We start from the raw sequence: 288,358 nt of genomic DNA on the forward strand, positions 1-288,358 counted from the left end.
AAGAAAAAGACATGCAGACAGGTAAAATGGTTGTTTGAGGAGGCCTTACAAATAGCTGAGAAAAGAAAAGAAGTGAAAGGCAAAAGAGAAAAGGAAAAATATACCCATCTGAATGCATGTAAAGTACAAAAGAATAGCAAGGAGAGATAAGAAAGTCTTCTTAAGTGTGAACAATGCAGAGAAATAGAGGGGGGGAAATGGAATGGGAAAGACTAGAAATCTCTTCAAGAAAATTAGAGATACCAAGGGAAAATTTCATGCAAAGATGGGCACAATAAAGGACAGAAACAATATGGACCTAACAGAAGCAGAAGACATTAAGATAAAGTGGCAAGAATAAACAGAAGAACTATACAAAAATGTCTTAATGACTCGGGTAACCATGATGGTGTGGTCACTACCCTAGAGCCAGACCTCCTAGAGTGTGAAGTCAACTGGACATTAGGAAGCATTACTACAACCAAAGCTAGTGGAGGTGATGGAATTCCAGCTGAGTTATTTCAGATCTTAAAAGATGATGCTATTAAAATGCTTCACTCAATATATCAGCAAATTTGGAAAACTCAGCTGTGGCCACAGGACTGGAAAAACTTTTTATACCAATCCCAAAGAAGGGCAATGCCAAAGAATGTTCAAACTACAGCACAATTGTGCTAATTTCACATGCTAGCAAGGTAATGCTCAAAATGCTAGGCTTCAAGAGTATGTGAATCAAGAACTTCCAGATATGCAAGCTGAATTTAGAAAAGACAGATGAATCAGAGATTAAATTTCCAACATCTGTTGGATCATAGAAAAAGTAAGGGAATTGCAAAAAAAATATCTACTTCTGCTTCATTGACTATGCTAAAGCCTTTGGCTGTGAATCACAAACTGTGGAGAATTCTTTTTTTATTTTTATTTATTTATTTTTATTAGTTGGAGGCTAATTACTTCACAACATTTCAGTGGGTTTTGTCATACATTGACATGAATCAGCCATAGAGTTACACGTATTCCCCATCCCGATCCCCGCTCCCACCTCCCTCTCCACCCGATTCCTCTGGGTCTTCCCAGTGCACCAGGCCTGAGCACTTGTCTCATGCCTCCCACCTGGGCTGGTGATCTGTTTCACCATAGATAATATACATGCTGTTCTTTTGAAACATCCCACCCTCGCCTTCTCCCACAGAGTTCAAAAGTCTGTTCTGTACATCTGTGTCTCTTTTTCTGTTTTGCATATAGGGTTATCATTACCATCTTTCTAAATTCCATATATATGTGTTAGTATGCTGTAATATTCTTTATCTTTCTGGCTTACTTCACTCTGTATAATGGGCTCCAGTTTCATCCATCTCATTAGAACTGATTCAAATGAATTCTTTTTAACGGCTGAGTAATATTCCATGGTGTATATGTACCACAGCTTCCTTATCCATTCATCTGCTGATGGGCATCTAGGTTGCTTCCATGTCCTGGCTATTATAAACAGTGCTGCGATGAACATTGGGGTGCACATGTCTCTTTCAGATCTGGTTTCCTCAGTGTGTATGCCCAGAAGTGGGATTGCTGGGTCATATGGCAGTTCTATTTCCAGTTTTTAAAGAAATCTCCACACTCTTCTCCATAGTGGCTGTACTAGTTTGCATTCCCACCAACAGTGTAAGAGGGTTCCCTTTTCTCCACACCCTCTCCAGCATTTATTGCTTGTAGACTTTTGGATAGCAGCCATCCTGACTGGCGTGTAATGGTACCTCAATGTGGTTTTGATTTGCATTTCTCTGATAATGAGTGATGTTGAGCATCTTTTCATGTGTTTGTTAGCCATCTGTATGTCTTCTTTGGAGAAATGTCTGTTTAGTTCTTTGGCCCATTTTTTGATTGGGTCATTTATTTTTCTGGAGTTGAGCTGCAGGAGTTGCTTGTATATTTTTGAGATTAATCCTTTGTCTGTTTCTTCGTTTGCTATTATTTTCTCCCAATCTGAGGGCTGTCTTTTCACCTTACTTACCGTTTCCTTTGTAGTGCAAAAGCTTTTAAGTTTCATTAGGTCCCATTTGTTTAGTTTTGCTTTTATTTCCAATATTCTGGGAGGTGGGTCATAGAGGATCTTGCTGTGATTTATGTCGGAGAGTGTTTTGCCTATGTTCTTGTGGAGAATTCTTAAAGAGATGGGAATACCAGACCACCTTACCTGCCTCCTGAGAAACCTGTATGCAAGTCAAGAAGAAATAGTTAGAACTGGACATGGAACAACAGACTGGTTCAAAATTGGGAAAGGAGTCTGTCAAGTCTGTATGTTGTCACTTTGCTTATTTAACTTACATGCAGAGCACATAATGCAAAATTTCGGGGTGGATGAAGCTCAAGCTGAAGTCAAGATTGCTGGAGAAATATCAGTAACCTCAGATATGCAGATGACACCACCCTTATGGCAGAAAGTGAAGAGGAATTAAGGAGCCTCTTGATGAAAGTGAAAGAGGAGAGTGAAAAAGCTGGCTTAAACTCAACATTCAAAAAACTAAGATCATAGCATCTGGTCCCATCACTCCATGGAAAGTATATAGGGAAAAAGTGGAAACAATGATAGACTTTATTTTCTTTGGCTCCAAAATTACTGTCGACCATGACTACAGTCATGAAATTAAAAGACACTTTGTAAGAAAAGCGATGACAAACCTAGACAGCATTTTACAAAGTAGAAACATCACTTTGACAGCAAAGGTTCATATAGTCAAAGCTATTGTTTTTCCAGTAGTCATGTACAGATGTGATAGTTGGACCATAAAGAAAGCTGAGCACCAAAGAATTGATTCTTTTGAACTGCGGCGCTGCAGAAGACTCTCGAGAATCCTTTGGATGCAAGATCAAACCATCAATCCTAAAGGAAAACAACCCTAAATATTCATTAGAAGGACTGATAGTGAAGGTCCAATACTTTGGCCAGCTGATGTGAAGAACCGACTCATTGAAAAAGACCCTGATGCTGGGAAAGTTTGAAGGCAGGAGGAGAAGGGGGAGACAGATGGTGTGATGATCGGATGGCATCACTGACCCAACGGACACGAGTTTGGGCAAACTGGATCCAGAAGACTGTGAAGGTCAGGGAAGCTTGGCATGCTGCCATTCATGGCATTTCAAAGAGTCAGACACAACTGAGTGACAGAAAAACAACAATGACAAAACTGATATATATATGTTTCTATTGGCATTATCTTAATTGTTTTACCTTCATTTTATATATATTTTCCTTCTTTTCTGTTCCCTGCCTAGAAACGTCTCTTTTGCATTTGTTGTAAAACTGGTTTGGTGGTGCTGAAGTCTCTTAACTTTTGCTTGTCTGTAAAACTTTTGATTTCTCCATCAGTTTTGAATAAGGTTATTGCTAGGTAGATTAATTTTGATCACAGGCTTTTCACTTCCATTACTTTTAATATATCCTGCCTCTTCCTCCTGGCCTGCAATTTCTGCTGAATTATCAGCTGTTAATTTTATAAGGGTTCCTTCATATGTTGCTTGTTGCTTTTCCCTTGGTGGTTTTCATATTTTTTCTTTGTGTTTAATTTTTGTTAGTTTGATTAATATGTGTCTCGGCTTGTTTCTCCTTGTGGGTTATTCCGTATGGGACTCTGTGTGCTTCTTGGTCTTGATTATTTCCTTTTCCATGTTTGGGAAGTTTTCAACTATAATCTCCTCAAAAATTTTCTCAGACTCTTTCTTTTTCTTTTCATCTTCTGAGATTCCTATAATTTGAGTGTTGGTGTGTTAAATATTGGCCCAGAGCTCTCTGAGACTATCCTCAATTCTTTTCTTTATTCTGTGCTTCAGCAGTTAGTTATTTCCACCATTCTATCTTCCAGCTCACTTATCCATTCTTCTGCCTCAGTTATTCAGTTATTGATTCCTTATAGAATATTTAATTTCAGTAATTGTATTCTTCATTACTGTTTGTTTATTCTTTATTCTAAAGTGAAAGTGAAGTTGCTCAGTCGTGTCCGACTCTTTGCGACCCCATGGACTGTAGCCTACCAGGCTCCTCCATCTATGGGATTTTCCAGGCAAGAATACTGGAGTGGGTTGCCATTTCCTTCTCCAATTCTTTATTCTATGTCCTTGTTAAATGTGTTAAATGATTCTTGCACTTTCTCCCTTCTATTTTCATGATTTTAGGTCATCTTTATTATCATTACTCTGAATTATTTTTCAAATAGTTTTCCTATTTCCTCTTTGTTTATTTGGTCTTGTGGGTTTTTATCTTATTCTTTCATCTGTACAATATTTCTCTGTCTTTTCATTTTGTCTAACTTACTTTGAAAGAAAGCTGAGTGCTGAAAAATTGATGCTTTTGAACTATGGTGTTGGATAAGACTCTTGAAGTCCCTTGGACAGCAAGGAGATCCAACCAGTCTATTTTAAAAGAAATCAGTCCCAAATATTCATTGGAAGGACTGATGCTGAAGCTGAAACCCCAATATTTCGGCCACCTGATGTGAAGAACTGACTCATTTGAAAAGACCCTTAGGCTAGGAAAGATTTAAGGCAGGAGAAGGGGACTACAGAGGATGAGATGGTTGGATGGCATCACTAACTCTATGGGCATGAGTTTGAGTAAGCTCCGGGAGTTGGTGATGGACAGGGAAGTCTGGCGTTCTGCAGTCCGTGGGGTCACAAAGAGTCAGACATGACTGAGTGACTGAACTGAACTGAGCTGAACTTACTGTGTTTGAGGTTTCTTTTCCTCAGGCTATAGGTTTATAGTTCTTCTTGCTTTTGGTCTCTGCCCCCAGTAGGTGAGGTTTGTCTAGTGGCTTATGTAGGCTTCATGTTTGAAAGGAATTGTGTTTGTGTTCTGGTGGGAGGAGGTGAGGTTTTTTTTTCCCTTTGATGGGCAGGGCCATGTGAAATGGTGTGTTTTGGGATGCCTGTGGGCCTCCTTTCTGCTGGTGATTGTGTTTTGTTCCTGTCTTGCTTGTTGTTTGGTGAGGTATCCAATGATGGGTGCTACAGGAAGCTGGGTGCTGCCAGGTCTTGGATTCAGGTGGAGGCCTTCGTGGGAGTTTTTGCTGATTTATACTCCCTGTAGTCAGGAGTTCTCTGGTGGTCTAGTGTCCTGGACTCAGCACTCCCATCCCAGAGATTTGGGCCTGACTTCTGGTCAGGGAACCAAGATCTCACAAGCCATATGTCATGGTAGTAAAGGGGATTAAACAGACAAAGAAAAAAACAAACAAGGAAACAGACAAATGATAAAAGCAAAATCAGATAAGTAGAAGCAAAAACAAAGGAACATAGACAAACACACATACACACAAAGGACTCCAAAACAGACCTAAGAAAACTAAATACAAGAGAGTGACCTGGTGAGCAAAGGAAACAAAAAATGATATCAATGAATTAAAAACACATCTTACTAAAACACAAAGCAGAAAACAAGGCCAAATCTAGGCTCGTACCTAGACTCTCTATCTCCTAAAAGAATGCCCTAATTATCTGTGTAACTGAATAGAATCATAAATTCTATTATGCTTATTGGGGTATGACCACAGGCCTATTGATAATTGTCCACTGTTAACTACCTAGGCTTAAGGCATATGAATCACAGGTTAACCTTGATTGTATCTTTCTTTTCCTTTGTTCAGACTAGTTCCAGGGAATTTGGGGAGGTGGATTTGGGCATGTACTCTTAGAGTATATAATGTTTTCACAAAAACTGGCTGGGGTCCTTGGTTAAGAGGAGACTCTGCCTTGGGCCCTCCGGTGTAACAAACTGCACCCCACTATATGCATTGTCCTTCTGAGTGAGTTTGTTTCCCAGAACACATGGCTACAACAATTTATCTTTTTTCCCTCTGTTGTTGTGGTTGTTGTCTTATTATTATTACTATCTCTATTTAGGCTTTTAGGAACTTTTTTAATCACAATTTTTATTTCTTTTAGATATTTCTACTTCTACTTTGCCTTTCTTTAGTGCTGCTTTTTTTTCTTTTGGTTCTATTCTTGTTGTACTTTTATTTAATATATAATATATATTAGATCTTTTTATATACTTCTACTTAACTTTGATTTTCTATTTTTTTTTTCTGCCATGTTTATTTGTTTTGTTTTGTTTTGTTTGCTTTATTCCCCAGTTGGCTCTTCCACCCGGGGAGTCTGGTTTTCCAGTTGGTATGTCGTTTTCATAGATACTGGGCATATAGCTCAAAGTTCACAGTCTGGCCCAAGATGGAGTCTGTTTCCTCCTTCAAAATAACCAATTACAGAATAAATCAAAACATAATAATAAATGTTTTTCTTAGGTCTCAGCTGTCTGGGTCCTTTTCCTTGCTGTGATCTGCAGCCCACCTCTACCTCTCTAGGAGGCCCTCCAGTGCTGGGGACAGCTGGTTTCTATGACCTGCTGTGCAGACAGCAGACTTTAATCTGGCCCTACTCCTACACGCTTGCCTCCAATGTCCACAGCTGCCAGAGCTAGAGTGTTTTTTGTTTTTTTTTTTTTTGTGGGAGCACTCATTGTCTTTTTATATGTTCCATAGACATAGAGTCTACCTAGTTAATTGTGTGGATTTAGTCTGTAGCCTGTAATGCTGGGGAAAGGTTTTTGACCCTCTTTCTTAATCACTACACCACTAGAACTCAATTGTGGTTTTATCCTCACCTCTGCTTGTGGGTCATTCACTAGAGTTTGCTCCCAAGACTGCCCTAGAGGACTTGGGTCTGCCCCAGTGATGACTGGGCATAGATGGCATGGCTGCTTGGATTGTATGGACCCTGGAGGCACAGGTGTGCAAGGAAACTGGGGCATGGGTGCAGGAGATTATGGCTTTATTAGGATTCTTTTCTAGCCTCTGGCAGCTGGTACTCAAAGGGCCTCCTTGGCTGGCCCTTTTCTATTGTTTGGCACAGCAGGTGCTCAAAGGGCAGGCCTAGCTGAGATCTTTCTTTATTGCTTGGTGCATCAGGTGCTAAAAAGACCAGCCTAGCTGCGCTTTCTCTATTGATCAGCTACTGACACCGGTGTGTGGGGAGAGAGAGGCTATAGTGATGGCTCCACCCCCTGTGCATGACTCAGTAGTAGCACTCTGTCTCCATGGCCACCTTTCTTTCAAAGGCATTCCCCACCACAGATTTCCTCCCTGCAATTCCCTCAGCTGTCTCCCTGCAGTCTAACAGCAGTTCTCACCGTGGGATTGCTCTCCAGTTCCCACCTTCCAGCTTCCAGTGGCCGTGCATTCAGGTGGACCTGTGTCCCTGTCCAGGGTATGTAGGACCATGGCACATATTGTCCGTGATTCTCACTCCATTCAGACTGTCACAGATCAGCTGCTCCATTCTCTGACTGCCTCATTTGCTCCCCTTCTGTCCCAACTAATTGTCCCAAATGTGAGGATCTCACCCCTGCTTCAGCTCTTCCACCCTCAGGTACAGATCTGATCCTCCTCCTTCTCCCTTCTTTTCTTTGTCCTACCAGGTTGTGCGTGGATCTATATATTCAGTTCCAGTGGTCAGAGACTCCTGCCAGTACTCAACTGGTATTCTGTGAGAACTTCTGCATCTGAAGATGTATTTCTGATGCATCCATGGTGAGGGATATCCTCTATGTCCACCTATTCCTCCAACATCTTGTACCCATCATTTCCTCTTAAATATATTTTTATTTTAGAATAGATATAGATTTACACATATTGCAAAGAAGGTACAGAGTTTCCATATACCCTGCACTCTGTTTCCCCTACCATTAAGGTCTTGCATTGGTATGATTTGTCACAACTAATGGACCAATACAGATACATTATTAATAACTAAAGTTCATTCTTCATTTTGATTTCATTAAGTTTTACCTAAGGAAATGAAAAAAAAAGGTCTTTTTTTTTTTTTCACTCCTGGAAATCTATCCAAGATACTACATTTAGTAGTCATGTCTCCTCAGGCTTTTCTTGATTGTGGTAGTTTCTTAGATTTTCTGTTTTTGATAACCTTGAGAGTTTTGAGGAATACGGGTCAGCTAGTTCGTAGATTGTCTTCCAGTTGGGTTTGTGTGATTTTTTTTTTTCTCGTGATGATAGTGGTTTATGTGTTCTTGAGAGGACGGCCACAGAGATAAAGTGCCCTTCTCATCACATAATATCACGGATACATGTTATCAGCTTGATTTATCATTGTTGTGTTAATTTCGATCATCCAGATGAGGTAGTGTTTGTCAGGTTTCTTCACTATAAAGCTAATCTTTCTCTCCCTTTTCCACATTGTACTCTTCAAAAGTTATTATGTAAGTAGTGAGGAGTATTGCTTCACCTGTTTGAGGGGAAACTATCTACATACATTTTTTGGAATTATTTTGTATGGGAGATTTGTATATTATCCTCCATACTTGTTATACCAAGTGCCCAGATCTTGGTTTCTAATATAATTTTGCAATAAAAGGAATCAGAATGGACTTATGAATACTTATTTTATACTTTGAATTATAATCCAACTTTGGCCATCGAGACCTTGTTGTGTCCCTTTGGCATGGCTCCATCTTTTTTTTTTTTCCCCTCTAGTCCTTCCCAACTCCAGTCCTAGAGACCAAGTCATTTCTCTGAGAATCTTTGGTTCCTTTTCATTGCAAAATTATATTATAGACCAAGATCTGGGCACTCAGTATAACATTTCTTTTTATGTAAGTTTGTTGGTGACAAAATTTCTCAGCCTGACAAAGCATTTATTTAGTCCTTATTTTTGAAAAATTTTCCCCCTTTTGGATATAGAATTCTTTTCCAGCTTATGTTCTTTCTGACAAGAAGTCAATATTTAGCCTTATCTTTATTCCCTTACATTTAAGGTATTTTTTTTCTTCCTCTGGTTGCATTGAGGATTTCCATCTGTATCATTAGTTTTCAGCACTTTGATTATGATGTGCCTATTGTGGTTTTATTTGTGTTTATACTACTTGAGGTTTGTGGATATTTAGAATCTGTGAATTCACGGTTATCAAATTGAAAATCTTTTGGCCTTTATTTCTTCAAATATTTTCTCTGAACCTCCATTGTAGAACTCTGGTTACATAGAGGTGAGATCACTTGTTTTAATCCACATGTCACTGAGGCTCTGCTCATATATTTTGTTTTTGATTTGGATAGCTTCCATTGCTATGTCTTCAAATTTACTCATTTTCTGCACTAATTACTTTGCTGTCAATACCATCCAGTATAATTTCCATTTGAAATATTATGTTTTTCCGTGCTAGCAGTTTCATTTGGTTTTTTCTTATAGCTTCTATTCCTTTCCTTATTATGTCAATGTTTTCCCTTAAATCCATGAACATATTTTAATAGCTATTCTAAAGTTTTTATCTGCTAATTCTATTCTGTCTGTCATTTCTGTGTCTCTTTCTGCTGTTTGATGTTTCTTTTGCTTATGGATCTTATTTTCCTCCTTCTTCAATTGTCTAGTAGCTTTTTGAAAGGATGCTAGATATTGTGAATGTTTTGCTGTTGAGTGCTTGAATTTTGCTCTCTTACTTTAAAGAATGCTGAATTTTGCTTTGGCAGGCAGTTAAGTCACTTGCAGATTAGCTTGGAATTTTCAAGTTTTGTTTATAAGCTTTGTTACCGTAGGTGTAAGACTGCCTTTTCTGTAGGGCTAGGTTTGTGGTTATTATTTAGTCACTCAGTCAAGACTGACCCTTTTGTGATCCCATGGATTGTAGCCTGCCAGCCTCCTCTATCCATGGGATTTCCCAAGCAAGAATACTTGATTCGGTTGTCATTTCCTTCTCCAGGGGATCTTCTCAACACAGGGACTGAACTCGCATCTCCTGCATTGCAGGCAGATTCTTTACTGCCTAGCCTCCAGGGAAGCCCAAGGCTAGGTTATCTCTGCAATTAAGGTGTGATCATTCTTGGATCTCTACTTAAACTCCTGGATACTCAGTAACATTTCTCCACTTCAGATGGTTGGAACTCAAACATTTCCTAGCCTTGGATAAGTTCTGGGTATTGTTCACCTTACTGTTCCCAGTGGTTCTTTGCCCATCCCTAGAGTCTCACTCTGTTCATTCACAGTTCAATATGTTTCAAAGACTCAAGGGGATTTCTATGCCAATTTCTGGAGTCTTTTTTTTTTTTTTTTCATAGCTCCCTTCTCTTCAGTACTCTGCTCCACTAATTACAGATGTTTCAGTCACTGTGAACTCTGATTTCTGTCTCCTCAAATCAGCAAGAACATTGTATTCTGCTTGGGCTTTTCATTGCTATACTGTGGTCCAGAAAATGCCTCCAGGAAGCAAACTGGGACAGTCACAGAGATGGTTTCATTTATTTCCATTCCTTTAAAGATCATAGTCTTATACTGCCTATTTTCTACTCTCTGGAAGCAATTGTTTCCTATATTTTGTGCAGTTTTTTCTAGTTGTTTAAAGTAAGAGGGAAAGTCTAGTGCAACTTACTCTGTCATGGATGGAAGTGGAAATTCTATTCATAAAAATGTAATAGTTGAAATTTAAAATATGATTGATGGTATCAATAGCAGGAGGAATGGAGCTAAAGAACAAGTTAGTGAGGTAAAGATAAAATTGAGGAAGTTTCCCAGACAGCAACAGGGAAGGATAAGGAGATAGAAAATAGAAAAGCTAAGGAATATGGAAAACAGAAGTAAAAGTTCCAACATCAAATAAAAGGAGCCCAAGAAATAGAGAAAATAAAAAATGGAGAGAAGCAACTGCTTTGAGAGATAGTGGAAATAAATTTTCTAGAATTAAAAAATGATAAAAGACATCATGTTAAAAAGTCATAGAGTGCCAAACAGAAGGAAAACCTATACTAGACACACTATAGTGAACATTAAGAGCATCAAAAAGAAAATTCTAAAAGCATCCTTAAAAAAACAAACAGTATATCTACAAAGGACCAAGGACTAGGGTCATCTCAGACTTCTCAACAGCAACGTTAGGTGCAAGAAGAAAATACAGTATCCTTGAGGAGATGAATAGAAGAATTTTAGAGGGAAAAAGTCTGGGAGGGAAGGGAAACCAGAAGAAGAAACAAATTGGTAGAAATCAAAAGCCTCTACAGCCATAGTTTAACAGTATGAAAGGCCATGTGCATATCTTCCAGGACAGGATATTAGGCATGATTTTCCCACACTGGGTCACCTTTCTCCTCTGGGATTAGAAAGAATAATTCCATCTTTCATTTGTATTACAGTTTATACATTTCAAAATTGCTTTAGTATTCATTACCACATTTGAACTTTTGTGTTGTTGTGTGCCCCAGTGTATAGATGAGAAAGTTGAGACTGATTAAAGTCATGTCATTGATCACTGACAGAGTCACATCCAGACCTCTAAGTGTCTAGCACCCTTATTTCTCATTTTTTCAAAATAGTGAAGAAGCATGAAAGCCCAGGTGAGCTGAGAGGATTGTGTATTGATTTGTCAAAAGATCTTTGTTGCAGGGATTGTTTGCCTGGGGGTGGGCATTCTCAAGTGAAAAGTTAATTCATAAGAAGCCTGTGTTCTGCATATTTGGCTTTTGTACTGTGATTGTCCTCAGTTCTGAGATATGATCCAATAATTAAAAAAAAAAAAACATATTTTCCCCGTTGGAGTTCTTGTTAATCATTTATGTGAATAAGGTTTTATTGGGATAATTATTGTAAATGTGCCACACATGAAGAGTGGCTCCAATTGCATTTTTAGAGCATAAATCTATGATAGTGAATTTCATGACAACTCACACAAATCTTTTTGTCTTGAAAGCTACCAGCAGGAGAGACATTACGTCTGTTAGAGAAATGACAGAAGGAAGGAACCCCTTCTTTAATTTTTTCTTCTCTAAATATGAAGTGTCTCTTTCCCACGGAGCTCATAAAGGCCCTTCATGTTGTCCACTATAGACAAGCATTCTTTTTACCTACTACCTTGAGGTTCATAAAGCCCCAGTGAAGGGACAAAAAGAGCATAATTCTAAGAAACTGGCTGAATGCTAAAGGGCCAACATCTTTCTGATTGGAGGGGAATAGAATCATGAATGCAGCAATTTGTTAGCCCCATGACTAGTCTCCTCTTTGGTGGAGTGTTGAGCTTCAGAGAACCTGCTTTATCAATGGGAATGTGGTCCCCTGCTTTGTGACTATACTTTCATTTTTGTCTCCATCTTAAAGAGATGGGAATACCAGACCACCTGACCTGCCTCCTGAGAAATCTGTATGCAGGTCAAGAAGTAACAGTTATAACTGAACATGGAACAACAGACTGTTTCCAAATCAGGAAAGAAGTATGTCAAGGCTGTATATTATCACCCTGCTTATTTAACTTAGAAGAGTACATCATGTGAAATGCTGGGCTGGATGAAGCACAAGCTGGAATCAAGATTGCTAGAGAAATATCAATAACCTCAGATACTGAGATGACACCACCTTTATGCAGAAAGCAAAGAAGAACTAAAGAGCTTCTTGATAAAAGTGAAAGAGGAGAGTAAAAAAGTTGGCTTAAAACTCAACATTCAGAAAACTAAGATCATGGCATCTGGTCGCATCACTTCATGGCAAATAGATGAGGAAACAATGGAAACAATGAAATATGTTATTTTCAGGGGCTCAAAAATCAGTGCAGATGGTGATTGCAGCCATGAAATTAAAAGACCCGTGCTCCTTGGAAGAAAAGCTATGACCAACCTAGACAGCATATTAAAAAGCAGAGATATTACTTTACCAACAAAGGTCCGTCTAGTCAAAGCTAGGGTTTTTCCAGTAGTCATGTATGGATGTGAGAGTTGGACTTATAAAGAAAGCTGAGTGCCGAAGAATTGATGCTTTTGAACTGTGGTGTTGCATAAGACTCTTGAGCGTCCCTTGGACTGCAAGGAAGTCCAACCAGTCCATTCTGAAGGAAATCAGTCGTGAATATTCATTGGAAGGACTGATGCTGAAGCTGAAACTCCAATACTTTGGCCACCTGATGTGAAGAAGCAACTCATTGGAGAAGACCCTGATGCTGGGGAAGATTGAAGGCCGGAGGTGAAGGGGATGAGGGGATGAAGGGGATGGCATCACCGACGTGATGGACATGTGTTTGAGTAGGTTCTGAGAGTTGGTGATGGACAGGGAGGCCTGGTGTACTGCAGTCCATGGGGTTGCAAAGAGTCGGACACAACTGAGCAACTGAACTGAACTGAAAGATGTACTCTGTGAGAATCTGGAAAACCCTGTCTCCAACACACACACACACACACACACACACACACACACACACTCCTACTCTAACAGAACCTTCATGCTATGAGATCACAGCCCTTGCACAGCCCATTGAAAATTAAAAGAAAAAAGGATGGATGGGGTTTGCACTGTATGTTAGGAAATTTCAGGACAACCTACATCAAAATTGTATACAAACCAAATACAAAGCCTTATCCAATAGTGAAGTCTAAACTGGAGTTCCAAGTGTAAAAGATGGTTGAAGAGAGAATGAACCATATGTGGAGGTAAGTCTGAAAATCTTTTGGAATAGTTAATTTACATGTTAATTCCCTCTGCAATTTTAAGATTTGAATTTTATTCTGCCTTACATTTGAAGTATGATCCTTTGCGTATATAATTTATTACTGGAACCAAAACAGAAAAAATGTAAAGCTTTTGCAGAGTCTGACTGGCACCAGCTGCATTTGGCATCATCCTTTTTAAATCCCATGGTTACTTACTTGAGTTACAGTCTGGTTTTTTTGGTAAGCTGGTGTAGCTGGCAAAGTTGGTTTCTGGAGTCCCTAGTTTCTGAAGTCTGCTCCCTTTTCTCTTTGTGTTGTCTGCCATATCCCCGGTGTTTCCCAGCCCAGCTCCTGGCCCTTCCCTTCAGACTTCCAGTACCGCCAATTCTCTTTTTTCCATTTTATTAAAATCTACTCTGAGAAGTGGCTCTAATATCAATCATTTATGACTCAGTATGGATTTAAATCAGCTTCTTTCCCTCTCACAGGCAGCCTCCTTCTAAGCTGTATCTCCTATTATGGAATTAAAGACTGTGTCTCTTATTAAATGGATTTCAGGCATCACTGAGCTTTTGGGGAATGTAGATTTTTGGCCATGCTGATCTTAGTCATCTTAGAAATTGACAGAATGACTGTATCACCCGCAATACTTAACACCGTGGCTGGCACATCTAGTAGCAGTTCAGTGAGGATTTGCTAATTGGATTAAGTGGTTATTTACTCCTCCCACCAATAAGGCTTTGGCTGTTAGGTTTTTTCGTTGGCTTTCAATGTTTCCCAGATGGATACTGTGGGGGCTGAGCACATTGCAGATTCTGATATTACACTAAAGTTTGATAATGAGAAAAGTTGCAATGTTTGAGAAGATTGAATCTTGAAGGATAATTCAATGAGCAGTCACAGGATAGAATCAGAAAGTTAAACAGACATATATGAATCTTCCAGAATTGAAAATTGTTGAAATTGCTGGAAGATTAGATCATATTAGTCATTTTGCTATAAATCTGCTCTGCTGTACCTTCAAAGAAGAGTTTATTTCCTGACTGTCAGTCAACTGTGGCCTGATTAGAGGGAGCAGGATCTAAGGAGGTCAGAGTCTGGGCTTTGGAGTCATTTCTGATGAGTTTTTCTTTTGCCTAAAACACAGCAGGAAAAGTGAGTGCAAGGTGGAGAAGAGATTTACATTTTTTTCCCCTTATTGCTCACATGAAGCTTAAATTTCCATTTAAAATCTTTTCACTGAAAGCCCTTGGAAAAATTGACCCCTGAAGCAAGCATTATTTGGAGAGTTTGGGATGTGGCTTTCTGGCAAGGTGTAGGTCTTGAATGTGATTAGCAGACAAGTATGCCAGCCCTCTTGGCTTCTACTGACTGGCATTCAACCGTACACCACTTGGTACTCCTTGCTTCTGCTACTACTACTGCTAGAAAAGTCCTTGCTACTGTTCTGACATTCTCCAGTACATTCTCGAACTTCCCTTCATTGTCATCTGGGAGTGGCCTACCCTTTATGCACATAAATCAATTTTAGTCATTTTCCCCAAGAAATTCTAGGATGAGGGAGTGGTGGTTGAGCTCAGATAAGAAAACTTGTTTAATTTCCATGGCTGTTTGTTTGATATAAGAACAATGTCCACCAGCTTTGAAGAAGGAAACAGGAAGAAAACAGGGGTACTTTGCTCTACTCTTGACAAAGGTAATTGCCTTCACCACTAGGCAACATTTTACCCCCCATCTTTCATACTCTCATTCCTAAGAAACCCCAGAGTTATTCTCTTTTTTGACCTCATATTGTTTTTCAATAGGTTAGGGCTACAACTGTTAATAAACAAGGGCTTTTGCTCTGGGGCTTTAAAACCAGCCTTTCTCAACTGTGCAAAATTTGTTTAGCAATTAAAATAAAAGCAATATGAAATCTCATATATTCATGTAAGTGGCTCTTCCTTTCATGTTTTTGCCTGGCTATAACTTGAGATGCTTTTTAGCCACAAGCTTTTTATTAAATAGAAAATGCAATTATTCTCTTAGAGAGGAAGGGCAATATACTCCCAATGACCTGTGTAAAGAATCCCTTTAACTAATGACAGCTTCTCTCAAGTTAGAGCAAGAATTGTACTGTTTTGAACAATATGGGGCCAGGACAATAAAATCAGGAAAAATTTAAGAATAATGTCACTGCCCTAATAAATAGTTTTCTGCTGTGAAAAGCTTGTAAGCATTATATTAAAGGCATATTTGAAAATATAAAATCCATTACATTCTAGGCTCAGTAGAGCAACATGATAATGGTGAACAATCTTGAAGATCTTTCAATAAGAAGAAGGCTTACTGGAATGTCTAACAAGTTTGCAGCATTAATTGAAATAAAATGTTATTTAATGTAGCTCAAAATCTGATTTCAGTTTCAAACAAGAAATACAATTTTCTTTAATCAAGTCTTTTAATTAACCAAACCCTTTCCTGAGTTGTATTTTTGCAGAAAGAAGTATGTCAAAAGATAACCATGTTCCAATTTAAAAAACAAATACAGCATTTCCAATGTATTGTGGTTCACTATGGGTTAAACACAATCTCTTAAGCCTTTTACAACTACATCACTAGTCTGAGCTGATGCCATCTATGGTTGGAAAGATGACTTCAAGACCCAGCAATATCTTCAATCTTCAAATATTAAATTTTGTTCACTAATGTAACTTACTCTACTGTACTCACTAAGGCAGGAAATTAGACTTACAGGATTTCCAGCCATAAACTTTAAAAGATAAAAAGGTTTCAAGTTAACCCCCAGTTACCCAGACAAAAAAACAATTAACCATAATATTCTATTCTCAGACCCAATGAAGAAAGGATTGGCCATGCCAATGTGTCATTGTACTGAAAGTAGCACAAGACAATTGCTTATAGTTTGGAAACAATTTTTGTTTTAGAGTAAATTTGTGATATTAGAACATGATCTTGGGTGCTTGCTGTTATTCACTATATACAGTCACCCAGAACTGTGGATGGCTTTAACATGGTAGGTGCTTTAAAACTTTTTTTTTTTTGTCTAAATAGAAGAATGAATGTGTGCCCTGCATATTTTAAAAAAAATATTAAATTAGGTTTGTTGCCAATTGCTCCTGATAATCTGTTTCCTTGTCTTGTACTCCTACTCAATGGATCATTGGGCTTATTATTTCAGGGGAAGACGGATATGATCTGGAACATATGTATCATTGCTCAGCTCGGAGATTCAAACTGTAATTTTTTAATGCATTGTGAGATAAAAGTTTCAAAAGCCAGGCTTTAATGAGGGTAGTTTCCCTTTACATACCAAGAGCAAAAATAGTGCTTCACCATCAGCCACTGTGTAGAGAGGATGAATGATACCAACATAAGGAAAGTTTCTGCCACTCAGGAAACCAAAAGCTGTTTTGGTGCTCAGAGGAGTTTGGAGATATTTGGGAAAGAATGTGCTTGAGTTTAAGATGCTGAACACAAAGTCTGGAACACAAAAAAAGCTTGTATTGCCCTTCTTGTTTATAACTATTGGAGGGGATCACATGATGCCCCATATCATCACAAAGTAGCCACAGTTGAGTAGAAATGACACCATGGCGTAATAAAGATAGTATTGGGAACATACTGGTGCTGGAGGACTATAAAGTGACCTTAAATTCTCATGTGATCTGATGAAAGATGCAAGAGTCAAGAAAGGAGGGGTGGAATAGAAGAGGCCTAGAGTCAGGAAGAGGAGGAAGCTGAGTGCAGGAGCCTTACCATCAGAGTAATGGCAAGGTTCATGGTCCTTAGCAGGGTGTCAAAGTAGGATTCTCCAAAGGACAGGTGAACCTGAGACACTGTGTAGTAGATAACTATGCAAGACTCATGATGATCAAACATTTCAGCAGGGATCAGAAAGAAGCCAGACACCAACATGAAGCACAGAAGTACCTTTCCAAGTGTGTGCTAAGTCACTACAGTCATGTCCGACTCTTTGTGACCCTATGGACTGTAGTCCGCCAGGCTCCTCTGTTCATGGAATTCTCCAAGCAAGAATACTGGAGTGGGTTGCTGTGCCCTCCTCCAGGGGGGTCTTCCCGACCCAGGAATCGAATCTGCATCTCCTGCGTTGCAGGCAGACTCTTTACCCTTGAGCTGACCAGAAAGCCCCCTTCTCAAGTGCAATGAAGCTATATAAGCTCCCTCTGCACTTTTATATCATTTTGGGAAAGGAGAAGAGAAGATATTTTGAGAAGATAGAGGGAGCCCTAATAGGAAGTTTGACCTTTTAATTGACTGAATATTACATGAAAGATACTAGGGGAATTGTGGCGCTAGAGCAAGATGAGATCAGATATTAAAGTTGTTTTTTTGTAACTGGATCAGAGTGTGTAAATTTGTGCTTCATCTAACAAATGCATCCCCCAATACTTTATAGATCAAGGCAAGACTTATCTGCCTTTATTTTTTTTTTGATAAAATTTTCAGCTTTATTTAAGTAACATCGGCTTAAATTTTTTTTATTTATTTTAATTGGAGGCTAATTACTTTACAATATTGTAGTGGTTTTTGCCATACATTGACATGAATCAGCCATGGGTGTACATCTGTTCCCCATCCTGAAGCCACCTCCCACCTCCCTCCCCATCCCATCTCTCAGGGTCATCCCAGTGCACGAGCCCTGAGCACCTGGTTTCATGCATCAAACCTGGACTGGCGATTTGTTTCAAATATGATAATATATAAGTTTCAATGCTATTCTCTTAAATAATCCCACTGTCACCTTCTCTCACAGAGTCCAAAAGACTGTTCTATACATCTGTATCTCTTTTGCTGTCTCACATATGGAGTCATCGTTACCATCTTTCTAAATTCCATATATATGCATTAGTATACTGTATTGGTGTTTTTCTTTCTGGCTTACTTTACTCTGTATAATAGGCGCCAGTCTCATCCACCTTATTAGAACTGATTCAAATGTATTCTTTTAATGGCTTAATAATATTCCATTGTGTATATGCACCATGGCTTTCTTATCCACTCATCTGCCAATGGACCTCTAGGTTGCTTCCATGTCCTGGCTATTGTAAACAGTGCTGTGATGAATATTGGGGTACATGTGTCTCTTTCAATTCTGGTTTCCTCGGTGTGTATGCCCAGTAGTGGGATTGCTGGGTCATATGGCAGTTCTAATTCCAGTTTTTTAAAGAATCTCCACACTGTTCTCCATAGTGAATGTACTAGTTTGCATTCCCAACAAGAGTGTAAGAAGATTCCCTTTTCTTCATACCCTCTCCAGCATTTATTGTTTGTAGACTTTTGGATAGCAGCCATTCTGACTGGCATGAGATGGTACCTCATTGTGGTTTTGATTTGCATTTCTCTGATAATGAGTGATGTTGAGCATCTTTTCATGTGTTTGTTATCCATCAGTATGTCTTCTTTGGAGAAATGTCTGTTCCATTCTTTGGCCGATTTTTGTGATTGGGTCGTTTATTTTTCTGGAATTGAGCTGCAGGAGTTGCTTGTATATTTTTGAGATCAATTCTTTGTCAGTTGCTTCATTTGTTATTATTTTCTCCCATTCTGAAGGCTGTCTTTTCACTTTGCTTATAGTTTCCTCCGTTGTGCAAAAGCTTTTTAAGTTTAATTAGGTCCCATTTGTTTATTTTTGCTTTTATTTCCATTATTCTGGGAGGTGGGTCATAGAAGATCCTGCTGTGATTTATGTCGGAGAGTGTTTTGCCTACGTTCTTCTCTAGGAGTTTTATAGTTTCTGGTCTTTCATTTATATCTTTAATCCATTTTGAGTTTATTTTTGTGTATGGTGTTAGAAAGTGTTCTAGTTCCATTCTTTTACAAGTGGCTGACCAGTTTTCCCAGCACCACTTGTTAGGGAGATTGCCTTTTCTCCACTGTGTATTCTTGCCTCCTTTGTCAAAGAAAAGGTGTCCATAGGTGCATGGATTTATCTCAGGGCTTTCTGTTTTGTTCCATTGATCTATATTTCTGTCTTGATGACTGTAGCTTTGTAGTATAGCGTGAAGTCAGGCAGGTTGATCTCTCCAGTTCCATTCTTCTTTCTCAAGATTGCTTTGGCTATTCAAAGTTTTTTGTATTTCCATACAAATTGTGAAATTATTTGTTCTAGCTCTCTGAAAAATACCGTTGGTAGCTTGATAGGGATTGCATTGAATCTATAGTTAGTTTTGGGTAGTATACTCATTTTTACTATATTGATTCTTCCGATCCATGAACATGGTATATTTCTCCATCTATTTGTGTCATCTTTGATTTCTTTCATGAGTGTTTTATAGTTTTCTATATATAAGTCTTTTGCTTCTTTAGGTAGATTTATTCTTAAGTATTTTATCCTTTTTTGTTGCAATGGTGAATGGAATTGTTTCCGTAATTTCTCTTTTTGTTTTCTCATTGTTAGTGTATAAGAATGCAAGGGATTTCTGTATGTTAATTTTATATCCTGCAACTTTACTATATTCATTGATTAGCTCTAGTAATTTTCTGGTGGAGTCTTTAGGGTTTTCTATGTAGAGGATCATGTCATCTGCAAGCAGTGAGAGTTTTATTTCTTCTTTTCCCATCTGGATTCCTTATATTTCTTTTTCTTCTCTGATTGCTATGACTAAAACTTCCAAAATTATGTTGAATAGTAGTGGTGAGAATGGACAACCTTGTCTTGTTCCTGACATTAGGGGAAATGCTTTCAATTTTTCACCATTGAGGATAAAGTTTGCTGTGGGTTTGTCATATATGGCTTTTATTATGTTGAGGTGTGTTCCTTCTGTGACTGCTTTCTGAAGGGTTTTTATCATAAATGGATGTTGAACTTTGTCAAAGGTTTCTCTGCATCTATTGAGATAATCATATGATTTTTATCTTTCAATTTGTTAATGTGGTGTGTTACATTGATTGATTTGTGGATATTAAAGAATCCTTGTATCCCTGGGATAAAGCCCACTTGGTCTTGATATATGATCTTTTCATTATGTTGTTGGATTCTGTTTGCTAGGATTTTGTTAAGGATTTTTGCATCTATGTTCATCAGTGATATTGGCCTGTAGTTTACTTTTTTGTGGCATCTTTGTCTGGTTTTGGTATTAGGGTGATGGTGGCCTCATAGGATGATTTTGGAAGTTTGCCTATTTCTGCAATTTTCTGGATAGGTGTTAGCTCTTCTCTAAATTTTTGGTAGAATTCAGCTGTGAAGCCGTCTGGTCCTGGGCTTTTGTTTGCTGGAAGATTTCTGATTACAGTTTCAATTTCCGTGCTTGTGATGGGTCTGTTAAGATTTTCTATTTCTTCCTGGTTTGGTTTTGGAAAGTTTTACTTTTCTAACAATTTGTCCTTCTCCCAAGTTGTCCATTTTATTGGCATACAGTTGCTAATAGTAGTCTCTTATGATCCTTTGTATTTCTATGTTGCCTGTTGTAATTTCTCCATTTTCATTTCTAATTTTGTTGACTTGATTCTTCTCCCTTTGTTTCTTGATAAGTCTGGCTAATGGTTTGTCTATTTTATTTATCTTCTTAAAGAATCAGCTTTTAGCTTTGTTGGTTTTTGCAATGGTCTCTTTTGTTTCTTTTTTTTTTTTTTTTTCATTTTTGGAAGGTTTCTTTCTTTTTTTTTTTTTTCATTTATTTTTATTAGTTGGAGGCTAATTACTTCACAACATTGCAGTGGGTTTTGCCATACATTGACATGAATCAGCCATGGAGTTTTTGATTCTTTTGCATTTATTTCTGCCCTAATTTTATTATTTCTTTCCTTCTACTAACCCTGGGGTTCTTCATTTCTTCCTTTTCTAGTTTCTTTAGGTGTAGAGTTAGGTTATTTATGACTTTTTTCTTGTTTCTTGAGGTAAGCTTGTATTGCTATGAACCTTCTGCTTAGCACTGCTTTTACTGAGTCCCATAGGTTTTGGGTTGCTGTGTTTTCATTTTCATTCTTTTTTCTGCATATTTTGATTTCTTTTTTGATTTCTTCTGTGATTTTTTGGTTACTCAGAAGCATGTTGTTTAGCCTCCATATGTTGGAATTTTTAATAGTATTTTTCCTGTAGTTGACATCTAATCTTAGCACATTGTGATCAGAAAAGATGCTTGGAATGATTTCACTTTTTTTGAAATTACCAAGACTAGATTTATGGCCCAGGATGTGATCTATCCTGGAGAAAGTTCCGTGTGCACTGGAGAAAAAGGTGAAATTCATTGTTTTGGGGTGAAATGTCCTATAGATATCAATTAGGTCTAACTGGTCCATTGTATCATTTAAAGTTTGTGTTTCCTTGCTAATTTTCTGTTAGTTGATCTATCCATAGGTGTGAGTGAGGTATTAAAGTCTCCCACTATTATTTTGTTATTGTTATTTTCCCCTTTCATACTTGTTAGCATTTGCCTTACATATTGTGGTGCTCCTATGTTGGGTGCATATATATTTATAATTGTTATATCTTCTTCTTGGATTAATCCTTTGATCATTATATAGTGTCCTTCTTTGTCTCTTCTCACCGCCTTCATTTCAAAGTCTATTTTATCTGATATGAGTATTGCTACTCCTGCTTTTTATTGGTCTCCATTTGCATATAATATCTTTTTCCAGCCGTTCACTTTCAGTCTGTATGTTTCCCTTGTTTTGAGGTGGGTCTCTTGTAGACAGCATATATAGAGGTCTTATTTTTTTTTTTTTATCCATTCAGCCTCTGTCTTTTGGTTTGGGCATTCAACCCATTTACATTTAAGGTAATTATTGATAAGTGTAACCCCGTTGCCATTTACTTTGTTGTTTTGGGTTCGAGTTTATACACCTTTTCTGTGTTTCCTATCTAGAGAAGATCCTTTAGCATTTGTTGGAGAGCTGATTTGGTGGTGCTGAATTCTCTCAGCTTTTGCTTTTCTGTAAAGCTTTTGATTTCTCCTTCATATTTGAATGAGATCCTTGCTGGGTACAGTAGTCTGGGTTGTAGGCTTTTCTCTTTCATCAGTTTCAGTATGTCCTGCCCTTCCCTTCTGGCCTGAAGAGTTTCTATTGAATGATCAGCTGTTATCCTTATGGGAATCCCCTTGTGTGTTATTTGTTGTTTTTCCATTGCTGCTTTTGTTCTTTGTGTTTGATCTTTGTTAATTTGATTAATATGTGTCTTGGGGTGTTTTGCTTTGGATTTATCCTGTTTGGGACTCTCTGGGTTTCTTGACTTGGGTGGTTATTTCCTTCTTCATTTTAGGGAAGTTTTCAACTATTATCTCCTTAAGTATTTTCTGATGGCCTTTCTTTTTGTCTTCTTCTTCTGGGACTCCTATGATTCAAATGCTGTGGCGTTTGACATTGTCCCAGAGATCTCTGAGGTTGTCCTCATTTCTTTGAATTTTTTTTTCTTTTTTCCTCTCTGCTTCATTTATTTCTACCATTCTATCTCCCACCTCACTTATCCTATCTTCTGCTTCAGTTTCTACTGTTGGTTCCCTCCAGAGTGTTTTTGATCTCATTTATTGCATTATTCATTATTGATTGACTTTTTTATTTCTTCTAGGTCCTTCTTAAACATTTCTTGCATCTTCTCAATCCTTGTCTCCAGGCTATTTATCTATAAGTCCATTTTGTTTTAAAAGATTTTGGATCATTTTTATTATCATTATTCTGAATTCTTTTTCAGGTAGACTCTCTATCTCTTCCTCTTTTGTTTGATTTGGTGGGCATTTATCATGTTCCTTACCTGCTGAGTGTTTCTCTGCCTTTTCATCTTGTTTAGATTGCTGTGTATGGCGTGGCCTTTCTGTATTCTGGAAGTTTGTTGTTCATCTTTATTGTGGAGGCTCTCCCTGTGGGTGGGGTTGGATGAGTGGCTTGTCAAGGTTTCCTTGTTAGGGAAGCTTGCATCTGTGTTCTGGTGGGTGGGGCTGGATTTCTTCTCTCTGGAGCACAATGAAATGTCCAGTAGTGAGTTTTGAGATATCTATGGGTTTGGTGTGACTTTGGGCAGCCTGTATATTAAAGCTCAGGTCTATGTTCCTGCATTGCTGGAGAATTTTCATGGTATGTCTTGCTCTGGAACTTGTTGGCTCTTGGGTAGAGCTTGGTTACAGTGTAGGTATGGGGGCTTTTGGATGAGCTCTTATCAATTAATGTTCCCTGGAGTCAGGAGTTTTCTGGTGTTCTCAGGTTTTGGATTTAAGCCTCCTGCCTCTGGTTTTCAGTCTTATTCTTACAGTAGCCTCAAGACTTCTCTATCCATACAGCACTGGTGATAAAACATCTAGGTTAGTGGAGAAAAGATTCTCCACAATTAAGGACACCCAGAAAGGTTCGCTGAGTTACATGGAGAAGAGAAGAGGGAGGAGGGAGATAGAGGTGACCAGGAGGAGAAGAGGGGAGTCAAAAGGAGAGAGACAGATCTAGCCAGTAATCAGTTCCCTAAGTGTTCTCCACAGCCTGCAATACCCAAAATATTCACAGATTTGGGTAGAGAGGAGAAGGCAGAGGGAGAAGATAGAGGTGACCTAGAGGAGAAAAAGGAGAGTCAAAAGGGGGAGAGGGCAGTCAAGCCAGTAATCACACTCCTAAGTAAAAATGGGTACTGAATATTGTATTCTTAAAGGTACAAAATTGATAACAAATACCAAAAAGGAAAGATTAAAAATCTGAAGTAGAGTTTAGACTCTCAAAAATGAGATATTAAAAAAAAAATCACAAAAATTTTAAAAATATATATGAAATTTGCTTTAAAAATAGGGTCTTTTTTTTGCACAGTAGTAGTAGGTTATAAAAAATGAAAATTAAAGAATTAATAAAGGGCTGAAATTTTTTTTAATTTAAAAATTAAAAAATGATAATAGTAACAATATATCTAGGAATTTCTCTGGAGCTATAGCGGGTAGTGTGGGGTCAGTTCAGTTTCAGATAGTTCCTTGACCCAGCTTATACTTCTCAAGGTCTATAGGCCCCTTCCAATGTAGTTGGTGCTAACTACAGGGTTTTAATCTGTTTCACCTTTCACTTTCAAAGTGGTTCCCTCTGTTTATTTTGGTTTCTTATGTTTGCAAGTCTCTTCAGTGTCTAATTTCCACCCTGACACAAGGGGGTGAAGGTGGTCACTTATTTAGGCTCACTTGTTCAGTTGTGCTGTGGGGAGGAAGGAACACTGAAAACAAATATCACTGGCATGTGTGGGGAGTGCTCACAGTGCCACACTGGGTTTGCCCCCACTCATGGAGTATGTGCTTTCCCAGTCTGCTCAGGCTCCAGGTTGCTCTGCAGGGGAACTGTCTAAAGCGGGCACTGGGTTGTGTGCACTTCCCAGGTCTAAGCCGCTCAGGTTCAGGTTCTCGGGTACTCCACAAAGGCACAGAATCAGTTGGGCCTGCGTTTTGTGCCCTTCCCAGGTCCGAGCAGCTCAGGTGACCAGGTGTTTGGTGAGCACACTCTCCTCAGGTAGGGCAGTGTGTCTTATCACCTCCACCATCCCAGCTGCTCGGTTTCCTGGGTGCACAACGGGAGCGCTGTCCCAGGTGGTCTGTGTATCTCCTTGGGAGAGCTGATCTCTGGCTGTGACCCTCCCGGCAGATGTCAACCATCCAGGATCCCAGGAAGACTTGGTTAGCAACTGGGAGCCTGCTCGCAGTTAGGTAGAGGATGCCATCTTTAGGGCCGAGATTGCCCCTTTCCAGCTCTGGCTGTCACCCGTCTTCCTCTCTGCCTCTGGTGGGGGGTTGGCCAGTCCCCAGCTGGCTAGCTCTCCTCTGGTATTAGCTCAGTCCTTTGTTCTGTTAGCAGGCCCAGCAGTGCCTTAGGTTAGAGCATTTCACGGGAAAGTTCTCTCTCTCTTTCCTCTTTTTTCCTCTCTCTCTGGCTATCCCACAGTTTGGTTTGCTATCTCACATGAGTCCTCAGGGCATTCAGGCCCAGTCCTTACCCTGAGCAATGCAGCCAGCACCTCCCTGTTCAACCCCCACTTGCTTGTGGCAGATGCAAGCATCTGGGCTACTTTTCTGATGGGAGTTGCCATTAGGCTCATAATCTGCGGGTTTTATTTATTTATTTTTCCTCCCGGTTATGTTGCCCTCTGAGATTCCAAAACTCCCCACAGACCCACCGGTGAAAGGGTTTCCTGGTGTTTCAAAATTTCTCCTCTTTTATGACTCCCTCCCTGGGATGGGTCTCCCTCCCTAACTCTTTTGTCTCTCTTTTTATCTTTTATATTTTGTCCTACCTCCTTTTGAAGACAATGGGCTGCCTTTCTGGGTGCCTGGTGTCCTCTGTCTGCATTCACATGTTGTTTTGTGGAATTTGTTCAGCGTTCAAATGATGTTTTGATGAATTTGTGGGGGAGAAAGTGGTCTCCCTGTCCTATTCTTCTGACATCTTAGGACAGTCCCCCTTATCTGCCTTTTAACTCAGCAGTGTCTCTCTTTTTATTAAATTTTTCAAGTTTTCTTTTTAAATTATTTTTTCCAGCTTTATTGAGGTATAGTTAGCTAATAAAATTGTATATATTTAAGTTGTACTATGTGATTTGATATTTATATGCATTGTTAAATGATTACCACAAGCAAGCTAATGAATACATTCATCATGTCACATAGTTACCTTTTCTTTTTGGTGAGAACACTTAGGATATACTCCCAGGACATTTCAACTATACAATACAATATTACTAATCATTATATGTATATATCACTGTGTTATACAGTAGATCCCTAGAACTTACTCATCTTATACCTGAAATTTTGTACCCTTGATGAATATCTCACTGTTCCCCACACCCCCCAGCTCCTGAAAATGACATTCTGAAGTCTGCTTCTGTAAATTCATCTTTCTTTTATATATTTACTCTGAAAAAGGTATGAAAGGAAGTGAGATGACAAGAGAGGAATTCTCTATTAAAAGGCAGCTTTCTCTGGAAGTAGATGTGCTTTATGATTATATTAGTTAATACTAAATTATTAGCTAACAAAATTGTTTCCATTAATAACACCTCAGTAGGAATTTATAAAATGGGGGGGGGGATGATAAAGACTAGGCACTTTGGAAAAAATAGTTAAGGAAGAATCATGTAGTGGGTGTAGTTTTCTTAACATACTTGAGGCTGCTTGGATAGTAATTGTACCAGGGTTCTTTTCCTTTTTTCTTAACCTGCTGGGACACAGGAGAGGCCTGCTCTATATTTCTGATTATTCTCAAGGTAATACTGTGATGTATTAACATCACAGATTTTGGAGTTCCAATACTAGCTGTGTTCAAATACCTGGGTTCAAATACTAGTTGCATGACTTTGAACAAGTGACCTCCCCAATTTACCTTCAGTTTTCTAATCTGTAAAATGAGGAAGATCCTATATATGGCAAAGATTTGTTGTGATGTATAAATACAATCTGAAAACATCTATCTGAGATGTGATAGGTGCTCCATAAAAGCTTGCTTCTTTTCTCATGTCAACTGTGCTAGGATCTTCCCTTTGCCTCTCCAGATCCATTCCTCACTTTATTTTTCTCCCTTGTGTTTCCAAAGACTGACTTGCCTTGGACTTCTTCACTGGGCTTCCTTTTCCTCTGGTTCCTGTGTGGATTAAACCAGTGGAGAACATTAGCAGGAGAACCAGAGGGGCAAAAAGTGGAGTTGGGATATTTCCTGGGATATGTATTGCCCCAGCCTCTTCCCTGTAGGATGCTGTAAGCTGATTAGGTCCATCAAGGAAAGGTCACAGGAAGCCCTCTCCATTGAACACTCTCTCTCCCCTTCTGGGAGCAGCTTTCTCCTGTTTCTGTTTCAGACCTGAGGTGATAACTCCCCCCGCCCCCCCCACCCATTCCTACCAGTACTTTATAATCTCGTTTACCTCACCTCTGCAAATAATCCCTTTATTAAACTCTCCTCAAATGACTCAGTTTGAGTGTGTTTGTTTTTTTCTTGCCGGGACCTTGATTGGTACATTTTGTTACCATTTCTAGCTATCTATGACAAATATAAGGAATACACATGTATTCAGTCTCCCTGTCAAAACTTAAGTCAGCTGCCCTGATCCTTTCTTTGAGATGTTGAGTGAAAAGAACACCAAACTAAGGGACAAAAGACTTGGGACTTTATTCTGATTCTGTCATTAACTCCCTGTGAGCTGGAGCAAGTGACATGCCTCATCTGTGGGTCTTGATTCTTCTGTAAAATGAAGGGATTGAATTAGATGACTTCCACAGTAACTTCTAGTGCTTACTCCACAGTGACTAAAAATTTCCCTAGTACAGTTGTAGCTGGCATTCCTTTAATGTTAACTCACTTAGCTTTCCATACAGGAAAGGAGAATGATACATCTTCTGATATTTCTTAAGAAAGAAAGAACAAACTCTTAAAAATGATAAGTGAAGCCTTTAAACCTTCTAATCAGTGTCTCTGCCCTCAGATTGGCAGATCAAGACCCTTGACATCTGAATTATTTATTATGACTTAGAGTCTATACTTACAGCACTTCAGCTTGATTTCTTCACAACAGCAGGAGGCAGTAGAAGGAGACAGATGATAGGCAGAAGTGACAAACCAGGACCTTAGATGGTGATTCTTCCATGTGACCTTAGGAGGCATTAAAAGTTTTGGCTGTTGCTATAGTTCTTTGGTTTGGACAATTTGTGAGCAAAGGAAAAGTAGAGAAAGAGGGGAATATTTACACACACTTGGATGAAGAACAATAGATGCATATGAAAAGGAATATAATATCAAAGGGATGGTTTGGAAGGAAGAATAAGACTGTGTATTGAGATCTGTGATCTAGCCCACTGTGTTGTGAGCTTTAATTATGTTGTGGGATTTAATCATCACAACAACTATGTGAGACAAAGGTTACAATAATTTTAGAGCAGAGGGAACAGGCTCAGAGAGGCTGAAAAACTTGCCCAAGTTCACCCAACTTTATTAGTTATGGGAAAATTCAGCATTTGTACCTAGATTATAGATTTCAAAGTCTACACTTTCCAGAGCTTGCTAAGGGGTAATGTTATGAATTACATCTGGTGATTTTAGGATGTGCAGAAAGTTTAGAATAATTCATTAATGCACTCATTCAAGAAATATGTATTGTGTATCTAACATGTGCCAAATGATGTTCTACATACTGAGATAAAGTGACTTGTGAACCAGCCAGTTGAAATCCCTGCTAATACCTCCTAGCTTATCTCCTAGTGAGGGGACAATCAACAGGTACACAAGAAGGAAATAAAATAAGGAGAAATTGATTGGGAAATGGTCACAAGTGATTTCTCTGAGAAACTGACATTGAACCTGAGTCTAGGATGACTTAGGAGTTGGCCTGCAAAGATCAAGAATAAAGGGCATTTCAGACAGAGGTACATCAGGGAAAAAGAGGGAAGTCAGAATAACTGGGGATGGAGCGAGAGAGTAAGAGAGTGAACAGATCATGTAGATCCCTGTAGGTCACAATGAAAGGTCTGACTTTTTAAAATATTTTAATGTATTTTTAAATTTATTTTTTGGCCACACAACATGTGGGGTGTTATCTCCCTGACCAGGGATCTAATCCATGCCCCCTGCATTGTAAGCATGGAGTCTTAACCACTGGACCACCAGGGAAGTCCCAAGGGTCTGACTTTTATTCTAAGTATGCCGGCAAGCCACCAGTGCCCTCAACTACTTTCTCCACCCAGATCTTAATGAAAGGGTTTTCTGAGAATAAACTTGACAATTTAGGATCCCAAATGTGAATCTTAGCTATCTCTGAGATGGGCAGAGTTTCAATATTCAATATCTTTCTTGACAAAAGCACTTATTAAATGCCAATTTGTACATGGCAGAAGGTTATCATTCAGCAGCTGCTATCCCATCTGTGTGTGTGTGTGTGTGTGTGTATGTGACTGTGTGTGGATGTAGGGATAATATATATGACTACAAGATCTGAAAGGTCAAGGAGGTGGGTGACAGTCCTCAGACTATCTCCTGTCCAAGTTCAGGAACATTATTCACTTTTCCTTGGTGCTTGAGGCTATTTTCTGGTCCACCTGCTGGAGTCATTCTTGAATGAACTGCAGCTCCCAATGAAAATGAAGGGAAGATGTTTGCAGGACTTTGAATCCTACATTGGCAATTCCAATGATTGCCCAGGATGTATTTACATGATGCTGGAAATATTTACATGATGCTCAAATTGCATAGCTGTGGAGAGGAGATTGTTTATTCAAATGGACATTGAGAGGGCTGATTTGATTTCCTAATTCAACCTGAGACTATGTGATGGTTGGGATGTAAATAGTTTGCTCACTGATGGAAGATTTCATCTTTCTATTAAAAAAAGAGGGAAATAATAGAGGTAGTGCCTGGAGGGAGGCATGAGAGAGCTTCTGATATGCTGATTATTGATCTGGGTGCTGGTTACATGGATGTGTTCAGTTTGTGAAAATTCAATAAGATGCACACTTATGATATGTATACATTTATGTATATGTTATACTTCAATTAAGTGCTATAAAATATGAAGAAAATGAATGCAGCCCTGAAGGCATTTTCAATATAATAGAGCCAGGATCGTTAATAAGCCCTGGAGAAAGAGTTCGTAGACTTAGCTTTCAGTTAAAGCTATTTCACTAACTCACATGAATAAGGAATCAGAATGTGGAGGTTTGACATGGCCAAATAAATGGCATCCTTTCTCTTTATCCTCTTATTGTGAACTGATTGAGAGAGACAAAAGAAGTAAAGAAGGTAGAGATCAATAGAACTTTATTTCTAATGGAAGTGCTAGAGAAGGTGGCTTAGATGAGTTTGCCAAGTGGATTTCTTAATTCCAACCTTCAGAATTAGGCAGAGATACCCATCAAGACCCAAGAAATGCAAGAAAACTCTAGGTCTTGCTCACAATAGGGAATTTATGAAAATGAATAGAATAGAGCCCCTTCCCTTAAAAGTGGATAGGCCATACATGGTCTGTTCTGGCTCCCAAATCTACCAATAGGAATTCCTTCTCTTGAGGAGGAGGAAATGTGAAGCTGAAGAGAAGTCAACAGTCTTACACTAATGGGTTTTCTCCACTTGGGAACAGGAAGCCAAGAGAAGGGATATCTTCAGGCTTCCTCAACTAAAAATAGGAACAACCTCAGTCATGATGATGATAGTAACTGCCATTTACTGAGCATGTAACCATGGTGAGATACAGGGCTAACGGTTAACCCATATGTGTTTTTACATATATTTTCTGTGTTCTCACAATAACCCCAGGAAATAGGTATCTTTATTACCTCCATTTTATAGATGGAGTAACCTATTCAAGATCACACAGCTGGGAAATGGCAGACCCAGGACTCTAAAAGCCATACCCTCAGAGAGAGAAGTGGCAAAGTGAAGGGTAGAGATTCTAGTACTGGGCTCCATGATTTATTTAAAAGTCAGTACCACTTACTAGGGGCTCCCAGGTGACTCAGCGGGTAAAGAATCTGCTTGCAGTGCAAGAGATGCAGGTAGATGCAAGTTTGATCCCTGGGTCAGGAAGATCCCCTGGAGGAGGGCATGGCAATGCACTGCAGTATTCTTGCCTGGAGAATCTCATGGACAGGGTAGCCTGGTGGGCTATAGTCCATAGGGTTGCATAGAGTTGGACATGACTGAAGTGGCTTAGCATGCAGGCACCACTTACTAGTTGTGTGGTCTTGGGCAACTTACTAAACCACTGGTTAATTTCCACATTAGTAAAATGGAGATGTTATTTTCCTTCTCTGGGGCTCCTTTTCTTTATCTGCGAAATGTATAGAGTAGATTAGCACAGTGGTTCTTAAAGTGTGATCCCTGGACCAGAAGTTTCAGCATCATCAGGGAACTTGTTAAAAGTGATCATTGTACTGAATTAGAAACTAGAGGGTGGGGCCCAGAAATTTGTGTTTTAATGAGTTCTCTGGATAATCCTGTTTTGCTAAAGTTTAAGACCCACTAATCTATAATAGATGGCTTCAAGATTTTCTTCTAGCGCTACCATTCTGACCTCTAACTTCAATGTTTCCTGTCACCCTTTCTTCTTTATCAGATGTCCACTCACTAGAGGAGACATTTCTTCACCTTCAAGAAGCTCCCACTGTCAGGCCAATGGTGATGGGGAGTGGATTGCATAAAGCTTCCTTGAGGTATGCCCTTTATGATAGGGCAAGCACAGTATTTTAGTTATATCTGCCTCCCTAACCCAGACTGTGCCGGTGATAAATGAGGGGATAAAGATTAAAGCTGAACCCCTTAGCCTGAAGTGGTAGTTTGTGTGAGCTGCTGCAGTTGCCAGGAATGGCTGGGCTAGAAATGTGACCTGAGACTCAGACCCCTACAGAATTAGACTATGGGACACAGGAGATTGTGTTGTCAGCAGTCCTGACTTTCCAGGACTTTTTCTTACTGCCCCTGATCCTCCCCACAACCCCTAGATGGACCGGGAATTCTGACTTCCTTTGTCCATGAGACAGGATTTGTCAGAGCAAGGCCAAGACCTGGGACAAAACAGTAGGTTAGGACTGCAATTAGGAGCAATTAAGGAATACCTTAAACATACCTTTGTACTATAAGGTAGTGAATAACTTCCTCATTAACACCTCAATATAGCTAAAGGATAATATTCAGCAATTATGTGAAAGGGCTTTTAACAAGCTGTAGAAATAGAGAGTGCTATTATTATATAGAGTATTGAATTAGACCCTTGGGCAAACCATAGGCTTCCATTAAGGCCAATACAGGGGTTTACAGTTGTCTACATAGTGTGCTCTGAAGGGTGTCATTTAACATCTCAGCAGAGATTAATTTGACAGATAACTAGCTGTTACCTTGGCAATTCAAGCAAGGCCTTGATAGCATGGGACATGGGATAGAAAAATTTTGTCTGGATGCTGAAAATAAGGGCAGGAGGCCTAGAGGGAAGTTCGGGTATTAAGTGTTATGGCATGTGTAAATTACCTAACACAGTGCCTGGCATGCAGAAAGTACTTAATAAAAACTGGGGGCATGGGGTACTGGTTAGGGAGAGCACTTTGGAGGAAGGTAGGGGCAATGAGCCAGTGGTTGGCTTGGGAAATGTTGGAAAGAAGTGGCGAGGCGGGGGAGAACTAGGTACAAAGAGGGTAGAGGAAGCAAGTTAGTTTGGCTGACTTGTTGAGGAGTGTAAGAACTGCTCAAAGGCCTTTGGTGTTCTCCAACTGAAAGACTTATGAAGACAATGACAAAAAGGACTGGTTTGTTTTGCAGTTAAGGAGGTTACCTTAAATCTTTTGAATTTTACTCTTAGCAGCCCTCAAAATATCTGTGTCACACAGAAATCATACAGGTCAGTAACCTGTTGGCATAGAAATTACAGTCTTTTCTCCAGACCCTCCTGACAGAATAATAACATACTGAAGCAAAATCAAGAGAATTAACATGAATCACATAGCTTCTATTTTTAAAACTGTGCCTAGCTGTATTAAAGAAACTAAATTCAGGCCAATGCTTCCCTGTTGAAACTGGATCAGGGCTTTGTCACTCACTGTCTAATTTCGGGAACTCACATGCCCAACCTGGGTGTAACTTTCTTCCCTAGAGAAGAGATGTCTTCTAAGATCCTGTTCTGAATTTCCAAGCCTTTAGTACTTGGTAAGCTTGTATGCTTACCTCCTTTCTCCCCACTATGGCTGCAACTCCTCTGGCTGCTGTCAGAAAGCAAGGGAATACTATCAAGTTTGCATACAAACTGTAATCATGAATGCATAAAAATCAAGGCAGGCTCCAAATACCACTGATCATCATCATCAAACCCTGCATATCCTAGGGAAATAGAACAAGGACTCCAGCAAGGAATTATGTCCTGATTCTAGATACCAGAATGTCACATTGCATTGGCCAATTCTTTCAGATGTTGTCAAGCAAGAGGCATCAGGAGACATTAAAAATTCTCTTTATGAGCTTAGAATGACAAACATCAGGCTTGTCTTTCCTCAGAGTTACAAACTGGGCTGCAGGCTGGTCGCCTCTTTTTCCCCTTCAAATCTCTGATGTGAGCTGAAGCCAAGGGCAAGGATCCTTGGCCCACCAGCCGTCTTGCATCTGGTCTATCCATGGGGCTCTTCCAGAAATGTCTCTACAAAAGTTATAACCACAGCACAGCAGCAGCAGCTTGCTTGCCTCAGCAGGTTGCCTGCATGGCAAATGTGATTGAAAGGAACTGTTTAAATAATTGCTAGAACTTTGCTTGGGAAACTGATTTCATTGGGAGTGCATCCTTTGTGGAGTTTTAAATTTTCTTTATGTTTATTCTGCTTCCACCTCTCTCTGCTTCACCGGCCCTAGTGGTTTTAATTGAGCAGCAGTCCCCTCCTTGAGACCGTGGTTTTCTCTCTGGCTGTCTCCCTGTCCTCCTTGGCCACCTTCCCAGCGGCCAGGCACCTGGACAGAGACCAGTATGCAGAGAGTATGCTTCTTCATGTCCTGCCTTTATCCATCCTGGCTTATCCAGAGCTCCTGCTGCTTCTGCTGCTCTCTTCAGTCTCATTTCATACATCTTTGGGATCCTGGAAGCATCACTAAAGTCACATGATATATGTGAAAGCCACTTTAGCTTAAAGAAAGAACAGGGTTCACAGTGTCAGGTTTCTGAAAAAATTGGACTGATGAACCTGAAATAGGCTGGCAGGAAAACAGCCTTGGAATGTTTTCCTCTACCTGGAATGTCATTCCTCTGCCAGAATGTCAACTTTCTAAACCTAACGGACCACTGTTTCTGCTATTCCTTCAAAGCTCAGCTCAGATATCTTTACTTCTTCTGGGAAGCTATCAATGGACCCTTCTCTACTGGTCTTGTCTCTACTCTTAAGCACCTCTAACAACAGCTAATATTTTATTGCATACTTCTTATGTGTCAGGCATTTTACATTTATTAACTCATTGCATCCTCACAATCATTCTGTAATATTGACACTCTATCCATTATAATTCCCATTTTACAGATAAAGAAACAGAAGCATTGGTTAAGGCATAGCTTAAGCAACTTGCCAAAAATTACAAAGTTAGGAAGTGCCAAAGCTGGAATTCAAAACCCAGGAACTCAGACACTCTACTGCCTCCCCTAGGATAGCTAATGTAGTGTTTATAGCCACTAGTGTAATTATCCAGTTGCTTATCTGTATCCACAACTAGAGTGAAAACTCTGCAGAGCAGAAGTTGTGTTTCATTCATTTCTCTATCCCCAGGGCCTGGAACAGAGGTGCAAAATAGATGTTCAGTAACTGTTTAATGAATGAATGAATTTTGCTGAAGCAGAAAGTGTAAGACTTTTAGAATCAGAAGACTTGGAGTTGTAGGCTGACTCTGCCTAGCTGTGTTATCCTGGTAAATTATACAATTTTTTGAACGAGTTTCTTCCTTTGTGCAGTGAAAAATATTTTTCAGAGTCTTATTCTGAGAGTTACATAAGCTGTTGTTTATGAAGCACCTAGAACAGTAAAGGTATTCAGTACATATTTGCATTCATTCATCAGTCTATCCATTCATTCATTCAACAAATAATTACTGAGCATCTGATTGTGCCAGGCATTACAATATTTGTGGAGTAATTACAGTGGACAAACAGAGTTCCCATCTTGTGGAGTTACATTCTGGTAGAGGAGGGGAATGAAATGAATGAGTAAGCAAGTTAAAAATAAATATAAAACATTTATAAAGTAAATAAATAGAGAATAACTAGAGGGCTACTTAATGGCAACTCACTCCAGTATTCTTGCCTGGAGAATCCTGTGGACAGAGGAGCCTGGTGCGCTGCTGTCCATGGGGGTCGCACACAGTCGGACATGACTGAAGTGACTTAGCATGCATGCATGCATTGGAGAAGGAAATGGCAATCCACTGCAGTATTCTTGCCTGGAGAATGCCAGGGACAGAGGAGCCTGTTGGGCTGCCGTCTATGGGGTCGCACAGAGTTGGACACGACTGAAGAGACTTCACAGCAGCAGCAGCAGAGGGCTATTTTATTTAGAAAGGATGGTTAGGAAAGGTCCCTTAGGAGTGATGTTGACATTGAGGCTTGGAGGATGAGGAGGCTAGCTACATGAAGAGCCTGGGAATGACCATTTCATGAAGAAGGAATAGTCAAGACAAGGACCTTGAATTTTGAAAGAGATAAAAGTGTTCAGAGAAGAGAAGGAGGCCAAGATGGTTGGCACCTAGTAAGTGAGGAGCAGAGAGTTAGAAAATGAGTTTGGAGAGACAGGCAGAGACCAGATCATTAGGGCTCCTGCAGTCCCTGTTATGGATTTTTGGTTAATATAAATGCAATAAAAAGCTATAAGTGAAGGAGTGGCATAATGTGATTTATATTAATATTTTTTAACAGCTCACTTTGGCTGTTTTGTGATGTGTGGATTTTAAGGGATGGGGGCAAGAAGAATGAAAACCCATTAATAGCATATTGAAATAGTTATATTCAATAACTAAATTCAATTGAAAATTGTGCAGGTGAGAAGTTCCAACAGCTGGAACTAGAGTGGAAACAATGAAAATGGAGATTAATGGTCATATTTGAAATATCTTTTAGAGGTAGGACAATTATAACTGAAGAACGGATTAGATATTGGGGATGACAAGAATGGAGGAATTAAGGATAATTCCTAGCTTTGGGTTTGAACAACTAAGTGGATAGTGGTAGGTTTATTGAAATAAACATATCCCCAGGGATGTCTGGGGAAAGAGCAGGCTTGGGAGGAAAAGCAAAAGTTACATTTGAGACATGTTATTATGGACTGAATGTTTGTATCTACCCCACCCCCACCTATCATATTTATATCTTAAAACCCTAACATCTAGTGTGGTAGTCTTTGAAGGTGGGGCCTTTGGGATGTGGTTAATTTAGCTGAGGTCATGAGAATGGGGCCTAAGAAAGAGAGTACAGAGCTCTCCTTCTCTGCCACCCTCTCTCTCTCTCTCTCTGTGTCATATGAGAACACAGTGAGAAGGCAGCCATCTACAAGCTAGGAAGACGGTGCTTGTCAACAGCTGAATCTGGTGGAAACTGGATGTTGGATTTCCCAGCCTGTGGATTTCTCTGGAACTGTGAGAAATAAATGTCTGCTGTTTAAGACATCCAGTCTATGGTATTTTGCTATAGCAGCCTAACCTGAATAAGATATTAAATTTGAAATGCCAATTAGATGTCAGAGAATATGTCAAACAAACAATTAGGTTTATGATTTTGGATGTCATGGGAGAGGTCAGAATTGGGTGATATAAATTAATGAGTCATTTGACTATGGATGGTATTTAATTTTTATGAAAGTGGATAAGACTACTGAAGAAGTATATAGCTAGAAAAGGAAATAATAATGATAATAGTAATGGCAATAATAATAGTAATGATAATAATAGTAAATGTGTATGTAGTGTTTATTATATGCTGGGTACTGTTCAAAGTGCTTTATATATATTAAATCATTTTTAATAATTATATATATATATTTAATATATAATATATTTATATTATAAATATATATTTATATATACATATATATATAATAAATCAATTCTTTATATATATTAAATCATTTAATATCTACAATCTCTACAACAAAACTGTATGGTAGGTGCTATTATTATCTCTATTTTACAGATGAAGAATCTAAGGCATCTATAGACTAAGCAAATTGCCCAATTTCACACTGAGTCAGTTAGTAGTAGATAAGATTCAAAACTGGAAAGTTTGGCTTCTCAGTCCATTCTCTTACCTGCTATGCTCTTATTTCTTCTTAAGAGAACAGAGTCAGAGTTCAGCCCTCAGGGCTCTTTCACATTCAGCTGGTAGGAAGAGGAAGATCCAGAAAAGGAGACTGATGAAGAGTAAGTAGAAGAGTGTGGTGTCATGGAAGCAAGGGGAGTAAGGATCATCAATAAGAAGGAAACATTTAGCCATATTGAATATTTTTGAGCAGTTAAGAAGAGGATAGAGACTTTTCCACTGACCTCATCAATATGGAGGTCAGTGGCAAGAGCAGTTGCTTCCTTAATAGTATTTATATTTACCATTTCCTGAAAGAGTCCACTTTTCACTCACTACCTTCTTTTCTCAACCTTGACGATACCCTTTCAGTTCACTTCAGTCACTCAGTCATGTCCGACTGTGACCCCATCGACTGCAGTACTGCAGGCTTCCCTGTCCATCACCAACTCCCAGAGCCTACTCACACTCATGTCCATTGAGTCGGTAATGCCATCCAACCATCTCATCTCCTGTCATCCCCTTCTCCTCCTGCCTTCAATCTTTCCCAGTATCAGGGTATTTTCCAATGAGTCAGTTCTTCACATCAGGTGGCTAAAAAGTGGAGCTTCAGCTTCAGCATCAGTCCTTCTAGTGAATATTCAGAATGATTTCCTTTAGGATTGACTGATTTGATCTCCTTGCAGTCCAAGGGCCTCTCAAGAGTCTTCTCCAACACCACAGTTTAAAAGCATCAATTCTTTGGCTCTCAGCCTTCTTTATGGTCCAACTCTCACATCCATACATGACCACTGGAAAAACGATAGCTTTGACTAGATGGACCTTCATTGGCAAAGTAATGTCTCTGCTTTTTAGTATGCTGTCTAGGTTGGTCATAGCTTTCTTTCCAAGGAGTAAGCGTCTTTTAATTTCATGGCTGCAGTCACCATCTGCAGTGATTTTGGAGCCCAAGAAAATAAAGTCTGTCACTGTTTCCATTGTTTCCACAATTATTTGCCATGAAGTGATGGGACTGGATGCCATGATTCAAACTACTTCAGTATTATTGCCTTGAGAACCCCATGAGGAGTATGAAAAGGCAAAAAGATGGTACACTTTAATACCATCAATTGCTGCTTTGGCCATGAATTTCATCTGCCAGTAGGTATGTGCAGCTTTATTTCCTGTGGGATGTATCCTGAGTAGCACTTTATATTTGGACTTTTATCCTGCTGTCTTATTTTTGGGTGCCACAGTCTAGTTTCCTTGATTTTTGTTTTTGGTTTTATTTCTTCTGGAGATATTTTCCTATGTCATCAAAGAAGTATATAAGATGCTCTTTCTTTAGTCCTACTGTTCCCACTTGCTCAGCTGGTGGCTCAGAGTGCAAAGGGGACAAGATTACGGACTGTTTTGAATGCAAACTCAAGAGCTACATCAGGAGGCAATTCTAATGTACAGAACTCCCTTCCTGCACTTGGGTAATCCAGGGACAGTATCTGAAGGCTGAATGTCCCTCCAGCAAGGATAGTGATTCCTGCTAGATGGTTTAGAGTAAGAACAGGTCGCATGACTAGTGCCTCTAATTAGCCTCTTGGCAAGCTTCAGTCTAGATTCCTTATTTAGGGCACAGCAGTCCTTAGATAGGCTGTGATTCATTTCTACCAGTGTGCGAACACATTTAAGTACATCAAAAGGAAACTGAATTCCAGATGGCGTCTTCTTGAACAGTGCTGCCTGGGGTGGGTGAGCAATGCCACACCTCAGCCTCCATAGGACTAGACATGTAGAGAGGGAGCTTCCCATTGCTCTCTGATGAGGAAAAGCAACGCCCTGGATAAGATGTCATAAGCCTGTGATTTTTCCCTTAAGCTCCGGAGAGCAGATGGCAGGAGCACAGCAGGGGACTGACAAATGCTTATCACTACTTCATATTAACTTTCTCAAGAGATCTCAATAAAGGCATTGCTTTAAAGGAGAGCATACACGGAGCTGAGTCCTTGGCTTCCATCTGCCATTCCACATGGATTTGGAGCTCTTATGGGTCAAGAAATCAAGGTCCTTGACTTCTCCTCACAAAAGTGTCTTCTTCCTATAGAATTGGTTCAGGCTAAATAGCTATCCCAACACATTGGGGTATTTCATTTGCTTTGTATTTTGACTATTTGAATTTCCTTGTACTTCTTCAATCCTTCAGGATTGTGAGAGCCACAGAGCATAGATAGAGGAAGGTAAACACTGGTGTTAAAGAAACTAGAGAAAAAGAATGAGTTATAAGAGAGAATGTGATCCTCGAATAGTATAATTGATCCACAGACTAGTGGGAGGCTAAAGAAGCTGAGGAGGGAGAGATCTCAAAGGCAATCAGAGAAAGGGAAATTAAAATCATAAGAAAAGATATGGGGCACAATACCCACTAAGAACAGACTTGAGGCAAGATATAGCCCCTGAGATGATGAAGAGTTATATGAGTAAGAGCACAAGAATATGTAAGATAACCACTCTCCACTCCTATCCTTCGTATGGATCTACTTTTATTCCACCGCAAGGTAAAAGCAAAGGAGTGCATTAAGGGAACAGAAAGCAAGGCAGAGGGGCCTTGCCATTAGATCAGAAACAGAAACATCTGAAACTTTCCACTTGAAAAACTTGGCAAGATCAGACCCTCATGGGACCCAAGAGGAAGCTCAATTTAACTCTTATTGGCCTGCATAGTGCAAGGGTGTGGTGTGGTTGGAAGAGGTTGCAGTCCCGGGAGAGAAACGTGACCATGAAAAGTTTCTTTAATATGTGGGAGTTGAGGATGGAATAATCTTTTTTTTTTTTTTGTAAGCTACTTCAGACTTGCTGGAAATTTGTGATCACAGTGAAACCTGTCTCCAGGTCTGCTCTTCACCTCTACCAAGTCCCACCCTTCCAATGATGACTTTACCTTCTTTTGAGTTTCCAAGGAGAGTATCTTTTTAATGCCAAGCAATCAATTTTTATGGGTCTCTGCCTGGAATTTAAGTTTAGAGTTAGATTCTTTACAATAAGGACAGTTTATTGGCCAAAGTTAGACCCAACTCATAACCAACAGATTAGTAACAGTTTCAGACTGATGAACACAAGGGGTAATCAACCATAATTTTCCAGAACTTCATCAGCGAATTGAGCCTCACCCAAAAGGAAGTAGAAGATGAAATACTGCTGGAACAATTCATCTGGGCCCCAGGGGTCTTATGCCTGAAGAATTAGCTTGAACCTCAAAATTAGCTGTAGACAGAAGAGTAGAAGCCCGAGGGGTAGGATTTCAGGGGTCGTATTCTTAAAAATATATCACTTCTCCCATCTACTGGCAGATGGCTTAAATTATTTTAAAAAGTGCCAGAGCCTTGCATTTAATAATCCTTCTTTGACTCTTTCAATCTTCCTAACAGGGGCCTTGACCACAGTTACACAGAGGTGTTAGATCCTTTTTTGAGAGTGGAATTTCTTAGTGGAAATGAAGGATAGAGCACAAGAGTATTGCCTGCTTGAAACTAGTACTGGTGGGCACTGGGAAGGTAAGAAAAGAAAGACTGGAAAAGTGAAGGCCAAATTACTGACTTTACAGTTTTGTGAAGGATGACTAGCCTTTTTTAGGAAAACTCACCCCAAGGATATGATAAGATTCTTCTTCAGTCAGTGAATAGTCTCCGTTATTTGTCGTGTCAACACTGTGCCTTTGGAAAGGACTAGAAGTGCTGCAGATATTTTGCCTGAAAGTAAGAGTGTTTCTGACTTAGCAGTTCTTTTGACCTTCCCTGCAAGCTTGATGAACCCTAGAATATTTTTCTTCTTTTGAAAATGTCAATTTCTCATCAGTCTGCTTTGATCAGATATTCCTTTTTTCCCCCAATTATTGGGTCTCTTCAAATAATCCATAGATTATTCTAAGAAAACAATCTTGGGTGGGGGGTAAATTCTCTTGTGCAGAGTGGAGGCAGTCCTAGGGATGTACACACAAAAACAGTTTCCAAGCAGACATCTTTGCTTTTTCTTTGAGGGGGAAAGGATTGCAACAAAGGACAAGTGATCTTAAGCTCCAGGCTGGAACTCTTTGGGTGCCATTCATCTGAGCTCTTCTACCTCAGTAGAGAGGATTTATTGTGCCAGCTGGGTAGTGTCCTTGCTCTGCAGCAGAACAGAAGTCACACAATGAAGATGCAGGCAAGAAAGATGTCTGAAGTTTCTCCTTGTTCTAGTAGACACCACAGACACCTTCATTATTATCTTTCCAGCTTGTTTCACATAAAAATGGTTTTGTCGATTTTCATTTCAGCTGAGCTGGGATGGACCAGAAACCAGAGGCAAAGGGGCAGCAGATGGCTGGTCAAAGTTCAATTGGGTACAGGAGAAATCAGTATGTGTTTGCAGCATTTTTACACTATATCTAGTGCTTGTGTGGAAGAGCAAGAAAAGAAAGAGTGAGACTCCTTTCCAAGCAAAACAGTCTCAGTCTACGGGGCATCCCACTAATAGGCTGTAAGCCACCAGGATTGCAGGAAGGTATGGCAAAGTCAAAAGCCCATCACTAGCCCCCAGAGGACATCTAACAATTCAGTGTCATCTCTTTTATTAACTTGCAAACAGCCCTGGAACGTTAGCTATACTCTAGTAGAAATGAGAAAAAGACATGGAGGCAAATAGCCAGGAGAATATTAGGTTAAATACACACATATCACCAGCGATGCCTCTTCCTGTCCTTTGAATAACTCTTCCTTTAATCTGGTGGAATGATTGGTTCAAGGATAAATTGAGTTGAGGAATGAACTTTAAAAATTCTAGATTGAAGCCCATGAGGTAGCTGATCCAGAAAAACCTCACACACAGCTGAGGCTCAAATCACAGCAATTAGTTTAATATACACTAGGGAATGTAAATATTTGGGGCTAAATAAGTAGGTTTAAAACTATGTCATGTTTTTATTGGAATGAAATGATGTTATGATAATATTGAAGGAAAAGTTTTAAACAAATCATCTAACACAGCAGCTAGTTTCACTTTTGCATTTTCCTTTATAGTCTGCATCCAAATGCATAGGCATCTTAACTTTGTTTTTTAATTTTATTTTTAAGAAAAATTATATATATTGAAGGTGCACAACATGATGATTTACTGTACATGTACATGGTGAAATGATTACTACAGTCAGACTTAATATATCATCTCCTCACATAGTTACCACTTTTTTTGTGATGAGAACAACTGAACTGTACACTTCCAGCTAATTTCCAATATTCAATACAGTATTATTAACCATAGTCATCATGCTGCATTTTAGATCTCAATAGACTTATTCATCCTCTGTAACTGCAACTTGCAAACACATTTTTTAACATGGTTGCAAATGAAATGAACATAGATTCTCTGTTCTGCTCTTTTCTCATAGCATCATGTCTTAAACATTTTCAATGTTCTCCACCTAATCTTTACAGTCTTAATCAAATTTTCATTTTATTTTTTGTGATTATAAGAATGATGCATGATGACTGCAGAAAATTTGGAGAGTACGACAAAGAGTGAACCAGGAAAAGAGCACCCACAATTTCACTATCAAAAGGCAATTGGTAAAAACATATTGGCCTATTTCCTTCTAGTTTTTTTTTTTACAATCAATGTACTTTGCATAACTTAAATTATACTGTGTATGTATATGTATATTGCTTTGTTTTATTAATGTTATGTAATAAGCTTTTCCCTAGGTCTTATGAGTTATTATAAACAAACTTTGTGAGGACTGCATCATTTTCCATTGTTTGGAAGTTTCCTCATATTACATTATTTTGATAGTTTTAAATATCAGTGTTGCTACAATGAGCATTGCATTAATTAGGATAATGCCAACTGCTGTAATGAATAGACTGCCTAACATGAAATGGCTCAAATCAGAGAAGTTCATTTCAAGTAATGGAATGAATTTTGAGTCAGGTCATGGTACTACTTAATGCTATCATTCAGAAATGAAGATTTCTTCTCTCTTTTTCATTAACTGTCACTTGAACATCATCTTCAGAGTGACAGAAAGAGGAAATAGAGCAGAGAAGAGGTATGCCTACTTCTTAAAAATGTTGGCATACACATTTGCTTGTGTTTGTTGGTCGTACAACCACACACAATCAAGTGAAGCTTGAATGAAGCATAGCTGAGCAGTCATATGCCTGGCACTTCTATAACTATGGAGGAAAAAGAAAGATTTAGAGATTCAGACAGATAGCAGTCTGCCACAAACATATTTGTGTAGAGATATTTATTTGCATTTCAGAATTTTTTCATTAAGATACATTCTTAGAAAGAGAGACTAAATACTATTCCTTTTAAACCCTACTTCACTCTTGCTCTCTTATTTTAATGCATCTCCTGGACAACCTGAATGTCCTAGTTTCTTTCAAGAAGGATCCATGAATGATGTATTTCTTGACTCCCTGCATATCTGAGAATTTTTTTTGCTTTTACATATGAGAGGTAACTTCTCTAAGCATAGAATTCTTGGGTTATATATAATTCCCCTTAATACTTCATAGCTATATTTCCATTGTTTTCAGCATTCATTCATTCAAAATATTTTTTAAAAATTTTCCAGTTTTATTGATATATAATTGACATGCAACATTGTATAGATTTAGAATGTACAACATAATGATTTGATATATGTATATACTGTGAAATGATCAGCACAAGTTTAACACCTAGAGCCTTATATAACTACAAAGTCCCCCACTCCACACTGTGGTGAGAACTTTTAAGATCTACTCTTAGCAACTTTCAAATATACAATCCAATATTGTTAAATATAGCCACCATGCTGTAAATTGCATCCCAGAACTTATTTATCTTATAGCTGGAAGATTGTATCTTTTGATCACTTTCACCTATTCCCCACCCTCAACCCTTACCTCTGGCAACCACAAATCTGATCTCTGTTTCTAGGAATTTTTTTTAATCCCATATGTAAATGAAATTATACAGTATTTGTCTTTCTCTTCCTGACTTATTTCACTTAGCATAATTCCCTCAAGATCCACCCACATTATCCCAAATGGCAGAATTTCCTTCTTTTTTGTTTTTGGCTGAATAGCATTCCATTGTATAATTCAAAAATCTTCTTTGAGCATCTGCATATGCCAAAGATTGCTGCAGATATCGAGAATATAGCTGTGGACAAAACAGACTAATTCCTTGCTCTTATAAAGGGACAAGTGGGTTGTACTAGGTTTTACCTATTTGCTCCCAACCCTGAGCCATTATCATCCTGCTCTGGGCCTTGAAGGACTGACCCCCTTGTGGACTGCTTTCCCCAGGCTCCTTTGTTGGCTAGTTTCCATTTTTTATTCAATGGGAGGCACTGGGAGGGGAATAGAGGGCAGGAGGATAGAGGAGCTGGGGCATTTCTTATTTGTTCTCTTTCTGCTTCTGTATTTCATATCTGAAAATAGTTGCATCCTTTTAGAAATATAGCTCCTTCCAAGATGCCTGTCTTCCACAGTTCCACTTTTCTCATTAAAATAATCTGAAGCCATTTCTGTTCTTTTCCCTGATCTTGCCATGAGTGTAATGATCAGGGGGTACAGCAGGAAAGAGATGGAATACTCAAGAGGTTTAACTAAGGATAGTTTAATGATGAGACTATTTACAGAGTTATGGACAGGGTTAAGGAACTCACGAAGGATAGTGAGATGACCAAGTGTAGCAACAGCAGGCAGCTGTTACTAATGATAGGCCTGAATGCATGAGAATTACTAGGAGCAGGTAAGACAGAAAACTATGAAAGAGGGACTGCCAAATAGGTGCTGTCATCATAGATAGAAAAGCACAAATATTACCAAAGTGATAGACTGGCTGGGGAGAGGGGAGACTTATGGGGGAGTAAGTGCCCTGATTTCACTCTCCTGCTACTTTTAGATGTCCTGCCATTTCTTCCCATTTTCCAAACTCAGCTAGAAACTGGAAACCATGGAAGCTCTGGTAATACAGTCTGTATAGGTCATCTTCCCAGGGCAGTGAAGGAAAGGCAGGAGATGGATCTGGAGACTTACAAGCAAATCGGTTTATGCTGCTGCTGCTGCTTAGTCACTTCAGTCATGTCTGACTTTGTGCGACTCTGTGGACTGTAGCCCACCAGGATCCTCTGTACATGGGATTCTCCAGGCAAGAATACTGGAGTGAGTTGCCATGCCCTTCTCCAGGGGATCTTCTCAACCCAGGAATCCAACTTTTGTCTCTTATGTCTCCTGCATTGGCAGGCAGGTTCTCTACAGCTGAGCCACCAGGGAAGCCCAAAATGGGTTTATACTAGCATTTAATTTTTTTCCTGCTTTGATACTTATGCGATTTCATTTTTCTTGAAATTGAAAAAAAAAAAAAAAACTTTGCCAAGGCTTTGGTAAAATTTGAAGTGAGTTTCCTTCAAATGCAGCAAACATTTTTAAAAATGATTTTTCCATTTTTTTCTTGTTTTTAGTTCAGCTTGTTGGACAGTTAGATAGGTGTATTCAGATGTGGAGAGTTTTAAGGAGTACTTTTAAGGATTAGAGCATGAACTGGAGGCAGTGGCCAGAGATCAGGAAGCTGGATAGTCTGTGGTAACAGAATGGCCCTTTGATGTCTGGTATAATGATATTATTGTGAACATTTTTGAACACTTAAGAGCCAAGGGTTTTGGTAACTTCCTTATATGTATTGGCTTATGCAAAAATCCGAATGAATTAAGCACTACTATTTTTTTTTATTTCTTATTGAGAAATTGGTTTTCCAGGGAATTTAAATAATTCACTCAAGGTCCCACAGCTGGAAAGTGATCATTGAGTTGCTGATCTTCTCAATGTGGTACTTCTTCCACTGAAAGCTGGGTTCAATCTATAGCAGTTCCCATTCCCTGGCAAAATAGTTGAATTTGACTGGATCCAGCTTTGAGAAGAAGCTGCACCAATGGAGGTAAACTCTGTCGTGGATCTTTCTAGGTCAGGATGGCTCTAATGCTGTTGGAAGAAAGTATACTGGTTAACAGCAGAAGTTTTTTAATCATACTGATGGAAATTAAAAATCTGACTTTGCTACTTACTAGCTCTATAATCATTTTTTAACTTTCTATTTTATATTAGAGTATAGCTGATTAACAATGTTGTGATAGTTTCAAGTGGACAGCAAAGGGACTCAGTCATACATATACATGTATCCATTCTCCCTCAAACTCCCCTCTCATCCTGGCTGTCACATAACATTGAGCAGAGTTCACTATGCTACACAGTAGGTCCTTGTTGGTTAACCATTTTAAATATAGCAGCGTGTACATGTTGGTTAACCATTTTAAATATAGCAGCATGTACATGTCGATCCCAAACTTCTTAACTATCCCTCGCCCTGATCTTTCTGCCCTGGAAACCATAAGTTCATTCTCTAAGTCTGTGAACCTGTTTCTGTTCTGTAAATGATATTTGCTTGTACCATTTCTTTATAGATTCCCCATATAAGGGATGCCATGTGATATTTCTTCTTGGTCTGACTTACTTCACTCAATATGACAATCTCTAAGTCCATCCACATTGTTGTAAATGGCACTTTTCATTCTTTTTAATGACTGAGTAATGTTACATTGTATGTGTATACCACAACTTCTTTATCTATTCCTCTGTCTATGGACATTTAGGTTGCTTCCATGACTTGGCTTTGTTCTATAATCTTGGGAAAGTTATTCAATCTCTTTGCTTCTAAGTTTTCTTATCTGTAAAACTGGGGTTTGCTTTGAGGAATAAAGGAGTACCTGACATATTAAGCATTCAAAATTGCTGTTATTAATGCTGAATGACTGAGATGGGTCAAGATAACCCGTGTGGGAGTGGAATTGAAGTCTTTAACGTTTGGAATGTTGCTGCAACAGTAGGTAACCAGATATATCTTTTTTTCCCCTAAGGATATTGACTACTATAATAGCCTGGAAGGAAAAACTGGGCATAATTTACAGAGATCCTTATGTGGTGGTGGTTTCGTTGCTAAGTCATGTCCGACTCTTGCAACTGCATGGACTGTAGCCTGCCAGGCTCCTCTGTTCATGGGATTCTCCAGACAAGAATACTGGAGCGGGTTGCCATTTCCTTCTCCACGGAATCTTCCCGACCCAAGAATCAAACCCAGGTCTCCCGCATTGTACGCAGATTCTTTACTGACTGAGCTATGAGGGAAGCCCGAGATCCTTCTAGTTCAGAACAACTGTTCCCTTCTCTAGTGTCACAGGGATCACTTGGATGGACAAAATATAACTTGGGTATTTCATCTCTGGGCTCAGAAAACACAGTGCTCAAGGCTGGTCCAAAGAACTACTTGGACCAGGGACTTATTCAAAGAAAGAATTTGATATGAAGAAGTTATTCGTGTAAAGAGTGATGTCATAGGTCCATTTTACCATACATGCAAATATACTTTTTCTTGCATGGAGCTTTAAGTATTTGGGGAAAATGTTAATAGCCTTAGTTGGACATTATTGCCTTATTCCTTAGTGTCTTACACCTGGTGACCATTACACAATCACATAACCTTCCTAGACCTTGTTACTGTTTGAGTTTGAGACTGGAAAAATATTTACAACATATACAAACACAAATTATAACATCCATAACATACCAACTGCTCCACAAACCATTAAGAAAGTGACAAACAACCCATTAGCAATACGAGCAAAGCATGTGGCAGCCTGGTTGGGAGGGGAGTTTGGGGGAGAGTGGATACATATATGTGTATGGCTGAATCCCTTTGCTGTCTGCCTGAAACTATCAAAACATTGTTAATTGGCTTATACTCCAATATAAATAAAATAAAAAGTTTTTTAAAAAGAAATATGAGCAAAGGTATGAATAGGCAATTCATTGAGTAAATACTAATGGTCAATAAGCATATGAAAAGATGCTCTTTCACACTACTAATCAGGAGAATTAAAAAATGAAACAATAGTTAGATTTTTTTGACCATTTTGTTGGCAAAAAATTATAAAGGATTGATAATATGTTATGTTGACTAGGATGAGGGAAACGTATTCTCACACACTACTGGTGGGAATGTAAATTGATATGGCTATTCTGTTGGGTAATTTGGCACTATTATACTAAATTTAAAATGCAAATATACTTTGATGCAGCATATTTGCTTATAAAAATGTTTGCACATCTGCACAAGGAGACTTATACAAGGATGTTTATAGTTCTAAAAGATTGTAAACAACCTAATGGTCCATCTGTATTGGAAAGACTAAATAAATTATTGTACCTCCTTGCTATGAAATACTATTCTGCAACTGTAAACAAAATGAAATAGACTTATCTATACTGACATAGAGAGATCTCCAAGACATATTTTTAGATGAAAATAGTAGGTAGCATAAAATCATATGAAGTATGATCCAATTTTGTGCAGGAAAAAAACAAATTCTGTGATTATGTTTGCACATGCATAGGAAAAATCTGTACACAAAATTTTTAGCATTGAGGTTATCTCTGGAGTGTGGTATAGTATGGAGAATGATGAAGAGAGGCTTTCATGTTTACTTTATATATTATGCATCTGTACGTTGACATTCTGAACTTTTTAACTACGGTATACTCTCATACTTTCTGATGAGAATGCATTCGTGTATTACTTGAGTAATTTTTTTTTAAATAAAAAGAGTAAAGGTAAGAATGGATTTGAAAGCTTTTCCTGTTCCTTCCCATTGGGAGATGAGAAAGTGCGGATGGATGAGACAGGAAATAGAGGAAGTGAGAGTAAGGCAAAGTGAGATATTTCTAAGTACTCTGGCACCATATATATTTTTAAAAGTCAATGATACCTCAAGTCAGAAGATTATTTAAGATCCTGTACCAGTCTATGGTAAGAATTAGACTTCTTACAACTGTAAGAGAAACATATTGCAGGAAGGAAATTAAAGTATGAAAAGGAGAATTCAAAAATCACCAGAAAGTTCACTAATAGCTCTGGAGCAGATGCACGTGTTGAAAGTTGTGGGGAAATCTGAAAGGTAGGCATGTCAGGCTACCAGAGCTGGGTTGTGAAGGGGAATGATGTAGATGACTGTAGAAGATTGCTGGCTTTGTATGGTTATAATATTGCCTCTGTGAGGTTGCAGTGGTGATCCTGGTGCAGGAAAGAAAAGCTGGAGATGGAGCAGAAAAATGTGAGGACAAACTGGAACCTACCAATACCTCTGTCTTTTACTTGCCAACTGAAAAAGTGCACAATGCACAATATGAAAGCTATGAGTTTTAAGTTTATTTGGGGACTTACTGAGGACTATAGCCTAGGAAATAGCCTATCAGAGAGCTCTGGGTAACTGTTTCAAAGAGGTAAGGGGGAAGATCAGTATATAAATGGTTTTGGAGAAGGAATACATACAACCAAGCACACATCTTGGTAGAAGGTTACTGTTAGTCACAAGGAATAGGTATCTTAGCTAATGATTCTGGTGCTTTTCTAAGTATGGGAAGATATAAGAATCTGCATTCATAAAGTTTTCTCCTGAAAATATCTATCTGAGGGCCCTTTCTGCCAGTTTTCCCAGAGCACAGGGTGCCTCAATCTTGGTTTCCACCCTGAATTCAGTTTAGGTCAGTGTCTGCAGTGGCTGATGACTCAGTTCTTGTAGATGTAGGTGGCAAGTGACATTCCTTTTTTGCACACTGCTTCTAACCAAATTTGACATTTTTGGTGTAATGGCTACTGGTTCAGACTTTTGCCATTGAAATCTCATACAGACTCACTTTTGGCCAACTCTAAGCAAACATCATTCAGAGAAGAGGATTTGGGGAAATGTAGTTCACAGTGTACCCAAGTTGACACGAGAACAAACTAGCACAGATCCTATTCAATAATCACCAAAAACATAATAGGGACATTTTATAAACTGACAGATATGATTGTGTATTCATACTGAGGTTGGATTGGAAAGAATTCTATCTTCATTTTGTAGCCCTCTTTGAATTAGACTCAGTTGTAAGCCCTTTTGGTTTTACTTTGTGACTAAATAGTCACAATAGGGCTACAGAGTTGTTTTCAGAGGTCAGGGATTAGCAGGAAGTGATCCGTGCTGGTAATTCATTCATGTCATTCACTCAGTGAATATTTATCAGAGTCCCTACTTTGTGATTACTGCTGTGCTAGTGATGTGGATATAGAGTGAGGAAAACTAGACATGGTCTCTGCCCTTGTATAGTTTCCATTCATGTGGTTGCATCACAAATGTATGGGTATTCAATTATAAGCAGATATAAAAAATTATAAATTTGATAAATACTATGAGTGAATATGTTCTGATAGGTTGGGGGGAGATTTGAGAGGCCACAGAAGATTTAAGCTATGATTGAAAGACAAGTAGGTCTTAACTAGGTGATAGACAATCCTGATGATCATAGTGGGAAATAAAGTACAGAGTATATGTAATTTTTCATACAAGAGTAAAAACATGAATCTTCACTGAACAGAGGCTGAGAATGAGAAGAAACTGGGAGTTTGTGATGGCTCTTAACTGCATCTCAGTGAGAGTTTATATTCAGTCAGTCTCTAGGCTGCCCCTTAGTTGGGAAACTAGTTTTGGTTGGGTTGGTGATTGGACTTGCTGGACCAGCTGAAAGTGAGAGCCTTTTACCTACAGTTCCCAAAATTCAGAATATCATTTTCTCCTATGATTGGGAATTGAGATGTAGGTCAATGCCCAACCAATTCTACTATTTAAAGGAAACCAAGTATTTACTGGGGATATGGCTTGTAGCTGTTTCCCAGGTGGAGCAGATCCCCAGTTGTATATTTAACTTCACACCCAAATCTGTGAGTTCTTGACTCTATGTGGTTGACTGGGGCTCATAGAAACTATGGGCTCTAAGTAAGATACTCTCATCTCTGATGGAAAGTCTGATGAAGTATAGATTGGGATCCATGGAACCAGGGCAAGAGTGGAGTTACCAAAGCAAAAATGAGAGCAGAGCTAACAATTGTATAGGAAAGCCAAGTTTCCAAAGTTAGGAGGGGAGTAATCTGGAGGGTCACACAGTGCTGGGAGTCAGATATGGAGATCTGTGCACAGATATAGGAACTTGGGACCTGTGTGATGATAATATGTATCAGGAAAAGTGGTTAAGTATAGTAGTAGCAGTGGTGGCGATGAGCATGTCTGTCATACTTGTCTAGAAAGAGACTGTCTGCTAGCTGATTCTTCTTCATTGGTGGCAGGTCAAGCATTTATGGAAAACATCCAGTTAGAAATGTCTTTCCTACTCCATGTATGTTTGCAAACTCTTAGTTGCTGGTGTGTGACAAGTTAAAGAAATTGAAAGAAAGAAAGAAAGATAGTGCTAAGTCATGTCTGACTCTTGTGATCCCATGAACTCTAGTCTGCCAGACTTCTCTGTCCATGGGATTCTCCAGGCAAGAATACTGGAGTATTCCCCTTCTCCAGGGGATCTTCCCGACCCTAGAATTGAACCCAGGTCTTTCACATTGCAGGCAAATGCTTTACTGACTGAGCTACTAGACTGTAAATCAATTATTTCACTGTGCCTACTGTTTAGTTCAGCTGATTTTTTAATAAAAAGACCTTCTCAAGGAAGGAAGTGATGGTATGTTGATATGCATCATTCTGGCCAAACTTTTTATCTCATAGCTGGTCAACACGTTGAATAGCTCTAGAGACAGCTAAGCCCTGTCCAACTCTTTTTGACCCCATGGACTATAGCCCTCCAGGCTCCTCAGTTCATGGGATTGTCCAGGCAAGAACACTGGAGTGCATTGCCATTTCCTTCTCCAGGGGATCTTTCCAACCCAGGGATCAACCCGTGCCTCCTGCATTGGCAGGCAGATTTTTTTTTTTTTCCCACTGAGCCACGAGGGAAGCCCAGAGTGAAATTTAGGAGTCATCAATATATTTGCAATATTTGAAACTATGAAGCAGATAAAAATTTCTCAGGGAGCACATAAAGAATGAGAAAAGAAGACAGCCAAGAATAAGAATAAGAAGGACATCAGCCTTTTTTGGTAGTTCACTAACTGAGCCTTTACTGTGCTAAGCACTCTACATGCATTAATCTCATTCAGTCTTCACAATAACCTCAGGAGGTAGTAAGTATAATTATTCCCATTTTACAAAAGAGCAAACCAAGGTTTATGGTTACTAATATTTTGAACCCAATTTAACGTGTGTGGGTTTTTCCACACCACTAATCAATTACACGAACCTTCGTCCATAGTTCATCAGGCTCTCTGTCTATCAGATCTAGTCCCTTAAATCTATTTCTCACTTCCACTGTATAATCATTAGGGATTTGATTTAGGTCATACCTGAATGGTCTAGTGGTTATCCCTATTTTCTTCAGTTTACGTCTGAATTTGCCAATAAGGAGTTCATAATCTGAGCTACAGTCAGCTCCAGGTCTTGTTTTTGCTGAATGTATAGAGCTTCTCCATCTTTGGCTGCAAAGAATATAATCAATCTGATTTCGGTGTTGGCCATCTGGTGATGTCCATGTGTAGAATCTTCTCTTGTGTTGTTGGAAGAGGGTGTTTGCTATGACCAGTGCATTCTCTTGGCAAAATTCTATTAGCCTTTGCCCTGCTTCATTCCATAATCCAAGGCCAAATTTGCCTGTTACTCCAGGTGTTTCTTGACTTCCTACTTTTGCATTCCAGTCCCCTATAATGAAAAGGATTCACAGGGTTGCAAAGAGTCGGACATGACTGAGCGACTGAACTGAACTGAACTGAAGTGAATCAATTACACCACTAATCAATTCTGCAACACAAGCTATGTGTCCTACAATTCAACTAAATTCTGACACCTACCTGGAGAGAAAGCTAGATCCCACAGGTTAAGTACTCAGTCCCATAGTATTGTCCTTCTCCCATTCAGACTCCTGTCATAAGTGAGGTTTTCACCTGTGCTTCTGACTTACTGGCTGTAGATTAGAGGTTCCAATGGCCCCTTCTTCGGATTCAATTAATCTGTTAGAGCAGATCACAGAACTAAAAGAAACACTTTCCATACTAGATTATTACTAGTTTGTTATAAAAGGATATAACTCAGGAGCAGCTAGATGGAAGACAGATGCATAGGGCAAGGTATGAATGTTGCAGGAAAGAAAGTGGAGCATGAGAGGATGGTCACATCCCAGGTCTCAGACAAGTCCTTGGGAGAGCTGCCAAATGTGGGTTCTTGGCCTCACACAGGGAATAACTCAAAAGTTAGCCATAGTAAGGTGAAAGAAGGTTTATTCTGGGAGATACACACACTGTAGAGTCTGGATCATCTCAGAAGGTGAGAAGTACCAGGGTATGGAGTTGTCAGTTTTTATAAGAATGGGTAATTTCATAGGCTAATAAGTGGGAGAATTATTCCAACTATTTGGGGGAAGGAACAGGGATTTCCAGGAAGTAGGTCACTGCCCACTTTTTGGCCTTTTATGGTCAGCCTCAGAACTGTCTTGGCACCTGTGGAAGTATCATTTAGCTTGCTGATGTATTACAGTGAGTTTATACTGAGGCTCAAGATCTAGGGAAGTCAACTCTTCTGCCATTTAGGACCTAGTTAGTTCTAACCAGTTTATATTGAATCCTCAACAGCTATGTCATTCTTTTGAAGGTTGTCTTATGAGGAAAGGTCACATAGCTTCCATGACCTCTCCAAGCATACCACTGTCCCCTAATTACCACATATTCAACAACCCAGAAGCACTGTGAATCTTGTTCTTTTTTTTTTTTTTTCTTGGAGCCTTCATTACAGAGGCAGGATTGATTAAATCATCAGCCACTGGTGATTGATTAAATTTCCAGGCCATCCCCTCCACAGAGGTCAGGTGATTGGAACTGAATGTTCCAACTTTTTAATTACTTGGTTGGTTCTCCTGGCAAAGAGCCCCCATCTTTAGGTATGGTCCAAAAGTCACCTTATTAACATAACAAAAGACACATTTATCACACTTATCACTTAGGAAATTCCAAGAGTTTTAGGAGTTCTATGCCAAAAACAGGATGAACACCAAATTTATACTTTTTATTACAAATCATAATATCACAATTACAAAGCCAGTAAATGGCAGAGCTGGGAATCTAACCCAAGTTCTCTGACTCCAGAACTTACACTCTTAATTGCTAAGAACTACCCAGTTGCTGGCTAGAAGCGGGGACCCTAGGGTCTCTTGCCAGCAACTCCTTCTGAGAAAGAAGGTCCTTAGGGGCAGAATCAGGTACGGGTTGAAAATGGCCGCTTGAATCGAGGAGTTCTGACAACAACAACAAAAAAGGGATTTGGAATGGGCTTACAGCAGGCTGCGTCTATTCACACACCAGAGATAGTTGCTAATACCCAATGTGGGCTTTTTTGCTTGTTTGATAGAGTGGGTTTGTTGCATGAATTATCTTGATTTGCTTTTATGGGTATGGGCCATTTTTAATGGCAGAGCGATCTTTAAAGGTACAGAGTAGGCTTCCCAGGTGGTGCTTATGGTAAAGAACGCACCTGTCAAAACAGGGTTTTGATCCTCGAGTCGAGAAGATCCCCTGGAGGAGAGCATGGCAATCCACTCCAGTATTCTTGCCTGGAGAATCCCATAAACAGAAGAGACTGGCAGGCTACAGTCCTCCATAGGGTCTCAAAGAGTCAGATACGACTGGAGCGACTTAGCACGCAACCACAGCTTCTCTTAAAATGTTGAATGTAGAACGGATGGTTCCTGGATGTTGGAACTATTTTGATCATGTCAAACTGGCTTGGTTCCAACATTGTGAGATCATCAGGACCCAGAAGAGAGCTTCTTGGGATGTGGGAAGAGCTGAGAACTTGAGCTGGGAGAGACCTGAGCATTCTCAGCCTCAGGAAATATTGTAATCTTTGCTCTGCAAATACACAGAGAAGGATTTGGCGCCTATGAAACAGGAACAAGGTGGGCAGGCCCCTTGGGGCCTTGGGCCTCTGAAAGAGAACAAGCTGCAGCTTTCTGCTATTTCAGCAAGCAAGAGGGCATGAGATGAGGAAGAAACTGACATAGAAGCCACATGCCTTCCCATGAGCTCAGAACAACTGGCAGCAAACCTGACTTTCTCCAAGAGGAGGAATTATCTTAATTAGCAGCTAGTTCATAGAGATGAACTTTATGTTCAGACAGAGTGAATAAGACTCATATTTATGTTATTTTCTTCAAATATATACAACTACATGCTTTAGCTTTCTTTGTTGTCTCTCACCATTCCTTACCTGCTGTATCCTACTAGACACTTAATGGTGGCAGGGACTTGATCTTATTCATTGCTATAGGACTATGCCTAGAACAGTGCCTGGAACATTGTAGGTCTTCAGTAAGTATTTGTTGAATGATTAAAGAAAAAGAGATATGGGTCTTGGAGGAGGAAGGACAGGAGCTTGTAACCATAGAGACACTTGAAATAAAAGAATAGTTGTTAAGAACACAGACTCTGGCATTAGGCTGTCTGGCTTCAAAACCTGTCTCTGCCACTTACTAACTGGGCAGTTAATGACTTTGGGCAAATTGTTTAACTTGTGCATCAACTTCCTCATCTGGAAATGGGAACAATAGTATCTGTTTTATAGGGTTGTTTACAAGATTGAAGAAACCAATAGTTGTAAAACACTTAGAATGGCACCTGGCATATAGTAAAAGCAATAGAAGTGTTTACTAAAATAGATAGTATTATTTTGGAAAGTTTAGTGCAGGAAAGCATAAAGTATGTGGAAGGAGATAGGTTTTCATTCTCTGAGCAGTTGCTATCTATCTTGCAGGTGCTCTGCTCCGTGGGTTACTTGCACTACTTCATTGAATCTTCATGACAACTTTGTGAATTAGGTGACATTATTATCTCATGTTACAGACGAGGACACTGCATCCAAGCCATGCAGAGCTGAAACTGAAACCCAGTGCTTCATCTGAGCAGTACTGACTTTAACCTGTAGATCATAAGGAAGGGCTGTCTGTTTTTTAATTGATACTTATGTTGACTTAAAGTCACTCAGTAATGCGGGAGACCTGAGTTCGATCCCTAGATTGGGAAGATCCCCCAGAGAAGGGAATGGCTACCCACTCCAGTATTCTGGCCTGGAGAATTCCATGGACTATATAGTTCATAGGGTCACAAAGAGTCAGACATGACTGAGAGACTTTCACACAATATGTCGACTTAAAGGGCTTCCCACGTGGAGCTAGTAGTAAAGAACCTGCCTGCCAGTGAAGGAGACATAAGAGATGTGGGTTCGATCCATGGGTCAGGAAGATTCCCTGGCGGAGGGTATAGCAACCCACTCCAGTATTCTTGCCTGGAGAATGCCATGGACAGAGGAGCCTGGTGGGTTACAGTCCATGGGGTCACAGAGTTGGACATGACTGAAGTGACATAGCACGGATGCATGTTGACTTAAACACACATACACACACAATCTGAGAGCTTTGAGTTTCAGTTTTATTTGGGGACTCATTGAGGACTATAGCCCAGGAAAAAAGCCTCTCAGATGGCCCTGAGGAACTACTCCCAAGTGGTAAGGAGGAAGATCAGTATGTATGTGATTTTGGCAAAGGGGGTACAATGCAACCAAGCACACATTTTGGCAGAAGATTGCTAGCAACTAGCCACGAGGAACAGCATCTTAGCTAATGGTTTTAATGTTTTTCTAAGTATGAGAAGATGCAAGAATGCACATTCATCAAAAATTTTACCTGAGAATATCTCACTGTATTAAAGCCCTGTTCTGCCAGTTTCTCCAGATGACAGAGTCTCTTATTTCTTATCTTTGCCCTGAATTCCTTTCAGGGTGTATTATAGGTAGAACTGACTGATGGGACAACATTTTTTGTTTTACACTGAAAATTTTATTTTCAGTCTTTAGCAGAGAGTGGGCACTCAAAAAGATCTGATGAATTTGAATGAATTATGAATAAATAAATGCGTTTAAGAGCTGCAGAAAGAGAAATTCCAACCAAAGATTAGAGAAGAAACTAAGAAGACTGTGGAGGCAGCCAATCTGAAGTAGGCCTGGAGCAAGCCATCTGAGCCTGCTCTCACTGCAATGAGGATGGCCCTGGGTTGCTCCAGTACCCATAGGAAGCCACTTGGAGGTCCTGGTATGTGGCTGGAGGTTACAATTATATTTTCTAATTAAAAGGAAAAACATGAGTATATGGGATACATTCTCATTTAAAAAATGCACACAACAAAGACAAAGCAAAAATTCTCTTTGGCCTACCCTGACCATCAGTTTGATGTGCATCCTTAGAAATTTTTCTATGAATTTGACTATATATGTACAAATAGAAATATATTATTTGTTTTTTTTCACATGAATATGTTGCTATATGCATTGTTCTATAGCTTGCTTTTTTGCATTCAATAACAGGTGTTACAACTCTGTTTCTGTGTTAGTATAGACAGATCTATTTCCTTTTAAATGGTTGCCCAGTGTGGAATATGATACTGACTGTATAAACTATAGCTGATGTAAATATTCTCTATTTCCTCATTCTCTGTGCGTGTGTCTCTTTCTCCCTCTCCTCTCTCTCTTTCTCCTCTCTCTCTCCTTCTTTCCTCTCCTTCCTCCCTTTCTCCCCCTACTTTTTTTCTTTCTTCATTTCAAACAGTACTGAGCATCCTTGCAAATGCCTGTTTCTGCTCAGCTACAAGAATTTCTCTGGATAGAGAATTGGAGGTGGAAGTGTTTGGCTGGAGAATAAGCTCATTTAAAATTTAGTGGATAACTGCCAAGGAATGTAATTAGAGTTTATAAAAGGAGAGACAAGAAATTAGTGATCTCTGAACTCATTGGCCTCTCTGGTCCTGAATTGTTTCTTTTCCTATTTCTACATTGTTTTTCTTTAGCTTCTCTGTGATGCCACACTTCAAAAAATTTTACCCTATCCCAACATAGCTAAGCAATAGAAATTTTCTGATTACACTAATCTCTAGGAAATCGTGCGGGAGGGAAGGGGTTGAGGGGAGGGGTGGGGGAGGGGCAGAGAGTGCCCTAGTGGCCACATGGCAGCAATGCAGTCCTGACAGCCTGGGCTCAGCTGGGGAAAGGGATCCAGAGACCTAAAAATGGAATTTGTTGGGGAGAGGGTCAGGACGGATGCAGTGTTTGTCCTTTATATCTTAGAATGTATCTTCATACACTTTTCTTTTCTGTGGGGTCTTGGAGAACCCTTCACTCTGGGTAATCCTTTATCCTTCCCTTGACCCCAAATCAAGAAAAAAGGAAGCCATACATTTTACTGAGAATGAGACATTCAGAAGAACTAGTGCCATCTACAGTCTTAAAAGTTGCCCACATGTTTTCTTTGGAATTTCCCCACAGATCTCTATTTACTCCTTTTGCCTCAAATTATGCCTGTGTTTGCTAAAACTTTGGCAGTCAAAATAATAGTAATAATAAATGAGTAACAGATGATTTATAACTCAGTGATAGTGTTTTCTATTAGAGTTTTTAAACCAGTTCTGCAGTGGTTTTGATTTTTAGTAATTTTCTTTGAATGTTTGACTATATTATCATACCCACCAGTTTAGTCCCTTAGTGTTTGCAAGCACTTTGAAGTCCAACATTTCATCTACCAGTTGTAGCAACCACTGCTGTCCTTGTCCTTGATTTTATAGAAAACAAGACTCAAGAAAGGTAAGTTACTTGTCTAAGGTCACACAGCCTATGACAGAGTCATGTTTAAATGCAGATCTGCTCGTGTGTCTTTTCCTTGGGCATTCTGTTACAATCTATGGTCTTTTGGCTTTATGATTAAATTTGATTTTTTTTCAGCCTGAAAATATAAACATGATTTTGGTTATCTCCTTTTGATCCACTGAAGATGAGGAAACTAAGATTTGCATTTTGAGTTTCCCAAGCTTGAAAAACAAACTTCTTGTGAATAAGAGAAACAAACTGGAGGTGAAGACTGTACGATAGCTTTGTACCTGGATATTGAAGGGAAGACTACTCAGGGGTGACTGAGAAGACTGAATTACTGAGCAAGAGAAGGCTTTGTCTGAAATGGTGATGCCCTTGCCGGAGCTAGTGCCTGTGTATTTTTCTTGCCCTTCATAATTATTTTAACCTGAGGCTAAAGTCTAGAGTGTCCCTAAAGTCTTCTTCTCTAGCTTTATAATATGTATAAGCTAAATTCATTGAGCACTTGCTAGGTTCTAGGTACTGCTGTAAGCTTTTTACAAATATTAACTCATGTGATCTTCACAACAACTCTAGAAAATAGAGATTATGATTATCAAATCAGTTACCGATGAAGAAATTGACACTCAGCAATGTTAACTAACACTGAAATTCACCATGCTAGGGTGTGGCAGAATTTAGACATGATTCTAAGTCTGTCTGATTTTAAAGCTTGTGCTCCCACTCATTGTAAACTTCTCAAAAAGTTCCCTCCATTTAAATAACTCCTAAAAGAACACCCAAAATATAATGTGAAAACTTAAATGGAATAGTGACAATACTTTTTGGCATGAATGCTATCTCTCTGGCAATGGAAAAATTGCTTCCAAACATGGATTGAAATATAAACTTTAGTGTCTCCAAATTTGGGTCAAATCTCAGTTCTGTCTCTTCTTTATCAGTTCCCTTATCTGTCAAATGAAGATAATAATAGCAGTGACCTTGATAATGTGGTTCCGAAATATAAATGAGATAATACATATTAAGCATTTTGAATTGTCCCTAGTCTATAGATAGAATTATGTGACACAGCTCTGTTATGAAGATATAAAAGAGATCTAGAAACCTTGGGATATGACCAAAAAAGAAAATTACAGGCCAATATTTTTTGATGATTATAGATGCAAAAATCCTTAATAAAGTATTAGCAAATCCAGCAACACTTAAAAAGGCCCACATACTACAATCAAGTTGGATTCATCTCAGGGTCACAAGGACAGTTCAACATACTCAAATCAATCAATGTGATACACCACAGGAACGAAAGACAAAAGCCACATGATCACTCATAGATGTAAATACTTTATTGTTTCCTTAGGTGAAAATGAGTCATATCTAGATCAAAGGAAGCACTAGAAATGGCAAAATCATTGTGTACTAGAAAAAAACTGTCATTCACTTGCACCTGTTGGAGCAATGGTATTTGCAGCTGTCCTTTGTCAATTATGGCCTTGTGCAGATTCATGGACCACTCTTGTTTGCCTCCTTAGGCACTCTGCACATCATACTATCTTCCTCCCCATAATGCCTCATTCATACTTGTGCCTTGCTGTTGTTCAATACTATCTTCCTCCCCATAATGCCTCATTCATACTTGTGCCTTGCTGTTGTTCAATCACTAAGTCATGTCTGTCTCTTTGTGACCCCATAGACTGCAGCACTCCAGGTTCATCTGACCTTCACTGTCTCCTGGAGCTTGCTCAAACTCATGTCCATTGACTTGGTGATACCATCCAACCATCTCATCCTCTGTCACCCCCTTCTCTCCTGCTTTCAATCTTTCCCAGCATCAGAGTCTTTTCAAATGAGTTGGCTCTTCCCATCAGGTGGCAAAGTATTGGAGCTTCAGCTTCATCATCAGTCCTTCCAATGAATATTCAGGACTAATTTTCTTTAGGATTGACTGGTTTGATCTCCTTGTTGTCCAGGTGACTCTCAAGAGTCTTCTCCAGCACCAGTTTGAAAGCATTGGTTCTTTGGTCCTCAGCCTTCTTTACTTGAGCCTTGGAGGGAGCCAGATAGCTCTCTTTCACTGAGGTGTCTCTGCCTAGTAAAACTGTTGAAGTCAGCACTAGATGTTTAGTCTAAACTCATGGTGGTATTTCAGACATTAATTTGTGGGCACAAAATGATTATTTGACCCTCAGGGCCTTCAAATGATAACAAATTATCAGAAAGTCAAGTCCTTCCCTACCCCAGCCTGTATATGGTTCAGACAGAGTGTATTCTATGAGGCTCCCAAGGGCCCTTTTTTCTTGGATAGTAAGAAGGAGAGATTTTCCCTCTTGCTCATAGATGTAGTTCAGGAGTCAGATTTTGGAAATACAGCCCAATCCACATTATCAGTCTGTCAAGAGAATGGGATCTCAATAGACTTAGTAATTGTTTCTTTTTATTAACTTTTCAGTGAAAATTTTCCCTTCTTTGTAATTAGACCTAGTGATTAGAATCTCTAAACTTTGCTCTTTAAGTACTAGCAAGTGTTACAATGCCTGGGACTGTGAGGAAAGCTGTAGTTTGAATTGCTGACGTAAAGAGAAGGTTGGGCAGGCCCTCAGTCTCTAGGGATGTTGATTTAGAACAGGCATTAGGTGCCCAGAGAGACTTGGGAGAAAGGGTGCTTATAGGGGCCATTAATGAATCTGTAAGGAAGATTGAATTATTTCTCTAATGACGTGGTCCATTTCTTTTTAGATCATTTGTGAGTTTCTTATATCTTCTAGGTTGTGGGAGAAAGAAAGGAAAAGAGATATTTCTCTCCTTTTTCATCTTTGGATTTTGGAAAACTGCCCTGATGAAGACATAAAGACTCTAAAGAATTAAAATAGTACTGTAGGCATGGAAATGCCCTTTAATGGGTAAGTGTATATGATAGACAAATACTTGATGTTATTAATATATAAGGCACTCTTATAGGTTAATAAGAAAAATGCAGATGGGCATCTAGGTTGCTTCCATGTCCTGGCTATTATAAACAGTGCTGCGATGAACATTGGGGTGCACGTGTCTCTTTCAGATCTGGTTTCCTCAGTGTGTATGCCCAGAAGTGGGATTGCTGGGTCATATGGCAGTTCTATGTCCAGTTTTTTAAGAAATCTCCACACTGTTTTCCATAGCGGCTGTACTAGTTTGCATTCCCACCAACAGTGTAAGAGGGTTCCCTTTTCTCCACACCCTCTCCAGCATTTATTGCTTGTAGACTTTTGGATAGCAGCCATCCTGACTGGCGTGTAATGGTACCTCATTGTGGTTTTGATTTGCATTTCTCTAATAATGAGTGATGTTGAGCATCTTTTCATGTGTTTGTTAGCCATCTGTATGTCTTCTTTGGAGAAATGTCTGTTTAGTTCTTTGGCCCATTTTTTGATTGGGTCATTTATTTTTCTGGAATTGAGCTGCAGGAGTTGTGGTACATATACACCATGGAATATTACTCAGCCATTAAAAAGAATTCATTTGAACCAGTCCTAATGAGATGGATGAAGCTGGAGCCCATTATACAGAGTGAAGTAAGCCAGAAAGATAAAGAACATTACAGCATACTGACACATGTATATGGAATTTAGAAAGGTGATAACGATAACCCTATATGCAGAACAGAAAAAGAGACACAGAAATACAGAACAGACTTTTGAACTTTGTGGGAGAATGTGAGGGTGGGATATTTCAAAAGAACAGCATGTATACTATCTATGGTGAAACAGATCACCAGCCCAGGTGGGATGCACGAGACAAGTGCTCCGGCCTGGTGCACTGGGAAGACCCAGAGGAATCGGGTGGAGAGGGAGGTGGGAGGGGGGATCGGGATTGGGAATACATGTAGATCCATGGCTGATTCATATCAATGTATGACAAAACCCACTGGAAGAAAATAATAATAATAATAAAAATTAAAAAAAAAAAAAAGAAAAATGCAAACATCACAATAGACAAAAAGACAAATGAGATGAATAGACCGTTCGCACACCCATGCATACACACAAAAATAGAAAAGAAATAAAAATGGGCAATAGGCATTATATAAAGGACAATGATCTCACATGCCCTATTAATATCTAACACATTGATAACAAGCAAAAAATTAAAAATGATATTGTCTCAGCCAGTGTTAGACACCTTAATGGAGAAACAGTGCTAGTGGAGGTATAAACTAGTCTGACCTTTCTGAAGGGCAGTTTGAGAATATGTGCCCAAAACTTTAATATGTGCATATCTTTTGACTTAGCATTTTCACTGTTAGATATTTATCATAAAGGAATAGTTGAAAATGTTTAAAAAAAAGGTTTAGCTACAAAAACTGTAGCAGCAAAAATCAGAAACAATGAAATATTTAAAAATTGGAAACTAGTCAAAAGGTTATGATATAGGCATAGAATAGAAAGTTATTCAGCCATTAAAAATCATGATTTTGAAATGATAAAATGCTCATGATATCATAATATTAAAATAAGAAAATTAGATATGAAGTTGTGTATGCAGTGTGTGATGCCAATTTCATAAGCAAACGTATATTAAAAGACTAGAAGAAAATACACTTAAGTGCTAACAATAATTATCTCTGGGTGTTGAGATGACAGATACTCTTTACTTTCTTTTTCTTAGGCTTTTTTATGACTTTTCCAAATTTCATACAGTGAATATGTGCTACTTTTATAATTAGAAAAAGACAACAGCACAGAAATGGTATTTAAAAAGACATTTAAACTGGTCTCTGAAAGCTAATCTTTGATTTAATTTTTTCTCTTGTAGTTTAAACACAGTCATTTCCTTTGGGAAATGAGAAACATTAAAATGTCTGGTGGGAGAAATAGTTGAAAATTAAAAAAAATAGATTATGGTATAGGCATAGAATTGAAAGTTATACAGTCATTGAAATCATGATTTTGAAATGAGAAAATGTTCATGATATCATAATATTAAAATAAGAAAATTAGATATGAAGCTATTAGATATTAAAATTACATATTAAACTGTTTGGTGAAAGAAAATATATAAAGGTAGTTTTTTTTTTCTGGGGTATGAAGGACATATCCCAAGATAAAGGTATTTCATTGGAGTATATATATTCCAGACTGACCTTTCTTTGAAAGGCTTTATGTTACTTTTAAAACTGCCTTATCAAGATATAATTAATATACCATAAAGTTCAACTATTTAAAGTGTATAATTCAATGTTTTTTAGTATATTGACAAGATTTTGTAGCCATCACTATCTAACTCCAAAACATTTTTATCACTCTAAAAAGAAAATTCATACTTTAGTAGTCACTCCCCATCCTTCCTTCTCCCCACCATCTGGTAACCAGTAATCTACTTTCTATCTATATGGATTTGCCTATTTTGGAAATTTTGTAAAAGTGAAATCACACAAGATATGAACTTTTGTGAGCTCTCACTTAGTATCGTATTAATATTTCCAAGGTCCAGCTAGGTTTTAGCATGAATTAGTACTTTATTCTTGTTATGACTGAATAACATAATTGTATGGGTATACCACATTTTGTTAATCCAGTCATCAGTTGATAGACATTTGAGTTGTTTCCAGTTTTTTGCTATTATCAATAACGCTACTGTGAACACTTGAGTACAAAGTTTTACATAAAAATATGTTTCCATTTCTCCTTAGTATGTAACTGGGAGTAAAATTGCTAAGGACATGACTGAGCGACTGAACTGAACTGAACTGAACTGATGGTGACACTGTGATTAATATTTTGAGGAATGACCAAACTATTTTGCAAAGAAATTTCACCGTTTTATATTCCCATATGTTACCTTTCATCCAACAATTCTTACATGTGCCCTAAGAAATATGTACAAAGGTGATCATCAGTTCAGTTCAGTCACTCAGTCGTGTCCGACTCTTTGCGACTCCATGGACTGCAGCATGCCAGGCTTCCCTGTCCATCACCAACTCCCAGAGCATACTCAAACTCATGTCCACTGTGTCAGTGATGGCATCCAACCATCTCATCCTCTGTCATCCCCTTCTCCTCCCACCTTCAATCTTTCCCAGCATCAGGGTCTTTTCCAATGAGTTGGTTCTTTGCATCAGGTGGCCCATATGGGTTTCAACTTCAGCATCAGTCCTTCCAATGAATATTCAGGACTGATTTCTTTTAGGATGGACTGGTTGGATCTCCTTGCAGTCCAAGGGACTCTCAAGAGTCTTCTCCAACACTACAGTTCAAAAGCATCAATTCTTTGGCGCTCAGCTTTCTTTACAGTCCAACTCTCACATCCATACATGACTATTGGAAAAACCATAGCTTTGACTAGACAGACCTTCGTTGGTAAAGTAATGTCTATGCTTTTAATATGCTGTCTAGGTTGGTCATAGCTTTTCTTCCAAAGGAGCAAGCATCTTTTACTTTCATGGCTGTAGTCACCATCAGGTGGTCTGGTATTCCCATCTCATTAAGAATTTTCCATAGTTTGTTGTGATCCACACAGTCAAAGGATTTGATGTGGTCAATAAAGCAAAAGTAGGTGTTTTTCTGGAAATCTCTTGCTTTTTCAATGATCCAATGGATGTTGGCAATTTGATCTCTGCTTCCTCTGCCTTTTCTAAAACCAGCTTGAACATCTGGAAATTCTTGGTTCATGTAGTGTTGAAGCCTGGCTTGGAGAATTTTGAGCATTAATTTTCTAGCGTGTGAGATGAGTGCAATTGTGCAGTAGTTTGAGCATTCTTTGGCATTGCCTTTCTTTGGGATTGGAATGAACACTGACCTTTTCCAGTCCTGTGGCCACTGCTGAGTTTCCAGATTTGCTGGCATATTGAGTGCAGCACTTGCACAGCATCATCTTTTAGGATCTGAAATTGCTCAGGTGGAATTCCATCACTTCCACTAGCTTTGTTCATAGTGATGCTTCCTAAAGCCCACTTGACTTTACATTCCAGGATGTCTGTCTCTGGGTGAGTGATCACACCATCATGGTTATCTGGGTCGTGATCTTTTTTGTATAGTTCTTCTGTGTGTTCTTGCCACTTCTTCTTAACATCTTCTGCTTCTGTTAGGTCCATACCATTTCTGTCCTTTATTGTGCTCATCTTTGCATGAAATGTTCCCTTATTATCTCTAATTTTCTTGAAGAGATCTCTAGTCTTTCCCATTCTATTGTTTTCCTCTATTTTGTTGCATTGTTCACTTAGGAAGGCTTTGTTATATCTCCTTGCTATTCTTAGGAACTCTGCATTCAAATGGGTAATAGTAAAAACTAGAAACAACCAGATATCCATAAAATAACCAAATATCCATAAATATGGTATATTTTAGCTATGAAATATTATGTCACTGCTAAAATAGACGTGATACTCTATTTGTTCTTGCTGTGGGAGATACCCAAGACATATAAATTTAAAAGCAAGTTCTAAGTCAATGTGTATGGTATTATTTGCATAAAAATCAGTTATTACACATATGCTTGTATATGCATAGAAAATTTCTGGAAGTATGCCTGGGAAAATGTTAATCATGGTTAACATTGTTAAACATGTTGATAGTAATCTTAAATGTGGTGGGGGAGGGAACTGACTTTTTAATTTAAAGCCTAGTGTACATTAAATTTTTAAGTAATGTACATTATTTTGTAATAATAAAACCTTTAAGGAAGCCTGTATTAGTAAAGCTTAGCTTTTTCATTGGTTTAGACAGCTTGACTTTCATTATTCATGCAAGTTTGGCAGAAATGAAGTGCATTTTTGGTGGTCTCAATAGTACCCAGTTTTACATAGACCCTCCTCTACATTAGAATTCTTTACTCTCATAGGGTTCTGGGCCACCTTTTAGGAACTAACTCCTTTTGTTTCTTTTTTTTTTTTTCCCTATTGCATCCAGATGGACAAATTTATGTTATCGTGAAACATGTTTCAAAGTAAAATTTATGGCCTATGAACATTTCAGTAAATGCAGAAGCTTCAGGATTTAAGTAAGAAAAGATTAGAGAGACAACACTGTTGGTATTTGTTGGTAACCAATTCATGATAAATTGCATTTTCTTAAAAAAAAAAAGAGTTTGGCAGAACAGTTTGTTGTATGACAGAAATTTCTAAAGCAATTTCTGGGTTAGAAAAAATTTCTTGAACAGTATCAAACCATGTGACTACATACAGAATTTGATCATTTAAAATGAGTCAATTGTTGATGGAAAACAGATTTCTGCTTTCTAAAAAATCTTGCATTAAGAGCTCTTTGATATATGTATATCTATGGCTGATTCATGTTGATGTATGCCAAAAACCAACACAATAATATATATAAAGTAATTATCTTTCAATTTAAAAAAAATAGCCCTTTAATATCAGTCCCTGTGATAAAGAAAGGATAGGCTTAGAGTAGTTGCTCTTTCCATTAATGCAAAAAAATGGGAAGTCTTAGTTCTCAAGTTAGGAGAGCCATGTGAGATCAATAGCTTGGTGCCCTAGGTATAGTCAGGATGCAACTTGCTTAGCTAAATACCTTTACAATGGATTGTCTCCAATAGTTCCTTTCACCTTGATTTACATCCCCTTTTTAATTCAATTTTAAGAAACTCAAGTCCCTACTATGTGCCAGGCGCTATGTTAATCTCTATGGTAGATACAGTTATGAATCAGAATAGGTTCCTGTTCCAAGGAAACTCATTTGGGGGCTCCTTGCAACTAATTTATTAAAGTTTGCCTTTTTAATTTTAATGCATATCTCATATGTACAATGCTGATTATATTGTTGTTAGGCTTTTAAAGGCTTAAGATGTAACTGGAACACTAGTTAAGTGGTCTAATTCATCTCAGAGAAATTGTGGAAGTCACTTGGGGGATGGTCCCATGTGGAGTTGAGCCTGTTCTGTGACGCTGTAGGCAAGAGAATTCCAGGCTGTGTTCCTCTGCCTCTAGTTTTCCTTTCATATGACCTGGAATTCTCCACATCTTAGTAGAGCTTTGTTTCAGCAAGATTTTCTTAAGGTTTTATGAAAGAAATCCTATGTTCCATTGATCTCTTGTAGCAAAAAAGTGAAATACATGCATTTGACAGAAAAAAAAGGGCCCTCATTCTTAAAATAGTAAGAGTAAAGTAAACCTATGCCAAGAACTACTACTCCCAAATCATGTTAATGCTTCTTCTAGCCATACCTAAAATCAATTTCATTTTATAAACAACCACAACAAACCCACGGGTAGAGGTAATTCACAACCAAGGACAACTTTTGTGCTCTTCTAGCCTCCTTTGCTTCACACACTGCTCTTACTGTAGGACTGTGCTGTGCTTATTCTCTCAGTCGTGTCCAATTCTTTGTGACCCCATGGATTGACTGTAGCCCTCCAGGCTCCTCTGTCTGTGGGGATTCTCCAGGCAAGAATACTTGAGTGGGTTGCCATGCCCTCTTCCAGGGGATCTTTTCAATCCAGGGATCGAACCCAGGTTTCCCACATTGCAGGCGGATTATTTACAGTCTGAGCCACTAAGGAAGCCCAAGAATACCGGAGTGGGTAGCCTATCCCTTCTCCAGGGGAACTTTCCAACCCAGGAATTGAATCGGGATCTTCTGCATTGCAGGTGGAGTCTTTACCAGCTGAGGTACCAGAGAAGCCCTGCTGTAGGACTATCAATCCTTAAAAACTTTAACACATTTGCTGTTTTTCCCCAGCCTTGAACATCCTCAGCATTTCTAAATATGTATCCAAGATGTTTCTTATTATTTCTGGCACCTTTCACATCACTTGCATTTATAGGCCTCTCTCCAGACATTTTCTGGTGACACCTGTAGTTAATTATGTTGAGAGAAACAAACAGTGTCCACTGGGAGCGACTGCAATGTCTCTTCCTTATTTGGCAGTGGTTGTTCAGCTGCAGCTTCTGCTGGTAGAGAAGTCCACATTCTGCAGCTGGTAATGTTAATTAGCTGCCTTATGAGGAGCTGCATATGCAGTACCTCCAGGTCAGGGTCTGTTAAATAGCATAGTTCAAGGAACTTAAAGATGGATTTCATCATTGTACTAGGAACTTGGTTTGCTGGGAGATGTATTCAGCCTGGGGCTTCCCAGGTGGCACTAGTGGTAAAGAACCTGCCTGCCTGAGGAGACTCAGGAGACGGGGGTTCTACCCTTGAGTTGGGAAGATCGCCTGGAGGAGGGCATGGCAACCCACTCCAGTATTCTTGCCTGGAGAATCCCCATGGATAGAGGAGCCTGGCAGGCTACAATCCATAGCGCTGCAAAATGTCAGACACAACTGAAGCCTAAACCAAAATGGGAAAACTACATAAGATGAATGTGTTTGACTGGTAACTCTGAGAGAGGAACAGTGGTAACAATTCTCTGGCTCTTGTGAATCTTACAGAGGTAACTTTGAGTTAGAAGTCTTGACCAATGGCAACATGGGTTTTGCTAATCAAATGCATGAAGATAGGCTATGGTTGGGAATGGTAAATGGGGAACAGTTTCCCTGCCAAGAATTGCTTTCTCTAGACATGGCTTTTCCTAAGTGTGTAAATGGGATTAATTTAGCTATCCTCCCCAAGCCTCAGTTTCCTCTGTTGTGCAGTGCAATTGATAAACGTCCTTATCTTGTAAGGTCATTTTTGAGGAAAGCACATGAAGGAGTCTGTTTATACAGTAAAGCAACTGGAGACAGAGTTGTTTATTAGGGATCAACAAGAAAGGATCCCTAATGTGAATCCTTAATGTGAAAGGAAGGGAGAGGGAACAGAATTAGGCAGGGCAGAAATTATAGCAACTGGAAATGTCAAATTACAGCAGGGCAGACAAAGCTTTGGTCAACTCTTCAGGGAAATAAGGAAAGACCATTGCCCACATGAGGGCCCCAGAGACCCCAGTTGGTTCAAAATGGTTGGGTCTTGTTACCCTGCTTTGACCACACGCCCTGTAGCTGGTCAGCAAGGCCTTGGAGCAGGATTCAGTCGGCAAACCTCTGTGTCCACCACAGACAAGTAGCTGTCATAATAAATGCTCATCTATGCAAGTGTTATGATTTATAGTAGTCCTTTCACTGATACCTGGCCAGCCTTATCTGTGAATTCTTCCTCTTAAACACTTCATAATGGACACCATATACTAACCAAGAAAAGAAGACTTGAGGCCTTAATGTTTGTTCTTCCTTGTGCTCTTTTCGTACAGCCTCCCATGCCTGTGACAATAACCAGGAAGAAAATAAAACCAGAATGTGTTTCCCTTCTAATCCCCATTTCACCTTCTTTATTATTATTAATATCATTATCATTTTCACTGCTTTTCCAAGGAAAAGTCTCCTTAAATGCCAAGCTTCTTAACCTGCCACTGAGGATCTCTATGATCTGCCCACAACTTACCTATGTACATTTCTAATTTCTGTACTCCACCAAACTTCAGAAGACAGACTTCACCACTACTCCTGGCTGTCATTTCAGTTGTGTCCAACTCTGCAACCCTATGGACTGTGGCCTGCCAGACTCCTCTGTCCATGGGATATCCAGGCAAGAATACTGAAGTGGGTTGCCATTTCCTCCTTCAGGGGCTCTTCCCAACCCAGAGATCAAACCCACCACGCCTCTTACATCTCTAGCATTGGCAGGCAGATTCTTTAGCACTAGTGCCACCTTGGAAGCCTGGGACAAGGTATGTGAAAGTGAAGTTTCTCAGTCGTGTCCGACTCTTTGCGACCCCATGGACTATAGACCACCAGGCTCCTCTGTCCATGGGATTTTCTAAGCAAGAATACTGAAGTAGGTTGCCGTTTCCTCCTCCAAGGAAGCCTTGGAAGCCTGGGACAAGGTATATTCAGTCCCATATTCACCCTTTCCTGATGCCATCCATCCTGCCCTCCTGGCTGCCCTTCGTGCATTCAAATGCTCCCCATTCCTCAAGGAGCAACTCAAGTGCATGTCCATTTGATCTTGTACTGGTCCATTCCAGCTCAAAGTAATTGCTCCTTCTTTTGAATTTCTAGTTCATATGATCATACCTACATGTTTATAAAGCCTTCTCATGCGTCTTTTTTTTCATTGCCATTTATTGTTGTTCCATTTATGATGCAATATTTATTGAGCATCTTCTATGTTCCTCTTTAAGGAACTGAGGATGTAGGAGTGAACATAGACAGGCAAGCTGCTGCTTTCAAGGGGAATGTATTTCAGTAGGTGGAGAGTGACAGATAATAAACAAAGCAATAAGTGAGATAATTTCAGGTAGTGATAAGTACCATGAAAAATAGAACACCGAATGAAGGGGTTTCTTTGGTTATTATTACAAGCATGGAAGGCTCTAGGGAAAGGATATTTCAGGCAGAGGAAAAGCAAATGTCAAGGTCCCAAGTCTCCTGTTTTTTCTTAGAGTATTGGGTCTTACTACTGAAGGGTTTATAAAGAAAAACATGAAGAGTAGGCCACCAAGGCAGCTGGCTGTTGGAATAGCTGAACCTTACAGTGATTACTATATACATTCCTTCTTTTGTTTTACTTTATAAATCTCAGGTGGCACTAGTGGCAAAGAATCTGCCTGCCAATGCAGGAGACACCAGAGATGCAGGTTCGATCCCTGGGTCAGGAAGATCCCCTGCAGTAGGAAATGTCAACCTACTCCAGTAGTCTTGCCTGGGAAATCCCATGAACAGAGAAACCTGGCAGGCTACAGTCCATGGAGTCACAAAGAGTCATACATGACTAAGCATGCACACAAACACACACACCTAAATTGCAAAATGTTATACAAACAGATTTCCAAAACATTTCACTTCATTATCACAATCACCCTTCAAGTTTGGTAAGCTGAGTATTATTATCCCCATCTTTTATGAGGAAACTGAGTGGTCAGATGACTTGACCACAATCCTACACTTAACTGTTTATTGGGTGTGTCTCATTTTTTCCCCCACACACTGGGAACTATTCAGGGACCTTGAAGTGAAGATAGTGGAAAGAAGTTGGGAGGCAGCTAGATGAGAGTTCCAATCCTGACTCTGCCTCTTATTGTGGAGTCCTGGGCAAATTATTTTCCCCCTTGTGCCTCAGTTCCTTCTTTGTAAAATAGGGATAATAATACCTCATGAGCTGGTTGTGCTCAATGAAAGCGATAATGCATGGAAACACACTGGTAGAGTATTTGGCACATTAATAAATGGTTCCACATGTTGCTATCATTACAATGAATATAAGAACACAATTATAACAAACAATGGTAAAATAATAATGTTTCTTAAGATAATACTTCTCAAGGACTGTTTATTCACTTATGCTACAAATATGGCACTATTAGCTATTGAATGGTATTCTTCCTTGTACCTAAAATGATCTCTGTGTATGACAGAAATCAACACATTGTAATCTTCTTCCAATTAAAAAATTAAAAAATAAAGCAACTTCTATACATTATTACACAGCAGATCATTTGAATTGCAGCGATTTTGTGAGAAGAAACCCGTAAATTGATCATGGGGTCTGGTAGCTCTTTAATTAGGGTTTGCTGTTATTATATAAGCCATTATTTCTACATTCTTTGGTTGCCTAGCATTATGCTGAGTGCACAGGTGTTCAAATAATGTCAAGTGAGTGAATGAATAAATGAATTTAAAACACAAAGTGGCCTTGTTCAGTTGCAGCTGAAACAGAGCCAAATGAGTTAATACTGGACTTTGTTTCTTATTGTTTTCTTGCATCCGCACTGTTATTTGAATCAACCTGAGAGGAGAAAACATGCTTTCCTTTTCCTTTGTGTCCCACTCCCACCACATTCCCATTGGTCACTGTGCTTAGTTCAATTCTTTGTGCAAAGTCAACAGTCAATAAATTTATGTTGAATAAATTACCAGTTCACATTATCTAGAGGCTCATTTCTGATAGATCAAATTCCATGATACCTCAGTGACTCATACCTGCATTACTGTAATTGTTCCAGGGAGAAACTGAGTCTGAGGGTTCTGGAAATTTAAAGATGGGACTGAATGATGCTGGTTTAAATTTGATATCTGGCATATAGCAGGACCTCAAAACAGGATTGTTGGAAAAATGAATACTGAATTAATGCATCCTTCACTCTTGCCACTAGATGCTTCTCTTTGTTATTGTATGTCTTAGCAGAGAAGTCCACAATATTCATTTCTTTGTTTTTCAAATGCTCAGGGCAAAGGCATAGCTTGGAGGCTCCCTTGGGCAAAGACATCCTAGTTGAATGCCATTAGGCAAGTTCCTCAACAGAAACTATTTGGCCTGTGGATCCTCTGATGTTTCATTTTCCCATGACTTCTCTGCCCAAGACAGCAAGAAACACAATCTTCTCAGTCCTGGCTAAGTGAGTTTTTGTGCCTGTGGGTGCAGCCCCCTAGAGATTCAGGAGGGTGGGGCTCCACTTCCACTTCCAGGGACAGCAGGCCCTGAAAGTGAGCTGTGATTGAAATTAAGATCTTCCTTGATCTAACAGTGGAACCTAATTAGCCCCATTAGACCTTCGACTTGAGAACTATAAATAGAATTTGGGTCCCTCCAAGTAAAAAAAAAAAAAGAAAGAAAGCCATTTGTTGGCAGGATAACTATGTGTTAGCGGCCTGGGTGAGGAGGAGGCAATTCTGTTTAAGGATGTTAGGCATGATTTAAAGGGTTTTCTATTGCTTATAATAGGTTTTCATTTTTTGCTGATTGAATTTATTTACATCTGTGGCTGGTGTGCAAGCTCCTGGTTGGGAGGGAATATATGTGTATGACCTTTTTAACTTTGTAGCACTTTAATGCAAATGAAATTTCAGGGGTGGAGGAGCAAGCAAAACCAACCTAACAACAATGAAATCATCTTCTAAATATGTTTACAATCAAATATCTCTCTCAATAATTTGATTTGTAGGAAATGGCAGAGTGCAGCATTTTATACAGAAGCTTTTCAATAATTCATCCTCATCTCATTGATGTATAAGCAAGCCTTTGGCTAGGTTGGTGAGTACAATAGGTGCTCTGGCATGAGGGAAACATTCATTTGAGCCCTGAAATCAATGTACCCACTGTCTGACCCACCCATCTAATGCTGCTTGTCCCAGTAACCAGAGCCTTTTCAACCTTAGTAGGCCCCTGGTGCATGCGTGCGTTTGAGCTCTAGGTAAGTTTCCCTTTCACTGGGGGCATATGGAGATTGTGCTCTTTCCTCATTTAATTTTTTGGGTGATTTATATTTTTACAGTCCCTATTAAGCTAGTCAAACGATTATACTCCTCTGCAGAAATATCTGGAAAATTGACACTCCCCAAAGCTAGCTTTTGGAGCTATGAAGAAGTGGAAAAGGACAGGAAGTGGCAATTCAGGGAGGGTCTTCTGCTAATTGAAAAGATAAGCCTCTCACAGGTTCTCATGGTCAAATGAACTCGAATGTACAGGGGGTAAATTGACCAGGAGGCATTTGAAACCCTCCAAGATAGAGAAAGCTTCAAAAGTAGTCTTTTTTTTTTTCTAGGAACTTACACTCTTGTAGTGGCTCCTCGTGTCTGCGTGCATGCTAAGTTGCTTTAGTCATGGGTAAGAAGAAAATGGCATGGTGTGCCCAGTCATCTCAATTAGAGTCTCAGAGTCTTTGTTTTGGCATTGAGAGAAGCCAGACAGTGATTACCTCCTCTGTAATAATTGACAGGAGACATGAAGTTTGCTATTCTGCTGCTGCTGCTTGAAACTTTGTGAAGCCATTGATCTGACTTCAATGAACCATAATACTATTGATTTGATGTCAGATCGCTGGTAGGCACTTGAGTGACAGCCTGAGTGGATGTGATGTTACATTTAAATTGTCCTTTTGTTTGCTTTCTAGTTGTTAAAATCTTTTGATAGAATGAGTAATGCCAAGTGCCCCTACAGTCCTTATTAGAGTTCAAGTGCCAAGAGCGTGTGCTGCATCATTAAACAAAATGGCTGGCTCTTGGCCAAACTCTGCATCATTAAACAAAATGGCTGGCTCTTGGCCAAATTCTATTGGTCAAAAATGTATATTGGGTTAGCCTGATTGTCTCTGCCTAGTTCTGAGGGGCACAGGGCTGTGCCCTCTTAGCTGGAAAGCATAGAGGCAAGTCAGCCTTCACGCCCCCCACCCCATTCCTGCCATCTCAGCCACATTCTTGGCTATGCTAGGAATGAGAAAAGGTTTTACTAGGCATAAAAACCCAACAGGTTGAAAAGTACCTTGGGCCATCATAAGGAAAGTGGGGGAAGAATCAATGAAATTAGTCTGATGCATTGTCCCAGGTTATAACTCCAAACCAGGCCTCATGTGGGCACAATATGTGAAGTGGTGCCCTAGTGAGGATGTGAAGTGAGAAAAAAAAAATTGAGATGTGTGAATTGGTGAACATTCCTTAGTGGATTTCAATCAGTCTTTATTGTTATTCAGTGATTATATATTGAACACCTGCTAGATGCCAGACATGTTGCTTAGTACTAGAGATATTTTAGCAAACCAGAATGACATGATGCTAAAACATAGTTTGGTAGGGAGAGGAGAACTGAATGAGTCTTATGAAAAAACCTAGATGTAAGGAATAAAAAATGGACACAGTGTTGTGCAGTGGGAAAGACATAGACTTTGGAGTCTGACAGATCTTCAATTGAACTTAAATAAGCTGTTGTTTATTCTTGAATAAGTTATCTTTCTCTGAGCCTTAGTTTCCCCCTCCGTAAAATGGTGACAGTAATAATGTATATGGAAAAGGCTTGTTGTCAGAATGAAATGGGAATATGCATATAGAGGTCTGACTCAGTTCATGACACTAGTGGGTATTTGGTGGCAGTGGGAAACAGGAGTGGAATAGTGGTAGAGGAAAGCACGGTGACCAGTACATAGAAGACTGTGAACAAAGGTGAGCTTTTATGGCCAGTTAGGAGACTGTGGCAGTAATACAAGTGAGAAATAATGACGTCCAACACTACAGTGATGGCAATGGGGATGGAGAGGAAGGGACATATGCTTATGTTACAGAGGTAGAATGGATGGATGTGGTAGTGAGGAAGATGCTAACCTTCATGGTTTTGACTATGATAATTGGATGGATAATGGTTCTTTATGAATTAGGGAATAAGGGAAGGGGGGATTTAGAGTAAATTAAATATGAAATGTCAGTTAGACATCCAAGTGTGTGTGAGATGTTCAGTAAGTATGTGATTGGGTACGTAAGTGCAGAGCTCAGTGGAGAGGTCAGTCTCACAGATCCTGATTTGGAAATCATCAGCACATAGATTGATATTTTAGCTATGACATATTTCATGATGAGAGAATGGAGTGAGAAAAGAAGAGAGTCAAAGACAGATTTATGTGCCACAATTTGGCAGCCTCATCCCCCAGTGTTCAATATACTTTCTACTTTTCCAGAGAGGGATTTATGGAGTTCTTTAAGCCTTTTGTAAAATTTTTCTTTTGTGCAACTGAATTATGAGTTTTCCATGAAATGTACAGGTAACTAGCATTTCTATTATGTCTGTAATTTTCTTTTAGCAGATGGGAAGACAAAGGTGTAGGGAACTATCATGAAATTGTCAAGGTCATCCAACAAGCACCAAACTCAGGCCTCCTTCTAGCCCACTGCCCATGGCTATCCCTTCTTATGGTCCTTTTTGAAATGGAGCTGTCTAGTCCTTTGAGTCTGGATATGGCATTGTGAATCACTCATGCCCTGATCTCCTCGTCTATGATGACATGGGTTGTTATTTAGGATTGCTTATATTGGGAGGGGAGGACAAAAGTTGGGAATGGGAGAGCTCTATTTTTGAGCATGAATTGTCACTGTAGACAGAGAAAACAAAAATAATTCTGTGGAAGTTGATGACACTGTACAGTTGGGAAGCAAAGAAAGAGGAGTTGAAGAGAGTAGAGCTGAAAGAAGGAAATGTGTTGTTGGAGTAAAAAGACACTAAGGAAAATACTGTTGAAAGAACCCATCGTAAGGTGAGGATCCCAGGAGGCAAGAAATGAAAGTAGAAGAGGTTGTGAGTACATGTGTGCATGGCAAGAGGCTTGTTTATTTCCCCTTCAGTTTATTCAGAGTTTGTTAATGAAGGCCCAGCAGCAGGAGATATGCAGTCCATTTAGGAATGACAAGGAGTGCATGTCTAGGATTCACCCATGCAAGCAGAGATCTAGTTGTCTGGTTGGGCCAAGTCTCTGAGTTAATACTTCAGTCCATGACAGTGGAAGTAAAATCCTGAACTGGATTTCCATACTTGTCTAATATAGACTCGGGCAAGAGCCCAGGATGAAGACTGAAATCTCTTTGTTTAAAAAGGCATGTGGTATTTCAAGGAGCTTCATTTCCATGACTGAGCAGCTGAAATGTGACCCTTAATCACACTGTGAGGCTGAGTGTGCTCTGTACTGGTTGGTTTCCAAGGGGGAACTTTAACCTCTTTGGCACTAGCCTATATAAAACTCATGCCTTACTGCTCCAGTACTTTTTTCCATTATCCCCAGTGAATCAAGAAATCTCAACTCCCAGCAACAGGAGGTTAAATACTGTTTGATGGGACTGTTTGTTTGCTTGATTTCTCGCCAATCTCAATGCTGGGAGCAGGTGCCTGCTTGGCAGCTCTGGAGCTCTGGACCATCTCAGAACAACTACAGCCATGAGTCTCCAACCCAGAGTCTCTCCACAGGGTCTTTCTGCTTGGCAGGCCTGCTATGGCCTGGTAAACAGGGCTCACTAGCTAGCATCTGCTATCTGGAAACTAGTCTGAAAGTCTCCCTTCAGGCCCCCCAGTAACCTGCTGCAGACAAACAGGAGGCTTCTCCTAGGAACTATGTATGGGTAAGGGCCTTTGTTTGTAGAAAAAAACATTCAACTGCAGACCCCCAGATTCTGGAGCTCATATCCTATTCCTCAAATATCTTTTAACAGTGCTTCTGTTGTTCACATGCTAAGCAATTTCTTTACCATGGCTTAGATGCTGATCAGATTAACACTTAGTGGCTCTAAGAGCTAAAAATCTTATGATTCTCCCCATATGTAATTCAAAAGTGAAAATAGATTATATTTTGTAAACTTTACATTTATGTAAAATAAATGTAGAAAGTCCAAAAATCTTTTGATTTTAACATAATGATCACCTTGCTTTCTGAATAGCAAATATAATGTTATTCAAAATTTTTGTGGTAAATTTGAATAATCTGGCCTTGGCCCCAGGATGACTCTAAGAGACTCAGAGGAGAGGCGCTGCTCCTGCAGAGACCACCTGAATGCTACATGCAGACAATTCATATTTCAAACCTCACAACCTCCTTCCCCAGCTCATTTTAGAGGGTGTTTCAAACAAATATCTGCTTGCAAGGTGCTGCAGACAGATCCTGGCGAGCCTATGGTGGTAGTCGTGGTTTAGTCGCTCAGTTGTGTCCGACTCTTGTGAGCCCATGGACTGCAGCCTGCCAGGCTCCTCTCTCCATGGAATTCTCCAGGCAAGAATACTGGAGTGGATTGTCATGCTCTCCTCCAGGGGCTCTTTCTGACCTAGGGATTGAACACACCCCTCATGCATTTCAGGCGGATTCCTGCATTGCATGTGAGTCTATGCTCTCACTCAAATTGGCTGTGTTTCTCTTCTGAAAGTACCAAGGAAATCTCTTTTGCATAGACCAGTCTGAGTCATCTGAGCTACCTGGGTCTCTCTGAATGCTTGATTAGAAAAATCAATCTGGTTAATCAAAGAAGAGGAGAATTCTGGCATTCTTAAATCTTCAAATTTACACTTTTCTTTGACGGTGTGGCTTGACACCTAGCTGTTGTTTGGGGGAACTTCTACTAGAATTTTTACTTGGATGCTTAATTTTCATGTAAAACAATTCTCTATTTCCTTTGTGTAAAGCTATTACTGAAGTGTAGGTGGTTTGGGCTGAAAGAAAGGATGGATTTTCTCAGTCCTATAGTGTGGCAGAACAATCCATCATTAAATACAAAGATGGCCCAAGGGAGCCTACTAAAGGATTAGCCCAAGGGGTATTCCTTGATTTGTTTTCTGTGTTGCTTTTTTTTTTTTTAATTTTAGTGGAGGTAGAAAGTATTGTTAATGGGAGGTACACCTTTTCCCACAGGAGCACATGGAATACCAACAGCTGACTTCACTGAACCGAGTAGAGAGATATAAAAGCCTCCAGCAGAAGGAAGCTATAACTAAGAGCATTCTATTTATTGAACTTAACCTTAAAGCTTATTGTTGATTAGCTGTAAATAATGATAAACTTATTGGTGTGCTTTCATCTCTGTAGGATTCAGAGAAACTGAACAGGGCTCACTGTACTGTGTATTCAGTTTCTAAATTCTTTTAAATACCTAGGGAGCTACTTGAAGTAGCCAGAGACTGATCTCATTACCCTGGCCTTGGGTTTATGTTTATGCAATGGGAACCTAGGGGGAATGTTTGGATGAATTCTTATTCTGGAAAAATACTTCAAACTATTTCACTGATTATGGCTCAGTAGGGTTATTTCTATTTAAAGGACAGACATTTTATTTTTCAAAAGTGATCATCTCTAAAATATCTACTATTTATATTAAATAATGCAATGTATATGTTTGATTGGTTTATAGAACCCCAAACTGTAGTTTTGTAGCATGCAATTGTATGCTTATTGTCACTCTTGCAGCAAGCATCCATAGACATTATTAGTGAATTTGATTTGTATTTTGGAAGGGGAAACAAATTACTTCTCCATCTTCCAAACTGGTTCTGGAATCACAAATGTGGATGCATACTTCCACAAGTGCACACTATTTCCCTAAAAAAAAATATCTTGACATTGTGTGATAGACATGATGGGAGAAATGATCACCAACTTACTGATAGGGCATAGGAAGATTAAGTGAAAGTCCCAGGTGTAACCCCCCCTTTCCAACTAATTTCCACCTGGAAACCATGAATGTGACCTTATGGGAAATAGGTTATTTTCAGATATAATCAAGTTAAGACAAAGTGATACAGGAATAAGCTGGTTCCTAAATCCATTAGCTGACATCCTTATAAGGAGAGGGAGGTTTGGAGACACAGAGACCAAAGGTAAGAAGACCATGATCTGGCAGAGGCAGAGATTGGAGTGATGCAACTATAAGATAACTGGAAGGATGGCCGCCAACCACCAGAATGTAGAAAAGAATCATGCGATAGATTCTTTCATAGAACGTTCAGAGGGAGTGTGATTCAACAGACACCTTGATCTCAAACTTCTAGCCTCCTGAACTGTGAGAGAATAAATTTCTTGTGTTTTAAGGCCCAGCCTGTGGTAATCTGTAACAGCATCACTGTTGTCATTGTTTAGTCAGTAAAGTGAAAGTGAAGATCGCTCAGTCGTATCTGACTCTTTGCGACCCCATGGGCTATACAGTCCACGGAATTCTCCAGGCCAGAATACTGGAGTGGGTAGCCTTTCCCTTCTCCAGGAGATCTTCCCAACCCAGGATCAAACCCAGGTCTCCCGCATTGCAGGCGGATTCTTTACCAGCTGAGCTACCAGGGAAGCCCAAGAATATCCCTTCTCCAGTGGATCTTCCCTACCCAGGAATCGAACTGGGGTCTCTTGCATTACAGGCAGATTCTTTACCAACTGAGCTATGAGGGAAGCCCCTAAGTCATGTCCAACTCTTTTAAGACCCCATGAACTATAACCCGCCAGGCTTCTCTGTTCATGAGATTTCCCAGGCAAGAATACTGGAGTGGGTTGCCATTCTCTCCTCCAGGGGGATCTTCCCAACCCTGCATTGGCAGGTGGGTTTTTTACCCACTGGGTCATCAGGGAAGCCCGCATCCCTAGGAAGCTTAACAATCCAGGGTTACATAGATAGTGTACTTGGATGCAGTTACAATCCAGGGTTACATAGATAGGTACTTGGATGCAGTTAGGCTTTTCTGAACTCTAGACACCTCAGTGCCTCCCTATGAGTGCCTCTTCTCCCAGTTACTCTCACTATCTTCAGTAAAAATAAGTTATGGAAATCATTACCTTTGGGATTTATGGCATTTTATGTTTTGCATGCTAAGTCGCTTCAGTCATGTCCGACTCTGTACGACCCTATGGACCGTAGCCTGCCAGGCTCCTCTGTCCATGGGATTCTCCAGGCAAGAATACTGAAGTGGGTTGCCGTGCCCTCTTCCAGGGGATCTTCCCTCATTTTGTTTTAGGGTGTTGTAATTGTGGGGAGGTAGGTAACAGACTAGAATTTTAAGAGGACTGCAGTATAAAAATCCCACAGATGTTGTCCAGAGGCAAAACTTGCTCTATTGGGTAATCCACATCGTGTAGAGAACATGTTCCTCCTCTCTAGTTTCCCCAACTGAGACTATCTCAAAACAGAGCTGTAATGAGCACTTTCTAATCTCTGCTGGTAGCCTATGATACGATTATGATAATGATGATGATAAACACTTATTAAGCACTCACAGAGTGAGGTTTTACTTGTTCAAAACTCATAAAAGACCTGGTCCCCACTGTCATAGTGTTTATCATAGTATCGGCACAGTGTGGGAGTTGGCACTTTATGGTCAGTTAATGCTTTGTGCTGATCTGCTTGGACAATGGACCACAATCCTTCACACTTCCAAATTTCTTTCGTGCATTCTTCTGCTGTCTCAGTGCCTGCCTCTACCTCCTGCCCCCCACTGCCAAAATAAGGTCAGTGTGCTTGGAGACCATAAAACAAGATAGATTCTGTGTCCCCTGCCTTCTTCAGCAGACAGGTGATAGGCTGTCTGGGGAAGCACCTCTCGTGGTTGGACTGGGTGCTGCAGCACAGCAGACCAGGATGAGAGCAGCCTGGCCTGGACAGAGGGTGCTCCTCACTGAAGCAGCGGGAAAGTGCCTTGCATCCATCAACAGGCTCACAGATCAGAGACTCAGGGCCCAAAGAGCTTCAGAGCTTATAAAAAGTGCACGTTGCTTTTAAAAAATGTTTTTGTATAAAATCAAGAAACCCAGATGTTATGGACTACATGTTTGTGTCCCCTCCGACCACCAAAAAAAAAAAAAAAAAATCCATCATGTTGAAATATTAAAAAAAAAAAAAAAGATAGATTCTGGAAAATTTGGAATCACCATAATCATCAAAATACTTCAAGATCACTTTTGTCACCAACTTACTGATCACCAATTTATTGATGAGAAAACTGAGGAGTGGGCATATTAAGTGACATTCCCAGGAGCAGTGGGCTGAATTGTGCCCCTTCCTTCAAATTCATGTCTACCTGGAACCTGTGGATGTGACCTTATTTGGAAATAGAGTGTTTACAGATGTAATAAAGTCTAGATAAAGTCATACTGGATTAGGTGTGTTGCTTTGGTTGTTCTGAATTATTGGGGTTTTATAGGCTTCATTGTTTCTAGATTTCCTTGTTATGGTTCATTTAAGCTAGAAGCTAAATTAGTCCTGTTATGAGGACCAGCTGGTGATAGCCTCAGAACCACATAACTTAGAGTTGGAAAGGACCACAAGAGCATGGTGAGCCATTTGCTTTAGGGTCTCTAAGCTATCATTGTTTCCATTTTACAGATGAAATAATTGAAGACAGTTTCAGTGATCTAATAAAGTTAATATATTTAGTTAGTAACAGATAATATCCAACATTTTTGAGTATTTTGTACGTGTCAGGCTTTGTGCTAATTATTTTATGTGCACAACCTCATTTAATTTACACAATAATCTTATGAAGTATCTAATTTTAAAGAAGAGAAAACCAAGACACAGAAAGATTAAGTAATTTGATCAGGGCAGTACTGCTAGTAAGTATCGGAATCAAGTATCTGCCATATACATGGTGTGGGTACTGCTGTGACTCCAGAAAGTCTGATACCAGACCCTATGCATTTAATCATCAAGTTATATTATTTAAAGGTCAGAGTGAGAATCAGGTCCTCTTGCCTTGGTGGTTTAGAGAAGTGGTTCCCAACAATTGTACAGTGTCTATGACTCTGTATATGTGTCAAGTATTATCTGTAGACTTAAAAATGTGATCATCTAATATTTTAAGTTAATATTGGTTTTGCTTGGATATACTGTACAGTCATTTAAAAGCATTATTGAATTAAGAGTGGCTTCTTGTCATGATTCATTTTATTAAATCAGTGACTACTAAAAAAGAACAATCCTCTTTTGGGGGAGTCTGAAATATTTTGATCTGAGAAGGCATCCTTATATTCATAAAGAAGATTGTGAACCATGGTAGAATAAAAAGAAAGCTCAATTTGGAGTCAGGTGGACCTGGGTTTGAGTCTTGCTTCTGTTTACTTCCTGATTGAGTGACCTTGGGAGAGTCCCTTAACTATTAACTTCAGTTTCCTCATCTGTAAAATGATATTCTATAATTTATCTCAGGATGTTGTTGGGAGCCTCAGGTGCAACAGTGTACGTGAAAGTCTTTTATAAAAAACTAGAGTTCTATAGGTATCTAAGGCAGCCATTATTATTCCTCTGTGACACTCAAGGGATCAAATTTGGTCCTGGATACTTCCTTACATTCACTTTTCCTGTGGTCTTTTGGTTTACTTTTTAATTATATATATATATATATATATATATATATATATAAAGCTTCTGTCAATATTGCAATGCTAAGGAACAGGTCAATTTCCAAGAAAATAACATCTACCCCTGGCATGAGCTTACTCCACTTTCTAGTCATGCCTGGAATAGCATCCTTTGTGAGATGAAAATTTTAGGTGGCAGAGAGGAAAAGAAGATGGCATTCCAGCTCTACTGTGGGGTTGACTTCATCCTTCCTCTTTGAGTAGGTCAAAGTTATTACATCATTTTTTTTTTCTAGGCTGGGAACTAGGGTTGGAAGAGTGGAGTTCAGCTAAAGAGAAGGAGAATGATTTCTGTCTCTTCCGCCCATGTCTCTCCTTTCCTAGCTTTCTAATCTATTTGGCGGGGGGGCAGTATTTATTCAAGCATAATTCCAAAAGAACGGACCAGATGCATATCTGGCCTTTCTGAGTGACATGAAAACTTTTCTCAGGTCTACTGAGTACAGATATCATTGTGAAGTGGCTAGCCAAGGGACATTGGTGAATCCAAGGGCCCTGGTGAAGTTATGTCTGGATGAGAGCAGAGACCTTAGTTACAGCCATGAATCTGTTTTAGTGTGACTTTGTCACTGCTGTGACTTTCCATTTCCCCTTTGAGCCTAGTCATTTGTAACAGCTGAGATGCTCCAAGGCGTAGCATGAAAGTTTGCCTCAGCTTCTGGAGCTAGAGCTGTGCTGCCACCACCTGGAGTTGAAGGGGATTTCAACAGCAATTCTTAGCTCACTCCCAGGAGCCAGTCAACTACAGACAGAATGTTCAATCTGCTCTCATGTCTGAGAAAAAAAAAATCCTTTTCTCTGCAAGCTTCTTGATTCTTTAGGAGTTGCTTGATTGTGGAATGGGGTTTGGTTTCTAAACTACAGAATGTAATTTACAAGGTTGGAAGTAATGAATCTTTAAACAGGCTTCTTATACACTTCACCAGCCACAGCTATCCATTATGATTCATGAAACAGTACATTAGTAACCTAGGTCTGACCAGTGCTAGGGCATAATTAATTTTGTGGCCCAATTGCACTTCCACTCTTTTTGCTAACCTCTTCTCTGAGGACGTACAGGTATCAAGGGAGCCTGAGCACCTCCTTATCAATTACACGAGGAACCCACAGTCAGTGCTTTACAAGACCTGGGAAGTATGGGAAGTTGATTGGCTATCTTATCATCAACCTTTATTGAGAACCTTGTCACTTATCTCCTTGGTTCCATCTATACCGCAATTTGGGTGCCACCATAGTCCATCCTCGTGACAGGCTTCAGTTGTGAGTTTTGGCAAATGAACTTACGTGCTTGATCTGCTACATTCTTTGTTGTCAAGGAGAGAGGAGTGGTTACCTCATTATTGATAAGTGAAACCCAGTGCAAGATGGGGAGGTCTTATAGAAAGGTCTTATAGAACTCCTTTGGAGTTCAGAGGACTTCTTTCAGTCCTTTGAACTTTGCAGTTGGGCCACATGTCAGGCCTAAAGCAATTGTGTAGGTAGTAGCAAGAGAGCTATCATTTGCTGGATCCACTCTCAAAGTCAGACTTGCTTTATGTTCACATGAAAGAGGTTGTATTGGTCATCTGGCTGCTTTTAGACACATTTGATTTTCATTATGTCAAGGAAGGGCTTAAAGAAAAATGTCATAGGCTTAGAACACATCATACTTTTGGTGCAGTCATGAGATCTGAAAGTGGTGGAAAGTATGGGAGTACACAGGAGAGTTCCAGGATCTTCTGTCCCCAAGAGTGTGCAAAACATAGCAATATGTGGTTTTACAGATATACTGTCAGGATTCCCAGAATTAATCATTTTCATTTTTACCAGTAGGTCTTATATTAGCCTCTGGCTCCTGGTCTTTTCCTTAGACTATGTAACCTTTTGACAAAGTTCTTAACTGCTTTTGCTGAAACTTTCCTGGTCTAATCGCTAGCAAATATCTTGAAGAAAATCAAGTTTGCTCAACAGGCCATCTCTTGGCATTTAGTGAATTCTTATCAATGTAGACTGCCTTAGTTGGTTTTTAGATCTCATATTAAATGTTACTTTTACAGAGAGGCCTTTCCTGACCTTCTGTTTTAAAATTAGTTTCTCCAACCTCCCATTTGGTACAGTAAGAAAACATTCTCTAGAGTCAGGCATCCATTCCTTGGCTCCGTGGCTCTGTCCACCACTAGCTATGTTACCTAAGACAAGTTACTTGGCTTCTCTGCATCTCAGTTTCCTAGTAAAATAGACATAATAATAGTACATACTTCATAGCGTTGTTGTGAAGATTAGTTATAAAGCATAAAGCAGGTAGAACAGTGCCTGGCTATCATCATCATCATCCTCACTATAATTTCAGACCACGTTTGTGTCTTTCATATCACTTATTATAACTTTAATTTGTTGTAGGTGTTAGTCTTTTTTTTAGTCTCTCTGTTCCACTATTCTGAAAGTTATATGAAGGCAGAAACCACATTTGCACTTGCTTTTTCATTCTCCTTTTCTCAGTGCCCAGCACAAAGTAGGAGCTCAATAAATACTGGACTAGTAAATTAATGATAATTTAAGGAATATTTTAAAATAATTCAAGTATCCCTTTCCTCCAAGCTCTTATTATCATAAAATCTTTCTGTAATAAGAAGATTCCCAGATCTCAATCAATGGAACACTCTATCTCAAGGAACATTTGCTACAAACAAACATGCCAGGGCAACATGTTCCAGTCTTCTTTGTCAATCTCTTTCTTTTTATTATTGCCTTTGCCTTTCCAGATATTTACAACTAGATCTACTATTGAGACCCATTTCTAGGTCTAGACCCAGAGCCTATGTCAATCATCTGAATTATAACTAAGGCTAAGTGATTGAAGGTATGGGGATTTTGAAGGTACACATAATGAAATAATTTAAATGTACTGTGAAAATTGTAAAGACTCCTTTTACCCTAGCATGATGTGTATTAGCAATGTACCCTAGATGACTATGTAGCCTCCAAGTCATAGATCCTACTCACTGTACCCTCTGTCACAGTCAGATCTCTTGGAACCAACTAAAGACTCCACCTGTGCTTTTTACCTGGAATCATCTGCTGATGGATGTATCCTGTCCTTTTCTTCCCTGAAATATTTTGGGCTTTCATGAATTCCTTGGAAACAATGCCTTGGACATTCATCTACCATTGCTGATACTAGCCTCCTCTGACTTGCAATACCTCTGGTCTCAGTGTTGCCACCCATTCTCAGCCTGGATCCTGAACTCACTGTAGTTATACTGCCTTGGTATGTGTTGTATTGGAATTTGGCTTGTGTAAGAACCATGGAGTGCATGTGTGCTGAGTCGGTTCAGTCATGTCAAGACTCTTTGTGACCCTATGGACTGTAGCCCACCAGGCTCCTCTGTCCATGGGATTCTCCAGGCAGGAATACTGGATTGAGTTGCCATGCCCTCCTCAGGGGATCTTCCTGACCCACGGATCAAACCCATGTCTCTTGTGTCTCCTGCATTGGCAGACTGATTATCACTAGCACCACCTGGGAAGCCCAAATGTGGGTAAACTAGAGGAAGGAAGACAAAGCCAACCTGGTTTATTTTCAAGTGAATCATGTAAATGATACTTAGTTGCTACCTCTTTCAAAAGCCTTTGATGACTCCACTGGCCTCCATTATAAGGTTTCTAATTCTTCATGCTAGTAATTAAGGCCCTGCACAGTAGCCTCTACCTAACTTTCTAACCTCAACTCCCATTACTCCACTACATAAAATTTCAAGATCCTTGAGGGCAGAGGCTTTCTCTTCTTTACTAGTAGCCTGGCACTCTATATCTGGCACACTGTGGTGCTCAGTAGGTATAACAGCTAAGAATTACTGAGTTCTTTACTCTGGGCTACGCATGTAAAACATGAACTATTTTACAGCTGTCACCTCACTTTACAAGCATCATCTCATGTGATCCTGCCAACTAATGAAATAGATACTATACTAATTTGACAAATGTCACCCAGCTAGGGAAATGGTACAACAAGGATTTGATTCCAGATCTGTTTATCCCCAGAGCTTGTGACATTAATAACTACACCTTATTGCTTCAATGGTGTCTGTATAATAAATATTTGAGCCAAACTATACTCTTGTTTGGGCTTCCCTGGTGGCTCAGAGGTTAAAGCGTCTGCCTGGAATGTGGGAGACCCCGGTTCAATCCCTGAGTTGGGAAGATCCCCTGGAGAAGGAAATGGCAACCCACTCCAGTATTCTTGCCTGGAGAATCCCATGGAGGGAGGAGCCTGGTAGGCTACAGTCCATGGGGTCGCAAAGAGTCGGGCACGACTGAACGACTTCACTTTCTTTTTTTCTTTTCATACTCTTGTTTGGGTTTCCCTGGTGGCTCAGACATTAAAGAATCTGCCTGCTAATGCAGAAGACCCAGGTTTGAGCCCTGGGTTGGGAAGATCCCTTGGAAAAGGGAATAGCAACCCACTTCAGTATTCTTGCCTGGAGAATTCCATGGACAGAGGAGCCTGGAAGGCACATAGTGTCTCAAAGAGTTGGATATGGCTCAGCAACTAACACTTTCATTACTTTTCATACTCTTGTTTGCCAAACACGACAAACTAACTGCAGCTTATGTGCCTTTACAAGCAACTTTTCCCTCAACTGAAAGACTTCCCCCACAGTTTCTAGGTCTTTAGCCACTCCTTGGGACTTAGGTTATTTCAATGCTAAGTACTTATGTTTGGATACCTGATAAATGCTTCCTTGTATGTGTAGTTCTACTTTATGATACTCATAGCTAGACCCTAAGCCCTTGGAGGGGAGGATTCACATCTTACACTGTTAAGTATTCTCAGCCTTAAGCATCAAGTATAGGAACTTAGATCAACTAAGTAATATTTCCTATTGGTGACTGCTTAAATGGGGATGAAAAAACAAACTGAAGTAAGGGTCATGATTAATTATAGTTGGCAAGAGATCTATATTACATAAGGGTGTATCAAAACATTAAAGTCCTTTCATGTGCAAATATTAGTTACTGGGATGAGAAAGTGAAGGGACAGGGAAGAAATAGTTAGTCATCATCATAACCATCGTCCTTACAAGTAAATCTGCTTCACAGGTTGAATTATCCTGTTATGCCTTTCTTAGACCAATTTATGTCTATTTTAGACCAATCTATGGCAACTTCCAGAAATCAGAAATTAGTTGCTTAGGTTGGACATAATTATTTTTGCATTTGTGGAGTAATTTACATTTAGAAAACTGTTTTAAAATAATTGTAATGTTCACAGCAGATCAAACAAGCCTGAACAGGAAACCTGGGAGGGCCTTCAAAGACTTCCTGATGACCAGGGACTGCCTATGGTAGCAAATCTTTGGTTAAACTCTATGTAGATCTCTTTTTCTCAATAGAGGATCAGATTTCATTGATCTCCATGTTCCAAAGCTGTTCATGAACCCTGCTGTTCTGGATGTGTGACAGCTATTTATTTCTCAGGGAAAAGGGAACTAAATTAAGCATCTTTATTTTACTCTCCTTGGCTAGAAAAATATAATACTATATTGGAACAGGTTAATGGTTCATTAAGTAATATTCAGAACCATGAGTTATAAAAGAAGAGAGGCCCATGTATGAATCTTCTCTGATGTATAAGAAAATACGTGAAATTCAAAGTTGGGAATTTTCTTTTGATTTTGGTAGGTCAGAGGTTAAAACCTCTGCTGGGGTTTTAACCTGTTGATTTCACAAACTGAGATCAAGTATGTCACTCCATTAAAAAATACATACATATATATATATGCATACATATACACATTTTAAATATATATATATAAATACATGTAAAGTCATATCATTATATATAATTCTCTTTACATTCTAGTCTCTTTACATTAGGAGAAAAGGTCCATGGAAGATGTCTCCATATACATTAACACCAAAGAGAGAGACTATCTAAAATTTTCTTCCCCCAGATAGCCCTGATCTCTGCTATGGAGCATGGAATTTGATTACCTTGCTAGTGTTCACTTACATTGCATGACTAACAAAATTATTAATAGCTATAAAAGTATTCAAGTCTTTAAAGATGCAGTTGCTAGGCTTCTCTCAATGGTCTCTCGCAGCAGCAAATTCTAAGCTGATAAGTTGCATGCAGATTTTAATTTTAAATGTATTTTCCATTAATTTAATTGAATCCATTCTTGCTTTTCTGCAATGGCACCAAGAATCAGAAGGGCATTCCTGTCTCTCCCACCACACCTCCATGGATGGAAGAAATCAGACCTGGATTTTCTCACTTGTCATCGTCAGGCTGAGCCTGTCTTTTTCACTTTAAGGTTTCTTTTTGAATGACCCTGCTCTTGACCCAGGGCATGCAATCTGAGAGCTGTATGGGGGTGGAGTGTGGGGAGGATGTTCTGGAGCTCAGCAGAGATGGATCCCAGGGGTACAATGACTTCCAGCCCCCTTGTGATTGTTGCCAAAATGCCTTCCTGTTTTCAAAAGTGTTTTGCCCCCTGCTCTTTTGTTTTGCTGTGCTAGGAGACTGCAGTTCTGGTTTTGCTAGGGACCAAAATCTACTGTTTAAAGGAAATGCATCTGTTTGCTTTGGTGGGTGACTTGAAAGAGGGAATGTTTCCACCCTCCCTCCTCAACCTCCTTGTTACCCCACCCCAACTTGAACTCCAATGGCTGGCTCATCATCTTACAAAGCATTGATTTTAGAAACTCACTATTTGCTTTTGATTGTTTGGCTGGGGTTGCAACGAAGTCATTGATAGATCTCATTTTGAGCTATCATCCTGTCCACTCTTTTTGGTCAGCCTTCCAGAACTGATTGCCTCTTTCCCCAAATGAAACTGCACAGCCAGACGGCGAGGCTTTCTCAAGTTTCACTGTTTGCTAGGACAGAGAACACGCAGAGCTGCCTGGGCCTCAAGCTAGGCCAGCTCCCCTCCAAGACTGTTAGTTCTCTTATCAGCCTGTCATTAGGTGCAAGACTTAACTTGATCACTGCTGCTTAGGCAGCTATCCCTGAGTGGATAATTCCTGGTACTGATGTCACTGCATTTTGTGATCTTTGCTGAAAGGGACCAGCCCAGCTCAGTCCAGCTGATGTCTTCTGTGATACAGGACATCATCTTTCTCTACCCCTCCCAGCTTTTGGAAGAAAGGTCATTGGTTCTCGCTCACCGTCCTGGACCCAGCTGCAGGCAATAGACACAAATTAACACGCGTTCCCTCCTCAAGTCCAGCGCACCAATATGCAAACTCTTGGACCCCATATGGAGATGCTTTCCAGGCTGGTAAGCCATTGTTTTCTTCTCATTCAAAAAAGGTGAATAATTTCTCTGTTGCTAAAATGATTTTTCTGTCACTTCTGCTCTATCTGTCCCCTTTGTGTTGCTCTCTCTGCTTCCTACTTGGATCTCCATCTTTCAGTTTACTCTCCACTGCCCCAGGGCTTGTCAACCTGAACAGATATTGTGCATTGTGTTGTTAGTGGAATACATGACATGCCTTTGGTACTTACATTGCTAGCCCAGGTAATGTAACTGCAGTTGTCAAACCAGTAGTTCTTCATGTTTATTAGTTGTCTTTCTTTCCTTCTTAAGTTGACATTAAACCAACTGGTAAGTTTCCTAGTTCAGTGACAAATTAGTCAGTGGAGCAGCTGGAACTCTCAGGGAGCTACACAAGGCTTCTTCTGATTTCTGGGAGAAGTTTTGGAGGAACCAAGAACAACCCCAGGCTCAGCCTGGTGATCTAGGACTAAAGAATGTAGAACAGGTCAGGGGTCTTCGTTGAAATAATCTTTTGCCCAAGATAACTAGAGAAACCCAGGAAGCTGGCTCATCAGATTTTTTGTACTCCTATTTTTACCAGCTCTTTGCCTATTACTGTTTATTTGAACTTAAGGCAAAAGGGTTTTCCTAGCATGGAGTTCACACATCTATCCCAGCTCCATCACCATCTATATCCAAGTCTTGAAAGATCTGATTTGCTTTTTTTCCAGTCCTGTGGACATCTCCAAAAAGAACCCAGCTTTCTATAAAACCAGGCAACCAGATAGATTATTGTTTTTTGTTTTTCTTTTTTTTTGGTTTTTTTAATTTTTTTTTTTTTTTTTTTAGTTTGGAAAGCTTGTCTTTAAAACCTATCCTGTAAGGCTGATAGTTTTGTCAGGGGTCCTTCAGCACTCATCAACCATTCTTTTCAATTATATTTCTGCTTCTTTTCATGATCTACTTGACACACTTGAGAAATAGCAGAAGAGCTTTTGAGAGAAGTCTAGGCTGTGAGTCAAAAGCCAAGCCTGCATCTGGAGCTTTAATCTAGGGAGTTACACATGGTATAGGGGTTCCTAGGATCTATCTACTGGGTTGCAGAACTAAAATGTGGGAGTAGCAGTGAAAAAAAATGGTTTGGCCTAACAGAAAGCATCCCCAGTTTGTACATTCTCAATTATCTCCTTTTTTTTTTAGCATTTAGTTCATATTTCAGTTGGTTTTTGAGGTCTCTTACTTAGTGATTTTTTCCCCCCAAGTTGTCAAGAAAGCACTTTCTCTGGTGGTAGTAGGGGTGTGGAATATTACTCTCACCCTCCTCCTTGGGATGAGAGAATCAGTGGTGGGAAGGCTGGGCATGATCTGACCAGAATGCCTTTGAAGGGAGACCACTCTGTTTTCAAAAATGCTAGTGGTGGGGAACAATAACAGTTGGTATGAGTTTGCACCTAGGAAAATAGTGTTTGGGACCCACTTGGAGAGAATTCATATGAAAAGGTTCAGGCAATAATGCTGTGAGCACAAATGGTGCTGTCAAAACATTACAGGTAGTCACTGCAGAATAGTACAGAAGGTGTTAGAGAGTAGTGTCATTTATTGAAATGTATCTGCTGATCTAGCTTTTGCTAATTAAATGGTCCCCACAGTGTGTGCTTATGTAGGGACCAGTTGTGAGTTTTCTAGCAGCAGGAGTTTGACCCTGTAGGAAGTGCCATTCCTAATGAGAGGGGATAAGCATGGAAGGGACTTGGGCATAATCTGTTCAGTTATGCTGGCCTCATCAAAATGGGAAGACTCGGAGTGATTAATAGATTTCTGTCTCTTTTTCAATACTGTCCCCTACCTCTCTTGTGTTTCTTGGAAAAGGCAAGCATCAGGGTCATGATGAACAATTTTAGCACTTAAAGAACACTTTCTCTCTCTGCTGTTTGTTTTTCCTGCTACAACTCCCTGGCTGTCACTATTATCCTTTGTCACAAAAAAAAGTGGGGATTTGGAGGAAGAGGGAGGAAAAAGTACAAGGGATTCAAAGACTTTTCTTGGCCCCCTTCTCTTGTCTTCCTGGTATTTCAGAAGGGTCATATACAGCATCCAGGATGGTGGAAATGCACCCCATCCATGCCCAGTAGGCATACATCCCTTGCTGCTCCTCTTAAGGCCTTTCCTTATGACGCCTGGGAGTGTGTGTGTGTCTGTTTACATGTGTGTGTGTGTGTGTGTGTGTGTGTGTTGGGTGGTGGTTCACTAGAAGTTGGCAATCACTTTGGGCAGAAGGGACAGAATTTCAGGAAGCTGTAGCTAGCTGTATGTAATTCTATAGCTCATAGAATTACACACTGCTTTTAAATTAATCAACTGCATTTAAAACATCACAAGGGCAAGACCATCTTAAGAAAAAAAAGTTCTCAGTCCCTAACACAATGCTGGGCACACAGCCAACACTAGTTGATTTCACAAGGGAAGTGGTTGAGTTTTGTGTAATGAGGTCATCTTAGAAAATTGTTGAACTGCTCTGCAAGTCTACTTCCACATCTGCAAAGTCATTTTACCTCCCAGGGCTATTGTAAAGATGAAATAAGACAATGACTTTATCAAGGACACTTTGCAGTTTTGTGCTGTTATTTCCATTTTCATTCTTTCATTCTCTCTATTCTAGGCATTGTAACCTGAGTAAGAAGCTTATATGTGCAGGCTGGAAAAGTTTGACTTTGGCAATTTTTTTAAATCAAGTTTTTCTTTCTAAGAGAACCATCAGGTCAAATTGGTTGAGTAGAATGGGATGCCCATGAGATGCAACAAAAGCCAAGCTAGACGATGATCCAGTTTTCTGCAGCAGGGGCATTGGGGGCTAGAGGGAAGAGAGTGAGAATGAAGTTATTTGAAGGCTGATCTCTTTGGAGCTTGAAGCAAACATTTAAAAAACCACATCTCAGAAAGATCCTTCAAACTTGTCAGTGCTACACTCCTCATATGCTAGTATTTTTGTTTGCACCATCAACTTTAACCTTTTTGAACAAAACCTTTTTACCTTATCCTTGTCAATGTTGGAACACCAATTGCCCTCATCTATCAGATTAATTTAAATATAAGGCTTTCCCCACTTTATTATTCCATTGCCATTCAGCATTACTTCAGTAGCATGACTGAAATCTTAAAGATTAATAAAAAATTCCTTACCACTTTCATTCTTGCCTCAGTGACCCAAAGAGCTACCATGGCCCAGAGAGCTGGCTTCCTCCACATAGCAATGGCCCAGAGAGCTTGCCCTGGGCTGCACAGCAATGTAGTTGATACCCAGGGGCTGCTGCTGCTGCTAAGTCACATCAGTCGTGTCCAACTCTGTGTGACCCCATAGACGGCAGCCCACCAGACTCCCGTCCCTGGGATTCTACAGGCAAGAATACTGGAGTGGGCTGCCATTTCCTTCTCCAGTGCATGAAAGTGAAAAGTGAAAGTGAAGTCGCTCAGTCGTGTCCGACTCTTCGCGACCCCATGGACTACCATGGAGCCTACCAGGCTCCTCTGTCCATGGGATTTTCCAGGCAAGAGTACTGGAGTGGGGTGCCATTGCCTTCTCCGATACCCAGGGGAGCCTAGTGTTTTTCAGCAAAGGTTGGATCAAAAATACTGAGGACGGTCGCTAGATGTCCCTCTTGTGTCTCTAAAGAGGCTGAAGAGGCGGGGCTCACTTCAGGATTGAAGTAAAGGGAACCTAAGACAGAGAACTTTCTTTTTGTTTTCATTATCTACACCCAGAACTGTTTTTATTCAATTAATAAATTCCTGATCGTGAAGTTTTTGGCTACTCACTTAGTAGCATTGTTGGAGTACGATGATCAAGTGTGTTTATTAGCAAAAATTGTTGGAGTGTAATGATAACGTGCGTCTATTAGCAAAAAATACATTCTGAGAGCAAGCCGCGGCGGTGGCATTACGGTTATCTGTAGAAGTAGACTAGGGGGATGGAAGAACTATTTTTTGGAGGGGAGGTGTCACTATCACTTTGAGCTTGCGGGTGATGAGAAAGAAGGAAAGCAGAGGTACACGCCCCAGCCTCCCTTGGCACCTGGTTTTCATAAAAGCGGTTTAGTATAGCTGGGAGTACTTCAGTTGCTCGACTTGGAAAGGCGGGGAGCATTGAGTGTGAACAGCGAGCAAGACCCAGGGAACCCCGTGCGATCTCCGTAGCAAAGCGAGCGCATTTGTCTTTGCAAATGCAGAACATGTCTTTATAATGTGGTTGCAATTACAAAGGTAATGACATTGTACATGGATTGAATTCTCTTATTTATCTTTTAAAGACAACAGACTAAAAAGATTCTATTAGCATTCCCCAAGGTAAGAGGTCCTCAGCCCTCTTATCTTGTTGTGTGCATCTTTCAGATGCCACGGCAATGATAATCATTTTACCTGAGTAATTCTTCCATTTCTTGTTACCTGGGGGATTGTTAATGGCCGAGACCACTTCTCAGACTCTTCGCTCCCGCTCAGTCAAGCCGGGGAGGCGCCAGTTTACTTTTATGGATCAGTGGGTTCCTGACAGCCTTCACCACAAGGAAGCAGCATCATCCTTTTTTAACTTAAAGGAGAACAGATCGCTTTAAAGTTTACAGCTAAAGCTTCTAAGCATAGCATGCAAACATTTTAGCATGCTGCTAATTGTTCTGTTTAAATAGTCCAAGCAATATTTTAGAATGCTACCAAACGCCGAACTCATATCCCGTGATCAGATAGCAACCCATTTCAAATGCCTTTTTAGGCCGTTTTAATTAGACCAAGATGCACTTCATTCCCACTCGCCGACATCAAAGGTAAATAACTGTGATAAATCAAATGGAGCCCTTCTTTGCGGAGCCTGTGAGGTGCGTCCGCGTTGCCTGCCATGTTGTCGCTCTCCTCCGGCAGGGTCTGCGGAAAAGCAGGCGGGCCACGCGGCTCCCTCGAGTCACAACTCTGTTGTTCACCTGCACCTCTAAATGACCAAATTAAATGATACTCATTGCAGATGCTTCGATTTTCTCCTAGATGTTTTGGGCTGAATTGCATCCTGAGAGAGTGAAACGACCCCCACGCGGAAAGCAGATCAAGCTCTCTGAGCCCTCCCCTTGGTCTCAGATGTACATTGGGGCGGGGGGGGGGGGGTCTCAACCTCAATCCCAGAATAATTCTTTTCTGAGGAAGAAAGCTGTCTTCTTCTTCCTCTTGCCAAAGTAAAGGCCGCTAAACTAGCTCCTCTTGGAAAGAGAAATATTTTTTAAAAGCAGCTAAGCTGTTCTCTGCAAAAACATGGCAGTTTTGAGAAAACCTATGATGTGTTCAAATGCCTTTTCCCCTTGTTTAATGTTTTTAAAAGGACAAAAGTGAGTCTCATTTTAAGCACACAGGCTCAGGCCAGTGTCTCTGGGTTAATTATGAATTTGCTCACCCAAGACTCCCAAATATCCAAGACGATTCACTCAGAAGGGAGATGCACTCTTTCAAGAATTGTGAATTCAGAAGCCAGTCCCCCTCCACCCCCAATCTATGATGAAAAAAACAAAACATCCCAACTTGTTCAGAGAAGTACTTTTGATTCTTCCAGCCCGTGACCTTAATTAAGAGATTCAGGACGGGGCAGGGAGGAGTCCCCCTCTGTCCCCAGGGCGCCTTCAGTCCAGAAGGGAAGCCGAGTTTGAAATCAATCCCGGCCACGCCGGCCTCCCGCTTCTAGCACCGCCGCACGCCAGCCACCGTCGCCACCACCGCCAGAGAGAAGCTGGCAGCCCCCTGGGACTGAGGCCTTGCAGGAAAGCTGGGGCGCCCCGCACATCGGCGCCGGCTCCAGCTGCCGGCGACCAGTGTAGACTGCGCATCAGCTCCGCAGCTCCCGCTGGGCTCGCGGCTCTCCTAGCTTAGCACGGTGCGGCGGCGTCCGCCCACCTGCTCTTCTCAAACATACAGTTTATTTATAGGGAGCTAAATTCTCCGATGGGGTTGGGTGAGGGGCAGCGAAATGTGTCCAGCCCTCTGGGTGGCTCAGTCCCTGCGCCACAGATCCCATTTGATTAACAGACAACAGACAAGAGGGAACCGAACCCGGTCAGGGACCCTGCTTGGGCCGGGGGTGGGGGCTCGCAGGTCTGCTCGGGATGGAGGGATGGGGGTGACGGTCCGGGAGGATGGCTGCCGCGGCTGTTAGCTGAAGAGTCACTGGCCAAGAGCCGGATGAATGACCACGTCTGGGGCGCTTTCTCCTTCCCTTTCTTCCTTCCACTACCCGAGAAGAAGAAAGAGAAACTGACAGACAAACCTAGGGCGAAGAGACAAAGAGGGCGGGAGGAGGGGAGAGAAAGGATATGAATATGAATATTATATTCAAAATATGAAGATATGTGAGGGAGATAAACAAGAGAATCAAATCCTCATCTCTCCTGCAATCTCTACAAACACGAAAGGCGTGCAGTTCCTGGGGAGGCTCAGCTGCAGCTCCAGCACATCCCTCGACTTGCTCCACCCTGCCTTCTAGCCCCTGCTGGGCCTGCCTGGCCTCCCAGACTGCTGCCTTGGCTCGGCGGGCCGGGGTACCACTTGGTCCCGCCAATGTGTAAGTTTCCGGCTGGCCCCGCCCCCTCCCGCGCATTGGCCCCGCCCCAAGGCCGGGCCCGCTTGGCTGAGCGCTGATTGGCCAGTGCCTGGCGTAGCCTGTCTCAGCAGCTCCGGCTCTCTCCTGCTCTCTCCAGACTCCGCGGCCAGTAGTTTGCGGCATCGGCAGGAGCAGCAGCAGCAGTAGCGGCGGCGGCGGCAGGCTCAGAGGGGAGACTGACAAGCGGGCACAGACGGCAGCACGGCTCCCACGCACCATCCCTTGCTTGCCTGGGGGTCACTGGCACCTGCGTCCCTAGCCCGGCGCGGGCCCTTGGCGCGTTGCGCTCCGTGGCATTCAGGCTGAGCGGATTCATCGGAGATCCGAAACCTCCCACCCCTGCTCTCTCACACTCCCCACTCACACTCCTCGCACCATACACTCACTCTTCCTTTCTCTCACACATTCACCCACAGCCAAAGACAGAAAGAGAAAGCGTGATAGACCTCCCATGTCCGCGAGCGCCGGGGAGGGTGTGAGCCCAACGCAGCGCGGCCAGCGGCTCTCAAGGAGGATGGAATCAAGAAGCTCCCGCAAGTAAACTTTGGCGGCGACATAACCGTCGACCGTGGCAGCTGCTGAGGCGGACCCCAGCGACATGCGATTGAGCTAGGAGGGCTTCCTCCCCTGGCAGCGGCGGCACTCGGAGCGACACCCCAGTCCAGACCGAGAGAGGAGGAGAAGCCCCTGGTACCAGCGGCGGCGGCCCCGCCTCTCCTGGCCGGTACTGTTGTTGCTTTCCCTACCCTCCTCCCCACTCCCCCACCCCGCCCCCCCGGCCATTGGAAAGACCGGACTTTTATTTTCTTGGACAAATTGGCCCGTTTTCACAAACTTGACGTGGAGCCTCGGGCTGCATTGGTAACTTTAATTTCCGAGACGCAGAAGTCCGCAGTCCAGCTGCTCAGTGGGGGTGACTCCGCGTCCACCTCCGATCCTGGACTCACGCGCCCCTCAAGCCTTCTGAAGCCAACCACAGTGCACGGGAGCAAGCTCTCGTCTTGGCAGCCTCTATCCCCTCCCCCGTCTTCTGCGGGCTGGAGGACTGCCATCCCGCTCAGCCGGATACTCTGACGGCTGTGGCGCTTGACAGCAACTCAAACTCCCTCCTGCAACCCCCCCCCTCTTTCTCCCCAACAGGCCTCGAAAAGCCCAGCGTGGCCCCCCAGGATCCCAGAGGGCACGTTCCAGGCGGATCCTGTCTCTGCAGTGAGCCGGGATCACTGGGGGTAGATCCTTGCGCATGCCAGGTGCACAGACAGCGTGCTCACCAGCCCCAGTGCCGGTGCGCCGCGGCGGGTCGGGCACTGCCTGAGAGGCTGTACCCGCACTGCACTCCCCGCCTTCGCCTCCAGTGCGGTTCGGACTCAGCAGCGCGTCGATCCGGCTTCTCAGACGCGGTTCCACCCGCAACCCTGCGCCGCTTCGGCCAGTCGCGCCGGGCTAACTTTGAAGGGGGAAAACTGAATAGCCGGGCTGGAGGGAGGGGGCTCGGGGCCGCACGGCTCTCCCTCGGCCCCTCGGAGCCCCCGGGCCCCGCGAGAGCCCCCGCCGGGTCCGCCGCAACTTCAGCATTGGAGCCGGCGCGGGTTTCCCCCCCGCGCCGCCGGGCCGCCCTGGGCGGGACTCCTCCCGCGGCCACTGGGGCCCCGGGGTGCGCGCAACAGGCGGCCCGAGTCGGCGGGAAGCTGGAGCGCCGGCGGCGTCGGTCTCGGAGGGGTGTGGAGAGGCGAGGCCAGGCAGAGCCCCGCGCAGCCATGGAGTCACTCCTGCTGCCGGTGCTACTGCTGTTGGCTGTGTTATGGACACAGGCGGCCGCCCTCATTAACCTTAAGTACTCGGTAGAAGAGGAGCAGCGCGCCGGGACGGTGATCGCCAACGTGGCCAAGGACGCGCGCGAGGCGGGCTTCGCACTGGACCCACGGCAGGCCTCTGCCTTCCGTGTGGTGTCCAACTCTGCTCCGCACCTGGTGGACATCAACCCCAGCTCGGGCTTGTTGGTCACCAAGCAGAAGATCGACCGTGACCTGCTGTGCCGCCAGAGCCCCAAGTGCATCATCTCACTCGAGGTCATGTCCAGCTCAATGGAGATTTGCGTGATTAAGGTGGAGATCAAGGACCTTAATGACAACGCTCCCAGCTTCCCAGCGGCACAGATTGAGTTGGAGATCTCGGAGGCGGCCAGCCCCGGCACGCGCATCCCGCTGGACAGCGCTTATGATCCGGACTCGGGCAGTTTCGGCGTGCAGACCTATGAGCTGACTCCGAATGAGCTATTTGGCCTGGAGATCAAGACTCGCGGTGACGGCTCACGCTTCGCCGAACTCGTGGTGGAGAAGAGTCTGGATCGCGAGACGCAGTCGCACTACAGCTTTCGCATCACTGCGCTCGACGGCGGCGACCCGCCGCACCTGGGCACTGTTGGCCTCAGCATCAAAGTGACCGACTCCAATGACAACAACCCGGTGTTTGGCGAGTCCACCTATTCAGTGAGCGTGCCAGAGAACTCACCTCCCAACACTCCCGTCATCCGTCTCAACGCTACCGACCCAGACGAAGGCACCAATGGCCAGGTGGTCTACTCATTTTACGGCTACGTCAATGACCGCACTAGAGAGCTCTTCCAGATCGACCCGCACAGCGGCCTGGTCACCGTCACCGGTGCCCTAGACTATGAAGAAGGCCACGTTTATGAACTGGACGTGCAGGCCAAGGACCTGGGGCCCAACTCCATCCCGGCACACTGCAAGGTCACCGTCAGCGTTCTGGACACCAACGACAACCCGCCGGTCATCAACCTGCTGTCGGTTAACAGCGAGTTGGTGGAGGTGAGCGAGAGCGCCCCCCCGGGCTACGTGATTGCACTAGTGCGGGTGTCTGATCGAGACTCTGGCCTCAATGGGCGCGTGCAGTGCCGTTTGCTGGGCAACGTGCCTTTTCGGCTGCAGGAGTACGAGAGCTTCTCCACTATCCTGGTGGACGGACGCCTGGACCGCGAGCAGCATGACCAGTACAACCTTACCATCCAGGCGCGCGACGGCGGCGTGCCCATGCTGCAGAGTGCCAAGTCCTTTACCGTGCGCATCACGGACGAGAACGACAACCACCCGCACTTCTCCAAGCCCTACTACCAGGTCATTGTGCAGGAAAACAACACACCCGGTGCCTATCTGCTCTCGGTGTCGGCCCGAGACCCCGACCTGGGTCTCAATGGCAGCGTTTCCTATCAGATCGTGCCGTCACAGGTGCGAGACATGCCTGTCTTCACCTATGTCTCCATCAACCCCAATTCGGGTGATATCTATGCGCTGCGATCCTTCAACCATGAGCAGACCAAGGCATTTGAATTCAAGGTGCTGGCCAAGGACGGCGGCCTGCCCTCGCTGCAGAGCAATGCCACTGTTCGGGTTATCATCCTCGACGTCAATGACAATACCCCAGTCATCACCGCCCCACCGCTGATCAACGGCACTGCGGAAGTCTACATCCCCCGCAACTCGGGCATAGGCTACCTGGTGACAGTTGTCAAAGCAGATGACTACGACGAGGGCGAGAACGGCCGGGTCACCTATGACATGACAGAGGGCGACCGCGGTTTCTTTGAAATAGACCAGATCAATGGTGAGGTCAGAACCACTCGCACCTTCAGCGAGAGCTCCAAGGCTTCCTATGAGCTTATTGTGGTGGCCCACGACCACGGCAAGACGTCTCTTTCCGCCTCTGCGCTCGTCCTAATCTACTTGTCCCCTGCTCTCGATGCCCAAGAGTCCATGGGCTCGGTGAACTTGTCCCTGATTTTCATTATCGCCCTGGGCTCCATTGCTGGCATCCTCTTTGTCACTATGATCTTCGTGGCGATCAAGTGCAAGAGAGACAACAAAGAGATCCGGACCTACAACTGCAGGTAGAGCCAACTTTTTCTTTCTTTCCCTCCTTGTCTTGGGTGAATAAGGTGTATCTGTGTCTCTGTGCGAAAATCCCAATGCTTTTGTTTCCTATTTAGATGCATGCATCCTACTTACAGCAGCTTCTTTTGGGAGGTAGGGGGAGTTTGTGTTAGCCGGAGTTGATCAATTCTTTTGATCTGACAATTTGCTGGAAGACAACCATTTACTGTTTGAATGGATTCTGTCACATAATGATGATGAGCAGAAAAGCAATTATCATTTTAAAATTTTCACAGCTGTCTCCATGAAGTTATGGCAGGAAAAAAATTAATGAGAAAGAGAGATTTTGAGAGAGAGAGACTTGAGAGAAACAGCGGTTGATTTTTGGCAAAACCTTGAAGTACCACAACTTGATTTGGGGGCTGTAGAGTTTTGGAGACAAGTACTGAGAGGAAAGGGAGTGCTGGCAGCTGCCCTGTCCTGTGTAGAGAGAAACTCTGAAGAGAGCCTGTGAGTGGTTTCTTAGAAAGCCTTAGAGTGGGGGGGAGAGAGAACAGGAGTATGTGGGGAAGCAGGTGATTAGAGTTTTTTTTTTTTTTTTAGTGTGTTCTTGGCTTGTTTTGTATCCAGTCCTCAAACATCTTGCTATGTGAAGTGAAATTCTACCAGTCATCTATATGTTTTCAAATATCTGGTTGTTGGGTAGACACCAAACATCCCAATGAGGGACAGGACTTTTGCATCCAGATGTTTCACTAAAAATAGCAATCTTCTGGAGTTGATGGTTCTTTCCTCTAATATGGAACTCTGTTGTGGTACTAAGAGCTGGTCCCTACCAGTGGATGTCACTATGGGCTATTTTGTTAGTTTCCCTTGCAATGTGTGCAGGGTATGTGTGTGGTATGAGTGAGAGAGAGAGTGGTGGGGGAAGGAGGATGAGGGGAGGGGAAGGTGGAGAGAGAGAGGGAGAGAAATTTGGAAACCAGAATAACACATAGTAATTAAAAAAAAAAAAAAAGATTTCCTGATCAGCACTTTGGAGGGTCTTGCTGACCCTCCTTATAATATCCAATTTAGGGTAGTACATGGAATTTTTTTCCAGCAGTGTCTCATCGAAACAGTTGAAAAAAAAGTTGTTTCTTTAGTTTGCTGATAATGAATGATGCTGCTATTTCCAATGAAGGTGTGTGTGTGTGTGTGTGTGTGCTTTCAACACACCTACACATCCAGTGTGTCTTTTGTGCCATCTGTGCTTGCATGTTAATCAGTCAAAATATGTTCCTGTGCATCTGATTTGTATTTGACACCAACTGAAATTCACACTTCTGTGAATCAGAGTCCCCTGAATATGTAACAGCCATGCAATTATTGTTTCCCTTTTACTATTCTCTGCGTTACACAAGTTAGTAGACAAATGCTAACCACACATGAATATCAATCAGGTACCATAAAAGAGCAGCTGCAATGCCTCATAAATGCTTTAATCCTGTTACTAGTGAAATAGCCATGACTTTTCTTTCCTTCAGCTCCGAGTCATTTCAGATGAGAGAAATGGAAATTAATATTGCTCTTACCTTTGCAACCTGTGACTGCCAGTGGCAATTTTTATAGGAGAAAAATGTGGGGGTCTATAAAATTTTATTTATATGGAGATAATGATAGAGGGGACTCTTTTAAAGCCATTTCCTCAGCATAAAGTAAACACATAAGACCCTTACTTGATGAAAAAGAAATCAGCTTGAAATAAAGATATTGAAGGCTATGCCACCTCTTGGTGATGTATGACTTGAAGTGAGAGCTCTTTCTGAGAGCTTGCCAGGGAGATCATTAAACAGGGAGGAGAGTGTTTGAATTGGTGGGGGGGGGGGGCGGCAAGCAAATCTCAGTGCTCTCCAACTTCACTCATATGTGTATTTTATAAAGAGCTCTGTTTCCTGCACTGGTTTGGGATTAATGAAGTAGTTTAATTAAATAATTGATCAATACAGAAAGGGGTCGCAATGAATGCTTCAGCTGAATAATCGGACCGGGCATAGCCTAACTTACCCATCATGGGTAAATGAAATGATTAGACCTATCCATTGATTTTAAACAGATTAGAAAAGGAAATCAACCCCAGTCCTGGGTCTTTGGGATTCTATCTGCTCCCAAGCCCTGGTAGCATCAGCTTGCCCTCACTGCAAGTCTGCCTGAGCACAGAGTGTAAGCGTGAGGGTGACACAACTGCCCAGGTGTAGGAAGATCCTGGGGACAGAGCAAGAAGGGGCCTCTGGAGATATGCAATCTTCCCATCTGCTCAGACTTTTTAGAAATGTAAAGTTCAAGAGCTTCTCTTTCTAGGTATTAAGCAGAGGTTTCTTGTTCTCAGCCTCTGCAGAGCCTCTTCCTGAAATGAATTCATTTATGAGACTTGCGAGATGATCTGCACTTGCTGCTTGAATTGGGCTCCCTTTTTGTACTCAATTAGCTTTGTCGAGAGAGAATACAGGCACAGTCTTTTCCCTTGTAAAGATAAACCTGTATTATTTATTAACCCAATTGTTTTGCTGATTATTGCTCAGAAATGGAATTTACAGACAATAAGCTGAATCATTATATGCAAAGTAATAAATGACTTTGAGAATCTGGCTACATTTAAATGTATTTTTTTGGACAACTCTCTTAATGCTTGGTGTCTTTGGTGCACATTGCTGGGTCTCTGTCAGTGTTAATTAAATTGAGCTCTTTATGTTCCAGTTGCAGCACAGCTGCTTATAGGTACACCTGAATCGAGAAGGATGCTGAATGCACTAACCTTTAAATTCCTTTGCAGTAATTGTTTAACCATCACTTGTCTCCTCGGCTGTTTTATAAAAGGACAAAACAGCAAGTGTCTGCATTGCATCTCGGTTTCTCCCATTAGCGAGGAGCAAGACAAAAAGGCTGAGGAGAAAGTGAGCCTAAGGGGAAAGAGGTAAAAAGGCTTTTCCCCCTCATTCAAATGGGTTTGGCTCTCAGATTTCCCGAGGAGACGCGGGGGGTGGGGTGGGGAGTTGAAGGGAGCAGGGCTAGGGCAGGGGGAAGGAGGGTATGGAGGAAAGGAGCTGAGGATTTCTCAAAGGAAAGTGTCTGATGTGCTCCAGTCGAAAACTGATCAGGTCAGTTATCAAGGAACCTGACTTGAGGTTGTTTGTCACATGGCAGTTGCCTGGAGGACTGGAAAGGGGATTAGGTTTTATTTCCTTCCTGTCATCTTCGGATAAATTAGGACTTGCTGCTAATTTCACCCAGGAGTTCCTTTGGGTTCCAGGAAAGCTCCAGACTTGAGCATTTTTATGCTTTCTCTCCCATAGGCTCAACTTCCCCTATCCCCACACCCTTTTTAAATGGCCACTCACAAGGAGAAATTCCAAATCCAAAGTATAGAAACTTTTGGGGAGGGAGGGGTAGCGAGAGGTTACTATGCTTAAATAAAAACTTTATGGCCCTCAGCTTGTTTTCGCATGTAAAAAGCACAGGGAGAAACCTGATGATGCGATGCGCCAGAAAAAGAAGCTGGAGCAGAGATGGGGTGCAACCCTCTGGGGTACTTGATGTTTATTAACTGATGCATGGTTTGGGAGGGCGTTAGCGATACATGCTGCCTTTTCTATCACATAGAATCGCTGAGTACTCCTATGGTCATCAAAAGAAATCAAGCAAGAAGAAAAAAATCAGTAAGAATGACATCCGCCTGGTACCCCGGGATGTGGAGGAGACAGACAAGATGAATGTTGTCAGTTGCTCCTCCCTGACCTCCTCCCTCAACTATTTCGACTACCACCAGCAGACCCTTCCTCTGGGCTGCCGCCGCTCTGAAAGCACTTTCCTGAACGTGGAGAACCAGAATACCCGCAATACCAGCGCCAACCACATCTACCATCACTCTTTCAACAGCCAGGGCCCCCAGCAACCAGACCTGATCATCAATGGCATGCCTCTGCCTGAGGTGAGTGTAGCTAAGCGGCTCTGTGAGGTCCTCCCAGGCCTCTATCCCCTGCTGCTCGCCTGATTCCATTATCCTCTACGGTGACACATTCCCTGGCAGGGGTGGGGAGAACTTCTCTGCCTATGCCCATTTCTGAAGTCAAGGTTTGCTACCTGTGCTTCTCGGGGCAAAGTGTAACCCAATATATATTATTATTATTACTAATTTATTTATTTTAATTGGAGGCTAATTACTTTACAATACTGTAGTTTTTTTCTTTTTTGCCATGTACATGTGCTCCCCATCCTGAACCCCCCTCCCACCTCCCTCCCTATCCCATCCCTCAGGGTCATCCCAGTGCACCAGCCATGAGCACCTTGTCTCATGCATCAAACCTGGACTGGTGATCTATTTCACATATGATAATATACATGTTTCAATGCTATTCTCCCAAATCATCCCACCCTCGCCTTCTCCCACAGAGTCCAAAAGTCTGTTCTGTACATCTGTGTCTCTTTTGCTGTCTCGAATATAGGGTCATTGTTACCATCTTTCTAAATTCCATATATATACATTAATATACTGTATTGGTGTTTTTCTTTCTGACTTATTTCACTCTGTATAATAGGCTGCCATTTCATCCACCTCATTAGAACTGATTCAAATGTATTCTTTTTAATGTCTGAGTAAGATTCCATTGTGTATATGTACCACAGCTTTCTTATCCATTCGTCTGCTGATGGACATCCAGGTTGTTTCCATGTCCTGGCTATTGTAAACAGTGCTGTGATGAACATTGGGGTACACATGTTTCTTTCAATTCTCCTTTCCTCAGTGTGTATGCCCAGTAGTGGGATTTCTGGGTCATATGGCAGTCCTATTTCCAGTTTTTTAAGGAATCTCCACACTGTTCTCCATAGTGGCTGTACTAGTTTGCATTCCCACCAACACTGTAAGAGGGTTCCCTTTTCTCCACACCCTCTCCAGCATTTATTGTTTGTAGACTTTTTGATAGCAGCCATTCTGACCGGTGTGAGGTGGTACCTCATTGTGGTTTTGATTTGCATTTCTCTGATAATGAGTGATGTTGAGCATCTTTTCATGTGTTTGTTAGCCATCTGTATGTCTTCTTTGGAGAAATGTCTGTTTAGTTCTTTGGCCCATTTTTTTTGATTGGGCCTTTGTAGGGATGGATGTTGGGAGTGGGAGCTTAAGGTCTGAGCCTTTGGAATACCTGTGTGGCAGTCTAGCAAGATATGAATTCCGCCACCTGTTGCAAATACAGCATGCTTGCCAGCCTGTGGTACCTGAATGCCAGTTAAAGTGGCTGAGTAATAATCAGCAAGGAGTCTTAAAGGTAGATGAACCCTAGAATGCTTGAGGGTCAGTTTCCCACTGTGAGAGTGATTCAGCCTCCTAAATCCCCCTTTTGCTTTTTGTTTGGTCATATACATCCTTAGCTGTGGATATGGATGGGCTGGTTAAAGGGAGGCAAACAAAAAGAAAGTAAAAAAGCCACTTTGCTATTGCTTAATAGTTCTTAATGGTGACATTTGACAAATGAGGATGTTGAAATTTTCACTAATAATTAAAATTTCAGGAATTAACTAAGCATTTGTGTTAGCTCTGTTTCTCTTTATCAGGAATGAATGTTTTCAAATGGAAGTATTTTTTTACACAGTATGTGGTCTGATGTTTGCTGGCTCTTGAAATATTTCAGGGTAGTAGGGTAGTAATGTGGATGATGGTGAGTTGGTGCCTGGGTGGAAGGCTATAAATAACAGTTTTTAAGTTAATTTCATTTTTCCTTGAATTGCTTAAGTCCCTCTTTGGTTGGAAACTTGATGCACTTGGAGGCATATGCCCTCTTCCAGGCCACAAATGAAAGGAATACTATATACTCGGAGAGCACTTCACAACCATTGTCTTCTGTGATTCTTACAATCAGGTATTTTGATTGTCCTTCAGTAGATGATGAAATGGAGCTCCAGAGATGATAAGGGACTTATTCAGACTCACAGAGCAGAGATATTGATAGAGAGAGAAAGAGAGAGAGAGACACGACCAGATTTCAGAACTCTATAACTCTGGTGAGTGCAATGCTATTTCGGTGACACCTTCCATACTTTCCTGCCTCAGAAATAATTTAGCCTGACATACCTGGGCTGGGATGCATATAAAATGGCCTCACAGTATTTATATCAATTTCATAGGGCAAAGGGATTTAGGACCACTTTCATCGACTGTTCTTCCTACTTCCTGAAAAATATTTCTTATCAATAATGAGGCCAAAAAGCAGTGCTTTTAATGAAAAACTGATCTTCTAGCAATAGAAACTCCAATATTGTCAGTCCATACATCTGTAAATAAGGATTTACTGAAAATCCAGTATTATGCTAGGTAGGCTTGGTTATAATTATGAATGTCAGTGAATACTTACTGGAGACTAGACCATAGAGTTTGTAGAAAACTACTTGTGGACCACCAAGAGTTCAGCAATAGAGACAGAGAGGTAGTGCTATGTAGTGGAATCAGATAGACCATGATTTTGAATCTGAGAGACATGTCCTGCTATGGAATACCTCTGAGTATCTGTTTCCTCATCTACAAAATGGATACATCTGTCATGCAAGGTTGATCCTAGGAATAATATGACATTATGTAATGTAAGGGGTCTGAGACAGAGGTGCCCCCTGAATCATAGATCTGTTCACCAGATGATAGTTGAAAAGTGACTACTGTAATGGCTTATATACCTGAGTGTGACTCCATAGACACTTACAACCAAAGAGGAATCTAGGCTGATGTCTGTGTAAAGAAGGCCTACAATGTGGTGTGGTTAGAGTATTCATATTGGACTTTTAAACAATGGAGGTGAAAGATGCCAAGATTATGGGTTCAGGTGCTGACTGATGTTGCTTGTGGAGATGGACAGAAGAATTGAATCCTGAGGGCTTTGTGATTATGCAGTCAATTCAAGGTACTAGAGAAGTGTAAGCCTGGGTAACGTAAGCCTGGGATGCTTCGAGGGGGCAGGAGATATTTGACTATGTCTGAATGGTTGACCTAAGATCTTGGTGTTCTTTCTGAGATTCTCCTGTGGGTAAAATGAAACCAAATATTGCTTCAGTTGTTTAGAAAAGCCATTGAAAATTTGAATTCTAATCCCATCTCTTACTCACAAAACCAGATGTTTTCCTAGTTAACAAAATCATACAGATCTAGTATCTAGGGCTAGTCAGGGCCAACACAGCATATATTAGGCACAGTGAGGTTAAGTGTGTGTTTCTAATATGTAGTCCTGGAAAGTTCATTCGACAAACCCATTCAGAAAGGGGAGAGACCCACTCACAGCATAGCATGAATCAGGCCATTTAACCTTTGTCTATCACAAAGTCCTACATGGGGAAATTGCCACTTCTTCTTTTCTCCCCATACCAGAGACTGTTGAATATGGACTCAGTAGAATACTTAGGTACAATGAAATCTATAGACGACAAGGATGGCTGATTCATACAGTCAACTAATATTTGTTGTCTAGTCTTTGTAAGGTTCTGCTATAGGCATCCACTGTTAGGGAAATGAAAAAGATGTTCTCTGATCTCAAAGAATGCACACTGTAATGGAAAAGATGAGAAAATAGGTGACTTGTGGTATGGAGTGATTAATGCTACTATCAGATACAATAGGGTATTACTAGGACAATAATATCGTAATGTATTTCCTACATTATATTTTCCTAGTTAATTATTAATTAATCCACCCAAGAAACTAACAGTTATTAAGTTATTATAGAACCGAGTGATGAGTGCTATGATGTGGTATTTAAAAGATTCATTAGAAATTTCCGTATTAAATCTTATTATGTCATATCCATTTTTCTGTATATTATTTCATTAAATCATTTTTTATTTGTTCATTAACAACCCAGAAGCATTTATTGCACACTTAGAACATGTCAGACCCTGTACAGCTTGCGAAGGATACAAAAATAAAAACACTCGATCCTTGACCCCAGGGAGTTTACAGGGAGACAGGCAAGTAAACAGTTCGTTTCAATTCAGGAGAACATCTCTTTCCTGAGCATATGTTATATTCTTACTTGCCAGACTGGAACCAAAGGTCACTACACATTAGGTTTCTCTGCTGAGCAACTTTGTAAACTCACTCACTTCATTAGCCTCAGAGTCAGTTACAAACCTTACTGGCAATGGCATTATAGAGGAGTGAGAACAGCTTTTCTCACAGCTCTCCATCATGGAATAGACCAAATCAGTAAGCATAGTTTGAGTGTCCACCGTGTGCTCAGCTGTGTGGTAGGTATGCTGCTGCTGCTGCTAAGTCGCGTCAGTCGTGTCTGACTCTGTGCGACCCCATAGACAGCAGCCCACCAGGCTCCCCCATCCCTGGGATTCTCAAGGCAAGAACACTGGAGTGGGTTGCCATTTCCTTCTCCAGTGCATGAAAGTGAAAAGTGAAAGTGAAGTCGCTCAGTCGTGTTGGACTCTTAGTGACCCCATGGACTGCAGCCTACCAGGCTCCTCCGTCCATGGGTTTTCCCAGGCAAGAGTACTGGAGTGGGGTGCCATTGCCTTCTCCGGTGTGGTAGGTATAGGGATCCTAAATAAATATAAGATGTAGCATCTGCCCTCAGAGGTCATAGTCTAATTGGGGAGCTATTTAAGATCACCTACATGAGTTCCTTATGAGCAAAAGAAAAGGGTTTGTAACCTGCAGAAACTTTGCCAGCCTCCTTAGTACTCTCCTGCTCCTCCTCCCCTGGCAGCCCTGCCATCATTTAGATTTAGATTTACTGTTGAATTCTTAAGGTTTGGTGCTGATGTGAGGGTAACTTTGGCATCAGTGTGCAGACCTAGCCACATCTGAACATTGTTGACTCTAGAAACTGAAGGGAATGTGACTTTAAATGAAGTTAGGTAGGTAAAAGCAAAGGGAATGGAGCATCAAAACATTCAATATTAAAAAGTCAAATTTAAAAAATGCCTCACCAAAAAGAATGGTTGTTTGACTGTTTCACCCCTCCGGAAGGCAGGAAAAAGTCCACCCAAGTCTGCATTACCAGCAGAAGGAATGAGTTGCACTGGAACTCAGCCTTTAGAATTACAGAGACCATCTCACCTATCGTCATTTCCCTGTCCTCTGATGTTGGTCAGGAAATCACTTGTGTGGATTTTGTGGTTATGTATGCAAATTTGAGGAGGGAACGTGGAAGATGCTTTTGCTGTTTACAGAAGACTTTTATAGAATTAGTGATGTCAAGTATCTCTTGAATATTTTAAATTGAAGGTGAGATTTGCATTCTTTGGCATTTTGGTTTATTTAGTCCATACTTAGTGTATATATAAGAGAGTTTGTGTGTGTGTGGGTGTGTGTGGGTGTTTGGAGTTTGGGGAGAGTAAAGAGAGGGGGAAGGAGGTTGAAAACATGGAGAATCGAGAAGAGAGAAGGTAGTTTTGTCAGATTGCTTTGCTTTTTCTAAAATTATTCCAATTTTTTGGCACTTTGGTATGGCAAATAACTTTTCTTCCACTCTTATGGAATGGGGGCATGCCTCCCGGATAGCTCTGTATGCTACAAAGTATTACTCCTTTGTACATCTGCATTCCTGCATTACTTTTCGTCACCCAGCCCATGGTCACTTTTGGAGGAAGAAAATGAAACTCATTTCTTCTGCTGGTTTGACCTCTCCCTGCCTTCAGGAGGGGTGAAGTAGCCAAACATCCAGTCTCTTTGGTGAGACATTTTTTAACTTGATTTTTTTTTCAATATTGAATGTTTCAGAGCTTAAAATTCTAAGCCAGTGATAGTGGGCAAGAGCTTCCAGAATTCTACTCATAGAGTACATAGGGATATAGATTTTGGTTTCAAACTCAATCTTGAGCCCTCTTTTCATTTTTCCTCTTTTAACTAGCCTACTGTAGCATCTTTGATGTGAGACATTCTCAGGGTGTGTGTGTGGTCTGCTGTGGTCACTCACAGACAATTTTCATAAGTAGCAGTGTAGTATTAAGAGCAGTGGACGAGTTTGCAGGACAAGGATGTATGTAACAGACCAAATTGAATGCTTCTAATTATCCTACTGAAAGCCTCAGCGCATGGTAACTTAGCTCAAATAATGAAACTAAAACATCCGTTAGGCTTTGGAGGAAAATAAGAAGGAAATACCTCAGCATGCTTTGGTTCCTCAAAAGAGTTTTAAAGTTAGGGATCTGCAGTGCTTTGAGTGGAACTCTGAGCTAAGGTGCTAGAAAAGCAGCCCCAAACTTATCAGATGTCAGATTCAGAAGTCTTTAGAAAATTAATAGGTATGATGAGACTGGTTTGGATCGCAAGGTAATGACACAAATCACCACCTCCAATTAAAACAAACCAAAAAACCCTTCAGTGAGCAATTTTATTGTATTTTCTTCATTTTGAACCATCTGAGTCTTATCCCTAAGAGTTGAAAGTACCCCCTCAGGCTGCAGAAGGAAGCAATGGAAAACAGTGCAGCCCACATCTTCTCAAGGCTCACTCCAGTTTTCTTAAAAAAAATCAAAGGCTCCACTCTGAACTGAGAGACACTCTAGGGCCACCCATTGCCTACATTGCATCTCATTGGTCTGTTTCACATCTAGCCCAGGCAGTGCATTTCCCAGAGGGGATCCGCTTGCAAGATGTGTTCCAGAATAAACTGTTCCTCTGTTGTCTCCATGCAACTGCCACAGAACTGAGTTAGTTTACACTAGTATTTGCTAATTTATTATTATCATTCCTTATTGGCAATTAACTGGTTACCTTAGAGATCACCTCTCTCCCCATACACCTTCACTAAAGTTGAGCTCAGCCAGAGCACTTGCTAATGATCCTGAGATTTCTCTCCCTAGGAGACTGGAGGCAGGACATTTTCCATAGTGGTCTCTGAGACTTTGGAATTCCTCTTATCAGAGGACCACTTGTTTTGGGTCCCAGTAGACCCATCTGGGTTTTTCTCTCAGTCCGATTTCTAAGGCGAGAGGAGCTGCAGACCTCTCCCTCCTTAACTTTGCCCTAGTCTTTGTGGTGGCTTTAGTATATCATGCTCTGAGGCTGAAGCTATGGGGTGGGGGGATTGCTTATTAGGAATTGGAAGACTGCGAGAGGATGAAGTCACCTGCTGGCAAAGCTGGAGTCTTTCAATTATCATCCTGCAGTGGATCTAAGGCATCTGCTTAAAGTTTGAGATGTTTACCCCTCTGTATGTGTATCTCAGCTTCCAGGGCTTAGGGGAGGTCAAGCTAGGCTGGATCAAATGTCTCAGATGTGAGTAAATGAAGCCATTTGTACAAGAGGCGTGTGTATGAGAGGCAGGAGGTTGACTCTGGAGAGGCCATTTTCCCCCACTGAGAGGAGGCTTGATTTCTTGATGTGTGACTGGCTGGCTTTTAATGTGAGCCTCATTTACTTTGAACAATTGGGAAACTTGAAGTGAAAGTCCCAGAGGATCAGTTGTTTGTAGAGGAAAATGCTCTTCAAGTTACATTTCCTGTTTGGCTGTGGTGTAGTTATGATTAGTCTTTGGATGGGCTGCATGGTGAGGGTCAGTCTGCTTCCAGTGGGTATACACTGGTGGCCAGTGCCTCCCTGTGTTCCCCCCCACCCCCTCGCCCACCAGGGAACCAAGAGGAAAGTACTGCATCCTGAAGCTGGAGAACAGCTCTGCCAGTTCTAGGAACTTGGGCTTCCATGAGGAAATCTCATTTGCTATTATTCAGCATCATTCAGGATTTTGCTTCAGGATATTGGTTAGGACACACAGCTCCACATCACTCCTGGAAGAGATATCAGAAGGGATCAGTGTTTCTACACTATAATCATGAAAATGGAGTTGCAGAGAAGGCAAATGACTTACCCAGACACACGTCATTTAGGGCCAAACTGGACTCCATTTTGCTTGATAGCAGTTCCTCTGTTGCAGTTTCCAAGTACTTTCTGTCACAAAACAGAAAACTTGATTGGACTCCACAGCAAGACCTGTGGCTACACCTTTGGCTGGTAGTTGTATTCCTGAAAAGTTGTGCAGCAGCAAAGTATTCGTTTTGTAAATTAGACCCCATGTTAACCATAGTGGTGGCATTCCTATCAAAACCCTGTGGTGAAGTCTTTCATAAAGGAAAGAGCCCTTGCGTAATGTGAATAATCAACTTCTTACTGATTCCCTTTGTAAGTCTGGATTTTTCACATCTTGTTTGCTTAATGTGCATTTTCTCACACTGGCAAGATTTACAAAGCCTTTGAAAAATGTAATTATGCAATATCTAAAATATATGGTGTCCAGAGGAAACAGATAATATTGCTCAGACTTAACAAATGTTAACATTTATATTTGCTACAGATTTTTAAAAAAATTAAATAAAAGTTTACAGCTATCCTCTTCCCATCCTATTCCTCTCCCTCCATTCATTCTTTGTAACTCTGTAGATGGAAGAAGAGAAACCCACCAGGAATATTTTTGGTGCTCTTTTGCCTTGGCTTCCTGAGCTCGCTTCTGAAAGGGAGGGCTCTCATTTTTTTGCCCCAGGTCCTGAAAGCTTCCAAAGTCAATATTGGTTTCCTGATTGAGTAGAGCCTGGGAATTACTTTGGAAAATGAAAAGGCGATCTTAAACTTTCTTTAAATTCAGCTTTGGGGAGGGAGAAAATTACTTTTTGAAAAGAAAAAAAAAATGAGAGTAAGATTGACAGACAGATGTCACAAGCAGATATCTTGAGTTTTGAGCAGACCACTTGGTATTGAAGCAGGCAAGAAGTTTGGTGTGAAGTCTGCATTCTCCTTGAGCTCAGTGTTCATGGACTAGCACCGGGGCTTCTTCATGTCAGATGCTTAAGCACTGCCGTGATGTGCATAGTCTTTGGATGCTCCATTAAGTCTCTAAGTGCCAGGGTGGCCAGATTTTAGCTTCTCCCACTGGGGCCCATCTGGTCACTGTTCTGTGGCAAGCTGCTTTCCCTCACTGCCACCAGCCCTGGTCTTGGCATTCTCTGCTTTCTGGATTATTTTTGCTCCTAAATTTGATTTTCAGAGCATGAAGGGCACTTCGTCTCAGATTGTGTAGTTTGCTCTTCTGAACAAAATGGATTCCCTGTGTAAGCTGGTGGGAAGATATGTTCAATCAAAAGGTCAGACTCTTCCTTTAGGGGAGTGTGTGTGTGTGTGTGTGAGAGAGAGAGAGAGAGAGAGAGAGAGAGAGAGAGACTGAGAAAGAGAGAGAGAGAGAGAGATTGAGAAAGAGAGAGAGAGAGGGAACATATCTGCTGTCTCACCCACTTATTCTTCCTCTGAGGTGATAGAGCCTTTGTGAGCTGGTCTGATTGTACACGTCTATGATCTTAGGTTCTCAGAGGCCCCCTCCCCAATCTTTGATACTCTACTGGTTATCTCCCTGAGGAAATGCTTATAAGCCTCATCACAGTGGGGTGTGATTCCCTCAAATGTGAGATCAGAGCACCCAAATTCGATATAGCCCAGGGACAGATCTCCTGGACACTATTTTTAATTGAGAGCTCTGAGTAGGAAGCAGCCAAATAATCATTGCTGTGCATACAGTGAAGTTTAAGAAAACCTTATAGGGAATCTCAATTCTTTGGAAACTATTTTCTGAGGCTCAATTTCTTTTTGTCTTTTTGGGCATAATTCTGTTTAAAGTCTTCCTCTTTAATTCACTTGGTTCAGGAAAATCTGAGCTGGCTATGTGTACAGGTACTTTGCTGCAAAACTGTATCTTTTCTAAGTGAGACATATGAGTAGGGAGAGTAGATCAGACTGCATTCCTAGTGGTTGACTTAACCTTTAAGCAACTTTAAAAAAAATTGGTGGCAGTGAAAAAGATAATCTTCCTGCAGTGTAGGAGACTTGGGTTTGAACCCTGGGTAAGGATGATCCCCTGGAGAAGGAAATGGCAACCCACTCCAGTATTCTTGTCTGGGAAATCCCATGAACAGAGGAGCTTGGCTATAGTTCATGGGGTTGCAGAGTCGGACACAACTGAGCTACTAACACACACACGCACATGCACACATGCACACACACAAAGATGCCTGTAATCTAGCATCCATGTTTGAAACTTGACATGCTTTAGGGTTGCAGGGCTCTGGAAATGCAGGGACAAACAGAAGCATCTGGCTATAGGTAATGTTGAATGACTTGCTGGAAGACTGATTCCCTTCTTTGTGCTGCCAGGCACAGAGGCCATAGTGAGGACACAGGTTCGCCGTACTCAGAACACTGGCATTGACTCTGATCTCACCATCCTGGTCATTTCTTTAATTAGTGCATTTCCATTTTCTCAAGTATAGACTTTTGAGTGGTAGAGTATGCTAATTGCAACATTTGTTCCTAAGAGCTTAGGCGAGAGAACATGATGGCCTTAGTATTAAATAATGGCTTTTTATAGGAAGATTTTGCCTAATTTTTTAATTGCAAAACAATTGATGATAGTTATGGCTCCTTAGAAACAAATCTCAAATACTGCATAAGAAACACCAATTTTCTTGTGGTTTGTGAGCCTGCTAATGGAATGTGTGTTCTTATACCTCTAGGTCACTCTTTCTAATTTTGTCTTTACTAGTAATTCTTTAGAAATGGAAAAAAAGGTGTGTGTTTTGTTGCAGCAAGACATACAATAAGGAAATGCCTCAAATGGAAAGATAATTAAACTGCTTTTGTACAAACTCTATGTTGTGTAATGGCATGATAGAGCAAAATCTTATAAAACTGATACACATCTGATTATCTAGCTTCCTCAAGAAGCGACCTTGGAAGGTGGAGAAAAAATCCGGAACTGCAAAGGTTTGTCGCTGTGCATGGTGTCATATTTAGAGACATGGCATCAAAAAATATGTGTGACACATGCAATACCTTGCTTTCCTCACCTTCTGAGCCTAGCAAACTCTATTGGGACAGTTATCCTTAATGTGCATGTCACTCCCTAGTCACTGTTTTCCCAAAGATAATCTAGAAATCCGCAATTCTGTAATAGGAGAGGAGGTCACTAGCAAAATAGATGAAACAATTTAAAAACCTCATAAAAGAGGAGCTTTAGTTTATTGAAAATCTATTATTACTAAAGAAATCAGACTCCAAGACCCTGAAAATTCTGAAAAATCCAAACAGATGCCAAATGACACCAACCCTGAAATAAATATCCGAGGGGACTGTGTCAGGAGAGCTCCAAGTTCTCTTGTAGCTCTGAGTATGATTTTGAATTTTGCAGCATTAGTTTGAAGGGCTTCATTAAGGGTTTGAGTCTTTGTGATGACCGTGGCTGCTCTGTAGGTGGTATTGAGACTGAGGGACTTAACTATGACAGGTGACACAATACATATGGCCCTTTAGCTTTTACATGAGGGCAAGATATTCTGTGTCTGATGTGAGTCATATGTACATCAAAACTTCATAGCCTCCCTATTCAGATGGATCTCCTTGTTCAATGTGAGTTCTGTCATAAAGGAAGCAGTGAGTACACTAACTTTGCTTCAGTTGGTCTGTATTTGTTCTAAGGATGAGTAGAAGATACATTTCTCTTGCCTGGCAAGCTAGACCTTTGAGAAGAGCACAAATTCACTTAAGTATAAATTACGTTGCTTATCACACTACCAAAAAATTCACAGAGCTGTAAGTCACCAAGACCTCCTTTTTAAGTTTGGTATTCTTGAGAACTGTTTTGTATATCATGATAAATTAGCTAACTTTTCATACTGTCAAAGGCCAATGTTATGGAAATAAGCAGCTTTTTATTCCATTCTAAGGTTAGTCTAACTGAATTATGCAACTTCTAATGCAATTGCTTGAAGCTTCTACTTTGAAAGTTTTCTCATTTTAATACCTTGCAAGAGACATAAATATTTTTTAGCCACTGTTTATGCTTAACAATATATTTTCCTGATTGTCATTCTTTTTGTGGGATTTGTTGGCACAAGAGGCAGTTCACCATGGCTTTGCTCACTTTGCTGTTTGATATAGATAATCAGCAAAGAGCTGAAATTCAATAAAAACATGTATTTTTGCTGTTGTTGTTATTTTTCATTTCAGGCCATAGGCGGATAACTGAGCCCTATAGAATCAATACACATGGGGGCACTTGAGGTTTTGCTTGAGAGCCAAAAATGAGGTAGATTTTCTTTTAAAGCAGATTTGATTTCAGAATTATTAAACTCAATGCATGTTGGAGGCTGGTGGATTGCATTCAGTAGGATTTGGGGCACTATCTGTAACAAAGCAATCTATTTCTTTCAGGATGTAAACTGCTATTTCAGGGGAAGGAGAGGTCAGTAGGGAAGCTATTGGAAAGCTCTGTTTTACTTTTAAGCTCCCTGAAGAATATTTTTCAGGGGCTTCTTGAAGGCAGGGCCAGTTCCATGCAATTCCTTCTGTACAGTGTCAAGTGTTATTATATTTTGTTACTCATGAGTTTATACAGTTTCTATGGTGGTTATTGTGCCCTGATCTTAAAGGGTATTCATTCTAGGTAAAGCTTGGCCCTCTGTGTGGATTGCTTCCAGACTTTAGTGAATGGACTTACTGTTTAGTTAGTTAGACTTTTTTCAAGAGAATATGTTGGCTTAAAAATATTCACCCATTCATCCATCCACCAAATATTTGTGTATCATCCTTTATTGACCAGCATGTACTCAGCCTTGTTGGATAGAGGAAGTATAAGCAGTACTTACCCTCATAGCTTATATTGTCATTGAGGAGACAAAATGCGAAGTTAAACACATTTAAAAAATTAATGGGGAAAGTAAGGATTATTCACTAAGTGGTGCCATGTAATTGATTAATAATTTAAAAAGTTTTCATTTCTCACTATATGACAAATTCCACATGGGTTAAAGAGTCAAAACTTAAAGATGAAAATTCAAATTAAGTTATTAGAAGAAAACATAAATATTCACCTAGTCTTGAAATTGTGAAGAACTTCAGAAGCATACAAAAGTAGTGGAAATGAACACAAAGAAAAATACCAGCAGCTCTGACTACATAAAATTTTAAAATATCTGTATGCCCCCAAATATCAAAAGGTAAACAAAAAATAAAACATAAACCAGAAAAATATTTTCAATTTACATTCCAAAGAACCTATATTTATTACTCCTACAAAAACGTATAAAGTTCTTACTGTGTTCTTATCATTATTCAAAGTTCTGGAGATACAACAGTGAACAAAACAAAGTCCCTTTCCCCATTAAGTTTATATTTTTATGGGTACAGGCAAACAATAAACAAATAAATATATAATCTGTTAGGCTGTGATATGGAAAAAAATAAGGAAGGGTAAAGTGCACATGTTCTACCAGGAATGAGTGTTCTCTCGGAAGGTCAGGGAAGACATTTTGGATAAGGGGACATTTAAACAATGCCCTTAAAATATAAAGAGCTCTTACAAATCAATAAGACAAATACTATAATGTAAAAATTATAAAAAGAATACAAATAGGTTATTCATAAAGAAGTTGTACAAATTTCCAGTAGATATGAAGATATTTCAATCTTAATAACCAAATAATTGCAATGGAATGCCATTATCAACTTTTAATTATAAACACTATATATACTTATTAAAAAGTCAAGCAATACAAGAGTGTATGAAATAGAATTGAAGTTTTCACAACTCTCTTCTCACTAGTCCATTACCTCAGGGAAACCATAGACAGCAATTTGATGTACAAGGTGTCATTTTTTACTTATCAAATTAGGAAAGATATTAAAAAAATTATATTCAGCATTGGCAAGTTTGTGGTTATCATACATGGAGTATAATTGATAGAATTAAAATTAATATAATCTTTCTTGGAGAAGGAAATGGCAACCCACCTCAGTGTTCTTACCTGGGAAATCCCGCGGGCAGAGGAGCCTGGCAGGCCACAGTTCATGAAGTCACAAGAGTCAGATATGACTTAGCGAGTAAACCACCACCACTGTTTCTTCTTCTGGAAGTTATCCTAAGGAAGTAATTTTAGATTTACTTAGAAATTTATGTTCATGGGTATTAATTTCAACATAGTTTGCAGAAATAAAATATAGGAAATATCCCAAATATCATCAACGTGTGAATGACTAAATATATCATGGTACATATATTGCTAGAATAATATGAAGCCTTTAAAATAATATTTTGAGGAATATTTAGTGACACAGGAAAATGCTTATTTTATACATTAATTGAAAAAGATCAGTAAGCAAAACAGCATGTATAGATTGATTCCAATCATTTAAAGAGATGTTTGCAGAGAAAAAAAATCCCTGAAAGGTAAATTACCAAAGTGTTAATAGCTACCTAAGATGGAGAAAATCAGTGATTAGCCTCCAACTAATAAAAATAAATGGAAAAAAATACTTTTCTAATTTTCCAGTTTTTGTACATTGAATGTGTATTATCTTTGACATTAGAGAAGAATTACTTTAATAAGTTAATTACTATACTACACTGGAGAAGCAAATGGCAACCCACTCCAGTATTCTTGCCTGGAGAATCCCATGGACAGAGGAGCCTGGCAGGCTATAGTCCATGGGGTCACAAGAGTTAGACATGACTTAGCGAGCAAACCACCACCACCACTATACTACCCAGTAAATATTAAAGAATAAAGAGGTGGCATAAACAGAACTGTAAGTTATTATGAGGAGGGGCAGATCAATTATGCTCTTCATTTTCATTTTTCAGTCAGATTATACCTTCTAAATATTTCTTCTTTTTCCTTTTTTTGAGATCTCTCTAAGATGATAGCAGGTATAAAGGTTTACATTTAAAAATAACCCTTTTCTTTACAGTTTACCTTTTAAATGTGAGAAATTATATTATGAAAAATATTTTTTCCTCCTTCATTCTTCTTGCTCATATGTATACATTTACAAAAGTAAATTTATTTCACCAGTGTTAGACATCTGGTTCACAAATTTTATTTTTAGAATGAGAGGTTTTGAAGTAGTAACATTTAACTTTAATCTGTACAGATTTTTGATACTATAAAAATTATATAGGCCTTTTCTAAGGGCCAGTTTTGGCAAAATATATTTTTCCAGTGCCCTTTCCAGGACCAAATAGCCAATTTGAGGGAGAACATTTTTATACTCCTCAGTATTTGGTTTCATGTTTGGGCTTCTTGTCTCTGAGGCATAAGATAGCCTTTACAATTTGGAACAATAAAAAGGAGGGAGTTAATGAGTTGGCGGTCATGCAGATACTCAAAGTTTAAAATTCAATCTTGACTAAATGCGCTGGTTTTTTTTTTTCCCAAATGGAATAAGTTCAATCCTTTTAAAAATAGGCACATTTATTTGATTGCCTCTTCATCTAGTAGCCTAACTTTAAACAGCATATATACAACAAAACCCAGTATCCACTTTTTAAATGATGACTTGTAAACTTCTCACATACTGAGTACTGTCTTAGATGTAAAATGACTATTCAGTGGCCCTGGGTAGATATCAGAACTAGATATTGTAAAAGAAATTCTCATTACAAACAAACAAACAAACAGATGTTTCACATCCACCACCCCCGCTCCCATCCCAGACCATAGCTAATAGATGAGAATGTCATCTGTACAATGTCATCCTGATTGTAGATGAAGTGTTTGCCTTTTACGGGAAAACATCTGTGACCTAATTCTGTAGTTTGTCCCTTGGATAAATGGAGACTATGGACTTCAGTAGGACTGCAGTTCTTATATGTGCAGTCATTTGACTAGATGAATTTTGATTCAAATTACATGTTATAATTTCATGTTATAATATGGAGTATTTGATAGAAATAAATAGCTTTCTTTTTTTTTTTAGTGTGGTCACAGGAAGAAGGGACTAAATATTAAGAGCAATTAAAGGAAACACCATTACCTTCCTTCTGACCCTTCTCTTTTCTTAGATCTTTAATGAAAATGTCCTCATTTAAAGGAATACTGAGAAGGCTTGAAACTTGATTATGAAAAGATCCACATTTCCCTTCATATGGCTTAAAGATGAGATTGTTTGGATCAGAAAAGTCTTCCCAGGAAATTAAAATATTTAATTAATTTTAAGCCAGGATTTGAAAGAAGTTAATGTGATAAAGCAGAGTGTTCTAGATGAAAAAATTAAATGTAATATTATGTAAATTCATATCACCACTAAAGTGAGTACAAATCTCCAGAAGGTGTTGAGAAGATTGAAAGCAAGAAATTTTGTTTACTGAATTCTGATCCTATAGGCACTTGCCAATCAGTGGGGGTTTGGTACTATATGTAAAGAAGGCCCTGCTAAACACATGCTGCTGTCAAGTGTGTGTGTGCGTAAGGTCTGATTCTGATCTTACCTACAGGCCATGGATAGCTCTAAAGACCTTGAAGTCCTCCCTGCCCTCCACTTTCCATAGCTGTTTTTTGCCCAGGACCCAAGAACATAATTGATTAGACTTTGTGGCTGAAAAGTTCTTGTTTACCAGTGCTATTATGAGAGAGACTGAGCCATCTAGGGAGTTATAGACACACAAAAGCCCCCTTCAATAAATGGTAATCTCTAATGTGTTAGTATCTTTAAAGACACATCTGCAATTGTTCTGAGTGAATGTAGTATACTATCTGACTTTCACTTAACAATTATTAAGAAACCTCCTCCTCTCAGGGGAAAAGTAAGCTGAGTTCTAATGTTTTTTTTTTTTTTTTTCTGTCTGCACCATAGGACTTGCAGGATCTTAGTTCTCCAATCAGGGATCCAACCCATGTCCCTTGCAGTGCAAGTTCAGAGTCCTAACCACTGGACTACCAGGGAATTCCCCTTAATGTCTTCTTTATTGTTGTTCTTATTGGTTACTCATTATAAAATCCATTTTCATTGTGAAGACTATGGAGAAGAACAGAAATATTTGAGGAAGTTGGAATATCATCCATAATTCCACTACTCAGGAGCAACCACCACTAACTTTCTGTTCAGTGTCCAATACAAAATAAATGCTTGATAAAAATTAGTGAATTAATGAAAAAACTTCCACATTTTTACTATTTGGAGATTAGAATCACTTTAGTTGAGATCATTCTATTTCTTTTCACATCTTTACATTATATCATAAGAGCTTTTTCTATGTCATTAGAAAACATAAGCAAGATATTTTTTGGTTGTTGAATTGTATTCTGTTCTGTAGATAGGATTAGTTAACAACCTTCAATGTAGTCTTTTAAGTTATTTAAATTTTTGTTGTATTATAAAGAACACTGTGATAGATATCCTTAAATATAAATCTCATTGTAATCTCTGATTATTTCCTTAGAATAAATTCCCTAAAGTGAAGTTGTTTTATCTGAAGGCCTATATTTTTTAAGACTTTTGGTATATATTTCTCCTAGAAAAGTGCCAATGTACGGTCCCACCAACAGTGTATAAGAACCCATTTCACTGTACTCACAAAGCATCATTATAAAATATCATCACCAATTTGACAAAGCCATGGGGAAACAGGAAGTCTCACATTGTTGTTAGGTGTATAAATTGTTACCAGTCCTTGGAGGACAATTTGACAACATTCTTCAAAATTGCAAAAGATATATTTTGACCTAGCAATTATGTTTTTAGGATATTCATTCCATAGATACACTTGACAATGTTCAAACTTATGTAAATACAAGATTATTCATTAAATCTCATTTGATATAGCAAAAATTAAAACAATACATGTCGAGCAATATAACCTTTTCAAAAATGAGTGTTTTATATAGTGTTATTAAAAGACATATAACATATATTGTTAATTAAATGAAAGGAAGATTCAGGAAGATGTATAGCACACTATCATTTGTAAAAAAGGAGAAAGAAAGAAAATATACATTTTATTGTTTTATATATGCACAAATTGTATGAAATGAAAAACAAAGTTAATTAGAATGGGTACTTGTTGGGAAAATGGCAAATGAGAAGATAGGGCACAAGAATGGGAGGGAAAATGACTAATTCTGTAGATGAAAATCTGTATCTATTTTTAGTTTAAATTTCTATTTCTTCGGTTTTTTTGAAAAGACTTTCATATCATTTATTGCAAAGGTTTTTTTTTTCAGTGCATTGTATGACTTTTAATTCTGTTTATGCTTCTTTTTTATTTACAGTGTTTTGGAATCATTATATATAAAAATACATCAGTCTTTTATTCTATGATATCATTTGTTACTTTAAGCTATGAAACTTTCTCCCAACCCCAATATTATATATATATGTGTGTGTGTGTGTGTGTGTGTGTGTGTATTAATATATACAATCATCTCTTGGTATCTGTGGAGATTGTTTCTGTGGATGCTCAAGTCTCTTATATAAAATGTCATAGTATTTGCATATAATCTACACATCTACACATATACTTTAAATCACCTCTGGATTACTTAAAATACCTAATACAAGTAAATGCTATGTAGATAGTTGCCAACATGTGACAAATTCAAGGTTTGCTTTTTGGAACTTTCTGGAATTTTTTTGAATATTTTTTATTTGTGGTTGGTTGAGTTTGCATGCATATATGCATGTATATATCACATTTTCCCAGTAGTCTTCTGAATTCACTTTTCTTTACATTTTAAATTCATTAGAAATTTATTGTGGCATATGGTTGGAGGTGACTGTAAACATTTTTCTAAATGGTTAGTTGGTTGACTTTGTATCATTTATTGTTTATTTCTCCTCCTTCCCCACTGCTTTCTGGTACTTCTCAAAAACATTATATATTAAGTTTTTATATATACTAGGTACTTTCCTGAGTTGTTAATTTTTTCCTATTGATCTTTGTCTACTTTTCTACTAATATCACACTGATTTAATCACTGATACTTTATAGTGATTTTAATAAATAATAGCATTTGTTTCTCCTTATGTATCTTTTTAAATAAAAATTTTGTTTTTCTGTATTTTTTCAGATACACTTTGGAATCTTGTTAAGTGTAAAAATAGTTATGTTGAGATTTTTATTGGAAAATGCCAATTGATAAATCCATTTAGGAAGAATTGACATGTGTATGTTGTTTAGTATCTTTTTAATGAACAGAATATCTTTCCATTTAGTCATGCTTCTTTCATTCTGTTATCATCATTAAATGTATATAATTCTCCTTGTTAACCTTATTTTCAACTATTTTATCTTTCTTTTTTTTTTTTTTTTTGTTATTTTGAGTGGGCTCTTTACCCTATTACATTTTTTCTGGTAGAGTGTGTAAGAGAGGTCTTGACATTTGCAGCTATATGTAGCTTTTTATTTCTTAGACATTGTTTTCATTTGGGTGGTTGGGAAACAAAAAGGCAGGATTTGGACTTATACATCTAGGCATAGAATAGTCAGGATAGTGGCAAGTGCTTGATTCTGGATGCAGACTACTAGAATTCTAATGAGGCTAGTCTTTAGCAGGTGACTTTAAGTGAAGTTATTAATAATCTCTGAGCCTCAACTTTATTATTTGAAAATGAAAATAATACAACGCACTCCATAGATTCTTGTGAACATTTAATGTGAGTATTCAAGTACCTGGCACATAGTAAGCCTTCCACAAATACTAAGTAGCTGTTATTATCATCTCTTTATGCCTAAGAAGACATCTAATTTGTACTTCTACATCTGAGAAGAGGCAATAAGATTCTCATGTCTCCTAACCATGTACTGTAGAGGGCAACACAATCCAATTTTGAAATGAAGGAAAATTTCCCTTTGCCTTTATTTAATTATTACAAATGAATTCCACCCTATCATATGTTTTTGCTTTTAGTTACATGAAGTCCCTTTTACATGACAATATTTGGTTTTTTCATTAGCGGCTCCTTCAAGGTTTCTCACTGCTCTTTACTATGATACTCATATCTAGTTCAACTGCAAAGTTGGAGGAGGTCCTAACATGAATCAGAGTTGGCTAGATGTGCTGGCAGGAGAGCACAAAGCCCCTCTCTGATGTTATCTCCTTGTATTTTCTTTCCAGAGTCAGTAGATATCAATTTAGGCCTTACTCTGGCGTTTTTCAACCTTTCTCCTGTGTGACTCTGTGCTGGGCATCTCCATTAGCTAGGAAGCTCTGGAGATGGCAGTTCCATGGACCACTGGCTTGGGGTTGTGACCTGCACTTCAATAAATACTGCCTCAAGCCTTTCTTCTCCTGTGACCTGCTGCTTTCGCAGACCTGGGCTCTGTTTCAGGGCCACTGCTTTTTCTTCTCTCTTTCATACAGTGACTTACAAATGAATTTTAAATAGTCAGTTCGTGGTGAGGAACTTTTGAGCTCATGTTCCCAGGGCTGTGCTCTGTGTCAGACGTGCCTGCCTTCCACCCAGGAAACCAGTTCCTGCGTCTCTTATTGAGGGGTATTTTATACTCTTTTCTCAATTTTAAGGAAGGACTATAAGGGCCAGGACAGGGGCTTCAGTTCCACTTTGGTCACTCGGGGATCATTTTACACTTTTGGGAGCTTTAGAGAAATGCCAGGGGTGGGAAGGGAGAACAAAACTTGATTCTCTATTTTAATAGTTAATGTGAATGAAAAGTGTGAACCCTGGCAAGTGCAACTTTACTCCGAGTGAATATATTTAACCTGAATAGAAAGTGTGAACCCTGGCAAACATGGTCTCACTTACCCTTTGGCACCAACAAAACAGTAGATAGCTGGGTGCCATGATTTCCTAATCAGGTTGCGCGTAGCCCTGATACACTAATTTGCTTTTTTAAATGACTAGATATTGTCCCTATAGAGTCAGCAGTTGAATACCAAACACTTTCTGTTTATTAAAGGATAGGCTGACAGGTTTTTCTTTTTTAAAAATTTCCTATCTAGCTTATAAAGTTGTAATCCATGTGTGTACAATTAAAATGATATCCACATACAGCTCAGAGTTTCCTTCGAATTGTTACTGGCTTTTGTGCATAAGAAAGGTTGTTGCTTTGCTGTAAACCACAGACCCAGAGTAAACCTCAGCTGTGCTGTAGCTATTTTGGACGACAAGTTTCTAGTTGCTTGTGTGTAATTGCCCATATTACATCATCCTAACTATTGTGAAATGTGCAAAATACAAAGCTTATCTAACGATTCATTTCAGGTGGACAGTTCTTTTTAATGTCATTTTAGAAGTAGTTCCCTGAACAAAACAGATTCCCCCCTTTGCTCTTGCTTTCTTGTTCAGTCCAGTGGTAATTTAGTGATTGATAACAATGCGGCAGAGCAAAGAGTATCATATACATTGTGCACCATAACCTTGACAGCCTATTTAAAACATTGTATGAGATGTAGTTTCTCTTGGTGCAAATAAAGAACCAAGGGGAGAAAAATCCCCTCCACATCAAATCAAATAAGAATTAACCCCAAATGAAATTTAATTTCCCTATTGCTGAGCGGCAGAGGAAAAAAAAAATCTACTTTCAATGATCACAAGAAGCTTGGATACAAATCACTCACTGGTTTCAGTGTTTCAGTTTGTCAGATTATGCTGTCTTTTGTGATAGTAAATATATGCTAATACAGAAAACTTTAAAATGTCTCTGTTGGTGGGTTGCATTAACCCATTTTTATGTCAAGTAGGTGACATTGCACTAAGCTAAGACCTTCTGGTATTTTCTTACTAATGTTAAACATATGCAGGTTAGGTAATAGTTTATGTTTATTCATCTATTAGTGGGGGGGGGTTAAAATAATAACATTTATTTTTGGTCATGAACTTTGTGTACCACGTAGACAGCATAGTTTAGTAAAAAGCCTTATAGATAATATTTCAAAATGGGGAAAAAAAAGATTTCTTAGAACCTAAAGGTCAGAAATCAAATAATTCTAGGCCTGTTTATTGCTGAATAATGGACTTTGTAAATACCATATGTGACTATTAGATCAAATGAGAGTACATAGAGTTCAATATTAATTGGGTGAGCATCAGCTGATGGCCTGTTTGCAGGATACAATGAAATTATGTTTATCAATATAATGTTTTATTGATTCCTTGGTTTGAAAATTAAATAAACATAGCATAAGCACTTGGAGTGGTAAGTTGTAGCAGAGAATAAGATTTTCATTTGAAATTAGAAAAAAAGAAGTAAAGGTGATTGAAGCAGAAAGCAGTCTGTGGCATGAGATATCTGCCAGCATTTCTCGATGTAACTAAGTATATCTGGGTGTTTGGGAGGAATAAGAACCAAAGAACAGAGATGTTCCAAAATGTTTTTCAAGCCTTATGTCAATATTAGAAAATCCTTTTCTTGAATAGTTTAGCTTGCTTTACTATGGATATATTCATTTTATAATTATTTTATACTTTTATAAAATAAGTATAAAATATGTATATACATAAACTTTTCCTCCAGTGTTTTCTTAGTATTGTAGATACTGGTTAAAGTGTGGTTAGCAAAACTGACATGGTCCCTGCCTTTGTGAAGTGAGGAGACAAAAACTCCATGGTAAAATTATAGTGCTATGAAAGAAAGATCATGTTATCATGAAGGGAAATGGGAGAAGCTGAGCTAGTCTAGGGGATTAGGAAAGTCATCTTTGAGTTGACACTTAAAAGGTGAACAAGACTTGGTGATGCAAAAAGGTATGGAGATGGTGTGATGGTTGAAAGCAGAGAAAAGGAGTAGTATGTGTGAAGACCCAGGTGGGAAAGAGCTTGGTGGAGCTGGAGTGAGAGGGCCAGGAGAATCTAAATAGGTGGGTGAGTGGGAAAACATCACAGGCTGTGGCTGGTGAGGTGTGGATCTGGAATGAAACCCTCTGCTTAATTTCAGTGGACTGTTCTTCCCACCCCAGGTGGCTTGAATTTGTTGATGTCTTGAATCCCACACACAGCCTTTGGTTCAAAAAGTGGAAACAGGCTAAGGCAGGAGAGTAGTACACAGAGACTACTGTGAATTCTGCAGAAAACAAATTCATCTCAGAAAAGCAGCCATGGAAAGGATCAATTTTAAAGTAAAGAAAGAAGCAGCCTGCAGGCAGCTTCAGATGGATGGTTTGTGGTTCAAGCCCATTCTGCTCGATAGCCTTTTGTATTCCTGCTGCATCCAAACATATTAGTGAGTAGTGTACCAGTGGACTCTGTGAGATGGTGTTTGTGGCACACACCAGGCTTAGCTAGTTACATTTATGATGTGGAATCGGAACTGTTAAGGCATTATTAATAGAGAAGAAGGCAAGGAATTTCTCCTTTTTATCTCCCCTCTGGATAAATAGACAGCAGACCCCAGAGAAGAAAGAACTCTTTCTTTCCCTATGTCTTGGCTTCTTTCTCAGTCCTTTCGTCTCCAACTTTTATTTTTTTCTATGAAGTTCTGCTTGATAGTCAGCAGAGGGCGCACAAATGCACTAAAATGCAGCCTTTATTCCTCTGGCCACAGTAATTGCATTGTCTTTATCTCTTCATCTTTATATTCCTTAGAGACAGGGATGCGTCTTGGCCTTTTCTTTTTGTAATATTTCCATCAAGGGCAATCACTCCCCACCGATTTTGGAAAGGTGGGAAAAAATTACTGTCTAGATAAAAAGAGAAAGAGAGAGAACAGGATTGTATTCCTGATGTGTGTGGGTTAGTAGCTCTGTCGTGTCCGACTCTTTGAGACCCCATGGACTGAGAAAGAGAGAGAACAGGATTGTATTCCTGATGTGTGTGGGTTAGTAGCTCTGTCGTGTCCGACTCTTTGAGACCCCATGGACTGCAGCCCACCAGGCTGCTCGGTCCATGAGATTTTCCAGGCAAGGATACTGGAGTGGGTTGCCATTTCCTTCTCCAGGGAGTCTTCCCAACCCAGGGATCGAACCCAGGTCTCCTGCACTGCAGGCAGATCGTTTACCGACCGAGCTACAAGGGAAGCCCCTGAGATATGGGAACAAATTGTGTGTGTGTGTGGTGTGTGTGTGTGAGACAGATCTCAAAGTTGCTGGTACCCTGTATGACTCATTTCGAAAGGACTCATTTTGCCAATAGCAAGGCAGAAAGTCTGGGCTCTTCTTTGCTTTCCCTGGACTGTTGTCCTCATAGCAGCTGCCCTGCTTGCTGACATGTCCTAATAATGAGGATGATGTGGCCAGGGGGAGATTCATCTTCTTCCCCAATATGACTTCTTCATTGAATTTGCTCCTTGCTGAAGTCCAAGGTGGATTGTCTCCTCTTAACTATGTGCTCTGTTCACTCTGCCTAAGGTCAGAGAATCCAGCTGGAGACTGTCTGCCTCCAACATCACTGGCTGTAGAAAGCGATCCACATATGTCTGTGACAGTTCTGTGCATGATGTGTGAGAGGCAGATGAGAGCTAGTTTAAGTTCTTACAAAGATGTCTTGGCGTGGCATTGCTGACGAAGGTGGAGAGTTGTTTGTGTCAATGACATAATAGGAGAAGACATTCAGAGTCCAGCTGCAGGGAGTGAGGTGTGTGGCTTAATACAGGTTTCTGACAAAAGCCCACGCACTTCACATTCTTCTGCCCCTAGTGCCAATCTCCTTCTGATGTCTTAACCTGACTTTTGTTCTGCTTTGCTCAAAGGTTTCTGGTGCCACAAAGAATTGCTTGGCTGGGTAGTAGTGATAGTGGCTAACATATTGATACTAGTGCAGGGCACTTTATAACTAACTAGTCTTGTAATAACTCCGCATGAGAAATGAATAAGGCTTAGTTTAGCATATTCTCCTTATTGTTAAAGTATCAGGCACAGTTATAGCTTTCTCATATATAATAGTGATAGCACTGAAAGGCCATTTTTCATGTAAATTTCCTGACCGTGAGTTTGGAAAAGAACTGTTGAAGAACAGGTTATTTAAAAAGCAGAATGATTTCCCAATAAAATGCCTTTCAGCTTTTCCCTTTGGGGCTCTGGGCTGCCCCCCTTGTCTCCAAGATCCACGTGGGCAGGTTTCATGTTAGCTTGTGAGCCCAGTAGAAGTATTCTTTCTTTCTATGCCAGCAAAACACTAATACTCTAAACACAAAGGACATTTAACACAGTAACTGTTTCTGATGGAGTGAGTGGTGCTGCCAGCTTACTGTCTCTTATCCAAGAACGGCTTCTGTTTGATGGGAGCAAGGTTGGGAGTCAGGCCCAGGCTACTCCTTGGTTTGTGCGGTATACATAACCAACTTAAAAAAAAAAAACGTTTGTATAGTCAGCGTCATTCCTGCCCTTTCTCAATAGACTTGCAATCCTAGGCTGAATATTTATCGGGCTTGGTTTTGTGTCTTTGGAACAAAGAAAACTTCCAGTGACCAGTTTGGTTAATCACTGATGCTTATTCCCTCTTCCCTACTATTCCTTATTGGGTTTCCTTCTACTCCAGTACATTGGATTTCCAATCACATCAAACCCTATTAGGCTGCCTTCCATTGATAGCAGATTAGATTCCCTTACACCTCACTGCCTAGCAGGATTTTCTTCTCCACAATGTGGAGAGTATTAGATTCCCTTACATGGGTTGCTGCTTGTTAAATTGTGTTTGGTGCTGCATAGTATTGAATTCTCTTTCCCATCAGCAGTCTCTGGGTTGTTAATTACACACTTGCAGATTCACTTCTCTTGCATATTCTCTAATGCATAGCTCTCCATGAGCTCTGACCGTACACTTCAGTGCCTCAGGCAGCTCTGTCTGCTCACAGGTTTTGTTCAGTTCAGCTATGTGGTTATTGAACATCTGTGTGTCAAGAGCCTGCAGGATTTATAAACATGAGTGGGGAATGATCTTTGCCTTCAAGGAGTTTACAGTCTAGTGGTCAGGGAGAGGACAGGGCAGTGCGTAAGATGTGTGTGCATGAAGGGCAAGCATTGATTTTACCACTTTGCTAGTAACAGTTTTTATTTGGCATAATTAAAGAACCTTAGAAGGCAACTTATTCCTTATAATGGCATGTTTGCCAGCACTCTGTTCTATAATGAAAAAAGAAAACATTTGGAAGCATAATTGAGTGAAAGTGGACATTTTATTGGGTTCTACTGCAGGTATTGGCAGAATTGCAAAAAAGAACTCTGGGGTCTCTTAACACACTCAATCGTGCTTTTGTCATATTAGAACTCATATGCTTCTAAGAGGTACCCATCAGGCATGGAGTAATAAAAATTCATAAATAGTCTACTCTCTAATAGACCTTGACATTACATACAGACTAGGGTCTATGTCTTTTTCTTTTGACACCAAAATATGTACAGTTTTATTCATCCTTGGAAGGGAGGAGACCAATGGTAATGGGAAATGGAGTCAGTCATGGTTTCCTACAAGGAACAGCAAGGAGACAGGTGTTACCAATTGTGTTCTTAATGCTCAAGAGTCTTAACCTGGTGGCAAAATCATAGTCTGTGTCCCACATTAGTGTATTATCTAATTCCTTCTTTGTATATCTCCTCATTCCTTGAACACTCACCACATGTCAGGCACAGTTCCAGGTGCTTCATTGTAGCATCTTAGTAATTGCTTACCAAACAAATGAACCTTCTCCATATTTGCTGTCAATAAAAAATCCAAGTTTACTGGCAACAAAAGGATATGTTTTATATCTCTTTCTTCCAACTCAACCAGAGTGCTTCATTAATGCCAAATTTCTAATTTGATGTGAACAGTACTTATAGCACAGTCTGAAGCTTGAAATGACAAATTATGATCTCAAAAGTGTAGTTTAGAAAAAGACTTAGCTAATAAATACAATTATTTGACGTAGGAATGAAATAAAACCCAAAACTTTGGTCTAATTTTTTTTCCTTGACACAAAAATATTGTGCCATTTAAAAAAATCCCTGGAAGAGAGGGAACCAAAAGTAAGGCAAAGTAGAAAAGAGGTGGCAGGACCAATGTTTTTGCAATTGACTCAGTCTTTTCTAACAAGTCAAATTTAAAGTTCATCTAAAACCCAGAGTATGATATCTGTATTTCCTATTCTAATTGTGTAGTGTAAAGATGTTTTACTAGTATGGAAAGGTGATAGTGACATTCAAAACTCATTTTTCAAAGATGTATTACTCTTCAAACATGTGGACCATAACACTGTTTCATTAGAATAATAAAATATTGATCTTTCAACTGAAATGCCCTACTCCCTTACTTGATCAAGGTCATCACCACTTGTTAGGAGACATTTTCTTTTCTGAGGTTTGTCCTTACTGCATAGAGCTTAGCATGCACATCTGAACGCAGACTTTGTTATCCTGAACTCTGTTCTTGAGTCTTTACTGAGCTTCTGCTATGTGTAATGCAGCATTTTCCTACCTTTTCAAACACTCCTACTGGAGTATGTACTTCTATAACTCAACTATTTTGTATTTCATCCCCTTTTGAATCCAAGACTGTGACCGTCACTTATGGATTATGGCTTCAGAGAAACAGTCGGTTCCAATATACCCTGCTATTCCTTGGACAGGCCTTAATTGATAGTACAGTTACCACTTTCCCCCTGTTGCTCCTTTTTAGCCATAAAGACTATAGTCAGTCACTTTCTCAAAATTTGGCCACCCCCTTCCACATTAATAGCATAATGGTGCACATTCTGTACATTGCCTGTGACTCATAATCACCATGCAAAATGCATCATTCATAAACTGTTTAGTGTGACCTTTTGCACAGTGGCACTAATTATTATTATCACAGAAGCCCAGTAAACTAGACTGGTAATTATCAGGGATTTATTTGAATAGACAGCTAAGCTATTCTTGGCAAGTTAGTCAAAGCAGTTGTCATGACAGTCTTACAAATATGTCTTATGAATTGGGTTAATTAGGGTAATTAATAACTGCTATTTGGCCCCCTTTTCCCAAGGTATTGCCTATGCATTATCAAAAGGGGAGAGGTAAAGTTAAATAAAAAATGAGAGTTTGTTCCCCTCTTCCAAAAAAGCTACTTTTAAAGTCAGTGAAAACCACCCAGCCTCCAAAGGTGGCTAGAGAAACCCTTATTTTATGGAATCTTCTCCTACTTTTGAAGATTTCAGAGCCAGCAAGCACAAGCCACCCTGAAGAAAATGTAGTTGAAAAGAGGAGCTAAGTTTTCGGTTCCCTGAAGTTGCTGCTTTCCTTTTAGTCACCCGTGAGAGCCCCCAAGGGACAGTCCCTCTTGCTTCCACTTTTGGCAGAGCCTTTCTTTGTTTTTTCTCTCATCTAGAACTTGCTTGCCTTGCTCTCCAGCCTGTTCATTGTATTGGTTTTCTTATTTTTTCCTCACAAGGAAGTTGTGAGTTTCCTTACCCAGGTTTCTGCCCCTTAGAGGTTTTCCAACTTTTAATTTTGTTGGAGACCTTTCTTTTTTAATTGAATACCTTGGGGACTATCTAACATTGCCTGGTGGTGGTTTTGCTCTTTTTTCAAAGAAAGGAAAAGGGACTAGCTCTGAAGAGCTTTTTCTTTCTCACCCCTGAGAAAGTAGAGAGGAAAAGTCCAATTTTCTTTGTGCATCTCAGCGTATTGAGTTGTTTTCCTTATTACAGTGTAAAGAAAAGACAAAGGGAGAGGTTAAAAATGAAACCGGTTTTCCCCAATGAGATTATCCTTTCAGAGGATACCATTGTTCACAAAATGAATTCAAGACTTTCTGTAGTGCTTTTGAATAGTAAATTGATTTCTCCCCGTTTCTTCCGTAAAGCAAGGAAAAGGAATCCAAGGAGGGAAGGGGACTGAAGACATTAGTTGGATACCAAATCTGCATCATTTCCTGGGCTTGATCCTTTCTTAAATTAAGTAACACTTGTCACAACAGCCCCATGAAATGGGAAACAGTATTATCTTATTTCTACAGATGAAGAAAGTAAAGTATTTAAAGGTTAACTAATTTTCCTGAGGTCACACATAATCAAGTGTGACCAAGTCTCTCTGATCCAAAGTCCTTTCCACACCAGGTAGTGGAGTTTTCCAGAAAAGCAAGAGGCTTTTAGTAGTTCTAGTACAAATTCCAGATGTGCTATTCAAACTCCCTTTGACTCAAAATACCCATACTTTCTTGCTTCTCTGCCTCCTTGGCAATTGAAATTTCTAGGTCAGAGGCCAGCATTCTGGCTGACCCATAAAATTTGAGTTTGGAGACAATTCTAGGAAAAACTTTTAGTAGAGGGGATTAGGCTAATACTTTAGAAATGACCACAGCTCTTGCTTCCCATGTCACACTGGAATCTCATGATCAGGAAAAGGCAGTTTCCTTCTCTGTTTTACATATAGTTGCCCTGATATGGAAGAAAGGCATTGTGTTGCCTGAAGTGACTTGATGATACTTGGAGACCACGCAGGACACATGGGAAATGGAGGTGGGTGTGGTCCCCTAGTAAAACAGGACCATATTCTGGCATCTTAGGAAGCTGAAAACTGACAAAGGGGAGCTAATGTAGGCCCATTTCTCTGGTGTTCCCTTACAAAATTTAGAATGAGTATCACACGTTTAGTATTAAGAATTCTTTTATGTATAGCCATTTGCCTAGCCCCTAAAGAACATTAATTTGTTCAACAAATAGCTACAGAATACATACTTCACACCTGACAGTGTTTTCAGGATTCTAGGAAGAACGGTGAACAAAACAGACAAAAATTACTAACATTATGGAGTTAACATTCTAGTAGGGGGAAAGAGATAATAAAATAAGTAAGCTAAATATATGGTAGTTTAGAAAATAGGTGCCATGGAGAACAATGGATTGTGAATATTGGATAAATTATGCAAATTTAAATAGGGCAGTTAGGTAAAGCTTCAGTGAAACTTGTTTTTTTTTTTTTTTTTTCCTTCGCACTTCACACACACACTTCTCCAGCCAGGCTGATAGTTCATTCATTCATTAGTACCTACCCTACCAACTGCCTTTTTATCTTACATGGGATATGAATTTAAGAACAAAACATATTTCTTCCAGCCTTATGGAGCCCAGACTGTAGCACAGGAGACAGACAGTAAAAAATGGTTACACAGATAATGACTTGCAATCATAAGTGTGGTGGAAAGCAGTAGAGGGTACTAACATGCACCACACATGGAGGCCAGGACATAGGTACCAACTCTGTGAGGCTAAAGACCACAGATAGACCACTGAACATTTGGTAACTGGATTATAGTAGGGAGGACCACGATGACATGATTACAAAACAGAAAGTCTCATTTGGTTTTGGTTGTGTCTAGGGACCCATGAATTTGTGATTTCAAATGTCTGATTGCCATAATTGCATATAGATACCTTCAGCCTCCAATCCAGCTATTTATTGGTATTTGATTTTAAATACTCATGTACGTATATATGGCTATATTTTTCTGGAAAACAAATTAATGACTGTTTGATGTGGTGAATTTGTGGGGCTGCTAGAAAACTGACTTAAACAGAGGGAAAGCTTTAATGAAATGATGGCTGATTTTCAGAGTGCCTATTTGATTTTCTTCTCAATTCATTGTTCCTGCAAAGATTCAAAATCCCCTAAAATGAAAGATTGTAGGATAAAATGCATCCTTTTTATTTTTAAACTGTGGAGAGCAAAGTATTTTAATGAGGAAATATATTATTTTTCTCCTACAGACCAAGGGCTAATAGCCTGGAACTAGTACTTTGGCTCCCTAAAAAGTCCTGCAAGACAAGCCACTGATGGATTCTGAAATATTTTTTAGTTCCTTGTAATAGCGATTCATTCTCTGCTATGGTACACTAACTGGGAAACAAGTTGAAATGAAAGTTTGGGCACTTTTAGAATAATAGACTATATTTACCAAATCTTTAATAGTGCAGAGAGGCTAGTGGGTGGAGAATAGAAGAGCAAAAGGAAAGGTGAGATGAATGTGTGTCCAGGAGAACATGACTTTTTATAAAGTTATGACTTTCGGATTGACATCTGTGGAATACACTTTAGCTAACATTTTGTTCCATTTAGACTTCAAGTAGACAGCAGTTAGGTTATTTATGCTGTATCTGCCTTTAGGCACTATAGTGTTATTTTTTTTTTATGTTCCCTGCATTGTTGGTATAATTCATTTTTAAAAAATTGAAGCATTGTTGATTTACAGTGTTGTGTTAGTTTCACATGTAGAGCAAAATGATTTATTTTTATATATGTATGTGTGTGTGTATGAGAAGGCAATGGCAACCCACTCCAGTACTCTTGCCTGGAAAATCTCATGGACGGAGGAGCCTTGTAGGCTCCATGGGGTCGCTAAAAGTCGGACATGACTGAGCAACTTCACTTTCACTTTTCACTTTCATGCATTGGAGAAGGAAATGGCAATCCACTCCAGCGTTCTTGCCTGGAGAATCCCAGGGGCGGGGGAGTGTGGTGGGCTGCTGTCTATGGGGTCTCACAGAGTTGGAGACGACTGAGCGACTTAGCAGCAGCAGCAGCAGCAGCAGTGTGTGTATATATGTGTGTATGTATATATATATATATATATATGTATATGTATATACTTTTTCAGGTCCTTTTCCCTTATAAGTTATTACAAAATAGTGAGTGTAGTTCCCTGTGCTATATACAGTAGGTCCTTGTTGGTTATTTTATATATAGTAGTATGTATATATTCTGAATATTCATTGGAAGGACTGATGGTGAAGCTGAAATTCCAATACTTTGGCCACCTGATGTGAAGAGCTGACTCATTGGAAAGGACCCTGATGCTGGGAAAGATTGAAGGCGAGAAGAGAAGGGGATGTCAGAGGAAGAGATGGTTGGATGGCATCACTGACTTGATGGACATGAGTTTGAGTAAGTTCCAGGAGTTGGTGATGGACAGGGAAGCCTGGGGTGCTGCAGTCCATGGAGTTGCAAAGAGTCGAACACGACTGAGTGACTGAACTGAACTGAACTGATGTATATGTTAATCTCAACCATCTCATTTATCCCTCCCCTCCCCCTTTGGTAACCATAAGTTTGTTTTCTATGTCTGTGAGTCTGTTTCTGCTTTGTAACTAAGTTGATTTGCATCACATTTTAGATTCTGCATATAATGGATATCAAATGGTATTTGTCTTTCTCTTTCTGGCTTACTTCACTTAGTATGATAATCTCTAGGTTGATGTAATGATACTTTGGTGAGCAGGAGAAATTAGCTGTTTACAAGTGAAGAGTACAACAGGCACGGCTATGATATCCTTCTCCATGCAGTCTCCATCTCTGGCAGTCTCCAACTGTCCTTTTTATCTGGGCACTTTGGTAACACTATTAGCTGGCCTGTTCTCTTTTCTCTTGAGGAGAATTTCTTTTGTTTGGATGTTCTGTTACTTTCCCTTTTGGTCTACTCTTCTTTCAGTGGTTCTACTTGCCTATCTGGTGGTCTTTTCGAAAGTTCCAACCCAATGTCAATCTGGAGTGGGACTGGTAATGCCAAAATGGAAGGAGTCTTCAGGAATGATAGAAATGTTATGGGGGAAGCAAGTTGAGGGTAAGTGGATTTCTAAAACAAATAGGATCTTAGGCCTCATTAATGAAGAATAATTTCCTGATTATGCAAAGAATTAGCCCTCTGAATTCTTTGCTGCTCAGATTACATCTGGAGTATTATGTTCAACTTGGCATACTTTATTTTAAGTAGGACACTGACAGGCCACAGTAAGTTTCAAGAAAAGGTTAAGAAATTGATAAAAGGCCTGGAGACCATATCATTTATGGAACAAAGTTTCTATTGCTTTATTATAATAGAGGCAAAAACTCAGTTGCATGAAGTCAACATTATCATTGGTCTGCATTGGGAAAATGTACTGAAATGAAGGTACTGAAACCAAAGTGTCATAAAAGCATAAAACATTCTTCTTCCTAATATTTGGACTTTGAATTAGTTGCTTTGAAAAATGTATACTGTTTGAACCCAGCACTAGCTAATTGTTTGATCAGAATAATAGCTTTTACATATTCAGCCTGAAGACTAGTTCTCAGATATAAGGCCAAAATCTGATGGATAATTGGGGGATCATGAGGATTTCCCTCCCCCTTTTAGAGTGCTTTATTTACTCTTCTCATCATTGAGGAATACCACTGCCAGAGGCAAAGTCTTAGAAAGTTTGGACTGATGGCTAGAATGCTATCTTTATATCGTCTTGACATCCTTTATGGCTTTGTAGTAGTGTGCTTTTAGTGGAGTTAGGAAAGAGTTAATATCTTGGCATAACCTTAGATGTAGCTTGTTTTTCTCTTAGGAATATTAAGAAGGTGAGCCTGTAGTGGGAAATTTTAAGATTTTCTGGTTTACAGACTTTCTAAAAGGCATTTCTAATCATCATCATCATCACTATCCCAAATGACAGAAGAAATATTAGCTTGTGAAAATAAATGTTCAAAAGGCAAATTTTATGAAATGGTTGGCCTCCGTTGGATCCCCATTATTTTTAGAGCATGTAGGGAGGGGTCACTCATACCTTTATTTACTAATTGTCTATCTTCTCATGCCTTATTCATTTATTTTTTAAAGCACAGGGGAAAAAACTTGTGAGGGAAGAGATCAGAGTAATCTTTGCACAAAAACACAATGTGTGCATTGTTGGCTTAAGGCCTGTAATAGACAGAAAGAGTCTGGCTTGAGAGCCATCCTGGCCCTGATTTCCAGGAAGGGAAGACACAGAAACATCATTCTCAGAGCAGAGAGAGAGTGTTTGTGAACAAGCCAAAATTTCCCTTGTTTCTTCCTGTGATCTTCCCTCATTTTGAAGTATTGGATGGGATCAGGCCTCCAGGGATGGCACTTCGTTAGGTGGTAATTGGGAGGGACTATGAACAAAGTTAGTGGAGGTGATGGAATTCCAGTTGAGCTATTTCAAATCCTGAAAGACGATGCTGTGAAAGCGATGCACTCAATATGCCAGCAAATTTGGAAAACGCAGCAGTGGCCATAGGACTGGAAAAAGTCAGTTTTCATTCCAATCCCCAAAAAAGGCAATCCCGAAGAATGCTCAAACTACCACACAATTGCACTCATCTCACACGCTAGTAAAGTAATGCTCAAAATTCCCCAAGCCAGGTGTCAGCAATACGTGAACCGTGAACTTCCAGTTGTTCAAGCTGGTTTTAGAAAGGGCAGAGGAACCAGAGATCAAATTGCCAACATCTGCTGGATCATCGAAAAAGCCAGACAGGCCCAGAAAAACATCTATTTCTGCTTTATTGACTATGCCAAATCCTTTGACTGTGTGGATCACAATAAACTGTGGAAAGTTCTGAAAGAGATGGGAATACCAGACCACCTGACCTGCCTCTTGAGAAACCTATATGCAGGTCAGGAAGCAACAGTTAGAACTGGGCATGAAACAACAGACTGGTTCCAAATAAGAAAAGGTGTACGTCAAGGCTATATATTTTCACCCTGCTTATTTAACTTATATGCAGAGTACATCATGAGAAACACTGGGCTGGAAGAAGCACAAGCTGGAATCAAGATTGCCGGGAAAAAAATCAATAACCTCAGATATGCAGATGACTCCACCCTTATGGTAGAAAGTGAAGAGGAACTAAAAAGCCTCTTGATGAAAATGAAAGAGGAGAGTGAAAAAGTTGGCTTAAAGCTCAACATTCAGAAAACTAAGATCATAGCGTCTGGTCCCACCACTTCATGGGAAATAGATGGGGAAACAGTGGAAACAGTGTCAGACTTTATTTTTTGGGACTCCAAAATCACTGCAGATGGTGATTGCAGCCATGAAATTAAAAGACGCTTACTCCTTGGAAGGAAAGTTATGACCAACCTAGATAGCATATTAAAAAGCAGAGACATTACTTTGCCAACAAAGGTCTGTCTAGTCAAGGCTATGGTTTTTCCAGTGGTCATGTGTGGATATGAGAGTTGGATTGTGAAGAAAGCTGAGTGCCGAAGAATTGATGCTTTTGAACTGTGGTGTTTTTTTTTTTTCTTTTTTCTTTCTCCTTTATTTATTTTTTTTCAGTGGGTTTTGTCATACATTGACATGAATCAGCCATAGATTTACACGTATTCCCCATCCCGATCCCCCTTCCCACCTCCCTCTCCACCCGATTCCTCTGGGTCTTCCCAGTGCACCAGGCCCGAGCACTTGGCTCATGCATCCCACCTGGGCTGGTGATCTGTTTCACCATAGATAATATACATGCTGTTCTTTCAAAACATCCCACCCTCACCTTCTCCCACAGAGTTCAAAAGTCTGTTCTGTACTTCTGTGTCTCTTTTTCTGTTTTGCATATAGGGTTATCGTTACCATCTTTCTAAATTCCATATATATGTGTTAGTATGCTGTAATGGTCTTTATCTTTCTGGCTTACTTCACTCTGTATAATGGGCTCCAGTTTCATCCATCTCATTAGAACTGGTTCAAATGAATTCTTTTTAACGGCTGAGTAATATTCCATGGTGTATATGTACCACAGCTTCCTTATCCATTCATCTGCTGATGGGCATCTAGGCTGCTTCCATGTCCTGGCTATTATAAACAGTGCTGCGATGAACATTGGGGTGCACGTGTCTCTTTCAGATCTGGTTTCCTCAGTGTGTATGCCCAGAAGTGGGATTGTTGGGTCATATGGCAGTTCTATTTCCAGTTTTTTAAGAAATCTCCACACTGTTTTCCATAGCGGCTGTACTAGTTTGCATTCCCACCAACAGTGTAAGAGGGTTCCCTTTTCTCCACACCCTCTCCAGCATTTATTGCTTGTAGACTTTTGGATATCAGCCATCCTGACTGGCGTGTAATGGTACCTCATTTTGGTTTTGATTTGCATTTCTCTGATAATGAGTGATGTTGAGCATCTTTTCATGTGTTTGTTAGCCATCTGTATGTCTTCTTTGGAGAAATGTCTGTTTAGTTCTTTGGCCCATTTTTTGAACTGTGGTGTTGGAGAAGACTCTTGAGAGTCCCTTGGACTGCAAGGAGATCCAACCAGTCCATCCTAAAGGAGATCAGTCCTGGGTGTTCATTGGAAGAACTGAAGCTGAAGCTGAAATTCCACCTCATGCCACCTCATGCGAAGAGTTGACTCACTGGAAAAGACCCTGATGCTGGGAGGGCTTGGGGGCAGGAGGAGAAGGGGACGACAGAGGATGAGATGGGTGGATGGCATCACCGACTCAATTGACATGAGTTTGAGTAAACTCCAGGAGTTGGTGATGGACAGGGAGGCCTGGCGTGTTGCAATTCATGGGGTCGCAAAGAGTCGGACACGACTGAGCAACTGAACTGAACTGAACTGAACTGAGGGATCTAGCAGTACCTGGAAGGCAAGAGGGTGACCCAAACACTTTCAGGTTCTTCTGGAAAAAAGGCACAGCGTCAGGCAATCAGAAGAGGAAGGGAGCAAGCATAATATTCACATCCTTAGACTCCATAAAAGAAGAAAGGAGAGTGCTCACTCTGTTTCCCACGAAATGTGCAATTTTATGGCACTCTCTTCTTCTACTGTGTATGTTTAATGTTGTGTGTATTAAGTCCCTTCAGGGTTCTTTACCAGTAGTGCCACCTGGGAAGCCCCTCTTGTAGAGCTGAGAGCAGGTGGGTTGGCCATGTGAAGAAAGTGAAGGTGTCCACCTACAGGCTGCTGTAGGAAATACCTCCATCTTCTTTCCTACTTCTGAAAAGTAGACTAGGGTAATTTTTAAGAGAGTATCCAAACTATGGTCAGCTTGTCTCAGGACTCATCTTTATGCAAAGGCTACATGAACAATTTTAAAGTCATGAGCAACTGACCACTGGAGAAAACTTTTCCTAGCTCAAAAATGTCTCTGTGATTTAATTAGCTACCCTTTTGGACACTATTTTTTGAGCACTGTACTGAATGTGGCTTGTCTTCCAAACTTTACAGAAGAGCCAACCCAAATTCAGTTTTGGATTTGTGGCTGTAGGGAAGTTGTTTGAATTTATTCAGCATGCCTTCTGATCTTTCTCACACCTGACACTCATACATAGCTTGCAAAATCAAGAATTAGAGCTAGAGAGAAGCAAACTCTTTCCCCCGAACAAATAATTTCTCTAGTTCCATCCCCTGCCTCAGGTCACATGTATCTGAAGGTAGTTCTGATTGCAAATGCCACTTAGGAGAACCTTCTATGTTGCTCTTTTTTCTTTATACCCTTGTTATAGCACTAACAACATGTCATTATAATTCTCTCTTCACTTATCTGTCCCCAATACTAGAAATATGGACTCCTCGAGGGCAGGAGTAGAATCTATCTCATCTTCATACTCTCAGCATTTTCTATGGAGCCTAACACATAGTTTTAATAGTATTTGTTAAATTAAATTATTTTGGGCCTAAGTTATGTATTACTTCCATTTGTTCTAAATTGGCAGTCAAGGACAGCTCTGAATGATCTCTTTTTGCTTTTCCTTCTATCCCCTCCCCCATTACGCTTATGTACCATTTTTTTTTTAAATGTTTGTTTCTTAGTTTGTGCAAAGAAGGGTCTTAAAAGTAGTATAGGATTTTCTGTGACTTATGTTTTTCAACCTGGGGCTGATGGCTTTGTCATTTTACTCAGCCTTTATATAGTACAGTCAAATTTGATTAATTGAGACTAACTTGGGGGAAGGCCAGTTGGAATTATAGAGAGAAAAGAAATGCAATTTTATTACTTTCAAGTTCATAGAGTAATAAGAAGTAAGCTAACAAAGCTCTTGCCAGGAAGTTTTGCCAAGTAGACGTCCTTGGATCTGCTTTAATGACTAAATAAGAATGATGTGCAATTAACATATTTATTGTTTGTAAATTGCTTCTAAAGTGCTTAAAAACAATTTATTCTCTTAAGTAGTTTAAACACTTCCCTTGTAATCTTGTTTACACCATAATTTGCTCTGCAAACCTTTTTAAAAATAGATACAGCAGCCTATCTCTATCAGAATGATCACCAAATATGAATTAGTGACGTCTGAACTACAAAGGTATTAGTACAACATGGAGAAGAAACTAAGCCTGAGAATGATGCTTTGAGGAAGTGAGCAGAGCAAATCCCTCTTTTCCTGCTCAGTTTTTAGTCACAGAGGCAGGGCCTCAGTCTTATTTAGAGAGGAGAAAAGCTCCCTCACCAGGAAGCAACACTTGCCATCAGTCTAGCCCCCCTCAGTAGTCTAATTCCAGTTTCCACTGAGGCAGTAAAAATGAGCAAATTTACCTTTTCGATAATTTCACTATGATCAAACAATCCCCAGCGGGCACTAATAGAAGATACTGTATTTTGATTGCAGTTTATCTCTAGCAATTATAGATGAGCAATTTAAGTGGCAACAAAGCAAGTCATTTGCTAGAATGAGACTGTATTTCACTGAGCTTTATCATTTCACTTTTTTTTTTCAGATTACTCAGCTAAATCTGTTTCCTTGGGTGGATCATACATCCTCTTTTTGCAGTATCCTGAGGAACAATTACTTTTCTTAATGATAGGATATTGACAAATGATTTACAAACATCATTTGTACTAAATTTTACTTTTCCCTCCCTTGAGGAATTTTGTTGACAGAATTTATAGCATTAGGTTTTACTCTTTGAGGACTTCTTAGGAGAAATAACAGGAAGAAGTTGGGCAGGTGGAGAGGGATGAGTCCTGGCCTGGTGGCCAAAGAGCTGAGTTCTAAACTTATGTCTGGGTTTCTAAAACCCAACTGTGATACTTTGAGGGTGGTAGTGAGCTTCCCTGGGCCCATTTCCTTGTCTTAAAAATATTGAATGTGTGTGTGTGTGTGTGTGTGAGAGAGAGAGAGAGAGAGAGAGAGAGAGACACACACACACAAAGAGAGATTAGATACTCTCTAAGATCTTTTTGAGCTTTAATACTCTCTGGGTAATTGATTCTGTGATGGTCATGAGGCCAAAAGGGAATTTTTCAAAGCCTAGGGCGTAGTATGGTCAGACCGCACTAATGACTTCTAGAACCTTTGCAAATGACCACATTTAGCAGAAAAGCAATTGAAGACTCTGTCACGATATAAGAAATAATTAATATTGCATAAAAGGATGGATTTTTTAATTTATGAAAGATAGAACTTAGAGGAGACCATAGACTGAAAATAAAAGCAGTGTCAGCTGACTGGGTTTCCATTTCCTACTGTCTAGAAAGTTAGACCGAGTGGAAGGCCCCCTAGTCTGTGAAACAGGGGCCTTAGGCTTTTGCCCTGACTCTGCCAATAATTGGCTATTGATCTTGAATTAAAAAAACTCACTGGGACTCAGTTTTTCCATCTGTTAAAAAGGGAAAATAATACCTTGCCTATGTACTTCTTAAGACTGCTATGGTTATTGGAAAAGATCATAGGGCAAGGCTATAAGAAAAAACAGTTGCCATACTGAAACAAGGTCCCATTTAAGAAAATAATTTTTAAAATTGGACCATCGAGAGACACAGCCCAACAAATGTTTCTCACTGTATTAGATTGTAAAAACCGTCTTTAAAGGTGCAGACGATATCATGTTCTATATGATGTACATGTATACTGACATATTAGTAAACATGGCACTCAAATTTTTTAGGTTCTCAAATGATTCTTTGGATGAATGAAAGAGATGGGTTTACAGGGATGGGGAAACAGAAGGCTAATTTTTACTTAAGCCAGTTCTCCCTACAATCTAAATTCCTGAGAAATGTTAAAACAAATACAAGTTGAGGAAGCACAATAGCCTTTCTTAAAAGAGCTTTGCAAGAATCCTTTCATTTCATCTATGAAAGAGGCAAATGAGTTCTTCCTATCTGATGGATGGGTCTACCATCAGCTAACATTAGCTAATGCTAACTAACAAGTAGTGGGTGAGTACCTGCTCTGTGCCAAAAATGGTAACAGCCACTGAAGCCCTTAAGTTTCCAGTCTCGTGTGGCTGACACATAGGTAATACAATGTGTTAAATGATGTGATAGAGGTAAGTCTACTCTTTGTATTTCCTTAGGTCACCAAGAGCATCACATTTCAGGACTGGAGAGTCCTGAGTCACAGGTCAACAGTCTTCCTAAGGCAACCCTGTCCAATAGAATTTTATGGGTTGATGGGAATATTCGATATCTGTGCTGTCTAATATACTAGCCACTAGCAACATTTGCCTCCTGAGCACTTGAAAGATGGCTACTGTGATTGAGGAACTAAAAATTTAACTCAATTTTTGCTAAGTTTAAATAACTACCTACCTATGTCTGTGTTATTGGTTATAATATCTATGCCATTGGGCAGCACAGCTCTAAGGAACGGTAAAATGAGCCCACAGTCAGGCTCAGGGTGGTTATGAGTTGAACTCTCTCATTGCTTTGGATCTTAGAAGGCCCTGGTCAAGCTGCTGTAGCCCTTTAACCATGTTTTTCTATCCACACACTACACTAGTCTTTGAATGGCTCATTTCCAGATGAAGGTTCTGAATTATGCATACTAATATGCTTTACTTAACCCTGGGATGAGGTTTTCTTTCTTTCTTTTTTTAAAAAGAGATACTGTGACAGTTCAATCATAACAGAGAAAGCAAATGTGGTGAAGAAAAACTAGTTTATAAAGGCTTTTAAAGTGTCTCAAATCTTGCTTTTCACATAATTTCAGATGGTGTGAGGTCATTTCAACTCTCTTTAATCTGAATATTCTCTCTCTCTGTCTACACACACACACACACACACACACACACACACACACACACAGAGGTACACATGTACTCCAGTTAAGGTGTTGAATCAGCAATTAGAGAAGTTGGGTCTATATATATATATATATGGCTTCCCAGTAGTACTAGTGATAAAGAATCTGCCAGCGAATGCAGGAGATGTAAGAGACATGGGTGTTCGATCCCTAGGTCAGGAAGATCCTCTGGAGGAGGGCATGGCAACTTACTCCAGTATTCTTGTCTGGAGAATTTCATGGACAGAAGAGCCTGGCAGTCTACAGTCCATAGGGTTGCAAAGGGTCAGATAGGACTGTAGTGACTGAGCATGCACAAAGCAAGACTGTTCACTGCATTATTTCTTTTTCTGATAGTACAGATAGGGGGAGAATGAGATAAAATATCCTGTAAGAAACCTCAGAAAAAAAAAGCAAAACTATACATTGGAAATTTTGTTGGAAATAGAAATGAGTATTCGAGAGAAATCAAGTTTATAACCTGATAATCAGATGACTTGTTTGTCTGGCAGTTCACTTTTAGAAAGCATCTGTACAGTTATTATTTTATTTCATCTTAATAGCCACTCTATAAGATAGTCAGGACAGGTGCTATTTCCATTTTATAGATTAGGAAATTGCTGGTCAGAGAGGTTCAGTGATTTCTACAAGATCACACAGCCAGTAGGAACTTTATATTTACATTGAAGGCTGTATTTGGAAGGTTTCTAGGACTTTTCTTTGAATAGTCTGTGATCCTTTCTAAGCTTAAAACAACCTGAAGAAACAATCATCAGGCTGACTTATGGTCCTAGCTGAATCTGTGTCTACCAGGAAAAAGCATTTTTTAATATGGAGATGCAAAAATACACTTTTCCCTCATAAAAATTCTATGTAATATTTGTGTATCTCTGTGTATGTTATGAATGGAGATATGACTGCCCACACCAGTTTGTACTGGTTGAATCCCAAACAAAATCTCTCGTTATCAAGTAGACACAAGTATTGGGCAGATTAGGATGAAGAGTGAGGGTGCTAGTTTGTTTGAGAGAAGGGTGTGTGTATACAGAAAAGTGAATGAAGAAAGAACTAAGAAGAAAGCTGAGGAGGGAGAATGCTAAAAACTGTATGGGGAAAGGAATGTAGAAGTTACTTGTACAGGTTGAGGGGTAGGACTGCCAGGCACAGTACAGTGTTATGTTTCTGACTTTCTTATTTTTTTTTTTTTTGACAGTTAAGTTTGGAATTATTCCTGATTTTTGCTGCTGGGAGTCTGATGGGAGAGGGAGGGTGAGGTGTTCCCCCTAATTATTTCTTAATCTTCCTGCAAGAGGAAATTGCTCTAGTTGTGTTCACCACCCTTGAACCTGTCATGTTTAAGCAAGCTAGGGTATTTATTTTTTCTCCCAAATAGTACACCCAGTCATCCGGTCCTAATTACTTCTATTTCATTGCCTTTCCTAGAATCTTAATGAGGTGTGGCCTGTGAGTGCAGGACTTGCAATGAGAAATCTTGAAGTCTAGTTTTGGATGTGACACTGCTCCTCTCTAGCAGAGGGCAAGTCTTTTAACCTGTTTTGTCCTGCTGTTAATGCGGTTAATAATATTTATTTAGCTTATTATAGTAGCAGTGAGATTAAGTAGTTAGTGTTGGTTAAGAGGGGAAAAAAAGAAAAATGGGGCAAAGTTTTCTGTATTGTGTCCATTTCCAAAAGCTAATTGTTTCAGGATGATATTGACAGGAGGCACCTGCTCCATTGCACTCATCAAGCACCTCCTGGAAGTCTCACTGACTGGATGCATGAGACAAGTGCTCAGGGCTGGTGCGCTGGGATGACCAGAGGGATGGGATGGGGAGGGAGGTGGGTGGGGGGTTCAGGATGGAGAACACATGTAAATCCATGGCTGATTCATGTCAATGTATGGCAAAAACCACTACAATATTGTAAAGTAATTAGCCTCCAACTAATAAAAATAAATGAAATAAATAAATAAATAAAATTAATTAATTAAAAAAAAGAAAAGAAAATTTCTTCAGTTCTGTACCATAAGCTTTGTAGAAAAATGTAACCACCTTCAGGCCCAGTTTCCACCTTGGCTGTCTTTTTTGCCGTCTAAGAATATTCCTCTGTCTTATGGTTGCTCTAAGGTTGAGTACATTTTCGCTGTCTCCTGAAACCTTTTTAAACATTCTGAAATTCTTTTTGATGAAAGGTTCGTATAAATGAAAGGCATATTAGTAATTGTTGTTCTGTTGTTACACTGCATAACTGCATTACAGATTTCTAATACTCTGACAATTTCAAGCTGCTGATAATATTAGCCACTTTTCCAGGTGTAGTTATGGCTTTATTGTGCATGGTTGCTGGCACTCTTATGTCGGATCTGTTTACAAAATCAGGTCAAATTCTAGCCTGCCCTCACCACCCCCTTCCCAACATAAAATGAGAAAGTCTATTAGGATCTGGGTGGATAGGTAGGGGTTTTGAAAGAATGAGTATACATTTCCATTACTTCCTTGAATCAATCCTCTTTCGCTGCTGCTGCTGCTGCTAAGTCGCTTCAGTCATGTCCGACCCTCCGTGACCTCATAGACGGCAGCCCACCAGGCTCCTCTGTCCCTGGGATTCTCCAGGCAAGAACACTGGAGTGGATTGCCATTTCCTTCTCCAATGCATGCATGCATTCTAAGTCGCTTCAGTAGTGTCCAACTCTGTGCGACTGTATGGACAGCAGCCCACCAGGCTCCTCTGTCTGCGGGATTTTCCAGGCAAGAATACTGGAGTGGGTTGCCATTTCCTTCTCCAAATCCTCTTTCTATTGCTTCTCATTTATGTGTCATGAAGTGATGCTGAAGTGTAAGTTCTGTCTTGCTTCCAACACAGATTTTCTGCAGTGCTTGTGTAAGTCACTAGAAACTGGAGGCTACCACAGATTTCCTTCAGTGCCTAATAATTTCAACAGAACTGAATGCCCTTTATTTAAATTCTGGTCATAATTAGAGGGTTGCCAATGGTAAGCAACCATGGAGTCTGATTTTGAGAAATGTTTATTGTACCTTGTTAAATTTGAAATTAGTACTTAAAAAGATCAGAAATAAATAATCTGTTTTCATTTTGGTGACAGTAAATATAAATGGATGCCGTGTGTGCACATTATTGCCTATATGCCTCCCAGTAAACTGTGTTTGCCATGGTCATCAGAATAACTACACCAAAAGAGAACTATGGAAGATTTCATTGACTACAAACAAGAAAATGATCTATTGTGTTGCATCTAATTAGAAAATATAAATATCAGAAGCTAACACATTCACTATTTTTAAGATGGTGTAGAACTTGGTTGTTTTTTGTCAGCATGATCACATATTACAAGCTTGAGCAACAAGCCGGTACAAGGGAAATGAATTTAGAATGATATGCCAAAGGCTGTTTCTGCTTCACTCTTAAATAAGCTTGTGGAGGCCACTGGGCTTTAAGTGATGTATAATATAAATAATGAGATTGGGTCTGGAACTGGATTTGGGGGTGTTGTTTGGGTCCACAGGCACAGGGTCACCTGCAGCTTTCCCTCCAAATATTTTGAAAGTTTTTCAGCTGACAAGGCTTGCTCAATAGAAACTGCACTCTGCAGGCAGTCAGGACTCTGTAGCTGCTAAGTAGTAGAGAATTGAGGCCAATAAAATAGAATTTAGCAGTGCTCACTTCGGCAGCACATATACTAAAATTGGAAAGAATTCAGCAGAAATGGACCAGAGTGCTGAACCTTCTCTAAGCTGTGTTGCTCAGTCATGTCTGACTCTTTGCAACTGCATGGACTATAGCCTGCCAGGCTTTACTGTCCATGGGATTATCCTGGCAAGAATACTGGAGTGGGTTGCCAGAAGGACTCAAAGATAGGCTGGATTCAGGAGAGCTCATACTGTGGATCCCTGGGACATTGCTGTGGGAGGTCTTATACTGGTTTCTTATTGTCAGTTGGATCAATTTTATCAAATCATAGCTTCTGAAAATGAAGCTACCCCATAAGTCATCACTAGTCATCTTATGTCACCTTGTAAAAATGGTTGTCATTATCTCTAAAGGACAATTGAAATGGTCACCAAGGTTGCAGGGAAGAAAGTAGCTCATTCCTGGAGCCATCTCCGTCTGGAGAATTATCTGCAGTAGTATGTGCCAAGTTTTTCTTTTGTCTCTCTGCTATGCTATACTCTCCTGACCCATTCACAAAAAGTAGCCAAGAAAGTCATTCAGAGAAAAATAGGTATAAAGCAGGCTAAGTACTTCTCTGATGTTACCATCTTGTGTTTGCTTTCCATCTCAGTAGTAGGTCATGCCAAGAACAGTGTTCCTGGGGTTTTTTTCTTGTTGTTCTTGTTTTTGTGACTTGTTCTAGCTGAGTCCGGAGAAGGCAATGGCAACCCACTCCAGTACTCTTGACTGGAAAATCCCATGGACAGAGGAGCCTGGTAGGCTGCAGACCATGGGATCACGAAGAGTTGGACACGACTGAGCGACTTCACTTTCACTTTTCACTTTCATGCATTGGAGAAGGAAATGGCAACCCACTCCAGTGTTCTTGTCTAGAGAATCCCAGGGACAGGGGAGCCTGGTGGGCTGCCGTCTATGGGCTCACACAGAGTCGGACATGACTGAAGCAACTTAGCAGCAGTAGCAGCAGCTAGCTGAGTCAGTATTTAATGTGGCTGTAGCACTTAACCTGTGTGTTTGTTTTCTTGGCTGTTTAAGTGGGGAAGTAACAGTTGGCACCTGCTTGTAAAGTACTTTAATATTTGGGGATGAAAGGCACTCAGCCTGCAAAATAGCTTTAATGTGTGGTAGTTACATATTTGGGGATGATGATTACCCTCCAGGTTTTGTTCCACTGGCGAATGTGGTTGATAGCTATTTACTTCTCAGGTTGAATTTTGTTTATGTGGGATGAGATGGTTTGACTCATGTGATTGGGTTAGTCATTTTATTTACTCTAAAACTACTTGTATCCACACCAAAGTCTTGTTGTTTTTGCATTCCTGTATAGAATAAGCATTAACTGGTTCTTCAGAGCTTTTTATGAGCAGATATTATTTTCAAGTGCACTGTACCCCACAAAGGACTTAGAAAAGGGTCCCAGAGAAGAACAGAAAACTGTTCTTATCTATATAATGGGATGGTGTTTAGTCTGGTCATTCAGTAGGCTCTTTGTCTCTGAATTGCATGGATTCCTACAGAAAGTTCCTAGGTTTCTCAAGGAGGCCTTTGTAGTAAAATATGTACTGGGTTGCTCTTCCAAAGTCATAACTTTGACCCAGTAAAAGATGAGGGTAGAAAAAAGTGCTTTCTCTAAGCTGCATTTGTCACCTCTAGGTTGTCTTTTTTGATGGTGCCAGTGAAATTTTAACAGTGATGCTAAAAGGCCACCAAGAGGGGAACTCTTTCAACTTGACTTGGATATTAACTAAATGGCCTATGTTTCCTACTGATAGCCCTGTCTGCAAGCCATTGGAATCCTAGAGTGTTCTTTCACATGAAGAAAAGTAGCTGCCACACTGTCAGTCTATGGCTCAGAGTTCTACAGATAAGACAAAGCTTTATATTTTCACAGAAATTTTATCTACCCTGTTTTGGAAACACTATCATGTGTCATTACTGCCATTCCCAGAGATATGGCAGGACTGATGGATGATGGGCAGGAATCACCTAACCATGGCATCTTATCCTTGGCAGTTATATCTAGACTACTGTGTATTTATAAGGTCATTGTTGGGAGTAAGGACAGAGAACAAACTGTAACTACAGAAAACAGTGGGCAGAAGGGATGCTTTCTGAAGAAACAAACCACCTTGGCCTTACAGATTTGGTCATCTGCTTTAACAGTAATAAGAAGCTTTATTCTTAACCTCTTCCACCCCTTCTCTGGTCTTTCATTGATGGATTCATTACATGAGTACTTGCTAAGTGTCCAGTGTTGTGGCACTGAGACTTCAAAAGAAAACTTCCAGTCTAGTTGGAGGATATACTGACATACTACACATGAAATAATCATAGAACCTGCGAAAAAGAATAAGTACATCACGTGGTCTGTACACTAAGTGCTGAGAACATGTTAAGCTGTGTGGGATGGTCAGGGATGTAGGCATATTAGAAATGAGGGTTGAGATATGAGGGAAGTAGAGGACTTGGTATTGGATGACTGCTCAGCTAAAGATTCAATTTCAAGTTAACTCAGTTGGTAAAGAATCTGCCTGCAATGCAGAAGACCTGGGTTTGATTTCTAGGTCGGGAATATCCCCTGGAGAAGGAAATGGCAATCCACTCCAGTATTCTTGCCTGGAAAATCCCACGGACAGAGGAACCTGGCAGGCCACAGTCCATGGGGTCGCAAGAGTTGGACACGACTTAGCGACTAAACCGCTAATGCTAAATGTAACAGGGAACCATTGAAAGGTTTCTTTGAAGCCTTGAAAAGAGAAATGTTGTGATGAAAATAGTGGGTAAGAAAGGTTATTCACATAGCATTTTGCAGAATGGGCAAAAGGCAGATAGAGATGAAGAAGTACTGGCACAAGGTGATGAAGGCTGTGGAAGTGGAGCCAAAGGGGCATGCTATTTGTAAGAATTTTATAAGCTTTATAACTCATTTGATAGGAGAGGGAGGTTCCCTGTATTTGTGACGTGGGTTTGTACGTGTAGCAAATATAAAGGCCAAATTCTCCTATGTGTGTCACCTACTATCATCAAGCCATTAGGGTGCTAATTAATTCCATAGTGGAGAAGGAAATGGCAACCCAATCCAGTATTCTTGCCTGGGAAATCCTATGGACCTTGTGGGCTGTAGTCCATGGGGTTGCAAAAGAGTCGGACACCACTTAGCGACAGACTTTAGTTACATTGAGTTGTGGTACAGTTCCCAAAGGTGCACTCCATAGCCTGTGCACAAGTATAACCCTCCCTAGCACACGGTCTATCAGTTTGTTACCTCCTTGCTGGCTTAGCCTATATCTTTTTCTTTTTCTTTTTTTTTCTTTCTCAGGGTTTGGTGCATGTTTATTGAATGTAGGAATGAATACAAAAAAAAAAATGAGTGACTGAACAAGAGTCATTTTGTTTTAGAATCCTAGAATTTGGGAGGCTTGAAGGGAACACTGGCATCACTTGGGTTGTTCTCTTTATTTCCTAGATAGATAAATTAACACTTCGAGAGGGATCAAGTGCTTTATTCAAGGCCACTAATGAGTCAGTGACAGACATGAGGAGAGAATTCAGTTCACCCCCTCCCCTACATCACATTGCTTACTGTAGTCAGACTGTGTGTGTATGTGTATATGAGAATTAGTGCTAATGTGTACATAGGCATGGCTAGTGGAAGTTTACTTAGCTTGTTTTCCAGTTCAGGGTAATTCTAGTGATGGCAGCTCTGGGGATGGTGCCTTTTATTCTGTCTTCACTAATTTCTCATTCAGCTTCTGCTGTCTGGATGAATGAGTCTTTGAATATACATTCTAGCTGCAGGCATGTTAGCTTTATTTTTATATAGAATTTACATTTTCATTTTTATGTGCCAAAGATAGTAAGGAGGGAAAGGCCATTTGTTAATTCATTTCCTAAAAAAATTGCCTTTGTGAGAAGATGCTATTTGAACATCTAAAGCAGCAGTAACTTTCAGAAAAAGGTTATGAGTCTTATCATATGATCAATAGGTACAATTATCATTATTAGACATCAGCAGTTAAAAAAAGAACCAGCATTTAAAAATCATTTTGCTGTGCATCTGATTTGAGATTCTAGTTTTCCTGTTTGTATTGATAAAACGACTGAGTGAAAAATTAAAAAGAAATTAGTTAGCAGATTGCAGCTATAATGTTTTTCAGTTTGATGGGACTTTTAAAGTATAATTTAAAATGGCTGTTCATTTTCAAATGAAAACCTTAGGGTTTTCGTCTCAGCATCTGTAACCCTTTTTAACTTTATAGTGTGACCTGGGGATTTGTGCCTCTGGGCAAAGATTCTAGTCCTGGATATCTGCATTTACTGGGCTTCTTTCTCCTTAAGGTTGAAGTCTATCCTGGTGATAAAGACTGGTGACTGAGAGTCACAGTCACTCTTACAGAGACTAGGGCACAACTCAGTGAACTGTGAAAGTAATGCAAAATGACAATTAAAGTAGGGCATTCTGGTACCTTGGGGGCCTGACAAAGTGGAAGTATTTGACCTGTGATGTGCCAGACTCATTAACATAATAACATTCCACCTACCCCAAAGTCTATCTAGAAACCTCACACATCCAGAAAGAAGATGAGAATTGAAAGTAGTTAGCAAAGAAGGCTCCTTGCAGGTAAAAAAAAAAAAAACAAAAACAAACAAAACAAAACAAAACAAAAAAAAAACAACTAAACAACAACAAAACCCAAAACATTATAGAAAAGTCCTTGCAGTAAAGATCATGCCATTCCCCTCTTAGAAAAACATCTCATTTGTCTATCCAGAACTTAAGTCTCATTTTCTAGACTATTCTAACAAACATATAGTTTCCAAGAACACAGCAGAAAAGTATCAAAGTTGAAATGCAAGAGGAGCTGCTTTTGGTGTACTCATAGCACTGAGAAGTAACAATATTGAGTGTTTTATGGCAAGTTGCTGGGAGACATATGTTAAAAATTAAAGTTAAGAACTCAAAAAACACAGTGTTTTGGAGTCAGTGAGTATACAGGCAAAACCTGCATGGTACAGTGATTTATGTTTAGAAAAGTGCTTCAGAGGAACCATTAAGAAACCGCAATAACTTTCAAAAACAAGGCAGTTTGTTGCAACATTTTTTAAATAGCTAGAACATGGAAGCAGCCTAGGTGTCCATTGACAGATGAATTGATACAGAAATTGTGGTATATATATATGATGGAAGATTACTCAGCTATTAAAAAGAACACATTTGAGTCAGTCCTAATGAGGTGGATGAACCTAGAGCCTATTGCACAGAGTGAAGTAAGTCAGAAAGAGAAAGACAAATATTGTATATTAATGCATGTGTATGGAATCTAGAAAGATGGTACTGATGAACCTATTTGCAGGGCAGCAATGGAGATGCAGACATAGAGAACAGACTCGTGGAAGTGGGGGAAGGAGAGGGTGGGATGAATTGAAAGAGTAGTGAGGAAACATACACATTACCATATGTAAAACAGATAGACACTGGGAATTTGCTGTGTGACACAGGGAGCTTAATCTAGCGCTCTGTGACAACCTAGGGGGGTGGGATGTGGTGGGAGATGGGAGGGAGGTTCAAGAGACAGGGGACATATGTATACCTGTGGCTGATTCATGTTGATGTATGCCAGAAACCAGCACAATATTATAAAGCAATTACCCTCCAATTAAAAAAAAAAAGGCATAATGGGTAGGATTTTAAACCAAAGTTTTAGTCCTTAGAGAAGAAAGTTCTAAGCTATCCAAAAAACTCTACTATCCACAAATATTTATTCTTTATGTTTTCAGAAAATTCAGATTTGATTAAACCTAAACAAAGTGAGAAGTCTATTCTTAGTGAATCCTAGGATAAAGAATTCTAATTAAAGAAAGGGTTTGGGAGGAATATGTTAAATGATAGGAAAGTGACACTGTTGAGACTGGGAATATAATTATTATTATAAAAATACTATATAATAAAAGTTTGCTCTAGACCCATTTTTTTAATGTCAAAATTTAGATTTTTTCAGAAACAAATGTTCTTGTCTCTTTGCTGTGTTCCTGTGTTAACTTGGCTGTCTCATTGGAGATGGGGACATTTCCTAGTGAAATTAATGTGACATTTACAGAAAATTTCCCCTCTCAAATGTTTCATGTTATTTCCCATTTAGAATACTTAGAGAGGGGACTGGAATAATGTCAACCAAATTTTGATTAAATAAGGCTAACTGGGAGCCAATACATTCATGCAAAAAAGAAAAGCTCTTTTATTATTTCCTAAAATGTGTATTTCTTTTGTCATTTTTTAAGCCTTTGTTGAGATGATCTTGGTAGATAATCTGGCAAAAGAGATGCCATCTTCTGGGCTTGCCTTAGAAAACACAGCACATTGGGTCAAAGCCAGTGTCTGGTCTTTTGCCCAAGACAGTTCTCCACTCTGGATGTCTGTTAGGATTACCTAGGAAGCTTTTAAAAAGTACTAATGCCTGGGCCCCACTCCAGACCAGTTGCCTCAGAATCGCTTGGAGTGGGATCTTCTCAACAGTATTAAAAAAAAAAATTCCCTAGTTGACTCTAATGTGCAGTTAGGGCTGAGAACCACTGGCTTAAGACTTGCAAACTATTCATTAAGAAAAATTATTTCCTTCTTCAGGGTGGTCTGAGTCTCACTCTTTGCTCTACCTGAAGTGTGAAAAAATATATACTTTTTCAGTGCATTTGGATTTGAGCACACACTTTGAATCAATACAAGCAAGAATACTTGATGTTAGTTTACCCTGACTCATCATAGGCCATCTATGGCCAGTTGGCTCAGTTGTTTGGATTGTAGGCCTAATGAGGCCAGAATAGTATATCTTCTCCAATTATTAATAGAATAATTCTGTTGCATAGGTTGTTTCCATAGTTCTCACCAAGCTGCCTCACAAAGAGACCTGAGACTGATTACAGAGGCAAAAGGCAATGGATGACTCAGTATAGCTCCATCTACTATGGGGAAATAGGTTCTAGGAACCTGCCTCATGTCTAGTGCTTCTAATTGCATGAGGATGTAGCATGGACCATCTGTCTATTATGGTTTGTGCTGGTTTGGGGGATAGAATATTTACATTTGAAGGTCAGGACAGATGAAAATGGGTGGTGGGGGTTGGGGGTTTACCCTTTTAGAGTAAAAAGAGAAAGATAGCAAGGTGATAAGCTTCAATGATACTTTCCTACCTACAGTGGCAGATCATGCCTGGCATATCTGTCCAGGTTAACCCATCTGTATACCACAGCAAGGGAAAGAGAATTGCTAAGTTTCTATAAGTAAGTCTTCTAGACCTGTGTCCTCCTATAACTCAGTGCCTGTGAGTGGGAATCCTCAAGGTGAGATATAGTATTCCATTAGGACCAAGAAGTAGTACAGTCACGAGGGATAAATGTGTATGGTTTAGCTTATTTGCCCAGAGTTCTGTCATGTCTCCACAGGGCTCCGTATTTGATGCACAGTGCACACAGATTGGACATCCATATATGCAAGGTGGTATGAAATATTTTACCTGAAAACTGATTTAATGTGGCAATATCTTGGAATGTTGCTCATCCTTTCTGTGCAAAGCTAGTATCCTCCTTTCTTTTACATCTGTGTCTCTGTTAACTTCCTTGAAAAAATGATTTAGGAAGTTTGGAGGCTGCGATGAAATGTGTGCTACATGGTACTCTTTTATTGCCCAAATGGGGCAAATCCCAGATCCTATTTGGGAATCCATGTTCTGAAGAAAGCAGAGGATAAGGATTTCTACCATTCCTACCATGAGTTATGACAAATGCACTTGAAATTCCCCTTAGGATTTGTTTTCTGTTATGCCTATTTTAGGGCTTCCCAGGTGGCGTTAGTGGTAAAGAACCCGCCTGTCGATGCAGGAGACATAAGACATGGGTTCGATCCCTGGATCGGGAATATCCCCTGGGGGAGGGCATGGCAACCCACTCCAGTATTCTTGCTTGGAGAATCCCCTGGACAGAGGAGCCTGGCAGGCTACAGTCCATAGGGTCGCAGAGTTGGACATGACTGAAGCAAATTAGCACACATGAATGCATGCCTATTTTATAGAGGAGGAAAGTGAGACACATAGAAATTAAGTAATTTGCCCAAGGTTGCACAAACTAATAATTAAACTCAGTGCTTAATCAGTTCCCTGTTTTATTTGGGCAGAATCCTTGTGTGTGTCGGGTGGGGGCAGTTATCCTGTTTCGTGTACTAAGTCACTTTAGTTGAGTCTGACTCTTTGCAACCCTATGGACTGTAGCCCACCAGGCTCCTCTGTCTATGGGATTCTCCAGGCAAGAATACTAGAATGGGTTGCCATGCCCACCTTCAGGGGATCTTTCCAACCCAGGAATCAAACCTGCATCTCTTACGTCTACCTGCATTGGCAGTCGGATTCTTTACCACCAGCACTACCTGGGAAGCACTTAGCAGACTTCTGCTTATTAAATTATATATTGTACTGAATATCATAGAAGAACACATTTACCCAACACTATTTTTGCCTTTTATATGGTGTAAAAATTAATTCAAGAAGTGCTTGTTGGTTGACTCACTGATGGATAAACTCTTCCAGCACTGTATTCCCAATGCAGCTTCAAGTTTGCTTCCTCCTCTTGTATTTATGTTTGCAACAATTTCAGCCTCCATTTTCTTATGAACCAATTAGAAATGAACTAACCCTTTTGATTTTAACTCTCCCAACCCATTCCTTCCAACAACACCAAAACTTACTTGTGATTTTCATTAAAGGGGATTTTGTCCTTTAGAAAAAGCCAGTGTGCTTACATATGTGCATGCTCAGTCGCTTCAGTCATGTCTGACTCTTTTCTGACCCCATGGACTGTAACCGGCCAGGGTCCTCTGTCCATGGGATTCTCCAGGTAAGAATACCGTATGGGGTTGCCATGCCCTCCTCTGGGGGAATCTTCCCAACCCAGGGATTGAGCCTGTGTCTCTTCTGTTTCCTACACTGGCAGGCAAGTTCTTTACCACTAGTGCCACCTGGGAAGCCCAGATATAATTACACAGTTCATCTTCAAATGAGGGGCATGGGGAGAACATGGGCATGCACTTGTAAGTACAGGAGAGTGATGGGGATTTAGTTTTTCTTCTCCTTACATTCTCTTTCTCTCACCTACTCGCCACCCCCATCCCCACCTACTCTAGATACTTAGAGTCCCTATCCAGACTGTTGGCCATTTGGTACTCATGTGGTAGAAATACTATCACCTGTCCTGTTTTCCTGTTTTCAAGGAGTCTGAGCTCCCTGAAACCTAAAGCTGCATCTAAGAGCCTAGCATGGTTCATGTGTGCCGTGTAGTCATCTGAAAGGAATCTGCTGTTTGTTAGCTCGACAGCTATTGTGTTTCCTTTCACAGGCACTTTCAGTTGAAGTGATTTCAGAAGGCCCTAAGGAATGGTGAGAATGGTGAGAATTTCTGGTAGATTGGCAGGAGGGCAGAGGAGATGGGCATTTTTTCAGTTTATACAGTGATTAGCGAGAGTAGTACTTTAGTTTTGGACATAAGATCAACGTTTTTAGGACCTCCAGTTACTTCAGTGTTGACTTTTCCCTGTGTTTCCCCCTCCTAAGGCTGACCCGCCTTCAATCCGCCCCCAACCTCTGGATGCTTACCAGCTGTTTTCCCAGCTTTTATCTGGCAGGTATTCTGCATTTGCTTTTGTAAAGCTGTTGTTCAGGCAGTCTACTGTAACCACATTAGACAGTGTGTTTTAATGATAGGAGCTGAGACAGGGCTTTACTTTCAAACTTCATGTTTCACATGAAAGGCTTTGGCACCCCCTGTGGACTGCTTTTCACCCCGTTTTAGGTGTAATACTTGTTTGCCTTTATATCTGTGATAAAATGAAGGCCTCCCTATATAACCAGTGCTGAGCAAAATGTCTTAAAACAAAGGGAAGTGCAGAGTTTAAATCCACAGTGGGGGATTACCTTGCCTGCATTTCCATATCTGTGGAATAAATATTTTAACATGTTAATTATCTACTACTAATAAAAATACCTTTGAACTTCCAGTCAATGTGATGGGCACAGAATTGTGTTCACTGTGGAATGGGAAGCAATTAGTTTCTGTAAAGAGTTTTGGTCATGCTGTATCTTCCCTAAGTGGTTGCATGGTCAGTAGTCAGGGGTATTCTAGGAGATGTTTGTGTCAAGTTCATCTTCCTCTGGCCAGGGGACTGCCTCCACAGAGCCCCCAGGACCCCAAGGAGGTGTCAGGTATTCGTCAGGGTGTTGCCCCCCTATGGCCTTAGTTTCTGATTCATTCATTGCCTCTTGCCCAGTAGAAAAATTCCTCCTAAGTAGGACAGTTTGACTCTTTTCATGAATTACTTCCATAACATTTTTAATCTTTTCTTTCCCCGTTGCAGACTGAAAATTATTCCTTTGACTCCAACTACGTGAACAGCCGAGCCCATTTAATCAAAAGGTATGTTGGTTTGCTTGCCTATTTCTACAATTAAGCTCAATGTAATACAAAAAGCAAGAAGATATTTTTTAATGATGCCTTTTCAGATTTTAAAGTGAAAATGCTTATCTGCTTATTGTAGGAAATTAGGAAAATTCAGAAAAGCATTAAAAAAAACTAAATAAAAGTCACTGGTAATTCCACCACCCAAAATCACTGTTGGCATTTTATCATGTTTCTTTATGTAACTGTATACAGAAATAATTAAATTAAAATTAGGGTCATATTAAAATAAAATGTGATGTGATGATTTAGAAATCTAATATTAAAATTTTCTCCTGTGTATCTTCTATTGAATTTTAAGATGGTTGATGGCTGTTATTTTGACAACTTTGAAATCATTTTAAGGCTATTTTAATGACAGATAAACTAACTTCTTATCTTTAAAAAACTTTATAGATGAGAGAGGGAAAGATATTATACTTGCTAATACAATAAATCTTAAAATAGGTATTTCAAACAAAGCATTCAAAGTTGAGATTTGTGTGAATGGTTGCTCATAACTCAGTTATTCATGGAGACACAATGTATGTGGATACAGAGCTAATACTGCCTGGAAGATTCCAGGGCAGGAAGATTCCAGGAAGGAAGAGTCCATCTGGTGCGGTAGTCACCAAGGTGCCCAAGGCAGGCAAGATGAGGGATTTAGGGAGTTCTCTAAGCAGAGAATTTGTGCAAAAAAACTGGTACTGACCATTCAGATGATGCCTTTATTACTGTTTGATCCAATTGTCCTCTTAAATGGTCCAGTGGTTATTCTGTAGCTAAAATTGAACTCTGTGTGTGATTGTTAATAGAAACGAAATAGAGGAGCAAGCAGGGTATGTTACAGCTGCAGTAGACAAGATCTGAAAATTCTATTATTTTGCTGGCTCTAATCCCATAAATTTATATCACCAGAAGGGTAGGATTTGAGGAATAAACTAGTTTGTTGTAGAAACAACTTTAATTCAGATCTAATTTAATTCACGATGCTGCAGTAATGCCTACTAACATGCTAGGCTTATCTTTATCGGTCTGGAATCACTTGTGACCTTAAGTGATAATTGTTAATTATGTGAAAATGGATAGCCCAGTATTAACAGTCATAGCATTGTTTGGAATTTTTTGAGGGATTGGGAGGGATCCATTTTGAATATTTCTTGGCCCACAGAATAAATCAAAAGATAAGGAAATCAAAATTATTCAACTGATTTATTAGGAAGGATGAAAGCCCTCTTTTTGTACACTGATTAGAGTAACTGCAGCAGAAATTTGCTTTCTTTTCTGCTTCAGAACTGTTATTTCAAAGCTCCTTTTTTCAGACTTCTGATAAAAACAGTGAGTTACCTATCCTCACAGGCCCCTTGGGCTAGCTCTGGGTACCTGGGAATTCTAAGACCAGGTTAAACTCATAGCATGAACCTGATTTTCATAGCATGGCAGAAGGCTAAGACTCTTGGGAACCCTCACCAATCTTAGGTCAGACCTGAATATCCAATTCACAAGGCAAACTGACAAACATTTAGCTTTTGAGACACATGTATTTCTTTAGCAGCTTTGGGACTCACTAGAGGTTCTGATTTTGGTTAATTATATGTTTTTGTTTACACACATGTACACACAAAAGGTACAACGTGGACTTAATAGGCTCTCAGTGGAAAAATCGCCTGATGTTCCCTGAGATCAAAGATAGTGCTTTTTTTTTTTTTCTTCAATCAGGGATCACTTTGGTTAAGAGGAAAGCTCAGGAACACAAGCATTTTTACCAGGTTCTGTTTTTGGAACCCTGAGAGCTTTGGAAAACTACAAAGGTCTTGGAATTTATGGGATCACTTGAATTGAGACAAAGCACAATACCTGGAAAGACACAGGGAATCTTGTGTGCTATGCTTTTTGAGGGGGACTAACTATTTTAAATGTAAAATGTGTGAAACTGTTAAGAGAGTAGTAACTAACATCAGGTGATAAAACCACACAAACTGTTCACATAGCTCACAGTGATGTTTGAAAGGTGTTTCACTGTATGTGGTTTCTTGAGGATCCATTTACGTGCATGGGAAATCTCCTGGCCAGAAAATTCTGAATCTGATTATCAGTCTTAATTTTATTATCAAGTTCTTGTTTCTTCAAATGCCAATCCCATTTCAGGCCAACTTTGAGAACTTCTTTTCCTATCCATTTTTTTCTTCTTCTGTTTGCTTTCTACCCACCCAAGGATTCTTCTTAGACCCTTCTTTTTGGCATTCTCCAGGGCTTATTAACTGTCTTACATGCAGGCTTCCTTTTCTCTCTCTCATCTGTCTACCTGAGGTAAACCAACAGAAAGCCAGAAGGCAAGAGAGTTTCTCCTAGCACAAATTAAGGTTCAGAAGTGTGAGGAGTAGATCAGGAAGTATATATAGCAGAAGATATATAGCACACTGCCCCATAATCTTCAGCACTGAGTAATCTAGCCATTTATTTCTGTAGTAAATAAATACTACAAGTAAATAAATACTACAGGTTCAGGCCATCTGTAACCTGTAAGTATACCCAAGGTTTATGTCAGAGTCCCAGATTAACAAGCCAAGACAGTTCAGAATTTTTTTCTGGACTAATTTCCTTTCTGCTATGTTTGTTGCCTTGCTATCATCTCAGAGCAAGGAAAGCCAGCAGTGTGACATTGCCCCTGCTGCAACACTGTCTTTCCTCATGCCATTTTTCTGTACTGCTGTCTGATACCCACTCCTGCAGTGCTTTTGAGCAATATCAAGCAGGGCATGAGGCTATAGCTCAAAGAAAATAAAGCAGGAAATGAACATGGCTCTGAAGCAGTGTGGGAAAGAAAATGAGCATTGACTCCTAAACCATACAGAGTGCTTTCCTTTTCCACCTGAATTGTCCTGGGGTTTTGCAGCACCTGATATGGTGCCTTGTCTATAACAAATGCTGGTACATGTCTATTGAAGGAATGTATGAAAAAAAGTTTAAAAAAACTCAGCATTTTTCCATTGAAAACTAGCATTAAACGTTCCTTTATACTGGCAATTTCTGGCCTCTTATGTGCATTAGAATCACCTGGGAGGCTTGTTAAATGCAGGCTCTACCACCATCCCTAGAGAATCTCCAGTTTTCACAGGTTCTCAAGGTGATTGTGATACAGGTGATCCAAGAACCACTCTAGGATCTTATGTTTCTTAATATAATTTTGACTTTTGACTTTTAGTCCATTTTAGTCTACTCTTTTGACTTTTAGTCCATTCTTATTCTCAGAAGCTATTTCCTGGGTATGTGGTGTTACCTACTAGAAAGATACACTCTCCTTTCAGACTTTTCTGTCCTTTGGAAAAATTTCTAATATTTTTAAGTGTAAATATGGGTCAGAATGTTAGTAATGTTCATTCATCAAGTATTGTCTGAGTCTTATGTACAGAATCTTATTCCAAATTTTTTCAAACTTGTTCCTCTGTTAGTCACTGGAACAAGTAATAGAAATATCTGTATTTACATTACCATTGCAAAAAGAACCCTAATTTATTGTCCCAAAAGTTGGTTTACAAGTCTTTCATCTCCCAAGAGGTACACAGGTAATAAAGTAAGTGAAATGAGCATTTTTTTATGTCTGTCATAAATTGTTACTTGTTTTGGGTGAGTGGCCATTCACCAGGCTGTTTTACAATTTGCAGCATCTTGCTTACTGAATCTTAAACTGCCTTACAGAAATCTATTCATTAAGCCACTGAATGTCCTTACAGGATGAGAGTAAGTGGCACTTAGTTTGTCAGATGGGCAAACTGATCTTTATACAAGTTAACTATTTTAAGGTTTGGCGGAGAGGGTTAATACACTTTGCTTTTTCTTTAGAGAACATATGACTTCTCATTCTCAAATTACCAGTCCCTTAAGTCCAAGTAGCCAATTCTTCACTATTTTGTTATTTATCTTCTTTCTATAAAAAGCCAAAAGCTCCAATGTGGTACATATAAAAATGATGATCAAAATTTTAAAAGACAGAGCCAAAACCAACTAGGAAAAGCAAAACAGAGATCCCTGGCATCTAACTCACTGCAATTAAACATTATATTTTCCTTGAAGCTTTTGAGAAGCCAAGACAGAGTAAGTATACCAGAGCATGTCATTCTCATTTTTCAATAAAGGAAGGATACTCGTTGGATAGGATAATTTTTTTCCTGTCCCTTAATTTTAGAAGAAATTAATGTAGTGGACAATGTCTGACTATAGTTTACAGAAGATATAGAAGCATTATTTATATGTACATTTCCTATATCAATCCTATAAAAAGACTATGTACATTTCTCCAAAGAAGACATACAGATGGCTAACAAACAAATGAAAAGATGCTCAACATCACTCATTATCAGAGAAATGCAAATCTAAACCACAATGAGGTACCATCTCATGTTGGTCAGAATGGCTGCTATCCAAAAGTCTACAAACAGCGAATGCTGGAGAGGGTGTGGAGAAAAGGGAACCCTCTTATACTGTTGGTGGGAATGCAAACTAGTACAGCCACTATGGAGAACAGTGTGGAGATTCCTTAAAAAACTGGAAATAGAACTGCCATATGACACAGCAATCCTACTGCTGGGCATAAACACCGAGGAAAGGAGAATTGAAAGAGACACATGTACCCCAATGTTCATCGCAGCACTGTTTATAATAGCCAGGACATGGAAGCAACCTAGATGTCCATTGGCAGATGAATGGATAAGAAAGCTGTGGTACCTATATACAATGGGATATTGCTCAGCCATTAAAAAGAATACATTTGAATCAGTTCTAATGAGGTGGATGAAACTGGAGCCTATTATACAGAGTGAAGTAAGTCAGAAAGAAAAGCACCAATATAGCATACTAACACATATATCTGGGATTTAGAAAGATGGTAGCGATAAGCCCATATGCAAGACAGCAAAAGAGACACAGATATATAGAACAGACTTTTGGACTCTATGGGACAAGGCGAGGGTGGGATGATCTGAGAGAATAGCATTGAAACATGTATATTATTATATGCGAAACAGATTGCCAGTCCAGGTTCAATGCATGAGACAGGGTGCTCAGGGCTGGTGCATTGGGATGACCCAGAGGGATGGGATGGGGAGAGAGGTGGGTTCAGGATGGGGAACACATGTAAATCCATGGCTGATTCATGTCAATGTATGGCAAACTACAATATTTTAAAGTAATTAGCCTCCAATTAAAAAAAAAGACTACATAATATTTAGTTGTAAGTCAATGAAATTATTACCATATATGGGGGTAATGATCATATTAGGCAATAACCATTTATTGAGCATTTGTGTATAACTGGTACTTGATATGAAGTATTTCATGAAGTCCTCAAAATGGCTTTGTAAAGGAGGTTTTAGCAAATGCATTTTTCTAGGGTTTAATTTTTCATTATTTTTTTGTTGAAAACTGGAGTATAGTTGATTAATAATCATGTGCTTAGTTCTCCGACAAGGGATTGAACCCAGGCCCTTGGCAGTGAAAGCATGGAATCCTAACCACTGAACCACCAGGGAATTCCCAGCAGATGTATTTTACAGACAAGGAAATCAAGGCACAAAGACATTAGCTATCAGACCCAGGTTCCCATAGATGAAGTGGCAGACTAAGGATTATCACTTGTTCTGATGACTCCAAGTTCAATGCTCTTTGCACTACAGTCAGGAAATATAACATGTTACAGGAATAGAGTTTAAAGAACCTAGAGCAGTGGCTCTCAACTGGGAGTGATTTGGCAATGTCTGGAGACATTTCTGGTTGTACCTTCTGGGAGAGGCATGACTGGCATCTAGTGCATAGTGGCCAGAGATGCTGCTAAACATCTTATAATAGACAGAACACCTGCCTCCCCCCACCAACAGACTTATACAGTGTCAGTAGTGCCAAGGTTGGGAACCTTGCTCTAAAAGAATGGTTAATTACATTGTCCTTATTTTATACCCCTCACCATCATCTATCTCAAGCAAGTTTTAGCAACTGCTGAAATGCAGTCAAGTCAGGGTTGAATTCTGTGGTTTAAGGTAACAATCATGCATTGTGAAGTAAAGAAACTGGAAAAGGGAACCCTCTTACACTGTTGGTGGGAATGCAAACTAGTACAGCCACTATGGAGAACAGTGTGGAGATTCCTTAAAAAAACTAGAAATAGAACTGCCGTATGACCCAGCAATGCCACTCCTGGGCATACACACCAAGGAAACTAGATCTGAAAGAGACACGTGCACCCCAATGTTTATCGCAGCACCGTTTATAATTGTCAGGACATGGAAGCAACCTAGATGCTCATCAGCAGACGAATGGATAAGAAAGCTGTGGTATGTATACACTATGGAATATTACTCAGCCATCAAAAAGAATTCATTTGAATCAGTTCTAATGAGATGGATGAAACTGGAGCTCATTATACAGAGTGAAGTAAGCCAGAAAGATAAAGACTGATACAGTATACTAACACATATATATGGAATTTAAAAAGATGGTAACAATAACCCTGTATGCAAAAGAGACACAGATGTACAGAACAGACTTTGGGACTCTGTGGGAGAAGGCGAGGGGCGGGGAATGTTCTGAGAGAATAGCATTGAAACAAGTATACTATCAAGGGTGAAACAGATCACCAGCCCAGGTTGGGTGTATGAGACAAGTGGTCAGGGCTAGTGCACTGGGAAGACCCAGAGGGATCGGATGGGGAGGGAGGCAGGAGGGGGGATCGGGATGGGGAACACATGTAAATCCATGGCTGACTCATATCAATGTATGGCAAAAACCACTACAATATTGTAAAGTAATTAGCCTCCAACTAATAAAAATAAATGAAAAATTAAAAAAAAAAAAGAAATTTTCACATGCTTCAGATAGCAGGAATGAATGTAGGTCAAAAATTATTTGTTATAAAAATGTAATAAGATAGTAATAAGTATCAATAAGAATGCAATAAGTAATAATGGAGCCAGTAAGACCATCCAGGCAGGCCATTTCCTTTCTCCTGAGGTGAGGGGTGCGTGTGGACAGGACCATTTTTTTTTTTTTTTTTAAAGCAAACTTTGATTCTGTTCATTCTGTGGAATTAGTACTTACAGGAGTCCTCTAAATCTGTGCCACGAAGCTAGAGATGGTGACACACTTTAAAGCATGTGTTTCCAATTGGTCTTAATGACCATAAAAAACTCATAGGATGATTGGTTTTTGAATAGAACTGCATCCTGGTGGGTCCACAGGGCTGAGTAGCTACATGACATAATTTGAAGGAGCTGAGTGAGTTGGCCTATTGAGTGATTTTAGTTTTAATACAGTTGATGCTCAGTTATTCTTTCTGAAAATAATTAGCAAATAGGTCAGTGCTTCACCCCCTTTTGCCCTTCATTTTCTGATAATTATGGCTTTCCAGTTACTGCCCTTTTGATCTTTTCCTTTTCATATTCAGGGCAGCAGACATTCTACATCTAGGTTGGTCATATGTTAAAAATCTGCTGTCATTCCTTTTGACCAGTGTGGAGAATGACAATGTAGCCATTGTGTCCATGGCATAGCTCTTCATCATATGTACTTAGTGTTCTTATCAAAGCCTCAGAGAGCCAGGCCTGTGGATGTTCAAGGTTGAGCAGATCAAGTGAGTTTGCAGTGTCATCTCCACAGGGCTCCCTTTTCAGAAGTACAGTAGGTCTGTTGGGACTTGTCCTAATTCACAAGCATGCTGATCTCCCTTGTTGAGACAACAGCACATTTTCTTGAGTATGCCTTTGCTGCTTCCTTATTGACTGGGGAATGGATTCACCATTCACTAGGTATTTCAGATGCATAATTTATAGTCCATGGTGCATCACAGCTGCACATTCTGTCAGGACATACAAAGTATTAGAAAGAGCAGATGAGGCCTCTATGGATGTACCTGATGTATTATTCTCTATTTTTTGAGAAATGGTGTGGGGTTCTTGGGTAGTATGGTTAGTGCATGGAATGGTGGATTGATTTACTAAGTGCAAGAAAAATTTACCCACAAAGTCTTGAGCTGCAGGTTGCCATGTTCTTAGCATAACTGCACTCACTGTTTCCTCTGGTTCTCACTTTCGTCTTACTTTCCATGCACCAAGACTCTCTTCTCAGCTCCTACCTCTCCTTTTTTTCTTTGACTCTGTCCCTCAGCCTCTCTCAGTTAAATCTGACCCAAGTTCTCTGATCCTGATAACCCTTTCTATTTGAATTGCATTACGTCAATTTCTGCCACTTTCATTTTCACAGTTGCTTAGTAGACATCTTTGGAGAGGCAGTATAAATAGGGGTTAAGGGGCCAGGCTCTGGAGTCAGACCACCTGTGTTTGGCCTTAAATCTGCTACATTTTAACCAGCTGTGTGAATTTGGACACGTTATTCAACTTATGTGTGCCTTTTTTTTCATGAAATGTGAATATTAATAGCAACTTTCTTTTATAGAGTTGTGATTATTTTAAAAAGTTAACTCATATCAAGCACTTAGAACAGTGCCTCATGCACAGTAATCCCTCAGTAAACTTTAGCTGTTATTATTTTACTTTGATTGCATAAGAGGAAAAAACCTTCTGAAATGATGATGATTTTTTGCAGGTGGTTGTTTCAGAATTGTAGTTCCTTCTGCCTCGCCTGTAGTGATGCCCTGAAGATAAGTGAATGAAAGTGATTAGCTTCATCACCATGCAATAGTGGGAACCTCTCTACAGTGTTAAGTTCCATGATTTTTAAACAGAAATTTTTCTTCCTCCTGCCCTGTTGGACCATATAGTCGCTGTTGGCCTCATCACAGAGCTGACATCATCCTGGCTCTGAAATATTTTTAAAAATCAGATCTGTCACAGTTATAAATTATCATTCTTTCTTCAACCCAGCAGCTCCACCTTCAAGGACTTAGAGGGCAACAGCCTAAAGGATAGCGGCCATGAGGAGAGTGACCAGACCGACAGTGAACATGATGTCCAGCGAAGCCTGTATTGTGACACTGCTGTCAATGATGTGCTGAACACCAGTGTGACCTCCATGGGATCTCAGATGCCTGACCATGGTAAGGGCTGATTGGCTATAAGTTGCAACCATAGAGTCCAAAGAACTCAGGATGTTTAGAGGCTCACTGTACTCCTGTACTTTTCTTTACTCTAATGAGTGTATGTTGAAGGTATGTATTATTCTCATGCCTCAGCAGCCCCTAAAGGGTTTTGAGATGTCCTGACACCTGTCCAGACTCTTTTTTGCCCTCTCTGAGTGGATTCACTATGATCATATAAACATTACGTTTAAGCACTTAAAAAGCTGACTACCTATGCATATTGCATACACACTTGTCAATCATAACTGCATCACACACATAAGAAATGAGCAGATGCCTTCTCACCAGGAATAAATGCTTCTTTTTGCTTTAGTACATAAATTCAACCGATCAGTTGAGTTGCAGAGAACACAGCACTTATGACATCAAAGGGGTGAGTTTTACTTCCACATCAGGCTGGTTAGTTTTACCCAGAAGGAGACTCTGACCACATATTGTATACTCTTTACTGAGGAGACAGAGTAAAAGACTTCCCATTTTGTCTATGAGGTGGTGATGCCACCAAATCCCTCTAGCTACCAGGCAAATGCAAGCCACTGGTCATAGGAGACATCAGAGTAAGAAAACATGGCTGACTTAATGTAACATTCTGTGCATGTCAAAAATGCCTCAAAGCACGTGTCAGGAACGACATCCTCATATATGAAGAAGAGTCTATTTTTGGGAATCTAGCACACATGCTTTAGCAAGAGGAGCTATTTAAAACTGTTCCAAGCATAAACCAGGGTATAAAAACATTAGCAGAGTTCAGCTAAGGCAGAATGTTCAGATGGACTTGGGCACAAATGTCATTTTCAATGTTTTACAGATGCAAACATGCTAGGCAAACAACCTGTCTTTTTCAATTAAGAACTATGAATTCAGCTTGGTGTTTAGGCTCAGTGAAGCTTCAGAATGCTTGGCTATGTCTTGAGAGTAGCTAGACACAAGCTCAGCTGGAAGCCCCGCTGCTAAAAGGCTTAAAGATGAGAAAACAAAATATGGTGATTATGTGCTGGTCTTCAACTATTTCATTTCACTGTATGCATCATTAAATGGCTTTGTTTTGGTTTTGTAAATGAATCCAAAGGAAAAAAAATGCATGATCCACAAAACAAAGTGTTTTCTGTGGCAAAAAGTTTGTCACTGTAGATTCTATTAGATTGTTTAATCCATCCCTTTCCCAGCAGATCCAAGTGTCAAAGTCTATAATATATGTAAGTCACTACCAATTGTGAGCTGCTGTCTTCCCTAATTGGTTAGTGGTGACATCTGCAGAGATAATATACTTTCCAAGCAACCTAAGACTAAAGATGAAAAAATTAAACATTTATATAACTGAAACAGAGGCTATTCTCAGAGGATTAGCAGCATGTCACAGAATACAGACTGATGTGTATCATTTACTAGTCTTGGGTCTCAAAGAAATGCTTTTTCATTTATATCAGAAAGGGTTTTAGTTAGATGCTCTCTAAAATGAAATAACTCCAGGAAAAGAAATAGTCATAATTGATTCTCACTTTGTGCCTGGATAGAAAAACATCTGTTTTTTTTTTTTTTGTCCCGTGTCTCTAGGAAAACAGTACCAGTGGACTGGATCTAGTTTTGCTGAGGGGGTGTTTCTTACAAAAGGGATGTATTGTATGTATATCCTGTATATTGTGTAATAATGAGATTCTAAAGCAAATGTATGGCATCATCCCAAGACTCTCCTACATTTAAGGTGGGGATCACACACACACTTTTTTGCTGTTCTGTTTTGGCACACTTTTACATTTTGTTTCTCAATATTCAGCTCTCATACATGTATCTTCATTTTTTTTTTCCATTGTTCTAGCAGTGGCTAAACCTTAAACCATCCTTTGTGTTTGTTCTTTACAATTTGGTTGAGTCATTAAAGTTTAGGTACGAAGGGAATTCAGCCTTGCTTACATCTCTGGCTCTACCTTATGATATCCCAGCACTGCTGAGCTTCCTTTAATGGTACTTAAGTGAAAGTGTTAGCCTCTCAGACGTGTCCAACTGTTTGCAACCCCATGGACTATAGCCTGCCAGGCTCTTCTGTCCTTGGAATTTTCCAGGCAAGAATTCTGGAGTGTGTAGACATTCCCTTCTCCAGGAGATCTTCCCAACCCAGAGATTGAACCCAGGTCTCCTGCATTGTAGGCAGATTCTTTACCATCTGAGTCACCAGGGAAGCCCCTAATGGTACTTAATTGTATCCCAAATCAACTCTAGGCTAGCCTCCTAAATGATGTCACCAGTTCACTTGGGCTGAGTATTGCTACCTCACACAATAGCAATGATTGAAAAATTTATTTTTTTTAGAATTTTCTCAAACTTGGATTCATATAACAAATGTTTTTCATTTTATCCTAAGGCACAGTAGTTGAAAGACAAATATGAACAAATTTATCATGCATGCCTGCCTGATCTGGTAACCATTCTAATTACATAACTAGTAATCATAATTAGTGTGGTTCTAGTTAGATTCATTCCAGGGCAACATGGTATTTTTGCTCCTGAGGACTACTGATCTAGAAAGGTGAGGAGGGAAAATGGAATCTCCTCTGGACTCAGACTGTGCTGAAAGTCTCAAAGATATTTTGAGGAAAAAAGGTCCCAGTTCTCTTTGGTTCACTGATACTGTGTTAGGCATCTCAAACCAAAGTACCCCGAAATCCAAAAGGTGCCAGAGCTGAACTATTTTTGAGATTTGAATGGATGTCTCTGGAGAAGAACAACGGTTAAAATGATGCTGTCAGACTAACTCTGATCCTGATTATTTTTTCTGGTCCTATCAGAATTACTCCAAAGTTGGACCAAATATACCCAATACAGTTCACCTTACGCCTTTGTTTGGGGGAATTTAGCTCACCTTGGATTTCATGTCTGTAGATCTCTCTGTGATGTTTCCAATCTGGATATTAGTGCAGAATTTTTCTTTGCATATATATGGACATATGAATGATGAAGAACCTCAGGATTTTCCAAATAAAGATACTTTTATGCAACTGTTAATTTTTTCCTTGAACAGGAACAAGTTGTTCAGTGAGCTCATATTGTGTTGCCAGTGTTTGAGGAAAACGTACAAACAGTATTTGCTTCTCATTTTCTTAGACACCAGGGCCCTATGCTTCTTCACACTGCCAAAACTTCCTTTGGAGTTTATTCTTTTAACTATACTGTAGCTAAAGAATGCTCAGTGTGAATGTCAAGGGTGCTTTGAGATTCTCAGATCCCTTAATTTTCAGTTACTTTTCTCTGAGAACATTCCTAGACAAGGGAACCCAGGATCACTATATTTAACCAAAGGAGAATGGCTGGAAGAATTTTGTACTCAAAGGGCAAGAGTCTGGATTTAGACCCTTGACTTCAGATTGTGGGGTTTTTTTTGTTTGTTTGGTTGGTTGTTTGTTTTACTTTTAATTTTAATGGAAACATACTGGTTATAGTCAATATGTTCTACATTTTACTAATTTGGGTAGATAAAGAATTCATTCAAATAATATTGAGTTGCCCAAGAGATGCAGAGTCAGAAACAGTGCTCCAAATGATAACATAGAACTATCACACTAATTACATAACTCGTAATCATAATTAGTGTGGTGAGATCACCACTGCTGTTGCTGTATACAGAATCCCCAGCTTACACTATTGACTCCATGGATGCTGGGCTTTGGGTGTCCCTGCTACTGCCACCTGGATACCTTGGGTTACCCATCACCCAGATGGAATTTCCACAGCCCCCATTCCTTTGTCGAGGAAAGCAATAGCAACCCATTCCAGTACTCTTGCCTGGAAAATCGCATGGATGGAGGAGCCTGGTAGGCTGCAGTCCATGGGGTCGCTAGGAGTCGGACATGACTGAGCGACTTCACTTTCACTTTTCACTGTCATTCATTGGAGAAGGAAATGGCAACCCACTCCAGTATTCTTGCCTGGAGAATCCCAGGGATGGGGGAGCCTGGTGGGCTGCCATCTATGGGGTCGCACAGAGTTGGACATGACTGAAGCGACGTAGCAGCAGCATTCCTTTATACCATCAGCTTGCTTGTTTTTTTTTTAATCTTTAAAAAAATTTAATTGGAAGGCAATTACAATATTTTTTGTTTTAAATTTATTTATTTTTAATTGAAGGATAATTACTTTACAGAATTGTGTTGGTTTTGGTTTTTTCTGATTGCCGCAACCAAACACATCTGTGAGCTGGGTCAGGGTGGAGATAAGATGGAATGGTAAGAATCTCTGCTTTCTGAATTATTACCAATCCTAGTATCACTCGCAACATGCCTAAAACTTGATCAGTGGGTTGATGAACTGACTGAGCCAAATTTCCTAGTTGCCAGGTGTCTGAATTACATTTATCATCTATAGTGCCTTTGAATTAATATGTCTCAGCTCGCCCCCAGTACTGTAGCTCTTGTCATGGCTTTCCAGAAAAGCAGCTGATGGAGTGTTCTTTATCCTATACTTTCTACTGGCATATGGCACTTTTTGCAATGCTATGTCTCTGTAGCTCTCAGAGTACCTTGAAAACAAATCAGTGTTGTCACTCAGCATATTTTACCACCTGATTTGGTGCCGAGTTGGGGAGTCACACTCAAATCTTTTAACCAATGTTTTCCCTCCCTGAATTTGAGTTATTTGGTAAAATTACACCTTCTGGCAAGGACAAAAATTTTGCCCTATGCAATTTCTGCAGACAATCTCTAAGAAGAGTAACCAAAAAGTAGAGTGCTCAGAGGTGCCAGAGGCTCGTGGGTTTGTTGCACATTTGGGAGTTTCACAGGACTGCAACCCCTTCCTGTTGAGGTTATTTCTGGGTTGAATAGTGCTGGGTTTAATAGGCTTTTGTCTCCTTGCTTCTTTGCATTCTTATTTGTGATGACTTGTATATCCCATTATGAATACTCAAATGTGTAATTCTGATGAAATTAGAGTTTATGGGTTCATGTCTTAGAACTGTACATACTCATCCCAAACCCAGCTAATTTGTTTCAAATCACACTTGATCTCTCTTACCTTATGCTTTAATTATTGATTATAAATTCATCAGCTGAAAAGATGAATTTAATTGCTATAATATGCACCTAATTTGGAGCTCACTACAACACTGAACTGGTTTTCCTCCCATGCTAATTGATACCAAATGGAAGCAATGTACAGAAATTTGTGAGAACATCTATCTGATTTTCACATCCAAAAGCACCCAAATGCAATATAATGATTGCTTTATTTCTGAAAGTGTAGGTTCTTTGCATTTTCCTAAACTTATTCATTTGCTATTTTCATCACCTGTATATCATTTAACATGTTTGTTGTGTAAAACATGGATTTAAAGAACTTGAGCTGTGCCTAAGGCAACTGCTGTTGCAAATTAGCCATGAAACTATTCTGGAGGCTGCACACTATGCATATTCTAGTTCCAAGCACAGGTGTATTAGGACATTTACACTTTCAACACTTTATCAACAATATGTAATTTCATTTCCTATAGCCTTTTAATGAAATTATGATTCCATGACTGAACATCCCTTCCTTATCCTCTTACCTATCCCCTGACTCACCTCTCACCTCACTAAATTGCCAAATATTCAATTAGTCTCTTAGCAAAATAGGGAGTTCTCAATGGAGAATATTTTGTGACATTGCAAGACAGGGTGCTGCTGGGCTCCAGAAATGGTAGCATGAACCAGATGTTCATAGAGTAATTGAAAATTCCATTTTATCAGATAGCATTTGCTGTCAAAAAGGTTTATCTTTACTTCAACAAAGAGGTTGATTAGCTCCCCCTGGACTCAAATTAGCATCTTTGAGGCTTGATATACTGTTTTGTAATTCATGTGGTTATTTCTCCCCTGGTTTTGCACATATAGAATTGTTTAAAGATGTCTTTAGCCTCTTGAAAACATACCAGGTAAAATGTTTAATTACTTGAACACAGTAATGTATATGTATACAGAGTTTCTATATATATGGCTTTCAGGTTTTCTTATCTTGCCTCAGGTATACAGCATTCTAATACCAGGTAGGAACAATCCGTGTGTAGATATTGTTATTCATTCATTCAGCAATATGTCTAGCTCTGGGAAAGTGTCAGCTACTTCTGTTATTGACTGTGAAAATTACCACCTTTTTAGATTTGCTTATCTGGGTTTTACTGGGGTGACCAAGTTCAGCTCAATAATGAAATGAATAACTCTTTCTTATTTTAGAAATATTTCTAAGAATAGAGCCTGGGACTAATATGGACCTTATTAATATTGTGCCAATAAAGCAGAAGAAACTATAAAAGAAGATGGTTACAGTCAAGATCATATTTTTAATAAGAGTATCATGAAAGAGTCTTCCTTGATGTTCTAATTTGAACAGTCACAATGTTAAGGATTTTCTTTTTAAATTTGTCTGCTCTGAGATTGAACTTCCTGCTTAATTTTAGTTAATGTCATTGTAAAATGGTAAGTTTAATCTCTGACATGCCTATTTACCTTTCTGGTTAGGAAGTACTCAGTGATATTCAATACCCAGTCTCTCTTTCCTTTTGAGGTCCAGGACCTTTATCCATTCTCAGTCTTAGCAATGGCTGGGTAGGTGGGAAGAGAGGTGACAGGTGGATGCTTTTGTTTATTTCAACTACATTGTTGCACTAGATAAATGGACTCCTTCCAAAGCATTATTTACATTTTATTAGTAAGGTGGCCACTAAAATAAAATGTTGTCCTTAACTAATGGAAGGTCTCCCCGGGTAGCTCAGCTGGTAAATCATCTACCTGCAATGCAGGAGAGCCCAGTTTAATTCCTGGGTTGGGAAGATTCCCCAGAGAAGGGATAGGCTACCCACTCCAGTAATCTTGGCCTTCTCTGGTGGCTCAGATGGTAAAGAATCTGCCTGCAATGTGGGAGACCTGGGTTCAATCCCTGGGTTGGGAAGATACTGTGGAGGAGGGCATGGCAACCCACTCCAGTATTCTTGCCTGGAGAACACTTGTGGACAGAGGAGCCTGGTGGGCTATAGTTTATGTGGTTACAAAGGGGGTACATGACTGAACAAGAGCAGCCCAGCCGAACGAATGGAAACATCCATGCTCTTAGTGGTTGTTTGCTAGCATTATTTTGGCTTAGGCTTTTTGGTCAGAATTCTTTTAGGACAGTGCAAGTTTATCTACTTTGAAATAAAAGCATTCTTCCTCTTTTTTATATAATAATGTTTTCTTGATCCACTTGGAACTTTTAGTTGTCTCAAAGTCATTGTCTATTTTAAATTTTATTATTATTAATAATTACCTATAGTAAAGGATTCATTATTCATCAAGAGAATAAATACCAAGGGCTTTCCTGACTGGTTGACACTGAGAATTTCCATATTTCTGAGCACTTGGAAAGAATTGGAGGATGGAGGCTATATAAAGGGAGCACACTGAGCAGTTAAGAATTTCATTCTCTAGGAGTTTATGGCCCAGTAGCACAAATGGTCTAGTATGGAATAGATTGCATGGGATCAGTGAAGGAATTAATTAAGACAACTTCAGCTGGAAAGCAAAATCCTTTTCAAAAGACACTTTGGTGTAATGGGATTCCTTTGGAGGAATACTGGAAGCCAGGCCCCAAGATAGCATGTGAGATAAAATTAAGCTCTATTTGGGTGATTTGCTAGGTGAATTTTTTCCAATTGTTTCATGATAAAGCAAGTTCTGTAGGCCATGGTAAGCAGGGATGCTGGCAATAGGACAACAGATGAGAAGCAAATCAAATTGTTTTATAGGGATAAATCATATGATTGATTCACATACTGAAACAGTCCATTGAAATATCAAGATCATTATCTTCTTTGGGTTTTTCAATCTATTTAACATTATTTCTGTCCCATCATTAAGATGGTTAAGCACCATAAATAAACTCCATTAGGATGGGAAAACAAACTGAACTTTCCATTTAAATATTTATGAAATATTTTTTTTCTGTTCATCTTCCCTTTAAATCTTTTCTCATGAAATAAATATGAAGAATTGAGTCCTGATTTAAAAAGCAATTTCAAGAATACCAAAATCATGTATTACTTCCTTATTGTATAGACAAAATATCTGTGAGATGGCTTTTCTCTCTTACTGTAGGTGCTTTTTTATCATCCAGGATCAGGTCTTTGCCCCAGGTATTTTTGATATTTGTCCTTACCAGGTGGCTCATTATCTGTTTATTTTGGGCCAATGAAAGCTAATTTGACACATCCACTTTGGAAATGTGGCTTGACAAGGAAGTCTTTTCAATTTCTCTTCCTATAAGGCTTACCCCCCAAAAAATTTTAGCCATGGAAAAATCACCAAGGACCAAATTGGAAAAGGTTTGAACTGACCTTTAGAGCCATCAGAAGAGTTGTTGTTTAGAGACTTATGCACAGCCTAAGGTGGGTAGACAAAACAGATGCTTTTGCAATTAGGAAGGATGGAGCCCTTAAACCAGTTATTTTGCCATACAGAGAGACTACAAGGCAGTTACCCATGGTGGCCTAAAGAGATTATCAGTGGACTGTCAGTATCTAGAGTCATTTTAGAGCAAATCCTTCAGTACTAAGCATTTGTGTGCAGGTGAAAAGTCAGAAGAATATTGTGGGATTTTAGGTATTATGATAAAATACTGGATATGGTAAATTCTGGTTATTGCCCCAAAATGTGCACCCCAAAGATCTACTGTTGTAGTTGGAGGAATAGGTGAGATAGGTAGGTACCAGAGGTGATTTGAAAGGTACTAAATTCAGAAGGGGCCAAAGGAGGTTATCAGAAAATGAATTCTGGGTGAATTCATTCAAAGTTCTGTTTCATTGAGGTGGCCTCATGAGAGACATTTTGTCTTTTGAAGGTTTCTGGCTATCAGAAATAATAATTCTATTCCATATTCTTCACAACAGCATAGGCAGCAAACTTGTAAGCTATTAAATATGAAACAATAGGCAACATGATATCTTTAGTTCTTTCAAATCTTGACTTTCATGGCAAATGAGGCTCTTTAGGTTCCTGTCTTATTTGAACAGGAAGATTTTTGGTAGAAGTTAAAACCTTAAAAACACATTCATCTCCCCCTACTCCAGTTGGCTAAGTCTTCAGTTCAGTTCAGTCATGCAGTCATGTCCGACTCTTTGTGACCCCATGGACTGCAGCATGCTAGGCTTCCCTGTCCATCACCAACTCCTGGAGCTTGCTTGAACTCATGTCCATTGAGTCTGTGATGCTATCCAATCATCTCATCCTCTGCCATCCCCTTCTCCTCCCACCTTCAATCTTTCCCAGCATCAGGGTCTTTTCCAATGAGTTAGTTCTTTGCATCAGGGGGCTAAAGTATTGGAGTTTCAGCTTCAACGTCAGTCCTTCCAATGAATATTCAGGACTAATTTCCTTTAGGATTGACTGGTTGGATCTTCTTGCAGTCCAAGGGACTCTCAAGAGTCTTCTCCAACATCACAGTTCAAAAGCATCAATTCTTAGGTGCTCAACTTTCTTTATAGTCCAACTCTCACATCCATGCATGACTACTGGAAAACCCTTGGCTTTGACTAGATGGACCTTTGTTGGCAAAGTAATGTCTCTGCTTTTTAATGTGCTGTCTAGGTTGGTCATAGCTTTTCTTCCAAGGAGCAAGTGTCTTTTAATTTCATGGCTGAAGTCATCATCTGCAGTGATTATTGAACCCCCCAAAAATAAAGTCTCTCACTGTTTCCATTGTTTCCCCATCTGTTTGCCATGAAGTGATGGGACTGGATGCCATGATCTTTGTTTTTTGAATGTTGAGCTTTAAGCCAACTTTTTCACTCTCCTCTTTCACTTTCATCAAGAGGATCGTTGGTTTTTTGCTTTCTGCCATAAGGTTGGTGTCATACCTAATCCTCACTGGTAAACCTGAGAATTCTAATTGTCATTAGAATCATCTAGACACTGTCCCATCAATTCAGGCTCCAACTAATATAAGCAAGTCCCATTGAGTCAGTAAAACAGCTTCTACCCTATTCCTTTTCTTTAAGATCAACATCACTAGTGTGCCTGTAAATCTGAAGACAAGCATAGCATCATAGTGACTAAGAATACAGATTTTGGAATAAGACAAAGTGCCATGCTTATCTTTGCTTCTTAATAGCTACTAACCTTACTCAAATAACTTATTTTTTGAGCCCTAAATATTATCATCTACAAAATATGAGTAAAGACAGAAATTACTTATCAGGGTTGTTGTGAGATAATCCAGGTAAAGCACTTAGTGTTATTTCCTGACACATAGTGAGTGCTCAAAAATAGAAAGTGCTATTATTACTATGGAGATTTCAGTTTTCAAAATATCTACTTTGCATGATTTCAGAGCCTCTCATCTGCTTGCTGCTATCTATAACACCTTTAACAGAGGGTCAGGCATTTCATTTTACAATTATAGTTCAAATTTCAAGTAGCCTTTGGGAAGAGGGAATGCATTTATTCTGTTTCACACTAAGTTGTAAATGAGTGCTATTAGATTGTTTCTAATTTTGGGATTTGGTGTGTGTGTGGGGGAGAGATGGTTTCTAGAATATTGAAGAATATAAGAGTCTCAGCAGGTGGGGAAAAGCACTGAAAAGGGATGTCAAAGAAGACAACCTCATGAGTTTGCCCAGAGCTATCAATGTCCAAATGAATGCTGAATAATTATTTGATTTACTCACTATGAAATATCTGAATGCTGAAAAGCTGCCTTCACTATCAAATCATGTTTCTGAATTAGCCCAGTCTTTGGTTTGAGATATTAAAGAGTGTCCACTAAAGGTTCTTACTGATGCTGGAAATGTGGCCTCTGTGCACCAGTGACCAATAGAATTTTGGGGACAGAGTTTTGGGTGAAGTAGAAAGAAGAGCTTTATTGCTTTGCAAGGCAAAGGGGATACAGCAGGCTAATGCCTCAAAATCTGTCCCAAGTCAGGAGGATTTGGTGAGTTTTATAGCAAGGGTTCAACAGTGGTGATACTAATGATCAGAGTGTGTGTAGGGCCTTCGCTTTTTAATCTGGTTTCAGATAGTCTCCTGATGAACTTCTCTGGTTCCTTTAAACTGGCCTCAGGTAGTCTCCTGATGAGTTTCTCTCTTGATGTTATTAAACTGTGATCTTTTTTGGAATTAAGGATGCTAACATCTTCTATTTGTTGGGAGAGTTCCAAAGAAGAGCAAGGAGAGATAAAAAGCCTTCCTCAGTGATCAGTGCAAATAAATAGAGGAAAACAGCAGAATGGGAAAGACTAGAGATCTCTTCAAGAAAATTAGAGATCCCAAGGGAACATCTCATGCAAAGATGGGCTCAATAAAGGACAGAAATGGTAGGGACCTAACAGAAGCAGAAAATATTAAGAAGAGGTAGCAAGAATACACAGAAGAACTGTACAAAAAAGATCTTCATGACCCAGAAATTCATGATGGTGTGATCACTCACCTAGAGCCAGACATTCTGGAATGTGAAGTCAAGTGAGCCTTAGGAAACATCACTATGAACAAAGCTAGTGGAGGTGATGGAATTCCAGTTGAGCTATTTCAAATCCAGAAAGATGATGCTGTGAAAGTGCTGCAGTCAATATGCCAGTAAATTTGGAAAACTCAGCAGTGGCCACAGGACTGTAAAAGGTCAGTTTTCATTCCAATCCCACAGAAAGGCAATCCCAAAGAATGCTCAAACTACCACACAGTTGCACTCATCTCACACACTAGTAAAGTAATGCTTAAAATTCTCCAAGCCAGGCCTCAGCAATATGTGAACCGTGAACTTCCAGATGTTCAAGCTGGTTTTAGAAAAGGCAGAGGAGCTAGAGATAAAATTGCCAATATCCATTGGATCATTGAAAAAGTAAGAGAGTGTCAGAAAAGCCTCTGCTTCTGCTTTATTGACTGTGTCAAAGACTTTGACTGTGTTGATCAAAACAAACTGTGGAAAATTCTGAAAGAGAGGGGAATACCAGACCCCCTGACCTGCCTCCTGAGAAATTTGTGTGCAGGTCAGGAAGCAACAGTTAGAACTGGACATGGAACAACAGACTGGTTCCCAATAGGACAAGGAGTATGTCAAGGCTGTATATTGTCACCCTATTATATGCAGAGTACATCATGAGAAAAGCTGTGCTGGAAGAAGCACAAGTTGGAATCAAGATTGCCGGGAGAAATGTCAATAACCTCAGACATGCAGATGACACCACGCTTATGGCAGAAAGTGAAGATGAACTAAAAAGCCTCTTGATGAAAGTGAAAGAGGAGAGTGAAAAAGTTGGCTTAAAGCTCACCATTCAGAAAACTAAGATCATGGCATCTGGTCCCATCACTTGGCAAATAGGTGGGGAAACAGTGGAAACAGTGACAGACTTTATTTTTCTGGGCTCCAAAATCATTGCAGATGGTGACTGCAGCCATGAAATTAAAAGATGCTTACTCCTTGGAAGGAAAGTTATGACCAGCCTAGATAGCATATTAAAAAGCAGAGACATTACTTTGCCAACAAAGGTCCGTCTAGTCAAGGCTATGGTTTTTCCAGTAGTCATGTATGGATGTGAGAGTTGGACTATAAAGAAAGCTGAGCACCTAAGAATTGAAGCTTTTGAACTGTGATGTTGGAGAAGACTCTTGAGAGTCCCTTGGACTTTGAGGAGATCCAACCAGTCCATGCTAAAGGAGGTCTGTCCTGGGTGTTCATTGGAAGGACTGATGTTGAAGCTGAAACTCCAGTACTTTGGCCACCTGATGCCAAGAACTGAGTCAATGGAAAAGATCCTGATGCTGGGAAAGATTGAGGGCAGGAGGAGAAGGGGACGACAGAGGATGAGATGGTTGGATGGCATCGTCTACTGAATGGACATGGTTTGGATGGACTCTGGGAGTTGGTGATGGACAGGGAGGCCTGGCGTGCTGAGGTTCATGGGGTTGCAAAGAGTTGCACAGGACTGAGAAGAGTTCAAAGATATTGTTGTGTGTATCCCTTAAGGCAAAATTAGAGTCCTGCCCCAAGGCTACACTATTGTTTCTTGACTGCTCTCCTTCCCTGTCTCTGCTTCCCCTCCCTTCCCTAATTAGCAACTGTTTAAATCTGTCCTTTAGAACGCAGAGAAGGTCACAGAGGCTGGAGTCTATTTCCTACAAATAAGAAATCGGGAACATGGAAAGATTTCTGTGCCCGGGAGCCCCACAGGATCCTCCTTGGTTTCATTGTGGAACTGCAAAGAGAGGCCCATGTTAATTTACATTACAAAATGCACATATTCTTGAGCACCTGTGGTAAGGCAAGCAAAGTTCTAGTTCTTTTCTGTTGGCATTGACTCTGCTTTGCTTTCCCTCTGCAAAAATGTGCATATCCAAGCTCCCAGGGGCTCTATCCTTCCCTGCTCTCCTTCTTGCCTCACTGGTCTTAAATGGCTAATGGGACATCATTTTGATTCCTTTTTTTGTTGTTATTTCTACCTCATGCCCAGACTTTCATTAAAAAATAAATGAGGAGATACATTTTTCATTTATAGTTTTTCTCTAAAAAAGTCACACTGCAAAGAACCCTTTCTATTCTTCTTTTCTGTCAGTGGATTGAAAAATACCCAGCTAGTACCTGAAAGGTCATATCTCCTTGTCATATGAATGAGCTCACAGCAGGTCCACTGGGACAGTGTCATCTGAGCAATGGTGGGAATTTATGTGTCTTTGGATTTCTGCCTCTTTTGTAGTGAAAAAATGAATTTGTTCATGATAGAAAAAAAAAATTCAAGCAAAGCCCCTTAATAAAATTCTCTCTATATAAATGCCAAGGGAGAGCCACTTAAGTACTCAGTTGATAAATGAATTTTCTTTCTTTCTTTTTACTCTTGCCTTGTTTAGAGCTGTTTATCATATATTAATGTAAGTCAGGTGACTCATCTTCATTGGTTATAGTGCAATGAATTTAGTTGGCAGGCTGTGGTTTTGTGTCATAAAATGCTTTGGCTTATAATGGACCTTATGGCATGTTTGTGTTTGCCAACAGATTGAGTTGGAAAGAGAGAAGGACAGAGAATGAGAGAGGGAGTGAGGACACACACACAGACTAGCATGGAATTGTTGTTGTTTAATCACTAAGTCATGTCTGACTCTTTTGCGACCCATGGACTGTAGCCCATCAAGTTCCTCTGTCCATGGGGTTTCCCAGGCAAGAATACTGGAGTGCATTGCCATTTCCTTCTCCAGGAGATCTTTCCAACTCAGGGATAGAATCCACATCTCCTGGATTGGCAGGCAGATTCTTTACCACTAAGCCACCAGGGAAGCCCAGAGTGGAATTCAGTTCAGTTCAGTTCAGGCACTCAGTCATGTCCGACTCTTTGTGACCCCATGAATCGCAGCATGCCAGGCCTCCCTGTCCATCACCAGTTCCCGAAGTTTACTCAAACTTATGCCCATCGAGTCGGTGATGCCATCCAGCCATCTCATCCTCTGTCATTCCCTTCTCCTCCTGCCCCCCGATCCCTCCCAGCATCAGGGTCTTTTCCAATGAGTCAACTCTTCGCATGAGGTGGCCAAAGTATTGGAGTTTCAGCTTCAGCATCAGTCCTTCCGATGAACACCCAGGACTGATCTTCTTTAGGATGGACTGGTTGGATCTCCTTGCAGTCCAAGGGACTCTCAAGAGTCTTCTCCAACACCATAGTTCAAAAGCATCAGTTTTTTGGTGCTCAGCTTTCTTTATAGTCCAACTCTCACATCCATACATGACTACTGGAAAAACCATAGCCTTGACTAGACGGACCTTTGTTGGCAAAGTAATGTCTCTGCTTTTTAATATGCTATCTAGGTTGGTCATAATTTTCCTTCCAAGGAGTAAGCATCTTTTAATTTCATGGCTGCAGTCACCATCTCCAGTGATTTTGGAGCCCAAAAAAATAAAGTCTGACACTGTTTCCACTGTCTCCCCATCTATTTCCCATGAGGTGATGGGACCAGATGCCATGATCTTAGTTTTCTGAATGTTGAGCTTTAAGCCAACTTTTTCACTCTCCTCTTTCACTTTCATCAAGAGGCTTTTTAGTTTCTCTTCACTTTCTGCCATAAGGGTGGTGTCATCTGCATATCTGAGGTTATTGATATTTCTCCTGGCAATCTGGATTCCAACTTGTGCTTCTTCCAGCCCAGTGTTTCTCATGATGTACTCTGCATAGAAGGGAGATGCAAAAAGGGCTTATAACACAGGAACACACAGTGTTTTTTAAAAAAGGGCAGATTCTGAAAATCAAAAACAAACTTTCCTAGCTTGAACATAACATCTGATGATCAATGTAAATGGAAGGGCATAGTTTTTGCCTTCCTAAAAATTGCAATCCACATAATCCACTCAGAATCCAGTAATCTGTGTCACAGTCAATATGCAAAATGCTAAAAAGATCGTTATAGTCCTAAAATGATTTAAATGCCGTTTCCCAGGGGAAAGAGAGAAGTGTAGTTTTCACTCTGTTGTTTATCTATCACAGAGCCCTGGATAAGTCACTAACCTCTCAAAATTTTAATTCATATATTTATAGAGGGGCTGATGAGCAATATTGCAATAATTTTGCTAGGATCAATAACCAAAGTGCTTTTTATATGTGTATAATACCTTTTCTTGGTATAATATTGTGAGTCAGATATCTGTTTTTTTCTCTGCCCTTCTTCTCCTTGCCTTTGGACCTGAGCACTTTACTATCAGCACAATCTAGTTTAGCAGATAATCACTGACCTGAGAGTCAGGGGCTTTTGGTTCTCATTATGTTGCACAAATTCATAGCTGTACGGCTGTATGCAAGTTACTTGTCCTGTCCAGGCTTTGGGTTTCTCATCTGTAGAACAGAGGTTATTGGTAGTACCTGCCTAATAAGGTGATTGTAAGGATTAAATGAGATAATGTATGTAAAACACTTGTATGTATGTAAATGTATGTAAAAGTACCTGTTTTACAGTAGACATTCAAAGAATGATGCTGGTAAGATGATGCTGATGAAGTCATTCTATCACATTAATTTGCATTTTGCCTTTTTTTAATATAAAATGAAGGGGTTGATGGTTATTAGGACCTTTCAACTTCCAAGCTCTTTTTATTATACAGTTTGGGTTCTGGGCACAGTGTTTTTAGGTTCCTGAGCACAGAGCCATTTGCCAATGAATCGGTAATGAGTACCATACTCAGGTTAACAGATGATATGGTGTGTTTGCTTTGAGGGGTAGTTGTTCTTTTCTTAATGTCCTCCCTTTGGTGTTCCTTTCTTGGAAACTGCTCAATGGCAATGTCATGAAGCATGGGGTGAAAATACAACTGAAGTAGCAGGTCACTTGTCTATTTCAGAAAAAAATTATGGTTAAAAACTAGGGATCAGTGAAGTTCTACCAAGAAGGGACTTTTTACCCTATTGTTAGAGGCCAAACAAGGGAACAGTGGACTTAGATTGTCTGTTCATTCTTCTTTCCCTAAGCAAGTTGACCATACCTGGTTGGTATCTGTCTCCATTTTCCTTAAACATCATTTAGGACTCCTCCTTGGCTACCATGTCACCCCTCTCACAGTCAACCTCTTCTTCTTAAATCTAACACGCTAAGCCAAATCTGTTGTTATTTCTTCTATGGGGTCAGTTGTTAGCTGCTAACTTTACTATAGACTCCCCACCCCCCCCCCACACTTTTCCCCTTGATGTTTTTTTTTAGTTCTTTCTCCAAATCTCCCTCTTTTAAGCTCAGCTTAATTCTTTCCTCTTTTCTTCTAGGGACAACTTCTCAATCATCATTATATTTTTATGAAAAATAGAGATATTTTTAATGACATCAAGTAAGAATTTCTTGGGTTACAGTGTTCCCTTATGGAAAATTTTTATGACTTCTTTTCATTTGGTAGAGTTGACTTCTTTATTACTTTTCCCCTCCTTCCACACAGCTCATAACACACTCCTATGAATAGAGAAGACCCTTAGTGGACAAATGTTGACCAGTTCATTGCTTTGAACACTACCAAACAGCAGATACCAACCACCAATGTTTGATCTCCAGGGCAGTTCTCATCTACCTCATTCTATAGATGCCGGAGGTAAAATGATTAAGACAGAGCGAGAATCCGAAGAGAGTTTACATTTCCTGGATTTGTTATGTGACTCCAGAGCATTGTTCTTTTTCCATTTGAAACCTCAAAGGATACTGGACTGGCAGAAAGTTTTCATTCCTGTTACAAAAGGACTACATCCTCCAATTTAGAAGAGATGTTGCTTAGGGAAACTGCAGCAGAATATAACAGTAGAGCCAGAAAGATCAGGGAGGCAGAAGTATTACTATGAGATGGAAGGAAAGGAATGGCATGCCTAACTAGCCCAGGGGGCATGTTTGATAATACGTGGGTGTGTCTACAGTGTTGGGATCTGTATAGACTTTTTATTTTGTTTCTTAACATTTTACTCTTTGAGTTGGCCTGCTATGTAATCTGTGTCACTGGCAATTTCATTGACCACAACACTTTAGTTGAATCACAACTTGAGTCTTCTTGAAGTTTCCTTCCCTCTAACCTTGATAATTTCTTGCTCATGTTGGGGCTTAAAACTTTTTCTTTCAAAAATGCCTGATGAAATTAAAATCTTTACCTTCTGTTCCCCTCATCATTTCCTCTGATCTGGACTATTTTGGGTCAAATATTTTCATTAAGATAAATGTCTTGTTTTATCAGATGGCTTCATTCTTTTTCACTTAAGGGACTGCAAGTTTGCTGAGCCCCAATCATTCTAGATTGGTTTGTTCCTTTGTGGTACTGTATGGGGATTTTGGTGATAGTCATTTCTCAAAGATGATCTAAAAAAATATTTTCCACATGGTTAAAACACCCTGTGATTACTCTTCACTTCCTAATATTTATTAGGGTGTTTCCTATTGTTTTTTCTTTTTATTGGGATTTTTGTTGTTTTGGGGGGAAAAGCCCTGATTCAGGCATCTGGGTTCAAGTCCTGGATCTGTTACTGACTTCATTTGTGATCTTAAATGACTTACTTCCTTATCATATTGGGCCCCAGTTCCCTCGTCTGTAGACGAAGAGTTCAGGCTGGAATGATTTATAGGGACTTATTATTGCTGATTCTTTATGAATGTTCAATTTTCATTAGTATGAAAATATGAAGTAGATGTAGAAAGGGAAGTAGAAGGCATGCTAGTTAGATTTTCCTTTGTATTTCTAAAGACCAAGGCAGAATAGGAAATGTGACTCATCCATGCGGCTTTGGGTTGTAAAAATCCTTCTGTTGTGGCAAATGAAATTAGGGTGAAACATTGGTGAAGATAGGGTGGATTAAACATTCTGAGTTTCTTCCTCCTCTTTGATTTGTTTACATGTGTTTAGGTTAACTCTGCTTTCAAGTGTGTGTATTTTTGTGGAAATGGTCCTTCTTTCCTTTTACAACTGATTCATGTTCTCATCTTCCTTTTCCCTTACTGAATCATCAATTTCTGAATAGTTTGCAATTTTCAACTTAAATAGGTCTTTCCCCTAAGTGAAGAACACAGATGTTGCCCCTCTGTTGCTTTGGCTGCTGCCTCTGCCTTTCTCCAAATGGAATGGTTAACTCTTTCTTTCAATTTCTTAGGTATTCATTTGTTCAGGACTCCTAGCCCATCTCCTGGTGATGCAAGTCCCAAATCCGATGACCAAAGTTGTTCCTTTTGGTGCCTTTCAATCTTTGGGAGAAATTAATTCACATGAAATGGAAGATTTAGGAATCTTTCAGAGCTCAATTTGCCTCATTATCTCCATTTGCCTCATTATAGGAGACATTTTTAATAATGTGGAAAATATTTGTTAGATAATTTTTTAATAATCTCCAGTGATTCTGTTATTCAGCCTTTTGAGATGCTAATTAGCCTGTGAGAAGAACCTAAGCCAATGTCCCTGATGTGGTTTGGATGGAGAAATAGAGGATAAGAAAGATCCTAGACAAGAGAGTCTGAAATGCAATACTTGGATGCAATCTCAAAAACGACATTCTCTGTTTCCAAGGCAAACCATTCAGTATCATGGTAACCCAAGCCTATGCCCCAACCAGCAATGCTGAAGAAGCTGAAGTTGAATGGTTCTATGAAGATCTACAAGACCTTTTAGAACTAACACCCAATAAAGATGTCCTTTTCATTATAGGGGACTGGAATGCAAAAGTAGGAAGTCAAGAAACACCTGGAGTAACAGGCAAATTTGGCCTTGGAGTATGGAATGAAGCAGGGCAAAGGCTAATAGAGTTTTGCCAAGGGAACACAGTGGTCATAGCAAACATCCTCTTTGAACAACACAAGAGAAGAATCGACACGTGGACATCACCAGATGGTCAACACTGAAATCAGATTGATTATATTCTGTGCAGGCAAACATGGAGAAGCTCTATACAGTCAGCAAAAACAAGACCAGGAGCTCACTGTGGATCAGATCGTGAACTCCTTGTTGCCAAATTCAGACTTAAATTGAAGAAAGTAGGGAAAATCACTAGACCATTCAGGTATGACCTAAATCAGATCCCTTATGACTATACAGTGGAAGTGAGAAATAGATTTAAGGGACAAGATCTGATAGACAGAGTGCCTAATGAACTACAGACAGAGGTTTGTGACATGTACAGGAGACAGGGATCAAGACCATCCCTATGGAAAAGAAATGCAAAAAAGCAAAATGGCTGTCTGAGGAGGCCTTACAAATAGCAGTGAAAAGAAGAGAAGTGAAAAGCAAAGGAGAAAAGAAAAGATATTCCCATTTGAATGCAGAGTTCCAAAGAATAGCAAGGAGAGATAAAAAGCCTTCCTCAGTGATCAATGCAAAGAAATAGAGGAAAACAACACAATGGGAAAGACTAGAGATCTGTTCAAGAAAATTAGAGATCCCAAGGGAACATCTCATGCAAAGATGGGCTCAATAAAGGACAGAAATGGTAGGGACCTAACAGAAGCAGAAAATATTAAGAAGAGGTAGAAAGAATACATAGAACTGTACAAAAAAGATCTTCATGACCCAGAAAATCACAATGGTGTGATCACTCACCTAGAGCCAGACATCCTGGAATGTGAAGTCAAGTGGGCCTTAGAAAGCATCACTACGAACAAAGCTAGTGGACGTGATGGAATTCCAGTTGAGCTATTTCAAATCCAGAAAGATGATGCTGTGAAAGTGCTGTAGTCAATATGCCAGCAAATTTGGAAAACTCAGCAGTGGCCACAGGACTGTAAAAGGTCAGTTTTCATTCCAATCCCACAGAAAGGCAATCCCAAAGAATGCTCAAACTACTGCACAATTACACTCATTTCACATGCTAGTAAAGGAATGCTCAGAATTCTCCAAGCCAGGCTTCAGCAATACATGAACCATGAACTTCCAGATGTCCAAGCTGGTTTTAGAAAAGGCAGAGGAACTAGAGATCAAATTGCCAACATCTGCTGGATCATTGAAAAAGCAAGAGAGTTCCAGAAAAACATCTATTTCTGCTTTATTGACTATGCCAAAGCCTTTGACTGTGTGGATCACAATAAACTGTGGAAAATTCTGAAAGAGATGGGAATACCAGACCACCTGACCTGCCTCTTGAGAAATCTATATGCAGGTCAGGAAGCAACAGTTAGAACTGGACATGGAACAACAGACTGGTTCCCAATAGGACAAGGAGTATGTCAAGGCTGTATATTGTCACCCTGCTTATTTAACTTATATGCAGAGTATATCATGAGAAACGCTGTGCTGGAAGAAGCACAAGCTGGAATCAAGATTGCTGGGAGAAATGTCAATAACCTCAGACATGCAGATGACACCACGCTTATGGCAGAAAGTGAAGATGAACTAAAAAGCCTCTCGATGAAAGTGAAGGAGGAGAGTGAAAAAGTTGGCTTAGCTGTTTATAATTGCCAGGACATAAAAGCAACCTAGATGCCCATCAGCAGACGAATGGATAAGGAAGCTATGGTACATATACACAATGGAATATTACTCAGCCATTAAAAAGAATTCATTTGAATCAGTTCTAATGAGATGGATGAAACTGGAGCCCATTATACAGAGTGAAGTAAGCCACAAAGATAAAGACCAATACAGTATACTAATGCATATATATGGAATTTAAAAAGATGGTAATGATAGCCCTATATGCAAAACAGAAAAAGAGACACAGATGTACAGAACAGACTTTTGGACTCTGTGAGAGAAGGCGAAGGTGGGATGTTCTGAGAGAATAGCATTGAAACAAGTATACTATCAAGGGTGAAACAGATCACCAGCCCAGGTTGGATGCATGAGACAAGTGCTCAGGGCTGGTGCCCTGGGAAGACCCAGAGGGATCAGATGGGGAGGGAGGCAGGAGGGGGGATTGGGATGGGGAACACATGTAAATCCATGGGTGATTCATGTCAATGTATGGCAAAAACCACTACAATATTGTAAAGTAATTAGCCTCCAACTAATAAAAATAAATGAAAAAAAAGAAAAGAAAAAAAAGTTGGCTTAAAGCTCAACATTCAGAAAACTAAGATCATGGCATCTGGTCCCATCACTTCATGGGAAATAGATGGGGAGACAGTTGAAACAGTGTCAGACTTTATTTTTTCGGGGGCTCCAAAATCACTGTAGATGGTGACTGCAGCCATGAAATTAAAAGACACTTACTCCTTGGAAGGAAAGTTATGACCAACCTAGATAGCATATTAAAAAGCAGAGACATTACTTTGCCAACAAAGGTCCATCTAGTCAAGGCTATGGTTTTTCCAGTGGTCATGTATGGATGTGAGAGTTGGACTCTAAAGAAGGCTGAGCGCTGAAGAATTGATGCTTTTGAACTATGGTGTTGGAGAAGACTCTTGAGAGTCCCTTGGACTGCAAGGAGATCCAACCAGTCCATCCTAAAGGAGATCAGTCCTGGGTTTTCACTGGAAGGACTGATGCTGAAGCTGAAACTCCAATACTTTGGCCACCTCATGCGAAGAGTTGACTCATTGGAAAAGACCCTGATGCTGGGAGGGATTGGGGGCAGGAGGAGAAGGGAATGACAGAGGATGAGATGGCTGGATGGCATCACCGACTAGATGGACATGAATTTGGGTAAACTCCGGGAGTTCGTGATGGACAGGAAGGCCTGGCATGCTGTGATTCATGGGTTCGCAATGAGTTGGACAGAACTGAGTGACTGAACTGAACTGAAATATACTTTGTCCCTGAGTTATCTGGTCGCTCAGATGGTAAAGAATCTGCCTGCAATGAGGAGACTCAGGTTTAATCCTTGAGTTGGGAAGATCCTGTGGAGAAGGAAATAGGAACCCACTCCAGTATTCTTGCTTGGAGAATTCCATGAACAGAGGAGCCTGGTGAGCTGCAGCCCATGGGATTGCAAAGAGTTGGCACAACTGAGCGATTAACACTTTCACTTTCACTGAATTAAGTGGCTCTCCTTTGTCTGTTTCACAGATTCTCCACTTCAGTTCCTAAGAAATCTTCTTGCCCATTGATCTTTTAGTTTTACTTTTATGTACCTGTATTTTAGAAACCAATTGCTGTTTTTTCTTTGGGTGCTTTGATGTCATCTGCACCCCTCCCCGGCCTCTAATTTTAAAACAGATGACTGACTTCCATTGTTAATTGGTGGGCTTTGCGCTTATTATAGCTTGCCCTTACATATAAGATATCAAGTCAGCTTCTCCTCTCCACTCCATCTTCCCTCTCACATTATGCTCCCTGTTAAGCAACCAAAAGCATTTTGTATGATCAGTTTATTACTGTCATTCCAAATGTGTGTGGTGCAGCCTGTTTTTGCTTCCCCGCCCCAAGAGCCTCTTTCAATTTAATTCCTCATACTTAGCTCAATAAAGGACAGAAATGGTATGGACCTAACAGAAGCAGAAGACATTAAGAAGAGGTAGCAAGAATACACAGAAGAACTGTACAAAAAAGATCTTCATGACTCAGATAATCACGATGGTGTGATTACTCACCTAGAGCCAGACATCCTGGAATGCAAAGTCAAGTGAGCCTTAGGAGGCATCACTATGAACAAAGCTAGTGGAGGTGATGGAATTCCAGTTGAGCTATTTCAAATCCAGAAAGATGATGCTGTGAAAGTGCTGTAGTCAATATGCCAGCAAATTTGGAAAACTCAGCAGTGGCCACAGGGCTGGAAAAGGTCAGTTTTCATTCCAATCCCACAGAAAGGCAATCCCAAAGAATGCTCAAACTACTGCACAATTACACTCATTTCACATGCTAGTAAAGGAATGCTCAGAATTCTCCAAGCCAGGTTTCAGCAATACATGAACCATGAACTTCCAGATGTCCAAGCTGGTTTTAGAAAAGGCAGACGAACTAGAGATCAAATTGCCAACATCTGCTGGATCATTGAAAAAGCAAGAGAGTTCCAGAAAAACATCTATTTTTGCTTTATTGGCTATGCCAAAATCTTTTACTCTGTGGATCACAATAAACTGGAAAATTCTGAAAGAGATGGGAATACCAGACCACCTGACCTGCCTCCTGAGAAATCTGTGTGCAGGTCAGGAAACAACAATTAGAACTGGACATAGAACAACAGACTGGTTCCAAATCGGGAAAAGAGTACATCAAGGCTGTATATTGTCACCCTGCTTATTTAACTTATATGCAGAGTACATCATGAGAAATGCTGGGCTGCATGAAGCACAGGCTGGAATCAAGATTGCAGGGAGAAATATCAATAACCTCAGATATGCAGATGACACCACACTCATGACAGAAAGTGAAGGAAGAACTAAAGAGCCTCTTGATGAAAATGCAAAAGGAGAGTGAAAAAGTTGGCTTAAAGCTCAACATTTAGAAAACTAAGATCGTGGCATCTGATCCCATCACTTCATGGCATAGATGGAGAGACATTGGAAACAGTGACAGACTTTTTTTTTTGGGGGGGGGGCCTCCAAAATCACTGCATAGAGTGCCTGCAGCCATGAAATTAAAAGACGCTTACTTCTTGGAAGAAAAGTTATGACAAATAGAGACAGCATGTTAAAAAGCAGAGACATTACTTTGCCAACAGAGGTCCGTCTAGTCAAGGCTATGATTTTTTCCAGTAGTCATGTATGGATGTTGAGAGTTGATCTATAAAGAAAGCTGAGTGCTGAAGAATTGATTCTTTCAAGCTGTGGTGTTGGTGAAGACTCTTGAGAGTCCCTTGGATTGCAAAGGGAGATCCAACCAGTCAATCCTAAAGGAAGGACTGATGTTGAAGCTGAAACTCCAATACTTTGGCCACCTGTTGTTAAGTGCTGACTCATTTGAAAAGACCCTGATGCTGGGAAAGATTGAAGGCAGGAGGAGAAAGGGATGACAAAGGATGAGATGGTTGGATGACATCACCAACTCAATGGGCTTGAGTTTGAGTAAACTCCAGGAATCGGTGATGGACAGGGAGGCTTGGCGTGCTGCAGTCCATAACAACTGAGTGACTGAACTGAACTAAATTGACTTAGCATATTAAGCATCTTGTCAATATTTTGTTTCTGAGATCTATTTTTAAAATTTGAATGCGTTCTCCATGTGTTCCCCCCCCCACACACACACTTAAGTTATGAGATCTACTGCAGCAGAGAGTCAGAATTAGATCTGTGCCTAGAAGCAAAATAAAAAAAAAGAAAGAAAGAAAGAAAAAAGCATAGACAGAAAAAGCATTGCTCACATTCTGAGGAGTATGTAAGGGTGAGCCTTTGGGAAAATTCTATCTATTGGGTGACTATATCTATCTGTCTGCCCCTTCCCCTCTATTTGGGAGCACTGGCATCTAATACTCCCCTTGGGTTTTGTTAGTTTCTGTCACTGTTAGCCCTTCTACTCAGGGACCTGCATTCTCTGGGTTTCTTTGTTTCCTACTTCCCACATATAAACTTATCTGTTCCATGTTCCATTTCCCCAAGGTCCTTATTATTCCAAAATACCTGCTAAACTCATTGATCTCTCTTTCCAAGCACTTGATTTCTTGATGGGATGATAATATAAGGGAATAATTAATGGCGGCATTTGGGCCACTCAGGTAGCCTGATGAGGGTGATGTCTTTAGCATGGGATCTTTCCCAGGATCCCTTCCTTTATATCACAAAGAGTTAGAGCATCCTGACTTAAATATGTATTGAGTTCTTCCTTTGTCCCAGGTACTCTTTAGCTTGGTTTACATGCATTTATACTTTAACTGGGGCTTCCCAGGTAGCCCTAGTAAAGAACCCACCTGCCAATGCAGGAGACCTAAGAGACTTGGGTTCCCCTGGGTTGGGAAGATTCCCTGGAGGAGGGCATGGCAACTCACTCTAGTATTCTTGCCTGGAGAATCCCATGGACAGAGGAGCCTGGCGGCCTACAGTCCATGGGGTTGCAAAGAGTCAGACATGACTGAAGTGACCTAGCATGCACATGCATACTTTTAACTATCCCAACAACCCCAGGAGGCTGGTGGTATTATTCATATCTTATAGATGGAAGGAAAAAAACCAAGACACAGAGAATAATTTTAAGTAATTTCCCAATAGGGCTGTTAAGTAGTGGAGCTGAGACTTGAACCAGGCAGTCTTGCTCCAGAGCCTACAGTCTACACCCTATACTACACTGCCTCTGGGGGAGAGGGATGGTACCTTTTTCAAACACACAGTTCACTGAGAGAAGCTGGTTTCAGATGCACTGCAGGGTGGTAAGCTTCCCTTTGGCAAGGAGCAGATTACTCCAGTAGGTCTGATTTACATAAACCTCATTCTTTTTTTTTTTTTTTTTTAAACTTTTTATTTTGTACTGGAGTATACCCAATTAACAATGTTGTGATAGTTTCGGGTGAACAGCAAAGGGACTCCATCATACATATGCATGTATCCTTCTACCCTAAATCCCCCTCCCATCCAGGCTGGCATATAACATTGAGCAGAGTTCCATGTGCTATACAGTATGTCCCTGTTGGTTATCCATTTTAAATATAGCAGTGTACATACACCTCATTCTGTCTGGAGAGAAGCTTGCCTTTGGACATAGTGCTGCATCAGAACAGTATACTTTTGCTTTCCTGCATCCCCAAAATTAGCTGTGCTAAAAATTTTCTTCGCCAGTCCCTATGGCTTTAGGTCCTCAGGAGGAATGGTTGTTGAGTGGCTAGGACCAAACATACACTCTATCAGTTCTCTACTTTTGGAGCTGATGGAGCTGTATGGAGGGTTTTCCTCGGTGTTGGCCAGCAGGAACATGACAAACTCATGGCAGGGGCTCTGTGAAGGTGAGAGCAGGCTCACCCATATGCTCAAGGGCTGATGGCTAGAAACTCTGCCTCGCTAAGACAGTGCCAGTTTTTCAGAGGTAGTTTTTCAGCACAGTCACACAATAAATTATCTTCTGAAGTGAATGGTTGTGTTTCCTGTATTACTGCTTTTCCTTCTGGACTAAACTTGTATTGGCTGTTGCTTACTTACAAGCAGACATAAAGCCTCACACCTGTGGGCTGCTGCTGGAAAGGGGAGCTATCTTTCCTGGTAGCCTTTACCCCAGTGCTAGGAATTTAATACATTCATTTATTCTTCCTTAGATAAACAGGATTAAATCCAGAATGAAGCAAGGAAGAGTCTTCAGCGGTCTGTGCTTTGCATGATTGTCAGGGTCTGCACAGTTCCAGCTGTGCAAACATGATGGAAGAACTTAAGTATTGTCTAATGGAGGAGGACTGCAATCTGGGAAAAGCCCACCGTGGCTGGGCTGGAGTTTGACATTCTTCCACCCACTTTAGTCCACAGACCAGGAGGTTGGCTTTCTTAGCTCCTAGAGTCAGACGTTAACTGGACATGGAACAAGACTGATTCCAAATAGGAAAAGGAGTACATCAAGGCGTATATTGTCACCCTGCTTATTTAACTTATATACAGAGTACATCATGAGACATGCTGGGCTGGAAGAAGCACAAGCTAGAATCAAGATTGACAGGAAAAATATCAATAACCTCAGATAGGCAGATGACACCACCCTTATGGCAGAGAGTGAAGAGGACCTAAAAAGCCTCTTGATGAAAGTGAAAGAGGAGAGTGAAAAAGTTGGCTTAAAGCTTAACATTCAGAAAACTAAGATCATGGCATCTGGTCCCATCACCTCATGGGAAATAGATGGGGAGACAGTGGAAACAGTGTCAGACTTTATTTTTTTGGGCTCCAAAATCACTGAAGATGGTGACTGCAGCCATGAAATTAAAAGACAGTTACTCCTTGGAAGGAAAGTTATGACCAACCTAGATAGCATGTTGAAAAGCAGAGACATTACTTTGCCAACAAAGGTCCGTCTGGTCAAGGCTATGGTTTTTCCAGTGGTCATGTATGGATGTGAGAGTTGGACTGTGAAGAAAGCTGAGCACTGAAAAATTGATGCTTTTGAACTGTGGTGTTGGAGAAGACTGTTGAGAGTCCCTTGGACTGCAAGGAGATCCAACCAGTCCATCCTAAAAGAGATCAGTCCTGGGTGTTCATTGGAAGGACTGATGCTGAAGCTGAAACTCCAATACTTTGGCCACCTCATGCGAAGAGTTGACTCATTGGAAAAGACCCTGATGCTGGGAGGGATTTGGGGCAGGAGAAGGGGACGACAGAGGATGAGATGGCTGGATGACATCACCGACTAGATGGACATGAATTTGGGTAAACTCCGGGAGTTGGTGATGGACAAGGAGGCCTGGCATGCTGCGATTCATGGGGTTGCAGAGTCGGACAAGATTGAGCGACTGAACTGAACTGATCTGAGAGTCAGAAGTGAAGATGGGACAGTTGGTGTTAATTATACTGTTATACCTTTTTATCAGTAGGGAATGAAAACTAGGCAAAGGTTGGGAAAATCTAAAGCCACATCCTCAAATATGCTCCAGTTATGATGCTAGAAAACAAAGGAATGGAAAACAGGGGACAAAACAAGGACCCCCCAAAGATTAAACATGAGAGTGAAAAGAAAATACCTGACGAAATGGTAGCTATATTTATATTCAGTTTGATTCTCTCCATGTTCACTGGCAACAAGAGCAGAGCAATATTGCCTTTGGAAGGGACTGATTTGTTTTAATATCCGGACTCAGTTTTATTCCTGAGATTTGTTTAAATAATGACTAGGTCAATAATGCTAAAGACTTTTAATATATGATCAGTGAAAGGAACTGATACAAATATTATGGATTATCCAATTTTTGCATCTCCACCCTCCACCCACAGTTATGTTCAAAGTTGACTCTGTTCAGTTCAGTAGAGTCTGGGATCTAGTAATTATTCTGTCCCTTTGAAGAGGCACATGGGCATGCATATTCCTGAACCCCAAGGTATGGGCTTTCTGAAGACACAGCAGGTTTCCATGCCTTGGATTCTCCTGATTATTCTTGGGGGAGGGCCAGTGATAGTTAGCACAAAGGCAGTTGGCTTTCCTCTGGATGTGAGTATCAGGATATGGTCCTGATCAAGAAAGAAAATAAAGTACTGCCTTTTAAAGGCACTGGGATGCTGTTGCATTCAGAGATAACTCAGTCAGATTCACTCCTGACACAACTGGCTATTGAAAAATGATTTTCCTGAGCAGCTCACTTCAAAATAATATCTCTCAAGTGGAATATTTGTTTATAGGATGGGAGCCTTTGGTTTGAGAAGAAAAGCTATTTTGATAGAGCAGTGAGTTTGAATCATATGGGAAGTGTTCAAGAATAGAAAGGGGAGGAAAATTCAATAAATTACCATTTGATGCAATATTGGGGTGTCAGGAAATCTAGACTCACTGGAGAGTTATAGGCTATAATGTATACACATGCATTTCTTTGTTCACTAGCTGTGGGAATCTGAAGAGGGAGAAACAGGCCTCCAGACTAGCAGCAGGGCATATGAGAACCCTTACATCTTCCATCATATTTAACTGGAGAGGAGGGCAATCCTGTCAATACTGTGCATGTGGTGCCCTTGGAACTCGAGCCTAGGATCCCTATTAGTGCTATGCTGAATACTATAACTGTAGCATGTGCAGAGCATCCCATAACACTTAGCTCCTGGATGCTTGTCTGAATCATTAGGTATGAGCATTATGGGTGCCATAATACACTGGAATTGCTGCAACTAAAAAGGAAACACATTTGGCTTGTACTTCATCTACAATCACTTACACTTAAGCTATTGATAGTTGATTGGGATCTCTAGACTGCTAGGCTTGTGCCATGGGACTTCTAAGGATATCTGATAGGTGGAACAGACAGTGAGGCTGTAGATTTTGGCAAGCAGTGGTTCCCATTAGTCAGGCTGACTGTATCTGACACAGAGATTCCAATTCACCAAGATGAAGCTTACTACTTCTCTAGGCCTTGGCTGATGGCCCAGTGATATTAACATGAAGGACAGGAGAGTGCCAGTGTTAAATTAGACTGAGTTTCCAGTGAGCAAATAGTTGTGTGTTTTACTGAATACCCTTTTGATATTTTTTGGCAGACATAAAATTCATGACAACTTTTTTAGAATTTGAAGAAATCGTAAGTCTTAAAATTTTATTTTGCAATAAATGTTAACTATTCACTCTCCTAATAGGAAAATGTGGGCTCTATTATAGGGTATGCAGACTATGTAGTTGTACAAGTAATATTCCTGTCCTCGAGTGTTTCTTGTAAGGGGTGCTGGTGAACATACCGGGCTAAGGAAATTCCAGACACAGCTGTTTCTAATATTCACAGGGGCTCCCACAGAACCATCAGGCTTACTCTGAAGGTTCTTTGGTGGGAAGTGAGAAATGTCCCAGGGAACAGGCCTTTTATCATATTGGTGGATTTTCTGTCAGAGACTTGGCCACTGCTATTGTTTTTGATTGCCTCCCTGTAGCTTCCCTGGAGGTATGGGTTTCTAGGCAGAAAGATTTGATGCAATGAGTAAAGGCTACAAAGCTAAACAAAGAGAAATGAGGTCTGAGCAGAATGGTAAGACAAAAGGATGTTTTGGGCAGGGCAGAAATGAGTTGAATACTATGGAATGGAGACAAGGGAAATGAGATGAGAAAAGAGAAATGAGAATTAATTCATGAGAGCACTTATTATTTACAGGTGCGAATAAAAGGTCCATTGAACTCCAGGGGAACCTTCCAGTATGCAATGCCTGTGAATATGTTGAAATTTTGTGAAGATAATTCCATCTTAAATACACTGTGGGAGCTGAAAACCTGCAGTTCATGGAATATTCTATCTGGTACATAATCAGTCTACTGTTCCCCTGCGTTGGATATTTTTTGGGGTGTGGTCAGAAGAAAGCAAATAGAACAGATGAAAAATTTCCTCTCAGGAGAGTTCAAGCACTTCCTTAACAAAGGCGAGATGTCAACGTCCCCTTGTACTCTCCACAAACAACCTTTCTGAGAGCTATCTTGACAATTCTCTGGCTTCCTCACACTTCCTAAGAAATTTCTGAAACACTTAGCTACCCTGATTAGTTTTACTTTTGAAAATGGAAGTTAGTTTGTGTTTAAAAAATCATCTGGACAGTCTGTGTCTAGTTGGGTGGTGCAGAAGAAAGGCGAGCTCTTGTATGAATCTTTATTCCCTCTGTAAACACAGATGACCAGAAGGGAAGGCTGTTATTAATGGTAATGCAGACCAGAAAAAAAGCCATTATTTTCAGTCTGTTGAACAGTACAAAAATGCTTCTTAAGCACTGTGTTCAGATGTTTCTTTTTATTAGCCGTCACACAAGGAATTAAACTCATTTCAAACAGTTTGTTTTCCTACTCTTGTCGCCATAAAAACTCTTGTCTCCATAAAATCATTACTCATGAGTGGTTTCTTTGTTGAAATACCGCTGACCTCCCATATTGGAATGGATAACAGCATGTTAAACATATAAACTTTTCAGTTTGCATAAACTCTGGAAGAAGGGGGAGGGGAGATTCCCCAGGAGAATAAAACCATGGGTCAATGTCTTTGTTTGTTACTGTCCTATAAGTATCTCATCCAGGAAGCTATGTCAGCATTACAGTTCTGTGTTGCGTGTGTATATGTGTGTGATTAAGAACAGCTGTGAATGCAAGCAGGAGGTTTGAAAATATAATTTTGCATCTGCCCCATTCTTTTTTCCTTTCTAACCCTTTTCTACCCCCTGCCCCCAATCCAGGACCATTAGGATAGTTAAAGGAGTTGTGTCATGTCTTAATATGTGAACAGATGATGATCCTTAGCTCTTCAGCTAGTTGCCATTTGCATTTTGCAAAAACTGACTATTTTATCTGAAGTTTTAATAACAAGATAGATTATTTGCTGTTCACTAACTGATAGAAGTAAAGGAAAAAAGATTGTAAAGTGGAATTAACGGGATAAGAAAGCTCTGGGGCCAAAGAAGGCTTTTTTCTTTAATTAATAATTTCCATTTACTCTTAGAATATTTTTATGCTAGAGTCCAACATCTTATATTAAACAAGTCTGCCCCCTCCCTCTCTGTAACTGTCAAATTGGCATCTTAGAGAATATAAATCATGCAGGTTTGAATGAAGCATCAAATTCTCTGCTCCCAGTGCTCTCTTGTTTTCTGAACATAGAACTAGACTCCTCAGGGCTTCTTTAGCCAGAGCATGGCATTCCTTCATTAGCCTCATGTTTCACAGACACAGTCATGAAAGATTGGCATTTTAACCAATAAGGGGCAAATGCAGTAAAATTGGAGTTCAGAAGATGCAATGTTTTGGAAAAATAGATTATTCCAAGGGTGTAAAGATACATGATCTGTACTAAATGGACAGAGCATTTAAATTTACCAGACTGGTTTTTAGTAATCTTTTGATTTGTTCTATTTAATTTTTTTCCAGCTTTACTAAGATACGATTGATGTGTAATGCTCCATTGTTTTAACTTGTGAATGGAGATGAGTATTCAGGATGATGAGGACTAATAGTGGTGCTGGTGAATGTGTGTGTGTGTACACACATGTGTATCTGTGATAGTTTTTGTGGCTATAATTCAGGATTACTGTGCATCAACTCTTACATAGATTTTTTTCTAGAGCCATGTCAGAATGTCTTAACTCAGGTCATCTCAACCAAAAAACCTTCTGCTATTTCTGTATTCAGAGTTCAAGCCAACTCAGAAAAAGCCCTCACATCTGTGGTCCAGCTATAATCCAAGGCTTTCTTGATGCTTCAGATGGAGTAGCCATTCTTTCTTTCTAAGTATAGTTGGACAAGCTGAAGGTCAGGAGGTTATACTGGAACCACTATGTGCTAAAGGTGTAAAGGATTTTTTCTTCCTAAAATGAGCAGCAAGACTAATGTCTGGTGCCTTCAAATTATCAAGTTTCCTTAAAGACTTTATTACTTGGCCTTGCTTCTGAATTTGTCTAATCACTTTTGAGGCAATACCCTGAAAAATATAGCTTGCCTTCTCCTACTAGTATGAGTAAGTTCAGTTCAGTTCAGTTCAGTTCATTTGCTTAGTCATGTCTGACTCTTTGCGACCCCATGAACCACAGCACGCCAGGTCTCCCTGTCCATCACCAACTCCTGGAGTTTACCGAAACTCATGTCCATTGAGTCGGTGATGCCATCCAACCATCTCATCCTCTGTTGTCCCCTTCTCCTCCTGCCCCCAACCCCTCCCAGCATCAGGGTCTTTTCCAATGAGTCAACTCTTCTCATGAGGTAGCCAAAGTATTGGAGTTTCAGCTTCAGCATCAGTCCTTCCAATGAACACCCAGGACTGATCTTTAGGATGGACTGGTTGGATCTCCTTGCAGTCCAAGGGGCTCTCAAGAGTGTTCTCCAACACACCACATTTCAAAAGCATCAATTCTTCGGCACTCAGCTTTCTTTATGATTAAGTGGACAACTGGAAAAAGAATAATTCTAACTAATTCTAAGGAAAAGAACATATGAATAAAATTGAGCATTGTCTGTGAAAGATGGATAATGACAGGTAAACACAGAAAGTGGCATTTGATCCCTTCAATTTTGGTATTCATTATTCATAGTTATTATTCATAAATTCCAGCACAAATGTTAGGCCTGCACCCCAGTAACATATTTGCATTTATTTTAAGTTGATTTCTACCTGGTTTTGCAAACAAGGATTTAGTGGTTTTGGTTATCTCTCACTCTCCCTCGCTGCTATATATATATATATATTTTTTTTTTTTTTCATGCACTGGCTTCTGTCCCTTTCACACTCACTATCTCCATCATCCATATCACTCCCCCATATAAGATTCATTCATTCTCTCTCTCTCTAATGTTTTAAGAAAAAAGATTTCTAACATGGAAAAGTGATATTTGAATCGATTCCCCTAAGCAATCAATTTACTTTTAATTTGTCTGGAACAAAGCTTTTCTTGGTTGCAATGAGGAAAGGTTGAATGTGTTGTAAAATTTATTAGCTTCCAGGAAGATATTTGAAATGAATTTTTTTAATAATTGTGCTGTTTGCTGTACCCAGAAGCAGTGTTATTGCAATTACAGTATTCCAGATGGTTGCTGAAGTTATGCTGAGATATCAAGATAATGATAGACTTTTCCTCTTGTTGGTAATGAATAATCCAGCCTAGGTAGTTAATAGATATTAATCCCTCTGACACTCTTATTTGCTTCCAGTGACTATTTCTAGTGATTCTTACCTAGCTGATGATATGACACACACTATCTTTTTGAATCATTGCAAGAAACAGCGATTGGTTTATTGAGCACTTTATCTTTCAAACCGGAAGGAAGTGATTGGAGAATTACTGATGTTGTTTCTTAGCTTCTCCACCCAGTAACAGGGACATTTTTGCAGTTGAGAATCTTTAAAGAATTTAGAAGTTACAGTTACAAAATTTTTCATTGATTCATGTATAGCATTGCCTGTTCCACAAAACTAAATGTCCTGGGACTTGATTGAAAGATTGTTGAGAACCCTTGATTGTTAAGAACTCTGGCAGCTGGCTCCATTTTCTCCCACCAACATTAAATTTTCACTCAAAAAGGGAAGACTTTTCTTTCGCCTAACATGCCCTGTCCCTCTTGCTTTCTGTACAGGCCTTATTTCTGCCATCTTCACAACCTATTGTGACCTATACCTAGAAACTTCAGAATAAAAGTGGCTTTTTTCTCATGCTAATGATGTATCAGTGACTTCCTTATTTTGGATGAAAGAGTGAAACCAAGTTGGCAGTAACATTGGATTTAGGGCTACTAAGTATCACCTAAAAGTTCTGTCTTCACAGTGACATAACCACTGTTTTTTATCTACACAAAATCAAACAATTGGTTTGAACTCTTGTGGAAGTGATGAGGTGTGATAGCTGTCCCATGGATATAAGCTAAGAGACTTAATTCTGTGGACATGGTAGAATGAAACTCTCAAAAATGGTCCCTCTTTGCTCAGAGTTGCAATATCTCAGTGTTCCTACTTTGGGGGAATAGTTCAGTGGTCTTCTCTGACACTTCGTATTTTACTTGTATAGCTTTTTCAAATGGTTGCTAAGCACCTCGATGAAGTCCAGCACTTTGTCAAATAATTTGCTCCACCATAGAAGCCAAAATACAAACATTCCAGTCTAGTCAATCTCTGCTTATCTCAGTCACTGTCAGCACCTCTTATTTCTCTGTCTCAGTTTTCTAGGCAGCCTTCTGCTTCATTTCCTTGTTCCCCATGCATCAGCACAAATGATTTATACTTATACACATCTTGAAATCTCTTCTTTATGGATTGAATTGAATTGAGCCCCAGTACAAAAATGAAAACTCCAGGAAATATTGTGATTGCCAAAATTGCAACTTAGATTGTATGACTGTATATGCCACACTCTCATCTATCATAAATATTAAATTCTCAACCACTTATACTTCAATATGTTTTAACTTTGTCTCTCTGACCAGCTCAGCACTGAAGATTCCGCTGAAGATAATTCAATTGCTTTGCATTCTGGAAGGGGCATTTTTTAAATCTATTTTAATGTTGCACTGGTAAGTGAATTACAGGTGCATAGACCGTGAATGAGAGTAGAGTCCCACATGCTATTTGGCATCACAGAGACCAAATATTGGGTGGCACTTGCTAACTGATGCTGATCTGTCAAATGATCTAGGACAAGGCTGGAGTTCATCAGTCTTTTCAACCATCCTCTTTTATTGCAAGCTAAAATTAAAGTTCACAGAATTCCTGCTGTCTAACTTGTTAGCCATCCTGAAAATGCCAACCTATGCTGATCAAGGCTGACTTTTCTCCCTGTCTGTCTCAGGAACTTTGTTCCCACACCCTATCCCCACCTTGCCTTTCTTGAGGTATCTCTGCCTCCAGACATTTCTAGTCCTTCTTACCCTATCAAACTCTCCTTTCCTGGTACTGTTTACCCAGGGCTTTGCTATATGACCAAAGATAATCTGATGATCTCAATCTGATAGTGAATCCTCTTATTTTAACAAGGACCTTTAATGCCTGTATGCAGTGAATGAAAAATGTGGGAATTCCTTTTCATGGTCTAAGTGCTGTTTTTCTGTATACTTCTTTGGCATCTGTCAAATAATACCACATAGGTGTTTTGAATGCCAATCACAGTTCTGGCATCCTACCCCTTCTGCCTGTTGTCTGTGAGGCCATAATGCTGTAGGTAGGGCTGCTGACTAGCAGGAGGCTAGGGAACAGGAGAACAGAGAGAAAGCATTAGGGAGGCACCAAAATGGTAAAAGATGCTGAGAGAAAGAGATGAGAAGAGTGAGAAAGAGACAAGGAGCTGTTTGTAGTGCATGTAATATGTGAATTACTTCTTGTCACACTGGAATGGCTACAGGAAAGCTTGGTGTCATTGGTTCATGAGTCTCTAGAAAAGTATCAGCCATCACTGGTGTAGCCTTGAATAGTTTACAGATGGAGCCCCATCTTTTCTTGCAGAAACTTTGAGTCCATTAGGAAATGAGCATAAACTCCCAGAATTACAGCTGGGGGAGGGTAGGGTTTTGGGAAGTTGTGATTTTTCAAAGTAAGCCCTTATTGAATTTTCACTAGATGCTCAAATGGTATCTAAATAACCCAAAGAAGCTCAGTCCTTAAGATGTCAGTCAGATAAAACTAAGGTGGGATATCTGAAGCCTGGATAGTGTTTTCTGCTCTCTTTTCTTTCCCTCTCCCTTCCCTCCTTTCCTTTTCCACTGAGCCCCTTGCTACTCTGTTCACCTTGTTAAGTTACAGATAAAGGATGGATGTTTTTCTCCTGACTCTTTGCAGGCCTTAAAATATTTTAAGAATGATATACAGGATAATTCTTTCCTTTGGTAATTCCCAAGCATATTTGACTTAAGCATTAATTCTTCATTGGGTATTTAAATTAGTTTTGCCAGGAAGAGCCAGCATCTGTGGTGGGTATTTGAACAATGTATTAATTTCATAAAATAGATGTTTCTGCTTATTATGTTGTTAACTTATCAGAGTACAGGCCCAATTAACTATTGTTAGAATTAAAAACTCCAAGGTACATGGAAAATATTATTTTCAACTGGACATCAAAATATAACAGATCTCTTTAAGATCTGCATGTAGTGTGCAGGAAACCACTAAGAGGCCAAGATGACACTTGACTTTTATGTTTCTCAAGTGTTCATTTACTTTCTTGCCTTCAGCAAAGCTACATAATTTTCTTTGTAGGTTTTCATAGCATTTCTACTAAATAGAATATACTAGTTATGTCCACTTTTAGGCGTTGTGTTAGCGGTACAGTATCTGGTGTGTTGAACAAGATTCTCGTTTTGTTGCTATCACTTTTTCATTACCTTTTTCATTCAGTTAAAGTGTTATGTGAGTACCTGCTTTGTGCTGTGCCACTGGAAGGCTATGTGGGCCTGAGAGGGAACAAAACATATATAATCTTTGCTCATTTAGAGTTTACAAGCTGGCATTATATGTATATTAGACAAGCAATTACAAGTATGATGAGTACTATAAAAGGAGATGGTATGAGACCTACCTTTCTCCCGGCTTGGAGAAATATCAACAACCTCACATATTCAAATGACATCACCCTTATGGCAGAAAGCAAACAAGAACTAAAGAGCCTCTTGATGAAAGTGAAAGAGGGGAGTGAAAAAGCTGGCTTAAAACTTAACATTCAGAAAACTAAGATCATGGCGTCTGGTCCCATCACTTCATGGCAAATAGATGGGGCAACAATGCAAACAGTGACAGACTTTATTTTCTTGGGCTCTAAAATCACTGCAGATGGTGACTGCAGCCATGGAATTAAGAGATGCTTGCTCCTTGGAAGAAAAGCTATGACCAACCAAATAGCATATTAAAAAGCAAGACATTACTTTGCCAACAAAGGTCTGGTTAGTCAAAACTATGGGTTTTCCAGTAGTCATGTATGGATGTGAGAGTTGGACTATCAAGAAAGCTGATCGCCGAAGAACTGATGCTTTTGAACTGTGATGTTGGAGAATATTCTTGAGAGTCCCTTAGACTGCAAGGAGATCCAACCAGTCAATCCTAAAGGAAATCAGTTCTGAATATTCATTGGAAGGACTGATGTTGAAGCTGAAACTCCAATACTTTGGCCACCTGATGTGAAGAACTGACTCATTGGAAAAGACCCTAATGCTGGGAAAGATTGAAGGTGGGAGGAGAAGGGGATTACAGAGGATGAGATGGTTGGATGGCATCACCGACTCAATGGACATGAGTTTGAGCAAGCTCCTGGAGTTGGTGATGGACAGGGAAGTCTTGCGTGCTTCAGTCCAAGGGGTCACAAAGAGTCGGACATGACTGAGTGACTGAACTGAACTGATGGGGCCTACCTTAATCTAAGGAATTTGTGAAAGATTCCCTGAGGAAGTAACATTTAAGTTGAGACTTTAGGGATAATGTATCAGATATGAATAGTGTTTGATTGCTTGTAATAAAGATCTTTTTTCTCAACTAAGGAAAATAAATTATGAATTAAATAAGCATGAATGCTCAGTTGCTAAGTTGTGTCTGACTCTTTTGTGACCCCATGGACTGTAGCCCACCAGGCTCCTCTGTCCAGCAGATTCTCTAGGCAAAAAACTGGAGTGGGTTGCCATTTCCTTCTTCAGGGAACCTTCCCAACCCTGGGATTGAACCCACATCTCCTGCACTGTAGGCAGATTCCTTATCTCTATTCCTTAACACCATGGAAGCCCCTGAATTAAATGAGAAAGGTTTTTTTCTCTTATTTAAAAGAATTTCAGGTCTAGTGAGGTGGGTCTAGAGTATCTCCAATATCCCATAGTCCTTATATCTTTTTACTCTGCTATTCATAGGCATGTGACTTCCATCCTCAGAGTTGCCCCGTGGTAGTAAGATGGATACTATAGCTCTACCTATTATGTCTCCATTTCAGATAGGACAAAGCAGGGAGGAATAAGGACAAAGGTCCCCCAGCTAAGTCAGTTCCCCTCTTTTAAGGAGATTTTTTTTTTTATATCCTACCTCCATAACATTGACTCACTCTTAGTTACATGGCTACCCCTATCTACAAAGGATACTGGGAAATATAGATTTTTAGCTGGCACATTGCCAGTCTTAACAGGAGAGGGGTTCTGTTTCTCAGTATGGTGGTGGTTTACTTGCTAAGTCGTGTCTGACTCTTTGTGACCCCATGGACTGTAGCCTGCCAGGCTCCTCTGCCCAGGGGATTCTCCAGGCAAGAATACTGGAGTAGGTTGCCATTCCCTTCTCCCAGGGATCTTCTCAACCCAGGAATTGAACCAGGGTCTCCTGCATTGCAGGCAGATTCTTTACTGACTGAGCTATGAGAGAAGCCCCATTTCTAAGTATAAAAAAATAGATTTGAATGTTTGGTAGGTGGTATGTCTGCTTCAGATGAGCGGGAATTAGGTAGGCCAAGAGGGGACACTTCTCAATAGCTATGTTTTCTTGATTAGGTTCATGTGATCAATTTTAATAGCATTTAACCACTTCATAATCATTGCCACAATCCCTTCAATTGTTTTTCACAAAAATGGCCCACTTTGGTCATAGATTATTTTGCTTATGGGGTTATGCAGGGTAAGCTAAGTGAATATATATGAGTACAATGCAGGAAGCTTTTCTGATTTATACATCATCTGTTTCTAGGTTATGTTATTGCTATTACTTAGAAATAGCTAACTACTTGAGCTCTCAGGAACTGGAACTCACTTTAACTTTCCCTTTCTGCCTCATTGATTGCAGATCACTTTTGAGGAGGTAACACATTGCTCTTGTAACTCTTACCTTGAACTATTTTAGTGCTGGAGTTTTGTCTCTGATCATCGGGATCTTTGAGTTAATACAGCAAACTCTGAATCACAATACAGAGTACCAGCATTATTGAACACATCCATTGTGACTGGACACCTATACAAACCCAACAGAGCCTCTCAGCTGTTTTATTCCACCAAGACTTTGAAAGTTTTAGCAAAGCCTGAGGTGATGTTTTCATCATTTTCTTTTTTACTTTGGTTGGGACCTTTGGTAGGCTCTTTCTCCAGTGTGGAAGCATATTGTTTGCCCACATCTGAAGAGACAGCAGTTTCATGTCCTGAGGAGGAGAGTAATTGCTGCAAAAAGTTTTGCTATTATCTACACAAAATAACATATTCTATTCTTTTTCTATTTGAATTACTTCCTTATCCATCGTGACTTAGACATTGCTGCCTCTTAGGCCTCCCGTGTTCTCATAAGACTCATGTTTTAAGATTTAATTTTTTTTTTGGCCAGAAGTTTTGGGAGCCTCTCACCAAAGTCCCTAATGAAAAGTTGTGACCAAAAAAATACTTATTACTACCTAGATTCAAGAAGCTTTATATTTTCTCTATATTAAAAAAATGATCTAGAATAATTGGATCTGTTTTGAACTAAGGAGTTCTGTGGCCTCAAGATTTGTGTTCTCTTCCAAACTTATGCATTCTCTTCATTTATTTATTTGTAGATCCTAGGGACACATTCAGAAGCAGGGAAGACCAATGTGCAAATTCATGGTTCACCCCTAATCATGTGTGTATTTGAAATAAAGACAGCTGCTTTCATTCATCTGTACATGTTCATATGATTAAATTTCTACAACTATGTATGGGTTCTAGAGTCTTATATTTTGCTTTGCCTAGGCTTAGGTGAATACTTTTGGGCTTCCCCTGTTGGTTCAGTGGTAAAGAATATGCCAGCAATGCAGGAGCTGCAGAAGATTCGGGCTTGATCCCTGGGTTGGGAAGATCCCATGGAGAAGGGAATGGAAACCCACTCCAGTATTCTTGCCTGGAGAACTCTAAGAACAGAGGAGCCTGGTGGGCTACATTCCATAGTCACAAAGAGTTGGGTATGACTGAAGTGACTTAGCATGCACACAGGTTAATACTTTCAGAGAAAGATGTAGCAAGGTAAGTAAGTTCAGTCATTCAGTCATGTCTGACCCTTTGGAACCCCATGGACTGCAGCATGCCAGGTCTCCCTGTCCATCACCAACTCCTGGAGTTTACTCAAACTCATGCTCACTGAGTCGGTGATGCCATCCAACCATCTCATCCTCTGTCGTCCCTTTCTCCTCCTGCCTGCAATCTTTCCCAGCATTAGAGTCTTTTCTAGTGAGTCAGCTCTTCACATCAGGTGGCCAAAGTATTGGAGTTTCAGCTTCAACATCAGTCCTTCCAATGAATATTAAGGACTGATTTCCTTTAAGGTTGACTGGTTGGATCTCCTTGCAGTCCAAGGGACTCTCAAAAGTATTCTCCAACACCACAGTTCAAAAGCATCAATTCTTTGGCACTCAGCTTTCTTGATAGTCCAACTCTCACATCCATACATGACTACTGGAAAAACCATAGCTTTGACTAGACGGACCTTTGTTGGCAAAGTAGTGTCTCTGCTTTTTAATATGCTGTCTAGGTTGGTCATAACTTTTCTTCCAAGGAGTAAGCATCTTTTAATTTCATGGCTGCAGTCACCATCTGCAGTGATTTTGGAGCCCCCCAAAATAAAGTCTGCCCCTGTTTCCACTGTTTCTCCATCTATTTGCCATGAAGTGATGGGATCAGATGCCATGATCTTTGTTTTTTGAATGTTGTGTTTTAAGCCAACATTTTCACTCTCCTCTTTCACTTTCATCAAGAGGCTCTTTAGTTCTTCTTCATTTTCTGACATGAGGGTGGTGTCATCTGCATATCTGAGGTAATTGATATTTCTTCTGGCAATCTGTAGCAAGGTATAGAGTCACAAATAGGCTCATATGAGAAATCTTAGCCAGGAACTGGTGAATTGTTAGCTTACCTCTATTTTGCCTGGAGCCAGCATCTTGACAATTAATTTGTGGTGATGCAAAATGGTTTCTCTCTAGTCTCATAGCTCCATCCCTAGCCACAGTGTTACATGATGGCAGGCATATGATCTGTATCAGGCCTAGGCAATTCCAGAAGTAGTCTCTTTGCTTTTATCATCTGGTTTGTAATCACTGCTATTCTTAAAGGGACTTTGTTTTGTGACTTTCTCACTTTTAATGCACACTTAATTTCTTTACTAAACTGAAGTCTTGATTTTCAAAAGGTAATTCATCTGCATTAGGGGCTTCCTTGGTGGCTCAGTGGTAAGGAATCCACCTGCCAATGCAGGAGATCTGGGTTTGATCCCTGGGTTTGGAGGATCCCCTGGAGAAGGAAATGGCAACCCACTCCAGCATTCTTACCTGGAGAATTACATGGACAGAGGAGCCTAGGAGGCTACAGTCCATAGCGTCACAAATCAGCCAGACATGACTCAGCAACTAAACAAACAACAAGTCATCTGCATTACATTTATGAATGTAGGTTGCCTTGGGCTGAGAAGACATTTTCTTTCTGTCCACTTATATTCTCCATGTTTTCTTTCATGTTTCATATGTGCATTAAATGTCACTGAGTGTTGTTTGATACTAAAATGATAAACATCAAGTCTTGTCTCTGCCCTTGGTAAGGATTTAAGGAAATAAAGAGATTAGATCTAATCCAAGAATGAGACATTGTGAGTAAATAAGTCTTTTAGATTCAAGTCTTCACTTGCATGAGGTAAGAGCAGTGTACCTAATACGTACACGTAATTAATCCAAGAAAATTGCATATTATTTTCACTCTATAGGGCTGAAATGGGCTTAGTGAAATTGGTATGTAGGCTTAGACTAACTGCGTTCCTGGGGGCACTGAGTAAGTTTGCCTTTTCCTCTTCCTTGAGAGTGATCTATTCACTTAGGCAGTGGGTCAGCTGAAAGCAAGTACTGTCTTTGCAGAGAAACTTCTGACATGACTAAGTTCCCTGCTCTGGTCTTCCTCAACTCATAAGATCTCACAGGTGTCTGACTCTAGAGTCTTTGCACTCTGTGTATTCTGGGGATCCAGGTCTCCTCACATTCATTTGAAGTAGCCTACCATAGGGAATGGAGAAGGAAATGGCAACCCATTCCAATATTCTTGTATGAAAAATTCCAGAGGACAGGACAGAGGAGCCTGTCAGGCTATAGTCCGTGGGGTCACAAAGAGTCAGACATGACTGAGAGACTATCACTCACTCAGCATAGGGAAGGAGAACTGTTCATAGATTGGGGGTGACACATGGATGGCATTCTCTTACTGAATTGTGTTGAAGAAAGAGCTACATCTTCAAATTTTAAGACAACAACTTGAAACTCAAACCTTGAGACTTAAAAGCACTTTATTTTGAACCTATTGGGAATATTCTACTAGATTGTAGTTCATCACTGCTCTGCCCTGGGAGTATGAGCAATATCAGTCTGAAGTTCACCTGGGATTTCCTCTTCATAGCTGGTCGTATGGCTGCGGTTTCAGGGCTCAAAGGCTAAGGGCTGTATGCCTCCATGCCTTAATTGTGGACAAAATGGCCAGGGATCCCATAACCTTCTGAACATTTTTTTTTCTTCCTTTCTTTTTTTTCTCTCTCTCTCTCCCTTCCTCCCTACCCGCCTCTCCAGACTACTAGGGAACTCTTACTCAGGTTTGTAGATGGGGAAGTTAGTTATTGGACTGGTCCCCCAGTTGTACCTCTTTACTCTCCACCTCCAACCAAACAGTCACACTAATTCTGTACAGCTATTACTTTGAAAGTTACAAGATAGGCCTCAGAGGAAATGTTGAAGAAGAAACATATTTGGGAAAACTCTGAGGTATGAATTCTGTCTTACTGTAGGGATCCTGGGGTCTTCTGGAGAAAGCACTAGATTTGAATGAAAAACTGTGGGTGGATCAGCTATAGACTCTTTCACTCATAATGTTTGGGTCTACACTGAGTGTTTCCCATGTATATCCCAACATGTTTCCTATACTTTCAGCCTCCCAGGAACATAGGTGTTTTGAATGATGATGAGTAATCAGTTCAGGTCAGTTCAGTTCAGTCACTCAGTTGGGTCTGACTCTTTGCAACCCCTTGGACTGCAGCATGCCAGGCCTCCCATCACCAACTCCCAGAGTTTACTCAGATTCATGCCCACTGAGTTGGTGATGCCATCCAACCATCTCATCCTCTGTCATCCCTTTCTCCTTCTACCTTCAATCTTTCCCAGCATTAGGGTCTTTTCCAATGAGTCAGTTCTTCGCATCAGGTGGCCAAAGTACTGGAGTATCAGCTTCAACATCAGTCCTTCCAGTGAATATTCAGGGTTGATTTCCTTTAGGATTAACTGGTTTGATCTCCTTGCAGTCCAAGGGATTCTCAAGAGTATTTTCCAACACCACAGTTCAAAAGCATCAGTTCTTTGGTGCACAGCTTTCTTTATGGTCCAACTCTCACATCCATACATGACTACTAGAAAAAACATAGCTTTCACTAGATGGACCTTTGTTGGCAAAGTAATGTCTTTTATTTTTAATATGCTGTCTAGGTTTGTCATAACTTTCCTTCCAGGGAGTAAGCGTCTTTTAATTTCATGGCGGCAATCACCATCTGCAGTGATTTTGGAGCCCCAAAAAATAAAGTCAGCCACTGTTTTCACTGTTTGCCCATCTATTTGCCATGAAGTGATGGGACCAGACGCCATGATCTTAGTTTTCTGAATGTTGAGCTTTAAGCCAACTTTTTCACTCTCCTCTTTCACTTTCATCAAGAGGTTCTTTAGTTCTTCGCTTTTTGCCATAAGGTTGGTGTCATGTGCATATCTGAGGTTATTGATATTTCCAGCTTGAGCTTCATCCAGCCTAGCACTTCTCATGATGTACTCTGCATATAAGTTAAATAAGCAGGGTGGCAGTATATATCTTTGATGCACTCCTTTTCCTATTTGGAACCAGTCTGTTGTTCCATGTCCAGTTCTAACTGTTACTTCCTGACCTGCATACAGATTTCTCAAGAGGCAGATCAGGTGGTCTAGTATTCCCATCTCTTTCAGAATTTTCCACAGTTTATTGTGGTCCACACAGTCAAAGGCTTTGGCATAGTCAATAAAGCAGAAATAGATGTTTTTCTGGAACTCTCTTGCTTTTTCGATGATCTACCGGATATTGGCAATTTGATCTCTGGTTCCTCTGCCTTTTCTAAATCCAGCTTGAACATCTGGAAGTTCATGGTTCATGTAGTGTTGAAGCCTGGCTTGGAGAATTTTGAGCATTACTTTACTAGCATATGAGATGAGTGCAATTGTTTTGTAGTTTGAGCATTCTTTGGGATTGCCTTTCTGTGGGATTGGAATGAAAACTGACCTTTTCCAGCCCTGTGGCCACTGCTGAGTTTTCCAAATTTGCTGGCATATTGAGTGCAGCACTTTCACAGCATCATCTTTCAGGATTTGAAATAGCTCAACTGGAATTCTATCACCTCCACTAGCTTTGTTCATAGTGATACTTCCTAAGGCCCACTTGACTTCACATTCCAGGATGTCTGGCTCTAGGTGAGTGATCACAACATTGTGATTAACTGAAGGGTGATGATCTTTTTTGTATAGTTCTTCCGTATATTCTTGCCACCTCTTAATATCTTCTGCTTCTGTTAGGTCTGTACCATTTCTGTCCTTTATTGTGCCCATCTTTGCATGAAATATTCCCTTGGTATCTCTAATTTTCTTGAAAAGATCTCTAGTTTTTCCCACTCTTTTGTTTTCCTCTATTTCTTTGCATTGATCGCTGAGAAAGGCTTTCTTATCTCTCCTTGCTGTTCTTTGGAACCCTGCATTCAAATGGGTATATCTTTCCTTTTCTTCTTTGCCTTTCACTTCTCTTCTATTCACAGCTATTTGTAAGGCCTCATCAGACAACCACTTTGCCTTTTTGCATTTCTTTTCCTTGGGAATGATCTTGATCCCTGCCTCCTCTACAATGTCCATCCATAGTTCTTCAGGCACTCTATCAGACCTAATCCCTTGAATCTACTTGTCACTTCTACTGTATAAGCATAAAGGATTTGATTTTGGACATACCTGAATGTTCTAGTGGGTTTCCCTACTTTCTTCAATGTTAAGTATGAATTTAGCAATAAGGAGTTCATGGTCTGTGCCACAGTCAGCTCCTGGGCTTGTTTTGGCTGACTGTATAAAATTTCTCCATCTTTGGCTGCAGAGAATATAATCAATCTGATTTTGGTATTGACCATCTGGTGATGTCCATGTATAGAGTCTTCTCTTGTGTTATTAGAAGAGGGTGTTTGCTATGATCAGTGCGTTCTCTTGGCAAAACTCTGTTAACCTTTGCCCTGCTTCATTCTGTACTCCAAGGCCAAATTTGCCTGTTACTCCAGGTATTTCTTCACTTCCTACTTTTGCATTCCAGTCCCCTATAATGAAAAGGACATATTTTTATGGTGTTCGTTCTAGAAGGTCTTATAGGTCTTCATAGAACTGTTCAGTTTCAGCTTCTTCAGCATTACTGATCAGGGCGTAGACTTGGATGAGCATGATATTGAATGGTTTGCCTTGGAAACGGACAGAGTTCATTCTGTCATTTTTGAGATTGCATCCAAGTACTGCATTTTGGACTCTTGTTGACTCTTATGGCTACTCCATTTCATCTAAGGAATTCTTGCCCACGGTGGGTAGATATAATTGTCATCTGTGTTAAATTCACCCTTTCCAGTCCATTTCGGTTCACTGATACCTAAAATGCCAATGTTCACTCTTGCCATCTCCTGTTTGACACCTCCAATTTGCCTTGATTCATGGACTTAACATTCCAGGTTCCTATGCAGTATTGCTCTTTACAGCATCAGACTTTACTTCCATCACCAGTTACGTTCACAACTGGGTGTTTTTGCTTTGGCTGTGTCTCTTCATTCTTTCTGGAGTTATTTCCCCACTGATCTCCAGTAGCATACTGGGCCCCTACCAACCTGGGGAGTTCATCTTGCAGTGTCCTATCTTTTTGCCTTTTCATACTATTCATGGGGTTCTCAAGGCAAGAATACTGAAGTGGTTTGCCATTCCCTTCTCCAGTGTACCACGTTTTGTCAGAACTCTCCACTATGACCCATCCATCTTGGGTGGCCCTACATTGCATGGCTCATAGTTTCATTGAGTTAGACAAGGCTGTGGTCTGTGTGATCAGATTGGTTAGTTTTCTGTGATTGTTTTTTTCAGTCTGTCTGCCCTCTGGTGGAGAGTTCTGGCTGCTAGGTGGTGGGGTTAATGGCGACATCCTCCAAGAGGGCTTATGCCATACCCGGGTCTGCTGCACCCAGAGTCCCTGCCCCTGCAGCAGTCCACTGCTGACCCATACCTCCACAGGAGACATTCACACACAGTTCTGTCTCAGTCTCTGTAGGGTCTCTGGGTCCTGGTGCGCACAAGTCATCAGGTGGCAGCAATGAAAGTTTACATGGAAGAGGTAGAGAAAGGGCTTTGACAAACCCTCATTTTTCAGAGGTGGCCAGGCATTCCTAACATGGAAGTGTGCTGGAGTTTGAGGGAGCTTTGTCCTATGTATGAAGAAGGCACTTATCTTCTTGGTGATAATGCTTATTTGTTATTTGGTTCCAACTCTGAAAAATTCTGAAAGTTTCATTCTCCAGCATTGAAAGGGGGCTTAAACTGGCCATCTTAAAGATAAGTCAGCAAACTGTGTCCAGGTATACTGGAAGTCTTATCTTTGGCTGGTTTTTCTGTAATTTAGGTCAAAAGCCATTTCCAGAGTCATGTTGAAATCTGAACTCAGCCTGGATTAAGCCTTGACCTTTAGCTGATTCTAACACTTTTTCTCCAAATGATGAAATATATACTCATTTCAACCATTGTTTCTTGAGCCTCCTCCCAAGTACCCCTTTACCAAAATAACTTTTGGTAAATGAAGCAGAGAATTATCTCTTTGCTGTATCATTTACTCTAAAAACTCAAGAAAAATACTAAAAAATAGAAGTACAATTGTATAAGGAAGGTGTGTTATATATAGATTAATATCAGGCAAGTCCCTGAATTGTAGACTTCTTCCTGCAAGAAAAGCACTCATAGCACATATTTCCAACTTTTTTTGACATTTTTTTGTCTTTGCAATCTCTTCTTGTCTCCCTACCTCCTCCAATCCTACCCCAAGGATTTCTATAAATGTTAAGCTGCTCATATTTTGATGCATTGTGCAATGTGATATGAACAAATTTCACTAGGTCATCCTCATGCAAGAGTGTAACATAAATATAAATTGATCTGGAAAACTAGAGCTCTAAACCAGACATTAACAGTTTTCCACTGGACAGGTAGAAGTTAACCCTGAGTCCAAACTTTAGTGAAGCCCATATAGAAAGCTTTTCTGAGAGCCAAATTAAAACCTCAACTCTAAATGAACCTGGGATAAAACAAGAAAAACTTTTCTTGCCAGTAATTATGAATTCTATCTGCTGAGATCATCTATGATAGGGTTAACATAATCCATGAAGAAATTATGTTAAGAAATATGACCAAAATAAAATTGCAGATAAGAAAGATAAGAAGGAATGGCTGAGTATAATTAAATGATATTCAACCCATGAGGGATGTGTGCATAAGGCCGGGTATAGCTTCTGGATCAGATGGAAGGAAGAGATCTCAGTATATTCCTTCTCTTGGGAAATCTAAGTCATGTAAATGTTTTAGTGAGGAGATTGGCTGGTGGGACTGGTGGCCAAAAAGAAGTGATGTGATTGGGTTTTCAGAGTATGTTACTAATCTAAAATTAAGCATTGAATATCATTGACAAGTAGGGTAGGAATGTGGTTGACAGTGCTATTACTCAAAAACATGGCCAAGACTTCTCAGTATATCTGCTAGAACCTGTTTCAAACACAGTTGATTTTAAGTAGGAATTGTTGATAAAATGCTGAGTCTCAGCACCTTTACCATCAGATAAGCTTTTTTAAAAATAAATTTTTTCATCATAGTGTGTTTCCCTTTAGGTTTTTAGTTTTGTCAGCAGTGGAAGCAGCAATAAAAATAATCATAAAAAAGGAGGGTAGAGTGTTGAGGGGGAAGATCTACAGCTTTTTAAAAATCCAATTCTTCACACTTGTCCCAAAAGGCGATAAAGGTCTATCTAAAAGTGTCATTTCCCCAGAGGACCTCTGGGTACCTAAGAAACCTGAGCACTGGGAAGTAACAATGATTCCTGGGAAAAGCTGATGAAATTGACATTTTTTATTTTCTCCAAACAGATCAGAATGAAGGATTTCATTGCAGGGAAGAATGCCGGATTCTTGGCCACTCTGACAGGTGCTGGATGCCCCGGAACCCCATGCCCACCTGCTCCAAGTCCCCTGAGCATGTGAGGAACATCATCACGCTGTCCATTGAAGCTACTGCTGCTGATGTTGAAGCTTATGACGACTGCGGCCCCACCAAGCGGACTTTCGCAACCTTTGGAAAGGATGTCAGCGACCACCCAACTGAGGAGAGGCCCACCCTGAAAGGGAGAAGGACTGTTGATGTGACCATCTGCAGCCCCAAGGTCAACAGCGCTATCCGGGAGGCAGGCAATGGCTGTGAGGCTATTAGCCCTGTCACTTCCCCTCTGCATCTCAAGAGCCCTCTGCCTACCAAGCCTTCTGTGTCTTACACTGTTGCCCTGGCACCCCCGGCCCGTGATCTGGAGCAGTATGTCAATAATGGTCCTTCTCGTCCCTCTGAAGCTGAACCCCATGGAGCTGATGGCGAGAAAGTCGTGCATGAGGTCAACCCCATTCTGAAGGAAGGTCGAGACAAAGAGTCTCCTGGTGTGAAGCGTCTGAAGGATATTATTCTCTAAATCAGTCTTGGGGAAGAAAAAAGAGAGAAACCATGCTGGCTAGCAAAGAAGCAGTAGCTGATCGTTGTAATTGTTCACCAATGGTTGGTTCTTGAGTGGCTATATTTCAGAGCTTTCCCTAAATGTATTGTTTATAAATGACTGTCAGTCTGTGACAATCCCTCTCATTTCAACAGGCAGCAGGGGTGTTCCATTGGAGCAAATTAGCTTTGGCTTGAGTCATTCATGGGGCCTTGATGTTGGGGAAACAGAGACAAATTCAGTTGTGAAAAGTATTATGTATTAAGTGTTTGAATTTATATATTTTTCTATGTCAAAATTATAATAAAAATTACCATTGTTTGTGGAGGATTACATTTTAAAAAAGCAAAAAAAAAAAAAAAAAAGGCTCTGGACACCTTTAATAAGTTTGCCACTGTTTTGTAGTGTAGACAAGTTAATGGTCATTTATTGTGTACTATTCATTGATTCAGTGATGTGAAATTGAGTCCCCAAATGGTTGTTTCTGAAGCTCGAGTACTTTCCAATGCCGCTACTTTGCTGTGGACACCCCTGCTTTAAAGAACCCTTTTGCTAGCTGTGCTATTGTCATATTTGATATTTCAAGTTGCTACGTGTGTGGTGGTGGCAAAAGGCTTATAGAAATTGGTGTTTTTTTCTTAAAAAAAAATAAAACTACAGACAAAAACAAAGTGCGAACAACTGAGATGGCAAGTGAATGAGTAATGCCACATATATAGGCTGAGTACTTGGAGGGTACTCATTCACATAGGATACGCACAGAATGGTTGCTCACCATGTTGCAGAGTATTTTTCCTGACTTTCAGGTTTCTGCCCAGATCTATGATAGATCATTACAGAAAGTCATTTTTGGATATTCTGCTATCTAATTTGCAGTTGTCAGAAATATTGTGCTGAAAATTTTATGAGATCGATTTTTCTGATTTTCAGGCCCTGAACAGGAAAGTTGCTCCTGAAGTTATCAATTTCCAGGCTTAGAAATTCCCTATCTCCAATCATCTAAAACTTGAAAAGCCTGAATCTATTTTGAATTCTAAATTAGCATCTTTTCAGACACATACTTCCTGATTCAGTGTTTCCCAAACACGATTAGAATTAGACTGCAAAGCACGTCATGGACTGGAATTGAGAACTCCATGTAGCTCTGTATCATAAGAGTATAAATAGGGACAGAGTAAGCAGTACAAAATGTATGTTTAGGAAAAGACAGGTAACAGGTAACAGCATCCCTAATCCAATTATTGTGCCTTCAGAATGGAGACACTTGGACACTTGAACTCATATTTATGACTGATATATTTTTTAAATTAAAAAATGTGAACAGGAAACTATTAAAATAAAAATGCTTTAGATTTAGCCAACTCTTTGCTGTAGGCTAGGAATACACCTTTTTAATTAACAAGTTTTGTTACAGACATTCTTTTTCTGTTTGTTTAACATTCCTCAAACTCCCCTGTTTATTAATTGTCTATTAATATTCACTAGCCAACATAGTATTCTTGCAGTCTGAGTTCATAATTTAAAAACAAGTATGTCACCTTTGCTCTGCCTTGGTCTTAAAAGAGTTGTTTCTAGAGAAACAAGTTTTGTGGTTATGTTCTCATCTGTTTCATTTTTTGAAATTCAAGAATACCCAGAGAAAAAGGCTTAGAGCATTAAGAATGCAAAAGATGATTTATTTTCTTAAGTTAGGTAGATAAGTCCACTCTTTTAAATTTTTTAGTTATTTTTGCCTGAGTTCCTGCTTTATACATTAACTGGCAACATTTTCTTTTGTGGGAAGGAGGGTTTGAGGGAGGGGGCTGGGTAAGGCAGTGGGAATGGAGTTAGTAGGGGAGAATATTTCTGAAAAAGAAGTTATAAATGAAGTTACAAATTCATCCTTATTTCTTATTCAGTGCTGAATACTACCTCATGCAGACTATTGGTGTGACTGCAAATTTCCCCCTGAAACTGACACAATTAAAAATCAATTATCATAGCATCTTCATTTTGTCTCATTTAATTCTCTTGCTTTTTCCCCTTTAATTCATTTCATTTTAGTAGTAGATTTTCATTTTAGTAGTAGATTTTGAATTAAGTATTTATTTGTTTGCAAGTGAATAGTTTATTTAGCATGTTAAAAATTAACTTTTTTTTTTCATTTAATTTATGATGGCTGCCCATAGAATTTAGACTGTTCCTCCGCTGATCCATCCAGATATTAGCTATACTGTTAGCTACCACCTCACTTTCAAGTCAGATTTGACAGCTTTTGTACAGGTGTATTTCTTATGTGCTCAGTGGGGGTGAGGGAGCTGAAAAGATTGTGGCAAGTTGGAACATTCAATGTTATGTGGCCACTGGCTGCCATGTCTCTTACCAGCCAAATTTAAAATGGTTAATGTAGCAGTGACATTGATTCTGCTTCTCTCTTGTATTCACCCCCCCCCCCATTTTTTTTTCTCCAGAATTCAGTTTCAAGCAATAGACCAATCCTTTTTCCTTCTCAAAATACTTTGTTCGCAATGGGCAGTCAGATATTCTTTGGCTTCCAAATCCTTTACTGAGCATGTTCAGAGAATTTCCCTCATTAAGAAAATATCTTTTTTTCCCCCTCTACAGTTGTCTGATGTATACATCCTCCCAGAAGCACAAGTGCATCCTAGGAGGGCTTTGTATGCTGGTTTTATAGTCAGGCTGTGCCTGCAAAAAGAAATTTTGTGCAAGGATCCTAACTTTCCCTTTTGGTTCATGTTTTTCTCTCCTTTCCAACATGTCTGATGAAAAGCCACAAAGGCCAGAGGGCCAAATATTCTCCCTTTTTTCCTCTCTAAATATGTTACACACTTAAATATGAGGGATCAATTTCAGTTCCTAAATCTTAGGGAGTTCTATTCCACATATTCTGATGTCCCTTTTGGGGAGGAATTGACGTTTTAGGTGTGTTTAGGTGTGACATGTTGAGGTGTGACATGGTTTACTACTAACTGCTTTGGGCACATCCCTGAGCAGGTGAATGGTTTCATGCAATATAAAGAGGTTAGTTTGCATTGATTGATTGCTTCTCCCCAAATATGGGAACATGCTATATACATACTAGGAATAGGAAGAAGGGAGCTGTGCTGTGTGGAGTCTCTTTTTTCTTTTCTCTATACTGACTAATCTATGAACCTGTTCAGAAGGAAACTTACCATCTTTTGGATTCTCTTAAAGCCAGTAGAGTAAATTATGGCCCACTTTATTGCCCAAATAGGTAATGGGCCAAGGGACCCCGCACTTCCTGAAAGGCAGTGGTTTCAAGGTGTAGACCTTGGACCAGCAGTACTGTCACTTGGGAACTTGTTAGAAATGGTAGTTCTCTGTCCTCACCACTAACTGAAGCAGAACCTCTGGGGGGGAGACCTAGCAATTCATATGGATCAAATGCCCACTAAAGGTTGAGGACTTGATAAAGCACAGGTTGATGGGCCCTGCACTTAGAGTTTCTGGCTCAGTAGGTCTGGAGTGAGGCCTGAGTCTTTGGTGATTTAAAAATTCCCAAGTGATGCTGATGCATCTGGTCCAGGGATCACATTTTGAGTATCACTGCTCCAGTGTAAACCTGCCTAGTAGAGCTAATTGCACCTAAGGTGTCCATTTAGACTGATAAGTTGGTGACCCACTGATCACTAATCAAAAATATTAGAGGAATACAACTTAGAACTCTGAAAACTGGAGCCATCCAGTGTCATCCCAATAGTGTTACTTCAACATACACCTGATTGAAGGGAATTCAGTTGAATTTTTCATATCGCTCTATTATATTAATAAGCAAAATAAAAGCGGTCCACTTGAAGCCTCAAGGACAAAGGGCAGTTTTGGGAGACACAAGTGTGTAAGGATAGCTTGACTGGGCATCCGGTGTGGGAAAAGGATCATCACTGTACATAATAGAAGTTCTGGCTGGAATTCCAATTCACTCTATGGGGATCATTTTGATGTTGAATGGTCCCCAGAGCATCCTGACAAGTCTGGTCCACTTGGCTCTTTATCCAGGGTAATAAGACCCTAACTGACTTTGAAAAACTGGCATAAATGAGCTTAAAAAGTCCATTGTATACAGTCCTAGTGTTTGCCTTCTCAGTAAAATTACATTTAAGGATGTCATTTCATGAGTCAAATTGTATCTGCTGACACTAAAGTGTATTGAGATGTTGTTCTTTAGTTTAAGTATGTAACAAAGTAATATTCAAAGGGGATGTGTGGGGGTGGGGCTGGGACTGGGTGGCTTTATATTGATCATGAAATATTCCAGAGCAAAACACATTGTCCTAATGAAGTTGTTGCAGCTCTCTTTATTTTCTTGTGAAGCTGGAATTGGCCTGTGGGTCACATGTTGTGTAAAAAGTGAATTAATTTCCAATAGAACTCATATTGCTTTTTGTAAAAACAAAGAAAATCAACCACCTTGTCTGAAATATATATTGTAAGGTTCTCTTGGTAAAGAACAACCCACGAAAACCTGATCTTGATTGGAAAGCATTGTAGGTCATTAGGGAAAACTGATGATGCTGATTGTTGCTCCAGCTGTATTGGCAATTAAAAATGACCTTGTAACTAACTGAAAGTTGCTGTCAACCTTAGCAAACAAACCAGCTAACACCATTACAGCACTGGTTAAGTAGATTTTTACTGGCACTGGCTGGCGTTCAGCTGAGGAAGGCTAGAATGCAGACTTTAATGACCAAGAGCCAGACTAGCTTGAGCTAGAAATTCAGCAACAAATACCTTCTTGTGCTATTTGAATGCTAAGGTATTAGTTGCAAAAGGCTTACGCCTTCGCTCCTCTAGTGAGGGGAATGAGCCTGATGACACTATTACTGTTTACCTGTCAAACCAGGGTGGAAATTTAGAGGGATGCAAGTACAGTATGTCTCATTAAGCAGTTTCTGTTGCTGACTATATGAAGGTGAAATTGTTGTATATGCTGATCTGTATGTTATGTACATTTTCACAGTGATTGAATCATTGTAAAAAGAAAAAAAGACAAAAAAGAATCACCACTCTATTTTATGAAGATGATAAAGCAGCTTTATTAAATTATTACAGTTATGTTTTAAATGGTGTTATCTGCCACATTGTTTCCTTTTATCTGGTGGTTCTCTGGTTTCCCCTTAAATGTGTTTTCTCTGCTTCAAAAATTTAATGCATTTTAGTATTAAAGGCTATTATGGAAAAATGATTGTTTGGTGAATTGTGTCTCGGAGGGTGTTGGTTGGCTGGGGGTCGGGGATGGTGTTGGGAGTGACTGTGAGGTCCATGAGGATCCAAAGGATTTCTCTTGCTTTTTTCATTTCACACAATCACCAGCTCTCCAACTAAGAGGGGATTCTTCCTTCAGCCAGGCTCCAGTCATTTCCTCAGTACCTTCTGTCCTTCCCATCCCAGTCAATACCTTTTTCTGAGGAGGGAGACCCATTCACATCCAGAGAGGTACTTTCCTGTGTGGTACCTTATACAAGAGCACTAAAACCATTCTTTAGAATAAACCATTTCAGGCCAACTTTACAGTGGGACTTCTCTGAAGAATTAATTTTAAAAAAGGTGAGAAATAGTAGAGGCTGACAGCAGGGGAAAAGAGAGTTTAAAACAAAGATGATCTAGCTGCCCCTTTGATGCCTTCAGGTTTGAAAGCAAAGCAACAGGAGAGACTCTGACTTCACACATAACAAGGCTGCAGTGAAAGCCTTGACAAGCTTTCTTTATCCAAACTATTATTCTCTGAGAATTAGCACTTGGGCTGTAAGTATTCATTCCGGCTGCAACTGGCAGGAAAAAAAAATCAAGAGCAAGAGGGAAGAAAAGGAGCATGGTAGACCATTTCCAAGTAGTGCCTTCAGTGGTTAAAGGCTAAATTGCTTTAGCATGACCTACCATCTTGACAATTAAAATAATTGACCTCCAGTAAATCCACTGATTCCCTGAATCTCCATCTTCCTGTTATCTCTACTAACCTGTATTAAATGGAGGTTGCATCTTATTCCCCAGCACATTAGCCCTAAAGCTGCAGCAATAGCCAGCTATTTGGTGCTGTAGTTTAGCAGATGTTACCTCAGAATGCAAACACAGACGTGCGGGGACACACAAGTCACATGGACTGATTGATATACGTGCAGATGTTCACACAGACTCACAGATGCTCACAAAAGTGTATTGGAGGGAGGCTGGTCTGTCACTTGCTCGGAGGCCATTAAGTCTTAGTAGGGCTTCCCTAGTAGCTCAGTTGATAAAGAATCCGCCTGCAATGCAGGAGACCCCGGTTCAATTCCTGGGTCAGGAAGATCTGCTGGAGAAGGGATAGGCTACCCACTCCAGTATTCTTGGGCTTCCCTGGTGGCTCAGCTGATAAAGAATCTGCCTGCAATGCGGGAAACCTGGATTCGATCCCTGGGTTGGGAAGATCCCCTGGAAATGGAAAAGGCTACCCACTCCAGTATTCTGGCCTGGAGAATTCCATGGACTGTATAGTCCTGGGGTAGCAAAGAGTCGGACACAACTGAGTGACTTTCACTTTCTTTCACTTTCAGGCCATTATGAGTGTTTCCCAGGTGGTGCTAGTGGTAAAGAACCCATCTGCAAATGCAGGAGATGCCAGAGATGTGAGCTTGATCCCTGGGTCCGGAAGATCCCCTGGAGGAGGGCATGACAACCCACTGAAGTATAAGCAAGGTCCTTAACCTTCCTTCATGTTGACAAATGACCTAGTTGCACATGTCTGACACTGCATCTCTGTACCTTTTTTGTGTGGAGAAGGAGGATAGGCAGGACTTGACACAAGATTCCCTCCATTACATGCAATTCCTGGATCACTGGCTGTAACCCCATCCTACTCTCTCAAGAATCAGTGCACTGCAGGAAGTCCACTGGGCCCTGTTAGGAAACCCTACTGTTTCTGCCTGGAAGTGAGGAGGGAGCTGGGCTAATGGTCCCAACACTTCCCTACTCTCCTTTTCCTTGTGATTTTGTGTCTTGACTTTGCACAGATTCCCAGAGCCTTAATTTCTTTTAGCTGTCTAGGCTTTCTAGTATGTCCCCTCTTCCCAGCCAGAACTCTTTTCTCTCTTGTAAGGGCCTTCCTACTTCCTGTTCCACTTTATCTCTAAAACTTAGCTGAATCTCATCTCTTCTAGGGTTTTCCTCTGCTAGGGTTTAAGGGAGTCACACTTTTATTGAACCCTACTATGTGCCAGGCATTTTTGCAAACATTATCTTATTTTATCCTCACACTAACTTTATGTGGTGGATGATGCTATCTCCATTTTATACATAAGTAAATTGAGGCTTAGAGGGTTAGGAGACTTGCCCTAGGTCATATTGAGTAGCAGAGCTGCGATTCAAAACCATATCTACCTACTTAGACATTATTACTCTTCTCAACTACTCTTAAGGAACATGGAATTAACCTGGCAAGTTCTTCCTTACTAGAGTATTAACAATTGATGCTAATGTCTCCAGGCATTTATACATCTAAAAAACACATATTTTAACTGAGATCTTTGTGAACTCAGTGTCATGGTCCAAAGAAGTGATAGCAGCAGTGGGGGCTTTCTATTAGCCTCACAGGCAACCCCTTACTCCTTCTATACCCAGGGCCTGCCTTTCAAGTTGCATGAGTCATGCACAACAGAACTATGGCTCCTTTTAGAGTCTGTGCACTCTAGCTAGTCAACAGTTCTTGAAATAAAAGTCTGTTTTGCATATAGGGTTATCATTACCATCTTTCTAAATTCCATATATATGTGTTAGTATACTGTATTGGTCTTTATCTTTCTGGCTTACTTCACTCTGTATAATGGGCTCCAGTTTCATCCATCTCATTAGAACTGATTCAAAGGAATTCTTTTTAATGGCTGAGTAATATTCCATGGTGTATATGTACCACAGCTTCCTTATCCATTCGTCTGCTGATGGGCATCTAGGTTGCTTCCATGTCCTGGCTATTATAAACAGTGCTGTGATGAACATTGGGGTGGCTGATTCATGTCAATGTATGACAAAAACCACTACAATATTGTAAAGTAATTAGCCTCCAACTAATAAAAATAAATGGAAAAAAAAAGTCTGGTAACCTTATATTCATCTGTCCCTCTAGGTTTCAAGCAATCTGTCAAGGATGTGTTCATGTGTGTTACAGGTCAGCACAGCTGGAATTGATACCAAAATATGTCCACAACAGGACTTGGTGACTTTTTTAGATCCAAAAAGTTGGTTGAGGGTAAGGGGTTGAAGGCTACAGCAGGGTGGTTGTGGGGGTGTGGAGGGGAGACATACTTGAAAGAGAAATTGAAACCCAGACTATTGCAAGGAAAGATATCAAGGAGTCAAAAAAAAAAAAAAACTAGCTGAGAAAAGTGGCTGAATCAGTTGTGAGGACTTGGCCACCAAAGGCCTAGGAATTGGTTACCATGCCTACTTCATCGTTCAAGTGGGGTCACAAAGAGGTGTTGATAGGCCCTCAAAGGCCCCTTATCTGGCCCTTCAAAGTCAGCAAAGGCCCTAACACAGAGCTAAACTAGGAAGTGTGGTCAAAGAAAAATGGTAAAGGTGGAGAGGAATGATCCCAATTACATGCATGAAGTTTTTGGTGATGAATATACCAGGTTCCCCTAAAGGAAGCCTTGATGTAAAGAATTTACAGACCAATCCATTTTAAAATTCCTATTATTGAAATGATATTGTCCAGTTTGCCTCAGTGGTCCAGAACTTTCTCAGTCTGGGATACAATGCTTTAGGGTTTTGTAACTCAGAATTGAGTTACAGGCAATGCTAAGCACTGAAGTGTTTTGCCAACTCTATTCTAGCATTTTTTTCTTTTAGCAGAAAAATATGGCATGTCATAGACCAAGACAGAGGCATTTTATATTCCCAAATTAATAGAGAGAGGCTTTCCCCCAAATATCAGACAAGCTTTACTCTGCCACCACTGTGATCCAGGCCACAGCATCCCTCATTTGGATGACTGAAATAGTCTCCTAATTTTCCTCCTCTCATCTACCCTGCCTCTATTTTTCACATTCTTCACATTGTAGCCAGAAAGATCTTATTAAAACACAATGCTGGTTAAATCACAACTCTGCTTAAAATCTGTCAATGGTTTCTCTTAAGGTGAAGTTCAAACTCCTTACCATGGACTACAAGAGTACTTTTCAATTTTGGGGGATTGCTCCCCATAGTAAGAAATGCATTTTGTGTGATAACTCAGTATCACACACACACACACACACACACACACACACACACACATGACTGAAACAAACATTTCACAAACACTTAATATTTGTTACCTGCAATGTACTCTGAGATTTTCCATTCAACTCTCCATGTCTATGATCAGCAAACTTTTTCTGTATAGGAACACATAGTATGTATTTTAGGCTTTGTAGGTTGGATGATGGGATTCCCAGGTGGCACGAATGGTAAAGAACCTACCTTCCAGTGTAGGAGATGTAAGAGATGTGAGTTCGATCCCTGTTTCAGGAAGATTACCTGGAGAAGGGCATAGCAACCCATTCCCATATTCTTGCCTAGAGAATCCCATGGACAGAGGAACCTGGTGGGCTACAGTCCATGGGGTTGCACAGAGTCGGGCATGACTGAAGTGCACTCAGCATGCATGCATAGGCTGGATGATCTCTGTTGCCACTACTAAAATTTACTGTTGTAGTAAATACAAATACTTTTGTTTACAATTCCCAGGACTTTGTACATTCCCCACACAAAGATTCTCCCAGTTTTCACATGCAAAGCAACTCACCCCCAATTCTGAGTAGTAAGCACTGTAACTAGAGACATCATAGTGTCTTACTCATAGGCCCAGATCTTGAGAAGCTCCACATCAGTGTCCCCTTTATATGCCATCCTCCTTATTTTCTATATTTCTTCCCCTTGAAGTGTTAATACAAATGAAATATTTATCTAATCTCAATTAATATGCAATGAGCTAGAAAAATACTTTTCAAAATCACCAGAGAGAGAAAAAAAGTCACAGAACAAATTCTTTCTCTCTTTGTCTTTATCAATGTGTATGTCACATGCATGTATACAAATAAGTACATACGTGTATGTGACAAGTAAAGCACAATTTTACATAAATTCAATCTCCAACCCAACTTTACAAAATGAATCTTTTCAAAGAACACAACTCAGAGGAAGAAAGAGATACCCTTGTTACATAGCACTTTAGCTTGAATTGTTAGATGATGCCACCTACACACCTTGCAAATTTTGAGAATGCTGAAGCTTGAATCTTAGAGTTAGCTGTACAGTTCTTTTTTTCCCCTACATTCTCTTTCTCAATTCTTCTCATTTTTGTGCTTACTATTGTGTCTGAGAAATTGAGCTAGTTATTTTCTTCTTCAGCCTGTCTCTGTCTTTCTTCCTTCTTCAAGGATTAGTCCATCTCTGAACATCACAAGAAATCTAGCTGTGTCTACTCTCCTTCTTTCTGAGCCTCATATACCATATTTCTACCTTTACGACCCTGGCCCATTGTGCATAGCCTAAGCTTTGAGCAGTTTCAGAAAGTATCACTTCTGAGTGTTTGCTGAGTACCCAACTCCTCTGAAGAATGGATTGAGAGTGCCGGGAACATTGAGGAAAATAAGTGGAAGACTTGCTATAATTTAGGTATGAGGTTTCAGGACTTGAATTAGGACAGTGGCAGTGATACTGAAAAGAAAACTTAACAAATTTTATTATTTGATTGAGGGTTAAGGGGCAAAAATGAGAGAAAAGAATTGGTAAATGGGAGAATTTATAATGGTCTGATTAGAGGAATATGATCATATAATACTATTTCCTATCTTATCCTTCAACCAACAGCCCTACCACCACCAACACACAGCCACAAAGACATACACATGTAGCTATTGTGGTTTCTGATTCATTTGTTTATCCAACAAATACTAATTGAGCACTTACTACATGATAGGTAGTCTGTTTGGTGCTTGTTGCTGTTGTTCAGTCACCCAGTCATGTCAGACTCTTTGAGACCACATGGACTGAAGCATGCCAGTCTTCCCGGTCCCTCACCATCTCCTGGTTAGGTGCTAGGAATACACTAATGAACAACATACACAAAAATCTTTGCCCTCATGAAGTTTACATTCTGTGAAGAATACAGACAATAAATAAGATAAATAGTACAATATGTTATATCAGATTGTGATAAATGCCAAAGAGAGCAAAATAATCATTCAGGGAAATAAGATAGCCTTAGGTGTTTCAGAAACTTTGGTTAGGACAACTAGAGAGGATCTCACGGAGAAGGTAATTTTTGAATAAAGACCTAAGAAAACTGAATTAGTAGCCACATTTGTATCTGGTCCAGAGATATTAGACATCTTCAGATTTGAGCAGAGCAGTAGTCTGGCTCAGAATTTAATAGTATCTATCACTCTGACTGATGGCCTACAGAGGGTCAAAGGCAGAGGCAGAGGGATCAATTAGGAGGCTATTACAATAATTCAGGCCAGAGAAAATGGTAGCCTGAATCAGGGTGATGGCCATGGAGAAGGTGAGAAGTGATCCAATCTGGATACATTCTCCATTGTCTCTTTGTAGCCAAAAATGATATCAATATCAATAAATAATAAAGACTGGAGACAGGCAAGAATAATTGTAAAACTCTGGGGAGGTATGAGGTTCTGTTAGGTGCGACAGAATAGGTAATGGGGAGGAGAGGAAAGATAATTGTGAGAAATAAAAGATAGGGCCATGTGGGAGAAAAAAAAGCAGGCAACTAGAATGAGCTTGAAATCATTTTTTCAATATCAGGTGTTTCTGATTATATACACTACACAGTAACCATCCCTTTTGCAGTGTCTATCACCATGCAAAGTAATGTGATTTGCAGCATTTTGAAATATATATATATGTGTGTGTGTGTGTGTGTGTGTGTGTGTGTGTATGGGCTTCCCTAGTGGCTCAGATGGTAAAGAATCCACCTGCAATGTGGGACGGACACCTGAGTTCCATCCCTGGGTTGGGAATTTCCCCTGGAAGAGGATATGGCAACCCACTCCAGTATTCTTGCGGAGAATCCCATGGACAGAGGAGCCTGGAAGACTACAGTCCATGGGGTCGCGAAGAGTCAGACATGACTGAGCAACTAAGCACACGCACATACGCACGTGTGTGCACACACACACACACACATATGTATATATATATATATCAGCAGGATACTTGTTCTTCTCTAAGCTAAATGAGTAAAAGTGAAGTGAAAGTCGTTCAGTCGTGTCCACCTCTTTGCGACCCCATGGACTGTAGCCTGCCAGGCTCCTCTGTCCATGGAATTCTTCAGGCCAGAATACTGGAGTAGGTAGCCATTTCCTCCAGCAGAGGATCTTTCCAAAGCGGGGATCAAATACAGGTTTCCAACATTGCAGGGAGATTCTTCACCGTCTGAGCCACCAGGGAAGCCCTATGAGTAAAAGGAAACCCTAATTGGCCCTGGGAAAAGTAATTAATGGATCAGAACAACACGATCCTTTTTTTTTTTTTTTTTTTACTTGAGTAGTATTCCCTGTATGAATAGGCTACAGGCAAAATCCCCTCTGGTCTGCTCTACAATCATCAAATGTATGACACCACTCCTGAGGTTCAGGACCATCTAGACAACTTAGAATTCCTTCCTGTTGGTAGAAGGCTGGGAGCAGAGTAACAAGTACCTGGAAATTATTTGGGCCTTGAATTTTTGAATTTTACTATGAAAAATTTCCAATATATCAATACATGGTAGTTGAGGGGATAGTATTTAATAATTTAATAATTGTTAATACACTTGGGCTTTATATTTCCTAGAGAATAAAGGGGAATGGAACTGTGGGTAGACTCTGTCTTTTGGAATTGTGACATTCTATTTCCTTGCAGTCAGAAGACTCAGAGTATAGTCTGGTCCAGAAATAGGAGACATCTTCAGGTTTTGCGTACTGAAGAACATCCAGAGGTAGAGAGAAGGGAAATGGTAACCTCTAGAATTGAGAAAAATCTACTAAGCAAAAGTAGAAAGCCCTGAGCTGCTGGTGGAGTGCAACTGTATAGAGGTTATGAGGTTGGCATCTGATGGCTAACTTTTTTCTCCTCAAAGTTTGCAGTTACTGAACTCATTATACTTAGGGTGTTTCCTTTTTTTCTTTCAATGAAACATTACCTCACTGTTATATTTTTCAGCATAAAAACTCCATGGGAAAAGTAATTTACTTTGCCAATAGTTATTTTTCACTCACCAGTTTTGTTTTTTTGTTTTATTTTTTTCTTTTCGCAGTACATCGACTTTTTAAAGTTCAGGCTCTTTGTTTCTTGAAAAATATGAGGTCTTAACAGTTTTCTGTAGTGTTTTCTCATAGAATGAATGTCAAGCTTAACTTTCTGCACCATCTTCACTTTTCTTATCCCTGAAACTTGATTGTACTGAGATAAAAAGGTGTAGGTATGTCTATTTGTGTGTGTGTATGTGTATGGAGAAGGGTGCTTAGAAGGTTCTGGAATGGGGTAAGTGAGAAGGGAGAGTGCCTACAAATATTTATATTCTTTTGATCAGTAATTATTGCCAATAAGGGAGCCAACTGATAATTGTTGGATTCACTGTTATAATTTTGCTTAGAAAATAGCTAGTTTGACACAAAGAACTCACTAGTGAGTTTCTATCAGAGAAGGTCACGCTTACTGGTCACAGACTGGTCCTGGGGGAATGATGCAGACTGGGCTGAGCTCCAGAAACAGCACCTGGGTGCTGCTTGAGTTAAGCATATGGTAGTTTTTCACTTACTTATTTTCAGATAACAGGTCAAATATTTGGCCTGGATCAATCCCTTCTGAGGTCTCCAAAGGCAGTTGAAGATGTTTTAAATCCCTCCCAGCACTTTGTCAGGGAGCTGCATCTGGCTGTGATAAACCAAAGAATACTGTGATTAGAACAGCAGTCTCAGTCAGAAAGCGGTGAGTACAAGAGGACCTTCTTTCCCAGGACACCTTAAGAAAGAGAATCCCACATTGGGAAACCTCAAGGGAGCAAACACACATACCGCGGTTCTGAGTGGTGGTGGTACTTCTCATTGAGGCCTTTCCTGGCTGCCCTAACTAAAGTTTTAGCAACATCCTAGACATTTACTATCCGTTTTTTCTTGCCTGATTTTTCTTATGATTTATCACAGTCTGACACTATCCAGATGTTGCTTAGCAAAATGGCATAGGTAAGAAAGTATTGCAGGAGCTGAGGGCTTTCACGTTTTTATCTGACAATTAAAAGGAAGCGAAATCCAAAAACATATCAGAAAAATAGTTCTGAAATGCAAATTGGCCCTATTTGACCTCTGTAAATACAGCTGGCCTTAGAGGAAACATTTTCCCACATGGGGCCTCAGGGATTGCACATTATAGATTGACAGAGGTTGAAAAATATTCATCACCATTTGTTGAGCATTTAGTATGTGTCAGGCACCATCAAAATGAAATGTATATATTCTTGTTTAATCCAACTAACATCACAGCAACATAGTTCCTATTATCAAGTTCATTCCTGTTTTGCAGATGAGGAAACTGAGGCTTAGACAGCCTTTACTTGATTCAGAATCAAACAGCTAGTCAAGTACTGGATATGAGATTCAAATACAAGTAGCCTTATCTGAAAACCTGGGATTTTAACCAACATGTTACATTTTATTTCCAAGCTGAAAGTACCTTAATGATCATTCAACTTCCTAATTTTTCAGAGGAAAATGAACCACAGAGGAGGAAAATGATGAGGCTATAAGATCTATAACTCTATGAGGGCAGGGATCATAAATAATTTGCTTACCATTGTAGGCCCAGCTTCTAATCACAGGATCAAGCCTATAGTAGGTGCTCAATAAAATAATTTTTACTGAATACAGAATAAATCAGCAGATGGAAGGATTGAACTATGCATCTGAAAACTTTTACATATCTGACATTCTATTTCATTTGTTCCTCAGAAATTTTTCTTTCTTTTTTTTTTTTTCTGAACTACTAAAGCTAGTTACACATGTTCGTATGTGATGTAGGTGATGGAGGCCATGGTATGAAAGGTGAAACTTCAATAATTTCACAGTTTCTCATGAAGGTGGGCTGGCCCTGTCTAGAGGAACAACATTCATTCATTTACTCTATTGATATTTCTTGAGGGCTTAACCTGTGCAGAGCACTGTACTAAGTTCCAATGGTAGAGATGTAAATAAGAGCTAACCTTCATATACCTGTACAGGATCTGTTCGAGGTGATTTTTGTCTAATCTTTTAGCGTATTTTTATGGAGCACTTGTTGTGTACCAGTTACGTTCTGGGCACTGGGATTACATGACTGAACAAAACAAACAAAAATTAATGTCCTCATGGAACTTATGCTCTAATCCTTCTGACACATTTAGGAAGTTAATTCTATCTTTAAGCCCATTTTATAGATGAAGAAGTCTAGACATAGAGTGATTAATAACCTGTTCAAGATCTCATTGGCAAGAAGTGGCAGAGACAGGATTATATCCAGGTAGTATGGTTCCCAGGACTGCTTTCAACCATTGCATCCTATTGTCTTTCTTTTTTCTGTTTGTTTTTCTTCTTTTTTTTAAAAAAAAGTTATTTATTTTAGTTGGAGGCTAATTACTTTATAATATTGTGGTGGTTTTTTGGCCATACATTGACATGAATCAGCCATGGGTATACATGTGTCCCTCGTTGTCTTTCAAAGAGAAATAAGTCTTTGCAGTCAAGTGATTCATGGACAATTTGGGAAGACAGGCAAGAAAATCATCAACTGTAAAACAACAAAAACAGCAGAACGTGACACTTACTGAGTACTTACTTTGTTCGTTTTTGTGGTAAGAGTTTGACATATTTTCTTTCATTTAATCTTTCTAACAGCTCTAAAGAATTATATTATGAACCCCATTTTACAAATGAAACAACTATCAGGTTCTGCACCCCATATCCTTAACTACAAGTAATGTAGTTCTCTCCAAATAAGTATTTAAGATATAGCACCCCAGCACACAAACAGTCTGTCTTACAGAATAACAAAATTGTAACCCTCCCACCCCCAGGCTTTGTTTTTGCTTATTTTTTGATCTTCGGTAGCTTGTTCATACTGCAGGCCCTATGCGCTTCTCTGTGATGATCTCTGAAAGGTCACTTAAGTTAGCTGCTCAATTTCTTAGATATTGCTGGCCTAATGCCTCTAGAAGGTCTGCTAAGTTTGTGCTGGTGCTGCAGGCTGCTTTCATAATAGCATTTTGTAGGGCCTTTCAAAACTGGTGCTTTGTCCTGGCAGAAGAAGCAAATGGTATAATGACTAAACTTATCTTTAGACTCTTTCAGCCTAGAGTTCAAATCCAGTCTACTATCTCTTTCAGACTTGGCAAATTACTTAATATTTCTGTACCTTAGCTTCCTAGCGGGCTTCCTTTGTGACTCAGCTGGTAAAGAATCCACCTGCAATATGGGAGACCTGGCTTCAATCCCTGGGTTGGGAAGATCCCCTGGAGAAGGGAAAGGCTACCCACTCCAGTATTCTGGCTTGGAGAATTCCATGGACTGTATAGTCCATGGGGTTGCAAAGAGTCGGACACGACTGAGCGACTTTCACTTTAGCTTCCTAGCACTAAAAGCAAATTCTTCAAGAGGCTGGGAAAAGCCTCTTTGAAGAAGGATGAGGAGAAGTACTTATTTTTTCAGTGACCTATGTGTGTATGCGCCTGTAAATGTCAAAGGATAGTCTCCCTGTCCCCAACTTCTCCATCCCAATTAACTACAATATAATAAAGTATGTCTGCCATTCATTTAGTCATCTTTTATGATTTTCCCTTTAGAAAGTGCTATATAATAGAATCACTCATAAAACTGTATTTCATGCCTATTCTACTAATAATAGTTCATTATTTTTTATTTTAATTAATTTTTTATTGAAGGATAATTGTTTTACAGAATTTTGCTGTTTTCTGTCAAACCTTGACATGAATCAGCCATAGGCAAACATATATCCCCTCCCTTTTGAACCTTCCTCCCATCTCCCTTCCCATCCCACCCCTCTAGGTTGATACAGAGCCCCCGTTTGAGTTTCTTGAGCCATACACCAAATTCCCATTGGCTATCTATTTCGCATATAGTAATGTAAGTTTCCATGTTACTCTTTCCATACTTGATCACACTTGTTAAAGTGAATATCAGGTAATGATTTGCCACTTACTGTCAAGGGTTAGCCAACTTTATATCCACCTCTCATTATCATGTAACAGTTGAGCATTAATATTTATTGCTAGATGTTAGCAATTTTGCAGAACTTTGTTTAAAATGCTTAGTGCCTCACAATCTGTTGGCACAAAAAGTGTAACAAAGGAAATGACAGGAGAGTAGATTATAATGGAGTCTGATGGTTCAACTTTAAAAGGGAAACCTATTTGCAGAGAGAACATCTGCTCTTAATAAGGAGTATGGGGGCCATACTGGGGCTGCTACATTTTTAGCAGATGGAAGTGGCGTGGACTGGAAATTCACAGAGCATTGGAGACTGAAGTTTGTCATGTCACCAGATTGCTTCCTGAATAGTTCCTTGTCTAGTGGCTTTGAACCTGCAGATGCCAAATGAGTACACATTGTCTTTCCAGTAAAAAGACTTTCCCATGTGTCAGTTTCAACATTACTCTTTTGATGAGAGACCCAAGGCTCAGATAGTTACATGTTTCCTTGTAATGTATACATGGAAAAATCATAGTCCATTTGTCAGTGGATGCATTCTTGTGAATTGAATCATAGAGTCATGGCTATTCCATATGGAAAGAACCTATCAGGTCAATTAACTCACTTCCTCCTAACCATGGCAGCATTGTTCCCTCAATAATCAGTTTGGCCTTTGTCCAATTTCACTTTAAAGGAAAAGCATTTGCAAAATTCCCTTTCATATAAGGCCATTAGCCTTCTGATTGTAAAATGCTTTTGTTTTTTTCTCTCTCCACCTTTTATTTTTGGCCAATAGTTTTCTTAAGATAATGAAATCCATTCTGTATTAAATTGCTTAAAGATCTAAAAGTAAAACATTATAATATGGCAGGGCTGTGCTGAAAGAATATTGTGTGTTAGTAACTTTTCACTATTTTAACTTCCTATTACATCCAGGAGTGGAAAAAGCATAGCCATTTAGCAATACAACTAGTTTCTTTAACAGATTCACTTGAAGATACGTAGTTACATTCTGAGGGTTAAATTTAACACAATATACTGATATTTGGAAAATGACAGTCAAAACGTGATTCATTGTTGTTTAGTCGCTAAGTCATGTCTGACTCTTTTCCGACCCTATGGACTATAGCCAGCAGGCTCCTCTGTCCATGGGGTTTCCCAGGCAAGGATATTGGAGTGGGTTGCCACTTCCTTCTCCAGGGGACCATCCTGATGCAGGGATTGAACCCACATCTCTTATGTCTCCTGCATTTGCAGTCAGGTTCTTTACCACCGAGTCACCAGGGAAGCCCATTCCTTTATTTATAATACTTTTATGTTGGGCCATAAGAATGAAATCTTGCCATTTGAAACAATGTGGAATGACCTAGGGGATATTATCCCCTTTGTGGATCACAGCCTTGTTATGTTGAAGGGGCTTGCATAACTGAATGAAGTTATGAGCCATGCTGTGCAGAGCTGCCCAAGACAGACGGGTCATAGTGAAGAGTTCTGACAAAACACAGTCCACAGGAGGAGGAAATAGTAACCCATTCCAGTATTCTTGCCTGGAGCATCCCGTGAACAGTATGAAAAGGCAAAATGTTTTGACACCAAGTGATGAGCACCACCCCAGGTCGGAATGTATACAACATGCTACTAGGGAAGAGTGGAGGGCAATTATTAACAGCTCCAGAAAGAAAGAAGTGGCTCACCCAAAGTGGAAATGATGCTCAGTAGGGATGTGTCTGGTTGTGAAATTAAGGACTGAAGTTGTAAAGAACAATATTGCATAGGAACCTGGAATGTTAAGTTCATGAATCAAGGTAAATTGGATGTTGTCAAATAGGACATGGCAAGATTGAACATTGACATTTTAGGAATCAATGAACTAAAATGGATGGGAATGGGAGAATTTAATTCAGTTGACCATTACATCTACTAGTGTGAGCAAGAATCCCTTAGAATAAATGGAGTAGCCCTTATACTCAACAAAAGAGTCTTAAGCACTTGAGTTCAATCTCAGAAATGACAGAATGATCTTGGTTCATTCCTAAGGCAAATCATTCAACATCACAGTAATCCAAGTCTATGCCCCAACCACTGATGCTGAAGAAGCTGAAGTTGACCAGTTCTACAAAGACCTATGGGACCTAGAACTAACACCAAAAAAATATGTCTTTTTCATCATAAAGGATTGGAATGCAAAAGTAGGAAGTCAAGAGATATCCAGAATAATAGGCAAATTTGGCCTTGTAGTACAAAATGAAGCAAGGCAAAGACTAACAGAGTCTTGACAAGAAAACATGCTGGTCACAGCAAACATCCTTTTCCAGCAACCCAAGAGATGACTCTACACATGGAAATCACCGGATAGTCAGACCAAAATCAGATTGATTATGTTCTTCACAGCCAAAGATAGAGAAGCTCTATAGAGCCAGCAAAAACAATACCTGGAGCTGACTGTGGCTCAGAACATGAGCTCCATATAGAAAAATTCAGGCTTGAATTTAAGAAAGTAGGGGAAACCACTAGGACATTCAGTATGACCTAAATCAAATCCCTTATGATTATACTGTGGAGCTGACAAATAGATTCAAGGGATTAGATATGGTAGATGAGTGCCTAAAGAACTATAGACAAAAGTTCATAACATTGTATAAAAGGCACTGACCAAAACATCCCAAAGAAAAGGAAATGCAAGAGGGCAAAGTGATTGTCTGAGGAGGTCTTACAAATAGCTGTGAAAAGAATAGAAGTGAAAGGCAAAGAAGAAAGGGAAATATACACCCAACTGAATGCAGAGTTCTGGAGAATAGCAAGGAGAGATATGAAGGCCTTCTTAAATGAACAAGGCAAAAAAATAGAGAGAAACAATAGAATGAAGACTACTAGAGATCTCTTCAAGAAAATTAGAGCTATCAAGGGAACATTTCATGCAAAGATGGGTATGATAAAGGACAGAAATGGTAAGGACCTAACAGAAGCAGAAGATATTAAGAAGAGCTGGCGAGAATACAGAGAAGAACTATACAAAAAAGATCTTCATGACCCAGATAACCACGATGGTGTGATCACTCACCTAGAGCCAGACATCCTAGAATGGGAAGTCAAGTAGGCCTTAGGAAGCATTACTATGAACAAAGCTAGTAGAGATAAAGGAATTCCAACTGAACTGTTTAAAATCCTAAAAGATGATGCAGTTAAAATATGCACTCAATAATGTTAGCAAATTTGGAAAACTCAGCAGTGGCCACAGGATTTAAAAAGGTCAGTTTTCATTCTAATCCCAAAGAAAGCTAACACCAAAGAATGTTTAAACTACCAAACAATTGTACACATTTCTCATGCCAGCAAGGTTATGCTTAAAATCCTTTAGATTAGGCTTCAGCAGTACATGAACTGAGAACTTCCAGATGTACAAGCTGGGTTTTGAAGAGGCAGTGGAGCCAGAGATTGAATTGCCAACATTCATTGGATCATGGAGAAAGCAAGGGAGTTCCACAAAAAACAGCTGCTTCATTGACAAAGGCTAGAGCCTTTGATTGTGTGGATCACAACAAACTGTGAAAAATTCTTAAAGAAATGAGAATACTAGACCTCCTTGCCTATCACCTGAGAAACCTGTTTGTGTGTCAGTAAGCAACAGTTAGAACCGGACATGGAACAACAAAATGGTTCAAAGTTGGGAAAGAAGTATGTCAAGGCTGTATATTGTCACCCTGCTTATTTAACTTATATGCAGAGTACATCATGCGGAATGCTAGGCTGGATGAATCTCAAGCTGGAATCAAGATGGCTGGGAGAAATATCAACAACCTCAGATATGCAGAGGATACCACTCTAATGTCAGAAAGTGAAGAGGAATTAAACAGCCTCTTGATAAGGGTGAAAGAGGAGAGTGAAAAAGCTGGCTTAAAACTCAGCATTCAAAAAACTAAAATCATGGCATCTGATCTCATCACTTTATGGCAAATAGATGAAGAAAAAGTGGCAGTGGCAGATTTTATTTTCTTGGGCTCCAAAATCACTGCAGATGGTGACTGCAGCCATGAAATTAAAAGACACTTGTTCCTTGGAAGAAAAAGCTATGACAAACCTAGACTGCATTTTAAAAAGTAGAGACATCACTTTGCTGACAAAGGTCTGTATAATCAAAGCTACGGTTTTTCCTGTAGGCATGTATGGATGTGAAAGTTGGACTGTAAAGAAGCCTTAGCACTGAAGAATCAATGGTTTCAAACTGTGGTGCTAGAGAAGACTCTTGAGAGTCTCTTGGACAGCAAGGAGATCAAACCTGTCCTGAATATTCACTGGAAGGACTGATACTAAAGCTGAAGCTCCAATACTTTGGCGACCTGATGCTAACAGCTGACTTACTGGAAAAGACCCTTATGCTGGGAAAGATTAAAGGTAAAAGAAGAAGGCTGTGGCAGAGGATAAGATGCTAAGATAGCACCGCTGACTCACTGGACATGAATTTGAGCAATCCCCAAGAGATAATGAAGGACAGAGGACCCTAATGAGCTGTAGTACATGGGGTCACAAAGAGTTGGATATGATTTAGTGACTGAACAACAACAAAGAAACTATACTAATTGAAGTAAGTCAGACAAATATCGTAAGATATCCCTTATACATGGACTCTAAAATACAACACAAATGAGCTTATCTATAAAACAGAAACAGACACACAAACATAGAGAACAGACTTGTGGTTGCCAAACGGGGTGGTGGTGGAGGAAAAGATTGAAAATTTGGGATTATCAGATGAAAATTATTATATATAGGGTAGATAAACAAGAATTTCCTAATGTATAGCACAGGGAACTATATTCAATACCCTATGATAAACTTGAATTGATGCTTTTAAACTGTGGTGTTGGAGAAGACTCTTGAGAGTCCCTAGGACTGTGAGGAGATCCAACCAGTCAATCCTAAAGGAGATCAGTCCTGAGTGTTCATTGGAAGGACTGATGTTGAAGCTGAAACTCCAATACTTTGGCCACCTGATGCAAAGAGCTGACTCATTGGAAAAGACTCTGATGCTGGGAAAGATTGAATGCAGGAGGAGAAAGGGACGACAGAGGATGAGATGGTTGGATGGCATCACCGACTCAATGGACATGAGTTTGGGTAAACTCTGGGAGTTGGTGATGGACATGGAGGCCTGGCATGCTGCAGTTCATGGGATTGCAAAGAGTCAGAAGGGACTGAGTGACTGAACTGAACTGAACTGATGATAAACTATAATGGAAAAGAACATGAAAAAGAATATATATGTATATATATAAAACTACATTTGTTGTTGTTCAGTTGCTAAGTCATGTCTGATTCTCTGTGATCCCATGGACTGCAACAGGCCAGGCTATCCTCTCCTTCAGTATGTCCTGGAGTTTGCTCAATCAAACTCATATCCATTGTGTCGATGATGCCATCCAACCATCTCAATATACATATGTGTGTGTGTGTGTATGTTAATATAACTGAGTCCCTTTGCTATACAGCAGAAGTTAAACACAACATTGAAAATCAACTACACTTGAATAAAATTTTAAAAAGTGAGAATTGTGGTATTCATCAGTAAAGGTCATAGCCAACATTATCAGGTACTTCCTGTGAATCAGGATTTGTTTTAATCACTTTACATGAATAACTTTGTGATTTAGATAATATTGATAATATATTAGTATTATGTTATATAATTATAAAATATTATATAATTATATATATAAATAATTCTGTGATTTAGGTAATATTAATAATATTACCTCCATTTTGCAATTGAGGCAACTGAGGCCTAGAAAGACTAAATAATTTGCCTACCAGCTCCCAGTCTTTAGTGGCAAAGCTAGGTATTATAGTCAAGCAATCTAGCTTTAGAGCCCAAGAGAGTAACCACTTCACTAAACTGTCCCACCATGGTGATAGACCTAAGAGTGATGTGGCTTGGTCATTAGTATTTAAAAAATCGCCCCTGAGGATTCTGATGAACCTCTAGTGTTTAGAAACTCTAAGAGTAAGTTGACCTCGCTTCATTGAAAAAGAGCCAGTGCCCATATCTGAGGGGAAAAGGGAGGCAGACAGCAGAGCAGCTCATAAGCCATCAGATGATAAATACACACCATATGGTCAAAATGATTCCCACTGCCTCCCAGTGAGAGAAGGAGACACTTCATGTATGAAATGCACTGTTTATTTTCTTGTGGGGTGGTTTCAGTTCAAATTAAATGTTTCACATCAGACAAGGAACTAATAACAAATGATCTCCTCCCTCAGTGGTGCAGTAACAAATATATAGTAATTTGAAAGCTGGAAAGAAAATTATTACTCCCAAAGATGCAATAAATATATGATATGTTTAGAGAGTCCTTTGATGAAATGGACACTGAGGGTGCTGCTAGCAGTACTTCTGCTTAAGAAAAAAAAATCTTAGTAAGAAAAAAAAGAAGCACTTAAAAATTCTGTCTGATCTGTCAACATTTTGTTAACATTTAATACCTTAAGGACACAACTTAGAAGTAGAATCTTCAGTGAAGCAAAAACTCATTCCTTCTTCACATCACAGGAGAGGAAACTAGCAAGCAGAACAACGAGGCATAAAATTCTGCAGTTTAAAAACAGCTTAATAAAATAGGCTGCTTCTGCTCCCTTTCTAATTTTGATTGGTCTCTAAAAAGGGCAATGACCAAATGCTGAAAATGGTCATAGGTTGATGCCTCCATTACAAGCCTCACACTCTTGATTTCAGTGAGCAGCTAGTCCTGGCCTTGAGAGAAAAAGTAGAAGGTCTCCTAGAATACTGTGAGAGAGAGAGGGCAGAATGGAAATGTATCTTGGGGGCTGGCATCAGAGTGCCTCCTGAAGAGAGTCCTGGCCTTGGACTTCTTTCTGCTAATGTTTTAGATCAGGGCCAAGGACTCCAAGGAAATCAGTCTCAATCCCCTATATTCAATTGTATCTGGCCCTGATCTAAAACATTAGCAGAAAGAAGTCCAAGCCCAGGACTAGCTGCTGCTGTTAGTGTCCAACATGTAGGGAGAGGCCAGGGTCAGGTCTCTGCAAAGTGAGTTGTCTGCTTAATGCTTTCTGTAGCCAGCATTACACTTCTTGGCACCTAGAAGGCAGGATATCATAGTGGACGGCAGCAACATCCCATATTGAAACCGGGGTTTCATCTTACATTAAAAATTTTGAAATATAAATAGATTCTCAAGAAGCTTCAAAAATATAGAGGGAGGGCCCATGCACTATTCACCCCTCCTTCCCCAATGTGATCATCTTGCATAACTATAGGCCGATATCAAAACCATGAAATTGACATTGGCACAATCCACAGAGCTCTTTCAGATTTCATCAGTTATAGATGTACTCGCTTACTCTTTCTTGTGTGTGCTAGTGTATGTGTGTGTAGTTTTATGCAATTTCATCACATATGTAGCTATCTTGATTTTTGTAGCTATGTAGTAGACCTTAAGAGTGATTTCTCCTTCACTTTTTCAAAGAAAAAGAATCCTCCGTTTATTTTTCTATCCTTCTTTTATGCCATTCTCATTGCATTCAAAAGTACACTCATCAGCATCTTTTCCTGCTCCTAAATTGACTAGTCTGAATGGAGCTAGTACCTTCTGCGAGTGGACAGATGAGCCAATTTATACTGGGGGATGGCCAGGTGCACAGCTTAGATTTTCCTTGGGGAAGAGAATAAGGTAACTAAAATATATATTTGGTTTGCTTTACTACTAACTCTTTAAAAATGTGCTCCCAAACATCTTAGCCCACTGGCATCACCAAGAAGAGTTGTCTGATTACTGCCTCTGTGTTTTTTTGTTTGCTTTTTCTTTTATGGGGAAAGAGAAGACCACAGGGGTTAAACCGCTGGCCTAATTAATAAAACAAATCAAAGCAAAACAAAATAAAAACAAACCCTTTAAGTTTCTAATTGGGTCAAGTGATAGTTTGAGGAAAAATTACTTCCTGGTGATGTGATATGATTTGAGTGTACCAAGGTGTCCCCAGCCTCCAGTGTTTCTCCCCAAGGGAGAATGGTACACCACTTTATCCCTTTAGCCTGAGCTTTTAAATATCTATAATGTGTAGGCATCTTCAGGAGGGCTGATGCTGTCAACACTTTTTGATGCTTTACATCTTAGTATGAGTCTGTGCATTTCATTCTTTTTCAAGAATGGATTTTTATGGGGGAAAGTCTATGAATGTGCTGGGCGCTAGAAATTTGAAAGAGCCAGAAGAAGGCCCAGAATGGAGAGGTCAAGTTTTCTGAGGACAAACATTGTTCTGATTATAGCACTTTCTAAAGCTGACTTCTCCTTAGACTCTCGAATGACTGAATGACTGAACTGAACTGAACTAAAGGAGGAGGATAATTGTGTAGTTGGCTCAGAAAGCTGAGAGTCTAAGGAGAAGTCAGCTTTAGAAACTACTGTAATCAGAACAAAGTTTGTCCTCAGAACTTGACCTTTCCATTCTGGGCCTTCCTCTAGTTAGATGACTACTATTATCAAAGCAAGTCAAAATACACAAATTTCCAGTTATAGGATAAATAAATATTAGGAAGGTAATGTACAGCATGATAAACATAATTTACACTGGTGTATATTTTATATAGTTATTAAGAGAATAAATCTCAAGAGTTCTTATCACAAGGAAAAATTTTTTTTCTATTTCTTTAATTTTGTATGTATAGATATATGAGATGATGGATGTTCATTAAACATATTGTGCTACACATTTCATGATATATACAAGTCAAATCATGCTGTACTTCTTAAACATATACAGTGCTGTATGTCAATTACGCCTCCATAAAACTGGAAGAAAATAAGTAAGTGAGTCAATTATGGTATTACAAAAAAAAAAAAAAAAAAAACCAACAAAAACAAAAGCAAAACAAGGACTCAGTTCTTTGTTTTTTCTTTGCTGTATATTTTAGTGATCATTTGGTTATTCTCAGATTGTTCGAGGAAGTTTGAAATAGGACACTTGGGAGGCTGCCATATATGTGAAAGGAAAGACCCCATTTAATATACAGAAATAAATTGAATTCTATTCTATGCAGTTTGACTGTGTGTGGTTCAGTTCAATTCAATTTGACATTTATCGCATGTTAAGCAAATGCCAGGCACTGAGCTCTGGTGCTGAATGTGTGGGTTCAGCCAATACAGAATCACTTCTATGATATGGTACTGACACTCAAGCCAGCCACTCATCTCTCACCAGGACAGAAAGTCATCTTTTAAAAAATAAAGACAAAAGGCAGCTAGATTATAAACTGAGGATGAAAAAGGGATTTCTGGATGGAACTTATATCTCTTTGAGTCAAACTGCAACATGCTCCCTGGAGGATGAGTCCATAATTTCCTGGCTTTGCTTTGTCTGACATGTCAGCAGTGGATCAGAGAGCTGCTGAGAGGAGTGGGCTGGGACATGATAATCAGACCAAGTTAGTATGATAATGTTACCTTCAGCCCCAGAGCAAGCATATTATTGGGATTTATTCCTGAAAATGGTCATAGGTTGATGCCTCCATTACAAGCCTCACACTCTTGATTTCAGTGAGCTGCATCACAGAATGCCCATTATGTTTTAAAAGAGATGCAAGCTTGCGCCGACTTTATGTCAGGCTGGGTAAGTGCAAATGGGTTTGAATCTTAAAACACCTTCAGTGACTCCTCCTGTCATGTCGATCTATTGTGTTGCCTGGCTAACACAGCAGTGGCCTTGCTTCAGAAAATGACGTGAGCTAGTTCTTGGATCCAATTAATCTTTGGAAGCTGAGAAAGGAATCTGGATCAAGCAGAAGTGAATTTCTACATCATATACTGAACAGCTTTAATTTTTTTCTCAGGCTGATTCTCTGAAGTTAAACACCCTCAAGTGAAGAGACTTTTGAGGCAAGGTCAGCTCCTTCAGGCAGAAAAGCCGTGTAGCTGGGCCCAGACGGATCACTACTGTGTCAGTCCTGGATAGTAGGCATCTAAAACTTGGTAGGGAACTGCGAAGTTTTTCGCTGTGTGGATATTCAGGCAGAACTAATGGAGGGGCCTTGCAGGACTCTTTCCTGATCCTCGGAATGCAGTTGCTCGCTTGGGAGAAGCACTAATGATGAAGGCACACATTTTTCCCTCCCAGCAAACTCTTCTGACAGAGTGGTCAGCCAGTGAGGTCAGCCTACATAACACTTTGGGACATGCCACTGACAACTGTGTGGATGTGAGGGAGGAGGGGTAAGAGGCAGGTATGAGAAATATGTCAGATCTTGATGCACAAAGACTTGCAGCATTACCATACTCCTTGTAAATTGAGAGGCCTCTTGGTGTTAAGTAAGGTTAAAAGCAGGCATGATGACTGATTAACTGCCTATTAAGCAAGACTTCTAAGTTGAGATTTCCAAAGCAGGCACTTCTTGCTTGTTCTTTAATAAGCCACTTACAGGTTATGTTTATGAAACCCAGAGGCAGTGGGAAAGGACCTCACTTCTTAACCACTTCAAATGAAGCTCAGTCAGTGACTGGAATGATTGTGAGGACAGACCCGGAGGCAGGAAATAACGTGGGAAGGAGAACTTCTATTCAACTATTGGTACAATCAAATCAGATTATTTAGGAGCCATGTTGGACTTTTGAGGCTTTTAGGTTATCATTTGTTTCGCCTCCTCCTGTCTTCTGGAGATTACTTCCATGGTAGGAATAGGGCAAGTGTGAATCAGTAAAATCTGTAATATGTCAGCATCACTGATCAGACAGTTTAGTGGGAATACAGGGAAAAAAGAATGTTTGGCTTCATTGATAATCAAAGAAATGCAAATTAGAACATTAAAGCCTTTACCCCATCAAAATAGTAAAGGGGGAAAATGAAAATACTAGGGCCAAGGAAGGTATGATGAAATAGCCACACTCAAATGGTGCTGGTGGGAATAGAAATGTGCACAACTCTTTTGGAAAACAGTTTAACACAGTTTATATTTTTGATGAAGCTATTAAGAAAAGGTTGCAAGAATACACAGAAGAACTATACTAAAAAGATCTTCATGACCCAGATAATCACGATGGTGTCATCACCAACCTAGAGCCAGACATCCTGGAATGTGAAGTCAAGTGGGCCTTAGGAAGCATGACTATGAACAAAGCTAGTGGAGGTGATGGAATTCCAGTTGAGCTGTTTCAAATCCTAAAAGATGATGCTGTGAAAGTCCTGCATTCAATATACCAGCAAATTTGGAAAACTCAGCAGTGGTCACAGGACTGGAAAAGGTCAGTGTTCATTCCAATCCCAAAGAAAGGGAATGCCAAAGGATGCTCAAACTACCACACAATTGCACTCATCTCACACGCTAGTAAAGTAACGCTCAAAATTCTCCAAGCCAGGCTTCAACAGTACATGAACTATGAAATTCCAGATGTTCAAGCTGGATTTAGAAAAGGCAGAGGAACCAGAGATCAAATTCCCAACATCTGTTGGATCATTGAAAAAGCAAAAGGGTTCCAGAAAAATACTTACTTCTGTTTTACTGACTATGCCAAAACCTTTAACTGTGTGAACCACAACAAATTCTGGAAAATTATTAAAGCAATGAGAATGCCAGACCACCTGACCTGCTTGTTGAGAAATCTGTATTCATGTCAGGAAGCAACAGTTAGAACTGGACAAGGAACAACAGACTGGTTCCAAATAGGAAAAGGAGTACGTCAAGGCTGTATATTGTCACTCTGCTTATTTAACTTATATGCAGAGTACATCATGAGAAACGCTGGGCTGGATGAAGCATAAGCTGGAATCAATATTGTCAGGAGAAATATCAACAACCTCAGATATTCAGATGACACCACCCTCATGGCAGAAAGTGAAGAAGAACTAAAGAGCCTCTTGATGAAAGTGAAAGAGAGAGTGAAAAATTTGGCTTAAAGCTCAACAGTCAGAAAACTAAGATCATGGCATCCGGTCCCATCACTTCATGGCAAATAGATAGGGAAACAGTTGAAACTGTCAGATTTTATTTTGGGGGGGCTCCATAATCACTGCAGATGGTGACTACAGCCATGAAATTAAAAGACCTTGCTCTTTGGAAGTAAAGTTATGACCAACCCCTAGACAGCAAATAAAAAAGCAGAGACATTACTTTGCCAACAAAGGTCTATCTAGTCAAAGCTTTGGTTTTTCCAGTAGTCATGTATGGATGTGAGAGTTGGACTATAAAGAAAACTGAGCGCCGAAGAATTGATGCCTTTGAACTGTGGTATTAGAGAAGACTCTTGAGAGTCCCTTGGACTGCAAGGAGATCCAACCAGTCCATCCTAAAGGAGATCAGTCCTGAATATTCATTGGAAGGACTGATGCTGAAGCTGAAACTCCAATATTTTGGCCACCTGAAGTGAAGAACTGTCTCATTTGAAAAGACCCCGATGCTGGGAAAGATTGAAGGTGGGAGGAGAAGGGGACGACAGAGGATGAGATGGCTAGATGTCATCACCAACTCAATGGACATGAGTTTGGGTAAACTCTGGGAGTTGGTGATGGACAGGGAGGCCTGGAGTGCTGCAGTCCAAGGGGTTGCAAAGAGTCGGACATGATTGAGTGACTGAAATGAACTGAAATGATATTTTTGATGAAACCATTTGACTTCTAGGAATCTATATAACCTAAGTAAATGGTATTAAGTAGGTAAAATTTTAAGCATAGATATACTCATTGTGACTTATTTATTTTAGCCAAATATATGATACAACCAAAATGTGTGAGAATGTGGGAATATGTTTAAGTACATTATGGCATGTTTACATGATGTGCTATTAGGCTGCTATTAAAATATGTGCTTATAAGGAGTTTTTAATAATATGGGAAAATACTTATGTTGTCATTAACTGGAGAAAAAACACAAGCACTTATTTAGAGTGAGCACAACTATATTTTAAAATATGCATATAAATGCACAGTAAAAAATATGGAAGGAAATACAACTGAATGGTAACAATTGTTGAATTTGGGTGGTGGTGCTATAATTGATTTTCTTCCTGATTTTTGCTTTAATTTTTCTGCATTTGTTTCCCCAGTTTTGTTCACTGAACATGCTCTACTATTATATTGGGAAAATCTTATTGAAAAAATTGTCAGTGCGGCTTGGGGTAGGAATTGAAAATACTGACAAAAATTAATTTGAGAGATTATCCAAAGGTACTATTCAGCTGTGTTCTTCCTATTCCTTGTTAGCTCATAGAGAGTTGAGAAGTAGTTATATTTAAATCTCAAGCTATGTTACCCTGAACAATTCATTTTACACATTCATCTGACTCTGTAAATGGCTTTACCATAGGCCTTATATGGGAGGAAAAAATACTGATGGCTAGCCTTTATTGGATGCTTATTATATACTGGACATTAGGCTAAGTTCTTGGCATTTATAATTTTGTTTAATCTTCACAATACTCTCTGAGGTGGGTTACATTATTCTATTCATTTTAAAACATGAAAACTAAGGCTTAGAGTGTTTAGGTAACAATCTGAAACATACAGCTAGTCAACAGAAGACTAAGAATTCAAACCTGTGTCTATCTTAATTATTATATTTGACACAGTTCTTACTTTCAGAAAGTGGGTGAATGGTAAGAACTATGAAAAAATGTTTCAGGTTGGACACTTTTGCCTGAAGATATAGAAATCTCTTCTGACTGTGGTTTAAGCTCTAAGGTCACTCTATGGAAGGGGGTGATTTCAGGCATATTTTTGAACAAGATAATTCATGGGCACTGGGTAGCCATCCCTGGCATTCTTTTGGCCTCTTTGGAATTCTTTTGGCCTCTTCTTAGAATTTCAAGATGGCTGCAACAGTGTTGCATGTCCTCATATGCAAGTGCTCTATGCAGGAAGAAATGGAAGGAGTTCTAATTTCTTGCAGAGTTTTCTTTTTATTACGGAGAAAAATATTTTGCAAAACATCTACATCAAATTTCTACTTATGAAGACTTAACTGGTGGTCCGGTGGTTACAACTCTGCCTGCTAATGCAGGGAACATAGGTTATATCCCTGGTTTGGGAAGATTCCAGTTGCTGTGGGCCTAACTAGATCTGTGAGCCCTAGTGAGCCCACAAGCCCTAAAGCCTGTGTTCTGCAACAAGAGAAGCCACCACAATGAGAAGCCCATGCACTGCAACTAGAGAGTAGTCCTCCCTTAGCACAACTAGAGAAAACTCGGGTGCAATAACAAAGACCTAATGCAGCCATGAATTTAAAATTTTTCTTTCTACTTATGTCTCTGTTGGAATATGATTCTCCAGTTGTCATTTGCATTTCAATATGTCTTATGAGCAGAGACACTGACTACATTTGTTCTGGACTATTTTCAAGGATGTTTGTGTAGTAAATCACCTTGGAAGATAGAGATAATGTTCTTTTCAGGGCAAAGGGCAGGCCTGCTTACTCCCCTTTATAAATGATTTGTGCTTCAGAGTTCTTCAGTAACCTAAACCACTGAGTCTACAGTCGTTGTGCAGCTCTCTTTTATCATCCTGTGGAAACTGGTGATTGGAGAATGAGTTCGAAAAAATAGCTATACTCTGATCATTAATGGCTTCCCTGGTGGCTCAGACAGTAAAGTGTCTGCATCCCTGGGTCAGGAAGATCCCCTGGAGAAGGAAATGGCAACCCATTCCAGCACTCTTGCCTGGAAAATTCCATGGACAGAGGAGCCTTGTAAGCTACAGTCCACGGGGTCGCAAAGAGTTGGACACGACTGAGCGACTTCACTTCACTTCACTTCTGATCATTACTACTATTGTGAGTGATATAGTCCTTGTCTCTGGCTCAGGAGCTGTGTGTCTTCTGCTGGAATTTGTAATACTGTGGCAGGTTAACTTGTTTGTTTGTAAATAGGGTAAAATCTCAGATCTTTCCCTGTTCTTGACAGTCTAATTGGTCAGAATTTTTTTCATATGGGCACGGCTATCTGTGAGAGAAGCAAAGTTAGAAGATTATATGGCAAAGGATGGTGGAATAATCATATTTGTCTTAGCTAAATTAGAATTTATTCCATGGTGCTAGGCACATTGCTCCTCCAATACAGATTTCTTTTGGCAAGAAAGTAGAGGCAATAGTTATGGAGTAGGCATCAGTGTTTGCCATTAAAAAAATAACCATCATTAAGAGAGAGAGCAACATTTATTTGGGGGCAGAATAAACTGAAGGCTCTGTAGCCTCAAAGAAAAGAAGATATTTTGCTTGAGAGCTTGGGTTTAAAGAAGGCTGCATAAAGGAGGTAATACTTTGTAGGTAACAGGAAAGATAGAATTTCGACAAACTGTGATGAGGATGACTAGGCTGGTAAGATGTTCCAGGCAAAGGAGTAGCACGAGGCAAGGTATACTGTGAAGAAAACATATGGCATATTAAGGGAGCGGTAGAGATGAGTTCATTTTTATTCTAAAGTCCAATTTTCCAAGTAGTCCAGGGAGTAAAGGTGGAATACTGAGGTTTATAATCAGCTCTGTGAATTTGAAAAAGTCCTTTAGTCATTGTCCCTCAGTGGTGACATATACAAGATGAGATTGGATGTTTAATTTACAGAATCATAACATATAATAATATGAATAGTGCTTCTGGAGTTACATGGAGGTAAAATGGCCAAAAAGATATTACTATTGTTTATACAATTAAAGGGACAAATCAGTTGAGAACTGTCATTAAGTAGCCTACCCTACAGTAATCCCTACCCTATAGTGAGCAGACAGATACATACTAGGGATCAGAAGCCCACTTTGAGACCTAATTTACTCCCTCTCTTGATTTGCTTTCCTGATTTATAAAATAAGGACTTTGAATAAGGGGTTTTCAGGTCTGATATTTTATATATTTCTAGATCAGGCTAATTAACCCCCATCATATACAAAGAGTCTACTCCTGATCACATACACTTTCCCTACTTAGCACACATACATATCACATGCTGACAGAATGATGCACAGATGTGCTAAGACATGGACTTTGATTCCACTAAATATTTTCATTTCTAATTCATCTTGAAGCTCTGCCTCCCTTGTGCAGTTAATTTATATTTTACCCCTTGTATAAGTCAAATCATTCTGCAGTGAATGAGGTCAAGATGGTACCAGAAACTGAAAGACCCTCAGTTTTAGAACTGGCACTTCCATTAACATCTGCTGGGTTAGTTTCTTCTTCTATGAATTCCATTAGGGTGAAAGCTTATTTCTAGAATTTTTCCTATCTGCTATTTTGAATGTCCTATCAAATGCATTATCAGTTTGTGTTACCCGTAATGGCTCATAACTCAGCTCACAGAGAAATTAGGGTGAGACCAACCTCATGCAGAGAAATCTCTACGTCATCAGCTTTCCTTTGGGGGCTTCTCTTTGTCATCTCCTTCAAAAACCTGTTACTGTGGAGTGTTCCTTCAGTGCAAAAGGGTGGGAAGAAACTTCGTTTATTGGGAGCCTGGCACTCTTTAGGTACTCCTTTGTGATAGTTGATGATGGACACAGAGGCCTGGCGTGCTTCAATCCATGGGGTCGCGAAGAGTCGGACATGACTGAGTGACTGAACTGAACTTGTGATAGACAGAAAAAGGCAGTAGGCAAGGAATCTTGTTCTGAGAGCATAGGATAGAAAGGCAAGGAGGAATGCATCCAGTACTGAAGTCAGAGCTGCAGCAGAGAATTTTGTGGCTCAGAGGTTACTGCATTCTGGTTCTCATGGGAGATTGACAACCTCAACAATTAGCAATGCCAGTACTGGCCCTGTCGGAGCCCACCACTCCTCTAGGCACAGGGAATGACAGAACACATGATTACAAGGAGCTTGCTATCCAGCTAAGGAAAGGAGGAATTTTTTTTTTGTAGCAAATGACTTATATTTGCAAATTATCATACAAATGAGTGCAAATTCAAATGATAAACTAGAATAGGAATGGGCTGTGGAAGTCCAGAATGAAGAGGTGATCACAGTGAAGGAGGCTTAAAAAGAAAAAGCTTGCTAGCAAACAAACTCACCATTACCGTAGGGGATAGTGGTGGGATGGGGGATGGGGAGGAGAGATAAATTAGGAGTTTGGGATTAACAGATATACATAAGTGAGTGCTCAGTTGTGTCAGTCGTGTCTGACTCTTCATGACCCTATGAACTATAGCCTGTCAGGCTCCTCTGTCCATGCAGATTCTTCAGGCAAGAATACTGGAGAGGGTTGCCATGCCATCCTCCAGGGGATCTTCCCCACCCAGGGACTGAACCCACGTCTCTTACATCTCCTGAATTGTAGGCAGATTCTTTACCCATTAAGACATCTGGGAAGCTGTAACAGATACAAAGATAAATATAAAATAGGTAAACAACAAGGACCTACTCTATAGCACAGGGGAATATATTCAATATCTTGTAATGACCTATAAAGGAAAGGAATCTGACAAAGAAAATATACTTTTATATATATAACTGAATCACTTTGCTGTACACTTAAAATTAACACAACATTGTAAATAAACTACACTTCAATTTAAGAAAAAATAGAGAAAGAAAAGGCTTCCCTGAGGAGGAGAATTTTAAGCTGAGTTTTGAATGAAGGAAGCCCATACCACACACACACAGAGCTCCTGGCACCATTCCTTTATGCAGTGAGTATTTATTTGGCATCTGTTGTAGCATGGCACTCTGTAGGGTGCTTTGGGGGATACATGGAGGTAAAAAGCTCCAGATTTGCCTTCCCCCAGGAGCTTAAAATCTGTTAAGGAGGTTCACTTCTTCCCCAGTCCTGATGTTTCCTTCCATATGGAGTGACATCTCATTAGCAGAACATTCTGGCCTCTCTCTGCCCCCTCATCCCCTCCTCTCCTGCGGAGAAGATGTGACTGCTCTGATTGGTGAGTTTCAGAGAAGGTGCTGGGCAGGTGTAGCTCAGCTGAGTCCTCCTGCTTTGTTTGAGATCCCTGTGACTTGTGTTTTTGAGGTACATTCTGCTGCTCCTGCATGCCTGAAGTTGCATAGCTGCAGGTCCTTAGATGAGAAGGACTTCTGACTTCGAGTGTCACTTGGGATGGGGGTAACTCTGGGGTTCAGATGTTAGGAAGCACACCCAAGTTATGTCCTTGACTCTAGGCTTTAGCAGTAAGAAAGGTGACATTTTGATTTTCATCAGTCTGAATTCATTGTCTAGCAGGTGATTGACTCACAATCCAAAGGAATTCTACTTATTTGGCCCCCTCTTTTCACTCCCATCAGGGACTAATAGGAGTTATGAGACAAGTCCATATATAATTATAAGAAAAGGTGAATATGATCAGTACCATAAGTGTGACTTGGGCCATTTAAGAGTCTTCTCTTCACTCTGCAAAACCTGCCACCAATATAGAAAAGGAATATCGTTTGAGATGCTCAACATGTACACAAATGGTGATAGGCTGGCCACTTCACTTGCTTTCAACTGTCTCTTGACTTCTTGGTTGTTGAGTTTCAACACTTCCTCTCATTTCTAGTGTTGGCCTCTTTTCTGAGTCCCTGACTTGTATATCCAATTGCTTACTTGACATCTCCATCTGGATGTTGCACAGGTTACTCTAAGTTTATAGGAACTGAAATTGAACTCTTGAGTCCCTAGCACTTCACCCTGACCTATCCCTCTCTCAGTTTTCTTCATCTCAGTAAATGGCACCACCATTTATCTAGTTGCTCAAGCAAAAGATCTTGTTTGATCTATGTTTGTGTGGTGAATTGATAAATATCTGACTCTCTTAAGTATCATCTCTCTCGTTTATTTCTGTAATATAAGTACTGGTCTCTCGGGGTACCAGACACACAGTGAGTACTCAGTAGGCATTTATTTAATAAGTAAATTTTAGTAACCCAATTGTAGCCTTTTCAACTTGCTGCAGCAGTTTGCCTGGCTTTGCACCTTTGATTTTTCCCCCTTGAATTCTAGCATCATCTTGCCCCTCTGTCACTAAGACTAAAACATGTGTTTTTTTTTTTTTTTTTTTTAGGTAAATTGAGAATTCAGAGAAGGGGGCTAGGATGGGAGAATTATAGGAGGTTCATGGAAAAAGAATAGTTTGTAATGGGCCTTGAAAAAACAGAATTTTGATTGTGAAGGAATGGAGGCAAGGGAATGATACATTTCTGGCAGAGGAAGTCACTAAGAGAGAAATGTAAAGAAACACTGAGTTTTATTGAAACATGGCCAATAAACTGACCTGTAAAAGATGGAATGGAGGTTACCATTGGAAATGTAGGCAACAGCTAGTCTGTGGAGAGAAAGTGCCTAAAATTATCTAGGAAACAAGAATCTGCTCAGCAAAAGTGTGCGGTATGAACTCTTCACTAAAACTGTTAAACTATAAATGAAAGCTGTGTAGACAGAGTATGAAATTAAAATCTGTTCCGTTAGGTTATGACCAATTTCCTTGTGAGATAAGTGTGGTTGAATTTTAGAGAATTTCACAGAAATTCTACCACTTTTGACAATGCTCATGTTTCTTGTAAAATTCTTCACATCCTCAAAATTCTTTTGAATTTGCTGTGAAGTTCTTCAAGTGCAATCATTCCCCTTGTCATTTTATGAAAACACATGTGTCAGGCTCATCCATTCTGTGGGCACTCCAGTTTTCCCCTAGATTCCAAGGACAAATAAACCCTGATCTAAGACAGTAGAAATGAGGGGGCGAGAGGGAGGGGCTTATTCTGTTTGGGACTTCAGTTAAGGAGCCTCCACTGACCTTGCACCAGGGAATAATTAGTGTGTAATGCAGAACAGTGTGAGAAATTGTTCAATTTCAGGGAGAAGAATTGCTGAAGAGAAAATGGATCCATTTTTTCCAGTTTCTCACTAGAACACATTTGTGCTGGCTGCTTGCTTTGGTGGATTGGAGGCCACACAGCAAGTTGCTATTTTTAGCAGTGATTATCTCACCAGGCTCATTTACATTTCTTTTTTTTTTTCCAGAAATGCTTCCACCTTTGGGTGGGCTCCACTGGCACTGGGGATGTTCCTGAGACCACTGGCCCTGGGCATTTGTATGTGAGAGCAAGGAAGGAATGTATTCCTCATTTCAGCCTGACTTAGGAGGACTGAAGAGTTGCCTTCTAAAATGTGAAGAGTTGTCATGTGGGAAAGTGGGTAGATACTCTCTGAAGCTTCAGAGGACAATCTAGGACTAATGGGCAGAAGTTATTAAGAGGCAGACTTTGATTTAATGTAGGTACTTGGTCAAAATCAGGGGTGCTTAGAAAGGATGGGCTGACTAGCTAGGTAATAACCTTCATTTCCATGAGAGTGTTGAAATAGGGGTCAGATGGTAAACTGTTAGGGATATGGTAGAGAGAATTCCTATATTGGAGGTGGGAGGTTAAATAATATTAAAAATAACTTTCCAAGTTCTGTTCATCTGAATTCTACTGCCTGAATATGGAACATGATTTGTGTTTTTAGATCAAGGCCTATTCTCATTTTCTGCACTAGGTCTTACATAGCACTCGTGTCTTTTCCACACTTGACACTAACTGTTTATGGACTTATGTTGTTAGTCCAAGTGTTAAAACAGTTATATAGAACACACACATATACAAACTTTGTATTTGTTATAGATAATATGTACAACAGCTTTCTCTTTTGGCCCATTCCTGAATTTTACCCTAACCTTACTCCACACCCCCTTCCATTTGATCATCAAGAGTAGAGTGAGATCCAGAGAATGGACAAGGATATCTATTTTACACATTATTATTTCACACTTACCTTGTTCTGGATACTGACTTAGGTATCAGTGAACAAAATACATTAGTTATAAAAATAGAAAAAGTTCCCTGTTCTTGTGGAGTTTATGCTGTGTTGTGCTTAGTCTGCTAGCTTTGTCTGACTCTTTGCGACTCCATGGACTGTAACCGGCTAGGCTCTTCTGTCCATGGGACACTCCAGGCAAAAATACTGGAGTGGGTTGCCATGCCCTCCCCCAGAGGATCTTCCCAACCGAGGGATTGAACCCAGCTCTCCCACATTGCAGGGAGATTCTTTACCATCTGAGCCACCAGGGAAGCCTGTGAAGTTTACATGTATGTAAACTACCAACACACAGGGAATACTAAATCTATATTAACTTCTTTTCTTTTCAAATCTCCTCAGCCAGTGTGGCATTAAAGAAGTCACACTTACTGAACATCTAATATGTTCTGTGTGCTTAGGCATGGGATATTATTCAATCCTTGAAACATCTTTAAGAAGCAAATATTTTCATCTTATCAGAAAAAGAGGGTCACAAGATTAAGTATTTTGTTCAAGACTGAACTATAAGTAGCACAAGTATAATTTGAACATACCTCTGTCTGATTTTAGGGCTTCCCAGATGGCTCAGTGGGTAAAGAATCTGCCTGCAAAGCAGGAGACTTGGATTTGAGTCTTGGGTCAGGAAGATCCCCTGGAGGAGGGCACAGCCACCCACTCCAGTATTCTTGCTTGGAGAATCCCATGGACAGAGGAGCCTAGTGGGCTACAGTTCATAGGGTTGCAAAGAATTGGATTTGACTGAAGTGACTGAGCAAGCACACATGCTACCTAATTTTATACTAGTGTGCTTTCATTATGCTATTTCCAAGAAGCATGTTTCTTGGTTATTCTATGGCAGGTAATTCTCAATACAGCTAAAGATCATCTTTTGTAAAATAAAATAATGGTCTCTAAAGACATGACCCTCAGTGTCTCTAAAGACATGACCCTCTAAAGACATGACCCACTGTTGGTGGGAATGCAAACTAGTACAGCCACTATGGAGAACAGTGTGGAGATTCCTTAAAAAAGCTGAAAATAGAACTGCCATATGATCCAGCAATCCCACTGCTGGGCATACACACCAAGTAAGCCAGAATTGAAAGAGACACATGTATACCAATGTTCATTGCAGCACTGTTTACAATAGCTAGGACATGGAAGAAACCTAGATGTCCATTGGCAGAAGAATAGAAGAGAAAGCTGTGGTACATATACACAATGGAATATTACTCAGCTATTAAAAATAATACATTTGAGTCAGTTCTAATGAGGTTAATGAAATTGGAGGCCTATTATACAGAGTGAAGTAAATCAGAAAGAAAACACCAATACAGTATATTAACACATATATATGGAATTTAGAAAGATGGTAATTATGACACTATATGCGAGACAGCAAAAGAGACACAGACTTTTGGACTCTGTGGGAGAATGAAAGAATGGGATTATTTGAGACAATAGTATTGAAACATGTATATGACCATATGTGAAACAGATGACCAGTCCAAGTTCAATGCATGAAAAAAGGCACTCAAAGCTGGTGCACTGGGGCAACCCAGAGGGATGGGATGGGGAGGGAAGTGGAAGGGGGTTTTGGGATGGGGGACACACGTATGCCTGTGGCTGATTCATGTCAATGTATGGCAAAAATCACCACAATATTGTAGTTAGCTTACAATTAAAATAAATAAATAAATTTAAAAAATGACTCTCATACTTTATGTGCATGTGTGCTAAGTCACTTCAGCTATGTCTGACTCTTTGTGACCCCATGGACCATAACCTGCCAGGCTCCTCTGTCCATGGGATTCTCCAAGAATGAATACTGAGTGGGTTGCTGTGCCCTCCTTCAGGGGATCTTCCAGACCCAGGGATAGAAGCTACTTCTCATGTCTCCTGCATTGGCAGGTGGGTTCTTTACCATTAGCACCACTTGGGAAGCCCCCTTATACTTTAGGCTGCATAAAAATTGCATAGGAACATTGATAAATATGAAAATGTCACAAATCAAATGAGCCCAGGATCCTGCATTTTAACAAATACATGAAAAGTGTTAGTTGTTTAGTTGTGTCCAACTCTTTGTGACCCCATGGCCTGTAGCCCATCAGGCTCCTCTGTCCATGGAATTCTCCAGGCAAGAATACTGGAGTGGTAGTCATTCCCTTATCCAGGGGATCTTCCCAACCCAAGGATCGAACCTGGGTCTCCCACATTGCAGGCAGATTCTTTACATATCCACAAGTAATTTTGATGCCCACAGGCCATGTACCAGGCTTTGAAGGACTTAATGCCCTTTAGAGCTCTAATATTTTATAATTCTATGAGTTTTTGACTAGTCCCAATTTTGTTATTTATAGTGCATAAGAGCACTTCTGAGATTCATTAGCAGTCAGTGTTGTTACTATCATCAACTCCCACCCACCTCTGGCACCATCAGATACAGTTGTCTTTGATTTGTAACCCACTTGATTGATAAATTGTTCTTTCTGGGAAACACCTGTGGAAAGGGTGGTCTGTCCTCTGCTGATAGTTCCTGGCTGACTGGCTGATTGGCCAGTTCATACAAAATCAATGTAATCAAAGAGTTCTAGGTTGGGCTATATAAAGCTGTTAAGGTTCAATTAGTGATTTATGTTACCTTGAGAATAATCAGTATTGTGGATTTGGACTATTCAACCCCACTGAAGTCTGGTTTTCCCCACTCACTGAATTTCCTTTTATTTCCATGACCATGAAATACCTCCCACTACATTTTGAAAATGTTGATTTAGTTGGACCCAGTATTGACAAGAGAAGTTTTGTTCTTTGGGGATTAACTGCTGAACCTTTACACTTTGAGTGTAAGGCTGTTTTGGGGTACTAGCAGTGAGCAATATAAGGTTTCAACAGCTTCATCTTGGAATTTACATGCCCTATCACTCAGCAATATTATAAGATGTTAGACTATCCCTCACATCATCTTAGTATGGTTCCAGGACCTCAATATACAGTTGATTAATTATTCACAATAATCATAGCTAATATTTATGGATTATTTTCCATGTTTCAGCTACTTCACTTAGTGGTTTACATGCTTATCATCTCATTTAATTCTCCCAACAACACCTGTAGGTACTTTTATGGTCTCTGTTTTATAAATGAGGAAACTGGCTGGGACTCAGAGAGCTTAAGAAACTTGCTCAAGTTCACACAGCTAGGAAGTGATAGAGTTAGGATTCAGATCCAGTCTAATGACAGAACTTTCCCCTTCTGTGTACTATATGCTTGATCAAAACAGAAGGGCAATATCTGAGGGGAGCTTGAACATTTGATCTTAGACTGAAGGTTTGCAAGTTAAGCTGGAAGAGAAAGAGATTCAAGCACTTTTGAATTTCTCAAAGTATAATTATTGCTAGCATATGTCTATTTTCTTCTTTTTTTATATTAATACATTTTTATATATGTCTCTGTACTTGGTAAATAGCTAATGATAATGGCTGCCACTTGTATTCCTCAAAAAAGAATTGAAAGTTAGAATGCAATTACAATTAATGTGCATGAAAATGAAAACTGGCAAATTAACACAGTATTACAGTGCAGAATGTAATGTGGCAACATTCTCAGCATAGAAAGAAGCCTCACTTGTCCCCATTGAAGAACTTACAGTCACCTTGTCCCTCATCTATATGGGCTTGTGTCTCTCGAAGTAACCAGAAGACATAATAGCTCAGTGCTTGCTTGGGTCCTAGTTTTCCCTCCTCCTCTTCTATTTGCTTCCCTGTGTTTATGGCCATGGAGCCCTATTCATTCTGACATTTATTATTGTTCCTATTACTCTTACTATCTAGTATTTTTTTTTCCTTTTGCTGTTGAAAAAGTGATTTCTGTTCATGTAAAAATTCAAGCTTTAAAGAAAGAACAAAAGTTGAAAAATAAAATCCTCTTCTTTCCCCACCTCTACTTATTCTGTAGCAGTCAGTAGTCACTTAAGTTTTTTATATATCTTTCCAGAAACTTTATATGCAGATATATTTATCATATATATAGACCATTGTGTAGCTTTAAAAAATTTTTGATATTATCATCATCTTTGTTTATACAATGTGTAAATAATGATATTTTACTGTTTTGTTTTTAATTTATTCAATTATAAGTGAGGTTAAATTTGTATCTGTTTATTGATGATTTTCATTTTTCATTTTGTGAACTTTTCATTTTCTATTTATGTCTTTTTCTTATTGAATTTTAATAGTGCTTTGAGAGAAATTAGCCTTTTCCTGTTAAATACATAGCTAATAGTTGTTCTTAGACTGTCATTTGTTGTCTGTTTTTTAAGTAATTTTTTTGTCATGCAGAAGTTTTTTATGTAGCCAAATTTATCAAATATTTCCTTTACAAATTCCAGGTTTTATATCTTCATTAGAAACATTTTTGCATTTCATTATTATTTAAAAATTTGCTTTGTGCTCCCATGTACCCCTTTTTCTAAAAAATAAATTTTGAAAATGTTATTTTAAAAGTACTTTAATAATACCGAGAGACTTAATGTGAACTAGATATCATGAGAACCCTCCAGGAGGGTTCTGAAATATTAGATAAATTATAACAAGCATGCTATTAAGTACATAAGTAGGCTATCAGTAAAGTAAAGAATATTGATAGGATTCAGAAACAAAGAGGGAAAATCAGCAAGGTAAGAATATATTTGATGATACGGATACCCTAGAGGTAGTGGGTGGAGTATCACACTCAGTAGTCTAAAGGCTTGGGTTATAGGGCTAGAGTTACGGTTAGGGGACAAAAGGTAAAACCTTGGGTCAGTGCAAAGTGCCTCTCACAAGAAAAAAAAAACAAAACAGGAACATGAAAGTTACAGCATCAATGAAAATGTGTAGTAGAAAAAATTATATGCAATAATACAGAAAAATAACAAGGAAGCCTATCATTATTTGGAATCTGGGTAATGAAAAAAATCTCTCCTAAAAATTTGTAACAATGGATAATGTCCTTCATATTTTATTTACCTGCATGGTTTAGGAGTCAGCAAGCCAAGAATTTAGCAGAAAAATTGGTTTCAGATAAAACTGATTTTAGTGATAAAACCAGGTTACAAAAGATTTTCACATACAAAGTCCTGTTGTGGAAGAGCTCACAACTCAAAATTAATTGAAAAAGAAATATCACCATGAATAAAAAGTGAAAATACAACAAAAAGCAGGATTAGAATCCCAAGCACATCACAAAATAGCACAATATGATAGTCAATAAAATTAATATTTAAAATAATTACAGAAATAGGAGAAAGAGCTAAAAATATTAAAGAATAATAAGAAACTATGCAAGTAGGTAGATCATAAATAATAATTAGCATCTCCAAAGAGAAAATAGATGTGGGGAGAAGCAAAATTCAAGAAAATGGTACCTATGAATTTTTCAACATTGATGAAAGACTTGAATCCACATTCTGGAAGTACAGTGTATCCTTAGCAGGAAAAACAGAAATAAATCTATATTTAGTTTCATCACAATGAAGGTATAGAACACCAAGGACAAAGAGAAGATTTTAAAAGGCAGCAGAAAGGACAATTTATCTGTAAAGAATGACAATCAGCCTGACAGCAGAATTCTCAATAGCAACAACAGAAGTTAGAAGAAAGTAGAATAAAGGCTTCAATGTGTATGTGTGTGTTAGTCACTCAGTCATGTGACCGCATGAACTGTAGCCCACCAGGCTTCTCTGTCCATGGGATTCTCCAGGAAAGAATACTGGAGTGGATAGCCATTCCCTTCTCCAGGGGATCATCCCAAACCAGGGATCCAACTTCTGCATTACAAGCAGTTTTTTTTTTTTTTTTTTTACCATCTGAGCCACCAGGGAAGCCCCAAAGCTCTGTAGGTATGTGAAATTCAAGGTCTCCATGGAAAGTCATTTGAAAATTACTGATCCTTTTTATCCCTATATTTTTAAAGAGCAAGAGAAAGACCCAGAAAAATTAAATGATTTGCCCAAGATGCTCCAGTGGTATGACTGAGACTGTAATTCAAGGATATGGAATTAAGTGTGTTTGACGCAGGGTGGTCTTGATATCCACACAAATAAAATTTGTGAATACATTCAGCCTTCCTCTAGATGAAATTTCTTCTGACCAAAGTTAATGTAGACTGTCAATACTGGAAGTGCAATTATAGGTCATCTAGTATAAATTTCCACTGCATAAAAGAAAAAATATAAGGACAAAATTAATTTTGTCTAGATAAACCAGAGAGTTGCTGAAAAAGCTAGAATTTTGACTTCCATTTTAGTGACACTTGCTTTAAACCAGGCTGTCTTTTACCTCACTATAGGCATGCTTATCTTTGAAGGTAAGTTGCAGGCTTAAATTCTCTTTCAAAATACGAATAAGCAGGGAAGTAGCATGTTAGCATTTCATTTGATAGATATCAACAAGTTTTTATCATCTTTGGTGTAACATCAGGTGACTTGGTAAGAGATGGGCTAGAAGGAGACAGCTAGAAAGCTGCTTAGTTAATCAGAAGCTTGCCTTACATGTAAAGTTATGAATTAAGGATGTTTAACTCCAGTTCAGTTGCTCAGTCCTGTCTGAGTCTTTGCAACCTCATGGACTGGAGCATGCCAGGCCTCCATGTCCATACCAACTCCCAGAGATTACTCAAATTCATGTCCATTGAGTCGGTGATGCCATCCAACGATCTCATCCTCTGTTGTCCCTTTCTCCTCCTGCCTACAATCTTTCCCAGCATTAGGATCTTTTCAAATGAGTCAGTTCTTCACATCAGGTGGCCAAAGTATTGGAGTTTCAGCTTCAACATCAGTCGTTCCAATGAATATTCAGGACTAATTTCCTTTAGGATTCACTGGTTGGATCTCCTTGCAGTCCAAGGGACTCTCAAGAGTCTTCTCCAACACCACAGTTCAAAGGCATCAATTCTTCGGCGCTCAGCTTTCTTTATCGTCCAACTCTCACACCCATACATGACTACTGGAAAAATCATAGCCTTGACTAGACGGACCTTTGTTGGCAAAGTAGTGTCTCTGATTTTTAATATGCTGTCTAGGTTGGTCATAGCTTTTCTTCCAAGGAGTAAGCATCTTTTAATTTCATGGCTGCAGTCACCACCTGCAGTGATTTTGGAGCCCCCCAAAATAAACTCTGTCACTGTTTCCCCACCTATTTGTCATGAAGTGATGGGACCGGATGCCATGATCTTAAGTTTTCTGAATGTTGAGCTTTAAGCCAACTTTTTCACTCTCCTCTTTCACTTTCATCAAGAGGCTCTTTAGTTCTTCACTTTCTGCCATAAGGGTGGTGTCATCTGCATATTCGAGGTTATTGATATTTATCTCAGAAATCTTGATTCCAGCTTGTGCTTCATTCAGCCCAGCGTTTCTCATTATATACTCTGCATATAAGTTAAATAAGCAGGGTGACAATATATAGCCTTGACGTACTTCTTTCCCAATTCGAAACCAGTCTGTTGTTCCATGTCCAGTTCTAACTGTAGCTTCCTGACCTACATACAGATTTCTTAAGAGGCAGGTCAAGTGGTCTGGTATTCCCATCTCTTTCAGAATTTTCCACAGTTTGTTGTGATCCACACAGTCAAAGGCTTTGGCATAGGCAATAATGTAGAAGTAGATATATTTCTAGAACTGTTCTGTTTTTTTGATGATCCAGCGGATGCTCTCAATTTGATCTCTGGTTCCTCTCCCTTTTCTATGACCAGCTTGAACATCTGGAAATTCACTGTTCACGTATTGCTGAAGCCTGGATTGGAGAATTTTGAGCATTATTTTAATAACATGTGAGATGAGTGTAATTGTGTGGTAGTTTGAACATTCTGTGGCATTGCATTTCTTTGGGATTGGAATGAAAACTGACCTTTTCCAGTCCCATGGTCACTGCTGAGTTTTCCAAATTTGCTGACATATTGAGTGCAGCACTTTCAGAGCATCATCTTTAGGATTTGAAATAGTTCAACTGGAATTCCTTTATCTCCACTAGCTTTGTTCATAGTGATGCTTCCTAAGGCACACTTGACTTTGCATTCCTGGATGTCTGGCTATAGTTGAGTGATCATACCATCGTGAATATCCGGGTGCTGAAGATCTTTTTATGTATAATTCTTCTGTGTATTCTTGCCACCTCTTCTTAATATCTTCTGCTTCTGTTAAATCCATACAATTTCATCCTTTATTGAGCCCATCTTTGCATGAAGTGCTCCCTTGATATCTCTAATTTTCTTGAAGAGATCTTTAGACTTTCTCATTCTATTGTTTTCCTCTATTTCTTTGCATTGATCACTGAGGAAGACTTTCTTATCTCTCCTTGTTTTTCTTTGGAACTCTGCATTCAAATGGGTATATCTTCCCTTTTCTCCTTTGCCTTTCACTTCTCTTATTTTCAAAACTACTTATAAGGCCTCCTCAGACAACCATTTTGCCATTTTGCATTTCTTTTTCTTGGGGATGGTCTTGATCCCTGCCTCCTGTACAATATCATGAACCTCTGTCCATAGTTCTTTAGGTACTCTGTCTATCAAATCTAATCCCTTGAATCTATTTGCAACTTCCACTGTATAATCATAAGTGATTTGATTTAGGTCTTACCCAAATGGTCTAGTGGGTTTCTCTAGTTTCTTCAATTTAAATCTGAATTTGGCAATAAGGAGTTCATGATCTGAACCAGTCTTGGTTCAGAATTTGACAATAAGTAGTTCATGATCTGAACCAGTCATGATCTGAACCAGATCATGAACTAGCTCCCAGTCTTGTTTTTGCTGACTGTATAGAGCTTCTCCATCTTTGGCTGCAAAAAATATAATCAATCTGATTTCAGTATTGACCATCTGGTGATGTTCATATGTAGCATTTTCTCTTGTGTTGTTGCAAGAGGGTATTTACTATGACTAGTGTGTTCTCTTGGTAAAAAAGGCTTGGTTAGCCTTTGCCCTACTTCACTCTGTCCTCCAAGGCCAAATTTGCTTGTTACTCCAGGTATTTCTTGACTTCCTACTTTTGCATTCCAGTCCCCTATAATGAAAAAGACATCTTTTTTGAGTGTTAGTTCTAGAATGTCTTGTAGGTCTTCATAGAACCATTCAACTTAAACTTTTTCAAGCATTACTGGTTGGGACATAGACTTGGAGTACTGAAATACTGAATGGTTTGCTTTGGAAACAAACAGAGATCATTCTGTCCTTTTTGAGCTTGCATCCAAGTACTGCATTTCAGACTCTTTTGTTGACTATTATGGATACTCCATTTCTTCTAAGGGATTCTTGCCTACAATAGTAGATATAATGGTCATTTGAGTTAAATTCACCCATTCCAGTCCATTTTAGTTTGCTGATTCCTAAAATGTCGATGTTCACTCTTGCCATCTCCTGTTTGACCACTTCTAATTTGCCTTGATTCATGGACCTAACATTCCAGGCTCCTATGCAATATTGCTATTAACAGCATCATACTTTACTTCTATCACCAGTCACATCCACAACTGGGTATTGTTTTTGCTTTGGCTCCATCTCTTCATTTTTTTCAGGAGTTATTTCTCCACTGATCTCCAGTAGCATACTGGGCACCTACCAACCTGGGGAGTTCATTTTTCAATGTCCTATCCTGTTGCCTTTTCATATTGTTCATATGGTTCTCAAGGCAAAGATACTGAAGTGGTTTGCCATTCCCTTCTCCAGTGGACCACATTTTGTCAGAACTCTCCACCATGACCTGCCTGTCTTGGGTGTATGGCCACCCAAGAATGTTTAAGCCAGTTCTTAATTACTCAGGAATAACCATCTAGGGCTTCCCTGGTGGCTCAGCTGGTAAAGAATCTGCCTGCAATGTGGGAGACCTGAGATCAGTCCTTGGATTTGGAAGATCCCCTGGAGAACAGAAAGGCGACCCCCTCCAGTGTTCTGGCCTGGAGAATTGAAGGGTCTCAAAGTGTCAAATGCGACTTTCACTACACTCTTCCTTAGGAGACTTCCCTGGTGGTTCAGATGGTAAAAGCATCTTCCTACAATGCAGGAGACCTGGGTTCGATCCCTGGGTTGGGAAGATCCCCTGGAGAAGGAAATGGCAACCCACTCCAGTATTCTTGCCTGGAAAATTCCATGGACAAAGGAGCCTGTTAGGCTACAGTCCATTGGGTCGCAAAGAGTCGGACACGACTGAGCGACTTCACTTCACTTAATCATCTAGGGGATTCCCAGGCGGTGCTAGTGGTAAAGAACATGCCTGCGGATTCAGGAGACGTGAAACGTGGGTTAGATCCCTGGATTGGGAAGATTCCCTGGAGAAGGGAATGGGTACTAATTCCAGTACTCTTGCTTGGAGAATTCCATGGACAGAGGAGTCTGGCGAGCTACAGTCCATAGGGTCACAAAGGGTCGGACAGGACTGAAGCGACTTAGCATGTGTGCACGTAACCATCTAGACTACTGACAAACCAGACTGTACCTCCTTTCTGCTGCTTAACTTCAGGGTATTTTTCTGATATTTTGATAGCTGCTTGATGCATGGTAAAAGCATTGGTGGGAGAGATTGTACATGTCTTGTTGCCACCTATGAATGTATCTTTTCTTCATTAATTTGATCATTGAAGAAAGGGCCATTTGATGCTTTGCCAAGGAGAGGCATGCCGTAGATAACTTAGATATTGTCTTTGCCAATAATCCTCTTTGCAGCCCAGAACTGAGGAGGTTTACTGATCCCACAAATCTAGGTGCATTTTTGTATACCCTCAGAATTATGTTTACTTTCAGCAACATGGTTTCTTAATGCTAATACACAGGGTTAATTTCTTTTTCCTAAAAGATTTAAATGACTGACTCCAATTTTGTCAGAACTGTTGGGATTCCCTGATTAAGAATTCAGGAATTGTATTGCTTCCAGCTATTCTGGAGCCAGCCTTGAATTGTTGCTAAGTGGCTGCTGGTTGGTCATGTGGCCTTTACTGGTATAGTCAGTGCTTTGGCCAACCTGGCAAGTTTCGTTTACAAAGATGCTGAAAAGATTACCAGCACAATGCCTACTGCATGCTGGAATGTATGATATCTCTTAATTCAGAAAGATTTCTATTTGATAAATGTTGAGAGAGGGTCAGATGTAATGGAGGCTGCATTGTGGATCCATAGAACTTTTCAGTTTCTCATAAGAAGGGTTGGATGGCCTGTCCTCCAACTCTAGCAATCATGTTGGGACTGGAAACTTGAGTCATGGACATTTAGTAAAAGCCATTTCACCTTAGTGTAAGTTAACTTATTGGCAGTGGAGTGAGCTGTCTGGGAAACTTCCTGTGGGAGAACCAGTTTTCTGGTTCTCTTGAGATCGCTGGATCTTCAACGGAAAGTTTTTGCCTGTTATATACTCTTGGTAATATGATAATGCAGTCCAATTGTTTACATACATTTTATTCTGTGCTGTGACAGTTGTCTTTCTTAATTAATAGTTTTACATAATTAAAATCATCATAAACCTAAAATTAGAGATAAGTTCAGACAGATTTGTGTTCTCTTTGGAGAACATCTGGTTATCTTTGAACAATTACCTGACCTCTCCTGAGTAGCCCAACTTAACTCTCCTCTGTCTGCAATCAGACTTCATAGCCTCTATTTATTTAGCTATGTCTCTGGGACTAAATTCACCATGTGAATTATGTTCTTCATGACTAGGATGATCAGACATGCTGGTTTGTCTGGGGACAGTTATAGTTTATACCTGCCATCCTGAAAGTGAAAGTCACTCAGTTATGTCCAACACTTTGTGACCCCATGGACTATACAGTCCATGGAATTCTCCAGGCCAGAATACTGGAGTGGGTAGCCTTTCCCTTCTCCAGGGGATCTTCCCAACTCAGGGATCAAACCCAGATCTCCTGCATTACAGGCAGATTCTTTACCAGCTAACCTACAAGGGGAGCCCAAGAATACTGTGGGAAGCCTATCCCTTCTTGAGTGGATCTTCCTGACCCAGAAATTCAACTGGGGTCTCCTGCATTGCAGGTGGATTATTCACCAACTGAGCTATCAGGGAAGCCCAAGTGTAATTATTAATAGCCTCCAGGCTTTTCCTAAAAATGTTTCAGTTTGAATGATAAAAAGTATTTGATTATCCTCTGACCGTGACCAAGTTACCAAATTTTGAATGTCCCCTGGTTGGGAAGATTCCTGGTGAAGGAAATGGCCACACACTCCAATATTCTTGCCTGGAAACCCCATGGGCAGAGGAGCCTGGCAGGCTACAGTCCACGGGGTCACAAAAGAGTCTGACACTATTAGTGCCTAAAAAACAACAACATATGTCAAGTTCTCTGCTAGCTGAAGTTCTGTGGGGCTACCTTATGACAAAATACTCTGTTGATTCTAGTCACCCTTTCCTTCATTGCATGGCAGAAGGGAGCAAAGAATGACAAGTTACAGAGTCACTGGCAAGAAACTTTACTACTCACTAGTTTTTTTAAGATGATCTTTACTGTCTTGGAACAGGGTAGTTCATGGAAACACCCCATTTTCTCTAATATTGCTTCCATCCTTAAGTGCAACTTTGGTTTCAAAGTTTCTGCATTGAGAAGGAGATTTCAAGCATCTTTGAAATAGGACATCAAAACCACTTTCCTGCCTATTTCACTTCTAGTACTTCCTCATTCCAGGTATCTGATGTTCTTTTTTCATTTTGAAAACTCCTTGGCTAAGCCATGAGACTAATGTCCTACAACTTTTTAGAAATTCTCTTTAAGAGAAGGGTTCTCAAAAACAACAAAGTTAGGTTTGATATATCACCAATACCACCAGATAAATCTTCACTTGCAGCTGTGTGTGTGTGTGTGTGTGTGTGTGTGTGTGTGTGTGTGTTTAATGCTATATCACACACACATTTCCCCACAAACAAGCAAACAAACACTTATTTCTCTTTTGAGCTTCTAAGAGTAACCTGGAACAATTTTACAAAGACTACTTTAAATCAGGAAAATAGAGACACTTCTTGTGTTAATGGTAACTATTTTTTATTGTTGTTTTTATGCAATAAATTTCATGCCAATGACCTATGAGAGACTTTATTTTCTTGGGCTCCAAAGTCACTGCAGATGGTAACTGCAACCAATAAATTAAAATACACTTGCTCCTTGGAAGAAAAGTTATGACCAACCTAGACAGCATATTAAAAAGCAGAGACATTACTTTGCCAACAAAGGTCCATCTAGTCAAAGCTTTTGTTTTTCCAGTAGTCATGTGTGGATGTGAGAGTTGGACTATCAAGAAAGCTAAGCACTAAGAATTGATGCTTTTGAACTATGGTGTTGGAGAAGACGCTCGACAGTTCCTTGGACTGCAAGGAGATCCAACCAGTCAATCCTAAAGGAAATCAGTCCTGAATATTCATTGGAAGGACTGATGTTGGAGCTGAAACTCCAATACTTTGGCCACCTGATGTGAAGAACTGACTCATTTGAAAAGACCCTAATGCTGGGAAAGATTGAATGCAGGAGGAGAAGGGGATGGCAGAAGATGAGATGGTTGGATGGCATCACCGACTCGGTGGACATGAGTTTGAGTAAGCTCCAGGAGTTGGCAATGGACAGGGTGGCCTGGCGTGCTGTAGTCCACGAGATCACAAACAGTTGGACACGGCTGAGTGACTAAACTGAACTGACCTGTCTTCCTCAGGTGGTAAACCCAGCTCATGCAGGGTAACTCCAACAAGATAAAGTACAGAAAAATTCTGAGAAGCATAAACTTTTGCACCTTTGTGAGGTAGTGGTATCACTGTAGATTATCACCAGGTGGTATCACCAGGATCTGTGGCTGCCACAGTAAGGACAAGCTGGGTAAACTCTTTTGTGTGTTACTGAGAAAGGCAAGACTTCATGTTGAGGGCAGTGATGTTTAAGACAGACTATCCTAGGATCCCAAAATCCTTTGGGAAGAAAGAAAGTGAAATTCTGGTCCTCTCTCTCTCTCTCTCTCTCTCAGTGTGTGAGTATTTAAAATATCATCTATAGTTGGATCCTCCAATTTTGAAGATGGCCAACATTTGGACATTGAAGCTTATTGGGGTTTGGATTGAGAAAGTAGAGAAATCCCCAAGTTTTAACAGATTCCTTCAACATCTCTTGGAGATGCCTCTGAAGTGACTGCTCAATACCTTGTTTCTTAAGACAAAACTTTTGAGGGTAGTTCTAATTATATATGGCAAAGCCTGGACAAGAAATGGTTATAGGATGCATAATCCTGGGAATTTTAGAGCAAGAAGGGATCTTAGAAACTATGTAATTGACTTTTGATTGTAATTTATCATTAATTTTAAGGAAATCAAAACATGAAAACTGTTATAGGCTTGCTAACTAAATTTTGCCAAGTAGAGATGTTGTTAAAAATATTACCATTTCTATTATTGCCATATAATAAAAAAATGGCCTTTTTTGTCCAATACCAATAAGTCCATAGGTTCAGAATTTATAAAAAAAAAATTACCCTAGTGAAAAACCTGCTACATTTTCATTATCTCATTTTTGCTCAGGACTGGTAAATATTGTCACTGAGTGGTACTTGACTATTGGCTACCATTTGTGAGCAAGCAATTTAGTAAAACTACATTCATTTTACAGGTGGATAAAGTGAGACCCAGGGAGGGAAGGTGATTTACTTATGGACCTACAGCTGGTTATTGACAGAGTGAGGCTAGAATATGGATCTTATAGTTTGGTCAATTATTTTCTATAATCCTGGCATAGAACATGAGTTAAAGAGATTTATTTTTCATATGAGACACCACCTACTATGACAAAATTAGAAAAAAATGATTTTTTCCCCTATAGCAGATGCTACTGCAAGGTCTTCCTTAATAAATTTTTCTCAAGCAACTTACAAAAGTTTTGTGCTGTGCTTGTCTATATAAAGAGACGAATGTGATTTGAGATACACAGCTGGTTGCACTGATTTAATTTATTCTTTATTATCCAGTTGATTTTACAAGAGTAAACGGAAGGAGAAGTTAAATACACAGAATGATTTTGTAAGTTAAAAGGTTGGGAAAATTGTTTAAATTGTATTAGTGTCTAAATATGAAGCCTTGCCAGGAACTTTAGCACAATTTTTTCTTTTAATCTACAATTGTTGGCGAGGTGGCCTCTTCACATTGCTTTAAATATTTGTGTTGCTTTAGAGCATTCAGTGAATCAATTGTTTTGTAGAGCCTCAAATATACATTTACACTGCATAACGAGTGACTCTATATATACCACTTTTATCTCAGAAAATTACAAAGAGGAGAATTTGAAGGGGCATATGCCCTCACTTTATTATCAATACTCACATCACAATATACAGATTGCTGGGGTTTCAGCTCTCCAAATTTTTCTGACCCAAGGCTAGATTATGTGGCCAACCACATACACCTAGACACAGACTAGAAGGTGACTGGGCTCGGAGGGTAAAGGTGGACCTCAGAGTAGTCTGTTACCTAGGTAATAGTATGTGAAGGATTCTGGATAGGAATCTGTGCTCTCAAATTGTGGTAATCCTGTCCCCTAGTGGCTCATTCCTTTGGGATAGTTTTGTATTTGTTCCCTATCAATAGACAGTTCTCCTGGAAAGGAAGAAAAAAGACATGGTGTCAGCTTTTAACTTTTAGTCTGGAAGGTTTTTGTCTTAACTTTTCCAAGGCAGATAGGCAAAACCAGTAAGTTACTAAAGTAAAGAGGAACGAGAGGGAAGTCCAAGGGGGGTTGCTGGAAAGGAAAAGACTATAGGATGCTGTAATAGCTGTCTTCATCAACATAGGGATAAGAAGAAGAAATTGGGAGCCTGGCTACGGTTTATAAGGGTAAAAGAGAGAGTTCTAAAAAGACAGGCTACAAAGGGTATATGGTGACCATATATGCAAATGGTTTCTATTATCTCAACACACCAGATGTTCCTCATACTCACAAACAGGGAAAGGAATAAGGCTTAATAACAAGGACCAAATAGCTAGAGCCATAGGAAGGATTACACTCTATCAGTGAGAGTAAAGGTAAGTGGTGTGGAGAGTAATACTGATATAAATAACAATAGAAATCTGCCAAAGAGGTAGTCAACTACTTATTCATAGGCCAGTGGTTAGATAATACCTGATGCTTCATAGTTAATGAAATACTTTTACACTTTAGAGTTTCAGTTCAATTCAGTTGCTCAGTCGTGTCCAACTCTTTGCAACCCCATGGATAACAGCACGCCAGGCCTCCCTGTCCATCACCAACTCCCAGAGTTTACCCAAACTCATGTCCATTGAGTTGGTGATGCCATCTAACCATCTCATCCTCAGTTGACCCCTTCTCCTCCTGTCTTCAATCTTTCCCAGCATCAGGGTCTTTTCCAATGAGTTAGTTCTTCACATCATGTGGCCAAAGTATTGAAGTTTCAGCCTCAGCATCAGTCCTTCAAATGAACACTCAGGACTGATTTCCTTTAGGATGGACTGGTTGGACTCTGTGCAGTCCAAGGGACTTTCAAAAGTCTTCTCCAACACCACAGTTCAAATGCATCAATTTTTCAGTGCTCTGCTTTCTTTATAGTCCAATTCTCACATCCATACATGACTACTGAAAAAACCATAGCCTTGACTAGAAGGACCTTTGTTGGCAAAGTAATGTCTCTGCTTTTTAATATGCTGTCTAGGTTGGTCATAACTTTTCTTCCAAGGAGTAAGCGTCTTTTAATTTCTTGCCTGCAGTCACCATCTACACTGATTTTGTGGCCCCCCCAAAATAAAGTCTGCCACTGTTTCCCCACCTATTTGCCATGAAGTGGTTGGATGGGATGCCATGATCTTAGTTTTCTGAATGTTGAGCTTTAAGCCAACTGTTTCACTCTCCTCTTTCATTTCCAACAAGAGGCTCTTTAGTTTTTCTTCACTTTCTGCCATAAGGGTGGTGTCATCTGTGTATCTGAGGTTATTGATATTTATCCTGGCAATCTTGATTCCAGCTTGTGCTTCATCCAGTCCAGCATTTCTCATGATGTACTCTGCATATAAGTTAAATAAGCAGGGTGACAATATACAGACTTGACATATTCCTTTCCTGATTTGGAACCAGTCTGTTGTTTCATGTCCAGTTCTAACTGTTGCTTCCTGACCTGCATACAGATTTTTCAAGAGGCAGGTCTGGTATTACCATCTCTTTCAGAATTTTCCATAGTTTGTTTTGATCCACACAGTCAAAGCCTTTGACATAGTCAAAAAAGCAGAAATAGATTTTTTTCTGAAACTCTCTTGTTTTTTCAATGATCCAATGGATGTTGGCAATTTGATCTCTAGTTCCTCTGTCTTTTCTAAAGCCAGCTTGAACATCTGGAAGTTCATTGTTCATGTATTGTTGAAGCTTGGCTTGGAGAATTTTGAGCATTACTTTACTAGTGTGTGAGATGAGTGCAATTGTGTGGTAGTTTGAACATTCTTTGGCATTGCCTTTCTTTGGGATTAGAATGAAAACTGACCTTTTCCAGTCCTGTGGCCACTGCTGAATTTTCCAAATTTGTTGGCATATTGAGTGCAGCACTTTTACCAGCATCATCTTTTAGGACTTGAAATAGTTCAACTGGAATATCATCAAGTCCACTAGCTTTGTTCGTAGTGATGCTTCCTAAGGCCCACTTGACTTTACCTTCCAGGATGTCTGGCTCTAGGTGAGTGATCACACCATCGTGTTCATCTGTGTCGTGAAGATGTTTTTTTGTACAGTTCTTCTGTGTATTCTTGCCACCTCTTCTTAATATCTTCTGCTTCCATTAGGTCCATACCATTTCTGTCCTTTATTGTGTCTATCTTTTCAGGAAATGTTCCCTTGGTATATCTAATTTTCATGAAGAGATCTCTAGTCTTTCCCATTCTACTGTTATCTTCTATTTCTTTGTGCCGATCATTGAGAGAGGCTTTCTTATCTCTCCTTGCTATTCTTTGGAACTCTGCATTCAAATGCGTATATCTTTCTTTTTCTCCTTTTTTTTTTTTTCACTTTTCTTCTTTTCATACCTATTTGTAAGGCCTCCTCAGAGAGCCATTCTGCTTTTTCACATTTATTTTTCTTGGGGATGGTCTTGATCCCTGTTTCCTGTACAATGTCACGAACCTCCATCCACAGTTCATCAGGCACTCAGTCTATGAGATCTAGTCCCTTAAATCTATTTCACACTGCCACTTTATAATCATAAGTGTTTTGATTTATGTCATACCTGAATGGTCTAGTGGGTTTCCCCACTTCCTTCAATTTATGTCTGAATTTGGCAATAAGGAATCTATGATCTGAGCCACAGTCAGCTCCTGGTCTTGTCTTTCCTGACTGTATAGAGCTTCTCCATCTTTGGATGCAAAAAATATAATCAATTTTATTTCAGTGTTGACCATCTGGTGATGTCCATGTACAGAGTTGTCTCTTTTGTTGGAAGAGGGTGTTTGCTATGATTGCTGCATTCTCTTGGCAAAACTCTGTGAACCTTTGCCCTGCTTCAAATTTGCCTGTTACTCCAGGTATTTCTTGACTTCCTACTTTTGCATTCCAGTCCCCTATAATGAAAATGATATCTTTTTTGGGTTTTAGTTCTAAAAGATCTTGTAGGTCTTCATAGAACCGTTCAATATAAGCTTCTTCAACGTTACTGGTTGGGACATAGACTTGGATTATCATGATATTGAATGGTTTGCCAGAAACAGAGATCATTCTGTCTTTTTTGAGATTGCATCCAAGTACTGCATTTTGGACTCTTTTGTTGACTATGATGGCTTCTCCATTTCTTCTAAGGGATTCTTGTCCACAATAGTAGATATAATGGTCATCTGAGTTAAATTCACCCATTCCAGTCCATTTTAGTTCGCTGATTCCTAGGGTGTTGTCATTCACTCTTGCCATCTCTTGTTTGACCACTTCCATTTTGCCTTGATTCATGGACCTAACATTCCATGCTCCTATGCAATATTGCTCTTTACAGCATCGGACCTTGCTTTTATCACCAGTCACATCCACAGCTGGGTGTTGTTTTTGCTTTGGCTCCATCTCTTCATTTTTTTCTGGAGTTATTTCTCCTTTGATCTCTAGTAGCATACTGGGCACCTACCAACCTGGGGAGTTCCTCTTTCAGTGTCCTATCTTCTTGCCTTTTCATACTATTCATGGGGTTCTCAAGGCAAGATTACTGAAGTGGTTTGCCAGTCTCTCCTCCAGTGGACCACATTTTGTCAGAACTCTCCACCATAATCCATCTGTCTAGGGTGGCCCTACAAGGCATGGCTCATAGTTTCATTGAGTTAGACAAGGCTGTGGTCCATCTGATTAGATTGTTTAGTGTTCTGTGTTCATGGTTTCTGTTTGTTTGCCCTCTGATGCCCTCTCTTGGCACCTACCATCTTACTGGGATTTCTCTGATCTTGGACGTGGGGTATCTCTTCACAGTCCCTGCTCCTGACCTTGGACATGGGATATCTCCTCTCTGCTGCCTGCTGCTCCAGTGCCGCGCAGCCACTGCCCACCACTCCAGAGGTATCATAAACTCCAGTGTAGTTTATGATAGACTATCTCATTTAATTATCACTTTATGTAATAGCCAAGGCAGGCATTATTATTTTTATCTTACAGATTAGAAATCTGAGGTTAATTAACTTAAAATGACTTAACTAAGGTAAAAAACAAATTGGATAGAGAATCCTGGTATTCTAAATCTAAACTCAGTGTTTTTCTAGTAAATTTTGCAGGCATTTGGTTTTCTGAACCCTCTTAATTTTTTTTTTTTTTTAACATTTCAAGGATTCATGTATTCACTAAATATTTGACAGTTTATTCTGCATAAAATTCTGTGCATAGAATCCAACCTCAGTTTTGTCTTAAATGTAAATACTGTCTGGAAAAAAAAAATGAATGGTAATTGTGAAAGAAACAGGGTAAGCTAGATGGTATAGGAATTTAGAGAACAGGAAGAGTATAGAATCATAGCGTCTTTACAACATGGTGACATTATTCAGGCCATCTTCTGCAACAACTGACTCTAAAGATAATTTTGTCTTTAGTAGTCCTGACAGCGAGAGTCCAGTTTCTTTTTAATTTTCCAGGAACACAGTTGGCTTCAATGGTGGTTCAGATGGTAAAGAATCAGCCTACAATGCAGGAGACCCAGGTTTGATCCCTGAGTTTGGAAGATCCCCTGGAGAAGGAAATGGCAACCAACTCCAGTATTCTTGCCTTGGAAATCCCATGGACAGAGGAACCTGGCAGACTACAGTACACAGGGTTGCAGAGAGTCGGACATAACTGAGCAACTAACACACACACTAACACAGGGGAGGTGGTGGTGCTATTTGCCTCATAAGGCAGTCTGTTGCATTGTTTGACTGCCTCAACTATAGTAACATTATAATATTATTTCTAGGATTGCCTTCCTGTATTATTCAGCTGAGTAGTTTATGTTTTCAAGAATAGGGGTTCTCAACCATTATGGGGGTGGATATGGTGGATAGTGTGTATATTAGATTCACTGGTGGGATGTCTTCAAATTATATATGACCCTCATCACTCCTTATTTCTTGTTCCTTTCCACCTACTCAAAGATTCTGTTACATTCTCTAACCTCAGATTTTCTGTTCTCAATACAAGTGTCCCCAGGTCCTTCAGCTCTCTAGTTTATCTGTTGTGAACTTTATCTACTTTGTAAATGATTCTCTCAAAATTTCGGAAAGAGTAGCACAGATGTTTTTGGACTGGAACTGTCCAAAACTGTGGGACCATTGCATTTAGTGAACTGGACAAACTACTTCTAGTATAGTTTTTAGATTGCACTCACATCTTTAGCATTGACATCTCATTGCTGGTTCATATTGATCTTGAGGCCAACTAAAATCCCCAGATCTAGTTCACACACACTGCTGTCAAGACCAGTCTCATCCTATCCTGTACCTGTGACATTGATATTTTGAACCTGAATGCTGAACTTCACACATATTTCAGTTAAATTGAATCTTCTGGGTTTAGGCATTTTATTCTGGTTTACTGAGATCATTTTGAATCCTGATTTGGTAATCCATCCTATTGACTCTTCTTTCTAAGCTTTATGTAATGCTCACATTTTATAGGTTTGCCTTTTCTCTTCGTTTAAGATGGTATAAAACTTTCTGTTGAGGGAGATTAGTAGGGATTAGAGAATGCTTCATGGAGGAGGTAGATTTTGTGTTAAGGTCCTGGTGGGGACTCCCTTATTCTCCAAGGACATTAACTTTTCCTGATTGAGAGAAAGTCTGATATGAGAACTGTTTGTTCATTCATTAATTGAACATTTATTGAGCTCCCATAGTATCCTCAGCACTGTTCAATGTGCTGAGGATATAGTAATGAACATGAAAGACATGATAATTGCACTTACAGTTTGGTTGGATGAATCTAAAATCTAGCTCATAACTATTGCACTATATTGCCAGAGAAGGTAAAATTTCCAAAATTACTCCTTTGGTAGCTTTCATATCTATGGAAGTTCAAATACTGTAGTATTCAATTTGATTCAACTCAACAAATATTTGTTTACTAGGCAGTGTTCTAGGTACTAAGATATAATGGTGAAAAAGAAACACACTGTCTCTGCTTTATTGAGCTTACATTTTAACACAAATGATTAGGTTCGGAAATAAATAATTATAATACACTGTGATATGTTTTCTGATAGGAATAGTTTATAGTGTTCTGATTACATGTGGCAGTATCAGCTAACTCAGACTTATGGAGAGGGGGAGGTCAAGGAAAGCTTTTTGACAAAATGACATTTTTAGATTAGACCAGAAAGAGAAGTAAAACAAGTGAAGTAGCAGGGTAAGAATAAACTAGGCATAGAGAATAGCTGAGGTGAAAGCTTGGAGGAATGAAATAGAACAGGACACTGGGACAACTGGAAGATGTTCCTCAGGCTGGAGCAGAGAGTGAAGGGCTAGGGATTGCCTATTATATCAATTTGGCCTTTTACTGAGTTAGGGGTGCTAACTTGTCATTTAACAGTCCCTCTTTGACTTTTTTTTTTTTTTACTTCCCTGATGGCTCATTGGTAAAGAATCTGCCTGCCATTGCAGGAGTCATGGGTTGGATCTCTGGATCAGGAAGATCCCCTGGAGTATGGCATGGCAACCTACTTCAGTATTCTTGCCCGGAGAATCCCATAGACAGAGGAACCTAGTGGGCTACAGTCCATGGGGTTGCAAAGAGTCAGACACGACTGAAGTGAGTTAGCACACACACACATGCTTTATTTCGAGGGAGCTGCTATAGAAGATAGATTGCTACTTATACACTGTGCTAGAGCTTTGAGGGGTGTCATTAAAATGACTTTCATTTTCCTAAAGACTTATTGTCTGTGGTTGCAGCTAGAATAAAATTTTGGAACTTCCTCACATTTCCAAGTACTAAGTACTTTATCAGTTCACTTTAGTTCAGTTGCTCAGTTGTGTCTGACTCTTTGTGACCCCATAGACTGCAGCACCCCAGGTCTCCCTGTCCATCACCAACTCCCGGAGTTTACTCAAACTCATGTCCATTGAGTCAGTGATGCCATCCAACCATCCCATCCTCTGTTGTCCCCTTCTCCTCCTGCCTTCAATCTTTCCCAGCATTAGGGTCTTTTCAAATGAGTCAAAACTCTTTGCATCAGGTGGCCAAAGTATTGGGGTACTTTATACTTTATACTTTACTTCAAATGTTTCCTTTAACACATATAATATTTTCTTAAACATAGTTTTATAAATTGGCCATTTGACTCAATCTTGCTAAGCTGTTTGACCCTGGGGAAGAAGCTTATTGTTTTTAAGTACTGCTTCTGCTTACCTTGTTGAAATACAAACTTTGCAATTACTTTATACAATAATAAGTCTATTGCAATTAAAAATAAATGATAGGTATGACTTTCAGTACATTCACACCAAATATTTTAGTGAAGAGGCTAGGAACTTAGGTTTTCATGTAGTGTGAGGTAAATTAACATAACAACTTGATTATTTGCAAAGTATTTGAAAAGGAACAAATATTTCCCTTTTAAAGGCTACTATGAAGGAAAGAAAAATTCTGAGATGTAACTCAGTGAAGGGGTTCTCAGGAAGCATGGCTCAGTGTGTATGTCCAGCAATGGGATTGCTGGGTCATATGGCAGTTCTATTTCCAGTTTTTTAAGGAATCTCCACACTGCTCTCCATAGTGGCTGTACTAGTTTGCATTCCCACCAACAGTGTAAGAGGGTTCCTTTTTCTCCCCCCCATCTCCAGCATTTATTGTTTGCAGACATTTTGATAGCAGCCATTCTGACTGGCGTGACATGGTACCTCCTTGTTGTTTTGATTTGCATTTCTCTGATAATGAGTGATGTTGAGCATCTTTTCATGTGTTTGTTAGCCATCTGTATGTCTTCTTTGGAGAAAAGTTTGTTTTATTCTTAGGCCATTTATACTTTATACTTTAAAGTCTTGGGTCATTTATTTTTCTGGAATGGAGCTGCAGGAGCTGCTTGTTTATTTTTGAGATTAACCCTTTGCTTAATTTGCTTAAGTTGCTTAATTTGCTATTTTTTCCCTCCCATTCTGAAGGCTGTCTTTTCACTTTGCTTATAGTTTCTTTCATTGTGCAAAAACTTTTAAGTTTAATTAGGTCCCACTTGCTTGTATTTGCTTTTATTTCCATTACTCTGGGAGGTGGGTCATAGAGGATCCTGCTGTGATTTATGTCAGAGAGTGTTTTGCCTATGTTTTCCTCTAGGAGTTTTATAGTTTCTGGTCTTACATTTAGATCTTTAATCCATTTTGAGTTTACTTTTGTGTGTGGTGTTAGGAAGTGTTCTAGTTTCATTCTTTTACAAGTGGCTGGCCAGTTTTCCCAGCACCACTTGTTAAAGAGATTGTCTTTTTCCATTGTATATTCTTGCCTCCTATGTCAAAGATAAGGTGTCCATCAGTTCAGTTCAGTTCAGTTGTTCAGTGGTGTCCTACTCCTTGCGACCCCATGAATCGCAGCACACCAGGCCTCCCTGTCCATTGCCAACTCGCAGAGTCTACCCAAACCCATGTTCATCGAGTCGGTGATGCCATTCAGCCATCTCATCCTCTGTCGTCCCCTTCTCCTCCTGCCCCCAATCCTTCCCAGCATTAGGATCTTTTCAATGAGTCAACTCTTCGCATGAGGTGGTCAAAGTATTGGAGTTTCAGCTTCAACATCAGTCCTTCCAATGAACATTCAGGACTGATCTCCTTTAGGATGGACTGGTTGGATCTCCTTGCAGTCCAAGGGACCGTCAAGAGTCTTCTCCAACACCACGGTTCAAAAGTATCAATTCATCGGTGCTTAGCATTCTTCACCTTCCACCTCTCACATCCATACATGACTACTGGCAAAACCATAGCCTTGACTAGACGGACCTTTGTTGGCAAAGTAATGTCTCTGCTTTTTAATATGCTGTCTAGGTTGGTCATAACTTTCCTTCCAAGGAGTAAGCATCTTTTAATTTCATGGTTGCAATCAACATCTGCAGTGATTTTGGACACACAAAAATAAAATCTGACACTGTTTCCACTGTTTCCCTATCTATTTGCCATGAAGTGATGGGATCAGATGCCATGATCTTAGTTTTCTGAATGTTGAGCTTTAAGCCAACATTTTCACTCTCCTCCTTCACTTTCATCAAGAGGCTTTTTAGTTCCTCTTCACTTTCTGCCATAAGGGTGGTGTCATCTGCATATCTGAAGTTATTGATATTTCTCCTGGCAATCTTGATTCCAGCTTGTGCTTCCTCCAGCCCAGCGTTTCTCATGATGTACTCTGCATATAAGTTAAATAAGCTGGGTGACAATATACAGCCTTGACGTACTCCTTTTCCTATTTGGAACCATGTCCCAGTTCTAACTGTTGCTTCCTGACCTGCATACAGGTTTCTCAAGAGAAAGATCAGATAGTCTTGTATCCATAGGTGTGTGGATTTATCTCTAGACTCTATTTTGTTCCACTGATCCATATTTCTGTCTTTGTGCACTATTGTCTTGATGACTGTAGTTTTGTAGTATAGTCAAAGTTGATTCCTTCATTTCCATTCTTTCTCAAGATTGCTTTGACTATTCAAGATTTTTTGTATTTCCATACAAATGGTGAAATTATTTGTTTTAATTCTCTGAAAAGTACCATTGATCGCTTATAGGGATTGCACTGAATCTATAGATCACTTTGGGTTATACTCATTTTCAGTATATTGATACTTCCAATTCATGACATGGTATGGTTCTCCATCTATTTGTGTCCTCTTTGATTTCTTTCATCCGTGTTTTATAGTTTTCTATATATGGGTCTTTTGTTTCTTTAGATAGCTTTATTCCTAAGTATGCACAAGCTTGGTGGCTATGATGGACGGTGGAGAAGCATGGCGGGAGGAGCTACCCCATGCCCAAGGTCAGGGGCGCCAGTCTGCGATGGCACAGGAGTGGCCGAGAGGAGCTATCCCACATCCAATGTCAGGGGTGGCAGCTAAGAGGAGCTACCCCAAGTCCGAGGTAAAGGGCGGTGGCCAAGAGGAGCTACCCCATGTCTGAAGTCAGGGGCGGTGGCCAAGAAGAGCTACCCACCTCCAAGGAGCAGCAGCTGTGCGGGTGCAGGAGGGCTGAGAGGAGCTACTCTATGTTAAAGTCAGGAGGGGCGACCTCATCCAAGATAAGGAGCAGTGGCTACACTTTGCTAGAGCAGCCATGAAGAGATCCGCCAAGTCTAAGGTAAGAGAAACACAAGTAAGATGGTAGGCATTGTGAGAGGGCATCAGAAGGCAGACACACTGAAACAACAATCACAGAAAACTAGCCAAACTGATCACACGGGCCACAGACATGTCTAACTCAATGAAACTAAGCCATGCCGTGTGGGGCCACCCAAGATGGATGGGTCATGGTGGAGAGGTCTGACAGACTGTGGTCCACTGGAGAAGAGAATGGCAAACCACTTCAGTATTCTTACCTTGAGAACCCCATGAACAGGATAAAAAGGCAAAATGATAGGACACTGAAAGAGGAACTCCCCAGGTTGGTAGGTGCCCAATATGCTATTGGAGATCAGTAGAGAAATAACTCCAGAAAGAATGAAGGGATGGAGCCAAAGCAAAAACAATACCCAGTTGTGGATGTGACTGGTGATAGAAGCAAAGTCCGATGCTGTAAAGAGCAATATTGCATAGGAGCATGGAATGTTAGGTCCATGAATCAAGGCAAATTGGAAGTGGTCAAACAGGAGATGGCAAGAGTGAATGGCGACACCCTAGGAATCAGCAAACTAAAATGGACTGGAATGGGTGAATTTAACTCAGATGACCATTATATCTACTATTGTGGACAAGAATCCCTTAGAAGAAATGGAGAAGCCATCATAGTCAACAAAAGAGTCCGAAATGCAGTACTTGGAAGCAATCTCATAAACGACAGAATGATCTCTGTTCGTTTCCAAGGCAAATATTCCATTCAATATCACAGTAATCCAAGCCTATGCCCCAACCAGTAACGCTGAAGAAGCTGAAGTTGAACGGTTCTATGAAGACCTACAAGACCTTTTAGAACTAACACACAATAAAGATGTCCTCTTCATTATAGGGGACTGGAATGCAAAAGTAGGAAGTCAAGAAACACCTGGAGTAACAGGCAAATTTGGCCTTGGTGTATGGAATGAGGCAGGGCAAAGGCTAATAGAGTTTTGCCAAGAGAACGCACAGGTCATAGCAAACACCCTCTTCCAACAACACAAGAGAAGACTCTACACATGGACATCAAGAGATGGTCAATACCAAAATCAGATTGATTATATTCTTTGCAGCCAAAGGTGGGGAACCTCTCTATACAGTCAGCAAAAACAAGACCAGGAGCTGACTGTGGCTCAGATCATGAACTCCTTATTGCCAATTCACACTTACATTGAAGAAAGTAGGGAAAACCACTAGACCATTCAGGTATGACCTAAATCAAATCCCTTGTGATTATACAGTGGAAGTGAGAAATAGATTTAAGGGACTAGATCTGATAGACAGAGTGCCTGCTGAACTATGGACAGAGGTTCATAACATTGTACAGGAGACAGGGATCAAGACCATCTCCATGGAAAATAAATGCAAAAAAGCAAAATGGCTCTCTGAGGAGGGCTTACAAATAGCTGTGCAAAGAAGAGAAGCGAAAAGCAAAAGAGAAAGGGAAAGATATTCCCATTTGAATGCAGAGTTCCAAAGAATAGCAAGGAGAGATAAGAAAGCCTTCCTCAAGAACAATGCAAAGAAATAGAGGAAAATAAGAATGGGAAAGACTATAGATCTTTTAAAAAAATTAGAGATACCAAGGGAACATATCATGCAAAGATGGACTCGATAAAGGACAGAAATGGTATGGACCTAACAGAAGAAGAAGATATTAAGAAGAGGTGGCAAGAATACAAAGAAGGACTGTACAAAAAAGATCTTCACTGCACAATTGCACTCATCTCACATGCTAGTAAAGTAATGAATCAGCAATATGTGCACTGTGAACTTCCAGTTGTTCAAGCTGGTTTTAGAAAAGGCAGAGGAACCAGACATCAAATTGCAAACATCTGCTGGATCATTGAAAAAGCAAGAGAGTTCCAGAAAAGCATCTATTTCTGCTTTATTGACTATGCCAAAGCCTTTGTGTGGATAACAATAAACTGTGGAAAATTCTGAAAGAGATGGGAATACCAGACCACCTGACCTGCCCCCCCCCCTTTTTTTTTTCAGAAAAACTTTTCTTCCCGGGTCTCCGCTGATCAGACCCGTGCGAGGCCGCCACCGTCGGGCTCTGGGGCGTTGGGGGAAGGCTGCGGTCACAGCCCACTCGGTTGCCCTCCGGGGCCGCTGCACCTTGCTGGCAGACTTGCGCGGGCCCCGGCCAATCGCACGGACCCACCAAGCCTAGCGAGAGCTCGGGCCCAGTACGTGGCAGGTGGGGAGCGAAGAGGGGCGGGAATAAGAAGAAAATCAGCCCTTTCGCTCCGCCTCCGAGCGTGCGAACCGACCCAGGACGCATCCTGACCTGCCTCTTGAGAAACCTTCCTGCAAGTCAGGAAGCAACAGTTAGAACTGGTGATGGAACAACAGACTGGTTCCAGATAAGAAAAGGAGTACGTTAAAGCTCTATATTGTCACCGTGTTTATTTAATTTATATGCAGAGTGCATCATGAGAAATGCTCGTGGGTACCCTTGTCTTGTTCCTGAATTTAGGGGAAATGCTTTCAATTTTTCACCATTGAGGATAATGTTTGCTGTGGTTTTGTCATATATAGCTTTTATTATGTTGAGGTATGTTCATTCTATTTCTGCTTTCTGGAGGGTTTTTATCATAAATGGATGTTGAATTTTGTCAAAGGCTTTCTCTACCTCTATTTAGATAATCATACAGTTTTCATCTTTTAATTTGTTAATGTGGTTTACCACATTGATTGATTTGTGAATATTGAAGAATCCTTGCATCCCTGGGATAAAGCCCACTTGGTCATGATGTATGATCTTTTTAATATATTGTTGGATTCTGTTTGCTAATTTTGTTAAGGATTTTTACATCTATGTTCGTCAGTGATATTGCCTTGTAGTTTTCTTTTTTGTGTGGCATCTTTGTCCGGTTTTGGTATTAGGGTGATGGTGGCCTCATAGAATGAGTTTGGAAGTATACCTTCCTTTGGAATTTTCTGGAAGTGTTTGAGTAGAATAGTTGTTAGCTCTCTTCTCTCAATTTTTGGCAAATTCAGCTGTGAAGCTGCCTGGTCTTGGGCTTTTGTTTGCTGGAAGATTTCTGATTACAGTTTCGATTTCTGTGCTTGTGATGGGTCTGTTAAGATTTTCTATTTCTTCCTGGTTCAGTTTTGGAAAGTTATACTTTGCTAAGAATTTTTCCATTTCTTCCAAGTTGTCCATTTTAGTGGTACATAGTTGCTGATAGCAGTCTCTTATGATCCTTTGTATTTCTGTGTTATCTGTTGTGATTTCTCCATTTTCATTTCTAAGTTTGTTGATTTGCTTCTTCTCTCTTTGTTTCTTGATGGGTCTGGCTAATGCTTTGCCTATTTTATTTATCTTCTCAAAGGACTAGCTTTTAGCTTTGCTGATTTTGGCTATGCTCTCCTTTCTTTATTTTGCATTTATTTCTGTCTAATTTGTATGATTTCTTTCCTTCTAGTAACCATGGGGTACTTTATTTCTTCCTTTTCTAGTTGCTTTTGGTGTAGAGTTAGGTTATTTGTTTGACTTTTCTCTTGTTTCTTGAGGTAAGCTTGTATTGCTATGAACCTTCCGCTTGACACTGCTTTTACCAAGTTCCGTGGGTTTTGGGTTGCTGTGTTTTCATTTTCATTGTTTCCATGCATATTTTGATTTCTTTTTTGATTTCTTCTGTGATTTGCTGGTTATTCAGAAGCTTGTTGTTTTATTCTCTGTATGTTTGTGTTTTTAATAGCTTTTTTCCTGTAGTTGATGTCTAATCTTACTGCATTTTGATCAGAAAATATGCTTGGAATGATTTCAATTTTTTTGAATTGACCAAGGCTAGATTTATGGCCCAGGATGTGATCTATCCTGGAGAAGGTTACGTGTGCACTTGAGAAAAAAGTGAAATTTATTGCTTAAGGGTGAAATGTCCTATAAATTAGGTCAAACTAGTCCATTGCATCATTTAAATTTTGTGTTTCCTTGCTAATTTTTTGTTTACTTGATCCTTAGGCGTGAGTGGGGTATTAAAGTCTCCCACTATTATTTTGTTACTGTTAATTTCCCCTTTCATACTTGTTAGCATTTGCCTTACAAATTGTGGTGGGCCTATGTTGGGTGCATATCTATTTATAAGTGTTATATCTTCTTCTTGGATTGACCCTTTGATCATTATGTAGTGTACTCCTTTCTCTCTTTTTACAGACTTTATTTTGAAGTCTATTTTATCTGATATGAATATTGCTACTCCTGCTTTCTTTTGGTCCCCATTTGCATGAAATATTTTTTTCCAGCCCTTCACTTTCAGTCTGTATGTGTCCCTAGGTTTGAAGTGGGTCTCGTAGACAGCATATACAGAGGTCTTGTTTTTGTATCCATTCAGCCAGTCTTTGTCTTTTGGTTGGGGCATTCAACGCATTCACACTTAAGGTAATGGTGTGATCACTCACCTAGAGCCAGATATCCTGGAATGTGAAGTCAGGTAGGCCTTAGAAAGCACCACTACAAACAAAAATAGTGGACGTGATGGAATTCCAGTTGAGCTATTTCAAATCCAGAAAGATGATGCTGTGAAAGTGCTGCACTCAATATGCCAGCAAATTTGGAAAACTCAGCAGTGGCCACAGGGCTGGAAAAGGTCACTTTTTATTCCAGTCCCAAAGAAAGGCAATGCCAAAGACTGCTCAAACTACCACACAAATGCACTCATCTCACACGCTAGTAAAGTAATGATCAAAATTCTCCAAGCCAGGCTTCAGGAATACGTGAACCAAGAACTTCCAGATGTTCAAGCTGGTTTTAGAAAAGGCAGAGGAACTAGAGAGCAAATTGCCAATATCCGCTGGATCATTGAAAAAGCTAGAGAGTTCAAGAAAAACATCTATTTCTGCTTTATTGACTACCCCAAAGCCTTCGATTGTGTGGATCACAATAAACTGTGGAAAATTCTGAAAGAGATAGGAATACCAGACCAGCTGACCTGCCTCTTGAGAAACCTGTATGCAGGTCAGGAAGGAACAGTTAGAACTGGACATGGAACAACAGACTGGTTCCAAATAGGAAAAGGAGTACGTCAAGGCTGTATATTGTCACCCAGCTTATTTAACTTATATGCAGAGTACATCATGATACGCACTTGGCTTGAAGAAGCACAAGCTGGAATCGAGATTGCCGGGAGAAATATCAATAACCTCAGATAAGCAAATGACATCACCCTTATGGCAGAAAGTGAAGAGGAACTAAAAAGCCTTTTGATGAAAGTGAAAGAGGAGAGTGAAAAAGCTGGCTTAAAGCTTAGCATTCAGAAAACTAAGATCATGGCATCTGGTCCCATACTTCATGGGAAATAGATGGGGAGACAGTAGAAACAGTGTCAGACTTTATTTTTTTGGCCTCCAAAATCACTGCAGATGGTGACTGCAGCCACGAAATTAAAAGATGCTTACTCCTTGGAAGGAAAGTTATGACCAGCCTAGATAGCATATTAAAAAGCAGAGACATTACTTTGCCAACAAAGGTCCGTCTAGTCAAGGCTATGGTTTTTCCAGTGGTCACGTATGGATGTGAGAGTTGGACTGTGAAGAAAGCTGAGAGCTGAAAAATTCATGCTTTTGAACTATGGTGTTGGAGAAAACTCTTGAGAGTCCCTTGGACTGCAAGGAGATCCAACCAGTCCATCCTAAAGGAGATCAGTCCTGGGTGTTCGTTGGAAGGACTTATGCTGAAGCTGAAACTCCAATACTTTGGCCACCTGTTGTGAAGAACTGACTCTTTTGAAAAGACCCTGATCCTGGGAGGTATTGGGGGTAGGAGGAGAAGGGGACGACAGAGGATGAGATGGCTAGATGGCATCACCGACTCAATTGGCATGAGTTCGAGTGAACATGGGTGTTTGTGACGGACAGGGAGGCCTGGCATGCTGCGGTTTCATGGGGTTGCAAAGAGTTGGACACGACTGAGTGACTGAACTAACTAATTATTGATAAATATGGTCCCATTGCCATTTACTTTGTTGTTTTGGATTCGATTTTATTCACCTTTTCTGTGTTTCCTGTCTAGAGACGATCCTTTAGCACTTGTTGAAGAGCTGGTTTGGTGGTGCTGAATTCTCTCAGCTTTTGCTTGTCTGTAAAGCTTTTGGATTCTCCTTCATATTTGAATGAGATCCTTGCTGGGTACAGTAATGTAGGATGTAGGTTTTTCTTTTTCATCACTTTCAGTATGTCCTGCCATTCCTTTCTGGCTTGAAGAGTTTCTATTGAAAGATCAGCTGTTATCCTTATAGGAATCACCTTGTGTGTTATTTCTGTTTTTCCCTTGCTGCTTTTAATATTTGTTATTTGTGTTTGATCTTCATTAATTTGATTAATATGTGTCTTGGGGTGTTTTGCCTTGGGTTTATCCTGTTTTGGACTCTGGGTTTTTTGGGCGTGGGTGAATATTTCCTCCCCCATTTTAGGGAAGTTTTCAGCTATTAATTCCTCAAGTATTTTCTTATGGCTTTTTTGTCTTCTTCTTCTGGGACTCCTGTGTTTCTAATGTTGGGGCATTTCACATTGTCCCAGAGGTCTCTGAGGTTGTCCTCATTTTTTTAAATTCTTTTTTCTTTTTTCCTCTCTGCTTCATTTATTTCCACCATTCTATCTTCCACCTCACTTATCCTATCTTCTGCCTCAGTTATTCTACTGCTGGTTCCCTCCAGAGTGTTTTTGATCGCAGTTATTACATTATTCATTATTTTCTGATTCTTTTTTTATTTCTTCTGGGTCCTTGTTAAACATTTCTTGCATCTTCTCAATCCTTGTCTCCAGGCTATTTATCTGTAACTCCATTTTGTTTTCAAGATTTTGGATCACTTTTACTAACATTATTCTGAGTTC

The 288,358-nt window shown here is 39.9% G+C and overlaps 1 protein-coding gene across 2 annotated transcripts; it reads left to right on the plus strand.

The window, feature by feature from the left end:
• Positions 1 to 98,932: 98,932 nt before the first annotated feature.
• On the plus strand, positions 98,933 to 219,542 carry PCDH19 (protocadherin 19). 2 transcript variants are annotated; one of them, XM_061135985.1, is made up of 5 exons: positions 98,933 to 101,079; positions 104,702 to 105,029; positions 159,544 to 159,602; positions 168,494 to 168,666; positions 217,199 to 219,542. In XM_061135985.1, exons 1-5 carry the CDS (start codon positions 98,933 to 98,935, stop codon positions 217,786 to 217,788), a joined length of 3,297 nt encoding a protein of 1,098 aa, XP_060991968.1. In that variant the 3' UTR covers positions 217,789 to 219,542. The 2 variants fall into 2 exon arrangements, with proteins under 2 accessions (XP_060991968.1, XP_060991969.1); XM_061135986.1 differs by having other exon boundaries at positions 168,497 to 168,666.
• Positions 219,543 to 288,358: the final 68,816 nt, after the last annotated feature.

Source organism: Dama dama, chromosome X (assembly GCF_033118175.1).
Source record: "Dama dama isolate Ldn47 chromosome X, ASM3311817v1, whole genome shotgun sequence".
NCBI lineage: Eukaryota > Metazoa > Chordata > Mammalia > Artiodactyla > Cervidae > Dama > Dama dama.

Excerpts from the sequence above, each read along its gene's own strand:
- PCDH19 (XM_061135985.1), top strand. The coding sequence starts at position 98,933 with ATGGAGTCACTCCTGCTGCCGGTGCTACTGCTGTTGGCTGTGTTATGG. Across the intron at positions 105,030-159,543 it reads ATGGCATGCCTCTGCCTGAG|ACTGAAAATTATTCCTTTGA; the intron begins GTGAGTGTAGCT and ends TCCCCGTTGCAG. Across the intron at positions 168,667-217,198 it reads ATCTCAGATGCCTGACCATG|ATCAGAATGAAGGATTTCAT; the intron begins GTAAGGGCTGAT and ends TTCTCCAAACAG.